At 32.2% G+C, this 288,358-nt stretch overlaps 5 protein-coding genes across 5 annotated transcripts; 3 read left to right on the plus strand and 2 right to left on the minus strand.

Moving 5' to 3' along the window:
* Positions 1-12,954: 12,954 nt before the first annotated feature.
* On the plus strand, positions 12,955-27,896 carry LOC134702061 (U3 small nucleolar RNA-associated protein 18 homolog; the record flags this gene model as incomplete). The annotated part of the gene is made up of 7 exons (XM_063563158.1): positions 12,955-13,038; positions 23,578-23,749; positions 24,254-24,354; positions 25,048-25,138; positions 25,753-26,051; positions 26,665-26,807; positions 27,788-27,896. Coding segments are annotated over 7 exons (915 nt in total), but the record flags the coding sequence as incomplete, so codon positions are not given.
* LOC134702055 (uncharacterized) lies at positions 14,240-22,719 on the minus strand. The gene is made up of 5 exons (XM_063563152.1): positions 22,615-22,719; positions 20,452-21,076; positions 19,347-19,496; positions 16,973-17,027; positions 14,240-15,300 (listed from the first exon to the last, which is right to left on the minus strand). Exons 2-5 carry the CDS (start codon positions 21,073-21,075, stop codon positions 14,477-14,479), a joined length of 1,653 nt encoding a protein of 550 aa, XP_063419222.1. The 5' UTR covers position 21,076; positions 22,615-22,719; the 3' UTR covers positions 14,240-14,476.
* A 1,517-nt stretch (positions 27,897-29,413) lies between the features above and the next one.
* LOC134702050 (U3 small nucleolar RNA-associated protein 18 homolog) lies at positions 29,414-148,547 on the plus strand. The gene is made up of 16 exons (XM_063563148.1): positions 29,414-29,443; positions 32,512-32,682; positions 33,353-33,466; positions 33,877-33,990; positions 34,419-34,514; positions 34,812-34,907; positions 35,205-35,300; positions 35,711-35,824; positions 36,104-36,217; positions 45,159-45,242; positions 61,948-62,119; positions 62,622-62,722; positions 104,076-104,166; positions 105,593-105,891; positions 106,792-106,934; positions 148,449-148,547. Exons 1-16 carry the CDS (start codon positions 29,414-29,416, stop codon positions 148,471-148,473), a joined length of 1,860 nt encoding a protein of 619 aa, XP_063419218.1. The 3' UTR covers positions 148,474-148,547.
* LOC134702062 (uncharacterized) lies at positions 99,205-101,441 on the minus strand. Its single transcript, XM_063563159.1, has 2 exons — positions 101,329-101,441; positions 99,205-99,726 (listed from the first exon to the last, which is right to left on the minus strand). The coding sequence occupies exons 1-2, from the start codon at positions 101,370-101,372 to the stop codon at positions 99,348-99,350; spliced, it is 423 nt and encodes a 140-aa protein (XP_063419229.1). The 5' UTR covers positions 101,373-101,441; the 3' UTR covers positions 99,205-99,347.
* A 57,878-nt stretch (positions 148,548-206,425) lies between the features above and the next one.
* LOC134702046 (U3 small nucleolar RNA-associated protein 18 homolog) lies at positions 206,426-208,428 on the plus strand. Its single transcript, XM_063563145.1, has 3 exons — positions 206,426-206,706; positions 207,579-207,721; positions 208,186-208,428. The coding sequence occupies exons 1-3, from the start codon at positions 206,434-206,436 to the stop codon at positions 208,208-208,210; spliced, it is 441 nt and encodes a 146-aa protein (XP_063419215.1). The 5' UTR covers positions 206,426-206,433; the 3' UTR covers positions 208,211-208,428.
* Positions 208,429-288,358: the final 79,930 nt, after the last annotated feature.

Raw genomic sequence — 288,358 nt, forward strand, 5'->3', positions numbered from 1 at the left:
ATGATAAGAGATCAATCAATCAAGTTTTGAGATCAAACAAGTAATGAGTCAAGTGCAGATATCGGAAAAAAACGTCCCCTTCCCATTTTACAAACTGCCTATCAATCGATTAATCAATCAATCAAACGATTAATCAATCAATGATTGATCAATCATGATCACAAACCATCAATCAACCAATCCACATATCTTTCACGTTGAGTTTATGAAACAAAATACGTTTAATTATCTGTTGAACAATCGACTTTTGCGTATTATTATGTCACCCCTTTGAAAAAGGGGGGATATATTGTTATTCTACGAATTTTTTCTTCCACACTTTTTGTCCAGCCGATTTCTCGGAGATGCCTTGACATGTATTTATAAAATTGCACCATAATGACAATCCCCATGTGCAAAGTTGCAGGAAGCATGGAATGGTTCAAGATGGCCGCCGTTACCATGGAAACGGCAAAAATGTAAAAAACCGAAAAATGGTCCAAATTACATAAAACTTTCAGAACTAATAACTCATCGATAGAAGGCGTGACTTCCATCTTGAGAACTTTCAAAATGGCTACCGTTGTCATGGAAACCGTCCAAACGTGAAAAAAACGAAAATAAATCCTTAATTAATTCATAGAAAATAAACCGCTACAGATACGACCAAAAAAACCCGTAAGTAGAAAACAGTAGTATAAACTGTAGAATTCATTGCCGTTGGAATTTTTAAGATAGCTGCTGTTACCATGGAGATAACGCTTAAAGTGCACATGGGGCCCATATGGTAAAAAACGTCAAAGTAACATTTTTGTACAGATTTTAAACTCATTCCCGTTAAAATTATTTTGTATTGTCATGTCTTTGAAATTTTCAAAATGGCCGCCGTTGCCATGGAAACAGCTAAAAAAAAAAAAAAAAAAAAAAAAAAAAAACTCGAAAATTTGAGACAAAATTCTGTGATTAAGACTATGTGAAAAACGTCTTCTAGAATATGCTAGAAGAAAACTAATACATAATTCAAAGTGCTTCTATTCTATACGAAAATCGTGCTTAAGAGAGAAAATCGCCACTGAGAGAGAGAGAAACACGAAGAGTACACATAATTGACATTTCTGCACTTGCATTAAAGTACACATCCGTTAATTGAACACCTGCAAAAATATACACATTAGCTGAAATCAATCGATAAGCGTGTAATTAAATTGTACAAGATAAAATACATGTATCGTGTGATACGCGAGATATTGAAGAATAAAATGAACAGTTAGTATGCCGCTCCGTCAATATATACACATGTTGTCTGTCCAAGGTCCCCTCTAAAAAGAATAGTAATGTACTAACTCCACGATAATATACTTCGGTATCACGTGACACCACCTTTCTTCTTCGCGCGTGTGTCTAATTTAAGATTTTAAAGAGTTCCCCAACTATATATAGACATCACTCTTAGTCTACGAGAAGAGAAAGGGGGGGGGGGGGGGGGTCAAAGGCATGTATACTATACGTGCCATGTGACTTTGGTACACTCAAACTGGTTGCTGCTACTGTGACAAAGTCTAGAACGGGGTGACATCCTCCGCTATTGCTTGCAATGGCAAATCTAGTGTTAGAATAACTCATTCGCTATTCATTTTTTCTGATGAGAAAACAGGAAATAGAGTATTTTTCTCAATTGTACGTGTAAAATTGTTCACAGATATTTGTCACTGAACAGCACAAAACGTATAGACAAGGAATAAACCAATGCAAAATGTGTCACATTATGCTATACAAAGTATTGATCAATCAATCAAATCATGATTCAAGTGATCAAATCATGATAAGAGATCAATCAATCAAGTTTTGAGATCAAACAAGTAATGAGTCAAGTGCAGATATCGGAAAAAAACGTCCCCTTCCCATTTTACAAACTGCCTATCAATCGATTAATCAATCAATCAAACGATTAATCAATCAATGATTGATCAATCATGATCACAAACCATCAATCAACCAATCCACATATCTTTCACGTTGAGTTTATGAAACAAAATACGTTTAATTATCTGTTGAACAATCGACTTTTGCGTATTATTATGTCACCCCTTTGAAAAAGGGGGGATATATTGTTATTCTACGAATTTTTTCTTCCACACTTTTTGTCCAGCCGATTTCTCGGAGATGCCTTGACATGTATTTATAAAATTGCACCATAATGACAATCCCCATGTGCAAAGTTGCAGGAAGCATGGAATGGTTCAAGATGGCCGCCGTTACCATGGAAACGGCAAAAATGTAAAAAACCGAAAAATGGTCCAAATTACATAAAACTTTCAGAACTAATAACTCATCGATAGAAGGCGTGACTTCCATCTTGAGAACTTTCAAAATGGCTACCGTTGTCATGGAAACCGTCCAAACGTGAAAAAAACGAAAATAAATCCTTAATTAATTCATAGAAAATAAACCGCTACAGATACGACCAAAAAAACCCGTAAGTAGAAAACAGTAGTATAAACTGTAGAATTCATTGCCGTTGGAATTTTTAAGATAGCTGCTGTTACCATGGAGATAACGCTTAAAGTGCACATGGGGCCCATATGGTAAAAAACGTCAAAGTAACATTTTTGTACAGATTTTAAACTCATTCCCGTTAAAATTATTTTGTATTGTCATGTCTTTGAAATTTTCAAAATGGCCGCCGTTGCCATGGAAACAGCTAAAAAAAAAAAAAAAAAAAAAAAAAAAAAAACTCGAAAATTTGAGACAAAATTCTGTGATTAAGACTATGTGAAAAACGTCTTCTAGAATATGCTAGAAGAAAACTAATACATAATTCAAAGTGCTTCTATTCTATACGAAAATCGTGCTTAAGAGAGAAAATCGCCACTGAGAGAGAGAGAAACACGAAGAGTACACATAATTGACATTTCTGCACTTGCATTAAAGTACACATCCGTTAATTGAACACCTGCAAAAATATACACATTAGCTGAAATCAATCGATAAGCGTGTAATTAAATTGTACAAGATAAAATACATGTATCGTGTGATACGCGAGATATTGAAGAATAAAATGAACAGTTAGTATGCCGCTCCGTCAATATATACACATGTTGTCTGTCCAAGGTCCCCTCTAAAAAGAATAGTAATGTACTAACTCCACGATAATATACTTCGGTATCACGTGACACCACCTTTCTTCTTCGCGCGTGTGTCTAATTTAAGATTTTAAAGAGTTCCCCAACTATATATAGACATCACTCTTAGTCTACGAGAAGAGAAAAGGGGGGGGGGGGGGGGGGGGGTCAAAGGCATGTATACTATACGTGCCATGTGACTTTGGTACACTCAAACTGGTTGCTGCTACTGTGACAAAGTCTAGAACGGGGTGACATCCTCCGCTATTGCTTGCAATGGCAAATCTAGTTATTATTCTTATTTTTCTTTTTCTAACCCCTTAAACGGTCCTACCATTTTCTTGGAAGGAGTAGAGGATGGAAATTTTATATTTTTTCTGGGTAAGGGTCTGCATCATGGGGGGTGCAGAACCCAATGTCCATGATACTAGGGTGCCATCTTGGCATAATTAGGGGGGCTCAAAGATGGGTGGGGTCAATTTTTTTTTACATTTCCTAAATTTTCCACTGTATGTAGAGTAGATGGAATTATATATTCTCTTATGAATATTTAGAGACACATGTCTGCTTCAACTTGGCACTAATTTTATTTCAGTAGGGGGTCTCCATGGCATAATTTTAGGGGGGTGAATTTTCATGGAATATTCTAGAACATCAATGTTAAATTTGTTCTAGAGACATTTCATGGTATATGATGGTATATAATTATAGAGTGAACAATTTGCAGCAGAAGTGACACTTTGGAATTTTCAAAATGGCCGCCGTAACCATGGAAACAGCAAAAATAAGAAAAAAATCAAAATGCTTCAAATTAAATGAAACTTAAAACATATGTTGTGAAGCTAATGTAGACTTGACTTTTTAGTTCGGAATTTCCAAAATGGCCGCCGTTGCCATGGAAACTCCAAAAATGTGAAAATTTTCAAAATGCTTCAAAATTGATGAAACTTTAAACAAATGTTGCCTACCATATCTAGACATTACTTTTCACTTTAAAATTTCCAAAATGGCCGCCGTAACCATGGAAACGGCAAAAATGTGAAAAAAATCAAAATCCTTTAAATTTAATGAAACTTTACACACAGGTTATGTGGCATCGTTGATACCGTAAAACAATGATGTGGGGTCCGTTTTGGTGACTTTTCTGTTAGCATCCTAACACAGGATTACTTGTTAATATTGTTTTAGGGAAAGTAATCAATGTAAGAGGGTAGAGGAAGGTCAAATTGTCAAATTCCAACAAAATAAAAGTTTATTTCAATAAATGAAACTAATCAATCAATCAATTAAAAAGGAATAGGATGGTAGTGCTTATTGATTTTAAAATATGTTTTACATGCTAATAGTATTTTTTTTAAAATGATGAAAAAATATATATTTTGAAACACAAGATTTCGATTGGTTTACAAATTGGATTTAGATGCCCGTCAGACAGTTTTCACTTGACCTCGACCTCATTTCATGGATCAGTGAACAAGGTTAAGTTTTGGTGGTCAAGTCTATATCTCAGATACTATAAGCAATAGGGCTAGTATATTTGGTGTATGGAAGGACTGTAAGGTGTACATGTCCAACTTGCAGGTGTCACCTGACCTTGACCTCATTTTCATGGTTCAGTGGTTATAGTTAAGTTTTTGTGTTTTGGTCTGTTTTTCTAATACTTTATGCAATAGGTCTACTATATTTGTTGTATGGAATGATTGTAAGGTGTACATGTCTAGCGGGCAGATGTCATCTGACCTTGACCTCATTTTCATGGTTCAGTGGTCAAAGTTATTTTTTTAAGTTTTGGTCTTTTTATCTAATATTATATGCCAAAGGTCAACTATATTTGGTGTACTGAAATATATTATGATCTAAATGTCAGTCCCGCAGATTTTATTTTACCATGACCTCAATTTCACGGTTCATTGCACAGTGTTAAGTTTTTGTGTTTTGGTCTATTTTTTTAAAACTTTAATAGGTCAACTATATTTGTTGTATGGGAGCATTGTTAGCTGTACATGTCTACCTGGCATGGTTCATCTAACCTTGACCTCATTTTCATGGTTCATTGGTCTTTGTTTAACTATCTTGGTTAATGTTTAGTTTATGTGACAGTTGTAATAAAGCTTTAAACTTATATTAGGACTATCAACATAATATCAATGATTAGTAAAGAAGGCGAGACATTTCAGTGTGTGCACTCTTGTCTTAATTTGAATATAAAAAGGTACAATATGCAAATATTTCTATCTTAAAAGAATAAGAGTCTATATGAATTTAAAGCCAAGACGAACTTCAATGACCAAATATACATGTAAGCAAAAAAAAAATTAATTTTCTTTTGTTCTTTACTTTTTACTTTGTGATAGGAATTTTAGTTATCAGTATAAGTTATCTATGGACATTAAAAAAAGAAAATTGGTTAAATGCTTGTATTACAAGTTGACCATCTGCAGTGTGTGTCTACATAGTAAACACACTTATCAACATGCATTATCCATGCTTAATTAAAGTTGTAATTTATCATCATAACTTATCTTATCAATCATATCATATTCTATATCTTGTTGTGAAAACTACATTTTTGTGAATGAAAGTAATCTAGTATAGCTTCAAATTCCAATATTCTATTTGTTTCTTTTAGTTTTAATAGTTCAATTAAATGATCAGAATTTCATAAATCTATCTCTCAACTCTTGAGGAGTAACTATTTTATCATATTTAAACACAAAAACATATATATATTGCTCTTCATAATTTTTTATAACATTTTCTTTACTTTGTTATTATCAAATGTTCATAATAACCGCCATTTTGTTGATTAGCTTGACCTAAGATGCTGGGTTGCCATGTGTTGCTAAGGGGGGCGGGCTTATCAGTAGATAGTGGAAAGGTGTATTGTATTCAAAACTGACATGAAATTTGTTTTGTTCTTTCTGCAGTAAAAGTCATGAAGACTTACATTTGTAGCTTTCCTAGATTCTCTCATAGCCTCAATATCTTGTTCCAGTACACTCTTGTACAAGTGTTGTATATGGATTGGTTTTTAGAACATTATTAACATAGAATATGTTAAAATTTAAACAAAAGCTTCATCATTATCGTTATGAAGAAACAGCACGAAGTTAAAAAAATAAAGTTTTAGTTTTTCACTTATCATTCAACGTTTGTTCCACCGTCTATTTGATCCACTTCAGGTTGAATTTTTGGTCAAGGTAGGTATTGATGAAGTAAGTCCAATCAATTAGAACACCCCATTTCAGCCGAAATGGGGGCCTTTCATATTACGTCTACGAGTTGTCTTCCTTATACATTCGTTAATTACGAATCAAAATAGGACTATACGTCGAGAAAAAATAACTCTTTATGTCTATAGATGTCGTATTATATTGAATGCGATCGAAATTTGAACAGAGGAATGTGTACGGAAAGGATCTATGCCCACTTATCCAAAGGAAATTAAATATTTAAGGAGGTAGAAAAAGGGTGTCACCTAGAAGTCACGTAGGAAAATAGCTGATAAGGTACGAAGTGAAATAAATTCCCTCAATCTCGGTAATTTCTGTTGAAACTAAACTTGGAAATGATAGTACAAACATAAAACACAATCAGTACATTGTTCATACATTTTTATCGAGGATTGGCTTTTTTCAAAGTTAAATAACCAATGAGATTACTTAAATTACATTTTACTGAGCATTTTACACATGCAGTTGAATTATTTTTGTAAATAATACTAACACATGTATCAATGAAAACAATGGTAGTCGTATCCCTCAGAGTAATCACGCTCTTTGATTCTTATACTGGCATCAACTTAAAGGCAGCCTTTTTGCTACCTTTAAAAATTTCGACATACATCTGTTTGGCAATAAATAAAGAAACTTATAAAATGCCATAGATTAGGATTTAAAATAATCTGCAAATAAATTGGAATGTTACGACATCACATTTGCTAAAGATTAGGAATCTGGCATAGATCTGGAACCCATCATAGATTTGAGTCCTACATATATATATATATATATATATATATATAAAACGTCTGTATAGTAGTCAACGATTTTCCCCACGTGGGCGCTGGATCGTTACGAGTAACGATACATGTACACAATAAATAAATTATATAAACGCCTAAAAAAGTGTACACAACAACTCCAAATACAAAAAAAGGTAACTATAAATGTAATTATTTATAAATATTTCGGATAACAGATATCCTTCGTCAGTCAGATTCTGATGTGAAATGAATCATCTTTGAGTCTCGTTAGATTAAACTTTTACTAAATCTTGAATTTTATACAATACTGATGTTCGGTTTGACTTTTTTTATTGTATAAAATTCAAGATTTAGTAAAAGTTTAATCTAACGAGACTCAAAGATGATTCATTTCACATCAGAATCTGACTGACGAAGGATATCTGTTATCCGAAATATTTATAAATAATTACATTTATAGTTACCTTTTTTTGTATTTGGAGTTGTTGTGTACACTTTTTTAGGCGTTTATATATATATATATATATATATATAATGTCTAAAAATAGCAACAATCAACATTCAATCTAATTAAGCGTGGATCAGTTTGTGAAAATAAACTGATACAGTTACTGAATTAAAATTATATAAATGTCTAAGAATATAACTAAAACACACTAATTGATACATTAAAAAGTTCTATTAGATGTTAAATAGAAATACGCAATATTTCGCTAAACAAATTAGCTTCATCAGGCGTGTGCATCTCTCAAGGTGAAATCGGATGCATGACAGAAAAATATTTTTGTAGCTTAATCTATACAAGATTTGAGGGATGGGTGTAACATATTAATTCGGTCATAAAATATGTTTGTAGCTACAACTACATGAAGTTGGAATAAAAGTTTAACTCATTTATAGATGTTCAATTAATTGTATGAATTTTTATAAATTAATTTGTATGATTTCAAGATAACTATGGTTTTGATTTGCTTTGAAATCTTTTTTCGTCTCTCTCATTGAGTCCATCAGGTTCAAGAGTTCGTAACTGGTGCATCCAAAATCTCTCTCTTTTTTGTCTTCCTTGTGTATCCCAATTTTGATTTTTCTCAATAATTTGAAATGTGATGTTTTCAAAATCATGTCCTGCTCTTAAAAGGTGTCTTGTAATTGGGCAGTTCCTTTCTTTTGTATAAAATGACCGATGGTTATTTAGTCGGATGTTAAATGGGGTTTCTGTTTCACCAACATATTGTAATTTGCAAGTTCCACACGTTAGAACATAAATGCAATTTTGCGTTTTGCAATTTGATGTTATAAATATGTTGTAATTTTTCTTTGTGACTGTGCTGATAAACTGGGTTTCTATATTGGCGACTTTGCAGCACTTACAATTGCCCCTTCCGCATTGTTTATAACCTCCGATTGTTGATATCTCCCGTTTAGATACTTTGGATGATACTAGAATATCTTTGAGGTTTTTTGGTCTGCGGTAAGCCATAACGGGAGGTGATGGAAAAATCTCGCTTAAGGAGGGATCATTTTCAATAAGACGCCAGTGTTTGTATATATATATATATATATCTTTTAAGATCATCTCCATATCGGGTTTTATATAGATGGATTAATAGAACAATTTGCAATGTTCTAACACAGGGGATATGTATCGGTAAAGAGGCTTATTTATCACACTAATGATAAGCTTGACATCTACAATTGATAAATATGTGGTATGATTGCCATGAACCAACTATCCACAAAAGATCAAAATGGCACAAACATTAACAACTATAGGTCACCGTACAGCCTTCAACAATGAACAAAGCCCATCTCGCATTTTCAGCTATAAAAGGCTCCGATAAGACAATGTAAAACAATTCAAACGAGAAAACTAACAGCCTTATTTATGTACAACAAATGAACTTAAAACAAATATGTAACACAAAAACAAACGACAACCACTGAATAACAGGCTCCTGACTTTATATTTAACAGATTTGCCTCTTATCATCTTTGTTTAAGAGTGACGAACGATACTAGAGGGACAATATCAAAATCATAAATCAACAATAAACTGACAATGCCATGGCTAAAATGAAAAAAAACAAACAGACTTACAATAGTACACATGACACAACATATAAAACTAGAGAATAAGCAACACAAACCCCACCAAAACTGGAGGTGATATTAGTGCTCCTGAAGGGTAAGCAGATCCTGCTGCACACGTGGTACCCGAAGTGTTGCTCATGTTATAACAAATCCGTGTAATATTAATTTTAATACTATATTCCTAAAAATCAGATAATAAAAAAAAATATCTATCATCTTTGTAACTTTTTATTTTATTATATCGTTTGATTGTAAAATGTTGTATCAGTAAAATAATCATAAAGGTGATGAGTTAAGGTTTTTTACTCTGTATTAATACCAAGACCATAGCTCTATCACAGAGAAATGTGTAGCAGAATTCATACGAAACTACATGCACAACAATATAAAGCTTTCGGAAACATTCTTGATTAAAGGTTTATATGTGCATTGTGATAATGGCCTGTCACACTCGGAGCCTAATTTTGGGAACTAATAAATTTCTCTACAAAATTAAAGTCTCACAAAACAATAAATGCACTTTCTGTTCGGACTCAATAGAAACTATTGAACACATATTCTGGACATGTCCAAAAGTTTTTGATGTGAGGGAAGAAGTTAATAAATGGATATTTTCAAAGTCCAAATTGAACTTCCACCTAATTTAGATATTGTCTTATTTGGGATATTAGAAAAAATAGAAAAAAACTACATGAGAAATCTCATAATACTATTTATTAACCAAATATTATATATACAAAACAAAAAAGCGATGTGGACAAGTAAATAGTGTAGCCTTAAAAAATTACCTTAAAGAAAATTTGTTCATAAAATTTTTTTTTTATAAAAATAAACCACTGCATAGAGCGTACACCTGCTGGAACCCCTGGCTCCAACTAAAATAATGATTTTATAAGCTAACTCTCACGTAATAAAAACATCTAACCAATCCATGCTACCTTAGTTTAAGAATTTCTATTCTTTTTTAAAAGTATTAATAATATTAATATACGTTTATAGAAGGATTCAAAAGATCAACTGTATGTACTTGTCTCGATTTTGCTGATGTACTATGAACTTATTTACTATAATTATATTATATATATGAAGTTCTTTTCCAATAAACACATTAAAAAAAAAATCTTTCTTTTCATATATGGACGACTGAAAACTAATGACAACAGTTATCAAAGATACCAGGATTATAATTTAATACGCCAGACGCGCGTTTCGTCTACATAAGACTCATCAGTGACGCTAAGATCAAAACAGTTAAAAAGCTAAACAAATACAAAGTTGAAGAGCATTGAAGACCCAAAATTCCAAAATGTTGTGCCAAATACGGCTAAGGTAATCTACTCCTGGGCGTAAGAAAACCCTTAGTTTTTGAAAATCAAAGTTTTGTAAACATAAAATTTATAAAAATGACCATATAATTGATATTCATGTCAACACCGAAGTGCTGACTACTGGGCTGGTGATACCCTCGGGGACGAAACGTCCACCAGCAGTGGCATCGACCCAGTGGTGAAAACAGTTATCAAAGGTACCAGGATTATAATTTAATACGCCAGACGCGCGTTTCGTCTACATAAGACTCATCAGTGACGCTAAGATCAAAACAGTTAAAAAGCCAAACAAATACAAAGTTGAAGAGCATTGAAGACCCAAAATTCCAAAATGTTGTGCCAAATACGGCTAAGGTAATCTACTCCTGGGCGTAAGAAAACCCTTAGTTTTTGAAAATCAAAGTTTTGTAAACATAAAATTTATAAAAATGACCATATAATTGATATTCATGTCAACACCGAAGTGCTGACTACTGGACTGGTGATACCCTCGGGGACGAAACGTCCGACAGCAGTGGCATCGACCCAGTGGTGAAAACAGTTATCAAAGGTACCAGGATTATAATTTAATACGCCAGACGCGCGTTTCGTCTACATAAGACTCATCAGTGACGCTAAGATCAAAACAGTTAAAAAGCCAAACAAATACAAAGTTGAAGAACATTGAAGACCCAAAATTCCAAAATGTTGTGCCAAATACGGCTAAGGTAATCTACTCCTGGGCGTAAGAAAACCCTTAGTTTTTGAAAATCAAAGTTTTGTAAACATAAAATTTATAAAAATGACCATATAATTGATATTCATGTCAACACCGAAGTGCTGACTACTGGGCTGGTGATACCCTCGGGGACGAAACGTCCACCAGCAGTGGCATCGACCCAGTGGTGAAAACAGTTATCAAAGATACCAGGATTATAATTTAATACGCCAGATGACTTCAGCTTTCCATTCGGCAAAAACTACATATTGTTTTGATTATGAGTCTGTTCCTGTCCGGATCATTCATGTTATATTTGACATTGGACGCAAATCAAACATCAATGAATAAATCAACTGATACATGCATTATATGTTAACAGCCATACACCTTCCTGTACTGGTACAGGATGGACTCAATAACCAAGAACGCATTTAAGTATCATATCCATTATTTAACTTGTTTCTGCGCTAATCTTGCTCACATTTAAATGCAAGTTTTTCAATATCTTTTTGGTAAGATTGAAAGCAAACCAAACAAGACTGACGTATTCTAGTCATCATAAATATTACTTTTCTAACAAATCATTGCATTTACCAATTTTCAACAGACGTTAAACGTTAATAGTATCAACAAATTCATTCTACAAAGCATAGTAACCTAATGTTTAAATCGTTGAAAACACGACAGTGTGAATGGCACATAGTTCCCATTGATATGCATTACTACATTGGAGTTGGTAGGCAAGATATAACAACTTTGCACGATAAATAAAATGCATGGCTAAAATGGAACATATATATTAACTAAGATATACTGTTCTTAGGTTCAACCTCTGCAGACATACCAAGATGTGCTCTGTAGAGCATTTTATTGTAATTTCTTGTAGATTGAATGCTATTGAATGATATCATGTATATTATGTATATTGGGGTATCAATAATGATCTCCTGCTCACAGTTAAACACACTTTCTTTAGGTGGCTGTCTGTTGAGTTTTATCCCTATCTGCTTTCAGCAACATTAAGATTAAGTCTGGATTTGTAGTGTTTTTAGACATCAATAACTTTGTCAAACTGTCATTGATATTTATGAAGTGGCCTTCTCCTCTGAAACTGACAAGTGGTTAGATTCTAAATGATGTCCAAATACAGTTGATTTTTAGTTCTGATCAGGATTTTCTTACCTATTCCTGATTGTTTTTGACTATGTAGTGCAACCTGTCTAATCTGACACACAAAGGGACTAATGAATTGTGTCAGATTACACAGGGTGTCAGGATACTCAGGATTTACTTTTGTACAGCACAAGTTTTGCCTGCAAAATTATTGGCATATTGCTGCTTATAAAAGCCTTTCTTTTTGTTACATATTTGACACTGTTACACCTCTCATCCCTTATTGTATTCATCAATCAAGTTTAGCTGTCTATTCCTAAAACCATGTTGGTGAAGGCGAACCAGAGTCATTTTCCTAAATTCTCTTTTAATATTAAGTTGTCATAGCTATAGCCATTCTGTATACTTGAATTATTTTGACATAGAAACTGATAATAAAATTTATTTTTTACAAGCTAGCTTGTTTACCTTTACCAGCTGCAACTCACCTTCCGATTTATAGATTTCTCAAAATTTGTTCAATTGTTCTGTGATCATTATTCAAATTATAACGAGATATATATACTTTTATATGACATGTATAAAAAGGTCAGAAAGAGTAAGGCTTTGGAAGTTTTTGAATGATTTATTTTTCAGTGTAAACTAAATTCTGCCGAGTTTCATCCAACCTCACAAGTGATGCTAGTAGCTGGTATGAATCAGACTCTAAATCTGTTTCAGGTGAGTGTAATAACATGATCCAGAATATAATTGTGTTACAAGTTAAAGTTGTTGAAGGCCAAAGAGTGATCTTACAGTGCTTACATTCATATCATTTGGTAGATGGTTGTCTCATTTGGCAATTAAAAAACATGCTCTTATTCATTCATTTGCATGTTCTTCAATATTTTGTTAGACAACTCAAATTTGGTTTGACCAATTGTCATAAAATTTTAATACAACATAATATAAAAAAGAAGATATGGTATGATTGCAAATGAGACAACTGTCCACAAGAGACAAAAATGACACAGACATTGACAACTATAGGTCACTGCACGGCTTTCGACAATTAGCAAAGCCCATACCGCATAGGCAGCTATAAAAGGCCTAAATACTTTTCAATACAGCTCCAGAGAAAAAAAATATAAAAAAAATGCTATAAAGGAGAAATATTCCCTATAGGGATAAATATTCTGTTTTATTTCGTCAATGGTTAAAAATTAGCACTGTTGATTGTCATGTGCCATAAATCTTTCCCATATGTTGTGAGAAATAAAGAACCCATCTCAGACAGGAAAAAAGAAAACCATCAGAACAAAATCCATAAGTCTTTTGTCAGGTTTTGGAAATATCTTAATATAAGCCATGTAAGCATTTGATAGCATAGTTACTGTTTAGCTGTGACTTAGTATAGGAAATTGTTACAGCTCAAAGATTCTACTTTTCACAATAATATTTAAAGCAGTTCGAACATCATGTATATAGTACCTTTTTAACCTTTTTGGATTCGATCGTCACGGATGATTCTTGTGTAGACGAAACACGAGTCTGGCGTATATACAAAATTTAGTCCTGTTATCTATGATGAGTTTATTAGTAGTAATTATGATTTTAAATGGTACTATAAATATTTAATAAAACTAACTACATTCTGTATACAATGGTATGTGTGTGCCTGTCCCAAGTTAGGAGCCTGTAATTCAGTGGTTGTCACTTGGTGCTGTGTTACATATTTGTTCTTCTTTCATTTTCATGTCCCACCTATGGTGATTATGTTTTAAAGTCTGTGCATATATGTGTTGGTCTGTCTATCTGTTTGCTTGTCTGTTTGTCACACGTATAGCTGTTAATGAATTGTCTCATTGGCATACCACAGCCATGCCAGCTTGGATTAAATATGCCCTTTAAACTAAACTTATTTTAAGAAACTTTATTATGTAAATCATGTATAATAAAAATTGGTTTTGGTTCATTTAAAATTGCAAACCAGGACAATAAAATTATACAGAAATTAGAAATTGATTAAAAGGATCTCAGCAGTGCATTAAATCATTTGTAAATTTTATAACTGAATACCTAATAAATTGATCAAGTATTAATATTCTGTTTTTTTCTGAAGTATCATATTACCAGTATAATTAAAAAACATATACATATGCATATAAAGAAGATTATTTCACAGTTTTATTATTTCATGGAAGACTTTAATTATTGTCTCATGGTAACTTAGTGTGGTAAGTTTTCTTTGGTTTGAATTATATGACATTTGTGACAGCGGACAATTCTTCCGTTCTTTCAGTCCTTTTTTCTTCACAGTAGCATACTGTTTACAATCAGATGACACATGTTGTAATGATCCATCAATACACATCACATACAGACTACTATCTTGTAGTGTAGCCATTCTCTTAGGTGATGATGGTAATGTTAGGTTGTGATGTCTGTCATCAGTATAACTATACCAGTACAGCTTGTTGTTGTTGTAGGAATGACTGTAGAATATTTTGTCACCAGAACCATGTAACATCCAAGGATCACAGGTAGTTTGTATTGTCTGTACAACTTCTCCTATCTGATGATCTATGATTTGTAGTCTGTTGACACCATCTACAACTAACTTGTTGTGTATAGTTGTAATGCTACTCCTATACCACATTCCAGGTACTGATATTGATTTAAGTCTGAGTTTATTGTTTATGTCATACATCACTATACACCTACTCTCCTCCAGTGTAAAAGCTACTGTAGAGTTGTTGACTGCTGTTATACACAATGGTTCACCCTGCACATCTATACTGTCTTCTTGTGATTCATCTGTATTACAGATCAGTAGTCTCCTCTGGTTAGGTAAACACATCACCAGTCTACCATCATCCATCATCACTATATCTGTTCCTCCAAGCATGTCAGCACCAACAACTGATATTAGGTTTATCTCATGATGTAGTGTGAAGATAGCATGTCCTAAATTGTATGGCTGTAAAGCTCGTCCCTTTTTGTCTGAAAAATAAATTGACATTTCTATACAAATCATTATATACATTACATTAAAGTTACCAGTATACTATGACTGACTCATTCATTCTATTACCATGCTTACAGTGGCAGTAAATACATAAATAAGTACTGAATACAGATATTTTATTGAATGTTTCTAAAGGAGAAAAGGAATCTTAAAATGATAAACGACAAAATATAGAAAATTAGTATCCATGAAGTTTTAATGTTTGTTTTGTATAACATATAAACATATCAAAAAGGATTAGGGCAATGAAATCCTAAATTTTCCAATAATCTTGAACCTTGTAATATTCTATAGAAACACCACATGTTACATTTGAAATAAAACATACATTTATCATTTGCTTTTTTTTTTTTTTTTTAAAGGAATAGGTCTGACGAAAGATTTTGACCACTTTCTAAATTCTTAAGTGTCTATTTCATTTGAATCAGTTACTTTATGTGAAAAAAATTAACTGATTTTAGTCCTTAAAAACGATCCGATTTAAGCTCAAATATGAAAAATCTACCAAATATGCCGAAAAACGTCACTTACAGATGGTTTTTGTCAAAACTGATAGTGGCCGCATCCGTGTTCATCGTCAACCTTTATATATGTTATGTATTATTATAAAATACAACTTACATTTCAAAATTAAGGATGAACACCAATGTTGCCACTTTCGTTTTACATGAAAACCGTCTAAAATCTAACTTAAATGCTAGAATTGTGAAGATTTCAGTAATTTAGCATGACTATATGGTGTTAGTACCTGATAAATGTGCGTGTTTATGTCAAAACCGCCCATATTTATGTAGCAGAGGCATTCTACTGTCCAAAAATTATATGAATAACTAAAAGTTTACATTTTAAGAACTGCTATTTTGGGGCCAAAAAGAGTTCTTACTGGACCTTCTCCTTTACAGCACTAAGTATATATTGATATAATTATTAATTTGATAAACAAATTTTGATTTATTTTTTATAACATAATTGATTATTTAGTCAAACAAGTACACTTTGAAACTATAAAGAAAACACATACACACAGGCTAGATGATTAAAAATCACAGACATATTCTTAAGAAAAATTATTTGATGAAAATAAGAGAACAATGTACTACATTGTACTATGTCCTGACAAGAATTGATAAGTTGAGTATTGTGTTGGTGTTCTATATTTATTTACACACAGGATTTATGACCTTTGACCCTTCTTATCTCAAAAGTACTTAAAATACCCTTGACAATGTGAAAAAAATCTACTTATAAGAGAATAGAGCCTATATTACTTGTTTGCCGCAAAAACCGTTCAAAACTAAGCTATAATAGAGGTTGTTGTCTGAACATGAAAGACTTAAGTCTGACATAAATCTGTATTTGTATTTATAATATAAAGATAGGTGAATCTGTATTTAAAGGGGACACATTATGTTTTATGTATTTAGGTTTATTTGCTCATAATGTCTTTAATATATCATCTGATTGAAATTCAAAATTTTAATGACCAGTGTACAATTAGCAAATGATTAGTAAGCAATACAATGCAAAAGTTATTAAGGCAATAAAAATATAGTACCATCTAAAAACTGTAAATATATTATATTTATAACATTGTTGTTACCCTCAGTGCTGAACATTTTAAGGTCTATCTATCATTGTCTCCCTTACCTTGTTCGTCAATGCTTCTTTTACATCTCTGACAGATCATATTCTGTAACACCTCCTGAAAATAGAAAATAATTCTGTTTATTATTCCCCAAACTCTTGCAGCCATATTGCATTTTACGTTGTCCAACAGTTTATCTGTCTGATATTCTGTCAGTTTGTCTGTTGATCTATTTATCCAACAGAAACATCTGGTACACATCTCTCATGCTAAACACAATGTTACTTACTTGACAAGACTTAAAATAACCTAGACAGTACTTTAATGGACTTACATTTGATCTCGACTTTACTAAATAGGTTGGATGGAGTACTTGATAACCTTTGTAACATCTGAAATTGGTCTTGACCAATGGTCCATCAATTCAACCAGTTATTTTTAGGTAAAATAGGCTAAGAAATTTGTTTGGACATAATTCAGATTTTCACCTTTAAAGATTTCTATACCTTTTTTATACGCCTGTCCAAATATTGACGGGATGTATTATGGTATACAAATGTCCTGTGTCTGTCCATCTGTCCCTCCGTCTGTCCGGCGTAAATATGTCGCACCGTAACTTGAGAACGACTTATCCAAATTTCATGAAACTTAATATAGTTGTTTCTTATGATGGGTAAAAATAACTTTTCAACTTTTTGAGATACGGCATTTTATTACTAAAACAGGGGTGTGTTTTTTTCACATGTCACACTGTATCTCAAAAGAGATTCTTGATTATGACTTAAAACTTTAAACACTTTTTAGTTATATTAATCTCAATATATGTATACTTTTTGGTGATGATTCAAAATTTAATTTTTGAGTTTTTGAGTATTTTGTAAAAAAGGTGGAGGGCTTTTTTTTTACATGTCACGCCATATCTCAAAAACAATTTATGACTATTGCTTAAAACTTTACACATGTCTTTGTTATATTAATCTTAAGATCTGTATAATTATTGGTGATGATTCAAAATTTCATTTTTGAGTTATTAGTATTTTATAAGAAAAGGGGGAGGTGTTTTTTTTAAATGTCGCGCCGTATCTCAAAAATAATTTATAATTTTTGCTTAAAACTTTACATACTTCTTTGTTATATTAATATAAAGATCTGTATATTTTTTGGTTTTGATTCAAAATTTTCTTTTTGTGTTATTGAGTATTTTGTTAAACAGGGGAGCTTTTTTTTTACATGTCGCGCCGTATCTCAAAAATAATTTATAATTTTCTTTAAATTTTACATACTTCTTTGTTATATTAATATAAAGATCTGTATATTTATTGGTTTTGATTCAAAATTTTATTTCAGTAATATTTATTTTTTTGTAAAAAAAAAACAGGGTGGGAGTTTCACATGTTCTTAAGTGTCTCAAAAACAATACATGGTTATTGCTTAAAACTTTCTCAGAAACTATTTATGATTATTGCATAAGACTTCCACACAAGGCGTCAGGCGTATCATGTGCTCATGGCGCAGCTGTTTATTTGAAATTATCTTGGATTTTGATAAAACTTTACAGCAATCTCAATTATATATACTCAATTTGGTCTTAGACTTACAAAATACTAGGTTATTTGGTAGATTGGGTTTATTTCTGTCAAATTTCAATTTAAGGATTTGATTAATAGGTATAAAATGCTTGAATTTTACGTTCAAACTCCATTCAGATAGCTAGTCACCTATGAAAATTTCTATAGTCTTTTCTAATCAACTTGCGTTTTGAGTCTTTTCTAATCAACTTGCGTTTTGATAAAGCTCCAGCAACTAATATACTTTAAAATTGTTAATAATGAATACCACAAAAAACATAAGGTTGTATGGGAGTCTAAATTAGAAGATACTGTATTGGATTTTGTGCTCTGACAGCATCAATTACAGGTTTGATGGTCGCAAATAAAGTTTACTGGTGAAGCGTTAGCCGAGACAGTAAATGGGTATTTGTGACCATCAAATCCCAAATTGATGCTGTCAGAGCTTAAAATGTAATATTGTGATCTCCATTCTAATGAAACTGACAGAAAACAACGTAAAAACATGTATTTAAAATCTGTCATATGCCATCTGCGCTTGCGCGTACGTTCCATAGCATCAATTAATATTTATAAGTTATAATCTTATAAATTTGTTCTTTTAAATGCAAATTCACATTTAGTAATTTGCATTCCTGCATCAAATTTTGTCAAAACTTGATTGAAAATCTGGACCTTAGATTCTCTGTGTTTTTATAATCCAAGATGGCAAAAGACACCCATACCACCTTAAGCAAGAAATCTATCCATCTCATATATTAAGTGTGGAGTCAAACACACCTTTGCCCTCAGAGTTGACAGATCTCTTAGATGTACTATTGAGACCCTTATTTACAGAGGAGACAAGTTTATAAAAACAGAAACATACCTCTATTTTAGCCAAAAGCACAACATTGTTGATACCCATTGCAGCAAGCAGTTCAGCAGTTTTTGTGCCAATAGTTCCCATTACTTCAGTATTACCATTGTCAATAGTTGTTCTTATTTCTGCAGATGTTGCATCTATTTTTGTGTCAATCTTGAATAAAAAAAAATAGCTTCATTATCACTGAACTAGTATATATTTGTTTAGGGGCCAGCTGAAGGACGCCTGCGGGTGCGAGAATTTCTCGCTACATTGAAGACCTGTTGGTGACCTTCTGCTGTTGTTTTTTTATTTGGTCGGGTTGTTGTCTCTTTGACACATTCCCCATTTCCATTCTCAATTTTATTTAATCGTCATTTCAAACATAGCATCATCTTTCTTCAATTGCTTTTTATTTTTGGGTCCAAATCACAATGTCATCTTGTATCAATACTTATAACTTTTGTCACCCATCCACAGAGTTTGTTGTCTCCACGTTGAAGGCTTCTCGGGGACCTTGCAATGAAGAACAGCAAGACAATCTATGTTCCTTTGCTTTTTTCATTTTGTTACTGTGTGCTCATATACTGATTTTGTATCATGAATGAATCATAAATCTTTACTTTTATACATTGTTATATGTAACTTTTTACATTTCTATTTTCTTTTTGAGAAACACTTTCCCAAATATTCCTCATGCTAATTCAATATGTAAAAATTGTATGGCTCTTGAATAGTTTTAAACTTAGGGTCTTTGTAACAAATTTTTCATGTTATGATGCATACATAGATATAGGAAGATGTGGTGTGAGTGCCAATGAGACAACTCTCCATCCAAATAACAATTTAAAAATTAAACCATTGTAGGTTAAAGTACGGCCTTCAACACGGAGCCTTGGCTCACACCGAACAACAAGCTATAAACATGCATTTATTTAACTGAATTACAAGCTACTAGTATATGTATGCAAATTTTTTTGATTACAATCATGCATTATAAATAAGTCTTCTGTAAACCAAATTATATTCTCTGATTCCTTATTTTAACTAACTTCACAGGGATTTAATTTCTGTCATGAAAATAATTCGCTTGCAAAAATGAGTTACTATACAGACTTTAAGTACATACCTTTTCAAGTATAACATGCACATCTACAAGACATGTTACATAGTATTGACAACGAGACTCATCCAATGGTCTGTTTTGTATTATAACAAGGTCATTCTGTTTACTTGGGTCCAGTTGTAGAACATATGATGTTAAATCTGTCCAGAGAGTGTTGTATTCTGTCTCAGAAATGGCGCCATCTGTGTTGTGGCTGAGATAGTTGTTCTTGAATTCTCGAAGGTCGCAAATCAAAGTTTCTTCATATGATGACAAGCTGCAGCAGTTCAGTAAAATTAAACTTAACAAAGTGAGGTCAAGATCATTCAAGGAAATAGGTTTCGTTGTATATTTACAGTGACAGTTGTGTTTGGTTGATCCTGCAGTGTACATACGATTCCACTGGCTATAGTTAAGAGGAAGGGATTGCTGGTTTACACAATTAGCAGTATCTACACAACATTTGCTATTTTTGTGACGTAGATGAAATAGGATGTGTTTGACAGGAAGACTGTTGATAAAATCTTGTAAACAGCCCAATCCTTTACTAGTGTAGCAGTCTTCTAGCTTCTTTCTCAGTAGTGGAGAAACAATTTCTAGTATCACAGAGCCCACAATTAGGTACCTTCTCTTGTCCTCTCTATCCATTCTGGAAACAAAATTAAAGAATAATGTATTAGAATGTTTAAGCTATTCAGATACTAAATATTACCACATTAACTTTATATTTAATTTGTTTGACTCAGAAATATATGTCCAAAATTGGTTCTGTTCTCTAATTGTCTCCTGCGCAACACTTTGCATAGGACATACATATATATACCAGGTGTTTTCCTGTCAACCCGTCCAGTCATATCAAGGCTGTCAAGTGAACAATCTTGTCAGCTTTTTATAAAACTTGTATTTAAGGTTTATATAGATTTATTTATTGTTTTGGACAAGTTGGAAAATCAGTAGCAATCAATTATTGTTTTAAGGGTTATGCACCTTAAAAGCTTGGAAAGATTATTATATGGAAAATTGCACTGTTGGCCATCTCACTTGTTCAACTTCTACCTGATTTTTCTGGATCCTTTATCATAGACAGATATAAGAAGATGTTGAATGGGTGCCAATATGCTTTCCATCCAAGTTGTAAAAGTGAGGCCTTCAACACAGAGCCATGCATACACAGAACAACAAGCTTTAAAGGTCCCCCAAAATGACTTGTGTTAAACAATTTAAAATGTTTAAACATTTAAACAAAGTTCTACTATATATAAAAAAAAACAGAAATGAGAAACACTTATGAACCACATTAACCTCCATATATTCTTATTCCTGCACTCAAAACTAATGTATGTACAACTGTTTCAATATTATTCATAGGGATGAAATGCAAATTAAATGTCTTCTATTTGTGAACGCTGTCTACAACATTTTTTTTTATCATTTCTTCCCTTTAAAATGGTTAAAACTTTGACTGAATTTCATACACTGGGAGGAGCATAGATTTCAATGAGGGCTAGTTGGTTGGTTTGTTTATTTTGAAATTTAGAACACATGTTCCTAATGATACACTCTTTCTAATTTTGATTCCAAATTAAACTTTGATTCCACTTTCATGATCCATTAAACAAAGAAATTGATAGTGAAAGTATATGATCTGTATACTCTGGACATATTCTTTTATTTTAGGCCTCACCTGCGTAAGTAGGGGGGCATTATGTTTTCTGGTCTGTGTGTTCTTTTGTCTGTTCGTTCTTTGGTCAGGTTGTTTGTCCGTCTGTCTGTCCCAATTCAGGTTAAAGTTTTTGGTCAAGGCAGTTTTAAATGAAGTTGAACTCTGACCAACTTGAAACTTAGTACACATGTTCCCTATGTTTTGATCTCTTAATGCCAAAATTAGAGTTTTTATCCCATTTTCAAGGTCCACTGAACATAGAAAATGGTTGTGTGAGTGGGGCATCTGTGTATTGTGAACACATTCTTGTTTCCAAATACATAAGTTAATGTTCAAAAGTAGGAACAGATTATTTTATATGTATAGACTGATTAATTTCGTTAGGTAATATAGTTGCACATTTTGTACTTCCATTTTGTATAAGATTGATAATTTCTACTTTCAATTTAAATAAAATGCAATCATTTGACATTTTATAAACTTTCATTTTGTAAGAAAAAAAGAAAAGTGGTAATACTACAAACCTTTATTTTATTTCATTTTCTATTTCTAAATATTTTGTAGACATATTAGAAACAAAACCAATTGTGCTCTCACAGGAAAACCATTCAATTGTGGAAATACCCTTTGCTATTTTTAGACATAAATCACATGATAAAGTATATTGATCTACTTCCAAAAGAGTTTTGTCAAATGGGGTCCTCTGAAGGTCAATCTGTTCACAATGATTATATTGAGGAAATAAAAGATACAGTAAAATTGGAAACATACAAAGGGCATATAAAATACACATTTTTTACAAAACTAAAGTTGATTAATTTGTCAACTAGAGGAGATAATTTATTAATAGATATATGCTTTAAATAGCCTCATCACACTATGAATGAAATGATAGAGTGCATGCACTAATATTGTTATACCAAACATTTTTTGTCGAGCCTGCAACTTTTGTTGCATAAAGCTCGACATAGGGATAGTGATCTGGTGGCAGCTATGCGTACGTTCATTCCTCTGTCCATGTGTCGTCTGTCCCGCTTTAAATTAAAGTTTTTTGTTTTAGGTAGTTTTTGATGAAGTTAAAGTCCAATCAACTTGAAACTTAGTACACATGGTCCCTATGGTATGATATTTCTAATTTTAGTACTAAATAAGTTTTTTACCCGATTTCACAGTCTATTGGACATGGAAAATGATAGTGCGAGTGGGGCATCCGTGTACTTTGGACACATTCTTGTAACCATCTACTGTAGCAAAATAGTCAACTGGTGAATGCAATTAAAAATATTATGAAAAATCAGTGTATGCATGGTAAGAATGATTTTACTGAAATAAAATGAATACATGAATAAGGTGATGATAATGTAGTAATTTTTTTATTATAGAATAAATGTCCAAACTAATCACTCATGTTTTTAGTATATGGGAGAATAGTTCAAACAAGAATATCACTGAAATGTTTATGTTAGTAACTCCTTATAATTTTACAGGTTGATGGCAAAAATAACTCAAAGATACAGAGTATATTCTTAGAGAATTATCCAATATACTCAGCTCATTTTAGTGCCAATGGAGAGGAGGTTATCATGGGGTCAAAACATAAAGGTTTTCATTATTATGACATGATGGTTGGAAAGATGATCAGTGTACCTCCTGTTAAAGGTAAGTAATCAGTCGAAAGTAATCACAATTCGCCAGAATCTATTGTTATGCCCAATTTATAATGCTCCATTTATGTGCATCCGTCCGTCAGTAAGTTTGTTTGTTCGTCCGTCTGTCCCACTTCAGGTTAAAATTTTTGGTTGAGGTAGTTCTTGATGAATTTGAAGTCCAATCAACTTGAAACTTTGTACACATGTTCCCTTTGGTATGATCTTTCTAATTTATTTCACTGAACGTAGAAAATGATAGTGGGGATGGGGCATTCGTGTTCTATAGATACATTCAAACTGTTATAAGAAAGACATGTATAGTGTATTTACTGTAACAAATTGTTTTTTGGTTTAAGCATTCCTGATGCGTACTTTTTCAAAATACTCATATACGGTCATTTCATAGTTTTATATCTGCAAATATTTATTACATTTGATAGATATTTCCTATGTGACATTTTATTAACAGATAATACATAATGGTTAACATCTGTACAGTTTGTTTTTCATTTAGGTTTAGGAGAAGTAAATATGAAGAGATTTGTTGTGTCACCTGATGGAAGATTTATAGCATTCCTAGGACTTTATGGAAATATTCACTTATTGTCAGCCAAGGTATACTCTTTATGATTTTTTTAATTACACCTAGATATTAATTTCTGTGTACCTGATGTACTTATAATGAGTATCAACTTATACATAAAGAAACGTTTTATGGACCAAATAGATATAGAAAGATGGGGTATGAATGCCAATGAGACAACTCTCCATTCAAGTCACAATTTATAAAAGTAAACCATTAAAGGTCATGGTACGTTCTGCAACACGGAGCCTTGGCTGACACCAAACAGCAAACCATAAATGGCCCAACTTTGTTTTGAAAAATAGTGTAAAATCATTCAAACGGGAAAACCAATGGTCTAATCTACACAAAAAACTATAAACGGGAAACACTTATGAACCACACCAACAAAAGACAACTACTGAAACGTTTTAATGATACAAAACTTTCTCCCTTATCTGTAACAATAGTGAACTATCACAATATAGACAAAGACAAGTTTTGCATATCATAACAAACAAGACAGAACATGCAGGATAGATACCAGTAAAACTAAAAAAGTTTAAAGTCAAAATACAGTTTTTAATAACATTATTATACGGAATAAGAAGATGTAGTTAGTTGACTTGTCAACTTTCAATCAAAGCAAAGACCATTTAAGAGAAGATGAATTTCGGTACATTAAAGATGATTGTTTTAAAATAGACAGAGCTATACAATAAAAGAAACTGTTTTCCTATTTTCAGTCGAAAGAATGGATCTATACACAGAAGATGAATGGTAGTGTAGGTGGTGTATGTTTTTCACAAGATGGAAGTACAATGTATTCATATGGAGGTAATTTCTTATCATTCTCTTTTTACAAACTTTATGTTTCAAGGCAGTCATATTACACACCATACCTCTACCATATTATTGCTGAGAAAAAAGAACTATTTACTCACATGTAAATTCTTTTATGCTCTTGAACTTTGTATTGTTTTAGGACTGTTCAATGTTTTAACTACAGTGCCACTGATAAGTCTAAGGTAGATGATCATGATGAAAGGCATAAATGACATACCAAGCTATACGCTTGGTAGCTTTATTTCCCCCTTCTAATGTTGACAATCTGCTTGAAAGTTTGAAAATAAAAACTGGTAAATGCAAATTTAAGAATGGAGAATTTAAGTGAATTCAAATCAGTGACTAAATAGTCTTAGTGTTCAATATTATAGTAATGAAATAAAAAAAAATGTGAATGAAGAATTACATGTGAACTGATAGCAACTTGCACATGGGAAAAGATGCTTAATGATATGTATCTATATATATATATAATTTAATGATTCTATTTCAGATGATGGTGATGTATATATATATATGGGATATGAATATATTTTATGGTTTTATTTTAGATGATGGTGATTTATATATATGGGATATGAATATATTTAATGGTTCTATTTCAGATGATGGTGATGTATATATATGGGATATGAAGACACGTGACTGTATTCACAGATTTATAGATGATGGATGTACAAAAGGAATGTCTATTGCTGTTTCTTATGATCATAATTTCTTAGCTTGTGGATCATATAGTGGTGTGGTGAACATTTACGAACCATCAGTGTGTCTTAAATCTAGGTCACCCAAACCATTGAAAGCATTATTAAATTTAACCACACCTTGTACAAACTTAGTATTTAATTCAACATCAGAAATATTAGCTATGTGTTCAGATTCTGCAGAAAGAGCAGTAAAATTAGTAAGTATAATGCAGGGAGTATAGGTAAAATTTAACATTCTGATTTATTTATTTATATCTAAACAGAAATACTATAAATCAAAACAAGGTACAGTGCATACATAATTTGGCATCAGTTTAAAACAAATGTTATCTTACCAAGATTTCATTGATCCAGTATATATATATGACTTATAAAAGTGCTTTAATGGTGAATAAACATGTTATTTGTAAATAAAATATTTTCCTAAATTATTAAGTTTTAAAATTTGATAAAGAGCTCAAGAGTAATTTAAATCCACCAATTTATCATCGAAAGCCAGCAGTCAATATGAATCCTGGCTTTTCTATTATAGTAGGGACATTTGTCATCTTGATTTTTCTTTTCAGAATAAGATAGAATATCATCATAATGTCCCTAAGTTTTATTTTATATCATTGGAATTGATTTGATGGTGCCTTTAAAATATGATATTCACATTGAGGCTATATGTTGACACAAACACAAATAAGTGGCTGTACACATAAATTATAAATTATAGTTGTTTAAAACGGCAGTGATTTTTTCTGAAATGTCATATTGACATCAACACCAATGAAAGGTTGTATATACAAATTATAAACTATATTACAGGTACATGTGCCTTCACAGACAGTATTCTCTAACTTTCCTGACAGACTAGATTCTAAATTACGTATCCCTTTGTGTATGGACTTCTCCAGAAATAGTGGTTATTTTACAGTTGGCACAAACAAGGGTTTAGCCCTACTTTACAGGTACAGTTCTTATAGTTCAAACATCAGTTTATATCTAACTGTAAAAATGTAGAGATTTCATAGATAAAACGTTTATGGGGATAAATTCAGAGAAATATTTCTGTTAGTTTGGTATTCATGTTAAATGAAATTTTATTTCATTGGATACTCAAATTACATCTTTAAATAAGCTAGCCCTTTAATTATGATAATAGTGCAGTTTTTAAATTGTAATGAGGATTCCTAAGTACATTTTCACAAGAAAATTTAGATCAGTGAAATTATTTTTGAGCTTTTAATTAATTTCTAATTTTGAAATAAGCACTTTTAAAAACCAGCCTGTAAATAGAAAAAAGATTCACCTTCAATTTATTTTTATACCATGTGTCGCTAGGTAAAATCAATTTGCAACAGTGAAACCCACATTTTACATAGGCCAAGATTCAAATACAATACAGTTATCTCTTAATTGGAAAAAGATTGAACCAATCTAATACTTACTTGTCCAAGAGTAACTTTATTTTAATCTGAATCAAAATCAATTTATTTTATGAAACTTTTGTTCAAATACATAATATATGTACTTATAAATGTGTATTCAATCTGTATAAATGGTCACCTTTGTTGGAGTTATTAGAACCCTAAAATGAAAGTTTTTGAAGGTATCTAGAAATGTCTCAGTGTTACATGTAGTGTCTGGTGCAAGGGTATATTGCTTTATTATTGATATCACTGGGATATTACTTCCTGTACCTGTCAGTGTCTACAAGAAGTTTCTGGTTCAAGGGTCATGTTTATTGTTTAGTATAAATATCAGCTGGGATATATAGAAATTTAATTTATTATTTGGTAGTGATTTCAAGTTATTTGTATACTATGTGTTTTTCTTTGACACAGGAAATTATACCTGATTCTGAATTAGGTAATGTTTTATTTTTGATACTGTTGCCATCATTTTATTGAAGCTGCATGTCTTATACAAAATCTTTATTTTATTGTAGGGTGAAGCACTACAGCAATTACTAGTCATATCTATAAAACAAACAATTAACATGCAGGTCATCTAAAAGGAAATAAAGACCGGTTAACATCAAATAAAAACCTGATTCAATAGATACTATACTGTATAAACCTGATTAAGGTTTCCAATGTTATCCCATACAATGGCGAACAGATATCCTGTTTTATTACCATAAAGAAGTGAACTTTGGAATTTTGTATTCATAGAGATTTATCAACATTTTAGCAATGGTCATGAAACTATTAGCAGTGTTATATTTATGTTACATGTATTATCAATGACTTTTATACTGTAACTTATCATTGGTTTAGTACTAGTGTTAAAAAGAGTATGAATATTCATTTGTTAGTGATGCAAGTTGTTTTAACTATATGATACTTTGGATCACTTGGACTTAACATTGGTAAAAAGTATAATTACTAACTAATTTATATTGTATAATTATACTTCATGACATTTGAAATTTTCATATTTGTTGAAGTTGCAAAAAGTACAAGCTCTCTGTGTATCTGTCACAATATTTTACAAATCTAAATTAAATGATGTAAAAATTAGGCAATGTGGTATTATTACAACTATCCAATATACATGTATTCCTTCACATTGTATATTTTAAATATGAACAGGATTCCAACGATATTTTATATCATGATTGAACCTTTTACTAGCCATGCTAGCACCTAGTATGGAATGATTATACAATGTCCACCTTAAAGTTGAAGGTTTTATAATTGTTGTTGATACACTTTCCTAGATTCTCTCCTCATGCTCCTAGCCTAAATATCCAGTCATTACAACACTACACACATGCATACTCTTTTTTGTTATCTTTAAATTTTTAAGTTTTAATAAAAACTATCTTAAAACAACAACAATCAATCGCAATATTCAAAATTTAAAATGAATCTAATTTAAACATTAATCATTTCATATACAAACAAACAGTTTTTTAGCTCACCTGGCATAGCCATGTGAGCTTATGCCATCACTTGGCGTCCTTCGTCTGTCGTCGTCGTCGTCGTATGTCTTCATCAACTATTTCAAGAATTTTCTCCTCTGACACTACTAGACTAAATACTTCCAAACTTTAACTGAATGTTCCTTAGGGTATCTAGTTTATAAATTGTTTCCGAAGTTTTGATCCATCAACAAACATGGTCGCCATTGCTAAAAATAGAACGTAGGGGTCAAATGCAGTTGGTTTTTATCTCAATATCGAAAGCATTTAGAGCAAATCTGACATGATCAGATGAATCAAACAACCCATTGTTGGGTTGCTGCCACTTAATTGGTAATTTTAAGGAAATTTGGCAGTTTTTGGTCATTATCTTGAATATTATTATAGATAAAGATAAACTGTAAACAGCAAAACAGATCAGCAAAGTAAGATCTACAAATAGTTAATATGACCAAAATTGTCAATTGACCCCTTAAGGGGTTATTGTCCTTTAATGACAATTTTTCACAATTTGTTCATCATATTTGCCTGCATTAAAAAATCTTCTCCTCTAAAACTACTCAACCAAATTCACCCAAACTTCAACTGAATGATTAGTAGGGTGTATAAAATAAAGTTTGTGTTTTATTTTCTATTTCATCAAAAAGCATGGCCGTCATAGCTAAACATAGAACACAGGTTAAAATGCAGTCTTTGGCTTATATCTCAAAAACTCCAGCATTTAGAGCAAATAAGACAAGAAGTTGAAGTATTTATTGAGTCATGGTCTACCTGTCCTGAAATTTTCAGCCGAATTGGGTAACTGGTTTTGCAGGTAAAATGCCCCTGAATTGATGATTTTAAAGAAATTTTGCAGTTTTTGGTTATTATCTTGAATATTATTATAGACACAGATAAACTGTTAATAGCAGCAAAAATGTTAAGCAAAGTAAGAACTACAAATAAGTCAATTTGACCAAAATTGTCAATTGACCCCTTAAGGAGTTATTGCTCTTTAAAGACTTTTTTTCACAATTTGTTCATCATGTTGACTTACTTTAAAAAATCTTCTCCTTTGAAACTGCTGTATCAATTTCAGCCAAACTTAGGCTTAATGAGTTTCAGAGTATCTTGTTTATGTTTTATTTCCTTGAGTGTCAAGAAACATAGCTCCTATGGCTTAAATAGAACATAGGAGAATTTTTTTTTTTTTGCTTTTGAAGAAAATAGGACGATTCAAAGAAAATTTAAATAAATTGAAAAGCCAAAATGATCATTGATGAGAGATTTAACCAAAAAAATTAAGGTGAGCCATTCAGGCTCTTGAGAGCCTCTTGTTTAACTTGATTTGTATCCAGTATATGGGTTAATGATAATCAAACATAGGTAAAATTAATGAAACTTTCTAAGGTTGGAATATATGAGCTTGCATTTTTGCCTGTACAAGGCTTTTTACATTCATTACTGACCAACTTCCTATTAACAGAATACTTTAAGATTTTGGTGACATCATTGAGCCAAAGGTCACAGTTCATTTTGTTTCACTCTGATTAACATTATCATTAAAAATGAAAACACATTTATAAATAAAGTAACATAAATAGTATGAGTCGTACCACCAAAACAGTATATAAATCAAACATCTACAAATTCAAATATGTATGCGTGTAGGTTTGTGTCAGCTGCAAAATATGCAATGTGCTTTCTGAATGTGTAAGTTTCACACTAGAAATAAATGTAAAATAATATGCAACTGGTGCATATTTTGAGGTTGTTATTTCAGTCAATTATTAGGTTTAGAAATTCGCCAAAGACATTTTCACACTGTGAAACGACTTTGAGGTTTGCTTTCAAACTTGACAACTAATTTGATTTTTGAACAGTCTTGGATTTGTGCACCACACTTGAGCTAATGTAGCAGAAACAGATAGCCAGCATACTGATTTACAGTACTTGCTTTTTTTATGACTCATAATATGAAGATATGAGTCACTAAGCTACATGCCAAAGTATTATAAGCATAAAAGAAAAGATGTGTTGTGATTGCCTATGAAATAACTTTTCACAAGTTAACCCTTTAACGTTCCTACCGGTCAATTTGACCGGTAAGCAAAATTTGTGGCGGAGTAGTTTGCATGAAGTTTTGTATCGTTGCCAATTTTTGACGTACATATGTGGTTGTGGGCTCAAATTGAAGATCAGTATACCACCAACTTGATTTTTGGTGTCTGAAACCAACAAAATGCAATGCATTATGTCAATTTGCCCTATATTGACAAGATTTTTTTTGGGGAAAACTGTTTTATTTCTATTTTTTAATAGAATATTTTCACAAAATGTCACAAGACAAATTGTTGCTGTTTTTTGTTTTAAAATGACAATTTTGATAACTGTGCCGTGCTCATTTACAAGAATACTATCAAAACTGTAAGTAAAACTCATACACATACAAAAAATCTGATTCATAGAGTATCAACACTGAAACAAACCCAAATAACAAGGAATTTTCATGTTTTGTTTTGTCAGTTTTTATAGCAAAAGAGATGAGAACATCTAAAATGTGTTAAAAATTGTTAGCCAAGTCGGAATAGCAATAACAAATCTTTGTTTCTTTAGTGTCTGGTTATGAGGGTGTTGGATATCGTATCGCTAAGGTATAGAAATAGTGACATATAGACGAAAAAACGAACATTTCTGAATAACTTTCTTACAAATTTGCTTCAAAAAATAATAATTTTCAAAAAATCGCTTCTTATAAAAAAGAAGTTTGATTATGTTCTCCCAAAATTAATTTCTAGTCTTACAGAGAAGGTGACTTATATGCTTAAATTTCATAAGTTTTCCAATGGTTTCTGTGGCTCAGTGGAAAGATGCACAGTCTTACACCCGGATGATCGCGTGTTTAAACCTCACTGCCGGAGGATGTAAAAATAAATTCCTATATTAAATGTAACTTAACTTAACTTTACTTTCAATTTCAATTAAGACAACTGAAATACATGATTTACATAAAAAAGAACCCCCCCCCCCTCTTTTTCTCCCCTCTCTCTGTTTTTGTTACATTCTTAGCCTGGGCACTCAAAAATACCAGATTTTCATTCAATATTTACTCAAAATTCTTTCCTAAAGGCTTATTCTGTAAGCAGTTATGAATAGTACATCTTTAACATAAACTTGGGCCATTTATTTGACTATGACAAAAATTCTCAAAAAATCCACTATTTTTCGGTGTTTCGAGTCTTGATATTTCTACCAATCAGACAAGTTTTGCATCTTTCTGTATAAAGTTTTCACCAATAGCGTTTCCGAAAGTCTTCATGCATTAATTTAACACTAAAACTATGTTCTATTTTTGTCACTAAATGTCTGTAAAACCGCTTTTCCGCTTGAATTGTACATTTTTGTCACTTTAATTCAGCATGTCACGTGACTTTTGAGGGATATCACGTGACCAACGTAAGAATTATTTTCCTTAAATCAAGTTTTCCTGAAACCTTGGTCAATTATCTATCAGATGAGTCTAACTTGTCCTTTGAGTGAGCTTTTTATCGAAATGTGCAATTGATTGAAAACAGATAGCCTTTATTTTCGGGAAGAAAAGGTAAAAAATCCTTGAATGTTAAAGGGTTAATATAGATTAAACAGTGTCCTGATGCAAACAGAGATAATCCTGTACAGGTTAAATCTGTTCTCATTGGTAACAATGTATACAGTTGACTGGAGATTATATCACGTCTTCTAAGTCATTATATAAAGGTATTATACAGATTAAACAGTGTACTGATGGAAACGGGGATAATCCTGTACAGGTAAAGTCTGTTCTCAGGTTACAATGTATACAGTCCACTGGAGATTATATCACGTCTTCTAAGTCATTATCTAAAGGTATCATACAGATTAAACAGTGTACTGATGGAAACCGGAATAAACTGGTACAGGTAAAGTCTGTTCTCAGGTGTTACAATGTATACAGTCCACTGGAGACTATATCACGTCTTCTAACTTATTGTCTAAAGGTATCATACAGATTAATCAGTGTACTGATGGAAACAGAGATAATCCTGTACAGGTAAAGTCTGTTCTCAGGTGTTACAATGTATACAGGCCACTGGAGACTATATCACGTCTTCTAACTTATTTTTTAAAGGTATCATACAGATTAAACAGTGTACTGATGGAAACAGAGATAATCCTGTACAGGTAAAGTCTGTTCTCAGGTGTTACAATGTATAGTCCACTGGAGACTATATCACGTCTTCTAACTTATTATCTAAAGGTAACATACAGAGTAAACAGTGTACTGATGGAAACAGAGATAATCCTGTACAGGTAAAGTCTGTTCTCAGGTGTTACAATGTATACAGTCCACTGGAGATTATATCAGGTGTTCTAACTTATTATCTAAAGGTATCATACAGATCAAACAGTGTACTGATGGAAACATAGAAAATCCTGTACAGGTAAAATCTGTTCTCATTGGTTACAATGTATACAGTCCACTGGAGATTATATCACGTCTTCTAAGTCATTATCTAAAGGTATCATACAGAATAAACAGTGTACTGATGGAAACAGTGATAATCCTGTACAGGTAAAATCTGTTCTCAGGTGTTACAATGTATACAGTCCACTGGAGATTATTTCACGTCTGCTAACTTATTATCTAAAGGTATCATACAGATCAAACAGTGTACTGATGGAAACAGAGATAAACCTGGACAGGTAAAATCTGTTCTCATTTGTTACAATGTATACAGTCCACTGTAGATTATATCACGTGTTCTAAGACATTATCTAAAGGTATTATACAGATCAAACAGTGTACTGACGGGAACAGAGATAATCCTGTACAGGTAAAGTCAGTTCTCAGGTGTTACAATGTAAACAGTCCACTGGAGATTATATCACGTCCTCTAAGTCATTATCTAAAGGTATCATACAGATCAAACAGTGTACTGATGGAAACAGGGATAATCCTGTACAGGTAAAGTCTGTTCTCAGGTGTCACAATGTATACAGGCCACTGTAGATTATATCACGTCTTCTAAGTCAATATCTAAAGGTATCATACAGATTAAACAGTGTACTGATGGGAACAGAGATAATCCTGTACAGGTAAAGTCTGTTCTCAGGTGTTACAATGTATACAGGCCACTGGAGATTATATCACGTCTTCTAAGTCATTACCTAAAGGTATTATACAAATTAAACAGTGTACTGATGGAAACAGAGATAATCCTGTACAGGTAAAGTCTGTTCTCAGGTGTTACAATGTATACAGTCCACTGTAGATTATATCACATCTTCTAAGTCTTTATTTAAAGGTATCATACAGATTAAACAATGTACTGATGGGAACAGAGATAATTCTGTACAGGTAAAGTCTGTTCTCAGGTGTTACAATGTATACAGTCCACTGGAGATTATATCACGTCTTCTTAGTCATTATCTAAAGGTATCATACAGATTAAACAGTGTACTGATGGGAACAGAGATAACCCTGTACAGGTAAAGTCTGTTCTCAGGTGTTACAATGTAAACAGTCCACTGGAGATTATATCACGTCTTCTAAGTCATTATCTAAAGGTATCATACAGATTAAACAGTGTCCTGATGCAAACAGGGATAATCCTGTATAGGTAAAGTCTGTTATCAGGTGTTACAATTTATACAGTCCACTGGAGATTATATCACATCCTCTAAGTCATTATCTAAAGGTATCATACAGATCAAACAGTGTACTGATGGAAACAGAGATAAACCTGTACAGGTAAAATCTGTTCTCATTTGTTACAATGTATACAGTCCACTGTAGATTATATCACGTGTTCTAAGACATTATCTAAAGGTATTATACAGATCAAACAGTGTACTGACGGGAACAGAGATAATCCTGTACAGGTAAAGTCAGTTCTCAGGTGTTACAATGTAAACAGTCCACTGGAGATTATATCACGTCCTCTAAGTCATTATCTAAAGGTATCATACAGATCAAACAGTGTACTGATGGAAACAGGGATAATCCTGTACAGGTAAAGTCTGTTCTCAGGTGTTACAATGTATACAGGCCACTGGAGATTATATCACGTCTTCTAAGTCAATATCTAAAGGTATCATACAGATTAAACAGTGTACTGATGGGAACAGAGATAATCCTGTACAGGTAAAGTCTGTTCTCAGGTGTTACAATGTATACAGGCCACTGGAGATTATATCACGTCTTCTAAGTCATTATCTAAAGGTATTATACAAATTAAACAGTGTACTGATGGAAACAGAGATAACCCTGTACAGGTAAAGTCTGTTCTCAGGTGTTACAATGTAAACAGTCCACTGGAGATTATATCACGTCTTCTAAGTCATTATCTAAAGGTATCATACAGATTAAACAGTGTCCTGATGCAAACAGGGATAACCCTGTATAGGTAAAGTCTGTTATCAGGTGTTACAATTTATACAGTCCACTGGAGATTATATCACATCCTCTAAGTCATTATCTAAAGGTATCATACAGATCAAACAGTGTACTGATGGAAACAGAGATAAACCTGTACAGGTAAAATCTGTTCTCAGGTGTAACACTTTATACAATCTACTGGAGATTATACCACGTGTTCTAAGACCTTATCTAAAGGTATCATAAATATTAAACAGTGTACTGATGGAAACAGGGATAATCCTGTACAGGTAAAGTCTGTTCTCAGGTGTTACAATGTATACAGTCCACTGGAGAATATATCACGTCTTCTAAGTCATTATCGAAAGGTATTATACAGATTAAACAGTGTACTGACGGAAACAGGGATAATCCTGTACAGGTAAAGTCTGTTCTCTGGTGTTACAATGTATACAGTCCACCGGAGATTATATCACGTCCTCTAAGTCATTATCTAAAGGTATCATACAGATTAAACAGTGTACTGACGGAAACAGGGATAATCCTGTACAGGTAAAGTCTGTTCTCAGGTGTTACAATGTATACAGTCCACCGGAGATTATATCACGTCTTCTAAGTCATTATCTAAAGGTATCATACAGATTAAACAGTGTACTGACGGAAACAGGGATAATCCTGTACAGGTAAAGTCTGTTCTCAGGTGTTACAATGTATACAGTCCACTGGAGACTATATCACATCCTCTAAGTCATTATCTAAAGGTATCATACAGATCAAACAGTGTACTGATGGAAACAGGGATAATCCTGTACAGGTAAAGTCTGTTCTCAGGTGTTACAATGTATACAGTCCACCGGAGATTATATCACGTCCTCTAAGTCATTATCTAAAGGTATCATACAGATTAAACAGTGTACTGACGGAAACAGGGATAATCCTGTACAGGTAAAGTCTGTTCTCAGGTGTTACAATGTATACAGTCCACTGGAGACTATATCACATCCTCTAAGTCATTATCTAAAGGTATCATACAGATCAAACAGTGTACTGATGGAAACAGGGATAATCCTGTACAGGTAAAGTCTGTTCTCAGGTGTTACAATGTATACAGTCCACCATAGATTATATCACGTCCTCTAAGTCATTATCTAAAGGTATCATACAGATTAAACAGTGTACTGACGGAAACGGGGATAATCCTGTACAGGTAAAGTCTGTTCTAAGGTCTGAAGGTGTTGCCATTAAAGGAAGGACAAGTAAAGGGCCTTACTACATTTATATCACTTTCCTAATATATGTTTTGTTAATCAGTTATGCTTCAGTTTGCATGGTACCTCAATCAGTTGCATGAAGCAATGATGACCAAGTCCCAATCTTGCTCATTGTTTGTATAAAATTGAGAATGGAAATGGGAAATGTGTCAAAGAGACAACAACCCGACCAAATAAAAAAACAACAGCAGAAGGTCACCAACAGGTCTTCAATGTAGCGAGAAATTCCAAGCGTCCTTCAGCTGGCCCCTAAACAAATATATACTAGTTCAGTGATAATGAACGCCATACTAATTTCCAAATTGTACACAAGAAACTAAAATTAAAATAACACAAGACTAACAAAAGCCAGAGGCTCCTGACTTGGGACAGGCGCAAAAATGCGGCGGGGTTAAACATGTTTGTGAGATCCCAACTCTCCCCCTATACCTCTAACCAATGTAGAAAAGTAAATGTCACAATACGCACATTAAAATTCAGTTCAAGAGAAGTATGAGTCTGATGTCAGAAGATGTAACCAAAGAAAATAAACAAAATGACAATAATACATAAATAACAACAAACTACTAGCAGTTAACTGACATGCCAGCTCCAGACTTCAATTAAACTGACTGAAAGATTATGATTTCATCATATGAACATCAGGCACAATCCTTCCCATTAGGAGTTTAGTATCATACCATCATAACATATATGAGAAGAACATAACCTGTATCATGCCAACAATTGGTTTTTGAATATATGTGTTTAGTTCCGATGCAAAGACCCTATAAGTGAATCAATATTAACGGCAAAATATGCAATCTTTAATGACCTGACAACAGTATCGTAACTATATCCCTTCTTAATAAGTCTATTCAAAGGGTTTAGTTAGTTTATAAGGTGAATACTGACACCTTTGTGCTTTATAAAGAATATTTCCATAAAAAATTGGATGTGAAATACTTGAACGTATAAGAAGTCTTCATGTTGAGCTATATTTACGAATGATTTCCTTATAACAGGTTTTTCTCTCAAAATCATAAACTAAATCGCATTTAAATCTTAAATGACAAAATTGCAATAAAAATTGCATGCAATAATTTCTGAATTAACAGTTTTGGACAATGATAGGTAGAAGTGCACTTTAAACATTTCTGTGCTTTGACCAAATGCATTTTGTGTCAGAAACCTATGCTGTGTCAATCATTTAATCCCAATCCAAGTTCAGAGCTGTAACAAGGTTGAATGAAGTATCCATACCTGGCTCAACTTTTCAGGGATCTACTTCTGCAGTAGTACCAAGCTATTCTCTGCAGATCATTTTATTGAACTTATTTTTTAAATCATTTTATTATGCCAGCTATGCTGGCACTTATGGTAGAAGCATCGTTTTGGGACAAAGAACGATAACTCTTGCTAGACGACCCATCTGAAAAGTTTCGTCACTCTCGTTAAATCTCGTACGATTATTTTTTTTAATGGCTGCCAAAATTCTCGTTTCAACGCGATCTTGAAAAAACGGGACAGATCGGAATAATTTCGATGTTAATTACGTCATGAATTTTTATTTGTTTGCAAAAACAAGAATTCAGAAATTTTGGTAACTTTTGTAGTTTATTTAAATTTTATCGTACCACGGAAATTACCGAAGTTAGGACAACAACATCTGACGCCATGTTTCGTCTGCTACAACATTCCATTATCAGTGAGGTCAAAACAAATCACCTAAATAATAACAGGTACTGCATTTAAAAGTCACAAAATCATAGTAAACGATAACATATTTAGTATAAAAGTTCCGTCCAGTCATGGGAACACAGTAAACAACTCTGCAAGTAATACATTTCGGATTTTTTTTTATAATGGCCATGCGGCATGCGGGGTAGACTCCAGTGCACCGGTTGTGGTTGACCATGACTACTTATGTTCACCTGCCACATAATTCCCCATACCAAAGAACAGTGATAATGACGTTGGTTATACTGTTAATCACGGTAAGTCATGAAACCCACAGACTGATTACTCCCCCCCTCCCCCCCCCATACCAAAGAACAGTGATAATGACGTTGGTTATACTGTTGATCACGGTAAGTCATGAAACCCACAGACTGATTACTCCCCCCCCCCCCCATAATTCACAATCTGTCTGGTTTTTTTTTAAGTTGGTTAAAAAACTAACAATACATGTGCAATTTGGGTACTCTCATGTTAGCAACTTCACAGCTACAAATTTATAATTTATTTACATAACTTCCTTTGGCAAACTCTCAACAAATCTTTTAACTGATTATGTCACATAGATCCCTTTAATAGATACAGTCCCAGGAGATGGAAACTGTTGTTTTCTCTTTCTAAGTTCAATCATAAAAGGAGACTTGGAGACTTGAATCTGAGTAGTACATTTAAGTACAAACTATATATTGTATGCTCTCATATTGTCCAAAATTGGATTTATGGGAAGATGGGAGTTAATTTCATAATATAACCCATGATAATACCATGACTTTGATAGGTATATACATGTACAGGGAATACATTACTTTGGAGATTATCATATTTGTGGGCTACATCCTTAAATATTCAAGCTGCAACAGTCACCTGTATATTTTATGCATCAGTTTAAACCTGATCAAAAAACATTTTCACTCTACCAAGTACTTTATCACTATATCACTATCAGGTTCACATTTGAACCTATTTAGCAATACACACTTATGGTTATATAACATTACAGTACCAAAACTGTACTCTGTCTCAGTAACTAAAATTGCACCTATTCAACAAAAAAACCTGGAAATCTTAAAAGTTTTCTTTCACCATGTGAAGTTATCTAATTATCATCTTCTTAAAATGAGTAAATTAAATTTGTTACCAGCATCCTTTTCTTCAAAACATAAAGTTTAAGCATGGTATAATGTCAAATTTATTGAAATATTTGAAGAAATAAATTAATAAAACAAAATATTTGTTTAATTCCAGTTTTAAGGATTTGAAATAAAATGTAATGATGTATGAAATTTGGGTACTGACCTCATTACAGAATCATGGAATGTTTGGAGGTCAGTTGAAACCCATTTTTCTATGACTCTGGATGAACTCAAAATTAAATTGGTGACCGTGTAACTATATTGTAAACAAGGATATTCTAAAAAATAAGCACAAAATAAACTTTTGTCTGGTTCATAGAAAAAGTTGGTGAAAAAAACTCACAATATATATGCAATTTGTGTACTTTCATGTTAGCAACTTCACAACAGAACTGCAAATTTATTTTCATGACCAAAACAAAAAAAAAGTACAAACTTAAAGGCAATAAAATGCTTTACCATGCACAGCCTGATACGACCGCAGATGTATATTGAGCATATAAGGGAATCGACATCAAAAGATCAATGAAGGATAAAAAACTGAGTTCAAATAGTTTGGGGGTGGGGAGTTAAACTTGCTGCATTGATTTTACATATATCCATATGGGTCAATCAATTTTTACCAAATTAAGTTAAGAGGGGGGATGGGGGGTCAGTAAATAAAACTATCTGAATTAAGTTTTTTATCCTACATTAAACTTTTGATGTTGTCCCTAAATAACACAATTTTTTTTGTCAGTTGAAATCAAACATATTTTAATTTTGGATCCTTTAAACTTCAATATTGACTAATTTGAAAACAGGTAGCAGGTAGACCCAAATATTTCTATTCAGCAGAAGTCTCTAACTACATATCTCCTTAATTTCATATGATAATAAGTCCTACAAAAATATTGAAAATGTGTACATTTAATTTTTTTTGTAGCTTCTCTCATGTGAAAGCAGTACCTTTTTGGTCACTATTTATGTGTTGCGTCTAAATAAGATTTGTAACACTTCATAGTGACCGAACAGGTTAAACAAATACTTCTGAAGAAACCGAAAAAGAAGACAACTTGAAACAGCACCAGCCATGCCAGTATACATGTATGTATGAATAAAAACTCAGATCAGAATAGCATGGACAATACAGGGGCGGATCCAGCAATTTTTAAAAAGGGGGGTTCCCAACACAGGACAAAGGGGGGAGGGGGCCCATTCAAATGCATTGATTGGCCAAAAAAAGGGGGGTTCTGACCCCTGGAACCCCCCTTTCAATTTCAATACAATATGTTAGTTCTATGTCCTTGTGAATATATCTTGAGGAAAGTTATCAATAAATCTGCAGATAATGCAATTTTATCAAGAGTTTTGTACATTTTCTGTTATAATTTTCATACAATCAGTGAAACATTTAAACAGGCTAAACTAAATTTTTATTGCTGAAAGTGTCAAACAATGACAAGTGTTTTATTTACCACTCATGTGTTTTTGTGAGAGAAAAAAATCTTGTGCAATATTTGGAATTAAAGGGAAAGAAGATCCTTTTTGCCTCGCACTGGCGCATGTCAATTGTGAATATATACTTACCAAATATATTTTCTTTATCTTGATACTCACAGAGACATTATCAAGAAGTACATATCATAGGAAAAATACACAAATTACAGATAAAATATTAAAAACACCCTATTTTTAGTGCATCTCCTGCCAAATCAGTATTTGTTGTATCTATATATATACTAGATAAGTATAATCAATGTAAATAAGGTATTTTTTGGAAGAAAATCCCAAAATAAAAAAATAAAATACCCCCAATAATAATGTACCATAACCCCAAAATCAATTCTAATCTTCCTTTTGTGTATTGAACCTCCTAGTGAAATTTCATGGAGATCCATTATCTTATACTCAAGTTATTGTCTAAAACCAAATGTGTCTTCTTGAAAACAACTATGACATGATTAAGCATTACTGGAAAGCAAATTTTTGTCATGCTTGCATTTCCCATTTCCATTCTCAATTTTATTTTGCTGTCATATAAGAACTTGAAAAGTAAGCTACATCATGTACATGTATAAACAAAAACAAATATATGCAAGAAAGGACATAAAACCATATTTAAAAACCGACTCAGAATTTAATAGTACATGATATTTATGTAGAACTCACAAACTTGAGATGATCAGAAATACAAATGGTTTTTATTCGAGTCAGATTTTTATTACCGAAACCCTTCAGCGATATCAATTAAAATTATTTAGTCAAAATTTAACACTAGTATTAAGGTTTATCATAACAGTCAAATTGGCAAATATGACATTAATAATAATTATCACCTAAAAAAATACTGTGTACAAACTGACATATGTGCGGTTTGGGAAGTTTTTATGTTTTTAGATATATAAAAGTTAAATTTATTTTGCATACCTGATAGATAAAATCATTTTTGGTAAAGATCTGGATTCAAAATATTTTTTTTGTCCTATGCTTGAACAGATTTTTTATTCATCAATTTTGGAATCAGAATATTTTTTCAGGAAAAATAGCATAACCCCTCATGCCTTTTCAAGTTCTATGTTTGTTCCCTAAACATTTTTCATCTGAACTTTCTTTTAGACATAAACAATACGTTAATGTAGCCTTTGACATTCGTTCTGAACATGCATCAAATATTTGCCACTGGACGTTAAACAACAAACAACCATTAATACATTGGACATTGTCTTAGTATAAAGCTGGCATTTAAGGTAGCGCCTTCCTCATATTAATCTACTTATCAATATTAAACTGAACACACTTTATATGTTCTAAAAGTCAATTATGTCATTGTGTATACATATATTTTTTTCATTTTTTTTGTCATATAATACTTTGAACTATTCAATACATTTTTTTTTTAAATGTCCATTTTCAACAACATTTTTCAGCAAATTTGGTACTTTAATAGAATTGCCCTGTATTCACATATTTTTAGATAAATTGTCAATTTTTAAACATAGAACTATTTAATGTACTTAATACTTTACTAGGAACCCAAAATCAGCTGAAAACTCCACAACCCCTTTCATAATTTTTTTTGGATTTTGCATGGTTTTCTCGTAGACATCCATTTAAGTATCTTGTTTTGATGACAGATGATTTCCAGGTTAATATCTTCTGTCCTAACACAGTTCTCTCAGGAACTACAATTAGGGCTTCCTCGTATCAACCTAGACTTGCTACATGTCCCTTCCTAATTATTATTATTTTTTCAATTTTCCCCCTTTAATAATTTTACTGTTATAACTAGGAGATTACAATTATACTGACATCTGCAGGAGGAAGGGCAATCAGTAGGCTGGCACTTATCAGTAACCACATAAATTAGTAAGAGAGAAATATTAGAAAGGGAATTGTAGCAAGTCTAGTATCAACCTTAATGGAAGCATGTTATACTGAGTGGTGCATTTTTAGTTTCAGTAAATATTAGCTTCTTGTTGACTGAATGCTTACATATGGCATTGCAAAATGTATTTGGTGTATCATGAATGATCTCCTGTTTGCAGTTAAACTCGTTTTTGGGGAAAGACGGCTTCAAGCCGTCAATCCCCTATGGGGTTGACCAGAGTGACACTCCCTCACATCATTCATTTTGTTTATATACATGTTATAGTGTGGAAAACCCCCCAACAAATCTTACTTAGATTGAAGAGAAGGAGACCCAGAAATGAATAGTTTGACTTTAAACACTTTTTTACACATTTCCCTTCTGTTTTTCACGAAATTATCGTATCTTGGACCCTCCTTTACACTATTTACGTTTATTTTACAATCCGGAAAAATTAGTATGACGAGATATTCTAAATATATCCAACCTACATTGTATTTTATAGTGACGTCATTCTTGGAAGAAGCAGGGATATCCTTCACCAGTTCACTGGTTATTTAAATCATTCTAAGAGATCGTGCACTTATTACAAATTTGTATTTGTTAAATCTAAACATAAAATTGTTTACTGTAGATGATTTAAACATCACCATGTAATACTTAAATTTGTAGTTCAACAACTTTCAAAATAAACAAAGATCGTGGGGTTACATGAGACAGGGGAAAGAAACGATTTTATTACTGCTTTCAGGTCTCCCTTATTAAAGACAAGAAGCGTCAAAAAGCGACACGAAGCGCCAAGAAGACTATTGAGCGACAAGAAAAAAATATTCTTCTTGTCGCTTCTTGTCGCTAAAATTCTTCTTGTCCCTAATTAGTGAGACCACTTTTTTCTGTAAAAATTCTGAGAATCTTCCTCCAATTCAGGAGCACCTCAATTGATGAGTAATTATCCATTAAAATAAAAGTTAATGTATTTAAACACTTCAAATGTGACATTTCGTTGGATTAGTAGTCTTCTATTAAAACTAAATTTTTGTGTACCACTACCTACATAATCATTGTAATGGTAAAAAAAAAAATAACAAAAATTTGCATTTTGTAGTTTAAACATATTTATTATTTACAAATATTTTAAAATTAAGATTTGGAAACCAGCTTCACACAGTTTACATCACTCATATTGTTTTTTTTTATTAGTACCTGTTTCCCTAGCTGTGATGAGAGTTGTAACTTAGAACTTTAACAATGGAAATTTAAAACTGAATAGATTTTTCAGTCCACATTTTCTAAAGAAAAAACTTAAAAATCCAAGAGACTTAGAGTACTGTCACAAAAAATGGAAAATGGCCCTAGCCTGCAGTTCAGTGGTACACTATCAAGATTTCAAAAAATATTGTAGTTGTTGTGAAATGACAGAATTCAGTTGAGTTTTAGATAATTAGCTATCAACTTTAATCAAATGTTTAGATTTAGAAGATGCAGATCTCTTCCATTGGTCCAAATTGAATCATAAACTAAGGAAATGAAATGACATAAACAACAATTGATTTCAATATTGTCAACCTTTCATTCTTCATATGAAAACTATCAAAAGATACCCCCCCCCCCCTTTCCAAAAACATAATTAAATAGAAACAAGGTCCGTCTTTCCCCTCAGAGCTATTCAGCTCTTTGATTAAGTTGATGTCTTGATATTTCTTACCTATCTGCTTTTAGACAATATACATTCTGGGTTTGAAGTTTTATAGACATCAATAACTTGTCAAATTTTCATTGAATTTTATGAAGTGGACTTCTTCTGAAACTGATCATAACAGGGAGAAGTTGTTAGATTCTAAATGATGTTCAAATTTCAATATTCAAATCATACTTTTCTATTGAACGCCATAGCTGTCTTGTGTGATAGTATTTATTATGTGATGGTAGCTTTTGCATTACATGATGTGGGTTTGTGACGTACCCACAGCATATAATAACAAACCCACATCATATAATGACAAACACACACCATATAATAACAAACCTGCAGCATAGAATAAAAAAAACCACACCACATAATGACGTACCCACAGCATATAATGACAAACCCAGGGCATACAATAACAAAACCGCAGCATATAATAACAAACCCACACCACATAATGACGGAATCACAGCATAAAATGACAAACCCACAGTATATAATAACAAACCCACAGTATATAATAACAAACCCACATCATGTAATAAATAACCCACAGCACATAATGACGTACCCACAGCACATAATAACAAAACCGTAGCATATAATAACAAACCCACAGCACATAATGACAGAACCACAGCATAAAATGACAAACCCACAGTATATAATAACAAACCCACATCATGTAATGCAAAACTCGCCATCACATGATAAATCCTATCACATAAGAGAGCCATACTTTTCCCTTTTTGAATTTGATTGAAATGGATCATTGAAGATCATGGTAAACCTTTTTATTAGTAATGACGGTCAAAAATGTAAAGCTTTGGAAATTCTTATAAAATGAATTTTATTTTTCAGTGTAAACTAAATTCTGCCGAGTTTCATCCAACCTCACAAGTGATGCTGGTAGCTGGTATGAATCAGACTCTAAATCTGTTTCAGGTAGGTGTATTTACATGAATAAGGACATATGAAACAAGTTAGAGTTGTTGAAGGCAGTAGATTGATCTATTATAGTTGCTTACACTCATATCATTTGTTAGATGGTTGTCTCATTTGGCAAATAAACAACATGCTCTTATCATGTAATACAACTGTCTTAGAATAGACATTGTACTGTAGTCTATAAATTCATTTGCATGTTCTTCAATACTTTGTTAGACAACTCAAAATTGCTTTGACCAATTGTTATGAAATTTTAAGACAACATAATATAAAAAAGAAGATGTGGTATGATTGCCAATGAGACAACTGTCCACAAGAGACCAAAATGACACAGACATTAACAACTATAGGTCACTGCACGGCCTTCAACAATGAGCAAAGCCCGTACCGCATAGTCAGCTATAAAAAGGCCTAAATACTTTTAAATACAGCTCCTGAGAAAAAGTAAATATAAAAAAACCTGCTATAAAGGAGAAATAATCCCTATAGGGATAAGTATTATGTCAATGTTTAAACGTTATCACTGTAGATTGTCATGTGTACAAAGTCTTATCCATATGTTGTGAGAAATAAACAGCCCTTCTCAGAGAGGAAGAAAAACATGATCAGAACAAAATCCAAAATACTTTTGCCAGGTTTTGGAAATATCTTAATATAAGCCATGTAAGCATTTGATAGCATAGGTTCTGTTTAGCTGTGACTAAAGATAAGAAATTGTTACATCTTAAACAATAGATTCTACTTTTTATACAACCGCAAAAATTGAAATGTTTTTGGTCGTATATTGGTATCACTTTGGCATCGTAGGCTGCATAGTAACGTTGTTGTTGTCGTCGTCCTTGTCCGAATACTTTTAGTTTTCGCACTCTTACTTTAGTAGAAGTAAAAAGAAATCTATGAAATTTAAACACAAGTTTTATGACCATAAAAGGAAGGCTTGGATGGATTTTGGGAGTTGAGGTCCGAACAGTTAAGGAATAATAATAAATAAGGGGCCCAAAGGGTCCAAAATGAAACTTTGTTTGATTTCATCAAAAATTGAATAATTGGGGTTCTTTCATATGCCGAATCTAACTGTGAATGTCGATTCTTAATTTTTGGTCCCGTTTTCAAATTGGTCTACATTAGGGTCCAAAGGGTCAAAAATTAAACATAGGTTGATTTATCAAAATTTGAATCCTTGGGGTTCTTTGATATGCTGAATCTAAAAATATACTTAGATTTTTGTTGAGCCTGCAACTTTTGTTGCAGAAAGCTTGACATAGGGATAGTGATCCGGCGGCTGCGGCATTAGCTAACTTCTTAAAACTTTTATATTTTAGAAGGTGGAAGTCCTGGATGCTTCATACCTTGTATATAGATGCGTCATGTTATGAAGTTTCTGTCAGTCACATGTCCAATGTCCTTGACCTCATTTTTATGGTTCAGTGACTACTTGGAAAAAAAATTAAGATTTTTTGTAAGGTTAAATTTTCTCTTATTATAAGTAATAGGATAAATATATTTGGTATGTGCGTACCTTGCAAGGTCCTCATGCCTGTCAAACAGTTTTCATTTGACCTCGACCTCATTTAATGGATCAGTGAACAAGGTTAAGTTTTGGTGGTCAAGTCCATATCTCAGAAACTATAAGTTATAGGTCTTACATATTTGGTTTATGGAAGGATTGTAAGGTGTACATGTCCAACCGGCAGGTGTCATCTTACCTTGACCTCATTTTCATGGTAAATTAGTTATAGTTCAGTTTTTATACGACCGCAAATTTTGAAAAAAATTTCGTCGTATATTGCTATCACGTTGGCGTCGTCGTCGTCGTCCGAATACTTTTAGTTTTCGCACTCTAACTTTAGTAAAAGTGAATAGAAATCTATGAAATTTTTACACAAGGTTTATGACCATAAAAGGAAGGCTGGTATTGATTTTGGGATTTTTGGTCCCAACATTTTAGGAATTAGGGGCCAAAAAGGGCCCAAATAAGCATTTTCTTGGTTTTCGCACTATAACTTTAGTTTAAGTTTATAGAAATCTATGAAATTTTGACACAAGGTTTATAACCACAAAATAAAGGTTGGGATTGATTTTGGGAGTTTTATTTTCAACAGTTTAGGAATTAGGGGCCAAAAAAGGGCCCAAATAAGCATTATTCTTGGTTTTCGCACAATAACTTTAGTTAAAGTAAATAGAAATCAATGAAATTTAAACACAATGTTTATGACCACAAAAGGAAGGTTGGTATTGATTTTGGGAGTTTCGGTCCCAATAGTTTAGGAATAAGGGGCCAAAAAGGGACCCAAATAAGCATTTTTCTTGGTTTTCGCACCATAGCGTTAGTATAAGTAAATAGAAATCTATGAAATTTAAACACAAGGTTTATGACTATAAAAGGAAGGTTGGTATTGATTTTGGAAGTTTTGGTCCCAACAGTTAAGGAAAAAGGGGCCCAAAGGGTCCAAAATTAAACTTTGTTTGATTTCATCAAAATTGAATAATTGGGGTTCTTTAATATGCCGTATCTAACTGTGTATGTAGATTCTTAATTTTTGGTCCCATTTTCAAATTGGTTTACATTAAGGTCCAAAGGGTCCAAAATTAAACTTAGTTTGATTTTAACAAAAATTGCAACCTTGGGGTTCTTTGATATGCTGAATCTAAAAATGTACTTAGATTTTTGATTATTGGCCCAGTTTTCAAGTTGGCCCAAATCGGGGTCCAAAATTAAACATTGTTTGATTTCATCAAAAATTGAATAATTGGGGTTCTTTGATATGCCAAATCTAACTGTGTATGTAGATTCTTAATTTTTGGTCCAGTTTTAAAATTGGTCTAAATTAAAGTGCAAAGGGTCCAAAATTAAACTAAGTGATTTTAACAAAAATTAAATTCTTGGGCCTCTTTGATATGCTGAATCTAAACATGTACTTAGATTTTTGATTCTGGGCCCAGTTTTCAAGTTGGTCCAAATCAGGATCTGAAATTATTATATTAAGTATTGTGCAATAGCAAGTCTTTTCAATTGCACAGTATTGTGCAATGGCAAGAAATATAGCAAATTTTTTTTTAATTAAGAGTTATCTTTCTTTGTCCAGTATAGTAAGCAAGAAATATCTGCAAGAATTTCTTTTAATTGGAGTTATCTTTCTTTGTCCAGAATCAACTTAAATCTTTGTTATATACAATATACAATGTATATTCACTTTTTACTACCAAATGATAAATTTAAATAATCTTTACCATTCAGTGATAACAAGCAGTTTTTTTACATCATGTATTTAAATGAGTAGTAATTGTTGCAAACTCCATTAGAATATTTTAATTGAAATTAGTTTTGGAATAAGGGAAAGGGGGATGTGAATGAAAAATTGGGTTAAATTTTTCTCATTTGAAATTTCATAAATAAAAAGAAAATTTCTTCAAACATTTTTTTGAGAATATTAATATTCAACAGCATAGTGAATTGCTCTAAGAGAAAACAAAAATTTTAAGTTCATTTGAATACATTCATTCTGTGTCAGAAACCTATGCTGTGTCAACTATTTAATCACAATCCAAATTTAGAGCGGAATCCAGCTTGAATGTTGTGTCCATACTTGCCCCAACCGTTCAGGGTTCAACCTCTGCGGTCGTATAAAGCTACGCCCTGCGGAGCATCTGGTTGTGTTTTGGTCTGTGTTTTTTTTTATACTATATGCAATAGGTCTTATATATTTGGTGTATAGTAGAATTGTAAGGTGTACATGTTTAGCTGGCAGGTGTCGTCTGACCTTGACCTCATTTACATGGTTCAGTTGTCAAAGTTAAATTTTTAGTTTTGGTCTTTTTTTCTTATACTATTTGCAATATGTTATCTATATTTGGTGTATGGAAATATTTTATGATCTATATATTAGTCGTGCAGGTTTTATTTAACCTTGACCTCATTTTCATGGTTCATTGCTCAGTGTTAAGTTTTAATGTTTTGGTCTGTTTTTCTTAAACTATAAGCAGTAGGTCAACTATATTTGTTGTATGAAAGAATTGGTAGCTGTACATGTCTTTCTGAAATGGTTCATCTGACCTTGACCTTAATTTCATGGTTTATTGGTCAATGTTTAGCGTTCTTGGTTAATGTGAAGTTTATGTGACAGTTGTAATAAAGCTTTATATTTAGGACTATTGACATATTATCAATTATTAGCAAAGAAGGCGAGATATTTCAGTGTGTGCACTCTTGTTGATTATTGGCCCAGTTTTCAAGTTGGTCCAAATCAGGGTCCAAAATTAAACTTTGTTTGATTTCATCAAAAATTGAATAATTGGGGTTCTTTGATATGCCAAATCTACCTGTGTATGTATATTCTTAATTTTTGGTCCCATCTTTAAATTGGTCTACATTAAAGTCCAAAGGGTCCAAAATTAAACTAAGTCTGATTTTAACAAAAATTGAATGCTTGGGCTTCTTTGATATGCTGAATCTAAACATGTACTTAGATTTTTAATTATGGGCCCAGTTGTCAAGTTGGTCCAAATCAGGATCCAAAATTATTATATTAAGTATTGTGCAATAGCAAGAAATTTTCAATTGCAGTTTTCAGCAATATCAAGAAATCTTCAATTGCACAGTTTTGGGCAATAGCAATAAATTTTCAATTGCACAGTATTGTGCAATAGCAAAAAATTTTCAATTGCACAGTATTGTGCAATAGCAAATATTTTCAATTGCACAGTATTGTGCAATAGCAAGAAATATCTAATTGCACAATACTGCGCAATAGCAAGAAATATCTCATTGCACAATATTGTGCAATAGTAAGAAATTTTCAATTGGAGTTATCTTTCTTTGTCCAGAATAGTAGTTGAATCAACTTGAATCATTGTTTTATACAATATACCATGTATATTCACTTTTACTACCAACTGATAAATTAAAACAATCTTTACCATTCAGTGATAACAAGCACTTTTATTTACATTTTAATATTTTATGATGTATTTAAATGAGTAGTTATTGTTGCAAACTCCATTAGAAATTTGAATTGAAATGTGTTTTGGAAAAAGGGAAACAGGGATGTAAAAAAAAATGTTTTTTGGGGGGTTCAATTTTTCTCATTTCAGATTTCATAAATAAAAAGAAAATTTCTTAAAACATTTTTTTGAGATATTTTTGTTTATATTGAACAGCATAGTGAATTGCTCAAAGGCAAAACAAAAAAATTAAGTTCATTAGACCACATTCATTCTGTGTCAGAAACTTTACTGTGTCAACTATTTAATCACAATTCAAATTTAAAGCTGAATCCAGCTTGAATGTTGTGTCCATACTTGCCCCAACCGTTCAGGTTTCAACCTCTGCAGTCTTATAAAGCTGCGACCTGCAGAGCATCTAGTTACAATTTTATTTATAGCAGCTCATTATCATGTTTATAGTAGTAATTATGATCTTAAATGCTACTATAAATATTTAATAAACTTACTACATTCTGTATCTGTGCCTGTCCCAAGTCAGGAGCCTGCAATTTAGTGGTTGTCACTTGTTGCTGTGTTACAGGTTTGTTTTTCTCATTTTCATGTACCACCTAGAGTCATGTTTTTAAGTCTGTGCATCTATGCATTGGTCTGTCCATCTGTTTGTTCATCTGTCTGTCCCACTTCAGATTAAAGTGTTTGGTCAAGGTAGCTGTTAATGAATTGTCTCATTGGTAATCATACCAAATCTTGGATTAGATATGCCTTTTTAACTGAACTTATTTCAAGAAACTTTATTATGTAAATCATGTATAATAAAAATTGATTTTGGTTCATTTAAATTGCAAACCATGACAATAAAATTATACATAAATTAGATATTGATTAAAAGGATCTCAGCAGTGGATTAAATGTTATAACAGAATAATGAATTGAATATAAATATTCTGGTTTTTTTCTTCTAAAGTATTATATTACCAGTATAATTAAACATATACATATGCATATAAAGAAGATTATTTCACAGTTTTATTTTTTCATGATAGACTTTGATTATTGTCTTTTGGTCACCTAGTGTGACAAGTTTTCTTTGGTTTGAATTATATGACATCAAACAGTACTTCAGTTCTTTCAGTCCTTCTGTCATTACTGGTTTGTACTGTTTACCATCAGATGACACATGTTGTACTGATCCACCACTACACAACACATACAGACTGCCATCTTGTAGTGTTGTCATACTTAGGGGTGGTGATGGTAATGTTAGGGTATGATGTCTGTCATCAGTATAACTGTACCAGTACAGCTTCTTGTTGTTGTTGTTGACGTAGTAGTTGTCATCAGTGTAGAATATTCTGTCATCAGAACCATGTAACCTGACAGCATGAAAGTCAGTCTGTATTGTCTGTACCACCTCTCCTGTCTGATGATCTATAATCAGTAGTGTGTTGTCAACACACACAACTAATTTGTTGTTTATAGTTGTAATGCCACCTAAAAACCACATTCCAGGTAGTGATATTGATTTAAGTTTGAGTTTATTGTTTATGTCATACAACTCTATACACATACTCTCCACCAGTATAACAGCTACTGTACAGTTGTTGACTGCTGTAACACGGTATGGTATACCCTGTACATGTATACTGTCTACCTGTGATCCATCTGTATTACAGATCAGTAGTCTCCACTGTTTAGGTAAACACATCACCAGTCTACCATCATCCATCATCACTATATCTGATACTCCACTACTCCATTCACCACCAACTACTGATGTCAGGTCTATCTGATGATTCAGTGTGAAGATAGGCTGTCCTAAATTGTATGGCTGTAAAGCTCTTCCCTTTTTGTCTGAAAAATAAATTGACAATTCTATACAAATCATTGTATACATTACATTGAAGATATCAATATACTATCATAAACTATGACTGACTCAAAAATAAAAAATAAGTACTGAATACAGATATTTAATTGAATTAAATTGTTTCTAAAGGAGATAAAGAATCTTAAAATGATAAACTACAGGATATAGAAAATTAGTATCCATGAAGTTTAAATGTTTGTTTTGTATAACATATAAACATATCAAAAAGGGGTAGGGCAATGAAATCCTAAACTTTCCAATAATCTTGAACCTTGTAATATTCTATAGAAACACCGCATATTACATTTGAAATAAAACATACATTTTCGGTTTATCATTTGCTTTTTGGCTTTTTTAAAAGGAATAGGTCCGGTAAGGACCAATTTTGGCCTCAAATTTCAGGTTCATCTGACGAAAGATTTTGACCACTTTCTAAATTCTTAAGTGTCTGTTTCATTTGGATCAGTTAGTTTATGTGAGAGATTTTAACTGATTTTAGTCCTTAAAAACAATCCGATTCAAGCTCAAATATGAAAAATCTACCAAATATGCCGAAAAACGTCACTTACAGATGGTTTTTGTCAAATAGGATAGTGGCTGCATCTGTGTTCATCGTCAACCTTTATATATGTTATGTATTATCATAAAATACAACTTACATTTTAAAATTAAGGATGAACACCAATGTGGCCACTTTCGTTTTACAAGAAAACTGTCTAAAATCTAACTAAAATGCTAGAATTGTGAAGATTTCAGTAATTTAGCATGACTTTATGGTGCTAGTACCTGATAAATGTGCGTGTTTATGTCAAAAACTGTCCATATTTATGTAGCAGAGGCATTCTACTGTCCAATAATTATATGAATAACTAAAAGTTTACATTTTAAGAACTTTGTAAAACTGCTATTTTGGGGCCAAAAAGAGGTCTTACTGGACCTTTTCCTTTACAGCACTAAGTATATATTGATATAATTATTAATTTGATAAACAAATTTTGATTTATTTTTTATAACATAATGCAAAAGTTAATAAGGCAATAAAAATATAGTACCATCTAAAAACTTTAAATATATTATATTTATAACATTTTTGTTACCCTCAGTGCTGAACATTTTAAGGTGTATCTATTATTGTCTCCCTTACCTTGTTTGTCAATGCTTCTTCGACATCTCTGACAGATCATATTCTGTAACACCTCCTGAAAAAAGAAAGTAATTCTGTTTATTATTCCCCAAACTCTTGCAGCCATATTGCATTTTACGTTGTCCAACAGTTTAATTGTCTGATATTCTGTCAGTTTGTCTGTTGATCTATTTATCCAACAGAAACATCTGGTACACATCTCTCATGCTAAACACAATGTTACTTACTTGACAAGACTTAACATAACCTAGACAGTACTTTAATGGACTTACATTTGATCTCGACTTTACTAAATAGGTTGGATGGAGTACTTGATAACCTTTGTAACGTCTCAAATTGGTCTTGACCAGTTATTTTTAAGTAAAATAGGTTAGGAAATTTGTTTGAACATAATTCAGTTTCTCACCTTCAAAGATTTCTATACCTTTTTTTCAAATTATCTTGGGTTTTGATAAAACTCTTCAGCAATCTCAATTATATATATTGGTCTTAGACTTACAAAATGCCAGGTTATTTGGTAGATTGGGTTTATTTCTGTCAAATTTCAATTTAAGGATTTGATTAATAGGTATAAAGGCTTGAATTTTACGTTCAAACTTCATTCAGCTAGCTATTCACCTATGAAAATTTCTACAGCCTTTTCTAATCAACTGTGATTTTGATAAAGCTCCAGCAACACATAATCTTTGATATTGTTTATAATGAATACCACAAAAAAACGTTACATTAAGGTGGTATGGGAGTCAATATTAGAAGATACTGTATTGGATTTTAAGCTCTGACGGCATCAATTACGGGTTTGATGAATTTTACTGGCGACGCGACCCCAGTAAATGGATATTTGCGACCATCAAATCCCAAATTGGTACCGTCGGAGCTTAAAATACAATATTGTTATCTCCATTCAAATGAAACTGACAAGAACAACGTTCAAACATGTATTTAAAATCTGTCATATGCCGTCTGCGCTTGCGCGTACGTCCCATAGCATCAATTAATATTTATAAGTTAGAATCTTATAAATTTGTTCTTTAAATGCAAATTCACATTTAGTTATTTGCATTCCTGCATCAAATTTTGTTAACTTGATTGAAAATCTGGACCTTAGATTCTCTGTTTTTTTACAATCCAAGATGGCAAAAGACACCCATACAACCTTAAGCAAGAAATCTATCTATCTCATCTATTAAGTGTGGAGTCAAACACACTTTGCCCTGAGAGTTGACAGATCGCTGTAAATGTACTATTGAGACCCTTAGTTACAGAGGAGACTTATAAAAACAGAAACATACCTCTATTTTAGCCAAAAGCACAACATTGTTGATACCCATTGTAGCAAGTAGTTCAGAAGTTTTTGTGCCAATAGTTCCCATTACTTCAGTATTACCATTGTCAATAGTTGTTCTTATTTCTGCAGATGTTGCATCTATTTTTGTGTCAATCTTGAATAAAACAAAATAGCTTTTAATCGTCATTTCAAACATAGCATCCTCTTTCTTCAATTGCTTTTTGGAAAATGACGCGTCAGCGGCATTCTTCCATTACTATTGACCAGAACAACAGGAAGTCGATTATTGCCTCTGCCTACCGCACTTGGTTTCATATTTACTATTTTACAAACTAACTGGTATCTGCTTGTATTCCGCTACACTCGAACAAAGTGTGTTAGTCGGACGGGAACCAGTTTACATACTTTATTTTATTTCGTACAACAAAAATGTTGACCTGTCCATAGGAAGTCTTGTATAGTCCGCGATTTTATTCTCAACAATTGAACCTTCCAGTGGGGATGCGCACTAAATAGTACAATTAGCAAGAAATAAGAGAACAAGTTCAATATTCGCGGCGAGGTTGTTTGTTTACATTCCGCCATCTTTGTTATTGATATTGTAGAGGGGGCGTTGTAGAGGGCGCTCTCATGATTTTTCAAACTAATTATTTTAACTCGTCCATATTAATAAGTTATTTCTATTTAATATCAAATTAAAAGTGATAAACATAAAAACTAAACCTTTCATTACAAATTTCTCCTTTCTGTTCAATGCATTTATAATTTGTAAACTACAAAACGTAATCGGTTATTGTTCATTCCGTTTTGATGTTTCATACCGACTTAAAATTGGTTTGTATAAGCTTAGACCCTTCAAACATTAATGTGATAGGTATATTAAAGACTGTTTTACAAAAGGATGGAACTTTTTTATTTTCAAAATCGTATTATAGTGATATCTGTCATGTACGGATTTCAACTTTCACCGGTTAATTTCTTCTTTTACACGTGCCTTTTAAACTTCCTTTCAAAACATCGCAAAGTTTCAAAATTGTTTTTTAAGTGAATTAACTTATTTCAACAATCATGAAGCGTTCTAGAATCAGTTTAAAACAGTTTCTACTTCTGTTTGATGATCGAAAACAGGGTTTCTCAAGAAAATACCGCAAACGATCGCAGAGGATTTGAAATGTTCAACTCAAATCGGCACCTGGTTAAATCGGCATATATTTAATTTTTAAATTGTTATTTGGATGGAGAGTTGTCTCATTGGCACTCACACCACATCTTCCTATATCTATATAGTCAAATCGGCACCTATTTGAAGTCAATTTGGCATCCAATAATATTTGTTATAATATTTTCTATTCAATCAACTTATAACTTTTACAAAGTACATAGTTAATTAGTTGTTGTGTATAAAGGTAAACAACGAAGCCCTTACCCAAGCTGTTACTTAACAATGAAACAATTAGAAAAATAAAATGGAAAACTATGAGTCCCTTTCAATAAATCGAACTTTCATGCCAAATAATAGCTAATTTTAGGTGGGTTTTTTTTTCAGGAAAGTTTAAACAACATCAAATGAACAATCCTGTAAAATGCTCAACTGGTTAAAAAATGCATACAAAATGAATATTCAATACCTTTAATTCCTAAATATACCTCATATATATAATTAAAAATACATGTTCCAGACCATGAGTATTTTGACTGTACGTTCTGGACGGTATACGTATACTCGTACAGTCTGACAATACTCGTATGGTCGGACCGTATGAGTAAACATGTATGGTCCAGTACGAGCTTACCATTTATCACAATCTTTATTTTTTATAAATTTTTATCATTACAATTACTTTTAGATGGATCAAATGAATAATTGAACAATTGAATTTAAATATTTGTTTAATTGAATATCTGAATCCTATTTTGGTACTCTCTCCCATGGTGACTCTTACTACCACAATTAATGATAAATTATTTACATTTATATGTTTGCAGTTCATTCATGTTCCTTTGCATTTGCATTATTTTATAAAGTTTCTAATATTCTAAAATTGTAGTTCCACATCATGTTAACTTCCGATAATGTAAATTTCTATAATCATAATTCAATTAATGTATTACTGATCGACAAGCTAAATACAAGATATTAACATGATGAACAGATATAATAAGCGTGAATTTTTGTATTAGTTAAAAAATTACGTTTTTATTCCAATTACTATTGGAACTTTTACATATTAATTTGAGAGTTTAGTTATGTTGAGCTGTAAATGAACTTTACATGCATTTGTAACTTATAAACTTAAGCAACTTCTTAATGATATTAATCAGATTATTTTGAAAAAGTACCCTTACAGTCCAGACCGCACGCGTACGGTCCAAATACTCATATGGTCTGGAACATACACATTTAGTGGAGAAAAATAAATATATACAAAATGTACATGAACCCCCAAAAACATGAAAAATGTGAAAGTAAATATTTTCAGACAATCCTTTCCTTAGGTACTTAACTCTTTTTGCTTAAATGCTAAAAACAAATCTGGCAAGCCCTTTCTTATTTTTACTCTTTTTGCTTAAAATACTGTTAAAAATATACATTTAACATGGGTGACAAATTGAATATATAGGGTGTCGATTTGACCAGGTGCCGGTTTGACTATATTTTTTTTAAATTACCTGAGTTTCATTAGACCTTTGTTAACAGTAACAAAAAGATTATTTAAAATTAATTAAAATTTTCTGAGAGAAGGGACTATGTACCAGTGAGAAATATACAAGCCTTTCTACGGTATTTATTTGTACAATTCAGGTAGTCTTGACCTATTCATTTGTCTTAAAAAAAACAGTCACTTCACACACACACATATATATATACGAATATCAATTATGTGCTAACAAGACATGTTGCATTGTTAAATTAATTACGGTATGTGAAAATCAAGACATGCATAATAAATATCCCAATTTTAGAGACAGTGGCGTCATTTTTCCTCAGAGCTTTCAGCTCTTTGATTATTTTTAGGGCCAAATCACAATGTTATCTTGTGTCAATACTTATAAGTTTTGTCACCCATCCACAGAGTTTGTTGTCTCCATGTTGAAGGCCTCTCTGGGACCTTGCAATGAAGAACAGCAATACAATCAATGTTCCTTTGCTTTTTTCATTTTGTTACTGTGCGCTCATATACTGATTTTGTATCATGAATGAATCATAAATCTTTACTATTATATGTAACTTTTTACATTTCTATTTTCTTCTTGAGAACCACTTTCCCAAATATTCCTCATGCTAATTTAATATGTAAAAATTGTATGGCTCTTGAATAGTTTTAAACTTAGGGTCTTTGTAACAAATTTGTCATGTTATGATGCATACATGCATTTATTTAGCTGAATTACAAGCTACTAGTATATGTTTGCAAATTTTATTGATTTCAATCATGCATTATAAATAAGTCTTCTGTAAACCAAATTATATTATCTGATTCCTTATTTTAACTAACTTCACAGGGATTTTATTTCTGTCATGAAAAAAAATTGCTTGCAAAAATGAGTTGGTTTACAGTACTAGTAACTATACAGACTTTAAGTGCATACCTTTTCAAGTATAACATGAACATCAAGAAGACATGTTACATAGTATTGACAAAGGGATTCATCCAGTGGTCTGTTTTGTATTATAACAAGGTCATGCTGTTTACTTTGGTCCAGTTGTAAAACATATGATGTCAAGTCTGTCCAGAGTGTGCTGTATTCTGTCTCAGATATGGCACCGTCTGTGTTGTGGCTGAGATAATTGTTTTTGAATTCTCGAAGGTCAGAAATCAATGTTCCTTCATCTGATGACAAGCTGCAGCAGTTCAGTAAAATCAAACTTAATAGAGTGAGGTCAAGATCTTTCAAGGCAATATGATTTGCTGTATATTTACAATGACAGTTGTGTTTGGTTGATCCTGCAGTGTACATACGATTCCATTGGCTGTAATTAAGTGGAAGGGATTGCTGGTTTACACAATTCGCAGTGTCTACACAACATTTGCTATTTTTGTGACGCAAATGAAATAGGATGTGCTTGACAGGAAGACTGTTTATAAAATCTTGCAAACATCCAAATCCTTTACTAGTGTAGATGTCTTCTAGCTTCTTTCTCAGTAGTGGAGAAACAATTTCCAGTATCACAGAGCCAACAACAAGGTACCTCCTCCTGTCTTCTCTATCCATTCTGGAAACAAAATTGAAGAATTATGTAATAGAATGGTTAAGCTATTCTTAGTTTAATTATAGAAACAATTGTTAAATTATACATGTATAACTATACTAATCTGTTTAATTAGTATTTTCTGAAGGCAATTATTATCATTTCTACATCAACATGTTTTAATGTTGTCTTTTTTTGTCCTCATAGTCATGTATTTATATGATTGCAAAATAAGGGACTGAAGCAACATTTAATGTTATTTGGAAAATTGCATTACCACTTTTACTGTTACTGAATAATGTCTCTTTATCTGCATATATTCTTATATCTGCACTAAAAACTATTCCATGTACTGGTCAACAGTTTGATTAAACGCATTTATTCTTGGAGTTGGACATTTAAAAGGGATGATGTCTCATGGAAACATACATCATTTATCTTTGAATTTTGTCATCTGAAGATTTTTTGTAAATAGTTTATGTAGTATAACAATTGTATATGAAGACTCCACAAGTCAATCGACATGGTCCCATGGGATTAAACGCATATCAAATGTCTACTGGGGAAAGCTGCCTCCAACATTAGTTTGTTTTATATCTTCCTTTTAACATTTTTTTCTGAATTTCATACACTGAGAGGAGCATAGTGTTCAAGAAGGACTTGTTTGTTGGTTGGTTTGTTCGCCCGTCTGTCCTGCTTCATGTTAAAGTGTTTGGTTAAGGTAGGTTTTGATAAAGTTGAAGTCCAATCAAATTGAAATTTATTACACATGATCCTAATTAAATGATCTTTTTTAACTTTAACTCCAACTTAGACTTTGATTCCAATCTCATGATCTATTGAACATAGAAAATGAGTGCAATTGGAGGATCTGTATATTGTGGACAACATTCTCGTTTGTATGCCTCACCTAAGATAGTACAAGGGCATTATGTTTTCTGGTCTGTGCATCCGTTCATCTGTTTGTTCGTTTGTTCGTTGGTCCATCAATCTGTATGTCCCGCTTCAGGTTAAAATTTTTGGTAAAGGTAGTTTTTGACTAATTTGAAGTCCGATCACCTTGAAACTTAGTACACATGTTCCTTATGATATGATCTTTCTAATGTTAATGCCAAATTAGAATTTGTATCCCAATTGCATGGTCAACTCAACATAGTATGAGTGAGGCATCCATGTACTGTGGATACAATATTGTTTCTAAATACATGGGAAATTCGTCAAAATTAGGAATGGATGATATTTGAGCAAATGTATAGACTAATTGATTTTGTAAGGTAATATTGTTGTACATTTTGTATAAGATTTGATAATTTTTACTTTCAATTTACAAAAGATTCAATTATTTGACATTTTATAAACTTTCATTTTGGACAAAACAAGAAAAGTGTTAATACTACAAACCTTTATCCTATTTCATTTTCTATTTGTAAATACTTTGTAGACATAAGAAACAAAACCAATTGTGCTTTCTATTGGAAACCATTCAATTGTGGAAATACCCTTTGCTATTTTTAGACCTAAATCACATAATAAAGTATAAGGGTACCTGGTTATTGATTTACTTACACAAGATTATACACAAGTTTTGTCAAATGGGGTCCTCGAAGGGTAAATTTGTTCACCATGATTATATTGAGGAAAAGATACAGTACAATTCGAAAAATACAAAGGGCATATAAAATACACATGTATTTACAAAACTAAAGTTGATTAATTTGTCAACTAGATAAGATGATTTATTATTAGATATATCCTTTAAACATGTTAAATGACCGTATCTCATAATAAATTAAATGATAGAGAGCACTACCATTGTTATATCAAACATAGGGTTGATTTATTTAATTGTTATAACAATGCTTGATTTCAGCAGTATATTGAAATATCTTTGTCAAAGAAAATATATTGTTGGTAAACAATGAATTTATATAACATTTGACATGAAATACTTATTTGATTCGGAATTGGAAAGTATGAGTTGTCATAATTACAAAAAAGTTAAACCTTTTCAAAATGATACTTTATAAGATAACTAGGAGTAAGAATTTATGCAAGGGTGGAAATTTGTAAATTGTAATATTTAAATGAGGAGTCTACATCTCACAATTCTTCATATTTCAAATAGGTAGAAATGTAATTCAATGCCAGGAAGAACTGTTCAAGATATATTATAAGATAAGATATATTTAGTTTAAAGTGGAATGTGTAGGAACATAGAAAACACCTACTCTCAAGATATTCTTTTTCAAATTACAAAAACATATACATCCACAATAAATGCCCTGCAAATTTAAATGGCAGGGATATTTTGTAAAAATGTTTGTAAAGAATGAAAGTCTCAATGCATTGAGATTGAAAGAATAACACTGTGACTGACTGTAAGTGGTGCTCTCTACCAAAATATGTACTTTTACTTTTCTACATTGGTTAGAGGTATAGGGGGAGGGTTGAGATCTCACAAACATGTTTAACCCCGCCGCATTTTTGCGCCTGTCCCAAGTCAGGAGCCTCTGGCCTTTGTTAGTCTTGTATTATTTAAATTTTAGTTTCTTGTGTACAATTTGGAAATTAGTATGGCGTTCATTATCACTGAACTAGTATATATTTGTTTAGGGGCCAGCTGAAGGACGCCTCCGGGTGAGGGAATTTCTCGCTACATTGAAGACCTGTTGGTGACCTTCTGCTGTTGTTTTTTTATTTGGTCGGGTTGTTGTCTCTTTGACACATTCCCCATTTCCATTTTCAATTTTAGTTTATTAAAAAAATTGAAGAGGGGCATTATGTTTTCTGGTCTTAGCGTCCGTTCCTTCGCCTGTCCATGCGTCGTCTGTCCCGCATTAGGTTACGTTTTTGATGAAGTTGAAGTGCAATCAACTTGAAACTTAGAACACATGCTCCCTATGGTATGATATTTCTAATTTTAATACTAAATAAGATTTTTTACCCCATTTCACAGTCCATTGAACATGGAAAATGATAGTGCGAGTGGGGCATCCATGTACTTTGGACACATTCTTGTAACAATCTACTAAAGCAAAATAGTCAACTGGTGAATGCAATTAAAAATATTATGAAAAATCAGTTTATGCATGGTAAGATCGATTTTACTGAATTAAAATGTCATGAATAAGGTGATGCTAATATAAATTTCTTTAATTAAATATTAAATGTCCAAACTAATCACTCATGTTTTAAGTATATGGGAAAATAGTTCAAACAGGAGTATCACTGAAATGTTTATGTTAGTAGCTCCTTATAATTTTACAGGTTGATGGCAAAAATAACCCAAAGATACAGAGTATATTCTTAGAGAATTATCCAATATACTCAGCTCATTTTAGTGCCAATGGAGAGGAGGTTATCATGGGGTCAAAACATAAAGGTTTTCATTATTATGACATGATGGTTGGAAAGATGATCAGTGTACCTCCTGTTAAAGGTAAGTATTCAGTCCAAAGTAATCACAATTTGCCAGAATCTATTGTTATGCCCAATTTATAATGCTCCATTTATGTGCATCCGTCCGTCAGTAAGTTTGTTTGTTCGTCTGTCTGTCCCACTTAAGGTTAAAATTTTTGGTTGAGGTAGTTCTTGATGAATTTGAAGTCCAATCAACTTGAAACTTTGTACACATGTTCCCTTTGGTATGATCTTTCTAATTTATTTCACTGAACGTAGAAAATGATAGTGGGGATTGGGCATTCGTGTTCTATAGACACATTCAAACTGTTATAAGAAAGAAACGTATAGTGTATTTACTGTAACAAATTGTTTTTTGGTTTGAGCATTCCTGATGCGTACTTTTTCAAAATACTCATACGGTCATTTCATAGTTTTATATCTGCAAATATTTATTACATTTAATAGGTATTTCCTATGTGACATTCTATCAACAGATAATACATAATGTTTAACATCTGTACACTTTGTTTTTCATTTAGGTTTAGGAGAAGTAAATATGAAGAGATTTGTTGTGTCACCTGATGGAAGATTTATAGCATTCCTAGGACTATATGGAAGTATTCACTTATTGTCAGCCAAGGTATAGTCTTTATGATTTTTTTAGTTGATATACACCTAGATATAAAATTTTTGTGTACCTGATGTACTTGTAATGAGTTTCATCTTATACATAAAGAAACGTTTTATAGACCAAATAGATATAGAAAGATGGGTTATGAGTGCCAATGAGACAACTCTCCATTCAAGTCACAATTTATAAAAGTGAACCATTAAAGGTCACGGTACGTTCTGCAACACAGAGCCTTTGCTCACACCAAACAGCAAACTATAAATGGGCCAAATTTGTTTTAAAAAATAGTGTAAAATCATTCAAACAGGAAAACCAATGGTCTAATCTAAACAAAAAACTATAAACGAGAACCATTTATGAACCACACCAACAAAAGACAACTACTGAAACGTTTTAATGATACAAAACCTTCTACCTTATCTGTAACAATAGCGACTTAACTATTACAATATAGACAAGTTTTGCATATCTTAACAAACAAGTCAGAACATGCAGAATGGATACAAGTAAAATTTAAAAAGTTTAAAGTCAAAATACAGTTTTTGATAACATTTTCATATGGAATAAGAAGATGTTTTTAGTTGTCAATCAATCACAAGACCAGAGGTGTAAAGAGAAAATAATATCTGCAAATTTATAGATATTGTTTTAAAATAGACAAAGCTAGACCATAAAAGAAAAGTGATAAATGTTCTGTTTTCCTATTTTCAGTCGAAAGAATGGATCTATACACAGAAGATGAATGGTAGTGTCGGTGGTGTATGTTTTTCACAAGATGGAAGTACAATGTATTCATATGGGGGTAATTAATTGTCACATTCTCTTTTACAAACTTTATGTTTCAAGTTTATTCATAGGCAGTCATACACACCAAACCTATATCATAAGAATCAGGAAGTCTATGCTTGAAGACCAAATTAAAAGAATTAAAACTTGTGTCTGCTCATGAACATGTATTTTCTTTTCCTCCACACATCTCAATACTAATTATGCCCCTGCTTTGAAAAAGTTGGGTTTAAAGCGGGGGTATACTGTTTTACAGAGCTGTCTGTCAGTACATCCGTTCTGACAGTCCATCCAACCCATCCATCAGTCCATCCATCCTTCTGTCTGGTGAATATTTTTCGTTTTAATTTTCTCAGGAACTACATTACAAGGGTTTCTGAAATTTGGTTTCAAGGTTTACATATGTCAGCTATATCGTGTGGTGTGTTTTCAGATTCATCACTTAATAACTTCCTGTTTACTGGACACTAACATCATTTTAAACATGACTTCCAAGTTGAAAATTTTCATCACATTTTTCTCAGGAAATACATTGCAAGGAATTCTGAAAATTGTTTTCATGGTTTATTTAGTCAGCTAAACACTAGTAAATGTGCCATGCATGATAATCGTGCAAAAAATCATGCATAATTCATGCGTTTACAATATGTGATACACATATGTCTTTATTACATGTGAAGATCATGCGTTTAACGCATACTTCAGATACCGCATAATTTTAGCACAATGCTATATGATTTACGCATGTAAATAGCCTTTATGCATTAATCATGCGTTTAAGAAAACATGTGAAAACTGCATGTGAAGATCATGCGATATATGCATACTTCATATTTCGCATGATCCACGCATGACTTTCGCATGTAATGGCCTTCATGCATATATCATGTGTTGCACTTTTGCCTTTGTATTGATAACAACATGCACATTAGCAAAGATAATAAATTATAATTAACATTTCTAGAATATATTTAATCGTTCTATTTTAGATGATGGTGATGTATATATATGGGATATGAAGACACGTGACTGTATACACAGATTTATAGACGATGGATGTACAAAAGGAATGTCTATTGCTGTTTCTCATGATCATAATTTCTTAGCTTGTGGATCATATAGTGGTGTTGTGAACATTTACGAACCATTAGTGTGTCTTAAATCTAGGTCACCGAAACCATTAAAAGCATTATTAAATTTAACCACACCTTGTACGAACTTAGTATTTAATTCAACATCAGAAATATTAGCTATGTGTTCAGATTCTGCAGAAAGAGCAGTAAAATTAGTAAGTATAATGCAGGGAGTATAGGTAAAATTTAACATTCTGATTTATTTATTTATATCTAGATTGAAATACTATAAACCAAAATAAGGTACAGTGCATACATAATTTGACATAAATTTAAAACAAATGTTATCTTACCAAGATTTCATTGATCCAGTATATATGCCTTATAAAAGTGCTTTAACGGTGAATAAAAATGTATTTTGCGAATAAAATATTTTCCTTAATTGTCAAGTTTAAAAATTATGATAAAGAGCTCAAGAGTAATTTAAATCCATCAATTTATCATCAAAAGGCCAGCAGTCAATATAAAACTTGGCTTTTCTATTATAGTAGGAACATTTTTCATCTTGGTGTTCTTTTCAGAATAAGATAGAATATCATCATAACGTCATAAGTTTTATTTTATATCATTGGAAGTGATTTGATAAAATATGATGTCCACAGTGAGGCTATATTTTGACACAAATAAGTGGCTGTATACATACATTATAAACTTTATTTCAGATATAATAAATGTATAAAACGGCAGAATAAGATAGAATATCATCATAATGTCCCTAAGTTTTATTTTATATCATTGGAATTGATTTGATGATGCCGTTAAAATATGAAGTCCACAGTGAGGCTATATGTTGACACAAATAAGTGGCTGTACACATAAATTATAAATTATAGTTGTTAAAAACAGCAGTGCTTTTTTCTGAAATTTCATATTGACATCAACACCAATAAATAGTTGTACACACAAATTATAAACTATATTTCAGGTACATGTGCCTTCACAGACAGTGTTCTCTAACTTTCCTGATAGACTAGATGCTAAATTACGTATCCCTTTGTGTATGGACTTCTCCAGAAATAGTGGTTATTTTACAGTTGGAACAAACAAGGGTTTAGCCCTACTTTACAGGTACAGTTCTTATAGTTCAAAGATCAGTTTACAACTAAGTGATTTCATAGATTAAACGTTAATGGGTATGAATTCAGAGAAATATTTCTGTCAGTTTGGTATTTGTGTTAAATGAAATTTTATTTCATTTGATACTCAAATTACATCTTTAAATAAGCTAGCCCTTTAATTATGATAAAAGTGCAGTTTTTAAATTGTAATGAGGATTCCTACTATATTTTTATAAGAAAATTTAGAGCAGTGAATTTATTTTTGAGCTTTTAATTAATTTCTAATTTTGAAAGAAGCATTTTTAAAAAACAAGGCTGTATATAGAAAAAAGATTCACCTTCAATCTAATTTTATACCATGCGTCGCTAGGTAAAATCATTTTGCAACAGTGAAACCTATATTTTGCGTAGACCAAGCTTCAAAAACAATATCTCTTAATTGGAAAACGATTGAACCAATTAAATACTTACTTAGAAGCTACACTTGTCCAAGAGTAACTTTGTTTTAATCTAACCAAAATCAATTTATTTTATGAAACTTTTGTTCAAAGACATAATATATGTACCTATAAATGTGTATTCAATCTTTGTTGGAGTTATAAGAACCCAAAAGGAAAGTTTTTGAAGGTATCTAGTAATGTCTCAGTGTTTACATGAAGTGTCTGGTGCAAGGGTATATTGCTTTATTATTGATATCAGCTGGGATATTAATTCCTCTACCTATCAGTGTCTACAAGGAGTTTGTGGTTCAAGGGTCATGTTTATTGCTTTAGTAATGATATCAGCTAGGATATTTAGAAATTTAATTGATTATTTGGTAGTGACTTTAAAGTTATTTGTATACTGTGTGTGTTTCTTTGCCACAGGAAATCATACCCGATTCTGAAAAAGGTAAAGTTTGGGTTTTAATCCTGTTGCCATGATTTTGTTGAAGCTGCATTTCTTATACAGAATCTATCTTTTATTGTAGGGTGAAGCACTACAGCAATTACTAGTAATATCTATAAAATAAACAATTGACATGCAGGTCATCTAACATTAGTCTAAAGGAAGATAAAAGATCGGTGAACATCAAATAAAAACCAGATTCAACAGATACTATACTGTATAAGCCTGTTAAAGGTTTCCAATTTTAATTGGTATGGAGAATAGACATCCAGTTTTATTACCATAAAGAAGTGAACTTTGGAATTATATATTTATAGACATTGATTAACATTTTAACAATGATCATGAAACATTTAGCAATGTTAATTTTATGGTATATGTATTATTAATGACTTTTATTACTTGTTAATCATGAAGTGTTACAAGAGTATGAATATGTGTTAGTAAGTGATGCAAATGGTTTTAGTTATTTGATACTTTTGAGATTTTGAACACTAAATAGTATAAGTATTGAATAATTCTTATTGTATGATTACACTTGTTTTAAGTTTTAACATCAATTGAAGTTGTAACAAGTACCATACAAGTTTACAATCTAGATTAAATGATGTAAAAATATTATGATGTGGTATTTTAAAAATAATAAGAATAACTTGTATCAAAATAAATATATCCAACACATTGTATCTTTTGAATACAAACAGGAATCCAATGATACTTTAAATCATTATTGAAACTATGACTTAGTATGACAATATTAACATACAAATGTACACCTTTAAGTTCAAGGTTTCACATATGTTGTTTATACACTGACAGTTTGTGATTCTTGATAGTTGTATTTAACCTCACCAGGATCCTTAATGTATCTACTACAACTAGAATCATGCATATTTTCTTGTTTAAAAACATTTGGATTAACCCTAGTTTTTCACCTAGCTACACCTCTCACTTGTATGATAGTCGCACAAAAATTGGAGTTCAGTTGCCAGCATTGTAAAAAAATCATAAAGGAGTTAGTTCATTAAGGGCCGTACACAGCAAGATTAATGAGTTTAATGTTTCAAGATAAAAAAATATTAAAAATGATAAAAAGATACCGGGGAAAGTTGAATAAATTTGTATGTAAAAGTTTTATATTCATCATGTTCGTGTGTTGATTCTTAGATTCCATATAGGTCTGCTATGGACATGATAGAGATTGAAATCGTGTTGGAGGTAATGTCCTTATAACAATATTTTCTACAATTTCAATGGTAATGTCTGTAAACTTAACATAAGTCTTCTGCTTTTGATTGAATTGAGGGAACAATGTCAAACCAAAGTTAGCACCAATCACCATTAGGATATCTGTTATAATTTGAATCTATTTTGGCAACACTTTTAGGAATTTTGGTCCTGAATGCTCTTCAACTTCTTACTTTATTATTTCGCCTTTTTAACTTTTTTGGATTCGAGCGTCACTGATGAGTCTTTTTGCGCGTTTGGCGTATATATAAAATTTAGTCCTGATATCTATGATAAGTTTATTTACATGATTTCACAAACCATAGGAGAATCAAGTGAGTGACACAGTTTCTTTAGATCCTTGTTTTTTGTGGGTCATGAATAGAAATCAATTATGTAAATGTTTGTGATATTGGTCAATGAATTTTTAATTTGGAATTTTGCTAGAATACATGTAAGGTTCATATAGTGTTGAACCTTCTACTTTGATAGCATACACAGAATTCACAGAAATATTTCCAGGAGCATGGCAAAAGTATTATTGATGATTTTATTCCTTTCAAGAAATTTACCCTAAACATGAAAATGGTCGATGGTGATTGTATTTTATATCGGTAAATCTTAGTTCCCCCTACCTACTAAGTAAATCAATAGGAAAAAAGGTTATGTTATCATTTAATAGATAATCGCTTACATGATGGAACAAACTGAAAAAAAAATGTGAACTAAGTTTCCACATATATGCATGCTATGTCAGAATCTTTCATAATAAGGGCCAATACAGTCAAATCATACAATAAGTCTTTTAAAAACTGACAATGTCAAAGATGAAGCTAGAGAAATAATCTTTGGTCCTTTGCTGTCACACAAAAAAAGGTTGATTTTCATAGCGCGCAAAAGTGACTAAAACCCTAAAAATCCTAGCTTACATCTACAGTATGTAATTTCATTTACTATATTTTCTCCTTTTCATCTTCGAATAATTTTAACATGTTTACTATAATCCTTAATTTAATTGATATCTTTTATCAGATGCCATTGATATATAAATAGAAAAATCAATTATCTTCGTTGTTTGTTAGGTTGTATCAGTTACTTGATTATTAAGTTATTAAAGTTGTTGTTATTCTATTATGATACCATTGGGATTGCTGTATCACAAATATAATGTATTTGTATTTATACAGTATGTTTTCCGATTGACACTTATCATACTCCCCTTTTTCTGACTTTATGATATTCATCAGTAGAAAAACATAATAATTTATTTTATGTTAGCATATCGTGTATTCCAGTGAGCTCAACATTGAGGACACTACTGAAAGTAGAAGGTCTGCTTCACATCTAAATATCTTTCTTGTAATCAATGAAAATAAACGACTAAAAGCAAGGATTAATTGGAACTGGTTGACATCAGTTTTGAGTTGGGGAAACAACTACTTCTCTTTTTGGCTGTTATCATCTTGTTAATAGTGGACAGTTAGTATTAGTTGCATTAAACACTATCAGACGCCATCTGAGTCATAAAGGCAATACTAAGCAATACTTAGAGATTCTGTCAAAACATCAACATTAAGATCAAGTTAATTGGATAAGCAAAGGTTGTTTATAAACATCAATACCTTTTTGAAAACTACATAGTTTTAAATCTAAACTCAAGCTTAAACATACCATAAACAGTATTTACAGAAACATTTCCATGAGTATTACGTCATTACTTTCAAGAATTTTTTGTACAAAACTTAAGTGATTAATGATGATTATATTGTAGTTTTATTTCTGTTAAAGTTAAGTCTGCTTGTCAGCTTAAAAGTGAAAAAAATCTATTTCATGGACACACATATTTGTATTGCATACTGTTGTATAGACACCATGCGACCAATTATCTTCCAGTTTCCCTTAGCTCCATCACTTGTAAGCTGATTCGATTTCTGTTCCGGGATGAAAATTTCAGGGACTGAATATTCGGCTCTCGGTTGACACCTTTTGCGACTATGGTCTTGTTGAAACGGTGATAGTCCGTCGGAAGGGGACGATAAATGGCTGACCCGTGTTAAGACAGAGCCATATATATTGCACGTTAAAAACACCCTTGTAGGTTTCGAAAAAGAGCAGGAAAAATTTTGTGCGGAGACCCTCCATGGCTAAAAATAGAACATAGGGGTAAAATGTATATTTTGTCTTATAACTCTGTCACCAAAGCATTTATTGAAAATCTGACATGGGAGAAAACTTGTTTATCAAGTCCAAGATCTATCTGCCCTGACATTTTCAGATGAATTGGACAACAGGTTGTAGGGATTCTGCCCCTGCATTGGTAATTTTAAGGATTTTTTTTCTGTTTACGGTTATTATCATGAATGTTATTATAGATAGAGATAAACTGTAAACAGCAATAATGTTCAGCAAAGTAAGATCTACAAATACGTCAACATGACAAAAAATGGTCAGTTTATCCAAAAGGGAATTATTGCCCTTTAGAGTCATTTTTACCATTTTTCTTAAATTTTTGTAATCTTTTACAAAAATCTTCTTTCTGAAACTAATGGGGCAAATTTAATCAAACTTGTCCACAAATATCAATAGTGTATGAAGTTCAAAACATGTGTGCGGTGACCCAGTCATACAACCAAAATGGCCACCATGGCTAAAAATAGAACATAGGGGTTAAATGTAGATTTTGGCTTTTAACTCTGAAACCAAAGCATTTAGAGCAAATCTTACTTGGGTTAAATTGTTTATCAAGTCAATATCTATCTATCTATCCTAAAAAGTTTCAGATGAATTGGACAACTGCTTGTTGGGTTGCTGCCCCCAATTGGTAATTTTGAAGGAAATTTTGCCGTTTTTGGTTATTATCTTGAATACTATTATAGATAGAGATAAACTGTAAACAGCAATAATTCAGCATAGTAAGATCTACAAACACATCACCATTAATTAAACACAAATTTGTCATGAATCCATCTGTGTCTTTTGTTTAATATGAACTTAGACCAAGGTGAGCGACACAGGCTCTAAAGAGCCTCTAGTTTTGTAATGTTTTTGTTAGAAAAAAAACTACATATATAAATAATCATAGTAAGTCCTTAGTGAATCAGCAAATTCGAGACAAGTACATAAAGTTGATTTCTTGAATCATTCAATAAACGTATAATGAAAATAATAATAATGTTAAAAAGAGAAAAAAAGTCTAAACCTGATGTAGCATGGGTTGGGTCAATAATTTATTACGTAAAAGTTTACTTCTGAAGTCATTCAATTTGTTGGAGCCAGGAGTTCCAGCAGGTGTACGCTCTTTGCAATGGTGTATTTTTTATAAAATATTATTTTTTCAATAAATAAATTGTCTTTAAGATAATTTGTTAAGGCCATAATATTTACAATATCCACATTTCAATATGCTAGGTCCTTTTATTATTCCTAACATGCATCAATGACATCCCTGGTTATACCTCTTTGCCGATGACAGTCTGCTGTACAGGGAAATTAGTAACGCCAAAGCTAAAGACAAACTGCAGAAAAAGCTTGAAGCGTTAGAAAGTCGGAGAAAGATATGGATGATGAGTTTTAATCTAACTAAATGCATTGTTATCGGCATACCACCAAAGAAGAAGGAATCTATACAATATCCGTACACTTTACATGGACATATACTCGAACCAGTAGATAGTGTCAAGTACTTGGGAATTTCAATATCAAACAATCTCTCATATAACAAACATATCCAAAACGTTTCAGCAAAGGGTAACCGAACACTTGGGTTTGTTAAATGAAACATAAAAGAATGTACAAGGAAAGTAAAGGCCGCTGGCTATGCATATAGACCAAGGTGAGAGACACCGGCCCTTTAAACCCTCTATTATAAGGTATACCAATATTTAACTAAATTCTAAGTTACATATCGCAACCCAATGTATTTTATCTTAGGTCTAACAGTTTAATGGGTAATTCTTAAACAGATTACAAAACTTTAAACGCCTAAAGATAAAATTGAGAATGGAAATGGGGAATGTTTCAAATTGACAACAACCCGACCACAACTCTATAAATAGATATAAACATAGTGAAGCTATTATTTGTATTGTCTATCGAATACAAATTAGTTCAATTTGGTAAGCGTCGCCTGCCGGTGTAAACATTTAGAAAGGGTAGAGCCGATTACCCCATGATTTATGTTAAATCTGAACTATTTACAAAAAGTCTATCAATCTTAAATTTTTTTAGATTCATAGTACCACATCCCAAAGTGTACACTCTTCAAAATTTTACTATATGACCGATAGATATCAAACGTATCACCAACAAATAAACGCTTAGCGATGTTTTTTTGAAAAAAAATTCTTCTTAGTATTTATTCTTAAAACATTTAAGAAGGTCATCATTTCATAAAACTAAAATTGTGTTGGAAGTAAAGCTATAAATTGTTTTTCGGCCACTAATTAATTTTTGCCTATCGACGGCTTTCGATGAAAAATTGACAAAAACATGTAACAGAAAATTTGAATCTTTGATCCATGTACATGCAACATGAAATGCTGAATAGAATTTACAGTTTATGGACATTTTTGTGTAAAATTGTTAAAATAAAATTGATAATTATAATGGGGAATATGTCAAAAAACCAAACAATCCGACCAATGAATAAATAGCAGATAAAGGCCACCTATGGGTTTTCAACACATCGAGATAATCACCCTATGAGAGAAATTGTTATAGGTCCAGGGAAAATTAGCCTCGTTACTTTCAAAGACCCCCTTTTTAGCTCACCTGGCCCGAAGGGCCAAGTGAGCTTTTCTCATCACTTGGCGTCCGGCGTCCGTCGTCGTCGTCCGTCGTCGTCGTCCGGCGTTAACTTTTACAAAAATCTTCTCCTCTGAAACTACTGGGCCAAATTTAACCAAACTTGGCCACAATCATCATTGGGGTATCTAGTTTAAAAATTGTGTCCGGTGACCCCGTCAACTAACCAAGATGGCCGCCATGGCTATAAATAGAACATAGGGGTAAAATGCAGTTTTTGGCTTATAACTCAAAAACCAAAGCATTTAGGGCAAATCTGACATGGGTAATATTGTTAATCAGGTTAAGATCTATCTGCCCTGAAATTTTCAGATGAATCTGACATTCCGTTGTTAGGTTGCTGCCCCTGAATTGGTAATTTTAAGGAAATTTTGTTGTTTTTGGTTATTATCTTGAATATTATTTCAGATAGAGATAAACTGTAAAAAACAATAATGTTCAGCAAAGTAAGATCTACAAATAAGGCAACATGACCAAAATGATCAGTTGACCACTTTAGGAGTTATTGCCCTTTATAGTCAATTTTTAACCATTTTTCGTAAATCTTAGTAATCTTTTAGAAAAATCTTCTCCTCTGAAACTGCTGGGCCAAATTATTTGAAACTTGGCCACAATCATCATTAGGGTATCTAGTTTAAAAATTGTGTCCGGTGACCCCGCCAACTAACCAAGATGACCGCCATGGCTATAAATAGAACATAGGGGTAAAATGCAGTTTTTGGCTTATAACTCAAAAACCAAAGCATTTAGAGCAAATCTGACTTTGGGTAAAATTGTTAATCAGGTGAAGATCTATCTGCCCTGAAATTTTCAGATGAATTGGACAACCTGTTTTTGGGTTGCGGCCCCTGAATTGGTAATTTTAAGGAAATTTTGCTGTTTTTGGTTATTATATTGAATATTATTATAGATATAGCTAAACTGTAAACAGCAATAATGTTCAGCAAGGTCAGATTTACAAATAAGTCAGCATGACCAAAATGGTCAGTTGACCTCTTTAGGAGTTATTGCCCTTTAAAGTCAATTTTTAACCATTTTTCGTAAATTTTATATATCTTTTACTAAAATCTTCTTCTCTGAAACTGCTGTGCCAAATTGATCCAAACTTGGTCACAATCATCTTTGGGGTTTCTTGTTTTAAAAATGTGTCCGGTGACCTGGCCATCAAACCAAGATGGCCGCCACGGCTAAAAATAGAACATAGGGGTAAAATGCAGTTTTTGGCTTATAACTCAAAAACCAAATAATTTAGAGAAAATCTGACATGAAGTAAAATTGTTAATCAGGTCAAGATCTATCTGCCCTGAAATTTTCAGATGAATTGGACAACCTGTTTTTGGGTTGCGGCCCCTGAATTGGTAATTTTAAGGACATTTTGCTGTTTTATATTGAATATTATTATAGATATAGGTAAACTGTAAACAGCAATAATGTTCAGCAAAGTAAGATCTACAAATAAGTCAACATGAACGAAATGGTCAATTGACCCCTGTAGGAGTTATTGACCTTTGTAGTCAATTTTCAATCTGCTTCCTTTGTTTAATATTCACATAGACCAAGGTGAGCGACACAGGCTCTTTAGAGCCTCTAGTTTCTTAAATTGGAGGAAAGACAAATATTTTTCAGGTGCCTGTGCTTTGGCTATTTCTGGGGTTAACCAAACTTGCTGCCAACAATTAGGTGTCGATGCTTTACTGCTTGAAAAAATGTTCACAGTTATGAATGATTATCAAAATATCTTTATTGCAATCACGCAAAATCGACATCAACAAAACAAACCAACAATTACTGAGCAAAAATAAGAAGAAACTGATCAAACTCAACCTTTTACTCGGTGATTTGTGGCAGTTTTATCACATAGTTCATTTTCTAATAAAACCCCTCAGTCATCATGCAATTCTACTTATCTTAGATTACTAACTTTTCAAACTTTAAAGTCAAAATTATGCATCGTTATTGTTCAGAATGTTGAAATATTTTCCATTCGTCGACATTATCTCAAAATTAAAATATATTATTGATCAGTCTGATTACCGCTGTGTAAACTTTAACGACAGGGTTAGATTTTTTATCAGATAAGCAGTAACCTCAATTGTTATTTTATTTATTTTCTATCTACTGACTGCCCCTCTTGTATCTTTTGCCCTCTTTTGTTAATGTAATATTGTGATCAATAGTATTTTTACCATATTTATATAATATTTCATTGTATTAGACATGTTCACCATAAGTTGATACCGATACCGAAACCAAAAATAGTAATGCGGTAAATGGTAAAAAAATATAATGTTTAATTAACTCAATTTTTTTCTCTTTTATATTGAGTGACCTTTGAATACAGTAGATGAAGCATAACTTCAATTCAACAATTTACATTAATCTAATAAAAAATAAAGTTAAATTAAACGAGTATTAAATACACTATTGCAAGTTATATGCAATTAAATTGATACAAATCTAATTATGTAAATTATTCATGAAGCATAAAAGCTTTCGTCGAAGGGAATGAAGAAATGGTACCTTTAAGCTGGCAAAATAAACTTTTAATGGTTTTGATTTGTTAACATACATTTCAACAAATGGCTTTGATGTTTGATGTCAGCAATACTTTTGATCACAAAGCTATCCATGAAATTGGGTCAATTCTTCATCAAGCTTTCATATCAATGGGAACATGCCAGAATTGGAAGAATCAGTTAGATATTTTGATGCACCTCCCATAGAACAAATTTCCCAAACCAGATATTAGGCATTGTTTTATAGTGGACATGTTCAATGATTCACTGTATTCATATGCAAGTCATAATAGATACAGTTAAGAAAATAATATACATTAACTCTTGTTTCCTAGGTCTTAACAATGACTCGATGACTTACAGATTGATAGATGCGATCTGTCCACACGAGATCTCGTGAATGTTACTTAGTTGGCGATACCCTATCCCTATGCTCATCGGAATATCCTATTGCAACACCATATACTGTAAGGCAGCCACACAATCAAAATCCGCTTTCAATGCAAAATTGTCAATGAACAGATTCGTACAAGAGGAGTTTATGTTGATAATCTCATCATAGATACCAGGATTAAATTGTGTATTTACGCCAGACGCGCGTTTTGTCTACAAAAGACTCATCAGTGACGATCGATTTCAAAAAAGTTATAAAGGCCAAATAAAGTACGAAGTGGAAGGACATTGATGACCAACATTCCTAAAAAAAAATCCAAATACAGCTAGGATAATCTATTCCTGTGTTAGAAAAGCCTTAGTATTTATAAAACTTCAAAAGTTTTGTAAACAGTTAATATACCAATAAGACCATATCAATGATAATTTATGTCAGCACAGAAGTTTTCATAAGAACATGCAACATTCAATCAGACGTATGAAAAATAATATAAAAGGTTCTTTTTATAAACAGAGCCGGAATAATAATGAGGTTATTGCACAACTATATAAGTGCAGCACTTTACCTTCGAAGAAACCTGCTTTATGATTAATGTACATGATAAATATATAGTAAATTTTAACAATGCATTAGTGTATTTATTAATGATTGATTGACACTCAGCTTTTTTTTTTTTATATATTTGAATGTGAATTGATGAATAGAAGTAATACTCCCTCTAGTGTATTCAAATTTAAAACAATATAATGGAGTAAACGGCTTAAGTTAATCAGCATAACATTAACACTTAAAATTTACTTCACTTCTATTTTTGGTATCGTTTTCGGTTTCGGTATCGGCTCATGGTGAACATGTCTATAATTCAAATGTTTTATTTATTTCATATTTAAATATAATTGTTTTATATCTTATTATAAATAAAAAAAAAATTAAAGATTTGATTCATTAATCACCTTCGTTCAAATTTTAAGTCATTTGACATTTCAAAACGAAAAACAAATGGACGCAAATATACACGGACCTTTATATATGCTAAAGGTCTTGAGTTCGAACCAAATGTTGACACTGTATTGTTTCTACCTAAAAAAAAATATATTTAGTCTTTTCCGTAAAAATAATTCCAAGTTCTAATGTGAATACGACATTCCCGCCAAAATGTTACATGGTGAAAAAACAAAGAAGCTGGGATGTAAGTAAAGGTAAAATCACGTAAAAAAACACATGTTAAAACGTCTACAGTTTACTAGGGATAATATCTCATCTTAAATTTCTAAATCATTATCTAAAGGTTGCACTTTGTAAATACAGCTGTTGCTCAAAACACGCCTCTTTTGGGGATTGAATATTCATAGAAAATCATTTGTGTTTACATAATGGTTCCCAGTTAGCTCTCTGTGATCCATATCGCAGATAGAGAACTTGGGAATGTTACTAGTAAATAAACACGTGTATATTGTTTACATTGAAATCTGTGGTAACCTTTCATTCGAGGTAGGGGTAGATAAGAAAATTAGTGTTAGTTTAAACTTTGAGAAGTTCAGGGCATATAAACGTTGCAAATATGCCACACAGCCCTATATTTTGACCATTTAAAAAAAATGTGGTGCATATGAACTTTCAATTCTAGGATAAGATTTTTTTCAAAACTTCATAGTAAAAGTGGTGCAGTTTTAGCCGTAAAAGGAGTTCCTATGGGAAATTGCATTGTCAATATTTATAGAAATGCGACCTATAGATATAATAAATATTTAACAGTGTACTGACGGAATGGATAATTCTTTGCATGTTAACTCAGATTTTAGTGTTACACTATATAAACATGATAAAGTCAGCCGGTGAGTATGTAACCTATTCTAAGTTATTGTCTAAAGGTATAATACATAGCAAATAGTGTACAAAAAACATAAAACATTAAGATATGGTATATAAGACAACCGCTGACAAAGTTCGTTATTTGAATAAAGTACATAATTTCAAAGTTAAATGATTTCATTTATATAAGTAAATGTAGATGAACAAAACGGAAAGAGAATAGTATACAATACATCCAATACTCAAACCACTCGACTCTACATCATTTTGTTAAAAGAGTAACATCTTTTGATCTGATATATATATAATTTTCTGTTTACAAAACTTTGAATTTTACGAAATACTAAGGATTTTTTTACCCCAGGAGTAGATTACCTTAGACGTATTTGGCACAACTTTTGGAATTTTGGGTCCTCAATGCTCTTCAACTTTGTGTTTGTTTGGCTTTTTAATTTTTTGATCGGAGCGTTACTGATGAGTCTTATGTAGACGAAACGAGCGTCTGGCGTATAAAATTATAATCCTGGTACTTTTGATAACTATATATGACCCTGCAGATATAATCTCACACCATTCAGCTGGGATTCGCTGTATTTTTAATCATGTGGATGGGCACGGTGCATTCAAGTGTAAGAGCACTGTGATGAATGGTCACCGCGGAGTCAGAATAGCATGTAGATTGATATGTCTTTTATCTTGTGAACTAGCACTTTCAAAATGCATATTGCTTATCTGTAAATGTAATATTTGCAACTGTAAGTTGTATCCTGTTCACTCTGTCATTAAAAGTTAGATGAGGGGGGGCAAGGGGTTTAACTGTTATGCTGTTATGAGGCATTTTAATTCTTTGTTATCTGTTATTCTGAAAATATATTTACTGTTAGCTGTTATTATCTTATTCTTTGTTAGCTGTTATAGGACTTTTATCTATTTTGTTATCTGTTATTGTGAGAACCTATTTGCTGTTACCTGTTATTGAAAATTGGAATGTTAGCATCATGTGAAAGCCAATCTTCCGTAGAAATTGAAGATAATTGAAAATTGTGATTTGAATGGATAATAGTCTCATTGGCAAGCTTACCACATCTTCTTACAATGTATATCATTGGTGTCTGTCTACTGGTAGTATTGGGTGACCCTGTATGTGCAGAAGAATATCAGTAACATACATCACATAAACATATTAAAATCAATTTCCAGTATATATTGTTATTATCCTTTGTAAAAAATTCCGTTGTCTGTGAACATGTAGCATTTTGTACAAATTATGATTCACTCATTACTTGTACAATAACTTATAGTATGGATTTTGTTATAAAAAAAGCATTGGTACACACAATAGATATTTTTTATTCAATGACCACATAATAATCTTTATGTTGTACTATTACACCACTGTCCCTGATTAGGGGAGGATGAGACACCAACTAGCATGATTAAGTTGACGCAGGCACACTCTGTATGTGACTATTTCCAAGTCAGGAGGGAGCCTGGATTCAGTGGTTGTAGTTTGTTACTGTGTTACTAAATTTCCCGTTCACTATTTTGTGGATAAATTAGGCAGTTAGTTTACTCCTTTGAATTGTTTTACATTTCTAAGTGGTATGGGCTAAATTATGGCTTTGGAAACTAAACAACATCTTTTTCTTTTAGCATTTATATTATCAGTGCTATTCCCTAGCTCTCTTTTTACTCACCATATTTTAAAAAGCTTTTTAACTGCTTCACATGGCGAAAATTGAAGCTCAGAAACCATTGATACAAATAAAGATGTGCCTTCAGTTTAATTTTTCGACAAATACCCTATTTAAAATCCTACAGCTTCTCTAATGCTGTACCCAAATTTTCCATATTCTATAATTTCGCGTAAGATGCATGATTGGTGTTTCAATAGGTCCAATCTCTATTATACTATCAGAATATTGAAAACAACACGTTATTAATTTCTTGCGTCCGAAGCGCTTTTCTGGATTTACCTTCATCAGGAACGCTCAATGCCAAACATTTGAAATCCGAAGATGTATAAGTACCGAAACCGTTGAAGAGCTGTATGTCAAAAATACCTAAAATCAATAGCCAAATTCATCTAAAGCCAACGTTGCCTGAGGGAGTTGAAACCTTAGTTTCTTAATAATTTATAAATTTATAAACGGACAAATTTTAGTAAAGTTTGTTAAATCATGTCAGTACCGAAATACTGACCACTGAGCTGATGATACCCTCGGGGACTGATAGTCCACCAGCATTGTCACTTGAGTCAATTTCTATTATCAGAATAACCATAACTGGCATGCGTGTGTCAGTAACTTGTCCTGTCTTATCTGATCTGGGTATTTTTGTATTTTATAAGTTAGTTTCATCATGAGGTCATTAAATAAAAAAAAATATATTGTGCATCAATGTTTTTGGTATTACTTGTAAAGTATAAATATTGCTTTTCAGAAATAAAAAACATAAAAATATAATCGTGATAATAAAGTGTCACTGGCTGCACTACTTTCAAAAATTAATTAAAAAAACCTAGATTAAAAATATCCCTATTTCAAAAACAGAAACTAGTGATTTCGTTCAGAAAAATCAACATCCATACTAAAACTTATTGTACAAGTTACAGAAAAAAATCAACCAAGGCAGAACTGCCTCAATGACCGAAACGTCTTGTTTACACCAATTACAATTTTCTAGGTCCATACCACAAGTTACACGCTAAGATCTACGAGTCATGTACTGTAGTCCGAGATTACTCTGACGTCCGACTGCTGTTTTGTCAGAGTAATCTCGGACTAATCTACTGGATTGGTCGTGGACAGATTTATTTTCATATTTCATTTACTGTTATCTGTTATTGTCCCTTTTCAATTCTTTGTTATCTGTTTTTCACCAAATCAATTCATTGTTTTGCTGTTATTGGGACCCCCCTTGCCCCCCTCTTAGATCACAGGTTCACAATATCATATCCCCTTTCGGCTACAGCAAGCCTGAGTTCTTCTTTGATAAGATAAACACACATATATATAAAATTGAATTTCGAAATGCTTTCAAATTCCTTTATTTTCTACTTTTTTTCTTCTGTACATTTCTACTAGTGTGAACGCAAAATTCAATTTCACGTTTTATTTATAGATTTATACATGAACTATAACACACCTGTGATATCGCTGGTCCGTGACTGAATTAAAGTATATAACTATGCGTAAGCCTTATTATAGTATAATTGGAATTGTCATCTGATAAAATCATGCTTTCTATAAGATACACAGTTTTCCCTGCTTTCAAAATCTTTCTGTTTGAACCCGATAGCGTCTCGCATGCACATATTAAAATGTAACCGCTAGTCTCGAAGGTGTTACTCGGTATAAAACAATAAATACCAGGATGTACATGATAAATATGCCTACTCAAAATTACCTACGATGACAGTAGAAAGTAAAATAACAAAATTACAGAACTCCGAAGAAAATTCTTGCTCATTCATTTTAAAATATATGTGGACAATTTTGAATAGAGAACTAACTAAAATTAATTAACAATTGTACTTCAAATAAGAATCGATGCTAAAATGTCATATTTTGCACTTAAAGTCATAAGAAACGAGTGACCGGTGAAAAATAATGTTCTTCCAATTCTTGAACCAATGCATACAAACATCATAAACTTAGTCTTCTGTGCACGAATTTCTCATCTTTTTCGTGTAAATTTCGTATAAACGTCAATTTATTTTCAACCGGCCAGTGTTGGTGTGAAAATATGGCAGGTAATTAAAGTTCGTGTTTTGAATCCGAAGTTTAACGATTGTCAACAATCGACATAAAATCAACAAAAAGCATGGAAATTGAGCACGTGTTTAACATGTAAATTCAGATAATAGTTTATTTTAAGGACATTCATGCGTATTGTGATCACCGGATTTTTACGAGGTGGGTCACACTGAGGTCACTTTGCATACGGAAAATATGTCGGGGGAATTGCTTGCTGGAAGCAAGCAATTAAAATAAAGTAAACTTCTTCTAAATATGAATAAATTAAAGAAATTTCTTCAGAAAAAAAGTATATGTACATAAGTTTTATAATGAAAACTATCCATTGAGTTATAAAAAACATATGCATTATTTTTTTGGATTTGAGATTTCTTATGACTTTAACTATAAACACGTAAATAAATTAACTCATAGCCTATAGTAACTTGGCCCTGGATTAGATACTAGTATGTCCACAAGTTTGACTTGCAATTTTTATCTTTAATTGAAAGTGAAATTTGCTAATCCAAAATTGTGAATGATGACATGTTCATCAAAATTACAAAGGCATTGATAGCAATAATCCAACAAATAAAATGTAAACGCCGAGGACTATTGAAATGTTCAGTTTTACTGAAGTATCATACAATAATTAAACTGATAAATGTAACAGAAAAACTGAATTAATTTTCATAGAAAACTTTGATTGTCATTTGATCACCTAGTGTGAAAAGTTTTCTTTGCCTTGAATTATATGACATCCAAGTACGTTTCAGTTGTTTCAGTCCCGTTGTTGTAACAGGTTTATACTGTTCGCTTTCAGATGACACATGTTGTACTGGTCCATCACTACACACCACATACAGACTGCCATCATGTAGTGTAATCATCCTACTGGTTGTGGAGGGTAATGTTATGGTGTGATGTCTGTTATCAGCATAACAATACCAGTACAGCGTGTTATTGCATGTGTGACAGCAATCGCAGTAGAATATTTTGTCACCAAAACCATGTAGCCTGTAAGGACCACAGTCAGCTTTTATTGTCTGTACCACTTCTTCTTTCTGATAATCTATAATCAATATTCTGTTCTCATCATCGCTTACAACTAACTTGTTGTGTGAAGTTGTAATGCCACTCCCGTTCCACATGTCTGGTACTGATATGGATTTGAATTTGTGTTTATTGTTGATGTCATACATCTCTATACACTTACTATCACACAGTGTAACAGCTACAATAGAGTTGTTGACTGAGGTAACCCTCAATGGTCTGCCCTGTACATATATACTGTCTAACTGTTGTCTAGAAATTTATGTATTACTGAAAAATTATTACACCAGGGTTTTCGATATCACAAACTAGTCAAAACATTTACTAAATTTTATCATCGGTATAAAGACATCATTCGTAAATATAGCTCAACATGCAGACTTTTTATACGTTCAGGTATTTCACATCCAATTTTTTATGGAAATATTCTTTATAAAGCACAAAGGTGTCAGTATTCACCTCATAAACTTACAAAACCTTTGAATAGACTTATTAAGAAGGGATATAATTACGATACTGTTGTCAAGTCATTAAAGATTGCATATTTTGGCGTTAATATTGAGTCACTGATAAGGTCTTTGCGTCGGAACTAAACACATTTATTCTAAAAACAGTTGTTGGCATGACACGGGTTATGTTCTTCTCATATATGTTATGATGGTATGATACTAAACCCCTTACGGGAAGGATTGTGCCTGATGTTCATATGATGAAATCATAATCTTTCAGTCAGTTTAATTGAAGTCTGGAGCTGGCATGTCAGTTAACTGCTAGTAGTCTGTTGTTATTTATGTATTATTGTCATTTTGTTTATTTTCTTTGGTTACATCTTCTGACATCAGACTCGGACTTCTCTTGAACTGAATTTTAATGTGCGTATTGTTATGCTTTTACTTTTCTACACTGGTTAGAGGTATAGGGGGAGGGTTGAGATCTCACAAACATGTTTAACCCCGCCGCATTTTTGCGCCTGTCCCAAGTCAGGAGCCTCTGGCCTTTGTTAGTCTTGTATTATTTAAATTTTAGTTTCTTGTGTACAATTTGGAAATTAGTATGGTGTTCATTATCACTGAACTAGTATATATTTGTTTAGGGGCCAGCTGAAGGACGCCTCCGGGTGCGGGAATTTCTCGCTACATTGAAGACCTGTTGGTGACCTTCTGCTGTTGTGTTTTTTTATTTTGGTCGGGTTGTTGTCTCTTTGACACATTCCCCATTTCCATTCTCAATTTTATCTATCTGTATAACATATCAGTAGTCTACTCTTGTAAGGTACACACATCACCAACCTACCATCATCCATCATCACTGTATCTTTTACATCTTCGATCCAGTCAATAACCACTACTGATGTCAGATCTACCTCATCGTGTAGTGTGAATAAGGGCTGCCCTAGTTTACATGGCTGTAAAGTTCCTTCTTGTTTGTCTGAAAAAAAGAAATGTCTATTCTGTACAAATCATTATACAAATTACGTTGAATGTATAACTATCTCATTAAATACATTATAGTGGTATTGTTTAAAGTAATAAGTACAAACTATAGATAATATAATATAACATTTTTTTCTTCCTTTGCTAAATGATACCGTCAAATCCACGGGAGACCTGACGTAACTAAGGAGGGAATCGCCATTGTTAATTGATGGCTCAACAAATGTTCGATTACTACAATATTATTGAAAAATGAATAAACACCTATACCTTGTTTCACCTTTTAAATGTAATTTTATCCGAATTTAAAACAAAGAGGTAACGTATTAACCTCTAATTTGTAAGTTTTCATTTACATGTCGTTACGTTTAGCCCTTAATTATTCATGAAGTTTCGCGGAGTTTGTTTGTATGTCAAACTTAATTATTTTTGCAAGCTTTAACTTACCATTTCCTTTTGTAAAGCATAATACTCGGAATAACAGTACTAGTACTGCAGTTTAACAGTTTCCACCGTCAATTTTGTTTTGACGGTAGCAACTCTTTAACTACAGTACTGTTATTCATCCATTTAAATACAGCATATTTTTCTGTTCATTATTTGTTTAAATGTTATGAACAGTTTGTTATTTCATAGAGTGTGGCAAATGTCATTTGAAGCAAAATCTTATTGTATATTGGGCTTATATTTACACAATATGTATAATATATGCCATTGCAAAATTTAACTAGATTTACACCTATCATTTACAATTTTGAAAAAAGTAATGAGGAATGCTCTTGTAGTACCTGATTTTAACTATTTTTTTCTTAGAATTTAGTTCCTAAATAAACCTAGAAATTGCCAATCTTTCAAGTGTGGATGTCAACTTGGTGAAAAATCACTTATGAGTACATGATGGTGTTACTGAGCAATAATAAATATTCTCCTTGGAAACATATCTACAAAGTTGGAGACAATAATTGGTATATAGATATAGGAAGATGTGGTGTGAGTGGCAATGAGACAACTCTCCATCCAAATAACAATTCATAAAAAAGGTATACCATTATAGGTCAATGTACGGCCTTCAACACGGAGCCTTGGGTCACACCGAACAACAAGCTATAAAGGGCCCCAAAATTACTAGTGTAAAACCATTCAAACGGGAAAACCAAAGGTCTAATCTATATAAAAAAACGAGAAACGAGAAACACGTATATACAAGTATATATTACATAAACAAACGACAACTACTGTACATCAGATTCCTGACTTAGGACAGGTGCAAATATTTGCAGCGGGATTAAACGTTTTAATGGTTCCAAACCTTTTCCCTTTTTCTGAAACAACAGCATAACATCACAACATAGAAAAACACACGTTAAAATATCAATTGGTATCCTCTACTAGTATTAACATTTTGTGGGTTGTTGCATGTGCAAGTTTTACCCTCTTGTCATTGTTGTCAATATAATGGGATTTTATGCGACAGTTATACATTTGTACAATCAAGAGGTGCAGTTAGCTATAAAATCAGGTTTAATCCACCATTTTCTACATAAGAAAATACCTGTACCAAGTCAGGAATATGACAGTTGTAATCAATTCGTTTGCAGTTTTTGATGTTTTTGATTTTGCCATTTGATTAAGGACTTTCCGTCTTTATTGTCCTAGGAGTTCGGTATTTTTATGATTGTTTTCTCCATTATTATATGGAACTAGATAATCGAACCTTGAATAATCTAGTTCATTTTTCTAGATATGTACCGAACATATTTTTGTTGAAAAAAAAAGTACTCCATGCGCAATCAATGTATTGTTAAATGTAGTTATATTTGTTAGATCGGACGAGCTAAGCCTTTCTCAACTGATTTTTATACGACCGCAAATTTTAAACATTTTCGTCGTATATTGCTATCACGTTGGCGTCGTCGTCTGCGTCGTCGTCGTCGTCGTCGTTGTCGTCGTCGTCGTCGTCGTCCGAATACTTTTAGTTTTCGCACTCTAACTTAAGTAAAAGTGAATATAAATCTATAAAATTTTATCACAAGGTTTATGACCACAAAAGGAAGGTTGGTATTGATTTTGGGAGTTTTGGTCCCAACATTTTAGGAATTAGGGGCCAAAAAGGGCCCAAATAAGCATTTTCTTGGTTTTCGCACTATAACTTTAGCTTAAGTTAATAGAAATCTATGAAATTTTGACACAAGGTTTATGACCACAAAAGAAAGGTTGGGATTGATTTTGGGAGTTTTGGTTTTAATAGTGTAGAAATTAGGGGCCAAAAAAGGGCCCAAATAAGCATTATTCTTGGTTTTCGCACAATAACTTTAGTTTAAGTAAATAGAAAATAATGAAATTTAAACACAATGTTTATGACCACAAAAGGAAGGTTGGTATTGATTTTGGGAGTTTAGGTCCCAACAGTTTAGGAATTAGGGGCCAAAAAGGGACCCAAATAAGCATTTTTCTTGGTTTTCGCACCATAACTTTAGTATAAGTAAATAGAAATCTATGAAATTTAAACACAAGGTTTATGACCATAAAAGGAAGGTTGGTAATGATTTTGGGAGTTTTGGTCCGAACAGTTTAGGAAAAAGGGGCCCAAAGGGTCCAAAATTAAACTTTGTTTGATTTCATCAAAATTGAATAATTGGGGTTCTTTGATATGCCGAATCTAACTGTGTATGTAAATTTTTAACTTTTGGTCCCGTTTTCAAATTGGTCTACATTAAGGTCCAAAGGGTCCAAAATTAAACTTCGTTTGATTTTGACAAAAAATTAATCGGTTGGGTTCTTTGATATGCTGAATCTAAAAATGTACTTAGATTCTTGATTATCGGCCCAGTTTTCAAGTTGGTCCAAATCGGGGTCCAAAATTAAACTTTGTTTGATTTCATCAAAAATTGAATAAATGGGGTTCTTTGATATGCCAAATCTAACTGTGTATGTAGATTCCTCATTTTTGGTCTTGTTTTCAAATTGGTCTACATTAAAGTCCAAAGGGTCCAAAATTAAACTTAGTTTGATTTTAACAAAAATTGAAATCTTAGGGTTCTTTGATATGCTGAATCCAAACATGTACTTAGATTTTTGATTCTGGGCCCAGTTTTCAAGTTGGTCCAAATCAGGATCTAAAATTATTATATTAAGTTTTGTGCAATAGCAAGTCTTTTCAATTGCACAGTATTGCGCAATGGCAAGAAATATCTTATTGCAAAATATTGTGAAATAGCAATTTTGTTTTTAATTAGAGTTATCTTTCTTTGTCCAGAATAGTAAGCAAGAAATATCTAATTGTAAGAATTTTTTTTATTTGGAGTTATCTTTCTTTGTCCAGAATCAACTTAAATCTTTGTTATATATACAATATACAATGTATATTCACTTTTTACTACCAACTGATAAATTAAAATAATCTTTACCATTCAGTGATAACAAGCAGTTTTTTTTACATCTTAATATTTTATGATGTATTTAAATGAGTAGTAATTGTTGCAAACTCCATTAGAAATTTGAATTGAGATTAGTTTTGGAAAAAGGGAAAGGGGGATGTGATTAAAAAAAATGGGTTCAATTTTCTCATTTGAAATTTCATAAATAAAAAGAAAATTTCTTCAAACATTTTTTTTGAGAGGAATAATATTCAACAGCATAGTGAATTGCTCTAAGAGAAAACAAAAATTTTAATTTCATTAGAACACATTCATTCTGTGTCAGAAACCTATGCTGTGTCAACTATTTAATCACAATCCAAATTTAGAGCTGAATCCAGCTTGAATGTTGTGTCCATACTTGCCCCAACCATTCAGGGTTCAACCTCTGCGGTCGTATAAAGCTACGCCCTGCGGAGCATCTGGTTATAGTTAGTTGTAATGTTACATCATTGTCCCAGGTTATGGGAAGGATTGGCGTCTTCATACTAGTTTAACCCCTGACACATTCCGTATGGTCCGTTTCAAGTCAGAAAAAAGACTAATCACTAAAACACTGAACAACGAGAAAAATTTAAATGCCGGTACCAATTCAGGAATATGATAGTTCTTGTCTATTCGTTTCTTATATGTGTTGTCCTGTGATTTTGCCATGTGATTTGGGACTTTTGATTTTCCTCTGAGTTCAGTATTATTGTGAGTTTACTTTTTACTGCATTTCATGCATTTCATATTTTGCCGTCATACTCGACCTCGGATAATTCGATACTATTGTCCAGTCCTTTCGCCTGAAAGAGGTTCTGCTGTAGTTACTTTAGGGCAAAAGTCAAATACCAGAGTACTATCATATGTCTAGTTACATGACAATACCTGAATATGCATCGACCAAATCAATTGACATTTAGAAAACTATAAATGGACCACGACTAATAGATAAAAAATAGATTGACCTTAATAGGCATTTTTATACTTTTACGGCCCTTGATCATCAGGATAATAGTTCAATCGTGATTTCTTCATGAAAACATAAGTGTAACCCATGGACTAAATCATTTGAAATTGACTATTTTCTAGGGTTTAAAACTATAAAGCTATAAAACCAGATTCAATCCACCATTTTCTACATTAGAAAATGCCTGTACCAAGTCAGGAATTTGACAGTTGTTATCCATTCGTTTGATGTGTTTGGACTTTTGATTTTGCCTTTTGATTTTGGATTTTCCTTTTTGAATTTTCCTCGGAGTTCGGTATTTTTGTGTTTTTACTTTTTACATGAAAAAGTACTTTGACTGATTGAAAATTTAGCTGAGGCTGCTTTTAAGAGAAAAAAACCTTTATAGTTAATTTGATCCATTATTTGCTAAAAACTTCACTTTACCTCAGTGTACTGAAATTCAAAATAACAATGGCCATTGGACATAAAGCAAGCAATCATCAAACAATCGATGAATAAATTGTAACATCTTATAACTTAACATAATTATTTGATGTGATTTTTGTTTTCTTCTGTGCTCTACATTAAGGTCTATATATGTATTAAGCTTTAATGGTTGACTCCCCTACCTTCATCTTGAATGTTTTCTTTAGATTTCTGACGGATTATGTTCTGTACGACCTCCTGGAAACCAAAAAAATATCGTTTTATATTATAACTTTACTCTTGGAGCCATATTGCATACACCTTGTCCAAAAGTTTTTTTTGTCAGTGTGATTATTGGTTTATGTTTATTAAAAACATAGATATATCAGTCACATATCTCTCGTGTAATACCACCAAGAATATTCAAAACGCTTACTTTCAGAATAAATATATGGTAACTCTTGCTTTCCGTTTCAAGAAACGCTTACTTTCTGATTTCGCTAAAGAAAATTACAGATATGGTAAAAAAAAAAGAAAATAAGAAAATAAAATATTACCGAACTGCAAGGTTACTTCAATATTAAATGAATATATAGATTCTTACATTGAAACTAGCAAATTATCGAATGTATCCAATCTATTTTTTAGTTATCAATTTGAAAGTCCGAGTCTTTTAAATGATTTGAATATAGAGATCGGATAAATTCGATAATTGTACTAAATATTTTGGTACAGAAATAATACAATATTCCATGTTTGAAAATCATAATTTTAAGAGATTTCACATAGAAAAACTTTCAAAATCCTGAAAATGTAACGGTAGTTACCAAAAATATGTAGTACCTAAATTTCAAGTACAAATTAAGTACTGTAAAATAAAGGTTTCTAAATATTACAATAATTTTATGGGCGTCAAGTTGGTTACCTATTCCCTATTCCCTATTCGTTACCTATTCCCTATTCCCTATTCGTTACCTATTCCCTATTCCCTATTCGTTACCTTTTCGTTACCTATCCCCTTTTCCCTATTCGTTGCCTATTCGTTACCTATTCCCTATTCCCTATTCGTTGCCTATTCGTTACCTATTCCCTATTCCCTATTCGTTACCTATTCCCTATTCCCTATTCGTTACCTATTCGTTACTTATTTGAATTTTATTTTAATATCCTTCCCCCTTTTTAATTATGGCACGGAAAAGTTTAATATGACTGCCATGGAAACGGCACAATTGTGAAAAAATCTGTTTTTGGTTTTTGGTGAACTGTTTGGATATGCTTCAACTCAGAATCATCATATTTTAAAACAATGTAGGTGCCCACTATATACAGGTGTTGGATGACTTTTGCGATCATTGGAACTATGTTGCCATGGAAACTACACCAAAATTTTCAAAATTCTCAAAATGCTCAAAACTTCATGAAACTTCACAGTAATGATGAGCAACAATGGTAGATGTGGCATTTGGAGTTGGAATTTCCAAAATAGGTCTTGTTACCATGGAAACAATGCAAAAACGTCAAAAATTTCAAAAATAAGAATTTTGAGTAAACTGGAAGAGGTAAAATGATCTTTTTATGAACTTTTTATATGTGTTTGTGCTCAACCGATCCTTTTACTTCATGTTCGATACGCATTTGTTCCTTACTTGTTTTTTATACGTTCTACCTTTTAACAGCTTTATATCCGTATGTTTGGAGATGGATCTTGGTTCGACGGGATGAAATCACCGTGTTAGCGCTTGCATACAAAAGAAGATGTGGTATGATTGCCAATGAGACAACACTCCACATTAGACCAAAATAACACAGAAATTATCAACTATAGTTCACTGTACGACCTTCAACAATGAGCATAGCCCAAACCGTGTAGTCACCTATAAAAGGCCCAGACATGACAACCTCATACAATTCAAACAACAAAACTGACGGCCGTATTTCATATACAAAAAAATAAACGGAATATGTAACACAAAAACAAACGATAACTACTTAATTTCAGGCTCTTGTCTAGGGACAGGCACATACTAACATAATGTGGTGGAGTTAAACATGTAAGCAGGGTGTACATCGTTTCGGACCATGCATGCTATTACCTTGTTTAATTCGGTCCATCACTCGCTTATAATTCGCTTATAATACGAGTATCTTACGTTGCACCTTTTAAAACATCATTTTCAATTGTCTTGTTGTCTCTGGTGGAAGATTTGGGCTCTTACAGGTGATATAACTCTATAAGTGCATTTGTATCCGTTCCAGCGCTCGGATAATACCCTGTTAAATATTCGTTACTTATTCGCTTTTACAAAGTTTGTTGTACGTTGCACCTTTTAGAAAAGAATTTTCAATTAAGTTCATATCTCTGGTGGTAATAATGTGTTCTTATAGATGTAATTCCCCTATTAGCGCATATGTACTCGTTCCAGCGCTCGGATAAAACCCTGTTACTTATTCGTTCCTTATTTGCTTTTAATGCACGAGGTATACGTTGCACCTTGAAATAAATCGTTTTTGAATTGTGTTCATGTCTCTGGTGGTACAATGTGTTCTTAGAGATAAAATGACCCTTTTAGAGCGCATGTACCCGTCCAAGCGCTCGGTTAATACGCTGTTACCTATTCACTTATAATACGTTTGTTGTATGTTGCACCTTTTAGAAAAGGATTTTTAATTGTCTCCATGTTTCTTGTGGTAACAATGTGTTCTAAGAGATGAAATTACCCTATTAGCGCGCATGTACTCGTTCCAGCGCTTGGTAAATACCCTGTTACCTATTCGTTACCTATTCGTTACCTATTCACTTATAATACGTTTGTTGTACGTTGTACCTTTTAGAAAAGGATTTTCAATTGTGTCCGTATCTTTGGTGGTAACAATGTGTTCTTAGAGATAAAATGACCCTATTAGCGCGCATGTATCCGTTCAAGCAGTCGGTAAATATCCTGTTACCTATTCGTTACCTATTCGTTACTTAATCGCTTTTAATACGTTTGTTGTACGTTGCATCTTTTACAAAAGAATTTTCAATTAAGTTCATATCTCTGGTGGTAACAATGTGTTCTTATAGATGAAATACCCCTATAAGCGCATATGTACTCGTTCCAGCGCTCGGATAATACCCGGTTACTTATTCGTTCCTTAATTAGTTTTAATACACGAGGTATACGTTGCACCTTGAAATAAATCGTTTTTTAATTGTGTTCATGTCTCTGGTGGTAACAATGTGTTTTTAGAGATGAAATGACCTTATTAGAGCGCATGAACCCGTTCCAGCGCTCGGTTTATACCCTGTTACCTATTCGTTACCTATTCGTTACCTTTTCACTTATAATACGTTTGTTGTACGTTGCACCTTTAAGAAAAGGATGTTAAATTGTGTCCGTATCTCTTGTGGTAACAATGTGTTCTTAGAGATGAAATGACCCTATTAGCGCGCATGTACCCGTTCAAGCGCTCGGTTAATACCCTGTTACCTATTCGTTACCTATTCTTTACTTAATCGCTTTTAATACGTTTGTTGTACGTTGCATATTTTAGAAAAGAATTTTCAATTAAGTTCAGATCTCTGGTGGAAATAATGTGTTCTTATAGATGAAATACCCCTATTAGCGCGTATGTACCCGTTCCATCGCTCAGTTAATACCCTGCTACTTATTCGTTTATTATTTGCTTTTAATGCACGAGGTATACGTTGCACCTTGAATTAAATCGTTTTTTAATTGTGTTCATGTCTCTGGTGGTAACAATGTGTTCTTAGAGATGAAATGACCCTTTAAGAGCGCATGTACCCGTTCCAGCGCTCGGTTAATGCCCTGTTACCTATTCGTTACCTATTCGTTACCTATTCACTTAGAATACGTTTGTTGTACGTTGCACCTTTAAGAAAAGGATGTTTAATTGTGTCCGTGTCTCTTGTGGTAACACATTGTTACCACAATAGACATGGAGACAATTAAAAATCCTTTTCTAAAAGGTGCAATGACAGCGAACGTATTATAAGTGAATAGGTAACGAATAGGTAACGAATAGGTAACTAATAGGTAACAATGTATTAACCGAGCGCTGGAACGGGTTCATGCGCTCTTATAGGGTCATTTCATCTCTAAGAACACATTGTTACCATTAGGGAGACATGAACACAATTATAAAAAGATGTATTTGAAGGTGCACCGTATACCCCGCGCATTAAAAGCGAATAAGTAACGAATAGGTAACAGGTTATTTACCACGCGCTGGAACGGGTACATGCGCACTAATAGGTCATTTCATCTCTAAGAACACATTGTTACCACCAGAGACATGGGCACAATTGAAAATCCTTTTTTAAAAGGTGCAACGTACAACAAACGTATTAAAAGCGAATAAGTAACGAATAGGTAACGAATAGGTAACAGGGTATTAACCGAGCGCTTGAACGGGTACATGCGCGCTAAAAGGGTCATGTCATCTCTAAGAACACATTGTTACTACCAGAGACACGGACACAATTGAAAATCCTTTTCTAAAAGGCGCAACGTACAACAAACGTATTATAAGTGAATAGGTAACGAATAGGTAACAGGGTATTTACTGAGCGCTGGAACGGGTACATGCGCGCTAATAGGGCAATTTCATCTCTAAGAACACATTGTTACCACCAAAGACATGGAGACAATTAAAAATCCTTTTCTTAAAGGTGCAACCTACAACAAACGTATTATAAGTGAATAGGTAATGAATAGGTAACAGAATATTAACCGAGCGCTGGAACGGGTCCATGCGCTCTAAAAGGGTCATCTCATCTCTAAGAACACATTGTTACCACCAGAGACATGAACACAATTAAAAAACGATTTATGTCAAGGTGCAACGTTTACCTCGTGCATTAAAAGCAAATAAGGAACGAATAAGTAACAGGGTACTATCCGAGCGCTGGAACGAGTACATATGTGCTAATAGGGGTATTTCATCTATAAGAACACATTATTACCACCAGAGATATGAACTTAATTGAAAATTCTTTTCTAAAAGGTGCAACGTACAACAAACTTTTTAAAAGCGAATAAGTAACGAATAGGTAACAGGGTATTTTCCGAGCGCTGGAACGGATACAAATGCACTTATATCACCTCTTAGAGCCCAAATCTTCCACCAGAGACAACAAAACAATTGAAAATGATGTTTTCAAAGGTGCAACGACAGATACTCGTATTATAAGCGAATTATAAGTGAGTGATCCAACGAATTAAACAAGGTAATAGCATGCTCCGAAACGATGTACACCCTGCTTACATGTTTAACTCCACCACATTATGTTAGTATGTGCCTGTCCCTGCACAAGAGCCTGAAATTAATTAGTTATTGTTTGTTTTTGTGTTACATATTTCCTTTTATTTTTTTGTATATGAAATACGGCGGTCAATTTTGTTGTTTGAATTGTATGAGGTTGTCATGCCTGGGCCTCTTATAGGTGACTACACGGTTTGGGCTATGCTCATTGTTGAAGGCCGTACAGTAAACTATAGTTGATAATTTCTGTGTCATTTTGGTCTAATGTGGAGTGTTGTCTCATTGGCAATCATACCACATCTTCTTTTTTATGCAAGCGCTAACACGGTGATTTCATCCCGTCGAACCAAGATCCATCTTCAAACATACGGACATAAAGCAGTTAAAAGGTAGAACGTATAAAAAAACAAGTAAGGAACAAATGCGTATCGAACATGAAGTAAAAGGATCGGTTGAGCACAAACACATATAAATAGGTCATAAAAAGATCATTTTACCTCAACAAATTAAGAACTATTACCATATGTAAGAGTATTAACAACTAGATTTATAATTGCTAGCAATAACGGATGGCACCCTTCCCCTAGTTACCAGGTGAGCGGCAGCCATTTTGACAATTCCAAAGTCAAAGAGAGCATCTACAGATGTCTAGTAACATTTTTGCAAAGTTTCATTAAGTTTCCATGGTTACGGCGGCCATTTTGAAAATTCTAACTTCAAAATCCAACTCTGCCTATGCCAGTTACCATTCCTGTAAAGTTTCATCCAGTTTACTCAAAATTCTTTTTTTTGAAATTTTTGACCTTTTTGCATTGTTTCCATGGTAACAAGACCTATTTTGGAAATTCCAACTCCAAATGCCACATCTACCATTGTTGCTCATCATTACTGTGAAGTTTCATGAAGTTTTGAGCATTTTGAGAATTTTGAAAATTTTGGTGTAGTTTCTATGGCAACATAGTTCCAATGATCGCCAAAGTCATCCAACACCTGTATATAGTGGGCACCTACATTGTTTTAAAATACGATGATTCTGAGTTGAAGCATATCCAAACAGTTCACCAAAAACCAAAAACAGATTTTTTCACAATTGTGCCGTTTCCATGGCAGCCATATTAAACTTTTCCGTGCCATAATTAAACAGGGGTAAGGATATTAAAATTCAAATAAGTAACGAATAGGTAACGAATAGGGAATAGGGAATAGGTAACGAATAGGGAATATGGAATTGGTAACGAATAGGGAATAGGGAATAGGTAACGAATAGGCAACGAATAGGGAATAGGGAATAGGTAACGAATAGGCAACGAATAGGGAATAGGGAATAGGTAACGAATAGGTAACGAATAGGGAATAGGGAATAGGTAACGAATAGGCACCGAATAGGGAATAGGGAATAGGTAACGAATAGGTAACGAATAGGGAATAGGGAATAGGTAACGAATAGGGAATAGGGAATAGGTAACCAACTTGACGCCCATAATAATTTTAAGGTAACAAAACAGTACTGAATATTAAAAGTAAATTTCCAGTACTACAGATTTGTTGTATAGAAATAGTACCTATGCAAAAGTAGCTGTGTAAATTGTGGTTTTTTTTTTCAGACTTTTGGTAATTTTGATCAATGGTTTTTATTGTTAATATCTATTCAAATCTAATATGAGAAATGATTGCTGATTGAATTTTACCGTTATTTAAAAAGTATATGCCCGTAAGTCGTATCTAAAAACCACAAAATAAGATAACAACAAAATGAATATCCATATTATGTTTTGCATTCATTGCATTAAAAATCTAATGGCAGATTTAGACTTTTTGTAATTTTGATGGATGATTTTTATTGTTAATATCTATTCAAATCTAATATGAGAAATAAATGCTGATTGAATTTTACCGTTACTAAAGAAGCATATGACCGTAATAATCGTATCTAAAACCACAAAATAAGAAAACAATAAAATAAATATCCATGTAATGTTTTGCATTCATTGCATTAAAAATCTAATGGCAAATGTATATATTTTCGATGTTAGATTTTATCTATTTATAGTTTTCTTTAAATATATGCATGTTCCTTATATCCTCTTCCCTTTTCACGAATGTGACTAACGAATTGTACTATTTACCGAGTTTGGTAAACATATGCAACACGAAGGGTACCACAAATGGAGCAGGATCTGAAATAACCCCCAACTTTTGTGTGATTCGTGTTGCTTAGTCTTTAGTTTTTTATGTTTGGTCTGTGAACTATTCTTTGTCTGTTTGTTTTTTCCTTATTAGCTATGGGATTGTCAGTTTTTTTTCGATTTATGAGTTTAACTGTCCCTCTGGTATCTTTCACCCCTATTTTATACGGGGTATGATAATAGTTATCAAAGGTACCAGGATTATAATATAGTACGCCAGACGAGCGTTTCGTCTACATAAGACTCACCAGTGACGATCATATCCCAATATTTATAAAGCCAAACAAGTACAAAGTTGAAGAGCATTGAGGATACATTATGTTGGTAAATTGATGCAGGCATATCGATCTGTATGGTGTCATATATCAATACAAATACGTTTATTTTATTATAAGTGTGACATTGTGTGTATATATATATATACAGTCTAATAATAATAAATGTCCCTAAATGTGTTTGGCTTTTAAACTTTTTTCATCTGGGTGTCGCTGGCCAGTCTTATGTGGACGTTGCGCACGTCTGGCGTATTGCATTCTAAACAACGTACCTTTTGTTGGCTATTAATCGTTAGTTTTTCTGACCTATATTTTCTCCCATTTATTTGTATTATAGTCCTGTCATGTAATGATGTCATTTTAATGTCATAATTAACATTGTCATAAAAGCGGGAGTTTTGGCACTTTTAGAAATTTCTATAATATTTTCATATGAACTTGGATTTTGATAACAAGGAATTAATCCAAAAAAAGAACCACAACATTAGGCAAGAAAATTGATGAATTGATAAAGAGGGACGAATATACCAAAGGGACAGGCAAACCCATCAATTGAAAATAAACTGACAACACAATGGCTTAAATTAAAAAGTCAAATATTAGTACAAAAAATACCCAACATAGAAACTATAGACTAATTATATATTTAATGCAACACGAACCCCACCAAAAACGGGGTTTAATCTCATGTGCTCCGGAAGGGTAAGCAGTAGTCCAGTCAATCTAGCATAAATTTGACCCTAACCTGAAAGTAATTGCAACAGAAGATTTTAAAGTTTTAATCTTTAGCATTATACCCCAAATATACAAAGAAAAAAGTCCCATAAAATCTAACTTGAGGAAGACTGAAAAAATCATCATTCAAAATTCCTATGGAGATTTGTATTGAAAAGGGAGATAACTCTTGCAAAAAAGGCAGAAATATCAATAAAAATTGATACAAAATTATAACTTTACTGCTTCTATTCATCAGAATGTATTGATTCTTGACTTTTTAGCGGTCTTTACAGTACAACAAACAACTCTAAATGAGTTTTCATATATTTTATCAAGCTATAATCTAGATTTCGTAATTCATTAGTTGACCATTTATTGAATTTTTCAACATGTCAAGGTAAAGAATCTCAAATTTAATAAAAATAATTAAGCATGTATTCTTCTTTTTGTGGTTTAAATTTTCTTTAGATAAGTGAGTTGCTGAAATAATATAATATATAGATATAATCATTACCAAATTTTCAAATTATTTTTTCAAAACGGTTACAAAGCTTCAAATTTGCAATTTTCTTTAATAAAAAAGGCACGAAAAAAATAAAACTCCCCATAACACTTCGGTTTTGTACATTTCATGAGCAAAAGATTATATCATTCAGTCAAAAACAAACTTATAACCTCATCAAAGTATCATACTTTACATAAATTTCAAGAAAAACAACAAAAAAATGACCAAAAAAGACTCATTTTTGTAAGAGTTATCTACCCTTCCAATGTTAATTTCCATAGGAAATTAAAAATGCTGATTTTGAGTTTTCCTCAAGTTAGATTTTATGGGACTTTTTTTCTGTGTATATAAGGGCATAATGCTATAGTTTAGAACTAAAACATTTTCTGTTGCAATTAGTTTGAGGTTAAATCTTAGTTTGACTGGACTACAGATCGTGTTCCACATGTTGCTTATGTTATAACAAATCTGGAAAATAGTCTAATTTGAAAAGGGAAGGGTGTTCACTGTTGTAGTTACTACATAAGGAACATATCTGATATCATCTGTGAAATGGTTATTTCATAACAGTCAACCAACTGATAATGGTGTCTTAAAATTTATGTAGAGATGATTTTAACTTCACTTTTTGGAACTCTGGTTTTAAAAGTCTTTTGTGAGCAGCAATCCTTTATCAATGAAACTTGATAGGAGAAACATTGAGCCTCGAAATATCGTACCAATTGGGAGATATATACTCCGTATGCAGGCCCTGCTTGAATGCTGCTACATAGAAATGGAAAGTTTACAATTGTGAAGCTGAATGTGGAGTATAATACGCATTGTCACTGAGAGTTGACAGACTAGTGATCTTTGTAATGCACTTTTTGCACCACTAAGCCACAGAGGAGCATAAAAAACTAAAATAGAATCATACCTTAATGTTAGCTATTAACACAACATTGTTAATACCCATTGTAGCCAGTTGTTCAGCTGTTTTTGTGCAAATAGATTCCATTAATTCAGCATTACCATTAGCAATAGCGGTCTTTATTTCTGCAGATGTTGCATCTATTTTTGTATCAATCTAAAATAAGAAAACATTTAAGCTTTTAATTGTAATTTTTCACACAGCATACTCTTTCTACAATTAGTTTTTATTTTTGGTGCCAAATCGCAATGTTATCTATTTGTCTATACTATAACTTGTGAGACCCACAAACATAGTTTGTTGTCTCTGTGTGGGAGTCTTCCCTATGATCTCTTGATTGAAAACAGAAATAGATTGACTGTTCCTTTGCTTTATGTGATTTGTTGATGTGCATGTGTTTACTGATTTTATGTCATTGATTGATACCCCATATCCTTCTTTTCTATCATATGTTAGCTTTTTATATTTTGTCTTTTCTTCTTTCAAATCACACAACCAGTTCAACAAAACATGTGACAGAAATATTCTTTGTGTGGTAATTTTTGTAAGTTGAAAATATCAATAATGCTGATTGATCTTTATTTTTTGGCCTGTGACTAGTTTTATAATAACAAAAGTTGATAAGTTGTAAAAATTCCATATTTGGCAGATTTATATGATTCAATTACAAACTATTTGTGTAGAAATTTGTTTGATTCATTGTTAAAGTTTAGTATTCCAATGCATTATGAATCTATATCATGTATATTCTGTAAACCAAATTATTTTTGCAAATACATGTACACTATTTCGTGTTTGGAAATTTCTAACCAACTTTGCAAGGATTTTATTACTGTCAAGTAAACAATAATTTATTGCTTTTTAAAAGTGAATGGTTTTAGGTACTAGTAACTATACAGACTTAAAGTACATACCTTTTCAAGTATAACATGTACATCTACAAGACATGTTACATAATATTGACACAGAGACTCATCTAATGGTCTCTTTTGTATTATTACAAGTTCATTTTGTTTACTTTGGTCCAGCTGTAAAACATGTGCTGTCAAGTCTCTCCAGAGGGTGTTGTATTCTGTCTCAGAAATAGCACCATCTGTGTTGTGGCTGAGATAGTTGTTCTTGAATTCTCGGAGGTCACAAATCAAAGTTCCTTCATCTGATCATAGGCTACAGCAGTTTAGTAAGATTAAACTTAACAGAGTGAGGTCAAGATCTTTCAAGGAAATAGGTTTCGGTGTATATTTACAATGACAGTTATGTTTCTTTGATCCTGCAGTGTACATACGATTCCACTGGTTATATTTAAGTGGAAGGGATTGCTGGTTTACACAATTAGCAGTGTCTACACAACATTTGTTATTTTTGTGACGTAAATGAAATAGGATGTGTTTGACAGGAAGACTGTTAACAAAATCTTGCAAACAGCCCAATCCTTTACTTGTGTAGCCATCTTCTAGCTTCTTTCTCAGTAGTGGAGAAACAATTTCTAGTATCACAGAACCAACAATTAGGTACCTCCTCTTGTCCTCTCTATCCATTCTGGAAACAGCATTAAAGAAATTAAATAATAAAATGTTTAAGCTATCCAGGTACTAAATATAACCACATTAACTTTATATTTAACTTGTTTGACTCAGAAACATATGTCCAAAAATTGTTTCTGTTCTCTAATTGTCTCCTGTGCAACACTTTGCAAAGGACATACATATACCAGGTGTTTTCCTGTTAACCCGTTAATTAAGTCATATCAGGGCTCTCAAGTGAACATTCTTGCCAGATTTATATAAAACTTGTATCTGAGGTTTATATATATAAGCATTGTTTTGGACGAGTTGGAAAATCAGTAGCAATCAATTATTGATTTAAGGGTTATGCACCTAAAAAGCTTGGAAACATTAATTATATGGAAAATTGCACTGTTGGCCATCTCACTTGTTCAACTCTACCTGATTTTTCGGAACCCTTTATTACATAGACAGATATAAGAAGATATTTGAGGAGTACCAATGAGACATGTCTCCATCATAGTTCCAATTTGTAAAAGTGAGGCATTCAACAAAGAGCCATGCATACACAGAACAACAAGCTATAAAGGGCCCCAAAAATGACTTGTGTTAAACCATTAAAAACATATAAACAAAGGTCTACTCTATATAAAACAACAAGAAATGAGAAACACTTACAAACCACATCAACCTCCATATATTCTTTTGTCTGCCCTCAAAACTAATGTATGCACAACTTTTTAAACATTATTCCTAGGGAAGAAATGCAAATTAAAAGTCTTCTATTTGTGAACGCTGCCTACAACATTTTTTTTGTCATTTTTTCCCTTTAACATGTTTAAGACTTTGACTGAATTTCATACACTGGGAGGAGCATAGATTTCAATGAGGGTTAGTTGGTTGATTGGTTTGTTCACCCTTCTGTCTGCTACATGTCCAAGTTTTGGTCAAGGTAGTTTTTGATGAAGTTGAGGTCAAATGATATGGAAATTTAGAACACATGTTCCTAATGATACAATCTTTCTAATTTTGATTCCAAATTAGACTTTATTTCAATTTCATGATGCATTAAACATTGAAAATGATAGTGTTAGTGTAGGATCCATATACTCTGGACAGATTCTTCTTGTTTAGGCCCCACCTGCGTAAGTAGAGAGGCATTATGTCTTTTGGTCTGTGTGTCCATTTGTCAGTTCATTCTTTGGTCCAGTTGTCCGTCCTTGGGTCTGTCCTGATTTAGGTTAAAGTTTTTGGTCAAAGTAGTGTTTGATGAAGTTGAAGTCCGATCAACTTGAAACTTTGTAAACGTGTTCCCTATGGTTTGATCTTTTAAATTATTATGCCAAATTAGAGTTTTTACCCCATTTTCAAGGTCCACTGAACATAGAAAATGATAATGTGAGTGGGGCATCTGTGTACTGTGGACACATTCTTGTTTCTAAATACATTGGTTAATGTTCAAAAGTAGGAACAGATGATTTTATATGTATAGACTGATTAGTTGTGTAAGGTAATATAATTGTACATTTTTATAAGATTTGAAAATTTCTACTCTCAATTTCAATAAGATGCAATCATGTGACATTTTATAAACTTTCAGTTTAGAAAAACAAAAAAAAGTGTTAATGCTACAAACCTTTTTCTTATTTCATTTTCTATTTCCAAATATTTTGTAGACATAAGAAACAAAACCAATTGTGCTTTCACAGGAAAACCATTCAATTGTGGAAATACCCTTTGCTATTTTTAAACATAATTAAATCACATGATAAAGTATAAGGGTATCCTGACTATTGATTTACTTCACAAGTTTTGTAAAATGGGGTCCTCTAGGGGTGAATTTGGTCACAATGTTTATATAAAGGAAATAATAGATACAGTAGTATTGGAAACATACAAAGGGAAATAAAATACACATGTATTTATAAAACTAACTTTGATCAATTTGTCAACAAGAGATTATATATCCTTTAAATGACCTTATTACATTATAAATGAAATGATTGAGTTCTATAGACATGATAGAGTGTTATACCAAACATAGGGTTAATAATAATAAATTGTTATACCAATGATTGGTAAGCAGTGTTTATAAATGTTTTTGTAAACAAAAAGAAATTTTTGGTAAGCAATTTAAATGTATTTATAGAACATTTGACATGAAATACTCATTTTATCGGGAATTAAAAAGTGTGAGTTATCATAATTACAAACAAATGATAAACCTTTTCAATATGATACTTTATGAGACAACTCATTAGTCAGGTCACAGAAGAACAATATAATACACTCATTGTCAGGTAGTCTGAATGATGGGTTTACTAGGAGTAAGAATGACAAAGGTCAAGCCAATTTCATCTTATTAATTTAATGATACAAAGTACTGTTGAAGGCCCAAGATTAGATAAGATACATTTAGTCTAAAGTAAGATGTGTAAAAAAATAAGAAAACACCAAATCTCATGTTATTGTTTTTCAACTATAAAAACATATACATCAACAATAAATGCCATGCAAAATTAAAGGCAGGGATATTTTGTAAAAATGTTTTAAAAAAATGAAAATCTCAATGCATTAAAATTTAAACTGACCGTAAGTGGTGCTCTCTACTAATATATGTAGTTTATTATAAAAAAAAATCTGACCAAATTTCAGTTTATTTTAACAAACCAAACTGTGCAACTTGTAAGCAAGTTTAACAAGCTACTTAAGAAAAACATTCAAGTGGTGAAAGCAATAATATCAGTATATCCATTGCTATACCAATCCTACTGAATTAAAATGTTACGCATAAGGTGGTACTAATGTTATAATTTTTAATTATATAATAAATGTCTAAAAATAAGCACTCTTGTTTTTTCGATATATATGGGTAAAAAATTGAAACATGAGTATCACTGACATGTGTATATGAATGACTCATTATAATTTTACAGGTTGATGGTAAAATAACCCTAAGATACAGAGTATATTCTTAGAGAATTATCCAATATACTCAGCTCATTTTAGTGCCAATGGAGAAGAGGTTATCATGGGGTCAAAACATAAAGGTTTTCATTATTATGACATGATGGTTGGGAAGATGATCAGTGTTCCTCCTGTTAAAGGTTAGTAACCATAGACGTTCTCAATTCGTCAGAATCTATTTTATCCAAAATGTTCTAATTGCTCAAAAAGAAGAAAGAAATGTATAGTATAAATAAAGATAAATCCAGAAAAGTACTTGGAACCTGGAAACAGTATAATATATATGTTCCTGTTGGAACACACAAAAATTATAAAGTGATGCTTTCATTTCATAGTTTTATATAGATCTGGAAATATTTATTTCATTTGATAGGTATTTGTGACGTTCTATTAACAGATGATACAAAATGGTTAATATCTGTACACTTTGTTTTTCATTTAGGTTTAGGAGAAGTAAATATGAAGAGATTTGTTGTGTCACCTGATGGAAGATTTATAGCATTCCTAGGACTATATGGAAGTATTTACTTATTGTCAGCCAAGGTATACTCTTTATGATTTTTTTAATTGATATATCACTGAACTAGTATATATTTGTTTAGGGGTCAGCTGAAGGACGCCTCTGGGTGCGGGAATTTCTCGCTACATTGAAGACCTGTTGGTGACCTTCTGCTGTTGTCTTTTTTTATTTGGTCGGGTTGTTGTCTCTTTGACACATTCCCCATTTCCATTCTCAATTTTACCTAGATATTAAATTTCTGTTTACCTGATGTACTTGTAATGAGTATCATCTTATACATAAAGAAACGTTTTATTGACCAAATAGATATAGAAAGATGGGGTATGAGTGCCAATGAGACAACTCACCATTCAAGTCACAATTTATAAAAGTAAACCATTAAAGAACATGGTAAGTTCTGCAACACACAGCCTTTGCTCACACCAAACAGCAAACTCTAAATGGCCCAATTTTTTTTTTAAATAGTGTAAAATCATTCAAACGGGAGAACCAATGGTCTAATCTAAACAAAAAACTATAAACGAAACACTTATGAACCACACCAACAAAAGACAACTACTGAAACGTTTTAATGATACAAAATGTTCTCCCTTATCTGTAACAATAGTGAACTATCACAATATAGATAAAGACAAGTTTTACATAACATAACAAACAAGTCAGAACATGCAGAATAGATACCAGTAAAATTTAAAAAATTAATAGTCAGAATACAATTTTTGATAATATTTTTATATGGAATAAGAAAATGTAGTTAGTTAACTTGTCAACTATCAATCAAAGCAAAGACCATTTAAGAGAAAATGAATATCAGAACATTAAAAATAATTGTTTTAAAATAGACAGAGCTAGACCATAAAAGAAACGTGATAAAAGTTCTGTTTTCCTATTTTCAGTCAAAAGAATGGATCTATACACAGAAGATGAATGGTAGTGTAGGTGGTGTATGTTTTTCACAAGATGGAAGTACAATGTATTCATATGGAGGTAATTACTTGTCACATTCTCTTTTACAAACTTTATGTTTTAGGTGTATCCACAGGCAGTCATACACACCATACCTATATCATAAAAATCAGGAAGTCTATGCTTGAAGACCAAATTAATAGGATTAAAACTTTTTTCTGCACATAAACATGTATTTTCTTTTCCTCCACACATCTCACTCTTAATTATACCCCTGCTTTGAAAAAGTACATCCATCCTGACGGTTAATCCAACCCGTCCGTCAGTCCATCTGTCCTTCCGTCTGGTGAATATTTTTCGTCTTAATTTTCTCAGAAACTACATTACAATGGTTTCTAAAAGGAGTAGGTCCGGTAAGGTCCTATTTTGGTTTCAGGTTCATCTAACGAAAGTTTTGGACACTTTTTAAACACTTAAGTGTCTATTTAAATTGATTCGATTAGTTAATCTGAAAGATTTTAACTAATTTAGTCATTAAAAATGCTCTGATTTAAGCTTAAATATGAAAAATCTATCAAATATGCCAAAAAAATGCACTTTTCAAAAACTTTTTTTAACCAAAATGCTAAAACATTGAAGATTTCAGTCATTTAGCATGACTAAATGATGCTTGGACGCGATATTTGTGCATTGTGTTGTCAAAAAACAGCTCATATGCATGTAACAGAAGCATTTTGCTTTCCAAAATAAAGCTTAAAGATTACATTTTCACAATTTTTGAAAACTGCTATATTGTTGGGCCGAAAAGGGGTCTTACTGAACCTATTCCTTTGGTTTCAGGGTTTATATATGTCAGCTATACCGTGTGGTGTGTTTTCAGATTCCTCACTCAATAACTTCCTGTTTACTGGACACTAACATCATTTTACACATGACTTCCAAGTTGAAAATTTTCATCACATTTTTCTCAGGAAATACATTACAAGGAATTCTGAAAATTGGTTTCATGGTTTATTGAGCCAGCTATACACCAGTAAATGTGCCACGCATGACAATCGTGTGAAAAATCATGCATAAATCAAGCGTTAACAATGTATGTGATACACGCATGTATTTATTACATGTGAAGATCATGCGTATAATGAATACTTCAGATAACGCATGCTTTTCACATGATTCACACATGATTTACGCATGTAATAGCCTTTATGCAATAATCATGCGTTTAAGAAATCATGCGATACACCCATGTCTTAAACATGCGAAAACCGCATATGAGGAGCATGCGATTTACGCATACTTCATATTTTGCATGATTCATGCATGACTTTCGCATGTAATGGCCTTCATGCGTATATCATGCGTGGCACTTTTGCCAGTGATTGATAACATTATGACATGAGAAAAGATAATAAATGACATTTCTGGAATATATTTAATGGTTCTATTTCCGATGATGGTGATGTATATATATGGGATATGAATATATTTAATGGTTCTATTTCAGATGATGGTGATGTATATATATGGGATATGAAGACACGTGATTGTATACACAGATTTATAGATGATGGATGTACAAAAGGAATGTCTATTGCTGTTTCTCATGATCATAATTTCTTAGCTTGTGGATCATATAGTGGTTTTGTGAACATTTACGAACCATCAGTGTGTCTTAAATCTAGGTCACCGAAACCATTGAAAGTATTATTAAATTTAACAACACCTTGTACGAACTTAGTATTTAATTCAACATCAGAAATATTAGCAATGTGTTCAGATTCTGCAGAAAGACCAGTAAAATTAGTAAGTATACTCAGTGTGGTGTAGTGGTGGTAATGTATTGAATGGGAATAATACAGATGAAATTTAACAAGAAAAAAAAATAATAATTAAAACATGGGGTAGTGCACACAATAAAATACACATAGACACATGTAATTGATCAAACTTATCATGCTTATAATTTAATTTAAGTGTTCTTGAGGTGAACCTTGTGAACAAAACATTGGTTCCTTAGTTTTGGACGTATCGATAATAAAGGGGAGTAAACACAAAAGCATCCTCAATGTTTCGTTTGCTTTACTAAAGTCTAAATATACAAAAGAGACGTCAGCAAGTGACGATGTTGCAGGCCTTTTATGTTTACTATCCTTTATTATCGATACGTCCAAAACAATAATATTTGGTAACTATAATTATTTCGTAAATGGCGGTAAAACGTTTTAAAAGCAAATAAAAGAGTATAAAATACTAGACTGAAACTTTAACTAATTCACAATTACAATGCAATAAAGAGCACAAAAATAGTTGAAACAGAATAATTTTTACCCCCAAAAGCCAGCAGACCTTTTTTTATGTGTATGAAATTGTATTATAAAATTTCTTCATTTTATTTATATCTTGTGAATTTTATTGATGTTATCTTGAAATGTTTAATGTCTACAATGAGGCTTGTTTTACCATGGATTTTATAACACCAACAGGATCATTATGACATACGATTCACACTATCAGGCAATATGATTTGTTAAGTTACCAAACTTGATTATATTTTGTATTAGATTGTTTAAAAGAGGGACGAAAGATACCAAAGGGACAGTCAAACTAGTTGTATAAATCTGTCGTGCTCTTTTTTAAGAAAATATCTTATTTACATCAACACCAGTAAATGGTTGTACACACAAATTATAAACTATATTTCAGGTACATGTGCCTTCACAGACAGTGTTCTCTAACTTTCCTGATAGACTAGATGCTAAATTACGTATCCCTTTGTGTATGGACTTCTCCAGAAATAGTGGTTATTTTACAGTTGGTACAAACAAGGGTTTAGCCCTACTTTACAGGTACAGTTCTTATAGTTCTAATATCAGTTTATATCTAACTGTAAAAATGTAGTGATTTCATAGTTTTAACGTTTATGGGTATTAATTCAGAGAAATATTTCTGTCAGTTTGGTATTCATGTTAAATTATTTTTTATTTCATAGGATACTCAAATTACATCTTTAATTAATTATGATATTAATGCAGTTTTCAAATTATAATGAGGATTCCTACTATATTTTCATAAGAAAATTCAGAGCAGTCAATTTATTTTTGAGCTTTAAATTAATTTTTAATTTTGAAAGAAGCACTTTTAAAAAACAAGCCTGTAAAAAGAGAAAAGATCCTCCTTCAATCTAATTTTATACCCTGTGTCGCTAGGTAAAATCAATTTGTAACAGTGAAACCCACATTTTACATAGGTCAAGCTTCAAATACAATACAATTATCTCGTAATAGGAGAATGATTGAACCAATCAAATACTTAGGCCGTAGTTTTTTTATTTTTATTTTTACGAGCCCTCCTACCCTAATTTTTGCCAAATAGGAAAAAAAATTAAATTAAAAATGTTGATTTTTATTTTTTTTTCTCCTCCGACCCAGTGTTTTTCATGCCAAAAAAAATAAATTTTAGTTCATAACTGCATGAAAGAATCTAAATTTATGCTCTTGGTGATTTAGTAAGTTGTTGCACATTGATTTTCAATTCAAACCTTGTCAAGAAAAAAAAGTAGTTGTTACACTAGTAGAAAATCTCCTGGTGAAATAAATTTTTTTTTTTTATATTGACGGTTGGTATTAAAAAAAAAATCAGCAGCAGCAGGTTTTTTTTTTGTTTTTTTTTCGTCCTCCTACCCATTGGTTTTGTCAAAAAATTTCGTAAAACTAAAAATATAATAACTATGGCCTTACTTAGAAGCTACACTTGTCCAGGAGCAACTTTGTTTTAATCTGAATCAAAATCAATTTATTTTATGAAACCTTTTTTGTTCAAATACATAAAATATGTACCTATAAATGTGTATTCAATCTGTATAAATGGTCACCTTTGTTGGAGTTATTAGAACCCCATAATGAAAGTTTTCGAAGGTATCTAGTAAAGGCTCAGTGTTAACATGAAGTGTCTGGTACAAGGGTATATTGCTTTATTATTGATATCAGCTGGGATAATAATTCCTATACCTGTCAGTGTCTTCAAGAAGTTTCTGGTTCAAGGGTCATGTTTATTGTTTAGTATAAATATCAGCTAGGATATTTAGAAATTTAATTCTGAATTCGGTAAAGTTTTGATTTTGATACCTTTGCCATCATTTTGTTGAAGCTGCACTTCTTATACAGAATCTATATTTTATTGTAGGGTGAAGCACTACAGCAATTACTAGTCATATCTATAAAACAATTGACATACATGTCATCTAAAAGGAGACAAAGATCGGTGAACATCAAATAAAAACCTGGTTAAACAGATACTATACTGTATAAACCTGATTAAGGTTTTTAATGTTATCACATACAATGGAGAACAGATATCCCGTTTTATTACCATTAAGAAGTGAACTTTGGAAATAATGTTAATTTATAAACATTGATTAACATTTTAACAATGATCATGAAACTTATAGCAATGTTAATTTTATGGTACAGGTATTATCAGTGACTTTTATAACTTGTTAATCATGTAGTGTTACAAGAATATGAATATTTGTAAGTTAGTGATGCAAATGGTTTTAGATATTTGATATTTTCGAAAACTTGGAACACTAAATAGTATAAGTATTGAATAATTAATGTTGTATGATTATACTTTCATTGACATTTAAAATTTTGATATCAATTGAATTTGTAACAGATAAGATAGATAGATAATTTTTATTAACCAATCATGGTGCCCAAAATTTGAGCTATACAATCAAATGAATGAATTACAAAATAAAGCACAGAAAATGATTAGAATGATTAAAGTACATTTAGACAACAAAAAACAAACAAAAAACAAAAAAAACAAAAACAACACATGAATACACATTTACACTAATTAACCTGATATAAACCAAGTTATTGACAAAACATAGTTGTTATGGGTGCCACTGTGACCTGGAGAAATTACATAACTCTTTATAGTTCTATGTATATGGGAGACAACTCCTGATCAATTTTATTTCCTATATATATCTATCTATATTTTTCTTTTTTTAAACAACAATATTTTCTATAATTTTCTTTCGTTCTTCAAAAAGGGAGTGCAATAAATTAGATAAGTTTGAAGTTACAAACAAATCTTCAGATGAAAGAATCCAAACAAATTTTATTTCATCAGATAATCTTGAAAATTTTTTGAATTTGGAATTTAAATTAGATAGATGTTGAGATCGAGTATCTTTTAGAACAGGACATTTTAAAAGAAAATGTAGTTCGTCTTCAACTGCGTTCTTACATAGCTTACACTTTCTGTCATCAGCTTTAATCCCAAAATACTTCCCTCTTTCAATTTCAAGATCATGACAGCTAGTTCTAAATCTTGTGATTATTTGCCTGTCTTTTTTTTAATTTATTTTTAAATATGGTTCAAACATAAAAATATTTTTAAATTTTCTGTAAGTTCTTAATTTATTGCCAGATTGTAAATTAGTACACTTCCCAGAATTGCTTTCTAAACTAGCTAACCAGCTTTCTTTAAATTTAATAGTTAAAGAAGTTTTTACCTTTTTTTAGAATATGGTTTTGTTTAAAGTTTGACTGGTTAACAAATAGATATTCTAAGTCTAGAAATTTAAATATATGTTTAATACTTCCTATCCAAGATTCCTGGTTATGTTTGTCCATAGAATGAGACAGATGTATGGCTTCCCTTAGAATAATATTTGAAGGTTCAATATCTTTCATAAGATGGATCCAATATTTTATCATATTCATTATTACATAATACAGTGTAGGGAGTGAATCTAGTTCTCCTCTACATGCCATATTTGATATTTTTATGTTAACTCCAAGTGAAAATTTACAAAGCTTAGTATGAATTTTCTCTAGTACAAGATAATCAGTTTCTTTTGATATAAAGTTATCCAAATGTATTTGTTTCTTATGTGGTATATAACCCCAAATTTCAGATCCATACAACAAGATTGGTCGGATTGTATGGTTATAGATGTGTAGTAAAGTACTAGGTTTTGGGCTTTCCACTGAAAAGGTCTTCCTTAATTTGAAATATGCTTTCATTCCTTTGTTATAAAGTTCTTTCTTTGCTTTTTGGAAACTCCCAGATGATGAAAAATTTATACCTAAGTATGTGTAGTTTTGTACACATTCTAAAGTCTGGTTTCCTAATGATATTTTAATATTTTTAAGTCTTCCTGATTTGTTAAATACAAGAACCTTGGTCTTTTTTGTGTTAACTGTCATTTTATAATCAACTGTAAATTTATTTAATTTGTTAACACAATTTTGAAGTCCTTGCTCTGATGATGATAAAAGAACTACATCATCAGCATACATTAAAATATTTAAGGGATGTGTATTTAATGGGATTGGATCACATGTTTGATCAAAATAGGTTGGCAAATCATTTAAATATATATTAAAGAGACAGGGACTGAGATTATCCCCTTGTCTTACTCCTATATTTGATTTAAAAAGGTTTGTCCTGTGTTGGTCTATTTTTACACAAGTTTCTGTGTTTTCATACATACATTTTATAATGTCATAAAATTTTGTTCCAACACCTATACATTTAAGTTTATAAAAAAGGTGGAGATGTGAAACTGAATCAAATGCACGCTTAAAATCTACAAAGCATGCATACAGAGGCTTCGAATTATTTTTCACAAATTTTTGAATGATGGTATTTAACACATACATACAGTCAGTTGTGCGACATCCTTTAGTAAAACCAATTTGTAATTTGTAACAAGTACAAGTTGTCTGTGTATCTGTCACAAATATTTTACAAATCTAAATTAAATGATGTAAAAATATTATGATGTGGTATTTTAAAAACAATAAGAATTACTTGCATCCAAATAAATAATTTCAACACATTGTATCTTGTGAATATTTTGATACTTTATTTTATCATTGAAACTATGGCTTAGTATGACAAGATTAGTATGTTAATTACACCTGATGTAAGAATCCTGCATTTTGATTGGTTGATAGCCAGCCTATTTTTTACTGTTATCAAATGAATGTCGTACATTTTTTAACGCCACTAGGGTATCAAAAGGATATGCGTTTTTAGCTCACCTGGCCCGAAGGGCAAGTGAGCTTTTCGCATCACATTGCATCCGTCTTCCGGAGTCGTTAACCTTTACAAATATCTTCTACTCTGAAACTACTGTGCCAAATTAAACCAAACTTGGCCACAATCATCATATGGGAATCTTGTTTAAAAAAATGTGTCCGGTGACCTGGCCAAACAACCAAGATGGCCACCACGGCTAAAAATATAACATAGGGGTAAAATGCAGTTTTTGGCTTACAACTCAAAAACCGAAGCATTGAGAGCAAATCTAACGGGGTAAAATTGTTTATCAGGTCAAGATCTATCTGCCCTGAAATTTTCAGATGAATCTGACAACCCGTTGTTGGGTTGCTGCCCCTGAATTGGAAATTTTAAGGAAATTTTGTTGTTTTTGGTTTTTATCTTGAATATTATTATAGATAAAGATAAACTGTAAACAGCAATAATGTTCAGCAAAGTCAGATTTACAAATAAGTCAATTAAATGAACGAAATGGTCAATTGACCCCTTTAGGAGTTATTTCACTTTATAGTCAATTTTAACCATTTTTCGTAAATCATTGTAATCTTTTACAAAAATCTTTTCCTCTGAAACTGCTGGGACAAATTGATCCAAACTTAGCCATAATCATCTTTGAGGTATCTAATTTGAAAAATGTGTCCGATGACCTGGCCATTCAACCAAGATGGCCACCACAGCTAAAATTAGAACATAAGGGTAAAATGCAGATTTTGTCTTATAACTCTCAAAAACCAAACCATTTTGAGCAAATTTGACTGTGGTAAAATTGTTTATCATGTCAAAATATATCTGCCCTGAAATTTTCAGATTGATCGGACAATTCTTTGTTAGAATGCTGCCCCTGAATTGGTAATTTTAAGGAAATTTTGCCGTTTTTTGTTATTATTTTGATTATTATTATAGATAGAGATGAACTGTAAACAGCTATAATGTACACCCAAGTAAGACCTTAAAATGAGTCAACATAACCAAATTGGTCAATTGACCCCTAAGGAGTTATTGTCCTTTATAGTTAATTTTTAACAATTTTCATAAAATTTGTAAATTTTTACTAACATTTTCCACTGAAATTGCTGGGCCAAGTTCATTATAGATAGAGATAATTGTAAGCAGCAAGAATGTTCAGTAAAGTAAGATGCACAAACACATCACAATCACCAAAACACAATTTTGTCATGAATCCATCTGCGTCCTTTGTTTAATATTCACATAGACCAAGGTGAGCGACACAGGCTCTTTAGAGCCTCCAGTTTACCCTCTCTGCCGTGGTATTTGCCAAAAATTACTCTATCCGACTGGACTCTTGTATCATCACGATCATCAATGCCTTTTTGAACATTAACTTTCGGTGTAATTAAACAGATATATCATGTTCTTGAGGGATATTTGCGAAAAATACCAGTCTTGAGAATGAATTTCCCTCCCTTACGGCACGCAAAATTTAACATTCTATCGACTGGTAATTTGCAAATACCCCTCCTTTACATGATATATCTGTTAAAAATGTCCCTCTTAAAGTTCAAGGTTTCACATAATTATGTTGTTTATACATTGACTGTTTGTGTTGATAGTTGGTAATTCTTGATAATTGTATTTAATCTCACCAGGATCCCTAATGTATATACTACAAGTAGAATCATGACAATTACCTTGATTTAAAAAATGTGGATTAAACCTGGTTTTATAGCTAGATACGCCTCTCACTTATATGACAGTCACATAAATATTGGGATACATCGATCAACATTGGAAAATAATAATAAAGGAGTTCGTTCATTAAGGGCTGTACACAGCAAGATTAATGAGTTTAATGTTTCAAGATAAAAAAATATTAAAAGATGATAAAACGATACTGTGGAAAGTTGAATAGTGTTGCATGTCCTAGTTGTATTTCCATGTTGATTCTTGTGTCTGATATAGAGATATTTGAGAAATTTGACAATGTCTGGATTTTATCCAAACTATGGCATCGGAAACACAAAGTACATGTGTTGGCAAACTAAATATTCATGGTAGATAGGCCAAATTGTTAACTGACACCTGTGCGAGATAATGCCCTGATAATATTGGTAATGTTTGTGAACTTTAAAAAAGTCTTCTGCTTTTGATTGAATAAAAGGTCCAATGTGAAACCAAATTTAACATCAATCACTATAAGGGTATCTGTTATGATATGAATCTAATTTTACATAATTTCACAAACCAAAGGAGAATAAAGTGAGTGGCACAATTTCTTGAGATCCCTTTTTTAACTCACCTGGCTCAAAGGGCAAAGTGAGCTTTTCTTATCACTTTGTGTCTGGCGTACGTCGTCTGTAAACTTTTACAACTCTTCTCCTCTGAAACTGCTGGGCCAAATTTAACCTAACTTGGACCAAATTATCATTCAGGTATCTAGTTTAAAAAAAGTGTCTGATGGCCAATCCAACCAACCAAGATAGCCGTCATGGCTGAAAAGAGAACATAGGGGTAAAATGTAGATTTTGGCTTATATCACTAAATCTAAAGCCCAGTGCAAATCTGACATGGGGTAAAATTGTTTATCAGGTAAAACTTTACTTTCCCTGACATTTTCAGATGAATCGGACTACTGGTTGTTGGGTTGCTGCACTTGAATTTGTAATTTTAAGGAAATTTTGCAGTTTCGGGTTATTATCTTAAGCTTGAATATATTATAGATAAAGGTAAACTGTTAACAGCAATAATGTTCGGCAAAGTAAGATAAAAAATAAGTCAACATGATCAAAATGCTCCATTGATCCCTTAAGGAGTTATTGCCCTTTATAGTAATTTTTTACCAATTTTTCGTAAATGTTTGTTATCTTTATAAAAATCTTCTTTGAAACTACTTGGCCAAATTTAACCAAACATGGCGACAGTCATTATTGGAGTATCTAGTTTAAAAAATGTGTCATTTGACCCGGCCAGCCAACCTAGCAGGCCGCCATGGCTAAAAAAAAACGAACACATTGGTAAAATGTAGATGTTGGCTTATATCTCTGAAACCAATTTACTGTGACATAGGGGAGGACGAACTTTAGTTTGTATTTGCAAGTGGCAAAAGCTTTAGATATATATCTATCCATGACCTTTCATATGCACTAGGCATTGAGAGATTACATGTTTGCCGAAAAAGGAACTGCGTTGGTCGCATGGGTGGCGTTAGGAGATGTGACTAGCATTTAGAATGATGCTTGATCAGCCAACAAAATCCGCTATGGATTTGATAATGATATTGATAAAACGGTACGTGGTTTTGTTGTAAGATCGAAAAAACTGATCAGATTGGGTTAACAAAGCAGGAAAACATGTGTTTTTTGAAGAGAAAAGACTAACTGAGGCTATTCCCATGACTCGGTCTAGTCAAGACACTCATGAATGGCGAAAGAAAAAAATATGAACCATGGTACATGTAACTCTTTTGGACAACTCTTTGTGAGGCCTCTGCATCTTATCAGGAGCTTGTACATTATGGATGTAATAAATAATATCACAGCCTTTGTAAATGTGGAAAATCAGCTCTTCGATTATGAATACACATGAATTTGCGGCCTACCAAGTATGCTGGTTGGGTATTGTGTCCTTACCTTAATAAAATAAATTGAAACTGTAACAGAAGTGGGTGAAGTCTTGTATGCCTATGGTAGTTGAAGCAACAAATGCTCATGATATTCTATCTCATCCACCACGTGATGTATTTCAAGTTAAGCACTAAGTTAACATTAAGAGGTAGACACTAGAATCATGGTGCATGTGTCTGATGCAGTGAAACACGAATTCAAACGAGTCATGATGCGAACAGTCGTTACTGACGATACAGCCATAATTTTTCGCTTTTTCTTGACATAGGGGTAGACGAACTATGGATTATGATTGGGAGGGCAAAACACTTTGGATTCATATCTATCAATGGCATTTCAAATACACTAGGCAATAAATGATCAAACACACTTGTTGTGATCCATACCTTTACCGGTTGTGATACGATTCCCTCTGCGCTTGTAAAAGGGCAAAACTGAAGGCTTATTGTGGCTATTCCCTCAACATGGTCTATTCATTCCAGCATGTAAAACCTGCAACTACTAAGGCAGGTGTTTAGGGGGACGAGCCTGGCACTGGCCCTTATTGGTACCAAGTCGAGGCGCTAACAGATGACAAAGGTACAAAAAAGGATCCATTAAAAAAACTCTGAGGCCTCATCATTTTGTCAGAAACTTGTACATTGTGGATGAAAGAAAGGATGCCGCGGTCGTTGTTAAAGGAAAATTAGGTCTCCCGTGCACTGCCTTATGTGCATGGGGGTGATCGTGAATAAACATGTATATTTGGCCAAATAGTTGTTACTTTAAAAATGTTTTAGTACTTAAGTCATTTCATATTTAATCGGTCTAATCATGAAGATGACCTTGATTAAAACAATGTGGATTAAACCTGGTTTTACAGCTAGCTACCCCTCTCACTTGTTTGACAGTCACACAAAAACTGGAGTACAGCTGCCAACATTGTAAAATACTCATACAGTGGAAAGTTGAATAGTTTTGCATGTCCTAGTTGTATTTCCATGTTGATTCTTGTGTCTGATATAGAGATATTTGAGATATTTTACAATGTCTGGATTATCCAAACAATGGTATCGGAAAAACAAAGTACATGTGTTGGCAAACTAAATATTCATGGTAGATAGGCCAAATTGTAAATTGACACCTGTGCAAGATAATGCCCTGATAACGTAATATTGGTAATGTTTGTGAACATTTGATTGAATTGAAAGGCCAATGTGAAACCAGATTTTACATCAATCACTTGTAGGGTATCTGTTATGATTTGAATCTAATTTCAAGATTTCACAAACCAAAGGAGAATCAAGTGAGTGACCTAGTTTTTTGAGATCCTTTTTTTTGGGTGTCATGAATAGATATTAAGTATGTTAATGTTTGTGACATTGGTCAATGCATTTTTAATTGGGAATTTTCGGGAGAATACATGAAGGGTTCATATTATTTCATTGTTGAAGCTTCTTCATTAATACCATACACATAATTCACAGAGATATTCCCTGGGGTATGACAACAGTAGTATTGATGATTTTATTCCTTTAAAGAAATACACTCTAAACATAAAAATGATCGATGTTGATTGTATTTTATATCAGTAAATCTTAGTTTGCCTACCTACTAAGTATATTAATAGGGAAAAAAGGTTATGTTATCGTTTAATAGATAATTGCTTACATGATGGAACAAACTGAAGATAAATTGTGAACTAAGTTCCACATGCCATGTCAGAATCTTTCATAATATGTGCCAATACCGTCAATCATACAATACTGACTGTCATCATACCTAAGTCATTCAAAAAATGACAAAGTCAAAGATGGAGATAGTCACATACATCCTTGGTCTTTTGCTGTTACACAAAAAAAAGGTTGATTTTCATAGCGTGCAAAAGTTACTACAGCCCTCAAATGCTTAGCTTAAACCCTGCTTACATCTACAGTATATAATTTCATTTACCACATTTTTTCCTTTTCGTCTTCGTATAATTTTTACATGTCTGCTATTATCCTTAAACTAATTGATATCTTGTATCACATGCCATTGATACATAAATAACAAAATCAATCATCTTTGTTGTTTGTTAACTTAAGCTTGTATCAGTTAAAACGAAATCAGTACCAAACTGAAACCATGTTTAATACACCATTTTCTACATTTGAAAATGCCTATACCAAGTCATTTTTTTATGTTTTTTGTTATTTGATTTTGCCATGTGATTATTGACTTTCCGATTAGATTTTCCTCTAAGTTCATTGTTTTTGTGATTTTACATTTATTACTTGATTATTAAGTTATTAAAGTTGTTGTTAATCTATTATGATACCATTAGGATTGCTCAATCACAAATATATTGTATTTGTATTTATACAGTATGTTTTCGAATTGACACTTATCATACTCCCTGTTTTCTGACGTAGTTTTCTATTCATCAGGAGAACAATATAATAATGTATGTTATGTTAGCATATATCGTATATTCCAGTTTAGTCAACATTTAGGACTATACTAAAACTAGATGGTCTGCTTCACATCTAAATATCATTCTAGAAATGGATGGAAATATACGCCTAAAAACTAGAATTAATGAGAACGGGTTGGCAATCAGTTTTCCGTTAGGAAAAGGCTACTTTTCGTTTTGGTTGTTAGTGTGTTCATGTCAAGAATTTACATAAAAAAAATTCAAGCAAGCAAACAACAATTAATTAATCTTCTGATAAACAGCAAGACAAATTTTTGAAAAGATACAGCTTGGACTGACAGAAAATGCAGGATATATGTAGGTCGCATGTCCCTTATGTAATGGTTAACGTTTTTATTAGCACACCTTGCTTAACGAGATAAGTAAGATGTGTAATGACGTTTTCAACTCCATTACAAAACTTGTTGTTAGATTTAAAGAAAACCCTAGCAGGACATGTCTAGAAGTCTTCACCGATCTTTGAAGGCAATGAAGTAAAATTCAACAGTGTACATCTTCGACGAACAATTTTCATCTAGTATATAAGTCTTGAGAACAAGGCATCTTAGATGAAACATAGTTACATTGAATTGTATATTAAGTTTTTTGCGTTGATAAATAAAAGCTATTACAATCTTTGTATGATAGATCGGATTCATTACAAACTGGACTGTTTAAATAGCATCTAATCTATATTCCCACTACCAAAAACTTTTCCCTTTTTTATGGCCCCCGCAAGTTGTCGGTGCCATATAGTTTGATCTTTTTCCGCAATTTCGAAATTCCGTAGTTCCGTAATTCCACAACAAACTATTATACGGACTTTTTTCTAAACGCCTTCAGATACTGGGCTGATTTTCAGTATGTGTTGAGTTACAGATCAGTTTCAGTTTCGTTCCGCTCTGCTGATTTTTGGCCAAAATTACGGGCTTTGGCCTTTGAGAAATTGTTAAAAACCACAGTTATACCCTTCTTTCCTATACGCCTGCAGATTTTTTGCTGAATTTTGATGTTTGAGACTACCATAATGTTTGTGTCCGTATGTGTTATTGAAATTGCAGATTTTTCAGCTTTTTGGGAAGGGGCCATCCGTGTCGCTTTGGCATATCTAGTTTTTAAACAAGAATACACATGCTGAAATATTTCGCCGTCTTTACTAACCATTGATTATTTATTGATAGTTCCAAATTAAAAGTTACTATTACTATCACATAAAGAGACAATAACAATCAAAACTAATGAGTAAACAAAGACTCACAAAACCAAAGGACATTTAGATCAACAGTTATAAATAATAATTAAGAAATAAACTAAGTATGATCCAAAAAAAAACCGAGGTCAAGGGCAGAGATAAACAGACTGAAAATACATATATATACCTTACAATCATTCAATACACTTAATAGATAAGCCTATTGCACATCTCATGCAAATCTCTGATTCCTTTCACGGATTTGGCTATACTTTTTAAACCTTTTGGATTATAGCTCTTTATCTTTAATATAAGCTTTGGATTTCAAATATTTTGGTCACCAGCATCACTGAAGAGACATGTATTGTCGAAATGCGCGTCTGGTGCAGAAAATAGGTACCGTTAATGTTATTAGAAAAAAACTTGATAAGAAAATTTAGAATTGATCAATGAGTGATGAAAATGAAGCCAATGTCAGACAAACCATACCAGACAGATGTATACACATTTAAACCCTTACATGCTTCAAATATTGTTGTCCTTTTGCAAATCAAATTAAATAAACAAAACTGCAAATTTAGACGAACTACTGTAACTAATTTTCAAGAGTCAATCAATCATTATATTCCAGTCGCCCATCGCAAAAAGACATGTTTATTTATATAAAAAAAAAGAATATATGATCGTCATGCAATGAGACACCTCAATAGAAGAGACCAACAATGACACAGAAATTAACAACTATAGGCCACAGTACAACCTTCAATTATGAACACAACACAGTATCAGCTATAAAAGGCCTTGAGATGACATAAATAAAACTATTAAAACGATTAAACTAATGACCTGTTTTATATAGAAAAAAGTTAACGAATCAAGATTATGAGATATACAGCAGCACAAGACAACCTTTTAATTACCATCTCCTGACTTAGGGCAGGCAAATACAAAATTTGGCGGGTGTTAAATTTGTTTTAAATTTAAATAGAAAACAAAAAAATTAAGATCTTTTGTGAAATTTGTTTATTTTTCAATATATACACACGTAACTGTGTTATGGTTATTAATAAGACAACTATCCACTATAGTTTGAACAAAGATAATAGCAATCTTATCATTATTATTACAAGTCTATGTACGACCTTCAAAAAAGAGAAAAACCCTTATCATATACATGTTATTATCAGCAATTAAAGGCACTGAAATGAAAAATATGAAAACAATTTCAACATTAAAACTGACGGCATAATTTATACATGTTATACAATAAAATTTACAAAAATCAAATATATACTAGTATGTCAAACATAGACAAACAGCCACTCGAAAGAAGCTCATTAGCAAGAACATACATACATGTAATGTGATAGGGTTAAACATTATGAACACATAACCCTCCCCTAACATGAGACACGATAAAGAAAATCATTTGCAAAAGGTTAATCCTGATAGAACTGTTAGATGCACAAAACAAATCAACCAACATAAAAACAAGCCACAATGTACCAATGTATGAGTACCATATTAACTGAGAGATACTAGTAGTTTCAGAGCAAAATTATACCTAATAAATACATCTTGTTATTATCTACTGAATAATTAAAAGTGAATTATTAAAAATTAAATTGAGAAACTCGTCACCTTGTGCATTGTCAAAATATCAGTTAGCTATATTGATCAGATGAATGATCTAGACTTCTTAGAACTGAACATAGAAATAGTGTATTTACAATATATATCTGATAATTTTTTGATTCATCCAAAAACATATTCAAGGTTAGTACCCATAAAACGATATATAAAAATTTTACAATCTGGTGTTTAATTGATAACTTTAAGAATAATCAAGTTTACACAATGAAATTTTAATTATAAACAGCATTACTGTAAAATTTAAGATGTGATGTACTGTTTTTGATAAATGATTGACAGGTATAGCAAAAGCTCCTTACTAAATATTGATGAATTTAGTGAAAGTATAAGACTGGTACTACTAAATGTTTTTGGGATCTAGTTCCAAAAACATTTAGTAGTACCAGTCTTATACTTTCACTAAATTCATACATGACTTATAAAGTTAATTTACATTTTTATTACAGTTAATTAAAAGCATAACACATAAAAATGTCATCCCTAGTCTTGAAAATGTTACAAGCACTAAACAACAATATAGACCAAGATGTTATTTGATGAAAATACACACTCAAAGTTATCTATTTAGACTGATGTCATCACATTGTTTACTGATAATTCAAGAGTATTACTGTCTTAAGTGGTATTAAGATATCAGCATAAATATTTTTTCCATTTACTTTAAAAATAATTTGGACAATTTGGAAACCTGAACTTACTTAAATAAATAATAGGTATAAACTGCCCTGGGTCAGACATATCATTTCAGTAGGATTTAGAAAAACTAATTTCTTAGTTTAAACATGTATCACATAAAGAGACACTGGCTCATCAGATTTTAAATAATTTAAATTCCAAATGAAGACTTGTATAACAAAATTACAAAAAAAATTAATTCAAAGAATCTCAGCAGCATGTTTGATGTGAAACCTGAGTACAAATAAATTGATTTACCGTAGTAAAATGGTCTGTTGTCCTGAAGTTAAATATTATAACATATACATGTTGAAAGCAGACTGTTTCACAGTATTAATATTCATGGAAGACTTTGATTGTCATTTGGTCACCTAGTGTGACAAGTTTTCTCTGGTTTAAAATATAAGATATCCAATTATGATTCAGTTCTGTCAGTTCCTTTGTTGTAACAGTTTTGTACTTTTTACCATCTGATGACACATGTTGTATTAATCCATCTTCACACATCACATATAGACTGCCATCTTGTAGTGTAGTTATCTTCAAGGGTGTTGATGGTAATGCAAGAGTGTGATGTCTGTCATCAGTGTAAATGTACCAGTACAGCTTGTAGTTGCATTTATCACAGTAGTATATTCTGTCACCAGAACCATGTAAACTGCCAGGATGACAGTCAGTCTGTATTGTCTGTACCACCTCTCTTGCCTGATGATCTATGATCAGTAGTGTGTTGTAACCGCCTACAACTAACTTATTGCTTATAGTTGTAATGCTATGCCCCAACCCCAATCCAGGTACTGATATTGATTTAAGTTTGAGTTTATTGTTTATGTCAAACATCTCTATACACTTGCTTCTCTTCAGTATTACAGCTACTGTCGAGTTGTTGACTGCTTTAACACAGAATGGTGAATCCTGTACTTGTATACTGTCTACCTGTGAACCATCTGTATTACAGATCAGTAGTCTCTTCTGCCTAGGTAAACACATCACCAGTCTACCATCATTCATTATCACTATATCTGATACTCCTTTCCAGTTATCACCAACTGCTGATGTTAAGTCAATCTCATGATGCAATTTGAAAATAGAATGTCCTAGTTTGTATGGTTGTAAAGCTCTCCCGTGTATGTCTGAAAAGTAAATTGATTATTTACAAATCACTATATACATCTCATTGAATTAATTACTGTATAAGTATAAATTATTAATGCTTCTTTTATTCTATAACAGTGGCAGTGAATACAAAAGATAGTACTCAATAGAGATATTTTAATGAATGTTTCTAAAAGAGATAAGGAATCTTAAACTATGATAAATGACATGATATAGAAACTTAGTCTCAATTAAGTTTAAATGTTTGTTTTGTATAACATATAAATATTTCAAAAAGGTGTAGGGCAATGATATCCTAAACTTTTCAATAATCTTGAAATTTGTCAAAATTAGGTCGAAATCGCAGATATTTGCCTAAAATTCGGATTAGTGAACATATTGTTCCTTTCAACAAAAGTACATAATTGTTTGTTTTCAAAGATCAATACAAACTGTTTTTGGTACATAAGTTTGGTTTCATATAAGTATTCTATAGATATATGCATATTTTGTTTAGAAATAAGGCATTTAACAAATGGCTATAAAGTAAGAATTCGAAGAAACGTCTTTTTTTGCTGTATATTTATTAATTTTAAGAAAATGGCATTATTGACATTTTCGTGAAAATTGGTACAAATAATACATATGTAATAAAACCAAATGCTATTTAAAAAAACAATATGGGTTCATGAACTTGTTTTCCAGTTAAATCAGTTTTATTTTAAAAAGATATGTCACAGTTTGATGTTTCAACTTAAAATACCATGTTACGTTAGCAACATCCTTACCTCCCCTGTAACTGTATCGTATGCCCTTAAGCAAGCAATAATCAATCTTTCAATGAAATTGTAGAACCATCTTAAAACTATACATATTAATATAATGATATTTTTGTTCTCTTCAGTGCTCAACATTAAAAGGTCTATATATGTACAAATGTATGATACTTAAGAGTGGAATTATTTTCTCTCTAACCTTGTTCGTTAATGTTTCTTTTACATCTCTGACGGATAACATTTTGTAACACCTCCTGAAAACAGAAAGTGCTTTACTTTATTTATTATACCCCAACTCTTTGATTCAATATTGCAATGACGGACTTGTCCAATAAACTCATCAAAAATACCAGAACTAAATTTTGCATATCCGCCAGACGCGCGTTTCGGCTAGAAATGACTCATCAGTGACGCTCGAATCCAAAAAAGTTTTAAAAAAGGCCAAATACAGTACGAAGTTGAAGAGCATTGAGGACCAAAATTTTTGCCAAATACAGCTAAGGTAATCTATGCCTGAGGTAGAAAAGCTTAAGTATTTAAAAAAAATCAATATTTTGTAAACAATAAATTATAAATATAACCATAACAATGACATTTCATGTCCGCACAGAATCTGCTTACTAACAGTGTGTCTGTCTGTCTTATGTGTCCGTCTGTCTGTTGATTTATTTATCCAACATATACATCTGTCACACATCTCTCATGTGATACCGAACGTAATGTCGAAAACAGATATTTTACTTGACAAAACTCAACATAAACCTGACAGTACTTAAATGTACTTGAATTTGGTCTCGACTTTACTACACACGTCTAACAATCTATTTAAAGTCTGAATATGGTCGTGAGCAATGCTTGACCGTTTTTAACAGTATTTTCAGGTAAAATAGGCAAGAATGTTCAGTTTGGAATTAATTCAGATAGTCAACTTAACTCTACAGCTATCTCAAATAAATAGAAGTCTTACAAAATGCCAGGTAATATGGTTGTTTAGTTTATTGCTGTAAAGTTTTAGGATTTTCAGTTCAGACTCCATTCAGATACTAAGTACTTTAGTCACTTTTAGAAATTTCTATAACTTTTTCAAATCAACTTAAATTTCGATATAAAGCTCTAGCTACAGCTATCTCTTTTATTAAATGATCTTGCAAAATACTAGGTATTTGGTTGTTTGATATACTGCAGACAAATATCAGGATTTCATTAATTAATCTAGGGATAAAAAGTTAGAATTTTCAGTTTGGACAACATTCTGTTGAAATTTTTATACTTTTTCAAATCAACTTGTATTTTGATTACAAAGAACAATCCCACAAAGAACAACAACATTTGACAAGAAAAATAATCAATCTGATCAATTGAAAAAGAGAAATCAAAGATACCAGCTAGAGGGATAGGCAGACTCATAGAAATTCATGAAAATAAACTGACTACGCCATGGCTTAAAATAAAAAGTCAAAGAAATTTCTATACTTTTTCAAATCAACTTATATTTTGATAACAAAGAAAATTTAAGAAATAACCAAAAAAGAACATTAAGGCAAGAAAAATAATATATTGGATAAATTGTCAAAGAAGTACAAAAGATACAACATCGAAAACTAAGGACTAAGCAACACGAACCAAACCAAAAACTGGGGGTGATCTAAGGTGCTTCATAAGGGTAAGCAGATCCTGCTTCACATGTGGCACACGTTGTGTTGCTTATGTTATTACAAATCTGGAAATAGTCTAACTCGGTAGGTCACACTCATGAATAGGAAAGGGTGTTGTAGTTATGTCATAAGGAACACATCTGATATTATCTTTGAAATGCTTATAGCATAACAGTCAACCAAATCGTGATGGCTTCAGTAAAATTTACGAAGGGATGAGTTCAATTTCATCTTTTGAAAATCTTTTTTTTTAATAGTCTCCTTGTGAGCAGTAACGACAATCCTTTATCAAGGAAATCATTATAGGAAATATAAGCTAGGAAATATCGTATCATTTGAGAGACATGTACTCTGTAGAAAATTGCTACGTAGAAATGGAAAGTTTGTGAAGCTGAAAATGGAATATAATACACACTGCCACTGCGAGATGACAGACTTTTTGCACCACTTAAGTCACAGAGGAGCCTTAACAAAACAGAATCCTACCTCTATTTTAGCCATTAGCACAACATTGTTGATACCCAGGAGTTCAGCAGTTTTTTGTGCCAACAGTTTCCATTACCTCAGTATTGCCATTACCAATAGTTGTCTGTATTTCTGCAGATGTTGCATCTATTTTTGTGTCAATCTGAAATAAGAAAACATTGCAGATGTTATCGTCATTTCAAACATAGCATCCTCTGTCTTCAATTGATTCTTTTGAGGGGCCATATCACAATGTGATCTTGTGTCAATACTTATAACTTTTGTCACCCACCCTCACAGTTTGTTGTCTCCCTGTTGAAGGCCTCTCTGGAACCTTGCGATGAAGAACAGCAATACAATCAATGTTCCTTTGCTTTTTTTTTGTTTGGTTGTTGACTGCTCTCACATACTGATTGTGTATCATGAATGAATCATGAATCTTTACTATTATATGTAACTTTTTACATTTCTAATTTCTTCTTGAGAACCACTCAACCAAATATTCACATGCTACTTTTTCAATATGTATTGCCCGTGGAAAGTTTTAAATTTCCGGTCTTTGTAACAAAACCATATTTTTCATGTTATGATGCATCAATGCTTTTATTTAACTGAATTACAAACTACTAGTTTATGTATGTAAATTTATTTGATTTCAATCATGCATTATGAATTAGTATTCTGTAAATCAAATTATATTATCTGATTCCTTATTTTAACTTCACAGGGATTTAATTTCTGTCATGAGAGTAAATTGCTTCCAAAATGAGTTGGTTTACAGTACTAGTAACTATACAGACTTTAAGTACATACCTTTTCAAGTATAACATGTACATCTAGAAGACATGTTACATAGTATTGACAAAGGGATTCATCCAATGGTCTGTTTTGTATTATAACAAGGTCATTTTGTTTACTCGAGTCCAGTTTTAGAACATATGTTTTCAAGTCTGTCCAGAGTGTGTTGTATTCTGTCTCAGAAATGGCGCCATCTGTGTTGTGGCTGAGATAGTTGTTCTTGAATTCTCGGAGGTCACAAATCAACGTTCCTTCATATGATGACAGGCTACAGCAGTTCAATAATATCAAACTTAACAAAGTGAGGTCAAGATCTTTCAAGAAAATAGTTTTCGCTGTATATTTACAATGACAGTTGTGTTTGGTTGATCCTGCAGTGTACATCCGGTTCCACTGGCTGTAATTAAGAAGAAGGGATTGCTGGTTTACACAATTAGCAGTGTCTACACAACATTTGCTATTTTTGTGACGTAAATGAAATAGGATATGTTTGACAGGAAGACTATTAATAAAATCTTGTAAACAGCCCAATCCTTTACTAGTGTAGCAGTCTTCTAGCTTCTTTCTCAGTAGTGGAGAAACAATTTCCAGTATGACTGAGCCAACAACAAGGTACCTTCTCCTGTCTTCTCTATCCATTCTAGAAACAAAATTATAGAATTACATGATAGAATGTTTAAGCTATTCAGATACTAGATATTACCACATGAACTTTATATTTAATTTGTTTGACTCAGAAACATATGTCCCAAATTTGTTTCTGTTCTCTAATTGTCATCTGTGCAACACTTTGCGTAGGACATAAATATACCAGGTGTTTTCCTGTCAACCTATCCAGTCATGTCAAGGCTGTCAAGTGAACAATCTTGTCAGATTTTTATAAAACTTGTATTTAAGGTTTACATATATATAAACATTGTTGGGTTGATGTTTAGACAAGTTGTATATACATAATGTACACAGCCATGTATCACCATCATTGATGGCGATCCAATGGATGCATCTGTTGTAGAGTTGTCACTGACTCAGACGTACTTATAAATATAATTATTTTCTGTGACTGTATATTACATTAATTTGTAGGATCCTTTACTATAGATAATTTAGCTGATATGTAACAATAACATCTTCATGCCTTATATATCATGTACTGTAGTACGCCGCTAGATTTAAACTGACGTGTAAAGGTAACATACGGCCAGCGAAAGCTCTTTTTTTGAGAGTTACAAGTTACACTGAAAAAACTGAAATTATGTAATAATTATGCATTTTCATACTAGACACCATTCAAAAGTATTAATAGATATAAAGCACAACAGTTTGAGGCAAATTGAGATTTTAATGGTATTACATACATGATTTTCAATTAAAAAGAACATAGAAAGATTTTTTTCTCAATGAAATCTTCTTCTTATAATGCAATTTTTAGTTGAACAGTTTTATTGAAAATAAGAGCAAAGTTGAAGAGACAGCTACATACAAAAGTATTTTCTTTAGGGTTATTATTTTCATGGCTCAATTGTTGACATTTAGGTAGAATATGTATAAAATGAACTTTTGGTGAAAAGATTTTCATAAAATGTTCATTTTTCATGAGTCTATACTTCTTTTCCTGTCTGCGGCACTACATGGTTAATTGAAATTTCCATATTTGGGTTAAAAAAAAATTTAAAAGTAGAATTTTTCTAAAACTATCCATCAGGACATGGATTTTTGTGATTAGGTGTGACAAGTAATCAATATTCTAACCAAAAACACTAACTTGAGTATTCATTTTGTTTTTTCTTGAATTTTATTTCAAATTTTATATGCATTGGTGGGTCAAGTACAGTCTAAAAACCATGATATAGTAGGCATGTATAAAGACCAGTATAGTCAAACAAGAGGAAGGTATGGTCTTTCTTGTGTCCAGATAGTTGTATTGTTGCAAATTCTTCAATATGAAACAGTTTTGGGTAGTTTTTCAATTTTGACTTAAACAAGAGGCCCACTTGGGTAGATTTCATTGAAAAAAGGGGGAGGGGTAAACTATTGAATGTGGTTCATTTAAACAGGAGGGAAAAATAAAAATAATAGATAAGAATACTTTTCTAGCTCCACAGTATCCAAATAATAGAAAAACATTCATGAAGATAGACTAGAATGAGATTTACAGATCATTTAGAAGACATGACTGATTTCCAAATTTTGCCTGTTTTCAGAAAGGAGTACTGCTTAAATAGTGGGGCTATTTTCATTAATATAGCCAAACAGTTCTAATAATGGCACTTTTTATGTTCAAATATGGCTACTTAATGAAACTAAGTAAATGAACTATTTTTTTAAGACATTTCATGAATGCTATAGGTACCAGTCTTGTATTACAACTCCAATTTCCGGTGCATGTCAAAACATGGAGGGAAACAAAATAGTGCATTTTTTTCTGAATTTTTTTCTGAACTCAATTTTTTCTGTTTGATTATAGGTTTATGATGAATTGAAACATATATATAGACTTTAAAAAAAATCTTGTATCCATTGGGGATATCAATCCAGGAAAGTGGAAGGATATCATGTTTACTGGAAGTGGTGCGGCCTAGTAAAAATAGCAAAAAGAAAGTAGAAAAAAAATGTTTTGACTTCAGGATTGCGTAACTTTTTATTCTTCGTGGCAACACCCTCTTTTTTTCAATTAAATCACAATTTCACATTAGTACATACATGATATGAACATGACATTTTTTTTCTATGTAGCATTTTTTATTTTTTTTATTTTCAAAGATCAGCTGTTTAGCATGTAAGCCTATGGAGAAGTCAATTACAAGACTGCAACCATAAAGTATAAGGGTATCCAAGTTTTGTCAGATGGCTCCTCTAAGGGTTAATTTGTTTTATAATTATATTGAGGAAATAAAAGATACAGTAAAATTGGAAACATACAATGGTCATATAAAATACACATTTTTTACAAAACTAAATGTGTCAACTAGAGGAGATAGTTTATTAATAGATATATCCTTAAAATGGCCTTATAACACTATAAATAAAATGAAAGAGTGCATTAACATTCTTCTTCTTCTTCTTCCCGTTACGAGTCGTTAAGAGTCGAACTCTGTAGTAAAGTGTAATTGACTCGGGCTCTGAAAAATCTGAAAATTAATAAAATTAAATAAAGAGTCTCTATTATTATACCAATGTTTGGTTACAGCAGTATGTATAAATGTCTTTGTAAAAGAAAAGATATTGTTGATAAACAATGTATGTATAACATTTGACATAACATACTTATTTTATTTGGAAATTAAAAGTATGAGTTTCATAATTACAAAAATGTTAAACCTTTTCAATATGATACTTTAAAGACAACTCATTATACCCCGCTTTAAAAAAGGGGGGTATACTGGATTACCTCTGTCTGTCCTTCCGTCAGTCAGTCAGTCCGTCCGTCCCATGAATATTTTTCGTTGCATTTTTCTCAGGAACTACAATACAAGGATTTCTGAAATTTGGTTTCAGGGTTTATCTAAGTCAGCTGTACCATCTGATGCGTTTTCAGATTGATCACTTGACAACTTTCTGTTTAGCGAACACTTGTATGATTTTACACATGATAGCCAAGTTGAAAATTTTCGTCACATTTTTCTCAGGAACTACAATACAAGGATTTCTGAAATTTGGTTTCAGGATTTATATAAGTCAGCTATACTGTGTGATGTGTTTTCAGATTCATCACTCAACAACTTCCTATTACCGAACACTTGCATATTTTAACACTATTAATATTATCCACTTGCGGCGGGGGTATCATCAGTGAGCAGTAGCTCGCAGTTTCACTTGTTAGTCAGGTCATAGAAGTACAATATAATACACCTATGGTAAGGTAGTCTAAATTATGGGTTTACTAGGAGTAAGAATTTTTGTAAGGGTGAAAAATTGAAAATTGTTAGAATTAAATGAGGAGTCTACATCACACTATTCGCAAACAAATTATAAACTATTATTCATATTTCAATTAGGTAGAAAGATAATTCAATGATACAAATTACCATTGAAGACTTTTAAGATATAGTCCATCAGCTAGTTCTCAAAAGCGCTCTAGTTAAGGAGTTTGTGTTACACCCCAGGGTACCGCGATTTTTTTTGATAGAATTCATCTTTATTATCTTATTGATAAAATACAAGGTGTTAGACTAAAAACAAAGTGTCCAAAAGAGGTTTTAAAATGTCCCTTTCAATGGTCCCCTCATTTAGCAATCACGACTTAGTAGTTTTTAATTAAAATTTTTAATATAAAGCGATAAAAAAAAATTAAAGTATAGGTGTTAACACCTAAAACAGATACAAAACTACCATATTTAATGTAACTCTGAAGATTTTTTGTTTTAAAAAAATGTTTTTTTTACATTACAAACAATCCGATTTATTGGGTTAAAATTAAGGCATATTTTCTCCTTTAATAAAGAAATTCGTTATACAATTACCCGTTTTAGTTAATTATAATTTGGAATTAATCATTATACAATGTTTTAATCATTTGCAGTATTTATTTATCGTATAAAATATGAAATATTTAATAAAATATATGTACGTGCAAATACTCGTGAAATACCGGAAATCATCAATTTACCGTGTTTGATTCAGTATACAACATTTACAATGTATTCACACATAAGCATTAACAATTTGCAACTGAAAACAAACATCTAATTGTCGATTTATGATGTTTTTGTGAGACAAATTATTTTATAAGTGACTGTGTAACGAAATATTTATGAAAAAGTACAAATTAAGGTGATTTTTTTTTGCGTTCAGAAAAGGTGCACTCTATTGAACTCAATAAAAGTGTGCTTGATAACATTTTGTGTTTTAGCTATGTAGTGATTGACTTAAGTTTTTTAAGTCATTCAATATACAAACATCGCTCTGAACGAACGTCAAATGGTCAGTTATGGGACTTGGCCATACTTTCACGTTCTAAGGTTTCTAAGAGATAAAAAAAAGTGGCTTCGTTGGTTTCAGTTTAAAGATTATGTTAAACGATGGTTGTTAAATGCACATGAAAAAGTTATCAAAGGTACAAAGATTATAATTTATTACGCCAGACGCGCGTTTCGTCTTCATAAGACTCATCAGTGACGCTCATATCAAAATATTTGTAAAGCCAAACAAGTTAAAAGTTGAAGAGCATTGAGATTCCAAAATTCCAAAAAGTTGTGCCAAATACAGCTAAGGTAATAAGTCTGGGATAAGAAAATCCTTAGTTTTTCGAACAATTCAAAGTTTTATAACCAGGAAATTTATAAAAATGACCACATTATTGATATTCATGTCAACAAAGCATGTTGACTACTGAGCTGGTGATACCCTCGGGGACGAAACGTCCATCAGCAGTGGAAAGAGCATCAATATCCTTAAAATGTCGAGATCTGGTAGGAATAGTTAACCCTGAAACATCCGCACAAAAATAATGTAGAAAGACTTGAATGAAGCGAGACAAAACTGATTTTATGAAATTGTTTCAAACACTGCAAAGCTGGCTTAATCCATTTGAAACATCTGAGCAGTTATATGGCTTGTTCTCGGGTTCTGTTGCTTCTTCGGAATTAATGTGCGACCTTCTAAACACGTATGAAAAGGGAAAATTTGCCTCAGAAATTTTCATTACTGAACGGCTTATTTAAAGGCAACCAATATTTTCAAAGCAATCAAAAGAAAATCGTTACTTACATTTTTAAAAAGAGAAATAAAAGGCAAACAGTTAATGGCTGACAAGAACAGCAAAACATTGAGAGCAGATGGAAAAAAGTCGCCTACTTGTCATAGCCCATGCAAGATAGTTGGTTATGCGATAGGTTTATTGAATTAGGATCTCTTCCAATGGCTCTTGCAAACTTTGATGGTACACATGTAATGAAAAATTAAAAACTGCTCTATATGGTCTTTTAGAAAAGGGTCATTCCTTAGGAAAGCATGTGGATATTTGAGAACATGGCAGTTATTCAATTCATTACTAGGATACCAAGCACTTTTTTCGATTTGGCAATTGTTATTTTCAAAACCACCCTTCTAGTTTCGAAAAGAGGTCCCGCATGGATTTTGTCACTGATTAATATCCCACAATATCCATAAAGAAATTCAAACGGCAGGTCCTTGGAAGGGCAAATCATTGCGATAAGTTCTAGACCATCATAATCGTGTCCTTAGGAAGGGAAGACATGTTTGTTAGTTGGGGGAAACAAAGTTGCTCTTGTTAAATTTTGTTGCTTTGGAATAGAGTTAACAATCTTATAGATTTACACTTGAATGTATTGATTTATTTGTATCACATGGAAGTATGTGCCACAAAATATATGTTAAAAATGAAATAGCGTAGATAGTTATCAAAGGTATCAGGATTATAATTTAGTACGCCAGACGCGCGTTTCGTCTACATAAGACTCATCAGTGACGCTCATATCAAAATAGTTATAACCCAAACAAATACAAAGTTGAAGAGCATTGGAGGATCCAAAATTCCAAATAAATTGTGCCAAATACGGCTAAGGTAATCTATGACTGGGATAAGAAAATCCTCAGTTTTTTGAAAAATTCAAAGTTTTGTAAACAGAAAATTTATAAAAATGACCATTAATTGATATTCATGTCAACACCGAAGTGCTGACTACTGGGCTGGTGATACCCTCGGGGACGAAACGTCCACTAGCAGAGGCATCGACCCAGTGGTGTAAATAGTTATCAAAGGTACCAGGATTATAATTCAGTACGCCAGACGCGCGTTTCGTCTACATAAGACTCATCAGTTGAAAGGTTTTAGCTTATAATCAAACAGGAAGAAGCCGATAACAAAATGTTTCTTAACACAAAAACATGCAGCTCACCAAAGTTACGACTCCATTGTTATAAAACCTCCTGACACTGATGTGGAAGGATTGGCTTACTATTTTAAAAGTTGCATATCAATTCTAACATTGTTAGTCTGACAGGTACATCTTTTAAATGCAGATTATTAAATGGGCAATCAATGTGTGCGAAATTTCGTAAGAATGTTTGTAGAAAACTGCCAGGATTTCACGGCAATACAGGTTGTGATTCAGTAAGTGTTTTGTCTGGTAAAGGTAAAAAAGCAAAGCATTTGGCTTTTTTGACACGTTATGTGGAGTTTTCAGAAGGTCTTTTCCATCGTGGTGAAACCTTTGAAGGGGTTGACGAAGAGTTGTCAAACACTTGAGAGGTTTTCGTGTTTTATATATGGCTACGAAATTAAAAATATTGATGAATAAAGATCAGACCGTTTTGAAATGCAACAAAAAAAAAAATGATTCTTTGTCATCTACTGCCCCCAACAAAAGATGCAATGTTAAAGCACATTTAACATGCCAACTTTCAGACGAAGATTTGGAAATCTGCTCTTAAACACAAAACTGGTCTATTGCCAAACAACTATGGTTGGTTTGTGTAGAACGATTTGATCAGTATCAATTGGCTAGACCAACCACCAGCGTTAGATGCTTTAATAATTCTAATGTGCTGTTCATGTAAAGCTGGTTGTGCCAACAAAATATGTTCGTGTGTTCAATAAGGTTTATCCTGAACAGACAGCTGTATGTCTATGCCCGAAAGCTTGTTGATATTAGGATTATCAAATCGTTGAAATTGCTAACGATGACGACAAATATGATGAAAAAATTGATAATGATAATTCGATAGATGCATATGACCAAGCTGATGATGATGATTATATGGATTGACTTTCTGCGTTATCTTAAAAGGTGGTGATTCGGTTGTTAAAAAAAAAATGAAAATCTGGAAACCCTGACAGTTTCGTGTGTTTTAATATGTGAATTATTTCATGAATGTGATGCATTAATTTGTGACAGAATCATGCTTATGTTTGTGTCTGTCTCGTTGATTCTACGTTTTTGTTTCTTTCTTTTAAATGTTTTTTTTTCAACAGCCTTTAGTTACTTAATGCTCTATGTTTCAATGTAAAAAAATACGCCATTTTATAAAGAAATTTGGTACGTTCTATGCTTCTTTTCATTCAAAATCATGAATTTTGGAAATAACCCTCCTCCTTTTTTCTTGGTTCTCTACGATTTAAAAATTAATAAAAAATAGCCTGTGTTTTAATAAGATATGATTAGTTTCATTTAATAAAAAGAATAGTACTGAGTACTTGTTTTTTTTTACATGTTTCTGTAAATATGTGCAAAACAAAATTTCTGATATACCCTTAAATAAGTCTCCTTTTAACCCTTTTTGGACACTTTTTCAAAAGTCTAACACCTCCTAAAATGTTCAACATATATTACTCTTTGAATTTATACCAAAAAATTGCGGTACCCTGGGGTGTAACACAGAATTGAAATTGTGCCCTACCAGCTGATGGACTAATAAGATATATTTAGTCTAAAGTAGGATGCGTACGAACATAGAAAACGCTCAAGATATTATTTTTCAAACTATAAAAACATACAGCAACAATAAATGCCATGCAAAATTAGACGGCAGGCATATTTCGAAAAATGTTAGTAAAGAATAAAACTCTCAATGCATTAAGATTAGAAGAGTAAACTTGTGACTGACTCCAAGTTGTGATCTCCACCGATTGTAGATTATTCAAAATTCTAACCAAATTGCAAATTGTTTTATCGAACCAAACTGGTCAACTGGTTAGCAAATTTAACAAGCTATTGTAAAAAAACCAGTCAAGTAGTGAAAGCAATAATATTAATTATGAAAAATCAGTTTATCCATTGCTATACAAATTTGACAGTATTAAAATTTCACCATAAGGTGATGCTAATGTTGTTATTTTTTAATTACATAATAAATGTCCATACTAAGCACTTATGACTTTAGGGTACATGTGAGAATGATCAAACATGAGTATCACTGAAATGTTTATATGAATAACTGCTTATAATTTTACAGGTTGATGGTAAAAATAATCCAAAGATACAGAGTATATTCTTAGAGAATTATCCAATATACTCAGCTCATTTTAGTGCCAATGGAGAGGAGGTCATCATGGTGTCAAAACATAAAGGTTTTCATTATTATGACATGATGGTTGGGAAGATGATCAGTGTACCTCCTGTTAAAGGTCAGTAATCAGTAGTAATTAATCAGAAGTTGTCAATTGGTCAGAACCTATTTTTATGCCAAATTAATTGTGCCCCATGTATGTGCATCTGTCCGTCAGTACGTTCGTTTGTTCGTCCGTCTGTCCCACTTCAGGTTAAAGTTTTTGGTTGAGGTAGTTTTTGATGAATTTGAAGTCCAATCAACTTGAAACTTAGTATAAATGTTTCCTTTGGTATGATCTTTCTATTTTCATTCCACTGAGCATAGAAAGGGATAGTAGGGATTGGGCATCAGCTGTGAACTATAGACACATTCTTGTTTCCAAAATGTTGTAATTGCTCAACTTGAAACTGTTATAAGAAAGAAATGCATAGTATCAAATTGTGTTTTTGGTTTTGAGCATTCCTGATGATAAATCAAGAAAAGTACTTATATCAAACAAAAACTATAAAGTGATACTCTCATTTTATAGTTTTATATATATATATATATATATAAATTTGCGAAAGCAAATTTACAGATCTAACATTGTTGGGTTGATGTTTAGACGAGTTGTATATACATTATGTACACAGCCATGTATCACCATCATTGATGGCGATCCGATGGATACATCTGTTGTAGGGTTGTCACTGACTCAGACGTACTTATGAATATAATTATTTTCTGTGACTGTATCTTACATTAATTTGTAGGATCCTTTACTATAGATAATTTAGCTGATCTGTAACATTAACATCTTCATGCCTTATATATCATGTACTGTAGTACGCCGCTAGATTAAAACTGACGTGGAAAGGTAACATATGGCCACCGAAAGCTCTTTTTTTTAGAGCCCAGGTGGTCGTGTGGTCTAGCGGGACGGCTGCAGTGAAGGCGATTTGGTGTCACGATATCACAGTAGCATGGGTTCGAATCCCGGCGAGGGAAGAACCAAAAATTTGCGAAAGCAAATTTACAGATCTAACATTGTTGGGTTGATGTTTAGACGAGTTGTATATACATTATGTACACAGCCATGTATCACCATCATTGATGGCGATCCGATGGATACATCTGTTGTAGGGTTGTCACTGACTCAGACGTACTTATGAATATACTTATTTTCTGTGACTGTATCTTACATTAATTTGTAGGATCCTTTACTATAGATAATTTAGCTGATCTGTAACATTAACATCTTCATGCCTTATATATCATGTACTGTAGTACGCTGCTAGATTAAAACTGACGTGGAAAGGTAACATATGGCCACCGAAAGCTCTTTTTTTTGAGAGCCCAGGTGGTCGTGTGGTCTAGCGGGACGGCTGCAGTGCAGGCGATTTGGTGTCACGATATCACAGTAGCATGGGTTCGAATCCCGGCGAGGGAAGAACCAAAAATTTGCGAAAGCAAATTTACAGATCTAACATTGTTGGGTTGATGTTTAGACGAGTTGTATATATATATATATATATATATATATATAAAACGTCTGAATAATAGTCAACGATTTTTCCCACGAGGGCGCTGGATCGTTACAAGTAACGATACATGTACACAATAAAATAAATTATATAAACGCCTAAAAAGTGTACATAACAACACCAATAACACAAAAAGGAACTATAAATGTAATTATTTATAAATATTTCGGATAACAGATATCCTTCGTCAGTCAGATTCTGATGTTAAATGAATCATCTTTAAGTCTTCTTAGATTAAACTTCTACTAAATCTTGAAATTTATACAATAAAAAAGGCAAACCGAACATCAGTTAAGACGCTTGCATCATTGCAAAAATATGTTGAATATGAAATAGGTTATATGATTAATTACATCAGAGAGTTCAAATAAATGTTTTAAATAAAAATAATAATGTGCGATATGAACTAGCACAATTCTAAAGCTTTAACAGTGTCGATAATTATGATGTTACAAGAAAGATTGCGTCAATAAGAATTCCAAATAAACAGCATTGATCGGTCTTATTTCTAAATAAACAGCACTGAACGGTCTAAATTTCTAAATATTTAAGATTTAACAACTGTAGTGTAGTTACATTAGAGTCTGCGATGTTTAAAACAAACGGCCGTTTAAAAAAAATAACAAATTTTGACTAAATTAAAGTAAAATAGTTGGACGTGGCTTGGTACTTATACATCCCTAAAAAAATTAAGCAATTTAGATTGTTATATTCAACAGATATATTTTAGAAATGAGTAAGGATAGAAATAAAAAACGGGGACTGTAATAATAAGTTATATAACCCAGATGTGAAGCACTGCATGGTGTCGAATTACATCTTTTCATTTATCCCATTTGGTGCCAAAGTTGTTAATTTTCTTATCCAAAATCTTTCCCGAGTAAGTCTATCCTCCCTAGACCAAGCAGAGTTGTGGTCAATGATAGTAATGGTCAGTCGATTGAGATCTGCCTTAGTGTGGCCAGGGGATCTCAAATGTCGACTAAGAGGGAGGTCTGGCTTGCATTGGTAGTCGCTACGATGACCGTTCATTCGTTTGTGAAACGGCTGTTCTGACTCGCCAACATACTGTTTACCACATTTACACTGTAGGAGATACACAACATTTGTAGTCTTGCAATTAACATTGCAAAATATGGTGTATTCTGTACCAGTGGAGTGACTGTTAAAAGTCTGGGTATCCAGTATTTGTTTGCAAGTCAGACATCGTTTGTTTCCACAACCCTTACAAGAGCCCACTGACGAAGAGCCTGCTTGAGAGCATAACTCAGCTCTCACCAGCAAGTCTTTAAGGCTTTTTGGCCTGCGGAAAGCCAGTACAGGTGGCTCGGGAAAGATCTTGGATAGTTTAGGATGTTTTTCGATATCTTTCCAACTATATATATATATATAGATCTAACATTGTTGGGTTGATGTTTAGACGAGTTGTATATACATTATGTACACAGCCATGTATCACCATCATTGATGGCGATCCGATGGATACATCTGTTGTAGGGTTGTCACTGACTCAGACGTACTTATGAATATAATTATTTTCTGTGACTGTATCTTACATTAATTTGTAGGATCCTTTACTATAGATAATTTAGCTGATCTGTAACAATTACATCTTCATGCCTTATATATCATGTACTGTAGTACGCCGCTAGATTAAAACTGACGTGGAAAGGTAACATATGGCCACCAAAAGCTCTTTTTTTGAGAGCCCAGGTGGTCGTGTGGTCTAGCGGGACGGCTGCAGTGCAGGCGATTTGGTGTCACGATATCACAGTAGCATGGGTTCGAATCCCGGCGAGGGAAGAACCAAAAATTTGCGAAAGCAAATTTACAGATCTAACATTGTTGGGTTGATGTTTAGACGAGTTGTATATATATATATATATATATATATATATATATTACATTTGATAGGTATTTAATATGTGACATTCTATTAACAGATAATACATAATGGCTAACATATGTACAATTTGTTTTTCCTTTAGGTTTAGGTGAAGTAAATATGAAGAGATTTGTTGTGTCACCTGATGGAAGATTTATAGCATTTCTAGGATTATACGGAAATATACACTTATTGTCAGCTAAGGTATACTCTTTATGATTTTTTTAATTGATATAAACCTAGATATTAAATTTCTGTGTACCTGATGTACTTGTAATGAGTATCATCTTATACATAAAGAAACGTTTTATAGACCAAATAGATATAGGAAGATGGGTTATGAGTGACAATGAGACAACTCTCCATTCAAGTCACAATTTATAAAAGTAAACCATTAAAGGTCACTGTATGTTCTGCAACACAGAGCTCACACCAAACAGCAAACTATAAATGGCCCTAAAAAATATTCACTTATTGTCAGCCAAGGTATAATCTTTAAGATCTTTTTTAATTGATATTTTTACAATGAGAATAATCCTATACACAAAAAAAAGTTTTATAGACGAAATAGATATAGGGAGATGTGGTATGAGTGATAATGAGACAACTCTCTATTCAAGTTAAAATTTATGAAAGTAAACTATTATAGATCAAGGTACATTCTGCAACACAGCCTTGGCTCACACCAAACAACAAACTATAAATGGCCCAATTATTTTAAAAAAGTAGTGTAAATCATTCAAACGGGAAAACCAATGGTATAATCTACACAAAAAACTGTAAACGGAAAACACTTATGAACCACACCAACAAAAGACAACTACTGAAACGTTTTAATAATACAAAACCTTCTCCCTTGTCTGTAACAATAGTGAACTATTACAATATAGACAAGGACAAGTTTCGCATATCATAACAAACAAGATATGTCTTCTTATTCCAGATAAAAATGTTATTAAAAACTGTATTTTGACTTTAAACTTTTTTAGTTTTACTGGTATCTATCCTGCAATTTTTATCTGGAATAAGAAGATGTAGTTAGTTAACTTGTCAACTTTTAATCAAAGCAAAGACCATTTAAGAGAAAATGAATTTCGGTACATTAAAGTAAATTGTTTTAAAATAGACAGAGCTAGACCATAAAAGAAACTGTTTTCCTATTTTCAGTCGAAAGAATGAATCTATACACAGAAGATGAATGGTAGTGTCGGTGGTATATGTTTTTCAAAAGATGGAAGTACAATGTATTCATATGGAGGTCATTTCTTATCATTCTCTTTTTACAAACTTTAAGTTTCAAGGCAGTCATATTACACACCATACCTCTACCATATATTTGCTAAGAAAAAAAGAACTATTTACTCACATATATATCTTTTAATGCTCTTGAACTTTGTATATTATTTGGACTGTTAAATGTTTTGCCTACAGTGCCACGGATAAGTCTTAGGTAGATGATCATGATGATTGGCATACATGACATACCAAGCTATATATAAGCTTGGTAGCTTGAATTTTCCCCTCCTTATGTTGACAATCTTTTTGGAAGTTTGAAAATAAAAACTGGTAAATGCAAATTTAAGAATGGAGAATTTAAGTGAATTCAAATCAGTGACTAAAAAGTCTTAGTGTTCAATATTATAATAATGAAGTACAGAAAATGTGAATGAAGAATTACATGTGAACTGATAACAACGTGTACAGTGGAAAAGATAATAAATGATGTATGTAACATTTCTGGAATATATTTAATGGTTCTATTTCATTATTTTAGATGATGGTGATGTATATATATATATATATATATAACTCGTCTAAACATCAACCCAACAATGTTAGATCTGTAAATTTGCTTTTGCAAATTTTTGGTTCTTCCCTCGCCGGGATTCGAACCCATGCTACTGTGATATCGTGACACCAAATCGCCTGCACTGCAGTCGTCCCGCTAGACCACACGACCACCTGGGCTCTCAAAAAAAGAGCTCGCGGTGGGCATGTGTTACCTTTCCACGTCAGTTTTAATCTAGCGGCGTACTACAGTACATGATATATAAGGCATGAAGATGTTATTGTATTTATATGGGATATGAATATATTTAATTGTTCTATTTCAGATGATGGTGATGTATATATATGGGATATGAATATATTTAATGATTCTATTTCAGATGATGGTGATGTATATATATGGGATATGAATATATTTAATGATTCCATTTTAGATGATGGTGATGTATATATATGGGATATGAATATATTTAATGATTCCATTTCAGATGATGGTGATGTATATATATGGTATATGAATATATCAATTGTTCTATTTCAGATGATGGAGATGTATATATTTGGGATATGAAGACACGTGATTGTATTCACAGATTTATAGATGATGGATGTACAAAATGAATGTCTATTGCTGTTTCTCATGATCATAATTTCTTAGCTTGTGGATCCTATAGTGGTGTTGTGAACATTTACGAACCATCAGTGTGTCTTAAATCTAGGTCACCAAAACCATTGAAAGCATTATTAAATTTAACAACACCTTGTACGAACTTAGTATTTAATTCAACATCAGAAATATTAGCTATGTGTTCAGATTCGGCAGAAAGAGCAGTCAAATTAGTAAGTATAATACATGGAGTATAGATAGAATTTAACATTCTAATTGCTTTATTTATATCTAAACAGAAATAATATAAATCAAAACAAGGGACAGTGCATACATAATTTAGAATTGATTTAAAACATCTTTTTTCTTACCAAGATTTCATTGATCAAGTATGTACATGCCTTATTAAAGTGCTTAAATGGTGAATAAAAATGTATATTGTGAATAAAACGTTTTCCTTAATTATCAAGTTTTGAAATTTGATAAAGCGCTCAAGAGTAATTTAAATCCATCAATTTATCATCCAAAAGCCAGCAGTCATTATAGTAAGGACATTTGTCATCTTGATTTTCTTTTAAGAATAAGATAGAATATCATCATAATGTCATAAGTTTTATTTTGTATCATTGGAATTGATTTGATGGTGCCATTCAAAATATGATGTCCACAGTGAGGCTACATGTTTACACAAACACCAATAAGTGGCTGTACACATAAATTATAAATTATAGTTGTATAAAACGGCAGTGCATTTTTTCTGAAATGTCATATTGACATCAACACCAATAAATGGTTGTACACACAAATTATAAACTATATTACAGGTACATGTTCCTTCACAGACAGTGTTCTCTAACTTTCCTGATAGACTAGATTCTAAATTACGTATCCCTTTGTGTATGGACTTCTCCAGAAATAGTGGTTATTTAACAGTCGGCACCAACAAGGGATTAGCCCTACTTTACAGGTACAGTATCAGTTTACATCTAACTGTAAAAATGTAGAGATTTCATAGTTTAAACGTTTATGGGTATGAATTCAGAGAAATATTTCTGTCAGTTTGGAATTCATGTTAAATCAACTTTCATTTTATTGGATACTCAAATGTATATGTCGTGTACAAGTTGCGATTTTGTACAGGTTATAACATGTACAAAAATATTGTACATGTTATAACTTGTATAATGCAAAAATACAAGTTATAACATGTACAAAAGTACCTCATACATGTTATAACCTGTACTAAATATTACTTAAAAATGGTTTTAACTTGTACAAAATTTAAAATAAATCTTAATGACAGAAGTAAAATATACATTTCAATTCACTAATCATAAAGAACAATAATAAAATAGGCCAGAACGTGTCTTTTTCTGTAAATAAGTGTGACACTATTTACTAAAGGCTTGCATTTCCTCATTGACAATTACATAAGAAACTAGTAACTAAATTATTCCAAAAAATTTAAGAAAGATGCCTAATAATTTTGCGTAATACTCCTCTCTCTCGTTTTATAGCATGCAAAGACTAAAACAATGTCTTATATGCTTACGCTGTAAAAGCAAGAGAGAGCTGAAATGGTTTTCATTGGACCATGCTTCATTATCAATATCTTTGGATTTACTCTTAAACATTTTGATCTTCAGCATGACTCATGTAAATATATAACCCATTCTTTTTATAAACTAAAAGATCCTCATGATCTTTGTATGAGGCGAATGTCATTTTTATGATTTAAATATATATCCTCTACTTTCAAAGCATGTATTTGTGGCCTTTGGATTTAGTCTGCTCCATGGGCGGGTTGTTGTCTTTTAGACAAATACCCCATTTCCATTTAAAATTCTTTTTGTAGACACAAATATCCTGGCTATCCTGGTCTTCCAACAGACTATTGGAATCCCAATGTGTACCAATTGCGCTCCTCTTCTTGCAGATTTGTTTTTTATATTACTATAAAGCAGAATTTATCCAAGGCTTGTACAGAAAAGAGAAAAGAAATTAACCCAGTCTTTTAATTTCACCTTTCGTTATATTGATGATGTACTGTCTCTTAAAAATAATAAATTCAGCAATCACTTACATTTGGTACTACCGACACAGCTAAATCTGCTTCATATTTAGACCTTTTTCTCGAAATGACTTCTGATGGTAGGTTGAATACCAAACTTTATGACAAACACAATGATTTTAAATTTCCTATAGTCAACTTTCCATTTCTGTGTAGCATCATCCCAGTGACACTAGCATATCGAGTATATGTGTCTCAAGTGATAATTTACTTTAGAGCTAGCTTAAAGCTTTGATTTTGTTGAACGAGGAATACGGCTTTCTCAAAAGTTGCTAAGACAGGGCTATAAATCGATCAAATTAAGGTCATCACTAAAGAAATTATACGGTCGCAATCATGAGCTGATTGGCCATTACGACAAAAGTGTGTCAGAAATCATATCTGATATTCTTCCTGAGTCATAATAACCTTCATTCTTATCGAACTGAATAAAAAGAAACACAACAGGTGCTATATACGGTGCAGGAAATGCTTACCCTTCCGGAGCACCTGTTTTCACTCCCAGTTTTTAGTGGAGTTCGTGTTTTTTCTTAATTATTATTTATAACTGTTGGTGTAAATATCCTTGGATTTGTGAGTCTTTGTTTACTCCTTGGTTTTGATTGTTATTGTCTCATGTCTTTTAGTGTGAAAGCATTTTACTATTGCCTTCAAAGTGGACACTCACAATTATAATGCATCAAATAAAGATATGTCCATAGATAGTCATAAGAGGATCATAAGACATGTCCTAAGATATGTCTTATGACAGGTCTTTGGAATGCTTCGTAAAACCGACCCCTGGATATTAACTGTATCAACAAAGGACAAAACACACTAACATGAAGGAATACTAAAAAAGTTATGAAAATATTATTGAGGTCAATAACATATGTTGCAATAATAGAAACTTATTCTTATTTTTCGCTTTTGTACAAGTTAAAACCATTTTTAAGCAATATTTTTGCATTATACCAGTTATAACATGTACTATATGTTTGTTCATGTTATAACCTGTACAAAATCGCAACTTGTACATGACATATACATCGTCAATTAGGGTAGATCACCAGTATATATTTTTTGAGACAGAATTTTTTTATAATTTGCCAAAATGAAGATTTTACTAGGCTCTTTTCAAAAATTTAATAAAAAGTATGGGTCACCGTGCTATTTTTCAAGCAATGAGTCGTTGAAAATTGCCAAAATTTGGTTAGTTTGTTCATGACAAAACACATTAGTGTGCATAAAAAAAAATCTATGAGATAGAATTTTGAAATAAATTGTTAGAAGAAAGGTTTCATAATATGTTTTAAGAAAATAAAAAGAAAACATGGTGTCACCGAACTTGTTTTCTTGCTACAAGTGAAAATAAAAAATTTCCCTATTAGACCAGTATAAATTTTGTACTAAAAGAGTTATCTCCCCTTAAATGGCTCATTTGAAAAAAATGATTTTAAAACCAAAAAAAATGATATTTTTTTAAATATTTTGTATAATACCATTAATTAACAGGTTTTCTTCAAATAGAAAAATTATTCTAACTATTGAATTGTAAATCTGTTTCTAAATTTGCAGATTTAGGCAAATAACTAGACCGATTTTGTACTGCCTGCGATTGTACAATCCAGGATGGCGGTATACCATCAATCTACCTTAAGGGAGCCCATTAATTATGATATTAATGCAATTTTTATATTGTAATGAGGATTCCTAGAACTATATTTTCACAAGAATATTTAGAGCAGTAAATTTATTTTTGAGCTTTTAATTTATTTCTAATTTTGAATGAAGCACTTTTAAAAAACAAGCCTGTATATAGAAAAAAGATTCACCTTCAATCTAATTTAATACCATGCGTTGCTAGGTAAAATCAATTTGCAACAGTAAAACCCACATTTTACATAGGCCAAGCTACAAATACAATACAGTTATCTCTTAAATTAGAGAATGATTGAACCAATCACATACTTACTTAGAAACTACACTTGTCCAAGAGTAACTTTGTTTTAATCTGAATCAAAATCAATTTATTTCATGAAACTTTTGTTCAAATACATAGTACATGTACATATAAATGTGCATTCAATCTGTATAAATGGACACCTTTGTTGGAGTTATTAGAACCCCAAAATGAAAGTTTTTGAATGTATCTAGTAATGTCTCAGTGTTGACATGAAGTGTCTGGTGCAAGAGGATATTGCTTTATTATTGATATTAGCTGGGATATTAATTCCTGTACCCATGGTACCTGTCAGTGTCTACAAAAAGCTTCTGGTTCAAGGGTCATGTTTATTGCTTTAGTATATATTGATATCAGTTGGGATATTTGTAAATTCTAAATTAAGATTGAGAACTTAGTTTTTAACTGACTAGTAAAACTAGTTTTACAATGTGTATATTCTGAGACTAGTTCTGATTGGTTCTCTATTAAACTATTGACTCCACCCGTAGGCTTGTTTACCTTACCTTATAATGATTTCATGGTTGAGATAACAAGGAAGCTAACCAAATAATCTACCTGTAGCTTCATACTCGTTGGAATCTGCTGTAATTGATAATTTGGTAGTGACTTTCAAGTTATTTGTATACTATCTGTGTTTCTTTGCCCAGGGTTGGCAAAGTATTACCCGCCCGGGGATTCCCGGGTGGGAAAACCCAGGTTTTACCCGGGCTGGGCAATACTCCCAGAAATGGGGTATACTGGACATTAATGGGCAATATGATTTTTTAAGCTTATCTTAATATAAAATAGTAAAGTCTTGGTGTAGTTTCATAGTATTACAGCTAAATATATACTTTTTTATACAGATAACCATTGACAGTCATTTCTAAAAGATGAAAAATTCACTTTCATTCCCTTCTATGTAGCCGGAATACAAGATTTGCACATTTAAGGAAACCTTTTTAATTACCAAGCATTGTTTCAATAATCCATACTTTGAAAAGAAAAATATTGCAGGGTTAGGGTTAGGGTTAGGGTTAGGGTTAGGGTTAGGGTTAGGGTTAGGGTTAGGGTTGAGCATAGAGGGAATGAACCATTTAAATTAACAATTCACTTAAAGATTGCAATATTTTTCTTTTCAAAGTATGGATTATTGAAACGGTTTATTCCATCTATTCTCACTTTTTTTAAATCTGGTGAGAAAAGGTAAAATTTCATGTGGGAATAGGAGGAAAACTTGTGCAAACAAAGGATTATACTGTACAAACATTTTTGAATTAACTGTAATTTGACTAGTGTTTTTCTTTTTTATTAGAACAGGTAATAAGTTATTTTTGCATCTGTATGAAATTTAATTTTTAAACAAAATAAATATAAAAGAAATTAAAAGAAATATAAGTAAATGTGTACAAGGTTTTGGTTTCCGTGTCTGTTTGTAACAGACTTTACTTGTAGTTGTGCATTAGCCATTGTTACTGAATAAAGACTTGACTGGAGAAGGACCACAATTTATATCAATTTTTAAGCTTGGAGCTCATAGAGACATCTTAAGATTATACTTGGTTATAATATTATTTATATCATGATTTATAAGTACAGCAGACATTTTTTTAAGGTAACAAATTCAAAAATTTAAAAAGAAATCTAACTCCAATCTATTTATCATAATTTTTCTTTATTTTTAAGTACACATTCTAAAATTTAAAATTAAATTTAACTCCAATCGATTTATCATAATTTTTCTTTTATTTTTAGTACAAATTCGAAAAATTTAAAATAAATCAAACTCCAATTTATTTATCATAATTTTTCTTTATTTTTAAAAGTATTTCTTTGAAGAAAAAAGAAACATATTACAATTAAACAAGATATTATACCTAGACAGTGAACCAAATATGTTATGCTTAAAAAAAATACAGGTAAATCTTAGGTGAAATTCTAATTAACCTTGATTGTTATAAAAACAAATTATTTATCAAAACATCTTTTGTTATTTGCAAGTGGGAATAGAAGGAATAGTATTTTTAAAAAGTGGGAATAGGAGGAAGACACCATTTAGGTTATATACATTCATACATTTGTCATATTGCTAAATAAACACCCTAAGGGGTCATGCCATTAAAACTTATAAAATTGAAAGGGCTGATTATTGTTACATAAACAAATCTGCATTCTAATCAGAATGATTACTTACTAATTAATGACAGTACATACATACATTATTTAAAGGTATTTTTTCTTACATGTAATTGCTAATTCTTAAAGTCATAAGAAACGAATGACCGGTGAAAAATAATGTTCTTCCAATTCTTAAACCAATGCATATGTTCCGGACCATATGAGTATCTGGACCATACGCGTATGGTCATGACCATATGGGTATATACTCATATGGTCCGACCATACGCGTATGGTCGGACCGTACTCGTATGGTCGGGGTAATCAACACGTATACTTTAAACTCTTCATTAGGTGTTACCCTTCTGATTGTTACGTCACTAAAATGTCATTTTATTATAAATTATAAAAAACTTATAAAAAAAACAGTTTCACACAGTTAATATTACTTACTATTTGTAAGTACAATTATAAGAAGATGTCAAAATCAAATGAACATATTGTAAAAGAAATTTTATTGTTTAAAGTAGCATGAGAAGGAAACATCGTTGGCATGGATCACGATATTTTTTAAAGATCATGATATTTTCTATTCTTTATTTCTATACTTCTATTTTAATCTTAATTATAAGACCGGTAAAATAGCATTTAAGAGCCATGAAATAGCTACTGCCTTTATTTAATTTGATCTGTGATATTCATTTTACGATATTGGAGATATAGAGTTTCTTAAAAACACCGTAGACACATCGGATTTGTCCGAGTCGATATCACTGCACGCAGCCAAAACAAGCAATCACAGAAAAGCTACATGTATGGTACCGTGTGAATGTCATTCTAAGTATACAAAAGCATACACGAATACAATTAGCGATGAAAACTAAGATCAACTGACTGTGGCATCAATATTTAATGTTTATGTAGCTTTTGAAATGTAAAATTAATACGTATTATTTCTATTGTATATTTGAAAAATTACCTATATGGTCCAAATACTCATATGGTCCAGCCCGTTAATAACCAAACGAGTATAATACTCATATGGTCCGACCATACGCGTACGATCGGACCATATGAGAATACGCATATGGTCATGACCATGCGCGTATGGTCCAAATACTCATATGGTCCGGAACACATACAAACATCATAAACTTAGTCTTCTGTGCTCGAATTTATCATTTTTTTCGTGTAAATTTCGTATAATCGTCAATTTTTTTTTCAATCGGTCAGTGTTGTTGTGAAAATATGGCAGGTAATTAAAGTTCGTGTTTTGAAGCCGAAGTTTAACGATTGTCACCTGTTTGTCAACAATTGACGAAAAATAAACAAAAAAGCATGGAAATTGAGCACGTGTTTAACATGTAAATTCAGATAATAGTTTATTTTAAGGACATCCATGCGTATTGCGGTCACCGGATTTTTACGAGATGGGTCACACTGAGGTCACCTTGCATACGGAAAATATATCGGGGAATTGCTTGCTGGAAGGAAGCAATTCAAATAAAGTAAACTTCTTCTAAATATGAATAAATTAAAGAATTTTCTTCAGAAAAAGGTATATGTACATAAGTTTTACAATGAAAACTATCCATTGAGTTATAAAAAACATATGCATTATTTCTTTTTTGATTTGAGGTTTCTTATGACTTTAATAGAAGTTATATTTATTTTATAAGTTGCTTTATTATTTACAGTTTTACCAATCCAGACAAACAAAAAAGGTTATATATATCTTAAATGTATAAAATTTGTGTTTGATCACTCACAGAATCCTCTATAAAATTCAGACTAGTATTTTATATTACCCAGTATTGCCCAGTATTACCCATTAAAACCCAGTAAAACCCGGGTTTTCCCAGTATTTCCCACTGGGCTGGGCAATACTCATAAAACCCGGGTTTTTGCCAACCCTGTCTTTGCCACATGAAATTATACCTGATTCTGATTCTGAATTTTGATTTTGATACCGTTGCCATCATTTAGTTGAAGCTGCATTTCTTATACAGAATCTATCTTTTATTGTAGGGTGAAGCACTACAGCAACTACTAGTTATATCTATAAAAGTACAATTGACATGCAGGTCATCTAAAAGAACAGAAAGATCGGTGAACATCAAATAAAACCAGATTCAACAGATACTATACTGTATATCCCTGATTAAGGTTTTAAATGTTATCCCATACAATGGAGAACAGATATCCAGTTTTATTACCATAAAGAAGTGAACTTTGGAATTATATATTTATAGACATTGTCAACATATTTGCAATGAACATGAATCTTTTAGCACTGTTATATTTATAGTACATGTATTATCAGTTACTTTTATAACTTGTTAATTAGGAAGTGTTACAAGAATATGAATATTTGTTAGTTAGTGATGCAAATGGTTTTAGTTATTTGGTACTTCGAAAACTTGAACACTAAATAGTATAAGTATTGAATAATTCATATTTTGTCAAAGTTTTTAAAAGCAACACATATATCAACTATATTTTTTTCATGGTCATGAGTCTGCAGTGGTACAAGTTTGCAATGATTGCAGTTCGTTAACGTTAGTATTGGTTGACTGTTAGTAGTTCAAATTGACTGTAGTACGAGCTTGTAAAAGTATGAAGAGACTTGCTTCCCTGGAAAGAAATCTGAGTTTGTATTCATCAGTACATTAAGTTATCAAACAGGAGTGGGTAGGGTGACCCTAAGGACTCTCCCTATATTTCATTTGATGAGTTATCATACATGAATATATATATATATATGGTTTAATTTAAAGGTGGGGTGATTGCAGGGACTCTCCCTATATTTCATTTTTTTTTAGAGGTGGGGATCCCAACTGTTTCCAAGTTCTTAAACAGGAGAGGTATGGTGACCACAGGGACTTCCCCTATATTTCATTTGATTTTTTATATAGTCCCATACATGAGTATATATGGTTAAGGGGTGAGGATCTCGAATTGTTTCAAGTTCTCAAACAGGAGGGTGTACAGTGACCATAGGGACCCCCTTATAATTTATTTGATTTGTAATATTATCCCATACATAAATATATATGGTTTAAGATTGTGGATCTCGACCATTATAAATTCTCAAACAGGAAGTGGTAGAGTGGTCCCACGAACTCCATCTATATTTCATATGATTTTTTATATTGTCCCATACATGAATATATATGGTTTAGGGGTGGGGATCTTGACCGTTACCAAGTTCTCAAACAGGAGGGTTAAGGTGACCCCCAGGGAACCCCCTATATTTCATTTGAATAGTTATATTGTCCAATACATGAATAAATATTGTTTAAGGTTGAGGATCTCGAATGTTTCCAAGTTCTCAATCAGGAGGATGAACAGTGACCTTATGGACCCCCACATTATTCCTTTGATTTGTAATATTGTCCTATACAAGAATATATATGGTTTAAGATTGGTGATCTCAACTGTTTCCAAATTCTCTAACCGGAAGGGGGAGAGTGGCCCTTGAACTCCACCTATATTTCATATGATTTGTTATATTGTTCCATACATAAATATATATGGTTTAGGGATAGGGATTCCGACTGTTACCAAGTTATCAAACAGGAGGGATGGGGTGATCCCCAGTGACTCCCCCTATATTTCATTTGATTAATTATATGCTGTCCCATACATGAATAAATATGATTTAGGGTGGGGATCTCGACTGTTTCCAAGTTCTAAAACATGGGGGGGGGGGGTGGGGTGACCCTGGGGACTTCCCCTATATTTCATTTGATTATTTATTTAGTCTCATACATGAATGTATATGGTCGAGGGCTGGGGATCTCATCCGTTTCAAAGTTATCAAACAGGAGGAGGTAGAGTGGCCCAATGGACTCCACCTATATATAATAAGATTTGCTTACATTCAGGTATCATATATATAGTTGCACTATTTGTGCCTGTCCCAAGTCAGGAGCCTGTAATTCAGTGGTTGTCGTTTGTTTATGTGTTACATGTTTGTTTCATAGTTATTTTCTTTTATATAAATAAGGCTATTAGTTTTCTCGTTTGAATTGTTTCACATTGTCTTATCGGGGCCTTTTATAGCTGACTATGTGGTAATGGTAAGGGCTTTGCTCATTGTTGAAGGCAGTACGATGACCTATAGTTGTTAATGTCTGTGTCATTTTGGTCTCTTGTGGACAGTTGTCTCATTGGCAATCCGATACCACATATTTTTTTTTATTTAAGAAACTTCCAGTTATTTTAACTGACCCCTCAAAATTGAGAAGAAAAAAAAATACCCCTTGAAATTGCAGTAATATGTTTAACTTCAAAAGCATCTGACATGCATTATCAACATTTATCACTGATAAAAAAAAATATACTGTTACCAGGAACATATATATTGTTACATAAACTGTTCCCAGCTGTCACATTGTATTGGATTTTGACATTAAAATTTTGTGTACAAAATGTTTTCTGCTTTTTCTTTCTTTAACATATATCTTTTGGTTTTTAATTCTAGTGTTTATATTTATTTACCATGCATAGATGTATTTTGTCACCTGTCTGGATTTTTTTTAAATGATAGCCAAACCCGGGATAACCATTATCCGCATCCGGAATCGGATCCGATATTGTAATCGTCTTCCCCGGCAGCCATTTTATTTTTAATGTTGTTTTTGACAGATGGAGTGAGATACGAATTTGCTCGGATTTACACATTATTTGTCGGCGATTTTCTGTATAAATCTAGCGGTTGAACAAGTTGAACATCGCTGTCATGGATAGTAATGATGAAAATAAGTTTGAGATCGCTTTAATTAGAAACCTTTGGTTAAAATGTTTGGAAAGTTATTTTTTTATTTTCGTCGGGCATTGTCGGGCGTAGCTAGTAACCAAGTAGAAAGTCCGACTGCAAAAATGGAAGGTCGCGGACCTCGGATCACCGCTAATTTGAACCCCTGCGTCCAAATTGAAAAGATACGAAATTTCGTATTCTAATTCAGAATTGCCGCCAACAGCGTGATCAGTCGAACTTATTTTAATAGACTACTGACGTAGTTGACTACGTATTGATGACAAACAATATTCCTACGACTTTTGCAATTAGGGAAATCTAAACTACTTGTCTTTAGAGATTTTTGGCGATTAAATATTTCATACATTTGTTTTTTGACATCTTAGTCAAAAGCTCAGGGGATAATAAAATACATAAGGATACCTAATGTGCTCTACTTCCTATGTGCAACTTCAAAACTTTTGGGAAAATCGACGATCATTTAAGGTTTTTTTGGTAATTTTTTTGTAATTCAGAATGAAAAGTATGAACAAAATGTTCAATAAGTTATAAATAACATAATATCCAGCTAGATAATAACAATGGCATGTAATTCAGCAATTATTGGTCCGAGACCACAATTGTCGTCCCTTGATTTTCGTTGTTCACGAATATAGTCCCTAGTGTTAACAGTGGGTTACTTGCCAATACTTTTTATACCCTCTCCAAATTTATTTCTCCATGTTTAATGCCTCAAATTGTAAGTAGGGGGGCGAAATTACACTGTAAAAAAATTTGGGTCCAGAATTTAACAGGAAAGTAGTGATTTGGTCCAGCTGAAAAAGGTTAAAAATTAGCACTTCGGAAGCTGTCAAAAGATTTCAAGGCACCCTAAACACAAAATTGTCCATATTTTGAGTTAGAGGCGATGAAGTTTTCTATAATTTTGATATAATTTGTACCAAAAGTAGTACAACACACTGTAAAAATTTCATTGAGGAAGCGCAGGTGGGATTTTTTAAATTTTCATTTATGTTCTAAAGGAAATGCACTACGAATTAATTGTGTTCTCGGACCTATTGGGTAGCACACAAATCCAGGGTGCTCGCATAAGGCAGCTTAACTGCCTAAAAACAGTTTTGTATTCTTTGAAATCAAATTCAATTCCCCATGTAGATACTGTTCATAACAATTTACTCAACATTAAATAAAATGTAAATAAGACTTTTCACATATTCAATTCAAATCTAATAAAAAAATTATTATAATTGATTGTTTTGATAAAAGAAAAAGCTTCTGAATGGATGATTTTATATAGAGAGTAAAACATGGTACAAGAAGAATAAGATAAAATATTTAATTTCAAAGAAAACAATGTTTCACTTAGTTTATTATATTTCATTTATTTCTTATTTCATTTAAAATGTATTAAATTTACTTAATTTAAGTTACTAAAAAAATCAGAAATAAAAATAATAAAAGAAAACTCAATTAATATTCTTCTAAAATTAGTATTTACGTTTTTTTTATTGCTACTTTTCTTTATTTTCATACATTGAATAAGTTCCAATAGTGAAATGTTCAGTACCAATTATATAATTTGATAGTGATAATGAGTCAATTAGTTCCAATAAACAAAATAATCATTACCTCACACTTCTGTTATATTGTTAATTCGGTTGTTGTTTACTGACACGTGCCCATTACATAATTCATCATTAAGAGATAGTGAAATTATATTACGGTATGGACACTGCATTAAACAGGCTTGTGACTGTCTTGGTATACCAAGACTGCATTACCAACACCAATAATTATAATAATGAAAAATAGAACACAAATAAATATTTACAACTATATACAATATGTACATCCTATGTTAGATTTCTGTGAAAGGGTTATAATGTTCAATGTTGCACCAATAATTTTTGATTTTTAAAATAAAAAAATTATTAAGAAAAAAGGTATTTTAATAAAGTTAATTTGAGTTTTCCTGTTAAAAAAATCTTTCTTCTGGCAAATTCTAATTTGTAAATTAGGTGCGTTCGAATAAGATAAGTCAATTATCTTTTTTCAATTATTTTAGTGTTTAAGTAAGTATACAGTTTTGTTTATGCAATTTATTTGTATTGTGTTTAATGCATTTTTCTTTTATTGTTTCCCATTGCTGTTTTATACACTTGATACATAATGCATGCATAGTATTGTTGCGCATGTTTTCAGGTTGAACTGGATGAATATATTACAATCGACTATGACAGATAAGCCCGTGCCTTGTGCGGGATATCTTAGTAATTATTAATTTTTTACAATAAATTCTAAATAAAGTATTTTCGCGGACTATGACAAATAAGCCCGTGCCTTGTACAGGATATCTTAATAGTTGTAATTTTATAGTTTTAAAGGGACTTGGTTAACATCCAATTCTAAATCATAAATATAAAAATATGATAAGGATAATATTTTTTTTAATAACTAAAATTAAAACAAAAACTAATTTAAACAGTTTACTATTCCATATTCTATTCACAAAAATGCCCAACCTTACATTGTTCATTGCCTTGACGTTGCATGAGGGCTCCACTTTGGGGGTTTAAGATGAACACGTTGAGGGATTGTATGCAATCTTTCTTTTATTCATTCCTTACGATTTCTTTGGTCGCCATCTTGGAAGTACACACCGATATCCACAATTTTATAATGATCAATATTAACTTACCTGCAACTTGTAAATTATTTTTAGGTTATAAAATACACTTCTATCATAATTTTATTCAACAATATATGTTTAAACGTCACTCAAATGTGTTGATATTGATATTTGAAGAGTTATTCGGTAATTACATGTGTTATTCGGATAATAACACTGTTACCCCATAAAAACCTTAAATGATCGTCGATTTTCCCAAAAGTTTTGAAGTTGCACATAGGAAGAAGAGCATATTAGGAATCCTTATGTAGTTTATTATCCCCTGATCTTTTGGCTAAGATGTCAAAGAACAAATGTATGAAATATCTAATTATCGGAAATCTCTTAAGACAAGTAGTTAAGATTTCCCAAATTGCAAAAGTCGTAGGAATATTGTTTGTCGTCAATACGTTATCAACTACGTAATCAAGTGATCACGCTGTTGGCGGCAATTTTGAATTTAAAAGAAGACGAAATTTTCGTATCTTTTCAATTTGGACGCAGGGGTTCAAATTAGCGGTGGTCCGAGGTCTTCGACCTTCCACTTTTGCAGTCGGACTTTCTACTTGGTTACTAGCTACGCACGACATGCCCGACGGACCTAGAGAATATAAAAAAAAAATTGCAAACATTTTTACCAAAGTTTCCTAATAAACGATCTCAAACTTATTTTCACCATTACTATTCATGACAGCGATGTTCAATTTGTTAAACCGCTAGCTTTGTAAGTAAAATCGCCGATTAATAATGTGTAAATAGTTATCAAAAGTACCAGGATTATAATTTTATACGCCAGACGCGCGTTTCGTCTACATAAGACTCATCAGTGACGCTCAGATCAAAATAATTAAAAAGCCAAATAAATACAAAGTTGAAGAGCATTGAGGATCCAAAATTCCAAAAAAGTTGTGCCAAATATGGCTAAGGTAATCTACTCCTGGGGTAATAATGTGTAAATCCGAGTAAAATCGTATCTCACTATCTGTCAAAACAACATTGAAACCAATATGGCTGCCGCGAGATTACAATATCGGATCCGATTCCGGAAGCGGATAATGATAATCCCGGATTTGGCTATAAACTAAAAAAATCCAGACAGGTGTCAAAATACATCTATGCATGGTAAATAAATATAAACACTAGAATTGAAAACCATAAGACATATGTAAAAGAAAGAAAAAGCAGAAATTATTTTGTACACCAATTTTAAAGTGAAAATCCAATACATTGTGACAGCTGGGAACAGTTTATCTAACAATATACATGTTCCTGGTAACAGCATAATTTTTTTTTATCAGTGATAAATGTTGGTAATGCATGTTAAATGCTGTTCAAGTTAAACATATTACTGCAATTTCAAGGGTTATTTTTTTCTTCTTAATTTTGATAGGTCAGTTAAAATAGCTGGATGTTTCTTATATATAAAATAAAAGATGTGGTATGATTGCCAATGAGACAGCTATCCACAAGAGACAAAAATGACCAAAACTTGGTAACGGTCAATTTCCCCACCCTAAACCTTATATATATATTCATGTATGGGACAATATAACAAATCATATGAAATATAGACCAGACACAAGTTGGTTCCTTTTGCCTTTTTCCTTTTTCGATATTCAAATTTTGAAAAATATAACAAGTCCAAACTAAAATAAAAATTTCCTTAAAAAATTTTTTCCTGTTTTTTTTCCTCAAAATTTTTTTTCCTCAAATTTTTTTTTTCCTTTCCTCAAATTTTTTTTTCCTCAAAATTTTTTTTTCCTCAAATTTTTTTTTCCTCAAATTTTTTTTTTCTCAAATTTTTTTTCCTCTAAATATTTTTTCCTCAAAAAGTTTTTCAAATTTTTTTTTCGTTTACTTATTCGGTTTCTTTTTCCTTATTCGATTTTCATTTCCTTATACAGTTTCTATTTCCTTATTCAATTTCCATTTCCTTATTCGATTTTCATTTCCTTATTCGGTTTCTTTTTCCTTTTTCAATGTTTATTTCCTTTTTCAGTTTCTATTTCCTTATTCGGTTTCTATTTCCTAATTGGATTTTCATTTCCTTATTCGATTTCCATTTCCTTATTTTATTTCCATTTCCTTATTCGGTTTTTATTTCCTTATTCAGTTTCTATTTCCTTATTGGGTTTCTATTTCCTTATTGGATTTTCGTTTCCTTATTCGATTTCCATTTCCTTATTCGATTTCCATTTCCTAATTTCGGTTTCTTTTTTTCTTTTTCAATCTTCATTTCCTTTTTCGGTTGCTATTTCCTTATTCGGTTTCGATTTCCTTATTCAGTTTCCATTTCCTTATTGTATTTTCATTTCCTTATTCGGTTTCTTTTTCCTTATTCGGTTTCTATTTCCTTATTCAGTTTCCATTTCCTTATTGGATTTTCATTTCCTTATTGGATTTTCATTTCCTTATTCGGTTTCCATTTCCTTTTTCGATATTCAAATTCTGAAAAATATTACAAGTCCAAACTGAATTTTTTTTCTTCCTTCAAAATTTTTTTCCTTAAATTTTTTTTTCCTCAAAATTTTTTTTTTCCTCAAAATTTTTTTTCCTCAAATTTTTTTTTTCGTTTCCTTATTCGGTTTCTTTTTCCTTATTCGATTTTCATTTCTTTATACAGTTTCTATTTCCTTATTCGATTTCCATTTCCTTATTTGATTTTCATTTCCTTATTCGGTTTCATTTTCCTTTTTCAATGTTCATTTCCTTTTTCGGTTTCTATTTCCTTATTCGGTTTCTATTTCCTTATTGGATTTTCATTTCCTTATTCGATTTCCATTTCCTTATTCAATTTCCATTTCCTTATTTGGTTTCTTTTTCCTTTTTCAATGTTCATTTCCTTTTTCGGTTTCTATTTCCTTATTGGGTTTCTATTTCCTTATTGGATTTTCGTTTCCTTATTCGATTTCCATTTCCTAATTCGTTTTTTTTTTCCTATTTCAATATTCATTTCCTTTTCCTTATTCGGTTTCTATTTCCTTAATGGATTTTCATTTCCTTATTGGATTTTCATTTCCTTATTCGGTTTCTTTTTCCTTATTCGGTTTCTATTTCCTAATTCAGTTTCCATTTCCTTATTGGATTTTCATTTCCTTATTGGATTTCATTTTTCCTTTTTCAATGTTCATTTCCTTTTTCGGTTTCTATTTCCTTATTGGGTTTCTATTTCCTTATTGGATTTTCGTTTCCTTATTCGATTTCCATTTCCTAATTCGTTTTTTTTTTCCTATTTCAATATTCATTTCCTTTTCCTTATTCAGTTTCCATTTCCTTAATGGATTTTCATTTCCTTATTGGATTTTCATTTCCTTATTCGGTTTCTTTTTCCTTATTCGGTTTCTATTTCCTAATTCAGTTTCCATTTCCTTATTGGATTTTCATTTCCTTATTGGATTTCATTTCCTTATTCGGTTTCCATTTCCTTTTTCGATATTCAAATTTTGAAAAATATTACAAGTCCTAACTGAATTTTTCCTTCAAATTTTTTTTCCTCAAATTTTTTTTTCCTCAAAATTTTTTTTCCTCAAAAAGTTTTTCAAATTTTTTTTTTCGTTTCCTTATTCGCTTTCTTTTTCCTTATTCGATTTTCATTTCCTTATACAGTTCCTATTTCCTTATTCGATTTCCATTTCCTTATTCTATTTTCATTTCCTTATTCGATTTCTTTTTCCTTTTTCAATGTTTATTTCCTTTTTCAGTTTCTATTTCCTTATTCGGTTTCTATTTCCTTATTGGATTTTCATTTCCTTATTCGATTTCCATTTCCTTATTCGATTTCTATTTCCTTATTCGGTTTCTTTTTCCTTTTTCAATATTCATTTCCTTTTTCGGTTTCTATTTCCTTATTCGGTTTCTATTTCCTTATTGGATTTTCATTTCCTTATTCGATTTCCATTTCTTTATTCAATTTCTGTTTCCTTATTCGGTTTCTATTTCCTTATTCGGTTTCTATTTCCTTATTCGATTTTCATTTCCTTATTCGGTGTCTATTTCCTTATTCGATTTCCATTTCCTGATTCGATTTTCATTTCCTTATTCGGTTTCTTTTTCCTTTTTCAATATTCATTTCCTTTTTCGGTTTCTATTTCCTTATTCGGTTTCTATTTCCTTATTGGATTTTCATTTCCTTATTCGATTTCCATTTCCTTATTCGATTTCTGTTTCCTTATTCGGTTTCTATTTCCTTATTCGGTTTCTATTTCCTTATTCGGTTTCTATTTCCTTAATCGGTTTCTTTTTCCTTATTAGGTTTCTGTTTCCTTATTTGATTTCTTTTTCCTTATTAAATTTTCATTTCCTTATTCGGTTACTATTTCCTTATATTTACAACTATCAAACATCAACACACACCAAACTGGATGTAACTGAAAGATATCTAGATGTCAATATACAGGCTCGATCAAAAGAGAAAAAAGGAAAAATATATTTTTTGGGATGAAGAGTTATCAAAAGTACCAGGATTATAATTTTATACGCCAGACGCGCGTTTCGTCTACATAAGACTCATCAGTGACGCTCAGATCAAAATAGTTAAAAAGCCAAACAAATACAAAGTTGAAGAGCATTGAGGACCCAAAATTTCAAAAAGTTGTGCCAAATACGGCTAAGGTAATCTACTCCTGGGGTAAGAAAATCCTTAGTTTTTCGAATAATTCAAAGTTTTATAAACAGAAAATTTATAAAAATGACCATATAATTGATATTCATGTCAACACCGAAGTGCTGACTACTGGGCTGGTGATACCCTCGGGGACGAAACGTCCACCAGCAGTGGCATCGACCCAGTGGTGTAAATAGTTATCAAAAGTACCAGGATTATAATTTTATACGCCAGACGCGCGTTTCGTCTACATAAGACTCATCAGTGACGCTCAGATCAAAATAGTTAAAAAGCCAAACAAATACAAAGTTGAAGAGCATTGAGGACCCAAAATTCCAAAAAGTTGTGCCAAATACGGCTAAGGTAATCTACTTCTGGGGTAAGAAAATCCTTAGTTTTTCGAATAATTCAAAGTTTTATAAACAGAAAATTTATAAAAATGACCATATAATTGATATTCGTGTCTTCTTCTTCTTCCTTTATAGTACAGGCCTCCCAGGGGAGTATTATCGTACTGTTTTATGTACATGTTCGATGTGAGAACAACAAATGTGCGGTAAGTGCGGATTATCTACAGTGAAAACGGTGATTTTAAAAATAACGATAAAAACAAGGTTGTACATCTATCGAAGCTGGACCACTTGCACACCCCTTTTGAATGATTCAAGGGTTGTGCAGCTTACTATGTGTTGTGGCAGTCCATTCCAGATTCTGATGGCATCTGGGAAAAACGAGTGACGATAAACTTGAGTCCTGGCATAAGGAACGAGGAATCGTTCATTGTGTCCTCTTACTGTTGATATTACTGGCTGTAAATTCGTTGTTGGTACTGCAATCAGTTCGTGTACTACTCTGTAAAACATGATGACCTTACACTGAGCTCTTCTTTCCTGTAGTGTCTTCCAGTTTAATGCTTGTAGCATTGATGTTACGCTACTCGTTCTTCTGTAGTCATTAAGAACAAATCGTGCGCATCGGCGTTGTATAGCTTCTAATTTGTTTATGTTGTCCTTAGTAGATGGATCCCAGATGGTGCTAGAGTATTCCATGAGTGGTCTTACAAGCGTTTGATAACATAATGCTTTTGTTTTACTAGGACAACTTTTGATGTTCCTTTGAAGAAAAGCTCGGGTGGAGTTAGCTTTCTTTGCGATGTTGTCAATGTGTTTGTTCCAACTCAATGTTTTGTGTATTGAGACGCCAAGATATTTCGCAGAGTCCACCTCTTCTAGGATGTGGCCGTGGATGTTATAATTTGCCTTGACTATTTTCCGCTTTGTTGTTACTCTGAGGAGTTGGCATTTTTGGGGGTGGAATTCCATCTGCCAATCTGCCTCCCATTGTTGAAGTCCATCCAGGTCGTTTTGGAGTGTGTTCACATCCGTTTCGCTTCTTATCTGTCGGTAGAGGACGCAGTCGTCTGCAAAAAGTCTAACATTTGAAGATGACACATACTCTGGGAGGTCATTTATAAAGATAAGAAACATAAGCGGACCAAGCACACTACCTTGTGGGACTCCAGACTGCACTGGTGAGGTTTCTGACGATTCTCCTTCCAGAAGTACACATTGCTGTCTGTCCTCCAGAAAGTTTCTCAGCCATTTTAATGTTGTTCCTCTAATACCGTAATGGTCGATCTTGTACAGTAGTCGTTCATGTGGGACTTTGTCAAAGGCCTTAGAAAAGTCTAAGAGAATTAGATCTACTTGCTCTTTATTGTCGATGTTTTTGGCTAGGTCTTGGATCGTTAGGATGAGTTGGGATTCACACGACCGTTCTTTTCTAAAACCATGTTGAGCATCGGTCAGGATGGAGTGGTTTTCCAGGTGTTTGATGATATTGGTACAGATGATATGCTCCAATAGTTTACATAGTATAGCAGTTAGCGAGACTGGTCGGTAGTTTGATGCTTGACTACGGTCCCCTTTCTTAAATATTGGTACTACATTTGCATTTTTCCAGTCAGATGGTAATGTGCCTTGGTCTACTGAGGCTTGGAAAAAGGTGGTTAGTATTGGCGATATTTCAGGAGCTATTGATTTCAATAATCTTGTAGAGATTTCATCTGACCCTGATGCTTTATGTATGTTCAGATTTGATAGTAGTTTGTGTACTCCGTTTTCCCCAATGGTGATGTTTTCCATGTGTGGGTACGGGTTTGTTTTCATTTTCTTTATGGTTGTCTTGTCTTCATTGCTGTTAAATACTGAAGAGAACTGATTGTTGAGTATATTTGCCTTCATTTTGTTATCCGAATATGTGAGGCCATCTGTGTTTCTAAGTGGTGCAACTCCTCCATTTTCGCATCTTTTATTCTTGATGAAACTCCAGAACTTCTTAGGATTGGATTTCTGCTCTGGGCTTATGATGTCATGTATGTATGTAGAATATGCTTTCTTACATTCTTTTTGTGAGATCTTTTTTATATTTTTGTATCTCTTTATATCTTTAGTTGATTTTGTTGTTCGAGCTTTTTTAAAAGCTTTCTTTTTCCTTCGAGTGATACGCTTTATTGTACCGTTTATCCATGGTTGGTGGAATCTTGTTGAAGACATTTTCGATGGTACGTTTTTATCCATTATATTCTTGAGACCTGATTTTATGAAGTCCCACATCTCTAATATTGAGCTCTGTGCGTTGTATAAGCCATGGAATATTTTGGATAGCTCCTGTGCCTCTGATTTCATCTTTTCTATGTCTGCTCTTTTCCAGATGTAAATTTTTCTTTGCGTTGGTTTTGGGTGCATTGCCATTGCGTTGCTATCAATAAAGACAATGTCATGGTCGCCTATTGCAGGAATAGGTTCACATCTATTTACTAAGGATGGTCTGTTAGTGAGGAAGATGTCAAGTGTTGCTGATCCTCTTGTGGGGAATGTTACCACTTGATCTAGGCAGCAGTTATTTTCCATGTCTACAGACCTATTATTGATTTGTGAAGAGTATTGGTTGCCACATACTGAATTTGATTTCCAGTCAATATCAGGAAGGTTTAGATCTCCTCCTAGCCATAATATTGATGAATTATTTTCTTTAAATATTTCTTCTGCTGTATTACTCATTTTATCTATGTAGGTGATATCGCTGCTGGGTGGTCTATAGAGACATCCTACTATGATGGATTTACTGTCAGGTGTTGTTACTCTGATATATAAAGATTCTGTGTCACTTTGTACGGGTAGTTCTTCGCTGATGATGATATCTTTTACAGCTATCAATACACCCCCGTATCCATCTGTACGATCTTTTCTATATACTGAGTATTGTGGTGGAAATATCTCAGAGCTTAATATGTCTGGTCTTAGCCATGTTTCAGTCCCTAATATTATTTCGGGATTGGAGGTGTCTATCATGTTCAATAATTCTTCTTTTTTGTTCTTTATACTTTGAAAATTCACAACAACGATTTTAGTGTTATTGCCTTTATAATTTTGCTTCTGTTTGTCCTTTTTACTTTTTTGCTTAGGTGATGATGAGTATGCCGGTGGTCCTGGGCTTGATATTGATGTCTCACCGCTGGATAAAGATTGAAACGAGTTGTAAGTTGAGTCGATGATGAAGGACTCAAATAATGACGACGAAAAATTCGGCATTCCACAATTTACACAGTGCCATGAAATGTTTGAATTGGCCAGTGCATTATATACAGGTGTAGATATTAACATGCAGTCTGCATGGTACCATTTACTGCAGTCATCACATGCCACCCCTCTCTGTTTCCATGTTACTGCTTTGGAGCATATTTGACAAGGATATTTAGGAGTACGTGGACCAGGATTTAGTTCAATATCTGCTGATCTTATCAATAAAATAAAACTCAAGTATATAAGAGTGTGTTGGAGTTTTTTATTTACGTTGTTCAGGGACTGTAGCTTCCTAGTTTTTGATGTCAGCTGAATACTACGTGTAACCCATGTTATTTGGTCGTTATGATGTTTAATATTTTTTTGCTGCGTTGTACCAATGGTTGTTTGTAATTGTTCATTGTAGATAATTGCTATCAGCATAGCCGACAGCAATACTACTCGTATGTTGATCAGGTTCATGTTTGTTTACATTGGATTCAATATGGCGGCAAAATTTGAACTGTATGTGGGAGATATGAATTTTGTGTTACCAAACCTCGGAACACCTATCACACAGTAGGATAGTGTTATTCTAGATATATAATCTCAACCAAGCTTCTCTAGTCCAATGATCGTGGTGATAATAATGCCAAACACTAATATTTTCGAAAAAGTCATGTCAACACCGAAGTGCTGACTACTGGGCTGGTGATACCCTCGGGGACGAAACGTCCACCAGCAGTGGCATCGACCCAGTGGTGTAAATAGTTATCAAAAGTACCAGGATTATAATTTTATACGCCAGACGCGCGTTTCGTCTACATAAGACTCATCAGTGACGCTCAGATCAAAATAGTTAAAAAGCCAAACAAATACAAAGTTGAAGAGCATTGAGGACCCAAAATTCCAAAAAGTTGTGCCAAATACGGCTAAGGTAATCTACTCCTGGGGTAAGAAAATCCTTAGTTTTTCGAATAATTCAAAGTTTTATAAACAGAAAATTTATAAAAATGACCATATAATTGATATTCATGTCAACACCGAAGTGCTGACTACTGGGCTGGTGATACCCTCGGGGACGAAACGTCCACCAGCAGTGGCATCGACCCAGTGGTGTAAATAGTTATCAAAAGTACCAGGATTATAATTTTATACGCCAGACGCGCGTTTCGTCTACATAAGACTCATCAGTGACGCTCAGATCAAAATAGTTAAAAAGCCAAACAAATACAAAGTTGAAGAGCATTGAGGACCCTAGTAAAGACCGAACGTCAGTTTTAGTCGGATATACTTTAATGTTAGTCTTACATGTTGTTCTGGAACTCATTCCTCATTTATTCGTCAAGTGATCATCATTTTATATTGTTAACGTTTCATTGCGTACATCGCTTAATGTGCGCCAGTTTTAGCAGTTTTATACAGGACAGTGTAGGAATCCATGTTACTTTCCCCTTTCTCTGAATAACGAAAACTGCTCAGCGGGTCATGTGCACAACTACAAGGAACAATCAGCGGACACATTGTCCAAAGGAACAATTCATGGCTAACCACAGCGTGAGTTACATTTAAAACATTACAAATTTTGTATTTACATCAGCCATGAACTGTTTTAATATCTTTTCTTATGTTATAAAGAAATTATGAACATTTTACCGTTCAAACTGTTCGTATCTGCGATGAAACAACTTAATTCCAGACAGAACCAGACGTGTGCAAGAATATTTATCTATTTATTTATTATAAAGAACTTTAACGGCTTTATATATATTTACGAACTGTTTATCCGTATATTTTATGGACTTAAATTATCATTGAACACATTGTAAAATTGTATTTATATTTTATTTTCAGTTTTTCATCTTTTGGATTGGTAGTAAAATAAAAGTCAGCTCCTGATTGTTTTATCCTTACAGGTATCAGGTCCGTTCGCGCCCAATATACTTTCGCACCCAACACGTACGCAGCTCGCACGTTCGCACCCAAGGTCCGTTTGCACTCTACACGTTCGCGCCCAATTTTAATTCAAATTCCAGTTGAATATTTGGAAAATCAGGATTGTTGTTTTTAATTGCTTTGACGTAAATACTGAATGTATTTATAGCTTGGTATGAGTAAAAGATTGAATATTTTAAATGATAAATTAAACCCAAAAGATAATTGTTTTTAATAACAGCTTGATCTGAAAGAATGAACAAAACATGATTAAGTGTTATTCAACACAAAATAAAACGTTGACAGAATCTTACTTTAATTATAGAAAGGAATATTATTATTTTTTAACAATACGCTCTAAAAAAACATGATTAAGATTTATTCAACACTTAAAAAGTGCTGTCTCTCTTTAATTTGAAACAATGAAATCAATTATACTTTTAATAATACTACTTGCCAACACTTGATTGCGCAAAGTTATTAAACACAAAACCAGAGACATATAATGACAAAACCAATTAAAATTGGGCGCGAACATGTAGGGTGCGAACAGACTTTGGGTGCGAACACAGTTGGGTGCGAAAGTGAAAGGGGGCGAACATGAGTGGGTGCGAACGTGAATGGGCGCGATTGGACCCGGATTAATCCATACATTAACCCAGTCATCTTGGTTACACTCACTGGTCCGGTCAGTACACATGTATAGATGTGTATATATATCATTGATTCCGTGGCGATGGCAAATAGACACTGATAAGTCTTAAATGAAATTTTATAGTTTTGAATGTTTCTTCATCAGTTTACTAAAAATAAGTGGAGGTATGTTCTTATTGCCGACAAGAGAGGCACTCATATTAGGTCCGAGTACACAGTTATCGTCCTTTGATTCGTCCTTTGATTTTTCGTTGTCCACGAATATAGTCCTTAGTGTGGACAGTGTGTTACTTGCCAATTTTTGTTATATCCCTTCCAAATTTATTTCTCCATGTTTTATGCCTCATATAGCAAGTTGGGGGGTGAAATGACACTTTAAAAAAATTGGAGTCATAAATATTAATGTAAAGTAGTGATTAGGCCCAGCTGAAAAAGGTCAAAAATTAGCACTTCGGAAGCTGTCAAAAGATTTCAAGACCCCCTTAACATAAAATTGTCCATATTTTGAGTTAGAGCTGATGAAGTTTTCTATAATTTTGATATAATTTGTCCCAAAAGTAGTACAACACACTGTAAAAATATTATTGAGAAAGCGCAGGTGGGATTTTTTTAATTTTAATTTATTGTCTAAAAGAAATGCACTACGAAATAACTGTGTACTCGGACACTCTAGTACCTATATTAATTTGTGCATAAAGCGATTGAAAGTTGTTAGATACTGAATGCTTTTACCACAAATGCGCCTAAGTTTTAATCTGTGTATATATACTTAAAATACGATGATAAAATTCATGTCTTGTTCAGGATTTCTGTCAGATCCAACCATGTAGAAGTCATGTTTGTGAGCTATGGTTTTAGTCGATGATGTTCATGAAGGACCTGTAGTACAAAGTATATCACTGGATTGAGCTCTCTGTCTAAGTGTATCATTAAAGTGCTTTGCTTTCAGCTGAGTTCATTGCTGTGCAATTCATTTTTTGTGAAATAAAGATTTGAAAGACAACTCTCATGTACAAGGATTTGTCAAAGTAGTATTCATTCTATGTACAATGTATGTAATCACTGTGCTTAAACGGCTAAACTTGTTGAGATGATAGTTGATACGAAATCTACTTTTTGCAACGTTTTTCATGATCTATGTAAATATTGATAAGACTTTTGAATCAAGAAATCGCTTGCCATCACTACATATGCGTTAATTTTGACTTCATTTTAGCGCAAGGCCAACTTTTAAAAAAAGCATAAGATGTCCGTAACTTATAAGTCAAAAATAATCAGACTGTCCGTAACTTTATTTTCGGATGTGGGTAACTCTGTTTTCAAAACTGTAAGATTAACAATTTCAATAAACACTATCAAACCCTTTAATTATTACATAGATTTATACAATAACCATATGCTTTAAAAAGCAAACAAGAGTGTCACGGATTTTCCGTTAAATTAAAAAAAAATATTCCTTGGATAAAACGGGATTTTACGGTACGGCGAAATTGATCTAACATTCTTCTAACTTTAAAGATTGTTCACTGATGAGTCCTTGGTCGGTGTAGCCGCGGAAAAATTGATATCCTTTCCTTTAAATCATGATATTCTGAATTGTTAGTCTCTTCACTATATCTAGTGTGATGTGTTGTTGATTTCGAGAAAAAAAATTTCAATATCTAGGAATAGATGGAAGGCTATATTGTTGAACAGGATTTAGTTTATTATAGCAATAAAAGTAGATTTAAAAGCTTCTAAAAGTTTCATTGACCTCAGGGATTCAATAAGATCGGGTATCAAATCATATATCTTCTTTAGAGGTTTGGACTGATATATCTATGTATTTCTGCTAAGGATTGACCTCCGAAATTGTTCTCCTAATGTCATTTGCATATGTTCACTATTAATTGATTGATCGATTTTTGGTTGCTTAACGTCCAGTGGCAAATATTTCATGCACATCCAGACGGTAACAAGTTCACAATAAATACTATAGGTAGGTCTTGAAATAATAGAAGCCATCTGGGATGAAGATCGGGGAAATTTGGACTGCCACTGGAAATTAATGGTATATCGGATAGGGACAGAAATTTTGCCTAGCTACAGGCCACCTACGGACCCATCAAAGAAGTGTTGCAAGGGTTCTTAACGTGCCCTCCTTACACGAGGCATCGGATTTAACGTCCCAAATCTGACCGGACGTGACTGCGTAGTTGATACATCCCGCACAGCCAAACGGACGCCTCACTTCGGCAAGCGTTTTACTGCCGGTCGGGGGGAGACCAAGTGACCATATTTCTATTCCCCAGTCACCCTTTGGGGTGTTCACTATTAATGTAATTTCTACAGTTGGAAATGGTGAGATTTATAACCTGCATGTCATGATTTATCATCTAAAACTTAAGCAGTAAACAATCTATAAAGTCAGTAGAATGTATGATTATACATTAATTTTGCCGTACAATTTTCTACATAAGAAAATGCCTGTACCTAGTCAGGAAAATGGCAGTTGGTATCCATTCGGTTGAGCTTTGGATTTTTCCATTTGATAAGGGACTTTCCTTTTTGAATTTTCGTCAGAGTTTAGTATTTTTGTAATTTTAGTTTTTAATGCCTGTACCAAGGCAGGAATATGGCCGTTGTTTTTTATTCGTTTGGTGTGTTAAATTGAGCTTTTGGCTTTTCAATTCCATAAAGGACTTTCCGTTTGAATATTCCTAGGAGTTATTTTTGTTATTTATCATTTTTTTTTTTTTTTATAATTACATCTACGAATAAAGATTCTTTGAAAATTACTGACATCATGCTTAAGTTACGGACAGCCCTATTGGTATAAGGAAAAAAGTTACGGACGAGCTTTTTTGAAGTTACGGACATCATAAGTGTTTTGGAAAATCGTGCTGTAATCAATTATTTTGTAGTAATAAACCACGTTTTACATTGCAGAGTTTTCTTAAAAGATTTATATAACTTTTTAATTACTGAACATTTCTTTTGTACTCATTGTATTATAATCATATACAGGAGCAAACTTCCTAACCGAAGCCAGGCGGCTCCATTTTGGGCTGTAGATAACTTAAGTTACACACGGCCGTTTAAGCACAGTGATTACATACATTGTACATGTACATAGAATGAATACTACTTTGACAAATCCTTGTACATGAGATTTGTCTATCAAATCTTTAACATACTATATAGTAAAAAATCATTTCTGTAGATCACCGAAAGGGGAAGTGGTCTAGAACACAGTATTATTTTATTTAGGGGGTTCACTATACACGCAAATTGTTATTAGTCTTCACAAGGATTTGTATAGTGAGATCTCACTATACAAATCCTTGGTCTTCACTTCAAGGTTAATCGAGCAAATTTTATTAAATAAGGCTTTTTACAGTTTTTTTTACTTTACTACGGGCTCATAAGGATCTTAAATCTGATTGTATTGCTGTGTCCACAATAGACACAGCAATATTATTCCACGCATTTCACCTGTATCGGTTTGGAAAATTCCATGGACTATTCCATACACACACTATTATGCTTAATGGGTTTTCATATGTCATGTCAAGATGATATAGGCTATTTACCGTTGTTTGCCACAAAAACAAATCTGGTAAAGTCACTTTTCTGAAAAACCAGTATAAATATAGTTAACATATTTATATATTAAATCTAACTGTGTTCATTGACCCGAATGTTTTAATGACAACACACACCTAAAATTCGTTTTGGTCTATTCCATGACATTTGCGCGGGAAATATTCATCAGAGACTTAATTTTAATGGACGTTCATTTGGAAAATTTTACTATCTATTTTATGTGAACAATTGTCATATGTGTTTGTGTTTCGTACATTTAAAGGATCAACGTTATTTAAATTCCGTATATCTTCATTTGACATCAGGTTTGTACGCATGGAGTCTCTTCTCTAGTCTATAATCTAAACTGAAGGCCGTGAAGGGACACATGTCATGATAAAACGTGCTGCACAATCCCACACATTTCAACAAACAAAAAAGTTACTATTGAATAGACTTTATCAGCTGTTTATAGACATTTATATGCATTTCATCCCCTAATGTCAGTCATGAGAACACTGGCATTAACAGCGGAAACCGTGTATTCGCGAATTCTGTCTTTCGCCTGCTATGGACGATTCCATACAACATTGTAAATTAGGGGTTTACATTATGGACGATTCCAAATAACATTGTAGTTCAGGGGTTGTTTACATGTTTAGTCGTATCTGGTATCTTAATGAGAACGATGTACATTATTTCTACATATTTGTATATGTTGAAGTAAACAGCTCAATTTTAGAGGCGGATTTAGGGGGTGGGCGGGCCCCTGCTTTTTGAGAAAAAATGTGTATGCTTATATAGGGAATCACTGAATCGTGACTGGAGCGAGCCCCCTCTTAGGTCAGTCAGTGGGCCCCCACTTTAGAAAATTTCTGGATCTGCCACTGGATATACAGTATCGAACAGAAGATAAACAAGAGGCTCGCAAGAGCCTGAATCGCTCACCTGAATTTTTTTGGTTAAATCTCTCATCAATGATTATTTTGGCTTTTCAATTTATTTAAATGTTCTTTGAATCGTCCTATTTTCTTCAAAGCAAAAAAAAATCAATTTCTCCTATGTTCTTTTTTAGCCATGACGGCCATGTTTTTTGACGAAATAAAAAATAAAGCACACATTTTATTTTATACACCCTACTGATCATTCAGTTGAAGTTTGGTTGAGTAGTTTTAGAGGAGAGGATTTTTTAAAGTTAGCAAATATGATGAATAAATTGTGAAAATTGTCATTAAAGGACAATAACCCCTTAAGGGGTCAATTGACAATTTTGGTCATGTTGACTCTTTTGTAGATCTTACTTTTCTGATAATATTTGCTGTTTACAGTTTATCTTTATCAATAATAATATTCAAGATAATGACCAAAAACTGCAAAATTTCCTTAAAATTACCAATTAAGTGGCAGCAACCCAACAATGGGTTGTTTGATTCATCTGAAAATTTTGGGGCTGATAGATATTGACCTAATGAACATTTTTACCCCATGTCAGATTTGCTCTAAATGCTTTCGTTTTTAAGATATAAGCCAAAAACTGCATTTGACCCCAATGTTCTATTTTAAGTAAAGGCGGCCATGTTTTTTGACGGATCAAAAATCCAAGCACACACTTTGTGCAGAACAATCTAAGGAACAATCATGCTAAGTTTCATCCAAATCCATTCAGTAGTTTCAGAGGAGAAGATTTTTTAAAGTTAGCAAATATGAGGAATAAATTGTGAAAATTTTTCATTAAAGGACAATAACCCCTTAAGGGGTCAATTGAAAATTTTGTTCATATTTACTTATTTGTAGATCTTACTTTGCTGATCATTTTTGCTGTTTACAGTTTAACTTTATCTATAATAATATTCAAGATTATGACCAAAAACTGCAAAATTTCCTTAAAATTACCAATTAAGTGGCAGCAACCCAACAATGGTTCGTTTGATTCATCTGAAAATTTCAGGGCTGATAGATCTTGACCTAATGAACATTTTTACCCCATGTCAGATTTGCTCTAAATGCTTTCGTTTTTGAGACATAAGCCAAAAACTGCATTTGACCCCTATGTTCTATTTTAAGTAACGGCGGCCATGTTTTTTGACGGATCAAAAATCGAGGCACACCCTTTGTGCAGGATATACTAAGGAACAATCATGCTAAGTTTCATTCAAATCCATTCAGTAGTTTCAGAGGAGAAGATGTTTGAAAAATTGTTAACGACGACAGACGACGACGACAAAGTGATGAGAAAAGCTCACATGGCCTTTTAGGCCAGGTGAGCTAAAAAGGGAACAATATGGTGAATTTTAGAGATTAATATTATTTCATGTACATGCATTTGAAATATTTAAGATATATTGTTTGGATTTTTTTAGTTCTAGGTTCCACGGTGACCTAGCTTCCATTTTCGAAAACTGTGATTAAAATGCTAGTCTATTAGAGGGATATTTCCTTTTCATTGGTTGTAGATATGGAATCTTATTTTACCATGAAGTCAGATTTGAAAATGACTTTGGGAATGAAGATATCGTAAAGACTGCAGAATGTCAGTTTTAGTCTTATATATGTACGTTGACTAAAATTAGGTGGAGGTTTGTGTGTTCTTATTTCCAACAGAGGTAAACTCAACACATATCAATATGTGCATGAAGCAAATTGATAGTTGCTAGATACGGAATGATTGTACCACAAGAAAGTTTCAACCTGTGTATATATACTTAAAATATGATAAAAAAAATCATTTCTTTTTCAGGACTTCTGAATCCAACCATGTAGTATGGAATGTTTTTGAGATGTGGTTTTGGTCGATGGATGTTAATGAAGGACCTGTAGTACAAAGTATATCACTGAATTTAGCTCTTTGTCTAAGTGTATTATTCATTTGAATACTTTGCTTTGAGCTCAGTTCATTGTTATGCAAATCATTCTTTGTGAAATAAAGATTCGACAGAAAACTCTCATGTACAAGGATTTGTCAAAGTAGTATCACCTCTATTTACGTACAATGTAAGTATTAGGGAGATAAAAGCATTCTATTTTGATTTGAACCAAACGTATTATAAAAAAAAAGAACAAATTTACCCGAAAATGCTACTTCCACTACTAGCAAACTACCACTACTAGCAAAATGATGCTAGGTTGTTTTAATACATCTGTACTAGCTGCCTACTGTTGACTCGGTTCTGAGTGTAAATGGTCCTTCAACTATATGCGGGGGAAAATTATAGACATATCTAGGCTTATCAATTTCTAAAACAATATTTCATTGTACATGTTTGAAATTTTTAAACAACCACAGAAATTTTTGCAGTTGAAATACATGTAGGTATCCTGTCGCCGTCTTCCCAAGACGGATGGTTTCCAGATAATAACTTCAGTATAAGTAAAAAGGAAGCCTTAAAATTATAACATACTGTGGATTCATTTATTTTCGTGGGTACCTGGCAATTGTCTTGGATTAAAGAAAATTTGCATTTTCGTGGATATTTAATTTTGTGGTTTTGCCGAAGTCTGCATACAAGCCGGTATAGAAAGTTTGTTAATCGTTGAACATTTAATTTCGTGGATAGACTCTACCCACGAAAGCCTCGAAAATTGGTATCCAAAGAATAATAATGAATCCACAGTAATATTTATAATCATAAAAGGAAGCTTGGGATTGTTTTTTTTTTGGGGGGGGGGGGTATATATATAGGCCCTAAGGTTTATGAATAAGGGTTCCAAAGGTGACCAAAACAAGCATTAATCTAGTGTCCGTACAAAAAGTCGTGTATAAGTATTTCAATTGTTCTGAAATTGTACCATAATATTGAATACCATAAGTTGAAGGTTGAGGTCTATTTTGTGGGTTATGGGGCAAACAGTCTAGGAATTAAGGGCCAAAAACAAACATTTTTGTAGATTCCAGACAATAAATTGGAGTTATTTCTTTGTCCAGAATGGTTGTTGAATTACCTAAAACCAATGCTTTATGAAATTTTCTTTAAAAATTTGAGCTTAGATTTCTCTGTCCAGAATAGTAGTTGAATCAACTTAAAATAATGCTATACATGTATATACAATATACAATGCAAAATTCACTTTACTACCAACTGATAAATCTAAGCAGTCTTTAATAGCCATTTAGTGATTACAAGCACTTTGATTATCATTCTAGGGTTATGCCCTTCATAAATGGAAAAATTTCTCAAGTTTGTCTAAACTAAATTTAGTGAAATGTGTATATAATGCTTATTACCTCTAAACTCGGTTTAAGTTCAATTTTTGGCAGCTTCACTTTATGTAAAATTGAGAATTGAAATGGGGAATGTGTCAAAGAGACAACAACCCGACCAAATAAAAAAAAACAACAGCAGAAGGTCACCAACAGGTCTTCAATGTAGCGAAAAATTCCTGCACCCGGAGGCGTCCTTCAGCTGGCCCCTAAACAAATATATACTAGTTCAGTGATAATGAACGCCATACTAATTTCCAAATTGTACACAAGAAACTAAAATTTAAATAATACAAGACTAACAAAGGCCAGAGGCTCCTGCCTTGGGACAGGCGCAAAAATGCGATGGGGTTAAACATGTTTGTGAGATCTCAACCCTTCCCTATACCTCTAACCAAGGTAGAAAAGTAAACGCATAACAATACGCACATTAAAATCCAGTTCAAGAGAAGTCCGAGTCTGATGTCAGAAGATGTAATAAAGGAAAATAAACAAAATGACAATAATACATAAATAACAACAGACTACTAGCAGTTAACTGACATGCCAGCTCCAGACTTCAATTAAACTGACTGAAAGATTATGATTTCATCATATGAACATCAGGCACAATTCTTCCCGTTAGGGACCTGTACCTTTTTAACGTTATATGTTAGCGGGGGCATCATCACCATGACTGTATGACATTTATATTTTAATACTTTATGTTTTATTAAAATGAGTAGTTGAATAATTATTGTTGCAAACTCCATTAGAAATTTGATTTGAGATCATTTTTATACGACCGCAAAAATTGAAAACTTTTTGGTTGTCCATTGGTATCACGTTGGCGTCATCATCTTCATCCAAAGACATTTGGTTTTCGCACTCTAACTTAAGTAAAAGTCAATAGAAATATATGAAATTTAGACACAAGGTTTATGACCATGAAAGGAAGGCTAGGATTGATTTTGGGTATTTTGGTCTCAACAGTATAGGAATAAGGGCCCAAATTAGCATTGTTCTTGGTTTTTGCTCTATAACTCAAGTATTAGTAAACAGAAATCTATGATATTTTAACATAAGGTCTATGGCCACACAAGGAGGGTTGGAATAGATTTTGGTAGTTTTAGTCCCAACAGTGTAGGATTTAGGAACCAAAAACAGGTCCCAAATAAGCATTTTTCTTGGTTTTTTTAACAATACCTTTAGCATAAGTAAATAGAAATCTATTAAGGTTTATGACCACAAAAGGAAGGTTTGGATTATTTTGGGGAGTTTTGGTCCCAAGGAATAAGGGGCCAAAATTAAACTTTGTTGGCTTTCATAAAAAAAAATGAATTATTGTGCTTCTTTGATATGACAAATCTAACCATGTTAAGATTCTTAATTTTTGGTCCTGTTTTTAAATTGATCTACATTAAGGTCCAAAGGGTCCAAAATTAAAATTAGCTTGATTTTAACAAAAATTGAATTTTTGAGGTTCTTTGATATGGTGAGTCTTAACATGTACTTAGATTTTTGATTATGAGCCCAGTTTTCAAGTTGGTCCAAATCGGGGTCAAAAATTATTATACTAATAGTAAGTATTGTGCAATAGCAAGAAATTTTCAATTGCACAGTATTCTGCAATAGCAAGAAATCTTTAATTGCACAGTATTGTTCAATAGCAAGAAATGTTCAATTGCACAGTATTGTGCAATAGCAAGAAATTTGTAATTGCACTGAATTGCACAATAGCAAGAAATATCTAATTGCACAATATTGCGCAATAGCAAGAAATTTTCAATTGCACAGTATTGCCAATAGCCAGGAATATTCAATTGCACAGTATTGTCCCGTTTTCAAATTGGTCTACATTAAGATCCAAAGGGTCTAAAATTAAACATTATTTGATTTCATAAAAAAATGAATTCTTTGGGTTCTATGATATTCTGAATTTAACCATGTATTTAGATTTTGGATATTGGACCAAAATAGGTAAATGTCCAATTTAAATTTTTTAAGTTGAAGTTCTAATAGACCACATTCAATCTGTGTCAGAAACCTATGTTGTGTCAACTATTTAACCACAATCCAAATTCAGAGTTGTATCCAGCTTGAATGTTGTGTCCATACTAGCCCCAACTGTTCAGGTTTCCACCTCTACAGTCGTATAAAGCAGCACCCTGCGGATTATCTGTTCCATTCATTTGTTATTTCTTAATTTGTGTGAATTAACATTGTTACAGTAAATGTTAATTACTACACTTGCATACCACAACAAATACTGTACATGTATCACTTATATTTGTATCCATATAACAAAACAAAAAATGAAAAGGAATAATTTTGCAATACCTTTTGAGTACTAAATAGCTTTTTAGGTATTTGGACATATTAAGACTTATTAAGTAGATGTTGATTATATCTGCTTGACATGCTTCAAATTCGATCGGATTACTTTTGGAGCAGTTATGAGTCTTTGAAGCATGCTCACAAAGGTTCTTTTGGTGAAATCATTTTTATATTGGTCAAAATTTGTCTTTGCTTCGACCAGCTTTGGAGGAGATATAAAGAATTGAAATAAATCAGCACAGAGGTTTACTTCCTATCTTATTTAGCCCCAATAATCATGTCAGACATAAGCCATTGTCATTACTTAAAACCAATAAATGTATTCTAATCTGAGGAAGAAATTCGACATTTTAACAAAACAATTTACTAATGATACTGACGATCCACCACAAAGTAATGTAAATAAAACCATACCAATAGTAAGCAAATACATATAAAGAAGATGAGGTATGTTTGCCAATGAGACAATTCTCCACAAGAGACCAAATCGACACAGAAATTAACAATTGCTCTCCCAGCTACAAAATGTATCCAAACATTTGAAAATGTAGAACATGTTCTATCATAATCATTTGGTAACTAATGTAATTACTGTCTCCCCATGTCTGTATTGAACATAAAAAAAAAATCAAATAAATAACACTTCTAATGCTCAGATCGGTTGTCACCGTGCAACACAGTTATTAACACCATATAGGAAAAACATAGAACTTTATTGTCATAAGACACTGTCAAACATCCAAACATACCATCCACACTCATCTGTGTCCACACTTGTTATTTCACAAAAAATGAATTGCACTGCAATGAACTCAGCTCAAAGCAAAGCACTTTAATGATACACTTAGACAGAGAGCTCAATCCAGTGATATACTTTGTACTACAGATCCTTCATGAACATCATCGGCTAAAACCATATCTCACAAACATGACTTACTTCATGGTTGGATCTGACAGAAATCCTGAAAAAGACATGAATTTTATCATCGTATTTTAAGTATATATACACAGATTAAAACTTAGGCGCATTTGTGGTAAAAGCATTCAGTATCTAACAACTTTCAATCGCTTTATGCACAAATTAATATAGGTAGAGTGCCTCTCTTGTCGGCAATAAGAACATACCTCTACTTATTTTTAGTCAACTGATGAAGAAACATTCAAAACTATAAAATTTCATTCAAGACTTATCAGTGTCTATTTGCCATCGCCACTGAATCAATGATATATATATACACATCTATACATGTGTACTGACCGGACCAGTGAGTGTAACGAAGATGACTGGGTAAATGTAAGGATAAAACAATCAGGAGCTGACTTTTATTTTACTACCAATCCAAAAGATGAAAAACTGAAAATACAAATATAAATACAATTTTACAATGTGTTCAATGATACTTTAAGTCCATAAAATATACGGATAAACAGTTCGTAGATATATAAAGCCGTTAAAGTTCTTTATAATAATAAATAGATAAATATTCTTGCACACGTCTGGTTCTGTCTGGAATTAAGTTGTTTCATCGCAGATACGAACAGTTTGAACGGTAAAATGTTCATTATTTCTTTATAACATAAGAAAAGATATTAAAACAGTTCATGGCTGATGTAAATACAAAATTTGTAATGTTTTAAATGTAACTCACGCTGTGGTTAGCCATGAATTGTTCCTTTGGACAACGTGTCCGCTGAATGTTCCTTGTAGTTGTTCACATGACCCGCTGAGCAGTTTTCGTTATTCAGAGAAAGGGGAAAGTAACATGGATTCCTACACTGTCCTGTATAAAACTCCTAAAACTGGCGCACATTAAGCGATGTACGCAATGAAACGTTAACAATATAAAATGATGATCACTTGACGAATAAATGAGGAATGAGTTCCAGAACAACATGTTAGACTAACATTAAAGTATATCCGACTAAAACTGACGTTCGGTCTTTACTACATCTTCATCCCAAAAAAGCTCGCTATATTTTTCCTTTTTTGTCTTTTGTTCGAGCCTGTATATTGACCTCTAGATATCTTTCAATTACATCCAGTTTGGTGTGTGTTGATGTTTGATAGTTGTAAATATAAGGAAATAGTAACCGAATAAGGAAATGAAAATTTAATAAGGAAAAAGAAATCAAATAAGGAAACAGAAACCGAATAAGGAAAAAGAAACCGAATAAGGAAATAGAAACCGAATAAGGAAATAGAAACCGAATAAGGAAACAGAAACCGAATAAGGAAATGGAAATCGAATAAGGAAATGAAAATCCAATAAGGAAATAGAAACCGAATAAGGGAATAGAAACCGAAAAAGGAATTGAATATTGAAAAAGGAAAAAGAAACCGAATAAGGAAATGAAAATCGAATCAGGAAATGGAAATCGAATAAGGAAATAGACACCGAATAAGGAAATGAAAATCGAATCAGGAAAAAGAAACCGAATAAGGAAATGATAATCGAAAAAGGAAAAAGAAACCGAATAAGGAAATGAAAATCGAATCAGGAAATGGAAATCGAATAAGGAAATAGAGACCGAATAAGGAAATGAAAATCGAATCAGGAAAAAAGAAACCGAATAAGGAAATGATAATCGAAAAAGGAAAAAGAAAACGAATAAGGAAACGAAAAAAAATTTGAAAAACTTTGAGGAAAAAAAAATTTTCAGGAAAAAAAAATTTGAGGAAAAAAAATTTGAGGAAAAGAAATTTGAGGAAAAAAATTTTGAGAATTTTTTTTGGCGGAAAACAAAATATGAGGAAAAAAATTTGAGGAAAACAAATTTTGAGGAAAAAAATTTTAAGGGAAAAAAAATTTTGAGGAAAAAAATTTTAAGGAAAAAAATTTTAAGGAAAATTTTTTTGGGAGGAAATTAAAATTTGAGGAAAAAAAATTTTGAAGGAAAAAAAAATTTCAGTTTGGACTTATATTAATATTTTTCAAAATTTGAATATCAAAAAAGGAAATGGAAACCGAATAAGGAAATGAAAATCCAATAAGGAAATGGAAACTGAATAAGGAAATAGAAACCGAATAAGGAAAAAGTGACCGAATAAGGAAACGAAAATTCAATAAGGAAATGAAAATCCAATAAGGAAATGGAAACTGAATAAGTGAATGAAAATCCATTAAGGAAATGAAAATCCAATAAGGAAATGGATACTGAATAAGGAAATCGAAACCGAATAAGGAAATAGAAACCGAAAAAGGAAATGAAGATTGAAAAAGGAAAAAGAAACCGAATTAGGAAATGGAAATCGAATAAGGAAATGGAAATCGAATAAGGAAACGAAAATCCAATAAGGAAATAGAAACCCAATAAGGAAATAGGAACCCAATAAGGAAATAGAAACCGAATAAGGAAATAGAAACCGAAAAAGGAAATGAATATTGAAAAAGGAAAAAGAAACCGAATAAGGAAATGAAAATCGAATAAGGAAATGGAAATTGAATAAGGAAATAAAAATCCAATAAGGAAATAGAAACCGAATAAGGAAATAGAAACCGAAAAAGGAAATAAACATTGAAAAAGGAAAAGAAACCGAATAAGGAAATGAAAATCGAATAAGGAAATGGAAATCGAATCAGGAAATAGAAACTGTATAAGGAAATGAAAATCGAATAAGGAAAAAGAAACCGAATAAGGAAACGAAAAAAAAAAATTGAAAACTTTTTGAGGAAAAAAAAATTTGAGGAAAAAAAAAATGTTGAAGAAAAAAAATTTTGAGGAAAAAAAAATTTGAGGAAACAAATTTTAAAGGAAAAAAAAAATTCAGTTTGGACTTATAATATTTTTCAAAATTTGAATATCGAAAAAGGAAATGGAAACCGAATAAGGAAATAAAAATCCAATAAGGAAATGAAAATCCAATAAGGAAATGGAAACTGAATAAGGAAATAGAAACTGAATAAGGAAAAAGAAACTGAATAAGGAAATGAAAATCCAATAAGGAAATGAAAATCCAATAAGGAAATGGAAACTGAATAAGGAAATAGAAACTGAATAAGGAAATAGAAACCATAAAAGGAAATAAATATTGAAAAAGGAAAATGAAACCGAATTAGGAAATGGAAATCGAATAAGGAAAGTGAAATCGAATAAGGAAACGAAAATCCAATAAGGAAATAGAAACCCAATAAGGAAATAGAAACTGAAAAAGGAAATGAAGATTGAAAAAGGAAAAAGAAACCGAATAAGGAAATGGAAATCGAATAAGGAAATGGAAATCGAATAAGGAAATAGAAACTGTATAATGAAATGAAAATCGAATAAGGAAAAAGAAACCGAATAAGGAAACGAAAAAAAAATTTGAAAAACTTTTTGAGGAAAAAAAAAATTTGAGGAAAAAAAAATTTGAGGAAAACAAATTTTTAGGAAAAAAAATTTGAAAAAAAAAAATTTGAGGAAAAAAAATTTTGAGGAAAAAAAAATTTTGAGGAAATTTTTTTTTGAGGAAAACAAAATTTGAGGAAAAAAAAAATTTGAGGAAAAAAAAAATTTGAGGAAAACAAAATTTGAGGAAAACAAAATTTGAGGAAAAAAAAAATTTGAGGAAAAAAATTTTGAGGAAAAAAAAATTCTGAGGAAAGAAAAATTTGAAGGAAAATTTTTTTTTAGTTTGGAAATATTTTTCAAAATTTGAATATCGAAAAAGGAAAATGGAAAAAGGAACCAACTTGTGTCTGGTGAAATATAGGTGGAGTTCGTGGGGCCACTCTACCCCTTTCTGTTTGAAAATTTATAATGGTCGAGATCCACAATCTTAAACAATATATATGTTGTGTACAAATTATAATTTGTATTTTGACTTTGTACAAATTATAATTTGTACAAAACGTGCCTGTACAAATTACAATTTGTACAAAATTTGAAAAAAATTCACTTATAACTTGTACAACATTTTTAGATACGAATTTTGGTGAAAAATGCAATGATTCACACGATAGAATTGTAATTTTAACTGACCACACACTAAACCTTATTGGCCCAAGACCACAAGTATTAGAAATTATTATAAATTAAGGAATGTATCTCCCTCGTGCAAAGCTCTCATTCCTTTCAAGAATTTGGCTATATTTTTTGGACCTTTTGGATTATAGCTCTTCATCTTTTATATAAGCTTTGGATTTCAAATATTTTGGGCACGAGCATCACTGAAGAGACATATATTGTCGAAATGCGCATCTGGTGCAAGAAAATTGGTACCGTTAATTTTATTACTACCACTGGGTCGATGCCTCTGCTGGTGGACTATTAGTCCCCGAGGGTATCACCAGCCCAGTAGCCAGTACCGAAGTACTGGCATGAAAAACGGATTTTTTGTGTTATTTAAAATTTGCTGTTACAAAGTATTAGAAATTATTATAAATTAAGGAATGTATCTCCCTCGTGCAAAGCTCTAATTCCTTTCAAGAATTTGGCTATATTTTTTGGACCTTTTGGATTATAGCTCTTCATCTTTTATATAAGCTTTGGATTTCAAATATTTTGGGCACGAGCATCACTGAAGAGACATATATTGTCGAAATGCGCATCTGGTGCAAGAAAATTGGTACCGTTAATTTTATTACTACCACTGGGTCGATGCCTCTGCTGGTGGACTATTAGTCCCCGAGGGTATCACCAGCCCAGTAGCCAGTACCGAAGTACTGGCATGAAAAACGGATTTTTTGTGTTATTTAAAATTTGCTGTTACAAAGTATTAGAAATTATTATAAATTAAGGAATGTATCTCCCTCGTGCAAAGCTCTCATTCCTTTCAAGAATTTGGCTATATTTTTTGGACCTTTTGGATTATAGCTCTTCATCTTTTATATAAGCTTTGGATTTCAAATATTTTGGGCACGAGCATCACTGAAGAGACATATATTGTCGAAATGCGCATCTGGTGCAAGAAAATTGGTACCGTTAATTTTATTAATGACCCCGCTTTTCGTTGTTCACGAATATAGTTCCCCTTAATTATAGTATATTTTTTCTTTATTTTTTTTCTTTGCCTTTTTCATTCATTTGTTAATTTTTATGGGGTGGAAATGAAAGAAGAGAGGTGGAATAACTTTTTGTTGAAGGTATTTTAACTGATTTTAATATGTAAAGAGTGATTAGGTCAAGTGCAAAAAGGTAATATTTTCTGTTTTCGGAACATCTCTTGACTTGTCCATAGGGGTATGGATGTGTATTGGCTAAATTTGTAAGTGACATCAGAGCAATCTTTCTGAATTTTGGATATGTTTTTGGACTAGTACTATACATTACACACACAAAAAATTTGACAAAAAGATTTGGTCCAATTTTTTTAATGAGACAAAAAGTTATAAAGAACTAATAGAGAAATTAATTGTGGTCTGTGGCCTATTAACATAATACACCGTTTTTACACAACTACAAAAGGCAGGTTGATCTTCGAAAATTTTGAGAGAAAAAAAAGTAAACAAATAGGATTTTTTTCAAATTTTTAATACCGTATTAACGTCTTCTTCTTAAAAAAATACCATTCAATAGTACTACTTGATTAGTTCTTATCGTTATTTTGAGGTATTTATTTTTATTCAGAAACTTTGCAAACGATTATATTTGTAAAATTTCATATTTTGTATCGTGAAAGATGGTGTACAGTATTTTGATGATCGTGAAAATTAGGATCTCAACTTATTCGTTATTTCTTAAAGTCCATGAAAACAATCAAATCTTTCTTTAAGTAAGTGATAATTTATATTTGTAATTGGTACATCAAAATGTTGGATTTACATGACTTATATTCAGCTTCACTTTTGTTTGTGAAATGGTTGATGGTTCAATGCCATTGGGTCTGATGATTTTATAATACTAATAATTGAAATTTTTTTGTATAAACAATATGAAACAGTTAAATACACATGTTTATTCACAGCAACGGTTCCTGAGCTTCGACGCTGGCTATATGAAGCCTGTAAACATGTCGTTATCGATTTGAGAGTAAAAAAATGGTTTGCAATACCTAATTCCATAAATCACTAGATCACCTGCTCAAACGAATGACAAAGAACTACTTTGAATTTTGTAACTTAGGTGTACTGTCTTGTCATTTAGTAGCAATTCAATAATATCAATGCTTTTTTCGCCAAAATCTATATGAAAAAATATTGTACACGTTATAAGTGAATTTTTGTCCTATTTTGTACAAATTGTAATTTGTAAAAGCACTTTTTGTACAAATTCAAAATACAAATTATAATTTGCACAATATTTTTGTACAAATTATAATTTGTACAAAAGGACAACTTGTACACAACATATATATGTATGTATGGGACAATATTACAAATCAAATGAATTATAAGGGGGTCCCTATGGTCACTGTACACCCTCCTGTTTGAGAACTTGGAAACATTCGAGATCATCACCCCATAACCATATATACTCATGTATAAGACTATATAACAAATCAAATGAAATATAGGGCTAAATCCCTATTGTCACCCTACCCCTCATGTTGAAGAACTTTGAAATAGCTGGGATCCCCAACTCTAAATTAAATAAAATATAGGAGGAGTCCCTGCAGTCACCTGATTGTTAAATTGGGAACAGTCGAGATCCCAACCTTTAAATTAAACCATATATATTCATGAATGAGAACTAATCAAAAGTAATATAGGGAGAGTCCTAAGGGTCACCCTACCCACTCCTGTTTGATAACTTAGAAACAGATGATAACTTAGAAACAGATGAGATCCCCACCCCTCAACCATATATATTCATGTATTGGACAATATAACAAATCAAATGAAATATAGGGGAAGTCACTGGGGCCCCCCTGCCCCTTCTATTTGAAAACTTGATAACGGCCGAGATCCCCACCCATAAACCATATATATTCATATATGGGACATTATAAAAAATCAAATGAAAAATAGGGGTAGTCCCTAGGATCACCCACACCCTCTTGTGGTTTTTTTTGAGAACTTGTAAAAGATTGAGATACCAACGCGTAAACCATATTCATTCCTGTTTGTCATTTCAAAAAAGACTGAATGACATACCAGGTCAATCTCATAGGCGACACATATGCATATCACTTTGCTAGACCCTAACACCTGTCATTTTATTCCAAACTTAGACATCATGGACTTTAGGTGAAGGTGGGAGTCATTTACATTTACTATGGACAGGTCAGTCAGACCTCGCCATTGATCCCTGTAGTAGTAAACATTTGCCTGATTTGTGTCTCATAACTTTTGTACTGTACAACACAAACTCAGTTTTCTTTCCAGGGAAGCAAGTCCATTCATACTTTTACAAGCTCGTACTAAAGTCAACTTGAACTACTAACAGTCAACTAATACGAACAATTACGATTAACTAGAAGAACTGCAATCATTGCAAATTTGTACCACTGCTGACTCACGAAAGACTCATGACCATTCATGGTTATGTGCGTTGCTATTGAAAACCTTGATAAATAAAGGCAACAGTAGTATACCGCTGTTCAAAACTCATAAATCCATGGACAAAAATCAAAATCGGGGTAACAAACTAAAACCGAGGGAAACGCATTGAATATAAGAGGAGAACAACGACATAACACCGAAACGTAACACACACAGAGAAACGGACCAAGCATCAGACAAAACACCACGAGAATAACAAATATAACATGAAAACCTTGATAAAATATGAATTATGTGCTTAATGATTAATTCATTAAATGATGATACATGTACAATCATATATGAATGTTTAATGTTTGTTCATTTAAATCTTAATAAAAAAAGTTGAAGCAACATTGCCACAGTTTTCATAATTATGTTTGCCTTGGTTTTTGGTTAACTGCATGCAGTGCTTACAGCGCTTTGATTTTTTGTGTTAAGACTAGATAGCTGACATGGTTTAAATTAAAGTAAGGTCATCCAATTCCACAGTGTGGGAACGGAACTGTACGGTTTTCTTCTAATTTGGTCATTCGGGAGACTGTCGAGCGGTGCTCCGACATTTGCAAAATAACAAGTTGCTTGATGGAAACTTTGACGAACTCTTATGTTCCTATATACCGTTTCTGCTTTAAGTTTTGATAGCTAAAACATTCTTTATGTAAATATGAACCAATAAAATAATAAGAAACACATATGAACCCAAACGTTTTCCTTAGAATGGTGGAGCTCCGTGTAAAACCATCATAATTGTCACACAACAGCGATCAAAAATGTCAAAAATAACATCGAAAAATTAATGTTTGCTACCTGAATTTTCACATGTACCTTTATTGATATACGGTGCGGTCCGGTGTATCCGCGCACCTAAGACTTATGACTTCACTTCATTCAACTGATAAAACCAATAATTGGATAATTTTGTGTGAACACATTCATAACATACTTTTATTTCATAAAATCTTCTGTTTGTATGGTTTCATCCTTTAGATTTTGTGTAATGTGTGTCCAAAATTAGGAAAACCCCTGTTCTGAGAGTTCCTCCAATGTCCGGTGATTTCGCGCATGCCTTCCAGAAATAGCTTATTTGAAATAAAAGAAAGATTTTATACTACGAAATATAGCTGAGTTTGTACCAAACACACTTCCAAGGATGTAGAGCAAAAAATATTTCAATCTGATATTAATTTGACTTAAATAAAACAAAAATAATCCGGTGATGTAATTTTTTTGATGGAAATTGGCCAAATATGGTAAATCACGGGATTGCAGTTATTAATTAATTCTTGAACTTATCAATTTTATTCTTTTTTATCCCTTCGGAAGGCAAAAACAATAACAAGAACGATTTTGTATGTGTTACTGTGTTGATATGACGAAATCAGCTAATGCGCGATATCACGGGCCGCGCGGACACCGGGGACTCCACTGTATAGTCTTATCTGTCTGGCAGTTTCAAAGCCATTGTCCCAGTAGAAATCTAAATATATTCATTTTCTTCATGTCGGATATTTTTATTGACTATACAATCGCTCGCAAGTTTACTGTAATATCACTCGGAGCCTTCCTGTACAATCGTTTGGAGCTATCCTGTAGAATTGATTGGCCAAATTTATTAAAAACATTGCATATGCATTGGATTGGTTGTTTCTTGCTCTCCTATTATATTCATCTATGGTATTTGAAGTGAAAATAAGCATAAAACCAGTTATTTTGACAATTAAGATTCTATCAAGGAACCCTTTTAAGGTGACTATATCAGAGACAAAACAAAATGTGTACGATAGATATAAAAAAAGGTGTGGTATGATTGTCAAAGAGACAACACTCCACAAGAGACCAAAATGACACAGAAATTACCAACTATAGGTCACCGTACGGTCGTCAACAATGAACAAAGCCCATACCGCATAGTCAGCTATAAAATGCCCTGAAATAACAATGTTAAACGAGAAAACTAACGGCATTTTTATGTACAAAAAATAAACGAAAAACAAGTGTGTAACACATAAACAAACAACCACTGGATAAGTATACAAGACAAAAGGAAAAGGACAGTACAAAATATATTAAGAATCTAGACTAAAATAAGAATGAAAATAATCCTCGTACAAAATAAATATTTATATATACCGAAAAGGTGATTAGATCCTCTGGAAGGGTAATTAACATATTTTGAATTTTACTTAATATATTATTAACTAGCAATTTACAATTTTTTTTTTAAATACATATTTGAACAATACAACGAAGAATTTTTCATCACAGGATCGGGATATTGTAACTTGATATGTACCATAGTTTGTTTGATTTTCCAATGAAAAAGTGTGAGGGTATCGACGCAAGGAATTCGAATGTGGAATGGTGGTAGCTAACCACTGATCCAATAAAAATGATATTATAATCAGAAGATGTGGTATAATTTCAAATGAGATGTCTGTTTATTACAAGCTATAGCTACTGGTAGGAAAAGCTCTAGTAAAATCAAATTTTATCAAGGATGGGAGAGAACTTGTTATCTGAAAAAATATAGCATCGGACAAATGAACGAAACAGTTGTTTTTTTTTTTAGTGAGAACAACATTTTATCAAACCACATTTATATCTTCAATATAAAAATAAGGAGATGTGATATGATTGTCAAAGTTAACAAAAAAATATATTTAAGCAATTATAGTCGGCTTTAAAGCTTCCCGACATGAAAAATAAGAATCAATACCTTTCGAATTTAACTGACGGCCTAATTCATAATAAAACAATTTACGAAAAACATATATGACAGTCATGAACCAACGACAACAACTGAACTACAAGCTATTGACTTGCAACAGGTACATACAGAATTTGGCAGGGTTAAAAATGCCACGGTCTGTGTGCGCTCATTTCTCCCCAAAACTAGCACAGCACAAGACCAAACTATAAAAGTCACATGAAAGATCGAATCATCATACTATCGTTGACGATATCAGACCTGGTGCGGATCCCGCCCATCTGACAAAGGGGGATCCAAACCACGGAACACCCTGAAACGTCCACAAAATTAAAAAAAAATGGAAAAAATTAAGTTTCAACAACCAAAACTCCCTCTCCTCGCATACATTCAAATAAAAGCTTCAAACATCATTAAAACTTTTGGGTGTGTAATTTATGTTTTAAAAAAATGATAACATTACCAAATAAGTAACTTTTATCAAATTGTAACAGAAGTAGAGGCTCTCAAGAGCCTGTATCGTTCACCTAATTCTACTTGGGTTTTTGAAACATTCATGCCATGTTTGGTTTCATTCCATTCAGTGGTTCTCTAGAAGAAGTTCAAAATGTAAAAAGTTAACGACGGCGACGGATGACGGAAGCCAAGTGGTGAGAAAAGCTCACTTGGACCTTCGGGCCAGGTGTGCTAAAAAGGAAAGAAAATCATGCTTGACATATATTGTATTGGATTGCAGTAGTTTTAATAAATATTTATATGACAACAGTATCATGGAAAACATAAAATTATCATGAATGTGGCAGAAGAGATAGTAGTAAGCATTATCTACTTATGAGTTATAATTAGTCATATGCCACAAGAAACTATTACAGCAAAATGCAATGAGTGTGTAGGAAAAAGTAATACCTTTGACTAGCTTGCTTGCTAGCTGAACCGTGAAGTAGAAACACGGTAAGGTAGGTTACCCTCCTTTCAGAGTAGTCTAGTTGGCCAAACAATGAAAATAAATGCTCAAGGCGATTGTACAGGAAGGCTCCGAGTGATATTACAGTAAACTTGCGAGCGATTGTACAGTCAAAAAAAATATCCGACATGAGGATAATGAATATATTTAGATTTCTACTGGGACAATGGCTTTGAAACTGCCAGACAGATAAGACTATATATCAATAAAGGTACATGTGAAAATTCAGGTAGCAAACATTGATTTTTCGAAGTTTTTTTTTACATTTTTGATCGCTGTTGTGTGACAATTTTGATCGTTTTACACGGAGCTCCACCATTCTAAGGAAAACGTTTGGGTTCATATGTGTTTCTTATTACTTTACTGGTTCATATTTACATAAAGAATGTTTTAGCCATCAAAACTTGAAGCAGAAACGTTATATAGGAACATAAGAGTTCGTCAAAGTTTCCATCAAGCAACTTGTTATTTTGCAAATGTCGGAGCACCGCTTGACAGTCTCCCGAATGACCAAATTAGAAGAAAACCGTACAGTTCCGTTCCCACACTGTGAATTCCTGGTATCAAATAATTTGGGAAAAAAACAACAATGTATTGCCATATGACCTTTTACATTGAAGGGTTAAACTTGCATAAAGTCGCGTTCAAACCCTTAAACAGAAAATAAATGAATATGGAGTAAACCTGCACGGGCCTAATCCCATAGGAAATCAATGCATAGAAAAAATACAAATGATCAATGGTCAAAGTTTTTATTCCTGATCTTCATCTTGAAAGCTGTTTGAGGGTCTTCATTAATAAAAATCATTAATACCGTAAAACACGGTCAAGATGGTCCCTAGTGTCGATTTAAGCAGTATTAGTACTTTAAGTATAATACTGCACTGTCACTATATTTCAATCTAGTCATTAAAAATCACCAAAGTCTAAGCACAGCACAATACAAGACAAGAACGGACAGACAGATCTGGTATTAATGATTATGAGAATTACGATATTTGCTTCATCCTACATATCGGTCTTTTAAACCTAAAAAGACTTAAATTACAATTAATGAATCTATGTTTTTGCTTTGAGACCAGAATATTGTCGAAAAAAATAGCTAAAAATTCATTATGTTTCAATGTAAGAAAGAGTCCGGGAAACACTCAGAATGCAGGATTTTGCGTTGTTTCGCTGTGCGCTTCTGGGGGCTTTAAGCGGCCAGGCATAGATTACCTTAGTCGTATTTGGCACAACTTTTTGGAATTTTGGATCCTCAAAGCTCCTCAACTTTTAATTGTTAGGCTTAATAGATATTTTGATATGAGCGTCACTGATGACTTTTATGTAGACGAAACGCGCGTCTGGCGTACTAAATTATAATCCTTGAACCTTTGATAATTATGTTGACCTTTTGCAAATGAAATTAAATAAAACAAATAGCGAATTTAGACAAACTACAGTAACTAATTTTCAAGAGTCAATTAATCATTATATTCCAGTGTCCCTTCCGCAAAGGACATCTTTATTTATAAAAATAAGAATATACGATCGCCATGCAATGAGACACCTCCCAGTCACAGCTATTATAGGGCTTGATAATGACAAATGTAAAAGTAATGAAACGAGTAAACTAATGACCTGATTTATATATAAAAAAGTGATCAAAACAAGATATGGAGATATACAGCAACAAAAGACTTAATTACCAGCTCCTGACTTAGGACAGGCACATACGGAATGTGACAGGTGATCAATTTGATTGAAATTTGAATAGAAAACAGAAATTTTTAAGATCTTTTGTGAAATTTGATTTTATTCAATATATACATAAGTAACTATGGTATGATTGCCAATGAGACAACTATCCACCAGAGTTTAAAGAACAAAGATATCAGCAATGTTATCATCATTATCATAAATCACTGTATGACATTCAAATTAGAACAACCTATACCGTATACATTTTATCATGGTTATAGTCAGCAATAAATAAAGGCAACAGTAGCATACCGCTGTTCAAAACTCATAAATCCATGGACAAAAAACAAAATCGGGGTAACAAACTAAAACCGAGAGAAACGCATTAAATATAAGAGGAGAACAACGACACAACACCGAAACGCAACACACACAGAAACGGACCAAGCATCAGACAAAACACCACGAAAATAACAAATATAACATCAAAACCAAATAGATATAGGAAGATGTGGTGTGAGTGCCAATGAGACAACTCTCCATCCAAATAACAATTAAAAAAGTAAACCATTATAGGTTAAAGTACGGCCTTCAACACGGAGCCTCGTTTGAATGTTTTCACATTGTCTTATCGGGGCCTTTTATAGCTGAATATGCGGTATGGGCTTTGCTCATTGTTGAAGGCCGTACGGTGATCTATAGTTGTTAATGCTTGTGTCATTTTGGTTGTTTTGTGGATCGTTGTCTCATTGGCAATCATACCACATCTACTTTTCTATATATTGACATGAAAAATATGAAAACAATTCAAACACTAAAACTAATAGCCTAATTTATACATGTTATACAATAGAATTTATAGAAATTAAATACATATGACAAACATTAGGGACAAACATAAACAAAAAACCACCACTGAAAATAGCTCATCAGCAAGCACATACATACTGAAATAGGGTTAAACATTGTGAGTAATTAACCTTCCACCTTACAGGATTGCAAATGTTAATCAAAATACATCTGTTAGATGCACAAAATAAACCAAACAACATAAAAACAAGCCACAATGTACCAATCTATAAGTACCATAGTTACTGAGAGCTAGTTTTGAAGCAACATTTTAACTAATAAAAAAAAATCATGTTTTTCCATACTACAATATCAAACAGTACACATGAATAATGAATATACAGTATATATATTAATATGTGTAGGATAAAAAGGAAAACAAACAGTATGAGAAACTCATGACCATGTGCATTTCCAAAATATTAGTTAACTTTATTGATCAGATGAAGGATCATGAGTACAATTTATCTGTCCATAGAAACAATGTATTTACATAATATATCTGATTATGTTTTGATTCATCCAAAAACAAATTCAAGGTAAGTACCAATAAAAAACAATATTTAAAATTTGACAAGGTGTTAAATTGAAACCTTTAAGAATAATGAAGTTTACGCTGAGGATCAATAAATTTTTAATTATAAACAGCATAACTGTAAAATTTAGGATGTGATACCCTGTTTTTTTATTAATAATTGCCAGGTATACATGGTATAGCCAAAGTTCCTTAGAAAATCTTGCTGAATTTGGTAAAAGTATTAGACTGGTTAATTTTTGGACACTATAGATCTCAGGCTTCATAATTTATCTGTATTACATGAATTATAAAATAAATTTACATTTATTAGTACAGGTACTTAAAAGCATTGAAAATATAATCCCTAGTCTTAAAATGTTGCAAGCTTAAAAAACATTATAGACAAACATGTTATGTGATACACACTGAATTTTTATTTTAGCCTGATGTCACATCGCCTAAGATACAGATATTTTAGATATTACTGTTTTAAGTGGTATTAAGATATTACGATAAGTATTTTTCATTTACTTTAGGAATAATTTGGGCAACTTTGAATACATTACTTAGTTTTATAACGTAATATTATTTATACATTGCCCTGGGGCAGACATTTATATCCTTTTTGGTGGATTTAAAAACATATTGTCTAAGATAATAAACCAGATGCCCCGCAGAGCGCAGCTTTATACGACCGCAGAGGTTGAACCCTTAACGGTTGAGGAAAGTATGGACACAACATTCAAGCTAGATTCAGCTCTAAATTTAAATTTTGATTAAATAGTTGACACAGAATGAATGTGGTCTAATGAACTTAAAAAAAATAATTTGCCTTTGAGCAATTCACTATGCTGTTGAATAATAATCCTCTCAAAAAAATATTTGAAGAAATTTTATTTTTATTTATGAAATCTGAAATGAGAAAAACTTTCCCTTATTCCAAAACTGATCTCAATTCAAATTTCGAATGGAGTTTGCAACAATAACTGCTCATTTAAATACATCATAAAATATTAAAATGTAAAAAAAAGTGCTTGTTATCACTGAATAGTAAAGATTGTTTTAATTTATCAGTTCGTGGTAATGGTGAAAATACATTGTATATTGTATAAAACAATGATTTAAGTTGATTCAACTACTATTCTGGACAAAGAAAGATAACTAAGATTTACAAAGAATATTGAAAATATCTTGCTTTTGCACAAATATCTATTCTGGACAAAGAAAGATAACTCCAATTGAAAATTGATTGCTATTGCACAATATTGTGAAATTAGACATTTCTTGCTAGTCAATTGAGAATATCTTGCTATTGCACAAATATCTATTCTGGACAAAGAAAGATAACTCCAATTGAAAATTGATTGCTATTGCACAATATTGTGAAATTAGATATTTCTTGCTATTGCGCAATACTGTCAATTGAAGATTTCTTGCTATTGAACAATACTGTGCAATTGAAAATTTCTTGCTATTGCACAAAACTGTACAATTGAAGATTTCTTGCTATTGCTGAATACTGTGCAATTGAAAATTTCTTGCTACTGCACAATACTTAATATAATAATTTTGAATCCTGATTTGGACCAACCTGAAAACTTTGCCCATAATCAAAAATCTAAGTACATGTTTAGATTCAGCATATCAAAGAAGCCCAAGAATTTAATTTTTGTTAAAATCAAACTTAGTTTAATTTTGGACCCTTTGGACCTTAATGAAGACCAATTTGAAAACGGGACCAAAAAATAAGAATCTACTAACACAGTTAGATTTGGCATATCAAAGAACCCCAATTATTCAATTTTTGATGAAATCAACAAAGTTAAAATTTGGACCCCGATTCGGACCAACTTGAAAACTGGACCAATTATAAAAAATCTAAGTACAATTTTAGATTTAGCATATCAAAGAACCCCAAAGATTTAATTTTTGTTAAAATCAAACTAAGTTTAATTTTGGACCCTTTGGACCTTAATGTAAACCAATTTGAAAACGGGACCAAAAATTAAAAATCTACATACACAGTTAGATTCGGCATATCAAAGAACCCCAATTATTCAATTTTTAATGAAATCTAACAATGTTAAGTTTTGGACCCTTTGGGCCCCTTATTCCCAAACTGTTGGGACCAAAAAACTCCCAAAATCAATCCCAACCTTCCTTTTGTGTTCATAAACCTTGTGTTTAAATTTCATTGATTTCTGTTCACTTATACTAAAGTTATTGTGCAAAAACCAAGAATGATGCTTATTTGGGCCCGTTTTTGGCCCCTTATTCCTAAACAGTTAGAACAAAAACTCCCAAAATCAATCCCAACCTTCCTTTTGTGGTCATAAACCTTGTGTCAAAATTTCATAGATTTCAATTTACTTAAACTAAAGTTATTGCGAAAACTAAAACCAAGAAAATGCTTATTTGGGCCCTTTTTGGCCCCTTATTCCTAAAATATTGGGACTAAAACTCCCAAAATCAATCCCAGCCGTCTTTTTGTGGTCATAAACCTTGTGTTATAATTTCATAGATTTCTATTCACTTTTACTAAAGTTAGAGTGCGAAAACTAAACGTATTCGGACGACGACGACGACGACGACGACGCAGACGACGACGCCAACGTGATAGCAATATACGACGTAAAAATTTTCAAATTTTGCGGTCGTATAAAAATGACAGGTCCATAAAGAAAGGCAACAGTAGTATACCGCTGTTCAAAACTCATAAATCCAAAAGAGGATTTTAGCTTTTGAAGTCCTTTTGTTTTGACAGTTTTATACTGTTTCCCATCATATTTAATTAATCATTTAAAATAGCAAATAAAGACTTGACAACAACATTAAAAAGAATTTGATTTAAAGAATCTCATCAGCATATTTGATGTAAAAGCTTAAAAGTACAAATGAATTAATTTACTGAAGTAAAATTTTGTTTTTTCTTGAAGTTTGATATTAATTTATAACATATAAATGTTGTACATTGTTGTAGGAAGACTGTTTCATAGATTTATATTTCATGGAAAACTTTCATTAGTGTCTGTTCATCATCTAGTGAGACAAGTTTTCTTTGGTTTGAATTATATGACACAAAAGTGGATTTTAGCTTTTGAAGTCCTTTTGTTTTGACAGTTTTATACTGTTTCCCATCATATTTAATTAATCATTTAAAATAGCAAATAAAGACTTGACAACAACATTAAAAAGAATTTGATTTACAGAATCTCATCAGCATATTTGATGTAAAAGCTTAAAAGTACAAATGAATTAATTTACTGAAGTAAAATTTTGTTTTTTCTTGAAGTTTGATATTAATTTATAACATATAAATGTTGTAAGAAGACTGTTTCACAGATTTATATTTCATGGAAAACTTTCATTAGTTTCTGTTCATCATCTAGTGAGACAAGTTTTCTTTGGTTTGAATCATATGACACAAAAGTGGATTTTAGCTTTTGAAGTCCTTTTGTTTTGACAGTAGCATACTGTTTCCCATCAGAAGATACGTGTTGTACTGATCCATCCATACACACCACATACAGACTGCCATCCTTTAGTGTAGACATACATCCAGGTGGTGATGGTAATGTAAGGGTATGATGCCTGTCATCAGTATAACTATACCAGTACAGGTTCTTGTAGTTTTGGTAGAATATTCTGTCACCAGAACCATGTAAACTGTCAGGCTTACAGTCAGTCTCTATTTTCTGTACCAAATTTCCTGTCTGATGATCTATGACCAGCAGTAGTCTGTCCTCCTCATCACATACAACTAACTTGTTGTGTATAGTTGTAATGCCGTTGTCGTACCTCCACATTCCAGGTGGTGTTATTGATTTAAGTTTAAGTTTATTGTTTATGTCATACATCGCTATACTCCTACTACAAGCCAATATAACAGCTACTGTAGAGTTGTTGACTGCTGTAACTTTCCATGGTATACCCCCTTCACCTATACTGTCTACCTGTGATCCATCTGTATTGCAGATCAGTAGTCTCTCCTGGTGAGGTAAACACATCACCAGTCTACCATCATCCATCATCACCATATCTGTTACTTCACTATACCCTTCATCACCAAGTACAAATGTAATGTCTTTCTGGTGGTGTAGTGTAAATAAGGGATGTCCCAGTTTGTATGACTGGATAGGCCATTCCTGATTATCTGAAACAAAATTGACAATTAAAATGACAATCACTGTAAACATAACATTTCATATATTAATCATAACTGCCTCATTCATTCTATTACAAAAAAAAATAATACCAAATATAGATAATTTTTAGTATGTATCAAACGGTGATAAGTAATCTTAAAATAATAAATGGTGTTGTATAGAAACTTTAAGCTCAGTTAAAATGTTTGTTTTGTATAGAACATATTGTTATAATTATCAAAAATTTGTAGGGCAACGGAAGCCTTAACTTTCCCCTAAATTTAAGCCGTGTAGTATTCTATGCTAATACCAAATATTATAATTTGAAATAAAAACATAAAGTTTCTGTTCCCCATATGCTATTAGCCTTTAGTTAACATGACTGGGTACATACTTATATAATTAGTTATAGTTAAATACTTATATCTACACAGGTAAGGTTAGTTTGTCTAATTTTTAATTCATTTTCAGGATTTATGTTCTCTGTCCTTGTATAATGTCAAAAGAACTTTAAATAACCCAAGATAATGTATAAAACAAATCTACTTATAAGAGAATAGATCCTGTTTAATTCATTTGCAGCATTGATCTCTCAAAACTAAGCTATTATGGATGTTGTTGTCTTAACATAAAAGACTTAACTCTGACATCAACAGATACCTGTACTTGCATTAACAAAATAAAGATCAGAGCATTTGTATCTAAGGAGACACATCATTATGTTTAATGTATTTAAGTTTATTTGCTCGTAATGTATCAGCTAGTTTAAATTCAAAAATTCAAATACCAGTGGACAATAATTAGCAAACAATAGTTAATCAGGCAATAAAAATATAGTACCATTTAAAAACTTTAAATGTCTATTATAATATTGTTGTTACCCTCAGTGCTAAACATTTTAAGGTTTATCTATGTATGATAATTTTAAAGTGGAATGATTGTCTCCCTTACCTTGTTCGTCAATGTTTCTTTTACATCTCTGACATATCATATTCTGTAACACCTCCTGAAAAAAGAAAGTAATTCTGTTTATTATTCCCAAAACTCGTGCAGCCATATTGCATTTACTTTGTCCAACAGTTTATCTGTCTGATATTCTGTCAGTTTGTCTGTTGATCTATTTATCCAACAGAAACATCTGGTACACATCTCTCATGCTAAACACAATGTTACTTACTTGACAAGACTTAAAATAACCTAGACAGTACTTTAATGGACTTACATTTGATCTCGACTTTACTAAATAGGTTGGATGGAGTACTTGATAACCTTTGTTACGTCTGAAATTGGTCTTGACCAATGCTCCATCAATTCGACCAGTATTTTTAGGTTAAACAGGCTAAGAAATTTGTTCGGACATAATTCAGATTTTCACCTTTAAAGATTTCTATACCTTTTTCAAATTATCTTGGGTTTTGATAAAACTCTACATGGATCTCAATTATATATATTGGTCTTAGACTTACAAAATGCCAGGTTATTTGGTAGATTGGGTTTATTTCTGTCAAATTTCAATTTAAGGATTTGATTAATAGGTATAAAATGCTTGAATTTTACGTTCAAACTCCATTCAGATAGCTAGTCATGTATGAAAATTTCTATAGCCTTTCCTAGTCAACTTGGATTTTGATAAAGCTCCAGCAACAAATAATCTTTGATATTGTTAATAATGAATACCACAAAAAACATAACATTAAGGTGGTATGGGAGTCTAAATTAAAAGATTTACTGTATTGGATTTTAAGCTCCGATGGCATCAATTACGGGTTTGATGGTCGCAAATTAAGTTTACTGGCGACGCATTAGCGGAGACAGTAAATGGAAATTTTGCGACCATAAAATCCCAAATTGATGCCGTCAGAGCTTAAAATACAATATTGTTATCTCCATTCTAATGAAACTGACAGAAAATAAAGTTAAAACATGTATTTAAAATCTGTCATATGCCGTCTGCGCTTGCGCGTACGTCCCATAGCATCAATTGATATTTATAAGTTAGAATCTTATAAATTTGTTCTTTTAAATGCAAATTCACATTTAGTTATTTGCATCCCTGCATCAAATTTTGTTAACTTGATTGAAAATCTGGACCTTAGATTCTCCGTTTTTTTATAGTCCAAGATGGCAAAAGACACCCATACCACCTTAAGCAAGAAATATATCCATCTCATCTATTAAGTGTTGAGTCAAACACACCTTGCCCTGAGAGTTGACAGATCTCTGTAGGTGTACTATTGAGACCCTTAGTTACAGAGGAGACTTATAAAAACAGAAACATACCTCTATTTTAGCCAAAAGCACAACATTGTTGATACCCATTGTAGCAAGTATTTCAGCAGTTTTTGTGCCAATAGTTCCCATTACTTCAGTATTACCATTGCCAATAGTTGTTCTTATTTCTGCAGATGTTGCATCTATTTTTGTGTCAATCTTGAATAAAAAAATAGCTTTTAATCGTCATTTTAAACACAGCATCCTCTTTCTTCAATTGCTTTTTATTTTTAGGGCCAAATCACAATGTTATGTTGTGTCAATACTTATAACTTTTGTCACCCATCCACAGAGTTTGTTGTCTCCACGTTGAAGGCCTCTCTGGGACCTTGCAATAAAGAACAGCAAGACAATCTATGTTCCTTTGCTTTTTTCATTTTGTTACTGTGCGCTCATATACTGATTTTGTATCATGAATGAATCATAAATCTTTACTATTATAATAATATGTAACTTTTTACATTTCTATTTTCGTCTTGAGAACCACTTTCCCAAATATTTCTCATGCTAATTCAACATGTAAAAATTGTATGGCTCTTGAATAGTTTTAAACTTACGGTCTTTGTAAAAAAAAATTCATGTTATGATGCATACATGCATTTATTCAACTGAATTAAAAGTTACTAGTATATGTAGGCAAATTTTATTGATTTCAATGATGCATTATAGATAAGTCTTCTGTAAACCAGATTATATTCTCTGATTCCTTATTTTAACTAACTTCACAGGGATTTAATTTCTGTTATGAAAATAAATTGCTTGCAAAAATAATTTTGTTTACAGTACTAGTAACTATACAGACTTTAAGTACATACCTTTTCAAGTATAACATGTACATCTAAAAGACATGTTACATAGTATTGACAAAGGGATTCATCCAATGGTCTGTTTTGTATTATAACAAGGTCATTTTGTTTACTTGGGTCCAGCTGTAGAACATATGTTGTCAAGTCTGTCCAGAGGGTGTTGTATTCTGTCTCAGAAATGGCGCCATCTGTGTTGTGGCTGAGATAGTTGTTCTTGAATTCTCGAAGGTCACAAATCAACGTTCCTTCATCTGATGACAAGCTGCAGCAGTTCAGTAAAATCAAACTCAACAGAGTGAGGTCAAGATCATTCAAGGAAATAGGATTTGCTGTATATTTGCAATGACAGTTATGTTTTGTTGATCCTGCAGTGTACATCCGGTTCCACTGGCTGTAATTAAGAGGAAGGGATTGCTGGTTTACACAATTAGCAGTGTCCACACAACATTTGCTGTTTTTGTGACGCAAATGAAAAAGGATGTGTTTGACAGGAAGACTGTTAATAAAATCTTGTAAACAGCCCAATCCTTTCCTAATGTAGTCATCTTCTAGCCCCTTTCTCAGAAGTGGAGAAACAATTTCTAGTATCACAGAGCCAACAATTAGGTACCGTCTCTTGTCCTCTCTATCCATTCTGGAAACTAAATTGAAGAGTTATGTAATAGAATGTTTAAGCTATTCAGATACTAAATATTTGTTTGACTCAGAAATATATGTCTAAAATTGTTTCTGTTCTCTAATTGTCTCCTGTGCAACACTGTAAGACATAAATATACCAGGTGTTTGCCTGTCCACCCACCTAGTCATGGTAGGGCTCTCAAGTGAACATTCTTGACAGATTTTTATAAAACTTGCATCTAAGGTTTATATACTGTGGATTCATTTATTTTCATGGGTACCAATTTTCGTGGTGTGAGGAAATTTTGCATATTCGTGGATATTTAATTTTGTGGTTTTGACAAAGTATGCATATGTTCCGGACCATATGAGTATTTGGACCATACGCGTATGGTCATGACCATATGCGTATACTCATATGGTCCGACCGTACGCGTATGGTCGGACCATATGAGTATAATCCTCGTTTGGTTATTAACAGGCCGGACCATGTGAGTATTTGGACCATATAGGTATATATTTTTTTTCAAATTACATTATTAACGTTTCAATTATACATAAACTTTATCTAAAAAAAACAGTGATGGTTTAAAACATAATTTTTTTTTAATCTTATAATCCAAAAAACTACGTAAAATTTTAATATTGATGCCATAGTTAGTTTTCATCGTTATAGTTACATTCGTGCATGTAGGCTTGGATGACATTCACTTCCAAATATCGTAAAATGACAGCAATACACCATCTTCACAACACAACTTAAATAAACTAATAGTATGCTACTTTCCAGTGACTTCTTATGTAACAGTTCATTAAGATTTTTTTGGAATTTAATTTTTAAGTCGACATATTGCCATTCACTCGTAATAACAAATCGGTAATGACCATCGGTATAAAATGTGTTTACTTTAAATTTTACAATTAAGTAAAATTAACTATGTGAAACTTCTTATTTTTATTTAGCTTATCTTTTTATTATAATATAATGCCATGATAAAGTTATCTATATGATAGCGTCTTTTGAATGAACGGTCATACCATATGAAGAGTTCAGAAGTATTAAAAGTAAACTGTAACAGAGTGTTAATTAACCCGACCATACGCGTATGGTCCAACCATACGCGTATGGTCCAAATACTCATATGGTCCGGAACACATATATTCCTTTAGAAAATTGGCAATTCGTTGAATACTTAAATTCGTGGTTTCCCGCTACCCACGAAATCCACGAAAATTGGTATCCAACGAATAATAATGAATCCACAGTATATGTAATCTTTGTTTTGGACAATTTGGAAAATCAGCGATCAATTATTTATTTAAGGGTTATACTTTGATCTGAGCGTCACTGATGAGTCTTATGTAGACGAAATGCGCGTCTGGCGTATAAAATTATAATCATGGTACTTTTGATAACATTATACACCTTGGAAACATTTATTATATGGAAGGTTGCACCGTTGGCCCTCTCTATTGTGCAACTCTTACCTGATTTTTCTGAACACTTTAATCATAGACAGATATAAGAAGATGTTGGACTAGTGCCAATGAGACAGCTCTCCATCAAAGATCCAATTTGTAAAAGTGAGGCATTCAACACAGAGCCATGCATACACAGAACAACAACCTATAAAGGGCCCTAACAATGACTTGTGCTAAATCATTCAAACAAAGGTCTACTCTATATTAAAAACAAGAAATGAGAGACACTTACAAACCACACCAACCTCCATATAGTCTTATATATAATAAAGAAGATGTGGTATGATTGAAAATGAAACAACTATCCACAAAAGACCAAACTGACACAAACATTAACAACTATAGGTCACTGCACGGCCTTAAACAATGAGCAAAGCCCATACTACATAGTCGGCTATAAAAAGCCCTGATAAGACAATGTAAAACAATTCAAACGAGACTAACGTCTGCCCTCAAAACTAATGTATGCACAACTGCTTAAACATTATTCCTAGGGATGAAATGCAAATTAAATATCTTCTATTTGTGAACACTGCCTACAACATTTTTTAATACGCCCGTCTTTTAGACGGGACGTATTATGGTATACCTTTGTCTGTTCATCCGTCCGTCGTCCACACTTCGGACAATAACTCAAAAACACTTTCACCAATTTCCATGAAACTTAAGTGAATTGTTTATATCTATTGACGTAAGCTCCCTTTTGGTTTTTTTTAAATTTCAGATTTTAAGTTTTGGATTTATGGGGCTTTATTCATAAAAAAGGGGTGATTTACAACACTTCGAACAATCACTCAAAAAGGCTTTCACCAATGTCCATGAAACTGTGATGTAAGCTCCTTTTCAATTTTTATAAATTTCAGATTTTACATTTCCGTGTTATAAATTTTTATGCTTAAAGAAGGGGGAATTTTCCAATTTTGGTACAATAACTAACAGTTTCACAAAATTTTTTGCAACTTTAATAGTGTTATGAATTTTCATGCTTAAAAAAGGGGGAATTTTCCAATTCTGGGACATTAACTAACACTTTCACAAAATTTTATGCAACTTTGATAAATTGTTTTTATCTATTGACATAAGCTCCCTTACCATTTTTATAAATTTTAGATTTTATGTTTTCTTAAGTAATGAATTTGTATACTTAAAAAAGGGGGAAGTAATGCAACTTTGGTGAAACTTTGGTGAATATATTAAGGTAACATCCCTTTTGATTTGTATAAATACCAGATCTTACATCAACTATACCAATTTCGTCAGATTTTACCTTTTATGCTGTCTTATTAAAAAAAATTTGACAGGGCTCACACTATTTCTAGTTGATCATATAAATTCATTTAAAGCATAAAAGACAAGTTAAAAGAGGAACTGGCGTATCATGTGCTAAAGCGCAGCCCTTTATTTCATTATTTCTTGCCTTTGACACTTTGAATTAGACTTTCAAGACTGAATTTCATACACTGGGAAGAGCATAGATTTCAATGAGGGTTAGTTGGTTGGTTGGTTTGTTCACCCTTCTGTCTGCTACATGTCCAAGTTTTTGGTCAAGGTAGTTTTTGATGAAGTTGAAGTCAAATCAAATTGAAATTTGGAACACATGTTCCTAATGATACAATCTTGATTCCAAATTAGACTTCTATTTTAAATTCATATGATCCATTAAACATTGAAAATGATCGTGTAAGTGTAGAATCCATACACTCTGGACAGAATCTTCTTTTTAGGCCACACCTGCGTAAATAGTGGGGCATTATGTCTTCTGGTCTGTGTGTCCGTTTGTCAGTTCGTTCGTTGGTCCCGTTGTCCTTCCTTCCATAATATTAAAGAAATAGATAATTTAGATACATTTAAGACCAACTGTTCAAACTATTTTCTAACTGAACAGAATAAATATGCACGAAACTAATGCATATTTTTTCTTCTACTCAATTCATAAATGTGCTTATTCAATATCTAAGTTTCTATATTTAACTGTATTATGTATTTTATTTTGTATGTATTTTTGTCCGTTTTCTATTTGTATTAATAGTTTTTGAAGGCCTTATGGAAGATTAAAATGTAATTGTTTAATGTGTTACCTTCGTTAAATAAAGAATTTTATTATTATTATTATTATTATTATTATATGTCCCGATTTAGGTTAAAGTTTTTGATCAAGGTAGTTTTTGATGAAGTTAAAGTCCGATCAACTTGAAACTTAGTACACATGTTCCCTGTAGTTTGATCTTTTAAATTAATATGCCAAATTAAAGTTTTTACCCCATTTTCAAGGTCCACTGGACATAGAAAATGGTTGTGTGAGTGGGGCATCTGTGTACTGTGGACACATTTATGTTTCTAAATACATAAGTTTATGTTCAAAAGTAGGAACAGGATGCTTTTATATGTATAGACTGATTTATTTTATTAGGTTATACCGTTGTACATTTTGTACTTCTATTTTGAATAAGATTTGATAATTTCTACTTTCTATTTACATAAGATGCAATCATTTGACGTTTTAAAATACTTTCATTTTGAAAAAAAAACCTACGAAAAATGGTAATACTACAAACCTTTATCCTATTTCATTTTCTACTGGTAAATATGTTGTAGACATAAGAAACAAAACCAATTTTGCTTTCACAGGAAAACCACTCAATTGTGGAAATACCCTTTGCTATTTTTAAACATAAATCACATTGTCGAAATACCCTTTGCTATTTTTAAACATAACTCATATGATAAAGTTTGCTATTTTTAAACATAAATCACATTGTCGAAATACCCTTTGCTATTTTTAAACATAACTCATATGATAAAGTATAAGGGTATCCAAGTTTTGCCAGATGGGTTCCTCTAAGGGTAAATTTGTTTCATAATTATATTGAGGAAATAAAAGATACAGTAAAATTAGAAACATAGAAAAGGGCATTATAAAATAAACATGTATTTACAGAACTAAAGTTGATTAGTTTTTCAACAAGAGGAGATAATTTATTAGATATACTTTAAAAAATTAATGGCCTTTTTCACATTATAAAATATAAACATTGTAATACCAAACATAGGGTTGATTCATAAAATTGTTATACAAATGTTTGGTATGCAGTATATATATAAATCTATACTATTAAATGAGAAGACCTCATTTTGGGTGTCGCTTCTCTTCTTTCCACAATAAATTAATCATCATGCCCATGTGTTCTATTGGTACAGTGCGTAATCGCATTTGTCATCCATTCATATGATTATTTAGATTGAGTTATTTTGGGTGAAAAACGAGAAAAAAGACGTCCGGATATGTTTCCGTCATTGGTCGAAATTTTAAGTCAGATTAGACTTCCGGTTTGAGTTTTCTGTATACTTTGAACATACAATGATACTACGAATACAGTGTATTTTCTGTCTTATATCCGTCTTTAGACGAAATTTAAGTCAGATTAGACCTCCGGTTTCTTTTTACTTTGAAACAAATACATATACTACGAATAAAGTGTATTTTCTGTCTGATATCATTTTCAAGTTTACTATCCGCGGCAGTCACAGGGTTTATTTGAAAGAGAGGGTCTGAATAATATGTCAACGACCGCTGTGGATCAATTATTAAACTGAGAATTGACTGTAAAATTAAAAGAAAAACACTTTCGGGACGTCTGGAACGGGTGTTTTTTAGATCGAAATTTCAGGATTGACCATTTCGGGATTCGGGATTTCTTTTTTCGAATTTCGGGATGTCGCGATATTTAATTTGTATATAATCAATTCAGAACCTCGGGATTTCATGTTTTTAAGCCCGGGATATTTGGAACAGGGCCCCATCCGCAGTGGCGGATCCAGAAATTTTCATACGCAGGGGCCCGTTGACTGACTAAGAGGGGCCCACTCCGGTCATGCTTCAGTGATTCCTATATAAGCAACCAATTTTTTTTCCAGAAAAGGAGGGGCCGGGCCCCCTAAATCCGCCTCTGCCCCGACCCCCCCCTTTAATGAAAGTTCATAATATACAGATAAGCGCTAAAATTATTCATGTGTCATTAAAATTAATAGAGAACAAACAAACAAAAAAGGATTTTTTTGTGGAAAAAAGGAGGAGCTTGGCTAGAAAAACAATTATCCTGTCCCAATTTACCTATGACTCTTGATATCTTTTCTGAAATTCTCAAGTCACTAAATGTTTTACAAAAAAAAGAAGATGTGGTATATATGCCAATGAGACAGCTCTCCACAAGAGACCAAAATGACACCGAAATTAACATTTAAAGGTCACCTTACGGCCTTAAACAATAAGCAAAAGCCGATACTGCATAGTCTGATATAAAAGGCCCCGAAAAAACAATTCAAATGAGAAAACTAACAGCCTTATTTATGTACAAAAAATGACCGAAAAACAAATATCACTAAACCACTGAATTACAGGCTCCTGACTGGAATGTTCATAATACATGTACACTAAATGTATTTTCATAATGAAATTAATAGAAAACAAAAAATGGGAATTTTGGAAATAAAGGAGGAGGGTTAAAAAACATTTTCCTGTCCCCAAGTACCTATGACTTTTGATACTTTTCCTAAAATTCTCAAGTCATTAAATCTTTTACAAAATTCTTCCTACAACACTTTACATCCTTTCAAATACGCTCTGAATGCCCGCGATTTCGCGGGTGTGTTCTAGTCTCTTTGTAAAAGAAAATATATTTAATATGAAATTCTTATTTTATTGGGAATTAAAAAGTATGAGTTGTCATAATTACAAAAAAAATGTTAAACCTTTTCAATATGATACTCAATAGTCTGAATTATGGATTAACTAGGAGTAAGAATGACAAAGGTCAAGCCTTATTACTTTTCTTGCAAGTGTAAAAATCTGAAAATTGTTTAAATTAATTAAAGAGTCTACAAATTATAATCATTTTACATATTTCAATAAGATATATTTAGTCTAAAGGGAGTATGTGTAGAAACATAGAAAACACATACTCTCAAGATATTATTTTTCCAACTATAAAAACATATATACATCAACAAAAAATGTTGTGCAAAATTAGACGGCAGGAATATCTTGTAAAAATGTTTGTAAAGAATGAAAATCTCAATGCATTTAGATTTATATTCAAGGGTAAAACTGTGACTAACTGTAAGTGGTGCTCTCTACCAATATATATAGTTTGTTAAACAAATCTGACCAAATTGCAATTTGTTTTATCAAACCAAACTGTTCAAATTGTCAGAAATTTTCATGCCCGCCCTAAGATAGTAGAGGGGTATTATGTTTTCAGGTCTGTGCCTCCGTTGGTTTGTCCGTCTGTCCTGCTTCAGGTTAAAGTTTTTGGTCAAGGTAGTTATTGATGAAGCTGAAGTCCAATAAACTTGAAACTTAATACACTTGTTGATTATGACATGATCTTTCTATTCTTAAAGCCAAATAAGACTTTTGACCCCAAATTCAAGGTCCACTGAACATAGAAAATTGAAAATGGGAGTTTCAGGTTAAAGTTTTAGGTTAAGGCAGATTTTGATGACGTTGAAGTCCAATGAACTTGAAACTTAGTACACATGCTCCCTATGGTATGATCTTTCTAATTTTAATGCTAAATAAGATTTTTTACCCAATTTTAGGGTCCATTGAACATGGAAAACGATAGTGCGCGTGGGGCATCTGTGTATCCGACACATTCTTGTTACAAGCTACTATAACATAGAAAAACAGTCAACTGGTAAAAGCAAAAATATTATGAAAAATCAGTTAAAGCATTGTTAGACTAATTTTACTGAATTAAATTGTTCGAATAAGGTGATACTAATGTTGTAATGTTTAATTACAGAAAAATGTCTAAACTAAGCTCCCATTCTTTTTGGGTACATGGAAAAGTAGTTCAAACATGAGTTTCACTGAAATGTATAGAAACTTCTTATGATTTTACAGATTGATGGTAAAAATAATCCAAAGATACAGAGTATATTCTTAGAGAATTATCCAATATACTCAGCTCATTTTAGTGCCAATGGTGAGGAGGTCATCATGGGGTCAAAACATAAAGGTTTTCATTATTATGATATGATAGTAGGGAAGATGATCAGTGTACCTCCTGTTAAAGGTCAGTAATCAGTAGAAATTATTGAGACATTTTCAATTCGTCAGAATCTATTGTTATGCCTAATTTATTTTACCCCATATATGTGCATATGTACTTCAGTACGTTCGTTTGTTCGTTCGTCAGTCCCGCTTCAGGTTAAAGATTATGGTTGAGGTAGTTTTTGATGAATTTGAAGTCCAATCAACTTGAAACTTAGTACACATGTTGCCTTTGGTATGATCTTTCTAATTTAATGCCAATTTAATAGAGTTTTATCCAAATTTCATGTATTGTCATATTCTCTTCTTGCAAGTTTTATGTTTCAAGGCAGTTATGTTACACACCATACCTCTACCATATATTTGCTGAGAAAAAAGAACTATTTACTCGCATTTATATTTCTTGAACTTTGTATTTTATTTGGACTGTTAAATGTTTTGGCTACAGTGCCACTGGTCTGAGACCACAATTGTCGTCCCTTGTTTACCGTTGTTCACGAATATAGTCCTTAGTGTTAACAGTGGGTTACTTGCCAATAATTTTTATACCCCTTCCAAATTTTCTCCATGTCAAATGCCTCAAATTGTAAGTAGGGGGGTGAAATTACACTGTAAAAAAAATTGGGTCCAGAATTTTACAAGAAAGGAGTGATTTGGTCCAGCTGAAAAAGGTTAAAAATTCGCACTTCGGAAGCTGTCAAAAGATTTCAAGACACCCTAAACACAAAAATTTCCATATTTTGAGTTAGAGGCGATGAAGTTTTCTATAATTTTGATATAATTTGTCCCAAAAGTAGTACAACACACTGTAAAAATTTCATTGAGAAAGCGCAGGTGGGATTTTTTTAATTTTTATTTATGTTCTTAAAGAAATGCACTACGAACTAATTGTGTTCTCGGACCCACTGATAAGTCTTAAGTAGTTAATAGGCATATCTGACATACCAAGCTATAAGCTTGGAGGCTTTATTGTTTTTCCTCCTTATGCTGACTATCTGTTGGAAAGTTTGAAAATAAAAACTGGTATCTATTTAGATAATAGGATTATGTAAAATTTAAGTGATTTCAAATCAGGGTCCAAAACGTCGTAGTGTGCAATATTATTTTAAAGAAATAAAGAAAATGTGATTGAAGAATTACATGTGAACTGGTAACAACTTGCACATGGGAAAAGATGCTTAATGATATGTATCTATATATATATAATTTAATGATTCTATTTCAGATGATGGTGATGTATATATATGAGATATGAAGACACGTGACTGTATACACAGCTTTATAGATGATGGATGTACAAAAGGAATGTCTATCGCTGTTTCTCATGATCATAATTTCTCAGCTTGTGGATCCTATAGTGGTGCTGTGAACATTTACGAACCATCAGTATGTCTTAAATCTAGGTCACCCAAACCATTAAAAGCATTATTGAATTTAACAACACCTTGTACGAACTTAGTATTTAATTCAACATCAGAAATATTAGCTATGTGTTCAGATTCTGCAGAAAGAGCAGTAAAATTAGTAAGTATACTCAGTGTGGTGTAGTGGTGGTAATGTATTGAATGGGAATAATACAGATGAAATTTAACATGAAAAAAAAATAACAAAATAAAAAAATGGGGTAGTGCACACAATAAAATGCACATAGACACATGTAATTGATCAAACTTATCATGCTTATAATTAATTTTAAGTGTTCTTGAGGTGAACCTTGTGAACAAAACATTGGTTCCTTAGTTTTGGACGTATCGATAATAAAGGCAAGTAAACACAAAAGCATCCTCAATGTTTCGTTTGCTTTACCAGAGTCTAAATATAAAAAAGAGACGTCGGCAAGTGACGACGTTGCAGGCCTTTTGTGTTTACTATCCTTTATTATCGATACGTCAAAAACAATAATATTTGGTAACTATAATTATTACGTAAATCGCGGTAAAATGTTTTAAAAGCAAATAAAAGAGTATAAAATACTAAACTGAAACTTTAACTAATTCACAACAATTACAATGCAATAAAGAGCACAAAAATAGTTGAAACAGAATAATTTATACCCCGAAAAGCCAGCAGACCTTTTTTTTTATGTGTATGAAATTGTATTATAAAATCTCTTCATTTTATTTATATCTTGTGAATTTTATTGATGTTTTCTTGAAATGTTACATGTCCATAATGAGGCTTGTTTTACCATGGATTTTATAACACCAACAGGATCATTATGACATACGATTCACACTATCAGGCAATATGATTTGTTAAGTTACCAAACTTGATTATATTTTTTATTAGATTGTTTAATAGTTGTATAAATCTGCGTGCTTTTTTTTAAAGAAAATATCTTGTTTACATCAACACAAATAAATGGTTGTACACATAAATTAAAAACTATATTTCAGGTACATGTGCCTTCACAGACAGTGTTCTCTAACTTTCCTGATAGACTAGATTCTAAATTACGTATCCCTTTGTGTATGGACTTCTCCAGAAATAGTGGTTACTTTACAGTTGGCACAAACAAGGGTTTAGCCCTACTTTACAGGTACAGTTTTTATAGTTCACAAGTGTTCTATATCTAAATGTAAGAATGTAGTGATTCATTGGATACTATAATTCCCCTTTTACTAAGTTAATGGTTTTGATAATTTGTGCAGTATAAAATATTTTTATGCGAATCCATACTGAAGCAGCATTTAAAGCAGTGAATTTATTTTTGAGCTATTTATGAACTTCAAATTTTGAATGAAACACTTGAAACAAGCATGAAAATTAGAAGTATCCCATTGCAAACTTATTTCATACCGTGCTATGCCACGTAAACTCAATTTGCAACAGTAAAACCAACTTTCTTTTTTTAATTTTCAGTTTATTGTGATTTTACTTTTTATGTGTTTCTTTGTGACAGATGAATAATACCAGGTTCTAATTTAAATAATTTTTTTTTAGCTGTTGTCATTATTTTATTATAACTGTATCTTTATTACAAAATCTTATGTTTTATTGTAGAGTGAAGCACTACAGCACCTACTAGTAATATCTATAAAATTAAGATAGACATGCAGGTCATCTAAATGCAGATTAAGATTGGTGAGCGTCAAATAACACCAGTTCCAACACATACATTGGACTGTATAAGCTTGTTACTTGATACTATATACAGAGAACAGACATCCAGTTTTATTACCATAAAGAAGTGAACTTTGGAATGTTTATGTTGATATATATTGATTTACATTTTAACGATGATCATGCGACTATTTACAATATTTAATTTATGGTACATCTATTTGCAACATTGAATTTATGGTACATGTATTATCAATGACTGTTATACTATAACTTATGACTGATGTAGTACTAGTGTTGCAAGAAAATGAATATTTGTTTTAGTAATGCAAATTATTTTAGTTAGTTGATACTTTCAAAAACTTGAACACTAAATTGTATAAATATTAAATAATTTATATTGTATGATTATACTTTTATTGACATTTAAAGTTTTAACATCAATTGAAGTCACAACAAGTACTAAACAAGTTGTCTGTGTATCTAAAACTATATTTTACCAATCTAAATTAAATGATGTAAAAATATTATGATGTGATATTTTAACAACTATAGGTAAGAATAACTTGTATCCTAATAAATAATTCCAACACGTGTTACCTTTTTATTACTAACATGATTCCAATGATACTTTATATCACTATAGGAACCATGACTTAGTATGACATAAATATGATAAAATGTCTACCTTAAAATTCAAGGTTTCACATATTATGCATATCTTGTTTATACACTGACTGAAGTAGGACCTTTATGTCTTTGCTTCAACTAGAGTCACGAAGAAAAGATTTGGCAGTACAGTGTACAAGATTATGTCAAAACATCAACATTTAGATCAAGTGCATTCTTCAAAGTAATATTTGTTTTGTAACATCAATTTTTTTTTATCTTCAACTTAAGCTTCAGCATTATCATGAAACGTCCCAAAGTTTAAATTGTTAAGTTTTCTTTTCATAATTCAATGATTGATTGTTGTTTGCTGAATGACGCATTAGCACAAAAAAAAGCTATAGCGCGGCGAGGGCTAATTCAATAATTATTATTATTGGTATTATTTCAATGAAGTATACTAAAAGGTTTTGCGTTAAACATTTGAATTCAGTACTAAATTTGATTTATGGCTTCACAACTGAGTATTTTTACTTGTAAAAAAAGTGATTTTCCAGATAACTCCTCGTACAGTTTGAATGATAGGAATTTTTAACGCTGCTGGCTGTTTGAACATTTCTTGAGGGTGTTCATGTAGTCAGAGTTTTGATTTTTATAAATCTTTTCTCCTTTGGGAGATAGGTGAACTCTGACATATTTGAAAGAAAGTTCTATATAGATTTTGTTCTTATATACTTGTTCTAGTATATATCTTTAACTTTTTCAAACCTTCATGAAAATTTAAAACATAATTTTGAAGAAATTGCTTCAGGATTGATAGATAGGTTCTGCAGGCATTTGTGAATATATCCTTTTATAAATTTATCAACAAAAAAATCAATTTTTTGACCAAATAGTCAAGTTATTAAGTTACAAATATATATATTTCTTTACTATCATTACCACTAAAAAACACATGCATATAGAGTGACATGTCAGTTCCATCAATGATACAGACGATACATATGATTATCAATTATTACTATAACATTCATCCTTTAGTCAAGTTTTAAGCAGAGTTTTCAATGTTTTTCGTGTGGGACTCTATTAAGTATTAGGAGTCAATAGGTAAACCTGGATAATTCTATTGTTTGGAAATGTCACCGACATTTTCGGAATGAAAATTATAACAACCAGGAATCAAACAACTCTCAGTTCTCCAAGTAAAAACTACATATCCTGACTTTGATGCCGTTGATGTAAATACCAAAAGGTTGTAAAGTGCTATAGCAAATTCATCCACAAAAACACACTTTTTGGATTAAAAAATTAAATGTGGCATAATTCTAGAATTATTCTCCACTTTGAGTGTAACAAAGATTGAAAATAATGAACACTACATTTTCCTGTGTTTAAAAACAGATACAAAAGGGGGATGAAAATACCAAAGGGACAGTCAAACTTCTTAACTTAAAACAAGACTTACTTGATGACACTGTAAATAGTCGCTTGCATTTACAGTATGTAATCATTTAATTTACCATATTTGCGCCTTTTCATCTTTGTATTATTTATTATTTATATAATTTTCATTGATGTCTTTGATCATGTGCCTGTGGTAGTATATGAATAAAAGATCAATTATCTGTTTTGTTTAGAACTTTGTATTTTTTTTCAATCTTTACTTTGGATAAACTTATATCAGCTAATTTGTTATGAAGTTATTAAAAGTTGTAGTAATTCGATTATGATACTAAGGACATTGCTATACCAGAAAGATTTAATTGTATCTGTATTTCTACAATCGTTTTTCCAATGAATACTCGTCAGGTTCCTCTATTCTTACTTGGTTTTTTCTATTCATGTGTAGAACAATCTATACGAAATCGTTTGAAATACAACAATGCAAATCATATTACAAATTTCTAAGATGAACATTTATATTCGCATTGTGTTCATAATTATATGTTACTGAATGGAATCAACATTAGAGAATGTTAGCATCTTGTATATCCCACTGAACTCAACATGTATTGTGCTATAAAAGCTAAAATATTAGCTTCACATTTAGATATCATTCTTGAATTTCACATAGATAGACAGATAAAAACTTATAAGATTCATGACAAACGTGATGAAGTTCAGTTATCGGTTTGGTTTAAGCTACCTATTGTTTTTGTTGTTGTCGTGAAAATACATGAAATATTTGACACTGGACGTTCAACAACAAAACAATCAATGAATCAATCTACTGAATAAAGCCATTTGACGTTCTGGACATGTACAGATTCGAATGACTGACCGGACTATTATATATAACTGGCGTGGCTCTTTTGCGGTTTTCATGCGAATCCCTGGTGATTTTAATATATAACATTGATTGTCTCGTCTTTATGGATTGTTTAAAATTAAATATAGGTCCAACAAGGTTGCCTCAAATTTACGTATAGTGGGGGTGTAGTTAGAAAGCAGTATTAATACTTTATTCCAAAAATTAGTACAACTTAGGGATATATGCAATGTTTGATAATTAATAGATACTGTGACCATCTCACATACACGGAGATATAATAATAAAATAGTCACTGCATTTGAATACATTAAATCACTCGATTTCAAAGTATAAGTATAAAGATGACCTTCATAAAATTGTGAAAAGTAAGCAGAGTAGTTTCTCAGCTAATTTTAGTTTTGTACCAAGATTGAACCACAAGCCACAGTCCAAATTATATATCTGACAAGATGAAATAATCGAGTAATAAGTAAAAAAAAAATTAAGGAAGACGAACTGAAGAATAGTACACCAAACATCTACAAAGTCAGTATCTATTTAATATAAATCAAGTTATAGTAGACCTAACAGCTGGTAACTTATTTTTACTTGTAATGATTATGCGTACCAATCGAGTTTATAAAAGTGTAGGTTAGTAATTACCTCCGTAAAATATTCCATATTTTCGTTTTAAATATTCTAGTTTGTCATATAAACATAAATGCTTCTAATGTGCAACATATTCACTCTTCTAGTATGAACGATGAATGTAATTTCAGTGATTTCCGTTAAATCAAAGTTCATGTTTACTTGTTTCAAGTAAGGTATCACAATACAAAGATTTTTTTACTCCAAATCAGGCAACTTTAAACTGATGTAATTCATTTCATCCTTCTTTATATTTTATAAATGAGGTACCAAAAGAAAGAAGAAAGATTAATCTTTCAAATTGTGATGATTTTATTAGGACATAGTTATCACATAAATAATTGTTATGTAATTAGTTGCGTAATTGTGATATCCATACTTGAATTAATTTAGCTTCTTTATTATTCATAGCATCCCAAAATATTTTAAAGATTCTTGTACAAAACAGCTTGACCTCTAAAACTCTGTCTCAGATTTTCAAAAACATCAATAGAACAAATTTTATATCCAGTTGAATTTAGTGATCTCTTATGAATTGATGTTGCAAACTTCATTGAAAATTTATGAGAGAATGAAATACAATAGGAAAAATTAGGGACACGGTTTTGGAGGTCAAACTGTGTTGTGCAAGAATCTATAAAACAGTTTGGGATGCTATGAATAGTAAAGAAACTAAATTCAATCAAGTATGGAAATCACAATATGGCAACTAATTGCATAACAATTAATTATGTGATAATAATGCCCTAATGAAATTATCACAGATTAATCATTCTTCTTTCTTTTGGTACCTCATTTATAAAATTTAAAGAAGGATGAATCGAATTACATCAGTTCGAAGATGTCTGATGAAAAAAATTTGTATTGTGCTACCGTAAAACTTTCATTTTTATTATTTGATGAATATACTTTTCATTTCTTTTTTGTAATTTTCATTACTTTTCATAATGAAACATGTGGAATACCATACTACTTTATTATAAACACATTATTTAAAATTAAGTAACATTTGTTAAATCATTCAATCTACTTCTAATAGATGCCATCACGATTTTTGATACACTTTTACTTTTTATACTTGTGTTAAGAAACACAGGGTATTTTCTATACAAATCCAATTTTTGAATATTCTTTCCCACTATATTTTATGGTGGATATGATCTTGCCTCTCAATTGTATATATATATCTTATACTTGAATCTCAAAAAAATATCATTCATTATGTACTGTTGAAATAATACTCAGACACACCTAACTTCTTTTGCATTGAAAGAAAGAACAATGTCCCGATTTGTAATCCAGTCTATAATAGATAGCCAAAAGTTTTATGTTACATTGCATTCCGATAAATGGGAAAAATCGTTTGTTTTTATTTTTGAACAAAAGTACATAGTCCATTTTATTTTAATTTACATTTCAAAAGTATGAATTACCGGTATCCGAAATACTACTGATGTTCTTTCAGGTATAGATTACCATACCCGTATTTAGCAGAACTTTTTGGATTTTTTGCTTCTAATTGCTCTTCAATTTTAAATTTGTTTGGCTGTATTTCCATTGTGATATAAACGTCATTGATGTGTCTTATGTAGACGAAATGCGCGTCGGACGTATTAAATTATAACCCTGGTACCTTTGATACGCAAGAAATTAATAACGTGTTGTTTTCAATATTTTTGATAACTATTTACAACAAAATTACAATGAAATAGATCAAAACGATTTCAGCAGTGACTAAAATGTGAAAGCTGACTAAAATATATTGTTTAAGGATGTTTGCTCCTCTACTTTTTGAATTTTTGCCAGCTTTGCGGAATCCCCTAGTTTCATCCATGTATTAACATTCAAAATATTTGCCCAATAACCCCTACTTTTCTTTTCAATTTTTTTTTTAATAAATGTTATTTTAAAAGCCATATGTCTAAATCTTATGAAATCCTTGTTATTTTTTCATAGTTTTTAAACAAAGAAGGTGCAAATGTTAAGTGAATGAAAAATCTAGAGAGAATTATTTCCCGGCGAATTTTCAACGGCTTATATCTCGAAAACATGCACACGGACTCTCCGTTTTTCTTGCTTTTTCAGTTTCTTTATTTATATACTTTCAATGTATAACAGTCTTTTAAAAATGTTTTTTTCTTTTAAACAGGATAGCAAACATCCTTAAGTAAACTGTTCTGTTGTTTTTCTTCTGAAGTATCATGTTACATGTATTATTAAATATATTGATGTTTACAGTAGTATATATTTTTGTCGAGCCTTCGACTTTAGTCGAAAAAGCGAGACTAAGTGATCCTACATTCCGTCGGCGTCGTCGTCGTGGGCGGCGGCGTCAACAAATATTCACTCTGTGGTTAAAGTTTTTAAAATTTTAATAACTTTCTCCAACTATCCTGGGTTTGTACCAAACTTAGACAGAAGCATGTTTATGATCATAAGATAGTATCCAGAGTAAATTTTGTAAAAATAAAATTTCATTTTCCGTATTATATTATAAATGGACTTAGTTTTTTTCTGCGGGGAAACAAAACATTCACTCTGTGGTTAAAGTTTTTAGAATTTTGATAACTTTCTTAAACTATCCTGGGTTTGTACCAAAGTTGGACAGAAGCTTGTTTATGATCATAAGATAGTATCCAGAATTAAATTTGGTAAATAAATAAATCCATTTTTTCTATATTTTACCTTTAAATGGACTTAGTTTTTCTGCGGGGAAGCATTACATTCACTCTGTGGTTAAAGTTTTTAAAATTTTAATAACTTTCTTAAACTATCCTGGGTTTGTACCAAACATGGACAGAAGCTAGTTTATGATCATTAGATTGTATCCAGAAGTAAAGTTTGTAAAAAAATTACTCATTTTTTTCTGTAATTTACTTTTAAATGGACTTAGATTTTCTTACAATCATAAAATAGTAACAAGAGGAATATTTTTATTGATTTTTTTCCTCATTGTTGTTGAGCCTGCGATTTACAGCAAAAATAGGCGAGACACTGGGTTCCGCGGAACTCTTACAATATTTTTTTCTATAGAAATCCTCGAACTTTAAGCCTAAATAGAAATTGTGACTATTTTTCTTTCCTCTGAATTATATGATATCGTAGGCGGATTCAGTTTATCAAATGCAGTTTTCTTCACAGTGATATACTGCCTACCATCATGGGACACATGTACTGCTTCATCTGTACACCTCACATACAGACTGCCATCTTCTAATGTACTCATACCTTGTGGTGGTGATGGTAATGTTAGGGTGTGATGTCTATCATCACTATATCTGTACCAATGCAGATTGGATCTTTTACGATCACGGTAATATATTATACCACCAGATCCATGTAGCCTTTCCGGATAGCAGAACCTTTGTATTATCTGTTCTGTTTCTCCTGTATGATGATCTATAACTAATAGCCTGTAGTTATCACTTACAGTTAACTTGTTGTTTAAAGTTGTAATGTTACTACACCACTGTTCTCTATTTGGTGATATTGATTTAATTTTGCGTTTACTTTTGATGTCATACATCTCTATACAGTAAGTATGATACTCTATAACAGCTACTGTAGAGCTATTGATAACGGTAACATACCATGGTTCATCTACATCTATACTGCCTACCTGTGATCCATCTATATGACAGATCAATAATATATCCTGCCTAGGTAAACACACCACCAAGCTACCATTATCCATCACAACCATATCTGTTACTAGTCGACTCCAGTCAGCACCAACTATTAATGTCAAGTCAGTTTGATAATGTAGAGCCAAAATAGACTGTATAAGTTTGTATGGCTGTATATGCCCTCCCTGTTTGTCTGAAAAATGAATTGACAATTGAATACAATTCACCGTATACATTACTTTGAATTTTTGAAACTTTTGATTCACTTATAGGGTCTTTGCATCGGAACTAAACACATATTTTCAAAAACAGTTGTTGGCCTGACACGGGTTATGTTCTTTTCATATATGTTAATATAGTATGATATTAGACCCCTAACGGGAAGGATTGTGCCTGTGCATGTTCATATGATGAAGTCATAATATTTCAGTCAGTTTTATTGAAGTCTGGAGCTGGCATGTCAATTAAATGCTAGTAGTTTGTTGTTATTTATGTATACTTGTCATTTTGTTTATTTTCTTTGGTTTCATCTTCTGACATCAGACTCAGACTTCTCTTGAACTGAATTTTAATGTGCGTATTGTTATGCGTTTACTTTTCTACATTTGTTAGAGGTATAGAGGAGGGTTGAGATCTCACAAACATGTTTAACCCAGTCGCATTTTTGCGCCTGTCCCAAGTCAGAAGTCTCTAGCCTTTGTTAGTCTTGTATTATTTTAATTTTAGTTTCTTGTGTACAATTTGGAAATTAGTATGGCGTTCATTATCACTGTTCTAGTATATATTTGTTTAGGAGCCAGCTGAAGTACGCCTCCGGGTGCATGAATTTCTCGCTACATTGAAGACCTGTTGGTAACCTTCTGCTGTTGTTTTTTTTTTCTTTGGTCGTGTTGTTGTCTCTTTGACACATTCCCCATTTCCATTCTCAATTTTATTTGACTTCCTCATGCATTCTATTATAGAGCCAGTGAATACAAAAAATAATAAACGACATGATATAGAAACTTAGTTTCAATAAAGTTTAAATGTTTTTTTTGTATAACATATTTGTAAAAGGGTTAGGGCAAAGAAATTGTATTGGTGTTGTATACTAAATTCTACACAAGTAAGGACAAATATGACTGCTTTTGTTAATTAATTTTTAGGATTCATGACCTTTGACCCCTTAAAATGTCAAAAGTACCATAACCCTAGATAATGTAAATAAAAAATTAACTTATAAGAGCATAGAGCCTTTATAACTTATCTGCCACATTAACCGCTCAAAACTGAGTTATAGCGGTTGTCTTAACATAAAAGAATTAACTCTTAAGGGAATAATAATCCTTTTTTTACACACAGTATCCCTTTTCTTTAATTGCTCTTTATTTTCGGTGCCAAATCACAAAGTTATCTACTTATAACTTTTTTCAACCATCTAAAGTTGTCTCTGTGTTGATGAAGAACAGCAATAGCTTAGCTGTTCCTTTGCTTTTTTTATTTTGTATTTTGTTGCTGTGCATGCACTTACTGATTTTGTGTCATGGGTTGATACCCAAAATTCTTTCTTTTTCATCATATGCTCTTTTTTTATTTTTTTTATTTTCTTTTGAATCTTTATCATGTGTATTCTGTAAACCAAATTATTTTTGTGAATACATGTACTTTATTTGATGTTTAGAAATTTCTAACCAACTTTGCAGGAATTGAACTTCTGTCATGAAAATAAATCGCTTGTGAAAATGAGTTGGTTAACAGTACTAGTAACTATACAGACTTTAAGTACATACCTTTTCAAGTATAATATGTACATCCAGAAGACATGTTACATAATATTGACAAAAGGATTCATCCAATGGTCTGTTTTGTATTATACCAAGGTCATGCTGTTTTCTTGAGTTCAGCTGTAGAACATGTGATGTCAAGTCTGTCCAGAGTGTGCTGTATTTTGTCTCAGAAATGGCACCGTCTGTGTTGTGGCTGTGATAGTTGTTCTTGAATTCTCGGAGGTCAGAAATCAATGTTCCTTCATCTGATGACAGACTGTAGCAGTTCAGTAAAATCAAACTTAATAGAGTGAGATCAAGATCATTCAAGGAAATGGGATTTGCTGAATATTTGCAATGACAGTTATGCATCATTGGTCCCGCAGTGTACATACGATTCCACTGGCTATAGTTAAGTGGAAGGGATTGCTGGTTTACACAATTAGCAGTGTCAACACAACATTTGCTATTTTTGTGACGTAAATGAAATAGGATGTGTTTGACAGGAAGACTGTTAACAAAATCATGCAAACAGCCCAATCCTTTACTTGTGTAGCCGTCTTCTAGTCTCTTTCTCAGAAGTGGAGAAACAATTTCTAGTATCACTGAGCCAACAACAAGGTACCTTTTCTTGTCCTCTTTATCCATTCTGTGATAAGCATTGAAAAACTATGTGATAGACTGTTTAAGCTGTTAGAAAATTAAATATTACTACATTCACTTGATTTACTTTATATTAAATTGTTTGACTTGGAAACATATGTCTTAAAATTGTTTCCATTCTCCTGTGTAATTCTTCGCAGAGGAAATAGAAATACCAGCTGTGTGCCCGTCCATCTTTCTGGTCTTGTAAGTGCTCTCATGTGTACATTCTTGGCAGTTTATATATAAGAAATGTCTTGGATTAGATGGAAAATCAGTAGCGATCAATTATTTCGTTATTTTTAAACCATTATGTTCCATGGAAACAATAATATTGAAAATTGCCACATTGGTGCTCTCACTTGTAAAATTCTTGCCTGATTTTACTGAACCTATATCATAGTCAGATATGAGAGGATGTGGTATAAGTGCCAATAAGACAACTCTCCATACAAGTCACAACTTGTTAAAGTAAACCATTGTAGTTTAAGGGAGGCCTTCAACAAAGAGCCCTAGCTCACACAAAAGAGCAAGCTATAAAAGGCCCCAAAAATTACTTGTGCTAAACCGTTCCAATAGGAAAACAATCATTCTAATCTATATAAAAAAAGAAGAAACATGAAACAGTTATGAATCATATAATCAAACAACTATCACTGAACATCAGGTTCCTGACTTAAGACTGGTGCAAACAAATATAGCAGGTACCGATGTAATGCATTGGTTTTATGAGAATAAAGATATATATATATTTTTTATTAACTTTTTAACTTATTTTACTATTTTATTTAATGAATATATACATCTGCACATGTGAACTTTTTTTTTACGCCTATATATATCGCTGCAGTGCAGGCGATTTGGTGTCACGATATCACAGTAGCATGGGTTCGAATCCCGGCGAGGGAAGAACAAAATATTTGCGAAAGCAAATTTACAGATCTAACATTGTTGGGTTGATGTTTAGACGAGTTGTATATACATTATGTACACAGCCATGTATCACCATCATTGATGGCGATCCGATTGATACATCTGTTGTAGGGTTGTCACTGACTCAGACGTACTTATGAAAATAATTATTTTCTGTGACTGTATCTTACATTCATTTGTAGGATCCTTTACTATAGATAATTTAGCTGATCTGTAACAATAACATCTTCATGCCTTATATATCATGTACTGTAGTACGCCGCTAGATTAAAACTGACGTGGAAAGGTAACAGATGCCCACCGAAAGCTCTTTTTTTGAGAGCCCAGGTGGTCGTGTGGTCTAGCGGGACGGCTGCAGTGCAGGCGATTTGGTGTCACGATATCACAGTAGCATGGGTTCGAATCCCGGCGAGGGAAGAACCAAAAATTTGCGAAAGCAAATTTACAGATCTAACATTGTTGGGTTGATGTTTAGACGAGTTGTATATATATATATATATATATACAACTCGTCTAAACATCAACCAAACAATGTTAGAAAAATACAAAATGCTTTTCAACATAAAAATGGTAGCATACACTATAAATATATAAAGAAAATACTATACGGCATATTTTGCTAATAGTGAACACAAGGGTAAAACATGCTTCAGAGAGGAACAATAAAATTAACGGACTAATTTTCCTGCACCAGATGCGCATTTTGACAATACATATCTCTTCAGTGATGCTCCTGGTCAAAATATTTGAAATCCAAAGCTTATATAAAAGATGAAGAGCTATAATGCAAAAGGTTAATGGATTGCATATTTGAATAATTTTAAGGTAAACTTTTTCAACAAATTGTCGGCATTCCTATAAGAACAAACTCTTTGCATCTTTTTGCCGACCTCTTCTAATCTTAATTTGAATCGAACTTCCTTTAGACGCTTGTCAAATATAGAGGATATAAAAATCAAGGTTTTAATTTCACATTCACATTTCCAGTGAGTATTCTGCTGATGGTTTTTTTTCCATTTACAAGAACAACTTTTCTGATTGAGTTCAATAATTATACTCCCAGTACTAGAAATTGACGAAACAACAGAAACGACTACCTCCGCCTTATTTGTATACGTATGCTTCGAATTTGACAACACGAAAGGTTATCTCATTACCAGAATCTGATTATAATACAAACAAGACGAGTTTAATTATGTGATTATCAATTTCCTCCAGTAGCAATATACCATGGCCAGCTCCACCCGCATATGACATATACTTTTCCCAATCTTTTCGGTATTTAAGAGAATGTAGCTCATACTCAAACTATGAAAAATGTCGCCAGTGACTGAGCAGAAAGTTGAGGAATCAGAAATATGTCAAAGAACATCCTGTCATAATTATTTTTAAAGTTCATCAGAAGGTTCAAACAACTTGACAAATATTAAATATTCACTTCTCAAATAATACACATTGTTCTTGAAGTTTACATTATGAGTACTGACATTGCCATCATCTTAATAACGTGGTATTACATTCTTTTATCTGTCTTAATGAATATTACATTTAGTTTTCAGTCTTCTTTTGGTGATTTCATTTGGACGTGGCTCTGTACCTATACATCCCGTTATTGTGTTATTGTGCAATGGTGATTTTTTGAATTCTTGTCTTTAATCAGTGTCAATATAATGGAATTTTATGAAACTGTCATACAACCGAGAGATTTAGGTAGCTATAAACTCAGTTTAAGTCCACCATTTTTCTACATCAGAAAAAGCCTGTTCAAAGTCAGAAATATGAGAGTTGTTATCCATCGTTTGATGTGTTCGAGCTTTTGATTTGCGATTTGATTTTGGATTTTATGTTTTGAATTTTTCCCAATGTTCAGTATTTTTGTGATTTGACTGCTTGAGTATAATAACTGACGGATGTTGAAAGGTCATGACTCATTTGTATGATAATATTCGTTATTAAGTTCAAACTTTAGAGTGTTCAGACACACCTTATATATTGAATTCTTCCATAACTTGATATTTGTGAGGTAAATATGAATGTTAGCCGAGGATTTGTTTATTCAATTATCTTTTCATTACACATCATCAAAATGTATATAAAAATTACAGTTCAAATAAAGGTGTAATAACAACGGACTTCATCAAATTACATTTTAAAAAGACAATAAACTATATATTTACACCACTGGGTCGATGCCACTGCTGGTGAACTTTAAGCCCTCTAGAGTATCTCCAGCCCAGTAGTCAGCATTTCAGTTTTGACATGAATATCAATTAGATGATATTTTTTTATAAATTTCCGGTTACAATTCTTTCAATTGTTCGAAAATCTATGGATTTTCTTATCACAGGAATAGATTACCTTAGCCGTATTTGGCACATTTGTTTTGAATTTTGGGTTCACAATGTTCTTCAGTTTTATACTTGATTGGCTTTATATCTATTTTGATCATAGCGTCAATGGTGACTCTTATGTAGACGAAACGCAAGTCTGTGGTATTAAATTATATTCCTGGTACCTTTAGTAACTATCAAACTAATACAGTAAAAAACGATAAACTTGAAAGCATTGTACATGAAGTCTACTGTCTTCTAAAAAGTTAGCTATACCAAAGTTCAAATTTAGTACATGACAATTATATTGAAAGGATGTCAAGTTGGACCAATATTCAAAATTCAATTTTTATTTCTTTTTATACATTTTTTTAAAACCTTTATATTCAATATTGAACATTCGTTTTCAGCAGTTAACATTCTAAACTTTTTTCCTTTTCGTGAGCTCCATATTTGAATTCAACATTCAGCATTTGTTTACCAATGCAACGTTCGTTTTTCAACATCTGACATTCGTTTTGAACAATCAAATCAATAACGGGCATTAAAACATATATCATGGAATTAGTAAGATTCTTATGGTAAAATTGTACTTAAAATTGTTCCTTAATTATATTAAGGCAGAGTCTCAGAAAGTAGAAAACCTGAGTGGATTTCTGTATAAATGTGGAAGACAAACTTTAAATTGATATATGTTAAATTCTCTAGCTGAACAGTTAATTGATATTTAATATATATAAAAAAAAAAGAAGATGTGGTATGCTTGCCAATTAGACAACTCCCGTTTGTTTAAAGAAATCAAGACATTAATTAAAAAGATCCAATATATTTTATCTAATGAAATGTAAAATAGGACGAATGCCTGTATACACTACCAATAATTTACCCACACTTTTTTGGTACATTTCTACCCTCGTGCATATCAGTACTGTAAGGAAAGACTGAAAACTTATAATGTTATACTTTCAATGAAATCAGTACTGATTTTGTCAGTACTGTTTCAGTACTGATTTTGACAGAACTGTTTTAGTACTGATTTTGACAGTACTGTTTTAGTACTGATTTTGTCAGTACTGTTTCAGTACTGATTTTGACAGTACTGTTTCAGTACAGATTTTGTCAGTACTGTTTCAGTACTGATTTTGACAGTACTGTTTTAGTACTGATTTTGACAGTACTGTTTCAGTACTGATGTTGACAGTACTGTTCCAGTACTGATTTCGTCAGTAATGATTCAGTACTGATTTCGTAAGTAGTGTTCCGTTACTAATTTCTTCAGTACTGTTTCATTATAACACTTTTTAAATCAGACTGTATCTGTATAGTGATGCCTATTTGGTTTGTATATTTGGGGTGGGTTAATTGTTCTCTTTGACACTTACCCCATTTCCATTCATTTTCTTTATCGTGACATGTCAATGTTTTCGTTATGTTTTTTTTTTATTTCTATGATTTTTGTTGTTCTGAAGTGGTTCAGCTTTAGATCCAGCTCTTCGACAGTTACTTTAGCTTTTTTTTTAAATATTCTGGCTTTATGTCATATTTATTGTCAGAATTGCATCTTGTGTGGTCTACAAGGTTTATGTTTTTAATACTTATTAATACTTCTATTTGACAATACCATATTACATGTACTTATATCTTGCTTGAGTCAAATCAGAACATATTGAACATTGGAACTCGATATATTACTTTTGAGAAGATGGGTGGATGGATTGAAGTTATGTGATCCAGTGGCAAGTTAAGTGCAGGAAGAGGACATGATACTCAGATATAAATACAATGTTATTAACATATTTTGTACAGAACTAGACCAATAATGCACTGAGCTCCTTTTTAACATGCTAGTTCACCACAAGGAGAGAATCTGCTATAAGACATGTCCCCCTACATGAACAGGTACCTTCAAACTGAACAGTGTATGTTTTTCTCCTTTTACTGTGAGCTGAGCGAATATTCAGAATACGATTTTAGTCTAACTTCTCATAAATAAATTTCCAATCATATGCTCAATGTAAGATTTTTAATGGTTAAATACATTTATTGACAGATTTCTTTTTTTTTGTATACATTAATCATGCTGCAATTTCATTCTCTTGTAATGAGTGTATTGTGAATAGTAACTTACATACATGTATGCATAACTCTTGTACTCTTTCCTATAAAACTGCAGAGCGTATTTTACGAAAAGAATATATGAAATTTAGTGCTACAATATTTAGGCATCCCGTTAACGTGGAGTTGAAAGGGTGAGAACTACATTACTCAGTATAGCATGTTCACATGAGGACTGATGACTTTCAGAAACTCTTGGTTTGTAGTTCATCAGAAATCTCTGATTGATTTGAATCTTACAGACGTGCAAACAAAGGTACATTTTGTAAAATAAGCATAAAAATTTAAAGAAAGATTTCCAACAGACTGATTAATGTCTGACGGAGGTCATTTGGTACATGATTAACCTTTTTGATTTTTGAACATATATGGTTTGCTTTTCAAAATTATTTTTTATTGACTGAATAAAACAAGCTGAAGAACTCAAATTTTTGTTCTATCTTCTTATCAACTGCAATAACTTCCATCGAAATACAATAAACAGTAATCTTAAGAATGAACAGCATTAAAAAGTAAAAAAAAAGGTGTTTTTCTCTCTCTCAATTTAATGTTTTTTTTAATAACTGTTTCATAATTCTGCTTCAATGTTATTTTCCATTGCTCTTCCTATGCATGTGATATATATCTTTGCCAACTTGTTTCTGGAAAGGAAAAAGTGGATTATAACATTTATCATTTTGTTAAAAGTCCAATAATAAGATTAAACATAGGTCAAACATGACATAATGTGAATCAGTGTACATGCATTGCTAAAGGTGGTATAACGGTAATTATACAAGGTTTATATTATACAAGGAGAAAAATGAAAGAAAAAAATGGAACAATGTTTGATTTACCTACTTGAAAACTGGCCTTGAAGTCATTAAACTTTCGAGTTAGTTATTTACGCAAACTCCAAAATCAACAAATCAACCAATCAAAATGCTGGATTTCAATTTTCGACCACGATTTTTTTTCTCCGGGCACTGAGAAAATTTTGTATGACTTCAGGGCCTGATCTTATACGATTTGGAGAAGAATTTTAGCGTCCCAAGTCTGGGTTCATGGCAAATATCCATGTTTTCAATACGGGCTGCACTTTTAACATTTTTAATTTGTTTTGTTATAAATTAGGTCGTTAATTTTTCTGAATTAAATTGTTTCATATATTGTTTATGTCATGGTTTTTTGTAGCCGACAATACGGTATGGGTTTTCTCATTGTTGAAGTCTGCACAGTTGTATATTATTGTTCACATTCACATCGTCTCAAATTCGGTGGATTATTGTCTTAGTGACAATCCTACAACTTTTTATCATTTTGTACATATGCAATAGTTTAAAAATTAAATAAAAGTATTCTTTTTGTGAATTTTTTCTTTATTAGTACCAGTGGAAATTCTCATTATAATAAATTACTATCTTTTAAATCTGTTATTCGGTTACAGAGAAGGAGATCTTTGTTTATATTTCCTTTAGGTTCCTAAGTTCAGCTATGCCCTGCTGTAACACTCTGGCATCTTTGGATCGGCAACAAAACACATATGTATTAATATAATCTGATTATTCGAGCACAATATCAATGCAATCTGTGAAACAGTTAAATGAGTAGTTGTGTGTACGGATATGTACTTCCCGTAGACTTCTTTGATAACTTTAATGATATATTTCAATTGTTGGAGAATCGTATTTCTACTCTTTATTTTTTTGAACTTGCTCGTTGTTGGTTTGTTGTCATATGAACACACTACAACATTTCATGATATTGAAATAAAATTATAGGAATAACTGCAAATACTTACTTTAAAAGGATCGTAATTGAGTGTAAAACTATCTATAAACCTACCTTTCAAATTATTTCAATGCTCTACTGTCACCTTTCATACCAGTTCTATCTCTATCTCATATTTTATCTGTTCATGACAATTTTTAGTCGTTGATCTAAAACTTTATTTTCCTCATAGACTTAGTCTTTGTGTTCTGGTGGGATCCATTTTTAGATACCTATAACAATAGATCATACTGCATCAAATACTTTGCATGCATTTATAAAAAGTTGTTTTTCCCAACATGCATGTTATGGTATTAATTATGGACGTAACACTTTGTAAATTGTCCTTTGAAAAAATACATCATGAGATAAAGTTTGTATCGATGATTTACAAAATTCTGTAAAGTGGTTCAGGAGTTATTGATGACACTCACGTGGGACATAAGGACAAGATATGTTCCATATGTGAACACATTCTCACTAAGAAAATGTCACCAGAAGTGCAAGTCAGTCATCACAACGGATAATGTTTATGGGATACAGTAAAAACAGTAAAACCATTGGTAGTAAAATTGTGCGGGATGTTTAATTTTCAACAAATGTAAGATTGGTCACCTTTAATCGGATGCCTCATATATATAGCATGTATAGAAAGAGAGTGCCATGATCTCTGCAGGTTAATAACTATTGCAACAACTCCTTGAGAGTCCGTCGGTGGCCTTTTGTCTGAATATGCAGCAGGGCAAATTCCTGTCCACCTTCAATATGCTTTCGTTGTCCAGTGGCAGTCCAAGTTTCATTGACCTTCTTTCACCCCAGATGACATCTTTTACAGGACTTACCTATTGAACTTATTTAACAATTGTTTTGAACATGCATGTAATATTTACCACTGGACATTAAGCAAATTTTTAATACATGTACTCTAATATGTTATTATTTTGAGGAATCTCAGTAGGATCATTTTAAACTATGGGGATTATCCTCTTAAAATATAAATATTATTCATACAAAGTATTGCTCAATAATTGTGTGTCGGATTACTAGTATTCGTGTGTCGGTCCAATGGGTCGTCGGACTAATAGGGCGTCAGGCTATTGGGGTGTCGGACCAATATGGTGTCCGAACAGAAAGATTTAAAAGGCAAAAAAAAATTAAAAAAAATGTGCAACTTATAAAAGGGTCTGGTCTGGAAGTGGTTTCTTCATTTCTGTAATATTCTATATCATTTTTCACTTTTTATTATTAATTTTGCCTGTTATTCTCTTTTCTTCATAATCAAGCACCACACTGTTATCGATTCTTCATTGCTTCTGTCTACTTTATAACAACAATGGGAATAATATGAAAGCCAGCCAAATAGGACATTGGAAAATTGTCTGTTTTCTGTTTCTTGGTTTATTCTTGCTTGTCGTTGTGGACAAACTTTGTCTTTCTGTCTCTTTAGTTTGTGTGTATTATTATAAATTAAACGAATGTAACACAAATTTGCCATCTTTAAACAAATTTGTTGAACATTGCGTCTGTTATTTGATCTCTTTTTAACAGAAGGAAAAAACTAAGATTGAATATAATCAACAGAAGTATAAAAAAAAACTATGAACTAAGTCTTTGAAGTTAGATGCATGATTTTTGTTATTAGTTGTTATTGGCTTTGAACTAGCTGTCAGTAACTGCAAGTACTCTCAGATCTGTATTTAGTGACCTTTTTTGTTGAGTAACGGTAACGTTCATTATGTTTTTGTTACTGAGATGTATTTCTATTTGCATTCATCTGTTATTTAAAGTTAAATAAGCCTTTTTCAACTGAATTTTATAGTTTGTTGTTATGTAGTACTGTTACAACTCTGTTCCAGGTTTAGGGAGAAGACTTTAGCATGTTTAACCTCACCACATTCTGTATATATGTTCCTGTCCGAAGTCAGGAGCCTGTAATTCAGTGGTTGTTGTTTGTTGGTGTGTTACATATTCATTGTTCGTTCATTTTTGTTCATGAATAAGAACGTTAGTTTTCTTGTTTGAATTCGTTGACATTTGTCATTTTGTTGCCTTTTTTAGCTGACTATGCGATATGGCTTTGCTCATTATTGATGGCCGTATGGTGACCTATATTTGTTAATTTTTGGTCATCTGATCTGTTGTGGAGAGTTGTGATTATTCCGCTCATTTTGGGTGCCATGATTGGCAAATAAAATATATGTTGTTGCTGTTGTTGTTGGCAATAATACGGCATCTTTTTTTATAAACAAATATATATATATATGTATCGAATGTTCTGTGCCCTTATGAACCACATAAATTTGAACTAAATTCTTGAAGGGAAAGACATTGTTTTTGTATAAATGTCAACAGAATATAGAATGTTGTGTCAACAGAATACAGAATCAACATTCTGTATTCTGTTGACACAGTATACAGAATGTTGATTCCGGCAAAATATATGATCTGACAGGATGCTCACGGAATAAAACTTGTGATGGAAGAAGACATTTGACTTGTAAAACATACATGAACAATAGCAATCCGGAGATGATTCGAAAAGGATCCGCCATCTCTGACTTGTCGTAACAATCGTCTCTTTCTGTAACTTTAAGAATTTCTGCAAGTGGCTGGTAAACCGATATTTTCTCTGCTGTATTTCTGTATCCTATCCTTCCCGGCTGATCTACTGTTGTCTCAAATTTTGCCGTTGATGTTATTATCGTCATCTGTATCTGTATCTGTATCTGTATATTTTCTGCCAATATAGGCACACCTTCAGTATGAAGTCAATATATCCCTTCACCAATAGAATGTCATACAGTAGTGAATTACAATATCCAATCACCAATAGAATATATATAACGATGTACACTATTTACAAATGTCGGTATATCTTTACACACAAATCACACACGTTCTCGTCAATAAAATCTAAAAATGAGTCCTTAATAGAAAATTTGAGATTTGCAGTCCACACACAACCTTTTTTCATTAAATAGGGCTATGATTTTAAATTATTTTTTCTAGATCTTTTCTGATCTAAATTTAAAAGTTTGTATCTGTGTAAATGAAGCTTATATATTAATGTTCTACAAGCAGGCTCTATATGGATGTTAATAAAAGCACAAAGTTCACTGGTTAGAGAGGTACCACAATAATTTACTAGATGATATGGATTGATTATAATATGGATGAAGTCTACATCTATATCATGCATATTAATGTTTAGTAGTTCTAACACTTTGATATATTGCTCTCATCACAAAAGCGCGTCAATATGGAACATACAATTGCCTATTGTAAAACGTTTATGTGATTGGATTTACACATGACGTCATTCATTGTTTACAAACGTTATTTTTGCACTCGCACTGACATTTCAACAGTTCAACAGTTAAAACTTCTTCTGGATTGAATACCAGAATGGGATTGAAGGTAGATCAAGTTATAGAAGTACATTGAATATTTTAAAACTGAGAAAAGTGTAGCATATAGCTAATTCAAAACATATTACGTTAGTAAAAAAAGCAGAATACGCGTTACACAGTGGCGGACCCCTGGGGTTCCGGGGGTGGGAACACCAAATTATTTTGGACGTTCAATAAATTATTCTATATAATACTACTTAAAATATTTTATTTCCCCCATTTTTTCGCTATAATTATGAAATCTTTAGGGGACTGAGTTGGAACCCCCCTTTTTCCTTTTATCCAGAGTGTTTGGAACCACAGGCACTTGTTTCTATCCTAGTCCTATAACATATGACCTCGGGGGCATTATTTACTATTTCTATTTGCTGTTCTGATATTTTCTTTTTACTATCAATGTGCCAAAAAAATTAATTGGAAATATCAGTATAAAAACGTTAAAAATTGAATAAAAATGCGAAGTCATATGTTATAGGACTAGTTTCTATCCATACAAAGTCGACTATGGATAGTCGACCTTCGTATGGATAGAAACAAGTGCCTGTGTAGGTCGACTATGGATAGTCGACCTTCGTATGGATAGAAACAAGTGCCTGTGTTTGGAACCCTCTTTTAAAACAATGGGTGGATCCACCTCTGGTTACAGAACTTTCTGTAAATGTCAAAATAGGTATAAAATCGCGGGTTGTTTTGGATACATATTATTACTTCTTTGCCAAACCTTATTAAATAGATTATAGTATTAATGTTTGTCAAATTGATATTTGTGAAATGATCAGCCTGACTTTCTAAACATATGATTGGATAAAGGGAGGTGCGGTACACTCCTCGGCATAAGAAGGGGGAGGGGTCCGAAAGTTGGACTCCTTTTTAACGATAAATGCATAAATTTGAAAAGGGAAATCTATTTGGAAACCTTATCTCCAGATTTGGAACCCCCTTTTAAAAATGTGTTTCCTATTTTGACAGGATTTTTTTTATAGGGCCCAATGCTTCATTTAATTTGGGAAACATTTTAATATATAAGTCCTAGGTGCCTACAAAATTATTTCATCTCGCCACATTGACTGCTGTGTTTGTTGCTGTTTAGTTGTTGCTGCATATATGTATATTTTTATATATAAGTGATCTCGTTTGAAATGATTTAACAACAACATTTCTGTTACTTCTGGTTTTTTAAATATTTTTTTAGCATACTATGCGATCTGGGCAATGCGATATATGGGTTTGCTCATTGTGCATTTGATGTGGTAAAAATCAGAGGCGGATCCCGGATTTTTGAAAGGGAGGCGAAGATATTAAATTTTGCCGAGCGGAGCGAGTCGGAAATTTTTTGGGACCTTTTTTGGGCTAAAAAAAAACATAAAGTAAGTGTTATATGCACTATTTAAACGGTTTCTGGCTTGGGGCATGCATATTTTATAGTTGCTGTAAAGTGTAAGGGTTGGACATTTTTATGCGCTGTTAGTTTAGTTAAAACATATTTATTTATAGTGGATTGGGAAACAAGTTTTTGCAACTTATATTAATCCCTTTCCTATTTGCGGGTGCGAGTGCTGTCTTGTAGCGGCATTAGCCTATTCTTTTTCGAAATCTACAAGGGTGTCTTTAACGTGCAAGAGATATGGCTCTCTCTTAACACGGGTCAGCCATTTATCGTCCCCGTCCGACGGACTATCATCGTTTCCCCAAGACCATACTCGCAAATGGTGTCAAGGGAGAGCCGAAGATTGAGTTCCTGAAATTTTCATCCCAAAAAGGAATCGAACCAGGAACCTTTGTGTTAGAAGTCCGATGCACTAACCACTACACCATGTATTCTCCCTATTTAATGTCTATCATAAAATGATAGTATTGATCCAAAGCTATGTACTGATATATTTGATGTAGGACTTGTCAGTAAAAAATAGACATGGAAATTAGATGAAATTTACTATACGACCGACACGAGTTAAAAAAGACAAACAAGCAGTTTTTATCAAAATGTTTGATTGATATGTTTCACCCAACATAACTTAGGGAACCGAAGTGAGGGGTTCCAAATCCAACAAAGACTACGAACGTGTCTGAAATGACAACGAAGTTATGAATGACGGTCAACAAATGGAGACATAAAAGTCACACCTAGTAGGCAGGTTGCATGCAGTCTGGTCTTGAAAAAAGTATTCAATATATATAAGTCCGGCAAAACAGACATTCCAGTCAGACATGCAAACCCCGGCCACAAAAAAATACGCCCGTTTTTATTCATCATGTTCATTTCATGCTAAATATTTTTGTTGGAAATTTTAGTTTTTAATAGCAAAAAAGTGGACAAGACTATTGTTTTCAATCCAGATACGGCCAAAATTTTTGTTTAAGGCAAGAATCAGAGTCATTTTTTTTTCTCTCAAATATCTCAGACTGCCTCCTCAAATCAAATGGTTCGTACCTGAGACTTGAAATCTTTCTAGAGCTTATACTGTCTGACTGGGGATCATTATTCAATTTGTTAAACATGTTTTCGTAGGTAAATAATATTGTGGAACTTTTTTTTCATGAGAGTGTAATAGTCTATATCTAGTATTTACCATTACTTTCTGTTTAGTGGAATAATGAAATAGAGGTCAATACGTTCTTGTTCAATCCTGTGTAGCTTTGAAGGTTTCCTGATTGTCATGACAACCTCAGCCTAAGCAATGTGTATTACTGTAATTTGAATTTCAAAATGACCGAGTGCCGTTTTTTCAACGCACTGGTCAACTCCACCATAGCAAATCACATGACTTTGACAATCAGTAAATACCGGCCAGCGAAAAATGTATTTATAAGTAAAGAATTGTCGTATAAAAATTAAATACTCGGGAAATGGGAAAGATGTCTGTGAAATATTTGAAATTTTATTTTGGTACTGGCTATGGTTACATTGAAATGTAACAGTCGTAAAAAAGTTATTGTTACAATGAAGTTTAGGCTATATCGCCGGAATGCAGACCTAGGGTTGACTAGGGAACTACATAGAATATTTACGAGTGTAACAATGATATTTATGTCTACGGTTACATTGTGTTATTGTTACGTAAATGCACTCAAAGGAAAAATTTTTTTTTACAATATTTTATACATTATTTTAATTTGATTGTCAGTGTACACACAACCAGTATGTTGTTTCAGTCCGATGCATTTTTGGCCCGGTGTAACCACTCTAAGTGGCGGATCCAGAAATTAACATAAGTGGGGGGCCACTGACTGACCTAAGAGGGGGCTGGCTCCAGTCACGCTTCAATGATTCCCCTATATAAGCAACCAATTTTTTTCCAAAAAAGGGGGGGCGGGTCTCCAGCCCCCCTAAATCCACCTCTGACCTAGGCAGCCCTCACAAACGAGTTATTGGGGTGGATGGGTTGGGTGGCTCAGTGTTGTATTAATATATAAGAAGATGTGGTATAACTGCCAATGAGAAAAGTCTCCTGTTCATATAAATCGTAATTTGTAGAAGTAAACCATTATAGGTCAAAGTACGGTATTCAACACCGTGCCGGCATGAGCTCTCACCGAACAGCAAGGTGTAAAGGGCCCCAAAAGTGACTAGTGTAAAACCATTCAAACTTGAAAACCAACTACAGAATACCAAACTCCTGACTTAAGACAATAACCTCTTTTGTATTGTTACAATCTCAAAAACGTGTCCGATAATTTAAAAATGTGTCCGGTTAAAAACGCCAGAATATTTCAAAACTCATATACCCCCAATGATACTCTGTAAAGTAAAAACGCAATTCAATATTAATGGTGTGGGATACGATAGAACCCGTATTGTTCGGTTGGATTGTAAATGATTAGAAAAAAAAGTCGAAGCAGGTGCCAAAACAAAATCTGAAGGAAAGGTTTAGTAATCCGTACAGACAAATGTCAAAGGTATGCTACACTTTAATTTATGATTTTCTTTATCAATATGATTATTATTATTATAAAGTTCAGACAGAGGTACTTCACAATTTAGAAAACTAAAACATCATGTACATTTTATATTGTATTTTATTCCCGGTGCTTGACCACGTTTACTGTATGTCATTGATAAACATTAGTTTGTTCAGCATAGGTAATTCATAACAAACATAACTGCAGGCTAAGTTTACAACCCATAATTAACTATTGATTACTTAATGTCCAGTGGCAAATATGTCATGCGTATTTAGAAAAAAAAAACCATTAACATTGCATTTAATAAGTTTTGTAAAGTTTAAATCATCGTTTATAAATAGTAAGTAAATTCTATTGTTTTAATATTATCCGGTGATGCCTATCAATGTCTTTTTACAAAATGTATGTCTATGAGGGTACTGCTCGACCGGCGTCCCGCAGAAGTGGTTTCGCCTTTTGTGCAATGACATGTTTATCAAATCATTGACGTCACATTGATGCGTTTTTGAGGAATCGGACACGTTTCTGTGTGCTACCATAGATAGATGTATAACATCTCTGGCTAGGTGCTACATATATGACTATGTACGATAAATTTTCAATTAAATTAAATTTTCACTTCAATCTATTAAACATTAATGTACTTTTGTATAAAGTAGTTAGTATATATTTTAATGTCTTTCGTCGTTTTTTCACGGATCTTATTATAAAGAGCACATAAATAGACCGATGGTTAACGCTACACGTGTATGAAATACTTGCCACTGGCAAACACCAATACTTTGATGATGATGAATTAAATTATCATATTTTCCTTTTTTTTTTTATTTAGAAACAAATTTCAACTTTGATTGATTATAATATTATATATACATGTAGTATCAGAAGTCCAGTCCATTAGTGATTACTGGACTTATGGTAGTATATAAAGTAATAAGTAAATTTTGATGTCATACCATTCCCATCCATAATTGTGCATTCTTTTTATTTTTACATAACACAGAAATGAGGAAAGTTTTAACATAAGATAATTTATTGTAGCCTAGACCTGTTGGTGACCTTCTGCTGTTGTTTTTTATTTGGTCGGGTTGTTGTCTCTTTGACACATTCCCCATATCCATTCTCAATTTTATTATTTATAAATTCATTACATTTTCTTTCCTCAGAATGATTAACAGCAATGGAGACAGGAGCAGACATGGGAATATTCGATGTGAAAATTGAAGACCTATTCACAAAATGATGTATCTAGACAATATGGCACTCATCAGAAAAAAAAAACCAACATTTGATCATGAACCATTGAATCCTGAGTTTCGTACAAGTACCAAAACATTAAAGGTGGATGCTTATAATGATCTCATATTAGAACTAAAGTGTCCTCTTGAATTACCACTGTACATGTAAAAAGACACATCATATCCGGGACTGAATTGAGGAAAAGAGCCAGGAAACTGACATTCAACAAAGCATTCCAAAGAAAAGATGGCATAGGGGATGAGCAAAGAAACATGATACATGCAAAATTAATTGTTTCTTTGATTGTTTTATTTATGAGCTTTAAAGGGTCATAAAATAACCAAGGGGCGTAAAAATGACAGAGATTTTTGCCACAAACTTCACATGTTGGTATGACATTGAATGTTTTATTATATATTAAAAAATGGTTATGATAAATAAAAGAAATTCCAGTTATGATTAAAATAAGGTAATCGAGAGATTGTTTTGTGTTGATTATAATGCATTGCCTAACTTAGTAACATATAACTGCACTAATTACAACATATTTTAAGCAATAGCAAAATACCAAAAAATGAACAGTATTGAAGATTCTAATCTTGTTTGATATATATATAAATTATGCGCTATTATACAATTGATACAGTAAAATATCAGCCTCGAACCACAGTGTGAATTCCTGATGTCGAGTGCGTATTTTTTTTTATAAACACTGAAAGACAGTCACAATCAACATCAAAAAGTAAGCAAAGAATCACAAAACGAAAGGGCATTTACAACAACACATTGAAAATTACATATATAAAAACAACACGAACTCCATTAAAAACCGGGAGTGAATTCAGGTGCTCCTAATGCGTATTATTTTTATAAACACTGAAAGACAGTCACAACCAAAATCAAGAAGTAAGCAAAGAATCACAAAACAAAAGGGCATGTACAACAACACTTTGAAAAATACATAAAAGACAACACGAACTCCATTAAAAACCGGGAGTGAATTCAGGTGCTCCTAATGGGTAAAATCCGATAAACTGCTTATCTTGCTTCATTTCTGTTGTTTTCTCCTTCGCTTCAATAGTATTTCGATAGACGAGAGTAAGCTTGATAATTTTCCTTGGTCATGTTCACGTCGCTAAAAACAATCTGCGCAGCAGGGTGATATAGTCTAAGAGAAAAACGTAACCAGCTAAAAAAGGATAATAATAATATTGTCACAGAATTATCAAACCTATATTTGGATACCAATTGTACTGAGATGCACATTGTAAAAACTTCTCTAATGATAAACACTTTATCAGAGATATCTACAAAAGATACAAAATATGCCACAAATTATTATATAGCATACTATACTTACCGAGTTTAAAAGTTTTCAGTTCCAAATATTTTTTGAAACAATACACATTCAAGTTAAAAAGATTAACAACACCAAATCTACTAAAACAGTACTGAAAATAACAATACCGAAATAGTACTGTCAACATCAGTACTGAAACAGTACTGACACAGTACTGACAAAATCAGTACTGAAACAGTACTGTCAAAATCAGTACTGAAACAGTACTGACAAAATCAGTACTGAAACAGTACTGTCAAAATCAGTACTGAAACAGAATGATAAAATCAGTACTGAAACAGTACTGACAAAATCAGTACTGAAACAGTACTGATAAAATCAGTACTGAAACAGTACTGATAAAATCAGAACTGAAACAGTACTGTCAAAATCAGTACTGAAACAGTACTGTCAAAATCAGTACTGAAACAGTACTGTCAAAATCAGTACTAAAACAGTACTGTCAAAATCAGTACTGAAACAGTACTGACAAAATCAGTACTGATTTCATTGAAAGTATAACATTATAAGTTTTCAGTCTTTCCTAACAGTAATGATATGCACGAGGGTAGAAATGTACCAAAAAAGTATAGGTTAATTATTGGTAGTGTAGAATAGAAATATACATTGTACTATATCGCATTGAAAACATCAAATTTTCCTTTCAGATCACCTGATGCAGCAATTTTGTCCTGCTTCGAATTGTATGAAATCAACAACAATCGATCTTTCGGGTTTTGAAGTTTCAGTGATGTAACAGTAGTATACTGTTTACCATCAGAAGATACGTGTTGTACGGATCCATCATCACACACCAAGTACAGACTGCCATCTTGTAGTGCAGTCATTTTATAGGGTATTGCTGGTAATGTTAGGATGTGATGTCTCTCGTCGCTGTAATAGGATAAACTGTTGGATCTGTAATCACAGTAAAATATTGTGTTACCAGAACCGTGTACCAATAAAGGATAACAATTAGTTTTTATTGTCTGTACCTCCTCTCCTGTTTGGTGATCTATGATAAGAATGTTTTCAGAGTCACTTACAACTAACTTGTCGTGTATAGTGGTTATTTCTCTCCAACATTTTTTTCCAATTCCCGATTTAATTGATATTTGTTTAATTTTGAGTTTATTGTTTATGTCATACATCTCTATATAGGTACCATGATAAAGTGTTACAACTACAGTAGAGTTGTTGACTGCTGATACACGCATACACGACTCCTTAACATTTATTCTTTCTACCTGTTCTCCATCTAAATTACAGATCAGTAGTTTATTTTTGTGACCTAAGCACATCACTAGTCTTCCATCATCCATCATCACTATATCTACTATACCTAGCCTCTCAGGATCACTCAATTTTGATGTCAGATCTATCTTATGTTGCAGTGTAAAAATCGATTTTCCTAGTGTGCTAGATGCTAGTGGTTGTTCCTGCTTCTCTAAAAGATGAATGGATAAGGAATATCAAAATAAATATAAACATATATTTATCGCAGCCATCTCTTCAAAGAAGCATTGAAAAAATTCTTACAATGAATAATCTGTTAAATGTGTTAATTATCCGTTTTAAGGTAACACGATACCGAATGACGTTACGCCACGAGTTATCGTTCCTGACGTTATCGAATAACGTTCACACATTCCAGCCAATGCATCAGGTTTTGCAATAATAAAGTGATAAAATAAAAAATAGAAATATTGGGTATTTATGTGACATTTTTAAGGGTAACTTTTTTCTGGATACTTGATGGAGTAAAGGAAAATAGGTCTGGAACGGAAACAATAATTACTGTACGGAGTTTGACTAATGTCCTGACAACCTGACAATGTCCTGACAGAAATAAAAATGTTAAATACTTTTTTTATTATTGGAAGGATTAAATTGAAATTTGGAACCAAGCAAGATGAGAACTTATATTTAATAAATAAAAGGAAAAAAAATGAAAAACATATTTATAAAAGTTAGAAAACTTGCCCTGACCAAATTTACTTTGAAGCTTCTTATGTCCTGACAGCTATGAACCAGCGATTTTTTTTTTTATTATTGACTGGATAGACTTCAAATTCAATACCATGGCAGATTAAAACATTTAATACAATAATACAAGAAAGAAAAAAGAAAACTTGACCTGACCATCTACATCTCTCCCGTGACTAATGTCCTGACCAATGTAAATTGTTTATAACCTTTTTTTTTCTTTGAAGGATTGACTTCAAATTTGATGTCAAGGAAGATTCTGACATAAAATATAGAGATATAAGAAACGGATCATTTAAAAAATAATAATTAAAGAGTAAGAAAACTTGACCTTACCAACATCGACTCTGCCCAGACTTATGGCCTGACCGATGAAGAAAATGTTAATAACTTTTTTTTATTATTGCTCATTGTTAATCTTTAAAAATGTATTACTTTACTTTTAAATATTCTCTTTCATTAAAATTTAAGCATCTGAACGATTTATCTACATATAATAGACTGAGTTTTATCACAAGTCTTTATTCTTGGTATATGTTTGCAATAAATACGTTTTCATGATGAACGCCGTATTCCCATGATTTTGTTTTGAAAGTAGAAATCTAATCTATAGAAACTTAAGATGATGTGTAAAAAAACACGGGTAATTGTTGGTACATCTATTAATTCGTGTTAAAATGGTCGTCAAAAACACCGCTCGGGCAAAATGAAAAAAAGGAAATTTATCTGGATGAGAATACGGATAGAATTAGGCGATAATGCACAATACAAGCAGACTTTGCAGCTCATACAAAAATAGTTTGTTTGTATGGAATGTTAAGAAAGTGGTTTACTTGGTTATTTTGCCGAATATCTTTCTCTATGTTCTACAGAGAAAATCCGATATAGTTTCGGAAATATTATTAAAATAAAGTGCTAGATTTGTAATCCGTAATACCAGGTCTACGCGGGATAGACAGCAACATCGGTACGGAGCCTGAAAAAGTTAACGTAGGCTGAGAAATACCTGGGAACTTGATTCGGCAAAAATAAAATAAAAAAAGAAGGTCCCGTTACAGTCTGATTAAAGCCATCCCCAAGTTGCCACTTGCGCCTATAAGGGGACGACCCTTTGATATTCGGGGGGGGGGGGGGGGGGGGGGGGGGCAGGAGGATTTGTTTTTGGATTTGTTTTTTCTGGACAAACTTTTTTTTTCGCCTTCTATTTTTATGGCGACTTTTTTTTCTTTCAATTTTAGCATTACATATAGTTGCAGCTGAGGGTGAAACAAACAATTTTTTTCTCAGGATCAAAAACAAATTATTTTTTCTTCAAAAACTGGAAACAAACTATCCATAGCCCCTCCCCCCCCCCCCCTCCCCGAAAATCAAATGGTTGCTGCCTTATCGTCGGGAAAAGCCAGAGGAGTTTCACAGTATTAAAAAGAGTTTTTAGAGCAAGCATGCAACTTCCATGTAGATCTATTTACATGTAAAAAAAGAACTGTATGAAATAAAAAAAAATATCATATAGATGTATGTATATTGTAATACTAGTATAAAATGTATTAGCATGAGCTTTAGAAACACGATGGAAAGCGAGACTCGCCGAGCTTTCCACTTGTTTCGTAGCGAGTGTAAAAACCTTTTACAATTCTGACAATGTATATTGCACATAATTTTTTTTTTTCATATCCTACAAGGCCTAGGGTGAATAGGGATAAAATATGGTCACTTGGTCTTCTTCCGACCGGCAGTAAAATGCTTCCAAAGCGAGGCGTCCATTTGGCTGTGCGGGATGTATTATTTATTGTTAACTGCGTCTTGGACATTCATAAAATATTTGCCACTGGACGTAAAGTTACAAGCAATCAATCCTACAATTCAAAATCGCCACTTGAAACTAATAGAGCACGCAACATCATGGTGTTTCACCCGTGTAAATTCGACCGTCAATCCCACACTTGATAGTCTTTTTGCTTCAGTTTTAAATTGTGTACCTGTTTTTTAAAGGTGCGCATATCGTCTGGATTTTCTTAATTTTTTTTTGTTCATGACAGGTTGCTTGATTAGGCATTTTGATAAATTAAAAAGGCCCGCAGAGTACAGACTCCGGGTAACATCTGCTACATGTGGAATTTCAAGCTGGAGCTTTTATGTTTCGCAGTTTGTTTTCTTATAAAGAATGCATATATGATCTCAAGATTTGTTTTATAAAATAATTTTCTACAAATGACAGACTGTTAAACTAATAGTGAAATTTGGCATACAGTTTGCAATGTTTGTCCGACTTCCTGAGCAAGCAACTCACACATTTACACCACGCAACGTACACTTTACTAATGTACAAATGTACGTAGCAAGTCAAGAATATAAGTTTTGAATTTTTCTTTGAGTTTTGTTATTTTATTTATCATAAAATTGAGAATGGAAATGGGGAATGTGTCAAAGAGACAACAACCCGACCAAATAAAAAACAACAGCAGAAGGTCACCAACAGGTCTTCAATGTAGTGAGAAATTCCCGCACCCGGAGGCGTCCTTCAGCTGGCCCCTAAACAAATATATACTATTCCAGTGATAATGAACGCCATTCTAATTCCCAAATTGTACAATGTACATGCATGAACTATTTGCCACTGAATGTTAAACAACCATCAAAAACAGAGCGATTAAAAAGTTATCACTGTTAACTGATTTAAGAATCAAATTTTTAAAGTACTATTTGTCTGCATGGATGAAGCAATAACACCACCATTGTCATAAAGGATGGAGTTAACTTGAAAACTCAGTAATTCAAATGAATCACACGTAAATAATTTCATGTAATTTTCACTCGAATTTTACAAAAATATGAAGGTATTATGCTCGTTAAGTGTAAAAATCAGACGAGATTAATGTTAAACTATGTTAGTGAAATTTCTATGTGCAGTACGAAATAAATTATATCAGTAGAATCTCATATCACTAGGACATTTACGGAAACCTGACAGGGGAAATGAAAATAAAATAAACACCTTTCAGATCCCGACACATTTTGTGTTTTCCATTTCTCATATCTCTGAGGAAATTACGTTACATTCTGTATTCAATAACGTCACACGTTTTCGGTCAAATTTTAAGGGTATCAATCAATTTTGAAGCCATTTATCTCAAAAACAAGGATGGTGACATATGATTTTCTATACATGTATGAATTCAGTTTGTAATTCTGAATATTATGTTAGTTTTTTGTTGTTCTCCGTATATAAGAACAAAGCCATTCATTGGAAAATCTAAAAAGGTTAGCCGAAAAACAGGCATTTCCCCATAGACCTAAGTAAATTTGTCGCCCAAATCGACGTTTTCCAATGAAAATACCAAGAAAACAAAAATGGTGACCCCCATTTTTTATTACATATTTCGATGTAACTCGGTGCAAAGAACGCGTATGCCAAAAAGTTTGGAAATCGGGAGATATGCCATTCGGTATCGTGTTACCTTAAGTTGGTGACGTTCCCTTGTCACCATCTTACGGTGTTTATATATCTCAACTTGTACGATTCGCTCGTGTATGTAACAATCTTTTAGATTTTAACGAGAGAAATTTATGTGTTACTGAAAAATTATTACACCAGGGTTTTCTATATCACAAACTAGTCAAAACATTTACTAAATTTTATCATCGGTATAAAGACATCATTCGTAAATATAGCTCAACATGCAGACTTCTTGTACGTTCAGGTATTTCACATCAAATTTTTTATGGAAATATTCTTTATAACGCACAAAGGTGTCAGTATTCACCTCAGAAACTTACAAAACCTTTGAATAGACTCATTTAGAAGGGCTATACTTACTATTTTGTTGTCAAGTCATTAAAGATTGCATATTTTGGCGTTAATACTGAGTCACTGATAAGGTCTTTGCGTCGGAACTAAACACATTTATTCTAAAACCAGTTGTTGGCATGACACGGGTTATTTTCTTCTCATATATGTTATGATGGTATGATACTAAACCCCTAACGGGAAGGATTGTGCCTGATGTTCATATGATGAAATCATAATCTTTTAGTCAGTTTAATTGAAGTCTGGAGCTGGCATGTCAGTTAACTGCTAGTAGTCTGTTGTTATTTATGTATTATTGTCATTTTGTTTATTTTCTTTGGTTACATCTTCTGACATCAGACTCGGACTTCACTTGAACTGAATTTTAATGTGCATATTGTTATGCGTTTACTTTTCTACATTGGTTAGAGGTATAGGGAGAGGATTGAGATCTCACAAAAATGTTTAACCTTGCCGTATTTTTGCGCCTGTCCCAAGTCAAGAGCCTCTGGCCTTTGTTAGTCTTGTATTATTTTAATTTTAGTTTCTTTTAGTACATTTGGAAATTAGTATGGCGTCCATTATCACTGAACTGGTATATATTTGTTTAGGGGTCAGCTGAAGGACGCCTCCGGGTGCGGGAATTTCTCGCTACATTGAAGACCTGTTGGTGACCTTCTGCTGTTGTTTTTTTCTTTGGTCGGGTTGTTGTCTCTTTGACGCATTCCCCATTTCCATTCTCAATTTTATAATAAAAGTGTGTGAACTTTCAGAGGCTAACTTTCGAATGTTGAGATACTTGACTATAATTGTAGGTTGAGTCCAAGTTTACCATCAAAATCACACATTGTCATATGCTTTCTTGAAAACTATATTTGAAAAATAAAATGTAGATAGACTTTTAGAATTTTACTATTTGTCTTAGAAAAGTTAAGCTGCAGCAATATCAATATTCTTTTTTTGTGTCTTTTATATCAGCTGTACAAGTGCACTAAACAAATCCTTTCAAAGCAAAATCATTACACCCTTCAACCAAAATCAAATCAAGTCATACTAAGTTGATTAAGAGTTATGATAATGAACTGTTATAAAACCAGAAGTTTATTTGAAGTAAAAATACACCAACTATGAAAATAAAACAAAATTTGTCTCTGTTTAGACATAAATTGTACAAATTTAACTGTCACCATAAAAGTGTATAACTATAATGTTTTTTTGAAAAAAAGACAATATCAACTCTTTTTTAATCTTCTGCAGTACAAAAAGAAAATGATTTATAAGCTTATTCATAATATAAAAAAGAAGATGTGGTATATTTGTCAATGAGACAACTATGACACAAAATGACACAGACATTAACAACTATAGTCCACCGTACGGCCTTCAACAATGAGCAAAGCCCATACCGCATCGTCATCTATCAAAGGCCCCGATAAGACAATGTAAAACAATTCAAACGAGAAAACTAACGGCCTTATTTATGGAAAAAAAATGAACGAACAACAAATATGTAACACATGAACAAAAGACAACCACTGAAATTACAGGCTCCTGACTTGAGACATGCACATACATAGATAATGTGGCGGAGTTAAACATGTTGGCGGGATCACAACCCTCCCCCTTACCTTTGACAGTGGTATAACAGTACAACATAAGAACGAACTATAAAAATCATTTGAAAAAGGCTTAACTCATCAGATGGACAAAAATACATACGAAAGTTCTTCAAAACGAAATAATAAATTCCTCTACATTCAGGTCAGTGCGCACCACAGAGAGTCAAATCGTTAACAAGCATACCACTGCCACTGCCCAGCTTAAAGCATCTTCCGAACATTTGAAAGTCCCTACCATGTACTGGTTACCGAAATTACACAAAAAACCATTTAAATTCCGTTTCATCTCCGCTTCGAGTAAGTGTTCTACTACTAATCTATCAGTGCTTCTAACCACCTCCCTAACTACTATCAAAGAACTGGTTATTAACTTTTGTAATAAAGCTTATGAAAATAATGGTATTAATTATTTTTGGAGTGTTAAAAACTCTTTAGAGGTTTTAGATAAAATACATGCTTTCAATGGTCCTTACAATTCTGTTGACAGTTATGATTTTTCTACTCTGTACACTACACTTCCACACAATCTTATAAAGAAAAAGTTTTTGTATTTGATAAAATGGTCTTTCGAAAAATCTCATTGTAATTTTATTTGCTGTAACTCGTTTAAGGCCTTTTTCTGTAACGAAAAAGGAAAGTATGCTAGATACACTTACTGGAAATGTGAGGATATGATTGAAGCTTTAAACTTTCTGCTTGATAACATTTATGTACGTTTCGGCGATAAAGTGTATCGTCAGGTAGTAGGTATTCCTATGGGCACCAACTGTGCCCCTTTAATAGCAGATTTATTTCTATATTGCTATGAATCTCAGTTTATGACCAAACTCAGTAAAGACCCATCATTGTTACATTTGGTTGATACATTCAAAAATACCTACCGTTATCTCGATGATATTTTTTCGTTGAATAATCCAGAGTTCTTTAAATATACTTCAGAAATTTACCCAAACGAACTTACTTTAACTAAATCTAACATAAACAGCAGCAGTTGTCCTTTTCTAGATTTAGACATTTCAATTTCAAACGGGAAACTTCACACTAAAATTTACGACAAAAGAGACGATTTTTCATTTCCTATTGTTAATTTTCCTTTTTTAGACGGCGATGTGCCTTTGGCTCCATCATGCGGTGTTTATATATCGCAACTCGTTCGGTTTGCCCGTGTGTGTTCTGATGTCATAGATTTTAACGAACGTAATCAATGCATCACTGGTAAATTGTTGTGTCAGGGATTTCGATACCATAAATTACTTAAAACTTTTACTAAATTCTTTCATAGATACAAAGATTTGATTAGTAAATTTGGCTATACCTGTAGAAAGCTTATTAAAAATGGTATTTCTCATCCTAAATTTTATGGTAATATTGTACTTAAAGCGAGGAAATCACTATGTGATCCTTGTAAACTCATCGAACCTTTAAACAAACTTATAAGTAAGGGTTATCGTACCAATATTGTAATTAGATCTCTGAATATAGTTCACATTGGCACTAATATTGATTTTGTCATTAGCAAATTAAAACATAACTAAATTTCATTATCTTTTGAGGCGAGATGTATAGGGGACACAGCCACGTTAACTTTTATTTCTATAGAAGTCGCTCTTCACTATACTACTACCTGTCGATACATTTATTTTTGGCATTGCACAAGTCATGTCTTCTTTGACTATTAATGACGTTAAAATACTAAATCCCTGTGATGTGTTTTAGTCGATTTTAGTCTCTGATGCATGATTTTTTACTATTAATTGGTTTTGGCTTTTAACTAGCTGTCAGTAACTGCGAGTACTCTCAAATCGTATTTTCTTGTTAATTCGACCTGTTGATACTGTTTATAATGCTTTTTTGTCATTTTTTATTTATATGGATCTTGGCTGTATACCAGCTTTGATTATTTGTAATATCTTCAATTTTTCACTTATTCTTACAACATTTGTATAAACTTCAAGATTATAAAAAACCGGTTTTTTTCTAAAGTGAACATTGATTGGTTAAATATTTCTCAGTGTGTTTGAATTTGTTTGATAGCCTTTTTGGTCATGACTGTTTGTCTCTAATATTTAATTAACTGTGCATTTGTATTCAGATATCGCAGATCAAATTTATTCGTTCTTTGTGTAATCATACGTTTTTTGATTGAGTTAAGTCTGCTAATTGATATTTTATCGTATGTTTTTATATGTTGTGATGTTATGCTATTGTTTTAGAAAAAGGGAGAAGGTTTGGGCCCATTAAAACGTTTAATCCCGCTGCAAATGTTTGCACCTGTCCTAAGTCAGGAATCTGATGTACAGTAGTTGTCGTTTGTTTATGTAATATATACGTGTTTCTCGTTTCTCGTTTTGTTTATATAGATTATACCGTTGGTTTTCCCGTTTGAATGGTTTTACACTAGTAATTTTGGGGCCCTTTATAGCTTGTTGTTCGGTGTGAGCCAAGGCTCCGTGTTGAAGGCCGTACTTTAACCTATAATGGTTTAATTTTTAAATTGTTATTTGGATGGAGAGTTGTCTCATTGGCACTCACACCACATCTTCCTATATCTACATAAGCTAACTTTCATTTATCTCCTCATAATTGCTTTTGATAAGGTTACTTTTTAACATTATGGCCTATGAATAAACGAGTTTGGATGGTGACAAATGAAAAAGCAGATGCCCTGCAATGTAGGAAGTGATTCACCTACCCTGTCCAATAAGGTTTCCTTTCCATCTCTTTTAAATCTCATCCCGTACCGCCTTCTGAAAAATAAATTACTGGTTAGATTGGAAAAAATAGATAATTAAAATATTGGTAACAAATATATCTTCCAGCACTAAAATACAGATATAAGAAGATGTGGTATGAATGCCAACGAGGCAACTCTCTATTCAAGTCACTATTTGTAATAGTAACTCAGTATAGGTCAAAGTACAGTCTTAAACATGGAGCATTGGCTGACATCAAACAGCAAGCTATTAAGGACTCGAAGCATGTCTGGGGAAGAATTCAAATAGGAAAACCAGTGGTCTAGTCTATATAGAAAACGAGAAACGAGACACACTTATGACCCACATTAACAAACGAAAGCCACTGAACACCAGGTCATGGTTAAGGACAGGTGCAAAACAAATTCAGTGGGTTTAGACGTTAAACCGACCTTTATCCTTACCTGAAACAATAATTTAACATCACAAATAGAAAGATGCGCTTTATACTATCAGCATGATCAGTTTTAATGGCTTAACTCAGTCACAAGACAAAAAATTGTGATCATACACTGAACGAATAAATGATTTTTATGACACAATGTAAATACAAAATTTATAAAGTTGCAGACCGTATACCTGCCAATAATAGCTTGCATTACTTCATTTAAACTTTTTAATAAACATAGTGGTAATATAAAAAAAAATTGACAAGTTTAGATGATAAACTGAATTGCAAGAAAATGCGTGAAAGAATAAAAAATTGATGATGGAAGGATTTCATAAATAAAGGCAACAGCAGTATATCGATATTCTAAATTCATAAATCGATTGAGAGGAAGTAATCTGAGTAACAAAATAAATCCGAGAGAAACACATCCACGATGTAGAAAAGTGTTCAATCGCTCATATTCCGTACACTTTATCAATTTATAGGTGCCAGAATCAGGCAAAACTATGCTTACAAACACAAGAGGGAAATTAGTACGACTTGTACAATACACATGGCAAGATGATTTTGTATATGGGAATACCTACAGCTATTGAAACAATACAAAAATGTATATAAGGGAAAGTATTTAATTCCTTGGGTGCATTGAATGCAACAACAATAATAGCAAAATTGTTCGATGCGACTTAAATATTGCTGGATCGACAAAAAATATATATTAAAAGTATATGCCAATAATATATCAGATGTTTTGCTTGTAAGTTAAAAGTAGGATTTTGATATATGATTTAGGTCAGTTTCGCATGATCGACTTTACAAATGTAGATATGATTTTGTTCATTTGATGTGATTTGATTAAAGAATAAGTATACCTGTAGTTTAGCTGTTAAAATAACATTGTTGATACCCATTGTAGCTAGTAGTTCAGCAGTTTTTGTGCCAATAGCTTCCATTACTTCAGTATTACTATTGCAAATAGTTGTCGTCCTTATTTCAGCTGTTGTTGCATCTATGTTTGAGTCAATCTGCCAACCAAAACAGTTTAAATAACAACTTTCTATGTAAATTTTATAGTATCTATTTCACTTTTGAATCCGTTGTTTTAATTAGCTTTTTGAATTATTTAGAAAAATTGAAAGTTTGAGATTAAAAGATATGCCTGATTTTTTCACGTTTATGTTTCTTCTTAAAAACCAAGTAGGAAAAAAAGTTATTAAACTGAAATGTCTATCTCATGAAATTTAACTGACAATTCTCCTAGAACTATGCATGCTAAATTAGTATACATTTTATATGCGCTCATCTTAGTTGATTTGTTCTAAAGTTACTGGACATTAACCTCTGAATTATGGCAACGTTATACACATCACATTAAAACTTTAATATTCTTCGATTGATATTTATAAAACATAACACTATTGTTTTGAGTGATTTTGACTCGATCCTGAACTATGTGACTTAATTGGTTACGTTTCAGTACTGTTTAAAAATTTGTGACTTAATTGGTTACGTTTCAGTACTGTTTAAAAATATTGTATCGTAATAACCAAGAGTTAAGTATGGTTAAATTGGTTAGCTTGAAAATGAACGTTATTTTTAGAATCGGTGAATGTAAGATAAAGAATAATAATAGTTTTCCAGATTTATGGCAATTTTACCGTCAGCTCAATAAAACGCGTTTTTTGAATTATATGCACTACTTCTAGGCTGCTTGGATCATATGTACTATAAACTGTACACTATGGGTGGTATTGGGTAACGCAGACTCTCCATGATGACTGAAATATTGTCTGTATTGTCATTTATCGATCTTCTTTCTGTCATATTTGACACATATTTGTATTTCTAAGAATATAGTCATGCATATGTTTGTCATTTTACTAACCTTGGATTAAATGCCTTTTACTTAGTTCTTTTTATTCTTGTAACGATTGCTGAATTGAGATAATCAGATAAAGTTTACTGATTTCAAATTGCATACAAAATTACATTTTCTATTTTTATGAAAAATCTGATTTATCATCCAATTGCAATGATTTCAAATTATTTCTTATATTTGATTTCTCTGTTTAACTGACTTTGTTAAAATGAAATACCTTCTCAAGAAGTACATCAACATCTAGAAGACTTGTTACACATTTCTCATAGAGAGACTCGTCTAATTGTCTGTTTTGAATGATTAAAAGGTCATCCTGTTTACTTGGGTCAAGTTGTAGAACATATGTTGTCAGGTCTGTTAGTAATGTAATGTACTCCGTTTCAGATATGGTGCCGTCTGTGTTGATGCTCAGATAGTTGTTCTTAAATTCCCGAAGGTTTGACATCACAGTCTTTTCATTTGGCGCCAGGGTGCAGCAGTTCAACAAAATTAAACTTGCCAAGGTTATATCACTGTCTTTTAATGAAATAGGCTCAGATGTATATTTGCAAAAACAGTGATGGTCCTTTGGTCCTGGATTTTCTTTATATAGCCTTTTCCATTCGCTGTAATTAAGAGGGAGTAAATCCAGGTGAAAACAGTTTGCTTCATCATTACAGCACTGGCCATATTTGTGGCGCAAATGAAATAGTATATGTTTGACAGGAAGACTGTTGATAAAATCTTCCAAACAGTCAAAACCTTTACTTTGAAAGTCCTCTTCTAATCTTTTTTCTAATAGTGGCGAAACAATTTCTAGTATGACAGAGCCAACAATAAGGTACCGTCTTTTGTCCTCTATATCCATTCTCCTGTAAACAGTATTAAAAAGAAACATGCTGTATTTGTATAAAAATTTATCGTCAGTTAATTAGTAGGTTCTGCTATAAAAGCAACTTAAATGTCCAAAAACAATTCGTTAATGATGATGTGATTTTACTATTGTGATTGTTGAACAATGGTAAAAACTGCACAAATAAATACAATTGAAATTTCAGGAAATATTGCATATTATTTAAACTACCTAGAATACAAGTTTTTCTTTTCTTAACAGCTTACATTGATGTATTTGCCTTTATAATTACAAATGCTCCAATTTGTTTTGAATTTAAAGTAAGTATAAATAATCATAAGTGTAGTGTGTATTATATACCAATATGTTTTCAAAAATCTTTATCAATCAAAATATATAGAGGAAAATCTTAAGGATGACCCTCAAAATATGACTATAGATACATTGTATATATTTGTTTAGGGGCCAGCTGAAGGACGCCTCCGGGTGCGGGAATTTCTCGCTACATTGAAGACCTGTGGTTGACCTTCTGTTGTTGTTTTTTATTTGGTCGGGTTGTTGTCTCTTTGACACATTCCCCATTTCCATTCTCAATTTTATTTTTCACGAAGATGTGGTATGAGTGACAATAAGACATCTCACCATCCAGGTCACAATTTATAATTAAAGTAAACCATAATAGGTCAATATACGGTCTTCAGCACAATTATCTTTTATTATGATTAATTATATTCTGAAAATAACACACAAAATTTTAAAAGTTAATCAAAAATCTTACTATAAGATGTCACATAATCAGGAAGTTGAAAATGGGAAATAAGTAGATCTTGACATAATGTGCATGTGTGCACTTAACCTTTCTGATAAGTTTTGTCAACCATTAAATCAAACGTCAAACGCATTTAAAATTACTTACTCTGATATTTAATCATGACCATGTTTGTTAACTGATCCATAATGGAATAAATCAAACATTAAACGTTTACTAGACATCTCAAATACACTTGAAATTGGGGCAGTAGTTTTGATAAAAATCATTGAAATGGCTTACTACGACTTCAATACAGAAGTTAAATTTATGAAGTTTAATTCTCTTCAAATGAATTTTAATGGTTTAACTTAAAAGAAAAGAGTAAATTGTTTTCAATTGTGTACAAAGGATTTTACTTATTAAAACCAAGGATGAATGTAAAAACCCGGTACACTAATTTTGAGGAGAGACGTAGTAAATATATACACTATTAGTTCTTATCACAATGGTGGTACCTTTGGTTTTGTCATATGCTTTCCAATTTTGATGAATGTTTCTCTCTCATTGAAACTAAACATTGTTTGTTATTCAAACATATTTGAAATATTAAGCAAATATTTGGGCTTGAAATTGTGCTTGTATCCAATATGCATTTTTGTCGCCTACTTTGGTCTTAATTTTTCATCAAATACTCATAATATTTCGAAATAAAAAAGATGATGTGGTATGATTGCCAATGAGACAACTCATCCGGTTTTCATGTATTTTAAGGATGAATGGGTAAGATAAGAAGAACAATTTTCAATCGGAGACTCTTTCTATTCGAATGTAACTTGTATAAATATTCTACAATATTTATGCGTGAACATGAGTTATTTGACCTATTTATGGTCATGTCATCAAAATGTTTTTATATATTTTTTTTAACATTGATATATATCTAGGATATTTGATTTATTCAATTTGTGGTATATTTTAAAGTATATTTCATGTTTTACAGATAATTGTTTGACTGTTTGAAGTAGGACATGTTTTTTTAAGAAGAATAATTCAGGAGACTTTAGGATTAATTTCGTCTGATCAAATTCGGTTTTTGTTACGTTTAACTTAAAAATGAAAAACAGTGTATTCCGTTTATGAGAAGTTTTAAAGGAAAAATAGGAAATCTACAAACTGTTCCCTTTTTTATTTCTATTTTGTATAGACCAATTTCAGTGTAAATTCAAAGAGGCTCAAGAGTACAAAAAAATCAGCAAAAATAGAAACATTCGTTTTTTCATTACAAATTTTATTTATTACACAATTAGTTGTTACCTTATGATACTGCACAAACGTTAACCAAAAACTATGACTTAAAATGTGTATATCATTGAAAAAAATCCAAATTATCTCCTTTTGGTAATAAATTTACCCATTCTTTGCAAAAAAATTGAAATAACTTTTTAAACTCATCGGTGACCTATATTTTTTTTTTGTCAAATGAACTGTACTTAAACCAAACTATGGTAAAATGTAAGCGATTTCTGTAATTTAGTTCTTTTTTTATTTCGATTTTATTTTATTTTCCTCCTATTAGTTCTTCAAAAAACAAGAACCATGCATGCTCCTTCAAATGCAGAAATAAAAATATGGGATCACCGTTCATTTAAGCTCACAGTCTGCCTTTGAAGGAGCATGCATGGTTTTTGTTTTTTGTTGAACTTATAGGAGGAAAATAAAATAAAATCGAAATAAAAAAAGAACTAAATTACAGAAATCGCTTACATTTTACCATAAATATATTTTTTTTTAAACATGGGATTTTGCTCTTTTTTCTATAAATCAACTTTATCCTATACTTAATTTTTCCATTTAATTAAAAAAAAATTATACTTGCGAAACCCCTTAAGAAACGAAAAATGTCAAACAAAGCCTGACAAAATCAAACATATTATTTATCTGCATCAGTAAGAAACACAAACGTGTTGTAGTTTAAAAAATAAACCAATCCAATTATAGATTGGGTTTAAACTATTTTAAGGTTCAAATCATATGACATACGATATGGTTACCTGGTTATTGATACACAAAATATCTATCGTCAGATCATATGTGTTCGTACGTCATATGAATTCGTACTATGCATCCTTTTCCAATTGAAATTGTGACGTCACAATACATTCTTAATAGTTCGAAAACACATGAGACGAGGATATGTTTATTTTATTCAACAAGAGACCCAACTAGGCACGATTTATAAACAACATTTATGCAGGAATAATAAAAGACACAGCAAGATGGAAAATAGACGAAGAACATTTTAAATGAAAATTTATAATCATAACATTTATATATCATTTATAACCGGAACGTACCAGATATCCTTAACAAATGGAACTCTTACTGAGTTAGAATTGGTTTTGTTTATTGTTAACGGCGTATGGTGACCTTTAGATGTCAGTTGATCTCTACTGGAAAGTTGTCCCATTTGCAATCGAGCAACACCTTCTTTTCCTATTTTTTTAAACCTTTTTTTATAGAGAAAGGGGATCTGTTACTTTTAGGTATCTAGTGCTATAAAACCAGGTTTAATCCACCATTTTCTACATTTTAAGATGCCTGTTCCAAGTCAGGAATATGACAATTATTGTCTATTCGTTTGATTCTGCCATTTGATCAGGGACTTTCCGTTTTTAATTTTCCTCGGAGTTCAGTATTTATGTGATTTTTTTCTTCATTAAATAGAAACTTAACCACAGAGTGATTACCGAGACATAGCATATCTCTGTTATTATCAATTTGATGATCTCTCATCAAAATTTACATAAATAAAGCTAATTTTAAAATTATTCACAACGGTAGTACCAAATAAACTCTACATAGATACCAGGACTAAATCAGTGACTTTGACCTATAACTGTTGACTGTTGACTTTTATAAGTTGTGGATTGGATGGAGAGTTGTTGTTTATAATAAGATGCACCAAACAATGTAAATTAGTGAAATTTATCGTATGTACCTTTTGTTAAGGTAGCCGACGAAAGCTGTTAGTGAAATAAATTGTTTATTTTGTCGTTAAAAGAGATAGTCAAACTCATAAATCGAAAATAAATTGACAACGCCTGACTCATAGTTCTGATGTCTATTATTTCCATACTTTGGAAACATTGTTTTGGGGCAAATTGTACATTCCCCATATATTTGCGATGCAAATTCTGCATTATAAATGCCCTTTTTGATTATTAAGAAGTATCTTACGTTACAAATACATATGCAAACATTTAAGTGGCATGAACACAGTTGAAACAATTGGCAAAGACCCGTTTTTCAGAATATTATTACAATGAATACAAAATAATGAGACAATATCTTATAATTAAGCCGATAAAATCTCATTCATATAACCAAGACATAATGAATTAATGAATGAATGAATCTTTATTTCCTCCATGTATATGAAGATTTTGCATACAAACAGAAATTAATAATTATTTACACAATAAACAAAATATCATACATTTCGAGATAAATACCCAATGAAAAAAAAGAAAAAAAACAACATCCATATTTAGATAAACACACAATTCATATAATGACATATTCTTGTATACACAACAAAAACACAATGTTTTTCAATCAAAGTCTATTCAAAATTCAAAATTAAATCTGTTTTCAAATAATACATGTCTGAATTTCTTAAACATGGGGTAAACATGTTTTGCTATGTAATACATCATTTTAACCAATCTATAGGATCGAGATCGTATAGTATATCATTAACAGATCCTAGTAGTACTTCAAGAAGGTCATCGTCGTCTAAATTGAAAATGTCCACAGATTTTTGAATGGGAAGTTCATCTACAATTTTATAAAACATAACATTTCTCTCTGTCAATAGAACATGACACTCCATTATTAAATGTTTAACGATATCGAAAGATTGTTTGTTACATAGAGTACATGTAGCTTTCTTAATGGCTGCCGATCCTAAAGCCACAAGTACTAGCAGTTCGAGTTTTGCATCGGGATATAAAACTGTCAACCGAATTAATCTATGTTCACAGAGGGTAGGATGAATTTTGGAATACCTTTTGAGTTCGTTTCTATTTTCTAAATTACTTTTCCATATGTTCTCTTCATAAATTTCAATAGACTGACGGACAATTTTCGACCACAGCACTTTTTCTGGTATGTAATCCTCATTTACATAGGTTTCAAGGAAAGAAAATAGATCGTATTTAACAAGAGTTGTAATAAGATTATAGGTTATAGAGTGTTCGGCATTTTCATCCAGAATAAATTGACTAATGCACATGTTGAATAATTTTTTATGAGTTGTGGTAGATTTACTCCTACATAATCGCCCAAAGAATAAAAGTTTGAATTTGTCAATTACAGCTTCCAATGACCATAAACCAAGGTTGCTTATAGTTGAGTCCGTTGGTGAATATTTGTCCATACACTGTATATATCGCGCAGCATATCGTTGTGTTCTTTCTAAAAGTTCTATTTCAGAATTTGAGAGTTGTCCCCATACTTCGCAAGAGTACAATGCTGTAGGCAGAACAAAACGCTTCCATATTAACGTGTTTGTAATCGGTGTAAGGCCTTTCGGGTTAACTCCAGCACTATACAATGAGTGTAGATTTTTCTTTAACTTCTTAGTCGCATTTTTTGTCCTTTCAAACGTTTTGTTATTGTTAGTTATCAATGTACCAGCATACATTGTATCAGTTTTACACGCTATTTTTGTATTTCCAAGCTTAATGTTAATATCTGTATTATTATTAAAAGCCAAGACACAACTTTTTGTTCCGTTATATTTAAGTCTCCATTTACAAGCATACGTTTGTACACAGTCAAGAAGACCTTGTAGACCTTTTGGCGAAGCACTAAGAAGGGTTGTGTCGTCCGCAAGAAGAATGGCAGGAATGTTCAAATAACCAATTCGTATTCCACAGTTTGTCGAAATCAGCTGTAATATTAAGTCATTTATATATAAGGAGAATAGCCAAGATGAGAGTACTCTCCCTTGCCCTACACCCTGCGAAATGGAGAAATTGTCACTAGTGAGTCCATTATATTGCACATGTGCACTAGCAGATTTGTAAGACATAAAAAGTATGTTCCATAATTTACCAGTTACACCGATTTCTTTCAATTTCAGAAAAAGTCCGTCGAGCCAGATCTTATCAAACGCTTTCTCGTTATCTAGAAAACCAACATAAAGTTTAGATTTACTTTTCATAAACACGTTAATACATTCTTTGAGTGTGTATAAAGCGGGGATAGAACCATGTTCAGGAACAAATCCAACCTGTAAAGGATCAGGAAAAGTCTTATCAAGTGCAGTAAGCATTTTATTTATTCGATGAAGGACTGTTTTGTCATGCAATTTTCCAAATACGGATGTTAGGACAATAGCTCTGTAACTATTCGGATTACTCTTGTCTTTGTTATTTCCTTTATATAACGGAATAATTATGCCATGTCGATATAGTAATGGAATGTATTCGCATTTAAGTATAATATTAAAAATATAACAAATCCATTTCAACAAGGTATTACCACCGTATATTATATGTTCGTTGCATACATAGTCCGGTCCTGGAGCCTTACCACATTTTAAAGTTTTAATTTGCTCATATATTTCATCTTCAGTGTAGGGCACATCGAAAAAAGCATTAAACGGTTTGCTAATTTGACTGCTATATTCACGATTTTTTTCTGTGACATCCATATAAAAAGATTGATCAAAATTGTCATTTTCGTGTTCATAAGGAGTATACAAATCGCTAAAATAAGTACTCCACAACTTGCAAATATCCCCGTTATTAGTAGCTGCATTTCCATCATAGTTCAAACAAGTTGCTGGCGATTTTTGTTGTCTATGCTTTCGCACTACACGATAAAATTGTCCTATGTCCATTTCGGCTGCTTTTTGCACATCAGCAAATTTTTCAGATTCCCACAATCACTCTGCATTACGTTTATGCTTTCGAAATTCTCTTTTCTGATCTTTATACTGTTTATAAAAAATATTGTCGTTGTTTCGTGTTTGTCCCATTGACAGCCACGTTTTACGAGCTTGTCGTTGCTTATTATGGTAATAATCTAAGCTGTTACTTTTCCAGTACGGTTTTAGATAGTGTCTAAATTTTCCAGTGGGAATACAAGAATTTGCAGCGATATGCACAACATTTACAATATTTGAGTTTATATGTTCTATGTAATTTTCGTTTATTTCACACGAGTTCAAAGGTAAAACTTCAAAATTTAGTAATTTGTCTAGTTCTGTTTGATAATATTTCTTCTCCCATTCATCACATCTCGACCACATTAGAACTTTACGATAAAGATGAAATTTATTTGATGTATTACATAGCAAATTCATATCTAAGAAAATCAAAATAGGATAATGATCTGAAACATTAAATGGACAGTCATTTCTGACTTCTAAATTTGTAAAACCATTACAAAAGAATTCTGGAATGAAAATATAATCAATCATAGTTTTACGTGTCATATCTTTAGACCTAAATGTAAAATCAGGGCCTTTACGACCGGACATCAATGGAACAGGAGATAAATTATTTTTTGTAATGAAGTCTATGACATTTTTTGATTTACTACTTAAACTTGTTACTGCAATATCAGTATTAAAATCACCACCTATTACAGTTACACAATCAACTGACATTCTATCATAAATACTACACACAGTTTGAAAATATTGTAAATACTCTTCAGCTGAATGATTTGTTGATGGTAGTAAAGTACCTATGATACATAAACTTTCATAACCATGCTTGGATAATTTGACAGCACAAATTCTGTCATTATCAGAAATTAAATTAGAAGTCTTAAAACCAAATGTTTTCCTTACAAGAATAGCTACTCCACCAGAGCCTCTGTTTGAATTTACTGAACTAGAGCTAAAGCATGAAAATACTCGAAAATCATTTGCTAACTCATATAAAAATGTAATATTAGTTCTATTTAACCAGTGCTCTGTTACAATACATATATCAGAGTCTTTAAGCAAGTTTTCGAAATATTAGGTGCCATACATAGCGCCTCTCATATTCCATGTTGTTATTCGTAACAACATGAGAAAAATAAAATATACAATATATAACAGATTGAACATGAATGTTATTGATGTTTGTTTTGTGGGATATAGTCTCGCCAGTAAACGCCTTCTGGCCAAAAGAAGTCATCGTTTTCTACTGCAGCAAAGTCCCTCTCGTTGATGTTAGCACGAAGAGTATATGTTGCAATGTCTTTGTATTGTCGTTTTATTAGCAGTTTTACAAAAGTTTACTTGACGCAAAGTTTCTAATTGCAGTATCAACTAGTTCGAAAGGTTTATCAGCAGTTACATTGTAAAGTACGATTCTTCTGGAACGTTTCCTTACAACACCACGAAATACACTTGTATTTCCGTTTGTGACTCGAGTTTGTATTTGTTGAATCTGTTCTGTAGAAACTGGTCTTTCCACTGTATTTGGTCGTGCGTATGCATGCACGTAAGTGTTTTTTGTCATTGTGTTTTCCTGATTGTATTCATGATCCCTGTTTGCGCTATTCATACTGTTGTTTTCGTAATGTAAACTTTGATGATTATCAAGTTCAGAGTTAGCGGTTTTCGTCTGTGAATGTATTTTTTCATTAGCACTTCGATTTAAAGCCTCACTATAAGACATTGAATTTTTTCCAAGTGTTTTACATTTACCATCTATTGATTCTAGTCGGTTAACTATTTTATTGAAAACATTTTGTCTTTGTTCGTCACTCGTGCGTATCTTATCTTCTTGGTCTTTTAAATCTTGAGATTGTAGTTTGATTTCTGACCTTAGGCGAGTTACTTTTTCTTTTTCATCATACTATTCTGTTTTTAGTAAATACATTTGTCTATCTTTTTCATGAACCACATTAGCAAGCCGCTTGATCTCACACTCGAATTTCTCATTTATTGTGTCGATTTTATCGTTTAATGTTTTAAGTTTTTCATTGAAACTTTGTTTGATTTCGAGAAGTGTTGCAAGTATATATGAATTGCCTTGAGTGCTTGTTTCACGGTTTGTCATTTTGTTGAGAACCTCATGTACACTGTTATCGCCAGTATCGAAATGTGCATTCGTATTCCGTCTGCCTCGAGAAATTAAAGGTTTTAGTTCATTACTTGTGAGATTGCCCTCAAGAAAGTTAAATAAGGTGTAAATGTCATCAGAAAGCTTTTCTTCGATTGACGGTCCGTTTTCACGTTGAGTGCGTTCGATGAGTCTAGATTCTAATAGTACATGTTCCTTTTTCTTTGTTAATTCAAAAAGGGAGCTTCTGATAGGTTTTAAATCATCTGTGTCAGTATTTTGTAATAATTCGCTTTTAAAATTATATCTATCTAATTGACCAAACTTTGTCTGGATAATTCTATACATGTCGTCATCATTGAATTGACTATCGGTTATTGATTGTGTTAAATTAATGTTATTTATATCATTTTGATTTTCGATTTCATCTGCAAATAAGTCATCAGTGCCTTGAATATCTTCATGATTGACCGTTATATCTGTCGTATTTGACGAAGTACTCATTATTTACACCTTTGTACATATAAAACTACAGTATATAATGTGAGTACATTTCAACCTTCACTATCATTGTTAAGTATTGAAAACATATGCAATCATCAAAAGTCTTTTCTGAGTCACATTTTACATATTTCAGCTGATATTAATAATCCGGAGAGACACTTGTACTAATTCATGAGAGAATAGATTGATGAAATGCTTTTAAATCACAGTTTTTTGCAGTTTTTCACTCACCGATGTAATGACCGACTAGCTTTCTAAGGGCACATAACTGCAGATCTGGAACTGGAACATTTTATATGGAGCTGGTTCTAACTTGTAGGACGTATATTTTATATAATAGTTTCAAGCCGATTCTGTAACAAAGCATACATATCTGTCCTAGTGCGTGTGAATAACTAGTATCTACATTTCACTTACCACTTTAAAATTACGCGGTGTAGAAGTCTCGACACAGAGCACACTTAGATACGGTGTTACCTCTTAGAAGTTTACAGGTAAATATCTTTATCTTCTCGGGTAGTCAAGAGTCTATAATGAGTACTCGTCAATTTCCGGAATTTGTGTTGAACGTAAGGAGGTACAGACAGGTAGTATAGAAACTTGAATATAAACAACTTCATGAAAATGTACATCATAATAGGGAACATCAAACATCAATAGCAGCATCCAAGACAATAATGATATAGAATATAGATATAAGAAGATGAGGTATGAGTGCCAATGAGACACTTCTCCATCTAATTCACAACTTATAAAGTAAACCGTTATAGGTCAAAGGCCTGTCTTCAACCCAGAGGTTTGGTTCACATGGAACAGCAAGCTATAAAGGGCCATAAACAAAAACTAGTGTAAAACCATACCAACGGGAAAACCAAAGGTCTAATCTATATCAAAAAACGAGAAATACTTATAAACCACATCAACAAAAGATAACATCTGAACATCAGATTCCTGACTTATGACAGGTGAAAACAATTGCAGCGGGATTAAACGTTTTAATGGTACCAAACATGCACCATTATCTGAAACAATAATGTAACATTACGAACATAGATGTTCAATACATTAACAGATATTACTGACGATAACAGTGCAACGGGGATGTAGTAGATCCTTTTTTGAGCGTTTTATCTAGTTATTTGATAAAGGGTAATTCGTTTCGAGTTCAGCATATTTGTTATTCTTCTTTACGCTGATTCTAACCAAATAGTAAACGATTTCCATACCAATTAATATGTATTGATCAAATTACGTTATATGTGTCTCATATATGTAGTCAAATGAAAAAAAAGACAAATATCCTTAAGCAGAAGTTTTTCAATTATGGTATCCATGATAACCTTATCTTCGTTTTTTTTTTGTTGCTGTTATTGTTAGATTTATTTGTAGGATTGATTGAATTAGTCAGATGTGGATTAATTTTATCTGCGATCCATATTCAAATATCTTTGTCTGCTGGATCCAAACTTTCACACTAACCTATTATTTCGGTGAATATAACGTTAAACAACTGACATACAAGTGGGATGTCAATTCAATATAAAACAATGTTTAACCTACATATTTTTTTCAGAAAATATAGCATTTTTCTCACTTGTTCCGTTGATTTTGTCAGTTTTATTGACTTCCACTTTTTGTATTTGTCTTGTAGTTTGGTATTGTTATTATACAGATATAAGAAGATGTGGTATGAGGACAAATGAGACCAGTCTCCAATGAAGTCACAATTTGTAAAAGGAAAGCATTATAGGTTCAAGTTCAGTTTTCAACACGGAGCATTGACTCACACCAAACAGCAAGCTATAAACTAATAACATTATTACTCATTACAAAAAAGCGGCTAACAAAGAATCAATGTGCCTTACTAAGGACATGTATTATGAAATGTAGCCGTCGTCCATATATGAAACAATAATGTAACATCACAACATAGAAAGACACACCATTAAATATAAATTGAAAGGGCTTAACTCAATCAGAAGACATATTTTAAACCAAATCGAGTGAACATTCACTGAACGATTAAGTTTAATCTATGACATAATGTAAATACTAGATCAGTGAATTAAGGGGTGTGACGTTGAACAATATCAGAAAGATAATCATAACCGGACAAAATGCCTCCAAATAAAATCACGTGCACAGTTAGATAAAAATATTTTTGTTGCAAGTTACACAGTCATAAAGTACGGAAATACTTTTTACAAAATAAATGATTTGTTGTTCATGGTTCGAGAACAAAGGAGACAAACGATAGTTATACAAAACACTTGTGAAAGCTGATATATACTAATAATATTGAGACAAGATATAACACTTAAAGAACAAAATAACAACCCGGTGAAATTAAATGAGAAAGACCTAGAGGATGTCGATACCTTCACTTACCTAGGGGAAATAGTTACAACGAAAGGTGGCTGTGACAATGATATTGACAACAGGTTCAAGAAAGCTAAAGGCCAATTCAGCAGGTTAAGAAAAATATGGAGATCATCGGTACTGTCTTTTAAAACAAAGGTCAGACTATTTAACAGCTTAGTAATATCAGTCCTACTGTATGGATGTGAAACCTGGAAAACAACTGAACAAGACAAGAAAAAATTAAACACCTTTCAAAATAGATGTCTCAGACAGATATTGAAAATAAGATGGCCCAATACAATTTCAAATGAAAACCTCCACATGAGAGCTGGAACAAAGAAGCTAAGCGATGATGTAATAGAACGGCGTTGGAGATGGATTGGCCATGTACTTAGGATGGATGCCAACAGTATATGTTCAGTTGCACTGACATGGAAACCAGAGGGAAAAAGGAAAGTTGGACGTCCCAAAACCACCTGGAGACGGACTGTAGAGACAGAACGAACATCACTTGGATGGAGCAAGAACAGTAGCTAAAGACCGTGTGAGATGGAAACAATGTATCAGGGCCTTAAATGCCGACCGGCATGAAGAGGATAGGTGAAGGTGAGGTGAAATAACAAAACTGCATTTACAAATTTAATCAAAAGATCAAATTAACATGAACTTGCTTTTCAAGAATTTACAACAACTTCCTATTGCAACTAAATAATAGAATCAATAACATATTTGTCTGATTATATCTTAAGTATGCATACTGTTGAAATATTCATTAATTCCAGATTGTATTATATCTCACAGAAAACATTGAAAAGTCCAAGCGAATTATCTGTTTTGAATAGTTTTCTTTGTTTCAAATTATAAAATATCCAATAATCTTTTGACCTTTGATGTCCCATTGATTCCACAGTTTTACTTAGTTTACCATCGGAAGAGATATGTTTTACTGACCCATCCTGACATAGCACATACAGACTACCATCATCCAGTGTAGTCATACTCTTTGGTGTGGATTTTAAAGCAAGGCTATGGTGTGTGTTGTTCATATAGCTGTACGAATACAGGTTGCAGTTCTTATTGCTATAATCACAGTAGAATATTATGTCACCAGAACCGTGTAACCTGTCAGAATCAAAGTCAGTGTGTATTGTCTGTACCACCTTTCCTGTCTGATGATCTATTATCATTAAATTGTGTGTACCACAAACAACTAATTTTTTGTTTATAGTTGTGATGCTACTATTCAACAAAAGTTCTGGTACATGTACCGATATTGATTTCTGTTTATTATCTATGTCATACAGCTCTATACATTTTGTGGGATACAGTGAAATAGCTACTGTGGAGTTGTTGACTGGTGTAACACACCATGGGTTATCCCCTACATTCAAACTGTCTTCTTGGCGTCTATCTTCATAACAGATCAGTAATCTTCTCTGGTCAGGTAAACATAGCACCAATCTACCATCTTCCATCATCGCAATGTCTGTTACTTTCCATTCATCACCAACAGAAGATCTCAGATCTATTGTATATTGTTGTTGGAAGATGGGTTGTCCAAGCTCGTGAGTTTTTGTTTGTTTATCCTGTTTGTCTAAAAAATAAAAAAATAAATAGAATAGAATAGGCACTGTATGTATTACGGTTAATCACCACAGAATTTATATAAATAAGCTAATAAATGAATCAATATGAGTAAAGGATAAAAGTGTATGGCATATTTAAAGATTGAACTTGATCTTTGTAGATGAGCCCGTCAAATTTTGTCCCTGGAGCAAGACACAGCAATTGTACATTTTGTTCACATCAATGGTGGTATCAACATTTTATCGCAGCTTAAATTTTCATACATGTAGTCTGGGTTAAAACTAATTTGAATCAACATTTATGTCAAATCTTCATAGAACTTTTAAAGATCTGACAGATACCGTTTTTTTTATGACGAAGAAATATTGCCTTGAGCTAAAGGAAAAAACAAACATTTCTTTGATTCTGTAAATGGACTACGTTTTTTGTAATTTACATCAGTGAAGGGTGAAATCTAACCCTAACAGTTGAACAGTAAATTTTGAAAATTAAATATAAACAAAACAACCTTCTAGTTTAAATTGTTTGTTTTTGGACAATGATTGTAGCTGTAGCAGTATACATGTTCCTTGTTCTTGTACAATTGTGTAAAAAGTAAAATTAAACAGTATAATACAATCTTGAAACAAGTATCAAAAAACCTCTTTATTTTGAATTTACTGAATACTTTTACAGTGTTTGCAATAATTAACTAACATAGATATACATCTATTTAAGAACAATATTGACACATTTTAATTTAAGGTAGATTAATTGTTTTCATTTTATTTATTTGGTATTTAAGTTCAAAATTATATTCTCAAAACTGTTTATTAGATTACTGCTTTTTTCTAAGAACTAAACATGAACACTATTTCATTATCCATTTAAACTGCATACTTCGTACTTTATTTTGCCTTTTTAACTTTTTTGGATTGAGCGTCACTTATGAGTCTTTTGTAGACGAAACGCGCGTCTGGCGTATGTACAATATGTAGTTCTGGTATCTATGAAGAGTTTATTTACCACAATATATTTTCATTTACATGTGTATATTATTGTGTATGGCGGCTGTGTGTCCAAGCTTTAACTTGTCGAATATATCACAGCGGTATACTACTGTTGTCTTTATTTATTCACTCCTTGTTTTATTGATTTTATATTTACATTGTATCATAGATAATATCAAATCCTTTAGTGTTTGTTCACGTGTTATTGTTTATATGTTTTTATCTATATTTTATATCGTGTCTTCCTATAGTGTAATGCTACACTATTTTTTCCGAAAAGAGGGTAGTTTGGTACCAATTTATACTTTTAGTCGTTCTGTATTTGTATATGTTGTATGCACCTGTCCTAAGTCAGGAATCTGATGTTCAGTAGTTGTTCATGTGGTTCTTAAGTACTGTTTCTCGTGTCTTGTTTTTATATAGATTAGACCATTGGTTTTCCCGTTTAAATGTTTTACATTAGTAATTTATGGGGCCCTTTATAGCTTGCTGTTCAGTGTGAGCCAAGGCTCCGTGTTAAAGACAATACTTTGACCAATAATGGTTTACTTTTACAAAGTGTGACTTAAATGGAGAGTTGTTGCATTTGCACCAAATCTTCTTTATCTATGAAAGCCAGTAATGTGCTGACTGAAGTATGTCAATTATAAAAAAAACATGCAACGTATGAGTGGTTCCCTTACCTTGATCACACATGTTTGTAGTGTATCTCTGATAAATCATCTGCTTCTATACCTACGTAAAGGATACTACATGTAGTTCAGCGTTATAAATGGTAATAATTAAAATATTGGTTAATATATCTCATATCTGTATGAATACTACATGTATAATATTTTTCTTATAAATAATGTCCTGAGTCACATAATAAGATTCAAACAGATTGATTATAAATGCAGCATCCTAGAATTGGCCATTTGTATTCACCTCATTAAATCCTTAGTGTTCTTGTACGTTAAGCATGTTAAGTAAACACTGAAATTAATAACGTGTAAGCACATATTTGCCAGAGATATTGCGTTAAATAAAAAAAAAGCATTAGTTTATAAAAAAGTTGTATTTTGAAGTACATTTGACGAACTTATAGTATTCTATCCATTGTATAGATAATCATCGTATAGGGGTTCCTCGTATTTCTTAAATTTCTTATTGCGTCATTAGTAAGAAGCATAGAAATAAAAAGATATCGATGCGCAATACAGACAAAACGGCACTTTATTTATTTTCCTTTTGGATCTTGTTATCCCGGATACAGTGTAGAAGATTAACTACAATATTAGTATCAGCAGGATTTAGGACCATAAACACTATAAGCGTTCATTGCATATGATATCAAAATATGCATATGCAGGACGAAAAGTTGAAAATCAAACCGGCTTTGTACAAGACCGAATCCTAACTTTCTATCTTGGTAGTTCATATGGTACAGTTTGTAAGAAATCGTGTCAGCCTATTCGAACGCATTATTAAGACTAGGGATCGACCAATATTTGATTTTACTTCAAAATAGTGAGTGCTTAGATCAGATGATTTTTGTTTTATATACTAGACGATGATGATCGAACAAATGACCGTTTGCACTAAATGCGAGCACTCTTCCCAATGACCACCAAAGCAGTTTTCAGTATCGTAAATACAATCATAGTTATATTCCAAAAAGGTAAACAAGATTGTTTGATCCCATGAATCCTTGTAATGAAAATCTATTAAAAATAACTGATTTTGTAAATTGTAATCACTTTTTTGTCGATGATACAAATGTACATCATCGTATGTTCTACTAGAAAAAAATCAACGAAACGATTATATTAAAAGTGATATCAGATACATTCATCAGTGTTCCGAAATACCGCCTCTAAAAAAGGGTATCCAAAGAATTCGAAAAACATGCTAGTGCAAGAATGAGTCCATAATACACGGATGCCCCACTCGCACTGACATTTTGATATGTTCAGTAGACCGTAAATTGGGGTAAAAACTATAATTTGACATTAAAATTAGACACATCATAACATAGTTTGTACTGAGTTTCAGGTTGATTGGACTTCCACTTCATCAAAAAACTACCTCAACCAAAAACTCTAATCGGAAGCGGGACAGGCGGACGGATGAACGAACGAACGAACGCACAGAGCAGAAAACTTAATGTCCCTTTACTAGCGTAGGTGGGCATATAAAGTAAGTCGTATACACCTTCTACACTCTAGTGTGTCTGAAAAACCTGTTTTAAAGGGGCACTAGCTGTCAAATTCGTGGTCACCGATTTGACTCAAATTCTCATATTTGATTTATAATAATGCAAAATATTTATCCAAACTACCAGAAGTCTAAAATCAACAGTTTACAGAGCATGGGGATAGGTAAGATAAAGGTTCGTTTCGTGTGTATTTTAGTTCAGACGCCATCTAATTAACTATCGATTTGACCTCAGATGACCATATAAGCGATGAAAACATGAATAAAGATATGAATAGATTAAACCAACACGTGCAATTGGATTTTTTTAGGTCTGTTCGAAGTTATTCTATAGATTAAAAATATATGTTTCTCATTGTTTTTAACCGTATAAGAATGACTTTATAAGGATCGGATCCGTAATCAAATGATTTACCGTAGTTTCACTTTCATTGTTGACATTCTTTTCTCTAAATAACCAGTACACGTACAATGCATGCGTTGTCAATCTCTGGCAAGGGGTTAAATTAAAGTTCACATGAATACGGATTCAATGAGGTCGACTGTTTCACTTGCAAGTGAATGAATGATTATCAATGTTTCTTCGCTTAATTTGTCAAAATTGAACCATTTTGTCTGCTAAAAGTGAATTAATATTTCACTATTTCACTTTCATTATTGAATGAACAAAATAAATCTTACTTCAGTTTTTTATATATCTCGTAGCTAGTGCCCCTTTAACCTATAACTTTATCTTTAAATTAGATTACTAAATTCTATTATTCTTTATTTTAAAGATAAAATACCAAAACTGAATGTTGACCAAAAAACACAACAGTGTGATCAATCTCAGATGAAAAGTTGCTTGGTGTACATTTGTATCTAACAATCATGGCATGAATCAAACATCGTGTGTCTGACCATTTTTGCAATAATAGTATCTGAATGCTAGACCTAACCACAAAACAAGCATTGTGTTTAATGATATATAACAATTAGTACCATGGTAAGATAAATCATGAAGATGAACATGTGCGCTTTATATCCTCTTATACCACAAATATCGGTGACATTATGCTTTTGATATCTGGGAAAATGAAAACTAAACAGTGCCAAATGATTTATGAAAATGATATCAACTTCAGGTGTACCCCGAAGAACAGACATGCTCATTTTGCAGTAATTCCATACACCAATTGTATAATTATTACATTTTGACATTGGCTTTTTCATTGTTTAAATCGTACCTAATTAATAATTAAAAAAATTGTAATTTGAAACGTCACACGCTTGTGCCATCCATACACTAATTGTATAATTATTTCATTTTAACATTGGGTTTTTCATTGTATAAATCGTACCTGATTCATAATTAAAAGAATTGTAATATGAAACGTCACACGCTTGTGCCATCCATACACTAATTGTATAATTATTTCATCTTGACATTATTGTTATAAGACATGTAAAAAAATAAATATCAACCAGAATGGTATACTAATGAAATTGGTAAATCAAAAAATTCAAAAGAGATTATTTTCACAAAAAGAAGGACACTGAGAATTACATAAAAAAATATAGGAATGAACAGGTCAATTTCTTCTTTCAGCAAAAGCAAAAGGCTCTATGGATGCAATAGATAAAACTGTAAAATTCTAATGAGGCTTTTGAAGGATATCAGTTCAACAACAAAACAGGACATTCACTTTTGATCACACGAAGGAAAAGTACGTATAAACAATAGTGATATTGCTTACTGCTGATATGATCAGTTAAGCACATTAGGGGAAAAGCTTATTTAAAATCCTCACAAAAAATTCAAGTCTGAGAAAAAGTATGAGGATACTAAATTCTATTTACACACCGTCACAAAAGTAAGTACCAGGATTATAATTTTAATCGCCAGGCCCGCGTTTCGTATTCATCCGACCCATTAGTGACACGGAGATCCAAATAGTTATGAAGCCAAACAAGAACAAAGTTGAAGAGCATTGAGGACTCAAAATTCTAAAAAGATTGTGCCAAATACGGTTAAGGTAGTCTATTCCTTTGATAAGAAAATACTAAGTTTTTCGAAAATTTCAAAGTTTTGTCAACAGGAAATTTATTTAAATGACTAATTAAGTGGTATTCATGTCAACACCGAAATGCTGACTACGTGGCGGATGATACCCTCGGGGATGAAACGTCTACCAGCAGTTGCACATACCCAGTGGTGTTAATAGTTACCAAAAGTACCAGGATTATAATTTTATACGCCAGACCCGCGTTTCGTCAACAAATGATGATGTTCTACAAGGTTTAGACATACTTTAATCAACCGGAACAGATGGAGTTTGACCAAGAACTTTAACATTATGATGCTTGATTATAGCAATTGCTCACTTAATAAACCTTAGTTTATGCACAGAAATATTTCCTAATACATTAAAATTTGCTTAAGTTGCTCCTATATATAAAGAAAGGGGATGAAACGGACCCACACAATTCATTTACCCACTGTGTCCAAGTTATTTGAAAAAATACTGTCTGTTAGTGTAAATTTAATATGAATTACCAAAAAATTGAGTCTGTTAAATCTGTAATATACTGAAAAAGGAAACATGTGATTTTGTCATCTTGTTCAATAAATTGAAATTGAAATTGTTCGTGTAGCTTTAATTGTCAAGGTCTAATTTTGATAAAAAAAATCAAAATGTTTCCTCAATTTCAAAGCATTTCAAGTCCATCTTGTTTATTAAAGTTTCTTGAGCTCATCTAAAATAGATATCGGTTATTTGTTTAAAATTTTATTTCACACAATACTAAATACTCACAAAACGAATATTTATTAAACAAAAACATAATAATATATGATCACATATCATACATACATTGATTAAGTTAAAACTAAAGATTATCGATTTGTTTTATTTTGTAAATGATAAGTATTCAAATAGTTACCTTAAATAATCATCAACATCTAGCCATGAGAAATGATGCATTATGATAAAATCATTAATTTAGATAATATGTAGTCCTGTGGTGTATTGTTGTCATTTTGATGTTATATTTCACATAGCCATAAAAGTGCAAGGTTTGGCATGCCACAAAACTAGCTTCAACCCACCATTTTGTCCTTTAAAAATGTCCTGTACCAAGTCAGGGATATGGCCATTGTTATATTATAGTTAGTTTCTGTGTGAGTTACATTTTAACGTTGCGTCGTTTGTTTTCTCTTATTTTTTAGTGTAAATTCACATTGCGATAAGACGTATCACGGTACTTGTCTATTCCAAATTCTTGTATTTGGTTTTGATGTAATATTTGTTATTCTCGTGGGATTTTGTCTGATGCTCGGTCCGTTTCTGTGTGTGTTACATTTTTGTGTTATGTCGTTGTTCTCCTCTTATATCTAATGCGTTTCCCTCGATTTCAGTTTGTTACCCCGATTTTGTTTTGTGTCCATGGATTTATGAGTTTGAACAGCGGTATACTACTGTTGCCTTTATTTACGCATACATATTATGTTATCATTCAGTGCTCTCTTTATATGTCTTTTTTTAATCACGCAAACTCATGCAGGGTTCGTAGATGGCTGTTAACTTATGACCGGATGATACAAGTACTATTCTTAGCGTGATTTAAAACATATTATCAATGTGTTATAAGGAAGGGTTTAATAGGGAAAACGTGGGAAAAGAATAATGTGAACTAGCACAGAATTAAATGAGGTCAAAATGTTGTTAAATTTTCCTGGATTATTGCGTTCATCTTTTCAATGTAACAAGCAATGTATATAGGATAACTTAAAAAGCTTGAAATAACTTCGTACTTTATTTGGCCTATTTAATTTTTGTGGATTCGAGCGTTACTGATGAGTCTTTTGTAGACGAAACGCGCGTCTGGTGTATATACCAAATTTAGTCCTGGTATCTATGATGAGTTTATTTGTCCTCATTGTAATCTAAAACATTCAAAAAGTGTAGGTGTAAAAAGTAAAATCACAAAAATACCGAACTCAGAGGAAAATCAATTTCGAAAGTCCATAATCACATGGCAAAATCAAAAAACAAAACGCATCAAAAACGAATGGACAAGAACTGTCATATTCCTGACTTGGTACAGGCATTTTCAAATGTAGAAAATGGTGGATTAAACCTGGTTTTATAGCGCTAACCCTCTCACTTTAATAACAGTCTCATCAAATTCCGCTACATTTACATGATGCGTTAAATAAACAGTCACAATTAATAAAATAGTCAAAATATGGGTACATCAGTCATCATCGTATAACAATTTAACAGGACACAAAAACATCTACTATATACGAACACATGGATTGATTTGAGTGTCTGACGTCAGAAAAATTATATACGTCACATAAATGTGTCTTTCAATGTGCATACAATAGTTATCAAAAGTACCAGGATTATAAACAATTTTAAAATTTACATAGGCAATGAACGCATACAGGGTTAAAAAATCAAAAGTATGTAAGAATAATTACAGAAATAGACCGAGATTCAAACTAGTTCAAAAGTTATACATAGAATTTATAAGAATCCAAAACTTTTAAGAGGGAACAATTTAACAGGACACAAAAACCTATCTACGAACACATGAATTGATTTGAGTGTCTGACGTCAGAAAAATTATATACGTCACATAAATTTGTCGTTCAATGTGCATACAAACAATTTAAAAATTTACATAGGCAATGTACGCATACAGGGTTAAAAAATCAAAAGTATGTAAGAATAAATTACAGAAATAGACCGAGATTCAAACTAGTCCAAAAGTTATACATAGAATTTATGAGAATCCAAAACTTTTAAAAGGAACAATTTAAACACATGGATTGATTCGAGTGTCTAACGTCAGAAAAATTATATACGTCACATAAAGGAGTAGGGGCTTTAATGGCCTAAAATGGCCCCAGATCCACAAGATAATAAAAATTCTAACAGAGCAGATTTTTCTCCATAAATTATTAGAATATGAGTGAATGATTAAAAAAAAATGTTTTTATTTAACTAAAAAAGGTTCAATGACGTCACAATGGTAGGTGCAAATGACGTCATAATTGGGAAAATAAGCAAAAGTACCGAAAATTTGATGGTTTTACTAAATTTGAACCACCGCACCATGCTTGCACCAATTAGAAATTTTAACATTTTGATAAGTTCATACATATCAAACTTTGGATAAAAAATCTTTTTGGAGCAAGGTTGGTGCGATGGTTTATTTTATATGTTTCATAGCCAAGCGGAGCAATAAAAAGCTGAAATTTGCCGTCCAAATTGGACCTTTTCATCTGACAAAGTTTAGTTAATACATTCTTATGCCTACAGAAACTTTTTTTTTGTTTATGAATGTAAAGTGTATTCCTAATTATATTTCCGTAAGTTTATCTACTTAGATTTCTTTAAAAAAAATCCGACAGCAACGAACTTCATGTGTAAGGGAGTCAATAACAACTTTGAGGACATTTTTTTTTAATTATGAAATTTTAGATAGACCTTCAATATAACAAAATCTGTACATTTCTTATGTTTCTGCTTATTATTTAAATTCAAAATTTGTTGTTTGAATGGGACAATCTTCTCTTTCTGGTATTAGGGTCAGATCCATGATTTATGTAACGAAAAAAGGGGGGGGGATTTTACAATTTATAATTGGTGAGAAACACGAGATTTATTTCAAAAATGAAACTACCTATATTCCAATTCTTTGTGGGTAATGTGCATAGAGAACAAGTTCTATTAAATTTGATGGTAAAAAAACGGAAACGGCATAAGGTAGACTTTTCCTATATCCGTATATACATGTATATATAAATAAGTATATCTGAGCCAGCGACAACTCTACAACAGATTTATTCATTGGATCACCAGCAGTGATGGTGATACATGGCTGTGTACATTATGTATATACAACTCGTCTATACATCAACCCAACAATGTAAGATCTGTTAATTTGCAAATGTATATATATATATATATGGATAATTGACCTTTCCATGCATAGAAACAAGAGCCTGAAGTCTGTAAACATACTACATGTCTGTTACCTTTTTAAAGGTTATGTTTTGAATAGTTTTATAATCATGCGTAAAAATGAAGTGTATATTTTAAAATGTGACCCGGCTTTGTTGTTAAGTCCCATTTGTGGGCATTATGTTTTCTGGTCTATGCGTCTATTCGTCCGTGTGTATGTCAGTCTGTTCGTCCGATTGTCCTTGTGTCTGGCTTCAGGTTTAAGTGTTTGGTCAAGGTAGTTGAATCTGACATCAAACTCAGACTTTTTATAAGTAAATTTTACTGTGTGTATTGTGTGTTTGATATTTTTCTACTTTGCCTAGAGGTAAAGGGAGAGGGGTTTGAGATCGCAAAAATAACATGTTTAAATCTGCCGATTTTTTGGGCCTGTCTTAACCTAGGATTTCCAGGCCATTGTTAGTCTTGCGATTTGGGCATCCATGTACTAAAGACACATTCTTGTCTTCAATAATTTTGACGAATATATAATGAATATTGTCATGAGGATCAAAGACCAAGTCATACGACACTTGAGATTAGTGAAGGGGAAATATAAACTAGTCACACTGACAAAAACTACAATAAAACAAATAATATATATGATTTTCTAGGCACTTTATATATATATATATAATAAATATAGAAAAAAATCTAAGAATACAGATTTATTTGATATAGTTAGCATGTTCCAGTTTTGTAATTCTATAGAATGATACGGTTATGAGTCTGGACGGTTCATTCCCTCTATTCCCACTTTTTATAAATCTGGTAAGAAAAGGTAAAATTTCATGTTGGAATAGGAGGAAAACTTGTGCAAACAAGGGATTATACTGTACAAACAGTTTTTAATCAACTGTTAATTGACCAGTGTTTTTTTTTTTCCTATTAGAACAGGTAATAAGTTATTTTTGCATCTGTATGAATTCTGTTTTTTTTTAACTAAATAAATATGAAAGAAATTAAAAAAAATATAAGTAAATTATTTTATTACTTTTATAATAAAAATTCAACTGTAGATCTTCATTTTTAAGTACAAATTCAAAAATTGAAAAATAAATCTGACTCCAATCTATCAATTTTTTATGATTTTTCTTTATTTTTAAGTACAAATTCAAAAAAAAGAAAGTAAATCAGAATTCCAATCTATCAATTTATTATGGTTTTTCTTTATTTTTAAGTACAAATTCAAACAAAAATTTAAAAATAAATATGACTCCAATCTTTTTATCATAATTTTTCATCATTTTTAAGTATTGCTATGATGAAACAAGAAACAAAGTCAAAAAAAAACAAGGTATTATACCTAAAAAAATTACCAAATATGTAATGCTTTAAAAAAGAAATACAGGTAAATCTGTGAAATTCTAATTAACCTTGATTGTTATAAAAACAAATTATTTATCAAAACATCTATTGTTATTTGCAAGTGGGAATAGAAGGAATAGTATTTTTAAAAAGTGGGAATAGGAGGAAGACACCGTCTGGACGACTGAAATAAATAACAAAAAAAAAAGACTTTTGAAAAGTCGACCCTAACGATCCTTAACATAAGTCTAGAGGGGGTGGGGTGGGGAGGGGTGTACTTCAATACTTAATTGATAGGGGGTGCCGCTGTTTTGTTACCTTACCTAGTTTTACATTTTAAAAATATATACCTTTTCACAAATTGCGTAGGAAAAAAAGTTATATCATATATATCTGATAGTTTTCTTAACTTTTCACTTATTCAAGCTTAAAAAGGTGTAAATAGAAGTGCCCCCTTCAACCCCAACCCCTTCCGGAAACATAACTACTGTCATGGAAATACACTGACTTTTGAAAACACCCTGTAATGCATGCGTCTGTATCTATTAATTTAAGATAATCAATATTAAGATTTCTTAGCGCTAAATGTGTCTTGTCTTTATATTATTCTTCTTGTCGCTGATAAATGAGACCCCACCCAGCATGAGATGCACAATCTGTATATATCAGCAATACCTGGTGTTTTGTTTTGTTTGTTGGTGTTTCAATATTGCTTTCCCCCTTAATATTTACCTTGGAGTTGGTTTCTTTTTACAATTTACATCTTAAATTGCCTTTCTGTTTCAATATTTTTAAAATTAAATCTTGTAAATAGAAAACAAATCGCGGTTGCCATGGGCACAGATATGTTGCTAGGGAGAAACAACAGTGAATTTGGCAAAAATGTGCAATTAAGTATGTAATATTTAAATAGTGTGCAAGTGTAAAGTTCACTACATGCTAAACAGGTTCAATTTCAAATATAGATATATTAAAGCTGTATAATAATCATATTTGATGAGTTTAACTCTGCCATTTTAGTGGTTGCTAGGCAACAGAATAAACGAGCTAGACCCAAAATTCGATTATTTTCAGAAGGTCTATGGTATAGACTTACAACATGACAATTTAAATGAAATTTGGGGGTGGGGCCAAAAATGGCCCTTATAGCCCCTAGTCCTTTGTCGTTCAATGTGCATACAAACAATTTTAAAATTTTCATAGGCAATGTACGCATACAGGGTTAAAAAATCAAAAGTATGTAAGAATAAATTACAGAAATAGACCGAGATTCAAACTAGTCCAAAAGTTATACATAGAATTTATGAGAATCCAAATATTGTTAATTCCACTACGCCATTGATTGATTTTGACGTTTGTGGTTCAACGTATATAGTAATTCATAATAGAAATATATCATAATGACATATTATAGACAAATATCATACTGACGGGATCTTTTAAAGTACAGAGTCACGTTATAAGCACAAAAGAAATACAAAGAGTCACATATACAAAACAAATCACCAAAAAATGAAAGCAAATACAAACACATTGACGAGATGTATAAGTACCGAGCCACGTCAAACGGATATCACATAAAACCATTCAACAGTAAAAGTAATCTTAATTATAGAACAAAAACAAATAAAAGAACAATAAAACATGTTGTTAAGATGATACACAACATCAGTACGCAGAATCTAGACATCAAATGTAAATGCAATTTGTATCCTATATACCTACAATCTTGTTGAAATGTGGTACGTTAAATTGTGTGTGGACATGGCGTTTGTAATGTTTTGCTATATATGTATCAAATATTAGTTTAAAAAAACCTCAAAGACTTCAGATTTAGATTTTACAATTGCTGAATTGTCTGAATGTTATTTTTGGTTAGGTTATATGATCATTTTTATTTTATGAACCAATACTTTTATTTTATGAATAAATAATTTAATTTTATGAATACATATCTTGTTTACATGAATACATATTTTGTTTACATGAATACACATTTAACTGTTCTGAACATATATTAATTGTTTTATGCATATATAATATATAATTTATAACATTTTCCAAAAGACCAAAAGAGTGAAAAAGTATATTTAAACAAAACGCATTTGACTAACAGGTCGAACAACTGATGTTCGACCTGTTAGTCAAATGCGTTTTGTTTAAATATACTTTTTCACTCTTTTGGTCTTTTGGAAAATGTTGTTTGTGCTGTTTTTAGACCCTTCTACAACGAAATTTGTTTGACATGCTCACGTATAAAAACTGCGGTTTTTATCCAACGCAGTCATAGGTTTGAACGTAGTTTTCAATTTAGACTCGTTAATATATAATTTATTATATACTGCAGCTGTGCTATTTGAGCAGTCAAATTGCATTGACCGTATATTCATATGTCATATACAGTCCATGACCGTATATCACCTTGTTTATGACGTTGACAATGTGTTTCCGTAGAGTTTTATTTAAAACGTCAATAAAACATACAGATTCGCGGAATTTTAACGTCGTCCGCTTCAAAATAAGAAATGATGTTTTTACCCACAATACTTCATTTAGAACCGTTTTAAGAGCTGCAGCATATAAAGAATAACCATACATTGTCTCGAAATATCAATCTGTTATTTGTACTCGGCTCGGAACAGGACGAAATGCTCGGCACAGCCTCGCTTTCTACCTGTTTCTAAGCCTTGTACAAATAGCATTGATATTTCGAGACAATGTATGGTTATTCTATATTGATGAACACATAATTTGATTCAATGAATATATATTTTTTTTTGTGAACAAATATTCGCTTTTACAAACACTTATTAAATTCCTTGAACATTGTTTTGTAAATATTGCAACGTTTCTCACGCCATGTTTTAAACAAATGTGGTTTTATGCAAAATATGGCGATTGTTAACAAGTGATTAATAGTGTACATAATTAAATATTGTGTTGTCAAATATTATTATCTACGTGAAATATGATTATTTTATTGTATATATCATATCAATTATAAATGATGAAATCTTAGTAAATGCAATATCTATAATAAATTCTGTTTTGAATAACATTCGCTTTTAAACTTCAATTTGAGAACTTATTTGAAGATATAAATTAGTATACAAGTGGCAATAACTAGATAATGTCCAAGTCACCTGAAATATAGGTTTATGATACATTGTTTAAGAAATAATTCATGGGGACTTGAATATATCGTTATTTTATGACAAATATTTTACCCTGAGCGATAGCAAGGGGTAAAATATCGGCATAAAAGGGACAACCCGTGGTAAAATCTATATATATTCAAGCTCAATTTAATTATTTCGATTCTAATAGAACAAATATGGCATTTGTTTTGGATCGAAGCGCTCTAGGTGGAGGCCATTATTTGCAGTTCCCATAAATTAACGCACCTTTAGAAAGGCGTAAAAGAACGGAGCAAACAGAATAAGTGACATGCTCAAACTATTCACAAAACTTATTAAGATAGATTTGAATGAATTTAAATGATAACTTCTTATATGTCTTCTATGTAAATAAAAAAAATGGGCTGATACCACATTTTATCATCGTTTGTTTACGTTTCCTTGTTTTGATGATTTTCGGTATCAAAAGCGTGTATTTTCCCGTAAAATGCTCAAATTATAACGTCATCATTCTATGACGTCGGGTACTTCATTCATAAAACAACATATGACGGGGGAGTACGATCGGAACAGCCAATGCAATATATTCATATTTTACCACGGGTGTGTGCTCAAAGCGTTTGAAGGACGTCATGTTAGAATTTATCGTAAAACATGAGTTATTACTGTTTTGTTCAATAAGCCCTACTTCACGTTATTATAGTTGTTTGGTAAATTGATATACAGGTTAGGCAATACACATTAAAACATTCAGCCTCGAGTCCCAATATGAAATTCAGAAACAGTTTATAATTTTAAATCATGATTGTCTCAGTATTTGTGAATTCAAAACATTCTGCAAATATGTCAGTCATCTTAATAATATCATGTTCTTGCTGAGATTGTGAAAACAGCTTAAATGTACTCAATAACAGTCAACCAAGTAATGGTGGCCTTAAAATGTTGAATTTGTAATGTCAGAGAAGGGCCTGTTGAAATCTGAACACAAATATATCATTGAAGCGACCATTTTCAGGTAGTAGCGCATTATAGGTTATGGGCTTTGGCTGTATTTATTCATGCAATATGCATCAGCTTGTTGTCTGTGGTTGTCGTTTGTTGATCGGTTTCATAGGTGTTTCTCGGTTCCAGGTTTTTTTAATAGATTAAAGAGTAGGTTTTACTGTTTGAATTGATTCACATTAATCATTTATTGACGCCTAATAGCTTGCAAGCCAAGGTGTTATGTAAAAGACTGTACTTTTACCAATAATTGTTAACTTTTATACATTGTGACTTGGATACTAAAGAGTTGTCTCAATATAATCTTGTCTTATCTTTTTATCCAAAAAAGAAGATGTTTGTATGTGCTCATGCAAATGGAGAAAGATATGTGTTCATGCAAATAGATAAAGCCGACCTTATTAATTCCACATCTTATAAATGGTTGATTGTTAAGACTCACCTTTTAATCTTTTGAAATGTATCCATTAAAAAATCTATGACCCTTATCTGATGTCATATTCGTTTATGCTTGTGACTTAATGAATTTAATTCAAAGTTTTGTGTAATTATCAAGTAACATGTTCTTTGCAAATTAGTTCCATCTTAATACACTTACTTATTGGCATAAATGACCGCTTTGCTTCTTTCAATATCACAGACGGCAATCAAATAGGAGTTCAGAACTGCTTATTTTTATACATCAAGATAAAGCGATTAGTTATCTCGTTTTATCATACAAATAAGGACGTCAGTAGTTTAGTAATGTTCAAAAGGAAACATAATATAAAACTCTTTACTGTTACTATCGTATCGTATCCGCTTTCTGTATTGTCGATTTCATCGTACTATTTATTTTTTATTTTTGTTGTATGAATAGTTATTACAACTATTGTGGCCAATACTTTATTACTTAAAAGTGTACACGGACTACTAATTGTTTATGTGTGACTGGTCCCACTCAATCAATTTATTTTTTATCATCTATATCATAGAATTTGAGACTTTGTCAATCCACTTTTAATTTAACTTCGACCTTTTTGTTTTGTTCTCCCACAATGTTGAAAGCATATATCCCATCGAAATTGAGATAAAGGATACAACAGATACAGTAAAAGGCCGTCGAATATCTTGACACACATGTAGAAATTGACTGTGAGGATTGGTTGAAAACAACCTTACGACAAAAATGCATGAGTATGCCTGCTTCCCAAATGAAACAACATTTTCAGCAGCGCCTTCATACGGAGTATATATCTCCCACTTAATTTGGTATTTACGGGTTTGTATTTCCTCTCGTGATTTACTTCTCACATGGTTGCTGCTCACAAGGTAGCTTTAAATAAGTTCCAAAAGTGAAATCATTCCTTCGTACATTTTACGGACGCCATCATGGAAAATCGCGTTATGGAATATACTTTTCACAGATGATAGCGAACATATTCTTAATCGCGTAACTACAATCCCGTCAACTTTTCACGTATTTTACCTATCCAATTAAACTTATCACCCGGTTTGCACTAACATGAAGAATAAGACGGTCTGCCACATGCATAGCTGGATCTGCTTACCCTTTCAGAGCACCTGAAATCACCTCTTGTTTTAAATTGAATTGGACTGTTCAGTCTTTATTTTTCTGTGGTTCTTTTTGTGTACAATTGTTTGTCTGTCCTTTTTTTTTAAATTTTATCCATGGTTCCATGGTGTTGTCATTTTTTTTTCTCGACTTATTGGTTTAAATGTCAGTCTGGTACTTTTCGCCGCTCATTTTGGGAGTACGAGGTAATTTAACGAGTCGTTAATCAGTGTTGCTGTCCAACATTGAATACTGAATAAACAATACCACATAGAAAGTAGCACCATGTCTGTGCAGTTTTATGAAACGTTCTATACAAAATCTAAACCTTTGATTATATAAACTACCGTGTTAATGTATATACTAAATTATATTCAATTAAGTTGGCAGTCATAATTGATGTCATTCGTAAATGTTGTCATGATTGTTTTGATGCGAGAGTGTGTTGATTGTATCATGGGGGAAAAGTGAATATGTATGGAAAACAGAAAATGTAAAAATATCACTCATTGTTGTTGCTTCATATTCATTGGCAAACGTTTACGCATATTCAACATTTTGTTACTTGATATTGAACAGATTTACTCCTCCATTCATCTGAATAAACTACAAACCCATAAATCTTATTTGATCCACACAAAAAGACAAACTCGAAAACTTATAGAGTATTCTGCATTCTCTTTAATTGATTTTTAATAGTTTTGCCTAACTTGTAAAAAAAGTTATTGTACGACTTCTTAGTTGTGGCATTTAATGATGATTAGGCCATATCAACACTGGACTTTTTGAATGATTTTAATAACTAGCATACCTGGAATGGCTTAGTTCATACAAGTACATAAGATATAGTGATATTTCGTTGATTAACATTTATACTGATGCAGTAATTACTTAATTGGTGATTACTCTCCTATTACATGACTGATGAAGATGTGGCAACCGGACAATTCTCCGTCCAAGTCATAATTTCTAAAAGTGAACTAGTATAGTTTTTAGTATGTTTGTAATGAAGGACTCTTGTCAAATTTTAATACAATTATATATATATATAATAGAAACATTAAAGTCTTGTCCTCCGAATTTGAAGATCTTTAAATCAAACTTGCGTTTTGATCACTCTTGTTGAAAACAATCAGACTGACATTTTTATAATTTTATGAAGATTCATTTCTACTTTTAAAATTATTACCTGCGCACTTAAACTACAGTCTAGTTATTTTGAAAATAGAAAACAAAGAGATAAGATTTAAACTTTATCATTAATTTCTTAATACAGAAGTTATTCAACTTGTTAATTGTCGTTTGTTAATGTTTTTTTTCACATTTTGACTTGATGTTAAAGACCATGCAGATCGAGATAGATATAAGAAAATTCCTAATTTGATTACACACTACATGTAACAAGTAAATTAATGTTCGCCAATTTATTTTATCTGATCTATAAGTATTATCAGAACAATGGAGAACAAACCAAGAAATACAAAGGGGTTGGGGAGCTTAAGACTCGGATCGACGTCAAATCTTGTCGACACGGTTTTAAAACTTTATCCTCATGCCCATTTCAATGTCATATATAACCAATACTATGGATATGAAGCTGGTTCAATATCCAATACTTAGTATCAAATTTATTTTCAGCATTCATTTTCAGCATTTAACAATCGATTTCAACATTCAACACTCTTTTTTTCCAACATTCGTTTTTAACAATCAACATTCATTTTCAATATTGAACATACGATTGCAACATTCAACATTCGTTTTCAACATTTTATATTCATTATAAACATTCAACATTCGTTTTCTATATTCAACATTCAGTTCTCAACATTCAACATTCAATTATCGTTTTCTAGGTACAACATTCGATTAAACAATCAACATTCGATTAAACACTCAACATTCGTTTTCAACATTCAACAATGTTCAAAACAAATGTTGAAAGTTGAAAAACGAATATTAAATGTATAAATCGAATGTTGAATATTGAAAACAAATGTTGAATATTGGAAATTTAATGTTGAAAACGAATGTTGAGTGTTGAATGTTAAATGTTGAATGTTGAAATAGAAAGTAGAATATTGAAAAAGAATGCTGAGTGTTAAAAATCGAATGTTAAAAACGAAAGTGGATGTTGAAATGATGCCATTGAATATTGAAAACGATAATTGAATGTTGAAAACGAATGTCTAAAATATAAAATCGTTGAAAAATAAACCGATACAAAATTTTTGGAATATTGAAAATGAATAATGAATATTGAAAACGAATGTTGAATTTAAATATTGGGAACTAAAGTTGAATGTTGTTCATGAGTGTTTAATGTAGAGAAACTAATATTGAATGTTGAGATATAATGCTGAATATTGAAAAGGGACAATCTGACAACGATTTGGCTAAAAAAAAGAAAAAGACAAATAGACAAAAATAATACAAAAGACACAACTAAGAAAACTAAAGACTAAACAACACGAACCACACCAAAATCTGGGGGTCATATTCGGTCCTTCGGAATGGTAAGCCGATACTGCTTCACATGTTGCATCCGTCATGTACCTCATGTTAAACCGAGTTTGCTGTGTATTTGACCAATTCTAATTTGTTTTTGATCGATTCATATAATATTCAACTGTTATGAATTAAGCCAACCCTTAATTCTCTTGTATTCCTATTATGTTGTTGACTTGCCAAATTGTCAATCCATTAACTGATTTCTTAAATTGTCGACGTAAAGACATGCAAACAAATGTCTGCCTATTAAATTGCCGACTCGTCTAAATAACGTACGTCTTGCCGACCTGGTTGATTTGTCGACTTTTATATTTGTAAGGATTTATTTATATATAATTTAATTTTGGATGTAACGCGTCTTATGGATGGCTGACGTAATTTTGTTATGAGCCCATATACATAATTTAGTCATGTGACAGTGACATCATCACGTTTTTTCATGGTTTTCTACGGTTTAAAATGGAATTCAGAGTTAAATTATAAGAAATGACTGTAATATTTTGTCTGTCTATTCGAAATAACATACGCGCGTTATTCAGTGTGCACCAAATTTGTTATGTCATTCCTTCATAGACATTTAAAATATTACAGTCATTCCTTAAATGATTTCTATCTTTTTAACCTTTTCACTAATTATGTATTTTCATTCCGGTCGACTTGTTAACATACACAAAAGTAAAGTCTTTCCCAGTCTACTCCTCCATTATTATGATAAAAAATATAAAATTGAGAATGGAAATATACATATTTAGATTGTTTGAAATAAAAGAGTATACTCTGCTCGAATTTTGCTGAATTTTTATAGTTACGCTTAACTTGAAAAGATTTCTGTGTGCTGTTAACTTAAATAAAAGTCGATGGATTTAATCTACGAACCGCGCTTTTTTTCAATTTCTCAAATTAATTATGATGTGTTGTCAATGAATAAAAGGATGGTTTACAATGTTTTATTTTTTTAAACACTAATAACTAACTTACCCAGAATTCAAATATCTAATTTAATACAAGCACCTAGATAGAATGACACTGTTAGCTGTTTGATTACCATTATATTGATGCAGGAGAATTAATGTCATGTGATTACTGTGCTGTCATATGATTGACTGGTGTTAAAGGTTTATTATTTTTGTTAAGTTCAATACAAATATATCTTTGAAGGAACAAGTCTTGTCCTTTGAACTTAAATATTAAAACAATAAACATTCTTATATATTATACTCGCACTTAAAAATCACTCTTATTGAAAACAATCGAACTGGCATTTTTATAACTTTGTGAGTATGATTATTTCTACTTCAAAAATAATTATTGACTAACCATTCCGCAATTAAATTGTATCCTTCTTATCTTTAAGAATGCTCGCTATTCTTGTTTATGACAATCAGTTAGATATTCGGAATCCTATAGTTGTATCCATGTAATTCTAATAAAAATAAATGCCTGTTTACCCTTACTTTTCTTTTCATAATTTTGAAGAATGCACCCGAAAAGACCGATTTTGAAATTCTTATAAAGTTTCTCATAGATTTTTAAAGAAAAAATACGAATGTTCTATGTATGAAAAATATGGTGTAGTTCTTTGACCGTCAATTTTGCAATTGCTTATTTCTCGAAACAAGAACACGGAATACAGTTAAAAATTAATTAGAAAAATAAACATTCAAATTGTACACATATTTTAATTTATTATAAATTAAGGATAATTTACATTGAAACAGCATTGATAAGTATTTCATCTTAAGTGTATAAATCTTAATAACACACTGTATTTGGGATTTTATTTAGGATCCTTTTGGTATCCCGAATTTGTCAATAAAATTATTTTAAAGTTATTATGGATTATTTTTTTTGAAGTATTCAATTTCAATTCTATAGTATCCATAATTTGCAGTTTTGCATGTTGCCTGAAAATGACTTCTTAACCGGTTTACTAAATGTCTTCTAATCTTTTGGATTTTTTTGTAGAAATCTTCAAAATCAGATAATAATATTTGTTCGTTGAATTTTCAGTAGCCGCCATCTTGCTTGTTATGGAAACCATTTTACACAACTGGGATGTTTTTTAAGGATGTACACCTCTGAGGAGCCAAAAAATTCTAGAATTAAACTTTTTTTCTAAACCTGATTTTTGGGTTTAAAAGACTGTGACAAAATAATTGGTGAAGAAAAAATGATATGGTGGTGCACTTTTTTTTTTGCTACGGCCCTTTGAAAATGCCCAGTTTTGATGATTTTCCCATTTTTCATCGATTTTTGGGCTATTATCGTGAAAAAAATCACGGTTCCACAATTAAACTTTTTTTATACTAAAGATGAAGTGGACCAATCTGAATATTTTTTACTTAAAAAACTATAGGTAGGTGTTAATATAAGAAAGTTTTATCATATTTTGACATTTTTGGTTGTAAAATTTACCATGCTGTCAATTTTCTATTTTTGTGATTTTTCTCAATTTAATAACAGAATGTATATTATTTCAACTTTTTTGTTATAAATAATTGAAAAAATACATATCTAAGAAATTTGAAAAGTCCAAAATGATATGGGATGTACATGATTCTGTAAAATCATTTTTTGTTTTCTCAACCATTTTCTCAAAATTTTGGCTTAAAATACTGACTTGATAAATTGTAAAATTTGAAAACTGTATTACTCAAAAACCGTTCGTTGTAAATACACAATGTTTTCACAGAGTTCTGTTTGATTATAATATTTTTAAGATTCATTGATATTTTCCTCTTGTATCATATGTTTTGGCAATAATTCAAGAACGAGATTTGAACAAGACTGAACGAGACTTAAATGTCAGAATGCAACCTTAAAACGATACGTCTAAGTTTAATAATTCATCAATTTTTCAAAATCTTATATTTTTTTGTCATCATAAATGGCTATTAATCAAATTTTATATTAACAACTTATAATAATCATAAAATTACAATGAACTGTGGAATACGTTAACAAGTACTAGCATCGTATATCAGAGATACGAAACTAAGTTTATTATCGGGTGGTAGCTTTAAACAGGCGTCTTATTAATCAGTTAAAATCAATAGAGACGAATTAGTATAGAAAGTCCCTGAGCCAGTCAAGATCGTTAAAAACTTCCATCATTATAAATATGATTATTGTTTTGCTTTTGTTGTTGCTTGCTTGGCCAGTCTTGCTATGCAGCGATTCCAAAGGTGAAGTTTTGTTAAATCCAAGCATGGTCTCGTTTCCTAATGGTGAGATAAAATCATCACTTCGTAAATTTCACGGACGACATCACGAGTTGGTTGACCGTTATGGAGTATCCGTTTCACAGATCACATCGGATGTGTTCCTTATGGCGTCACTAGAATCCTGTTCCCCTTTAACGAAGACACTGGCTACAGTCAAAATGTATGCAAATATTATTTTTACATTGGAGCAGATGGCGGAATACAGGGTGGGGTAAGGATCCGAATAATTACGAATGTAACAATAATTCTGAATTGAGTCTACGGTTACATTGCGTTATTGTTATATTAATGCACTTCAGTGTACGCTAGAGTAATCAAACGTATTTTCTTTTAAAGTTGTGATGCATAATGTTTGTCGCCATTAAAAATGAAATTTTTATCACAAAATTTCTGGACTCTGAAAACGAAAACACCGATTCCACCAGTTTTAACATGTCGGCAAATGTTAACATCAATTGCCTTCACAATTGACTTGTATTTATTATGTTTTTTATGTATCCAAGATGGATATTGAAATCAAAGGTGACCATAGAATCAGTAATGGGCGGTAATGAAATCATGATACAACAGCACATTTGCTACCAGCAACAACAACAAATGGATGAAAATATAGACATGGCAACACAGATTTTTGTATGTAATACTTAAACGCAAGAGTAAAAACGTATTTTTTTCAGCTGAAGCATGACAATTAGTCTCCAATGTAACAATAATATTTTTCATACATTGAAAGTTTTAACTTACTTTAACTTCATTAGCGTATAAAACAGAATGGAACTGTACATTAGAAATACAGACGTGCATATAGCTGCATCACTCGTTTGTGATATGGTTGTTTGGTTTCAAAAAGATTCGTCGGAGTAACACATGCTCCCAAAAACAACATATTGAATTTGTAGAAACTGCAAATACAATATATAAAAAATTGTATGCAATTTTGTAAAATTCAAATAAAGTTTTCAAGTTTTATTTTAATGCATATTACTTGTCCAAGTGAACATTGAAGTGAATTAATGTAACAATAACAAATTATAACCGTAGACTCAATAATAATTGTTACATTCGTAATTAATCGGATCCTTATCCAATCCTGTATTCCGGCAATTAGTCTCCAATGTAACAATAATATTTTTCATTATTGTTTCAATTCTATGTAACTGTAGCCAAGCCTTTCACGAAATTGGCCTAGTCTACGGAATTGACTATTTACCGGCTTTGTAATAATAAAATTTACGGTACCAATTTTGTGGCACCAGATGCGCATTTCGACAATACACGTCTCTTCAGTGATGCTCGTGGCTAAAATATTTGAAATCCAAAGCTTATATAAAAGATGAAGAGCTATAATCCAAAAGGTCCAAAAAGTATAGCCAAATCCGTGAAAGGAATCAGAGCTTTGCATGAGGGAGATACATTTCTTAATTTATAATAATTTCTAATATTTTGTAACAGCAAATTTTAAAAACACAATAAAATCCGTATTTTCATGCCAGTACAGAAGTACTGGCTACTGGGCTGGTGACACCATCGGGGACTTATAGTTCACCAGCAGAGGCATCGACCCAGTGGTAGTAATAAAATTAACGGTACCAATTTTCTTGCACAAAATGAGCATTTCGACAATACACGTCTCTTCAGTGATGCTCGTGGCAAAATATTTGAATAACATGAGCAACACGACGGGTGCCACATGTGGAGCAAATCTGATTACCCTTTCGGAGCTCGTGAGACCTTGGTGGTGTTCGTGGTGTGTTGCTGATGTACCCTAGTTATAGAGCCGTGGTGTAGTGGTTAGTGCATCGGACTACTAACACAAAGGTTCCTGGTTCGATTCCCGTTTGGGATAAAAATTTCAGGAACTCAATTTTCGGCTCTCCCTTGACACCATTTGCGAGTATGGTCTTGAGGAAACGATGATAGTCCGTCGGACGGGGACGATAAATGGCTGGCCCGTGTTAAGAGAGAGCCATATCGCTTGCACGTTAAAGACACCCTTGTAGATTTCGAAAAAGAGTAGGCTAATGCCGCTACAAGGCAGCACTCGCACCCGCAAAGTGGAAAGGGATTAATATAAGTTGTAAAACTTGTTTCCCAATCCACTATAAATAAATATGTTTAAACTAAACCCTCAGTGCTTTTTTGACATTTTTAGCCTGTTTTGTTCACACTTCGTTGTTTATCTATGGAATTTGATGCCCTATCTGACTTTGACTTGACACTATAATGCAAACTATCAGAGACATATAATACAGTATTATATGTCTCTGTTACTACTTATAGTTTTATAATTTCATTCGTTTAAACGGGCAGTGCATTAGAGTGAAATTAATTTCTCCTGGGTGTTTCATCATATGTAGCATAGAGGGCGTAATGTTTTCCCGCTTCAAAATTATTTTCGCGGTATTTTATTGCCCATGTTATCATTCAGCACGACATCGTCAATCTGAGCAGTCGAATTTTCTTGGTACGCTGCCTATTTTGAATTTGACAATGAACCCATGAATCTCCTGCATGGTGTTTCACAACAGGAGATTTTCAACACTAGTAAACAACAATTAAAGTTTCAACAGCAGCCCTTTCGAGAACCTCATTCCGGTTGTATATGCCATTTTCCCGTTATCTTGCAACATGTCCAGCATGAGCGGAAGTCAGTCTTAAGTTTCAGGAAGGAGCCTGCTATGGTTGTGGATAACCAATATTTGAGGAATAGATGCCTATTCAACTCGAAAGCAGTCTATGGTCCAAATCAGGAATTATTTATATAAGATGAGTATTTAAATATTTATATTAGTAGTCAATCGAGTGCACACTTTTCTCACACACGACTACATTGAATATGAACAAGGTCAGTCTAAAATTATCGTCAGAGATAGATTATAGAGATATATTGATTTTTGGTATAACATTGGTTGTCATAATTTCATTACCGACAATTTAAATACCGATACAATTTTACACGCTTATAAATACTCTTTTGTTAAAATTTGTACTACACGGCTGTCCGTTTGTTTACAAAACATTTTTCTGCTATTACATACAGTGATCTTGTTTTATAAGCTATTGAAGATCTTTTGTTTAGAGGACTTATTATTGAATGTACTGATGTAAACCATTGGTTTGCTTATTCACTTGCCACCACTTGCTACCTCTGTTCTAAACAATGGTAATCAAAGTTTTAATTTTAGATATATATTGTAGGTCATGTCATTTACATCTATGGAAAACACCTTTGTGAAATTTGAAGATATCTTGGTAGATATACAATCTAATTAAACATATTTTTATTGTTTTACGTTTAACATTCAGCTTATCGCCAGATAGGCATATATACGATCTGCATTCTGATCATCTTGGTTTTTACTGAACATATGACGAGGTATAATAGTTTAGACTACTAATCCTTGGATGGAAGTTCATATATATATTTTTATTCTCGTTCTCCTTTTTGGGATGAAGTTTTGCTTAATATATGTTTACTGAAGTTACGTGACCACTAATTAAATTGATGTGAATGATAAGAAATTTAAATTTTATGTATATAGATTTATGGATTTGTCACCGATTCTGATATTAACGGATGTACAGATTTTGCCACCTGAGTTAGACAAGGCCTTATTGAACAAAGTGGTTGTATCCACATGGTCTCCCAGTTATACATTGACATATTTGGTTACTAAAGTATTTCATTGATACAGTATCATATTACAGACAAAGCTATCATAAGCATAACCGGTTGAGAGACTCATAACTGTTTGATACCATAAAACAAGTTAAACTATCTTCAGGATATTGAGGTTAATTTTTTGGGAGAACTGTAGCTTCCGTTGGTCAAATTATATCCATTTCGTATATATGTCATAGGAATGTGGCTATACTATGATTGAATCATTAGTTTTGATGTTATATCAGCCTATATGAAACTAATATTGGACTTTCAGTTCAGTAAGATTATTGTTCAAGGCATGTGTCATGAATACGATGTATACCATAGTTCTATTTGGAAGAACTTACGGCTGTTAAATATATATGGCTTCTTGGACTGATTTTATGAGAGATAAACGCATTGATGGTTTACGGATAACCAAAACTTTTTGTTATTGTTTATATAAGGGCAGTATGAAGCCTTATTTGCAGATATTGCGTATGTCATTTTTGTGACTTGTTAGAAGCACAATTAAGTCTTGTTCTTAGAGGTTGAATGGATACCTAGGGCATAGATAAAATTGCAGACTATATAAGTCGTATCATAAATACTGATGACTGCCGTTTTGCAGTACATAATTTTGAATATTTGGATTCCCTGTTTGGGTCCTCATGAAATTAATTGGTTTGTTAGTGATCATAACCATCGATTACCTGTATTTTACTCCAGGTATTGGAATGTACATTCATGTTTATTGATGCGTTCACTATCTATTGGCAAGTTTTTAAATGGGTGGTATGTTCCCACAGTTTGCCTATTATTGAAAGTCCTTATGTATACATGCAGCAGTGTAAGGCATATTTTACTATTATTTTACCATGTGAGGAGATCGGCGTATTATTAGCCGTTTTTATATATCAAAGGAGATGGAATAATTTATCAGAAGGTATAAATGGGTGGTATGCTCCCCCAGTTTGCCTATTATTGAAAGTCCTTATGTATACATGTACAAGGCATATAGAACTATTATTTTACCTTTGTGGAGATCGGCGTTTTACTGGCCGTTTTTATGTCCCAAAGAAAATAGATTAGTTGATCAGAAGGTATAAATGGGTGGTATGTTCCCCCAGTTTGCCTATTATTGAAAGTCCTTATGTACACATGTACAAGGCATATAGAACTTTTATTTTACCTTTGTGGAGATCGGCGTTTTACTGGCCGTTTTTATGTCCCAAAGGAGATATATTTATTGATCAGGTGTTGGGTTTACATTACCTACTAACAAAGCTAATTTTTTATTTGGTAGAGGGAATAAATCGGCTTTTGGTATATGGATTTACCATTTACGGTGTTGGCTATTATAATGGAGTTTAGGGTGACATTAAATTAACTAGTATTAACTTGGTGATAGTTTTCATGTATTGGGGTAATTTTTATTGCATATGCTTTATTGTAATTTTTCATTTTATTGGTGTATCATGTATTGTATTG

This window comes from Mytilus trossulus, unplaced genomic scaffold (assembly GCF_036588685.1).
Source record: "Mytilus trossulus isolate FHL-02 unplaced genomic scaffold, PNRI_Mtr1.1.1.hap1 h1tg000380l__unscaffolded, whole genome shotgun sequence".
Classification (NCBI taxonomy): domain Eukaryota; kingdom Metazoa; phylum Mollusca; class Bivalvia; order Mytilida; family Mytilidae; genus Mytilus; species Mytilus trossulus.

Coding starts and splice junctions, on each gene's coding strand:
- LOC134702055 (XM_063563152.1), bottom strand. CDS start 21,075: ATGGATAGAGAGGACAAGAGAAGGTACCTAATTGTGGGCTCTGTGATA. Junction 19,497..20,451: donor TGCATGTTATACTTGAAAAG/GTATGTACTTAA, acceptor TTTTTATTCAAG/ATTGACACAAAAATAGATGC. Junction 17,028..19,346: donor TGCTTTTGGCTAAAATAGAG/GTATGTTTCTGT, acceptor TTCTATTTTCAG/GAGGTGTTACAGAATATGAT.
- LOC134702050 (XM_063563148.1), top strand. CDS start 29,414: ATGGCCGTCATAGCTAAACATAGAACACAG. Junction 32,683..33,352: donor ACCGGAATAAACTGGTACAG/GTAAAGTCTGTT, acceptor ATCTGTTCTCAG/GTGTTACAATGTATACAGTC. Junction 45,243..61,947: donor AGACTCTAAATCTGTTTCAG/GTAGGTGTATTT, acceptor ATAATTTTACAG/GTTGATGGCAAAAATAACCC.
- LOC134702062 (XM_063563159.1), bottom strand. CDS start 101,372: ATGTCTACAAAATATTTGGAAATAGAAAATGAAATAAGAAAAAG. Junction 99,727..101,328: donor GAAAATGAAATAAGAAAAAG/GTTTGTAGCATT, acceptor TGCTGTTTCCAG/AATGGATAGAGAGGACAAGA.
- LOC134702046 (XM_063563145.1), top strand. CDS start 206,434: ATGAAGACACGTGACTGTATACACAGCTTTATAGATGATGGATGTACA. Junction 206,707..207,578: donor CAGAAAGAGCAGTAAAATTA/GTAAGTATACTC, acceptor ACTATATTTCAG/GTACATGTGCCTTCACAGAC. Junction 207,722..208,185: donor GGTTTAGCCCTACTTTACAG/GTACAGTTTTTA, acceptor GTTTTATTGTAG/AGTGAAGCACTACAGCACCT.